Source organism: Oreochromis niloticus, linkage group LG17, assembly GCF_001858045.2.
Source record: "Oreochromis niloticus isolate F11D_XX linkage group LG17, O_niloticus_UMD_NMBU, whole genome shotgun sequence".
In the NCBI taxonomy this organism is placed as follows: Eukaryota; Metazoa; Chordata; class Actinopteri; order Cichliformes; family Cichlidae; genus Oreochromis; species Oreochromis niloticus.
In genome coordinates, this window is record NC_031981.2 from 23,774,614 (window position 1) to 23,988,108 (window position 213,495).

A 213,495-nucleotide genomic window follows, 5' to 3' on the forward strand; every position below is an offset into this window, starting at 1 on the left:
GACCTGTTCATTTGCATGAACCAGGTCTGCATTGTTATTTGCGCTGTTTATCCAATATGCAAGACTGCAAAATCTTGTGTTGACAACTTCCATATTTAAACATATTAATCTCTTAATTATTGCGCAAACCCACTGAAAATGACCAAAGCTTTACCACTTTTACTGTCATTCTTCCGCTTACGCTCAATGCATCAAATTTTAGATATGTATTTACAGCATAAAATTAGAATTTAACAGTTTTATCTTTTAAATAAACAGCTCTTCCTTTTCTAGGATTCAGCCTGCTACTGAAACAGGGGAGGCATGATTAGACCATGGCCACCGAGCAAGTTGGCCAGCCTTCCCAGGCACTGCTCCCTGAATCTGCTGCAACAGATCTTATTAAAAAGAACAACAAAAGAAATCTTCTTCTTTGTTACACGATAAACTACAAAAATGTAAATTGTACAAATGTGCAATGGTAAAGTTTTGTACAAATAATCATCTTTATCATTGTGTGGTAATCCAGGGTAGTGGAAAGAGAAGGCTAGGATATGTAAAAATCTGCAATGCAGACCATCCAGTGCATGAAACAGATGCTGAGCATGGCGTGTAACATTGGAGAGATTAGAAAACATGTCTATATCTTTCTTTCAGTGATCCAAAAGCTTCTTTAAAGGCTCCAAATTAAACAGTTCTAGAAATTTCAGCTTTTCAAATGATCCAAACATTTTATGCAGCTGCGACACAACTGTGTCAAAGACAAGAAACTGCGTGACTCTTCTCACTGCAATGCACTGCTCACTTTGCTTTGTGCAAAGATTTTCAGATTTGTCTGTTTCCCAAATCCAAACTGGGAGTTTGTGCCAAGCAAGAGGGGCCTGAAGCTGAAGCCTCCCATTCTACTTTTGAGTATTCTAGGAACCACAGGTAAGCCTGCAGTACTCAAATCAGGTGATACAGTACTATAAAGTCACATGGATCAAATAGGGCCTTTTATGCAAGACCTTGTATGTGGTGAGGAGGATTTTAAGGATTTCTTGCTGCAGCATTTTGGATCAACTAGAGGCTTTTCAGGGAGTTTCTAGGATATCCTGATAATAACAAATTCCAGTAGTCCAGCCTGGACGTGTGTCTTGGGTGTGTTTCTTTTTTAGTCACCTTTTTCCCTCACTATGTGTTTATACATCATTCTGAATTTAATCATTAGTTATTATTAATGTCTGGCTCTCTTCCACAGGGTGTCTTCGTCCTGTCTTCCTCCGGTCACAGCAGATGGTCGCCACTCTCTGAGCCTGGTTCTGCCAGAGGTTTCCTTCTGTGAAAAGGGAGTTTTCCTTCCCACTGTCACCAAAGCGCTTGCTCATATGATTGTTGGGAGTTTTCTGTTTTCTTTGTATTGTTGTAAGGTTACAATCTAAAGCACCTTGAGGCAACTATTTTTGTGATTTGGTGCTATACAAATGAAATTGAACTGAAAATTGAACTTCCAAAGAGGTCTGTAGCTCCCAGCATTCACCATTGCTTCTGTAATTTTCTTGTCTTGATGTCAGCAGCTTCTCCTCCTCCTTTGGCCAGCTTATTATCCCAACAGGATAACTGAGTTTCACCAGGGTGTAGGTGTTGATTGCCAGGATCTTGTTCTTCCCATTCAGCTGACTCAAGAAGTCTATACAAGTACTTGGTGATTGTTTTTGAGAAAGGTTGGTGGGACTGAAAAAAATTTAAGTCCCCCAGCTAACCTCTCATTACATCTGAGTGAGAGAGAAAGGACTTGACATCCAGCCTGTCAGAGTGCCAAAACAGAGTTTGTCAGCTTGTGCTTGTGCTAATAGTAAATCATTTTTAGTTCTAATCAAAGTAATATATATGATTTTTAAAAAGAAGCTATATTACGTATAATGTGATTGACAAACACTGTCATGAAGAGAAAAAGTAATGCTGTGTAAATGAGTTAGAAAGATATCATGTCAGAATCATAGAGTCATAATGTTTATGTGAGACTTAGCTGATGATAAATCCTGTTGAAGTGTGAAGGAAAATATATTTAAATATGATTATTCATATGTGATGAAACTATGTTAAAGTGCAACAAAGAAAATATATATTGCTATAAGAGCTGTGTAACACCCCAAAAGTTCTCATCCGTGGGATAACAAAGGTTTATTTTTATTCTATTCTATTCCATCAAGGACAAGCAAGGAAAGCAGTTTGCCTTGTCAAATATAAACTAATTTAAATAGACATAATATAAAAGACACCACATCTCAGACATCGCTGTCTTAACCTTTGTGCCCTCCTCAGATTTTGCAAGCTTTCAGCACCTTCATTGACACCAATGTACACGCACAAAATCTGCTATAAAATGTTCAGAGAACAGAATTTTTTCTCTTCTTTTTTCATAAATCAAAATGATCAAACATGATATTTTAAAGAGTTTGAAAATCCATCAACAGAGTATGGATGACAGGAGTAAAAGCCAGTGGATTTCAAAAATTTGACAAAAAAAATTTCCTGCAACAATCTAAGCCTAAGCTATAATACAGCCAAAATGATTGCCAAATCAAACACAAAAGGAAAAAAATTATACAAAAATGCCCAAGGAGGGCCTGTCAGTTAATATATCCATCCATCCTTTACATTATTGCCATCTTGTGGCAGCTGTGCTTATTTCAATCTCGTTGCAAACAGTAGTCATCTCTGTCTCTGATCATGAGTCCATCTACTGTTAACGCTGACCGGAGCTGGGCAAGCTGAGAGGCAAGAAGCGTTTTTCTGGTGGTTTGTGAGTGGGCATTGGTCTTTGATGGGAAACTGAGGGGAGACCATCGTGAGAGGCAAGCAGTCAACTTTTACTGTGCTAATATCAGTTATGATCTGTGCTTCGTATAGAAACATGGCTATCATTAGCAACTAGAAAGCATCAGTGATTTTGCATTGTAAGAGACGAGTCTCCTCTTGCTAACCATCTTAGCCAACATGTGTGAAAAAGTTGTTAATAACTCCATTAATACATTATTAGCAAAGAAAGCTGTGAGAATGATTACACACTGCATCCTGGTGACCACTTGGAGATGGCCAAGCCAGCAGGACAGTGTGATTATTGATCGTGCAAACAGAAAGAAAAGGCCCATTGTGAGCTGTTAGAATTGTTTATTTAGATCATGTCTCTACAGTGTGCTTGTGGATAAAAATACAGGGGAATTGTTGAGCTTCATTTTAACACTACAACTAAAAGACATATCTAAAGAGAAGTCAATACCTGAAAAATAAAACGTCACAATAATAAGCTGCTTAAAAAGAAGATTCACAAGAAGAGCAACCATACCTTTCTTCTACTTTTGCCTTAAACGCTCAGTTCTCACATATGACATTTCTGTTTTACAAATAGTGATCTGGCCACATCTTATTTTCAGAACCCACTCTTCTGAGACTTTTGACACCTTCCACAGTAAGCAGTTTTCTTTAAGACAAATTCCTCCACAAAAAGAGCCGGAATAATTTATGAAAAAAGCACTGCTTTTGTTATTTATTAAAGAATTATTTTGACAATCCACCACAAGTGAAAGAAAAGCACTGCTTTAATACACATTATTCACTTATATTATGTCCTAGCTCCTAAATGTTGAGTGTGACTGAGACCTCTGTTTTCAGTCTGTAGAATTATGAACACTTACATGAAACACTGGAAATCAAATATAATAAAATTAAACAGATAGTTATTCGAGGGTCCAAGCTGAACAAAAATGTTTTAGCTGACTCCTGTGATGTTGGCATTGTTAGCGTCAATTGTCACATCTACACACTGTAGATGTTCTGCTTGGACAAACTTGACTTAGAGGCAGCAAAAGCTCTTTGCACTCTTAGACACGCTTAAAAATGCATAGTGTTCTCCTTTAGTTTGGACCTTTAGGACTAGTGACAAATCCTGGGTGGAAAACAAACTAAAATTAAAAAAAGTTAGATCTGTGGTGGCGGTGGTGAGGAGGAGAGGGTTGTTTCACACAATTTGACTGCATCAGTCAGTTGAAGGGGCGTCCTGGGGTTCCCGATTGACTGACCAAGAAAGAAAAACAAGCAGAAAAGGAGGAGTTAGATAAGGGACAACCCAATTTATTTTTGTGAGTAATTCCTGAATAAAAGATTTGATGTACCTTCTTCTCTTGCCTTCATGCGAGCTACAAAGTTGTAACTTTTATTCCTGCGATAGTTCTCGTAAGGGTCATCCAGTGAGACCCCCACACCTTTGTACTGGTCCCATTTATCCCTGATATCGCCTCCTTTAATGGGGTCCTGGATGCCCTGTTCTTTAGCCCCCAAGCCCCCTGAGCCACTCCAACCTACAGTAGACAGGAAGTCATTTTAGGTCGCTTCACAAAATATCCAAATTAAAAATATCATTCTTCAAACATCTTTACTGGATTTAAAAAATAAAATAAAATGTAAATCATAATAATTAGAGCGTACCCATCTTCATCAGTAGCTGATGACCTTTGTTCTCCTCCCCTAACCTGGTGTCTGCAGGTAATTTTGAAGAGGTTGCGCCCAGCACTGCTGTGGAACTACAGAAAGCACGAGAGAAATTCATCATTACACTACAGGACAAAGTTTTTTTTAGCAAAGCATATGATGAAAGAGTAGTGAAGAAACTCACGGAGGGGAGGAGCTCCGGGATTTTGGGCCACGCCGTCGTTTGGTGGGTGAATGTGAGCGGGATCGAGACCTGGAGCGAGAGTGACTACGAGATGACCTGGATCTACTCCTGGACCTAAAGAGTTTGGTTGAACACAAATTAGGTAACATGAATCACACTTCAGTCATATTCAGCACTCAAAACCCAAAACACATTCATTATACCCAACAGCATCATTTTTAAAAAAAAAACCTATTCAGTCAGAGATGCATTGAATTAATGATACACAAAGACTTCCATGTACACGCATTATGCAGAGTCATTATCACTTCACTGTGTAAACCTAATAGAAATATAATATCAAGAAGTCATTGTCACAAGATCTGCTGTATTTACAGGTCTTTAGTCCAACTAATCAAGTTCCTGGTGTGATTATGTGAAAAAAATTCCACTTTCATTCCGCGGTAATGTTTGATTGTAAATGATCACGCGGATTATTAAACAAAATGACCATGGGAGCTGGGGTAAGCAAACACGATGGAAAATCAAGAACTGGTGGAACTAGAGTGCACCTCATAGCTTGTGAATGAGACTCCGCAGGATCTAACAAATCACGACTGAAGGTACCATGCTTTGATGGGTGGATACAGACCTGGATCGTGAGTAGGAGCGAGAGCGGCTGTGGGAGCGGGAACGAGATGAACGGGAGCGTGACCTGGAGGACTTTGAGGAGTGAGAGCTGGAGCCAGACGAAGACCTCCCTCGGCTGCGAGAGCGACTCCTGGAGCGGCTGCCTCCACGACCACTAGAACCAGTCATCATTGGAGAAATGATAAAACTATCAGAACATGCAAAGTTCTGGGTTTAACTGTTTAATACTTTGAAAAGCATGACATCCTCCTTTTAAAAAGACAATTCACTTTATTAAGCACATTTAAAAACAACAATCATTGACCAAAGTGCTGTAAAACTAAAAGAAGAAGCAATAAACATTATTTTATTTCTTCTTTCTGTATTATAAAGATGTGACGTGAATAATGACACCAGTTGACATGATTACTCACCTGTTACGTTTCTCCTGATCCTTTTTCCTTCTGGCTCTCATCTTAGCCCTGAAGAATTCATACAGGCCGTTCTGCTCCCAGCCTTCACTGAATGAGAAACCAACCACAAATACATGTAATCACTATTCACTGCAATTTTTAAACAAAGTAGCAGTACTTCACCCAGTTTCTACAGCAATTTCTGCAGATAAACAGCTACAAAAGACTAAGTGGGACCCAAGGGTGTGCTCCAACTATAGGGGATCACACTTCTCAGACTTTTAAGTCTATCCCAGGTTACTGGAAAGGAGAGTTTGTCTGCTAGTCGAATCCCTCATACAGGAGGAACAGTGTCCTGGTTGCGGAACACTTGACCAGGTATAATTGGTATAATTCACAAATACACACCTTAACCTCCACATGTGTGAACATCACATTTTGGGTTGTCTAAACCACAATACTAAATTTTGCCCAATCAGCCCAAATAGCACAGAGAAATTAAAAATGCATGCCATGAAAGAGTTCAGGTCTTAGGAAGTTAAAGCAGATAACCCGTAAGCTGGAGAGGAAATGTCTCACTAATTTAGTTTCCATAAGGCTAATAAATGTTACTTACAATTACTGACTGAACAAAATACGAACTACCCTACATTTCTTTCTAGCACCATAGCCTGGCTGACAAAGAGACCTTGTTTACACCAACTGTAATGACTTTATGATCTTCTTCACAAATGTTTAACCACTGGAGAAAAAATTAGTCATAGCCATCTTACAGACATTATTTACAGCTACTTTCAAAACTAGTGACCGTCCCTACAAGACTTTTCATACAAGTTCTACCATTACATAACGCTTCAATCTTAAGGATGATCAATCTATTTCTATTATTTAGCTTTTAGGCCTTTAAGGTAGAGGTAAGAAGCCATTACTTAAAAAGCAGTCATGTGACCCAACTGTTTTAGTATTATATTATAAATGCTTCTCTTAGGCAGCATTATTAATAGGCAGCATACATTTTATTGGTATTCAGAAGGTAACCAGTTTTATCTACCCATGAGGTCAGATGACATTTATTTCTTCTAGGCTTGACTATTGTAATTGGTTATTATCAGGTAGTTCTTTACTAAGCATTTCTTCTTCACTTACCACTTTTTACTTTTACTTTTTATGTTTTTATACAGCACTCTGCAATTCTCACGAGTTATCCTTAACTTTCCCCTTTCCACTGACACTAAGTGCTTTTCAAGAGAAAACGCCAACATTCAGACAGGGTCATCTGACTGTTGGAGTTTTCTCTTTATTATTTTATGGTCTTTACCCAGCATTATATAGGGCCTTGAGGTGACTCCTGTTATGATTTGGTGCTATATAAATAAATAAGAGTTAAACTGAATCACCTATTCATTTATTTATATTTTTAAATTCTATTATGAAATTAAGTTTAACTGTCTTGCACAAAAAGTGTGTGTTCGTACCTATTCCTAGGCCGATCATGAGATGGAGGGCTGTAGAAAGCTTCCACAGCAGCTAGCAGGCGATCGCTGGGTGGCATAGGTGGAGGTAACCGAATGTCCTTAGGGTCCAGAGGTTTATAGTCACAGTCCTCGAGCTGTACAGTTGACAGTAAAAGGAAGACCATAAGACATGCAAACTTTATTGGGGCTAAATGTGTCTATTCTAGATACTACTTCAGTACAAGGTCCATGCTAAAAATTCTAAAAACCACCACGGTGCCTGTTTTTGTGTGGTGTATGAAAACAAAATTACACTTGTATGAATGTGTGTGACTGGGAGAAAATAGTAAAACAGTAGAAAAGCACTATATAAGAAGTGCATTACTTGAACCATAACGGTAGCAGTTTTTACAGTTTTTCAAGTTTTGTTTAGTTTTTTTACATTTGTATTTATTTTCATTCCCCTGTCCTACAATGAGAAGCAGAGGACTTACTTTAACAAGCGGAGCCATGAGACCAGCTGGCAGGTCAAAGTAGGGCACATTTGGCACCAGACTGGGATCATCTTGCACTGGATGCTGGCGATGACGCATGTGAGGTGAATGGCCATTAAAACCATGTGGCGGTGGGCCAAATTCCGGGTGCTGGCCTCCACCCCAGGGAGGATGATCAGCTCCCAAACCTGGTGGAGGAAGCCTCTGATTGGGATGGTGGTGGGGAGGAGGACCCGGCATATCTGTCAAACATATGTGGAGATTGTTAAAATACACCTGAAAATTAAAAGGCGCAGAAACATGCATCTCCTCTGATCTATGACTCTGGGTCTCTCCGCTAACCTCCAGGATATTCTCCTTGAGCATAGTCAAATCGATGTGGTGTATAGGGTGGTCTGTCATAGTGATGTCTGGGAGAAAAGTCTTCCTGCATAAAGCGAGGTGGAAAACGTCCAAAGCCGTGTGGGGGCGGAGGGGGCTGATTGAAAGGAGGTGGCTGCTGGTGAGGAGGGAAAGGTCCTCTGAAATGGGGCGGCCTCTGTAAAAATGCAAGTGAAACACCACAATTATTCATGTACGTAAGAAGCTCTAGCATCTTTTCTACAACAAAAGAAATTTAAGTCAAATTCAGAAAAGGATGCAGTGTAAATGTAAGTTGTAAATGCAAAGTAAATAGCAGAGGAAGTAAAACCACAGAAATGTTCTCCCACATGCCTGCATGCGTGGAGGAAATGGTGGCTCCCTCTGACCCCAGGGAGGCTGGTCCGGCTGATTTCCCCATGGTGGTTGCTGGTCGTACGAGTTCCAAGATGGAGGAGCGTGCTCAGATCCACCTGGACCGCTCCAAGGACCTCCTTCTCTACCAGGACCTCCACTCCAGTTTCCTGGGTCCCGCTGATCATTCCACATCCCCTCATGGCTGTTCCAAGGAGGGCAAGGTGGTGGTGGCTGGTTTGGATCAAAAGGAGGCTGGGGAAGAGCCAAGACAGAAAGGATGTGACCACGACCTGAGCTTGCCAAGGAGGAACTGTGATGATTAAGAGACATGTCACTAGATGGCCAAGGCCAGGGCGACAATTTAGTGTGGCTACACTAGTATTCCTTCAGCATTAATGATGGGAATTATTAGTTAAAAAGCCCACAATGACACGTCCATTCTGTCAGAAGAATTTTTTCCCCTGTAGCCGTCATCCACAGTGACCCAGGATTGGTCAGCTCAAGTGAGGCCAGTGGGACCGACTTCTATTTCATATTCTTACCTTAGCTCAATGCTGCAGTTCAAAAAGTCAGAAGAGACTTTTTCTTTGACCATTTTCCTGAAGTATTAAACATTTATTATAAATGTTTACCTGGCCAGCAAATATGATCAAATTAGCTGTTTTAACTGTTGTCACTTAGTTAATAGCCGCATTAGGCACCTGTTATCATTGACGTAGTGGGTAGTGGACTGTAGCTGGATAAAAGAATAATAACTGCAAGCTAAATAGATGCAATGTTGAGTTGTGACACAGTGAATTACAGGGACATGGAGAAGGGTCAGGCTGTTGGCTGTACAGAATAGCTAAAAACTGTATGGAGAACTACACTACCAGTCAAAGTTTGGACACACCTTCTCATTTAATGGTTTTTCTTTATTTTCATGACTATTTACATTGTAGATTCTCACTGAAGCGATCAAAACTATTGAATGAACACATATGGAATTATGTAGTAAACTAAAACGTGTGAAATAACTGAAAACACGTTTTATATTTTAGATTCTTCAAAATAGCCACTTGGTACCAGCTAACAGTCTCGATGTATGCGCAAGGAAATCAGGAAAGTAAATCCCAAAAGGTTCATTCTGCTCCCACACCTCCAGACTCACAAACAGCTTCTTGCCCTGGACCATTTGGACTATGATACGATAACGATACGATAACAACATGTTATAACAACAGACTACAACTCTGTCACATTGTGACGTACCACGGCTTCAGAAAATAACAAAGTGGCTTGCAAAGCTGTCACATGAGTACTACGTATACAAAATAATTAAGCGCACAGACAGTTTTTTCATTGCACTGTACACCCCTGGAAGACTTTTTTACGTTTCAGTAGAGAGTTGTTAGCTCCTACCTGGCTCTTTCTTGCACGTTCTTAAGTAAAATCCCCTCTGTCCTAACTGCCTCTCCAGCTACAGGACAATGTAGGTTTTAATTGTTTTCCCATTAATAATAAACACCTTTATTTACAAACTGCATTTTGTGTTTACTTGTGTTATCTTTGTCTAATATTCAAATGTTTGATGATCTGAAACATTTAAGTGTGATAAACATAAAAAAAAGAGGAAATCAGGAAGAGCTTTTCACACCACTGTAGTTGAGAATATCCAGCAAATATGCACTCTCCTTCTGTATCTTTCACTCACACACACAGACACACACACACACACACAAGAAACACACACAAAAAGGTCTTTACCGGCTGGTTGGGGTTCCAGGGGCTCATATGCTGAGGGTCATACCAAGCAGGCTTTGTGGGGGGTATATCTGAGGGACCACTAGGGTTGCTGGGGTCTGGTGGTCTGGATGAAGATCCATCAAACTCTCCCGGAGGAGGACCTGACATGGGAAGCTTTACATCTCCTGAACACAAAAAAGAGACATCATAAAACAAACATACATGGACTACCTAAAATCTATTTAATCTATCATCTGTGATTATATTGTATTGGTCATCTCCCTTAAACAAACAGGCAGCCTTAAAGTGTGAAATATTCATCTACAAAAACACAGAAATGTGTCTATTGTTTCATTGGCTGATAGTCCCACAGGCCTCAATTAAAACGGACTGACATGCAGAGGTGCAAGGCAGCCCAGGCATGGAAATGTTGCTTTTAGAGACGCAAAGTCTATCTCAGGTGTGGGCAACTCCAGGCCTCAAGGGCCGGTGTCCTGCAGGTCTTAGATATCCCCCTGGGTCAACACACCTGAATCTAATGATTAGTTCACGCCATGTTTAGAAAGAGAAATGCTGAGCAGGAATCAGACCCCTGCATCTCTCCCCTGCTGGATCCTTTGTTTGGTGGCTGTAAGTACTTGTTAGAATAAACTGCTCACAAGACAACTCCAGCAGTATAACCTCTTTTATTTAATGCACTAAATTTCCACAACAGGATCAAATACTGAAAATCAGTTTATAACTTTTATGTATTTATGTGTTTTTTCTGTATTGTTGGTTGATAATCTGTCTCTTTCCATTAAAATTAAACTACCATAAAAATTACAGACTGTTAATTTCTTTGCAAGTGACCAAACTCGCAAATTCAGCAGGGGATCAAATAATTATTTCCCCAACTGTAATAGCAGTTGACACAATCTCATGCATGAGGCTGTGCCTCTGCTTTGGTTGAGTGTTTCTCCACTCACCAGCTTGCGTAGTCATAGGGGGGGGCTTTTCCGGTTCAGCTGGGGCAGCTAGCTGTCCTACAGGGGCAGACTGCGGTTGTGACTGGTGTTGCTGCTTCAGACTAGCAACAAACTCATCATGCTGAGTCTTCAATGCCTGGATCTGCTGCTGGAAGGCCAACTGGACTGGCTGCACCACTGCAGCATATTCTGTTATCAGGGACGCCTGAAAGAAACAACAGAATACCAGGTAAAGTCTATGATGGGAAAAATAGAAAAAAGTAATGAATGGGGCCGGGTAATATGAGGAAAAACATATATATACATATATCCACATACGTGCACACACACACACACACACACCCCTACCTAGATCGATATATAGATAGATACATATATATTGTTTTGATTATGTTACTCCTGTTATCCGTGGTGATGCACACCTGACTACTTTCTGACAGATTCCAACGATTGCTGCTGGTCCATAGAGCCGTAGTTGGTGGGAAGAAGGTCACGTTTATTTTCTCTTGCTGATATGTAGAACTCTGACAGCACTTTTTCTTTATGGCTGGTTTAACATTTTCTCTGGCGTGTGGGGAGGTGCTGACATGCAGAGTTGAAAACATTCTTCAATTTGCAGTGGATGATTTTTCAGGTGGTGGAATAAGTTTGTGGTACTGCTACCTTTTGCGGCAATAGCTTTACGGCATCTTTTGCAAATTACGGCATTTTGTTTGACATCCTTATGACATCCAAACCACTGCCAGATTATTGATCCAGTGCTGTGTCTCTTTGGAACTAGCTCATCTAACTCCTCTTCAGTTATAGTCTCATTCCCTCGCTCATCTGAAACTCCCGCTATCACCATATTTTTCCCCCATCTGGTAGTATAAAAACACACATGCCTAGCGCAGTGTCCCAGGTAGAAAAGTTTCATGCATTCACGGCATGTGGGATAAAAAAAACTCTCAGTGAATTACACGGAGACAGCTTAATACTGCCATAGCAATTTATATTCAATGGTTATGAGAGAGCCATTTTAACCATCGTACGTGAAAAACCTTGTGATACATAGAGTATATTCAACATATCCCCCACCCCTAACTCGGACACTACCAGATATTCAGCTATCCTACAGTATTCTATAGTCAACACTATTCTAGATCAACTGTTTTCAGTTTTTTTAAATATTCAGCTTTACATTTTAAGAGTCATATGTATTTTTAAAAGTTAGGATATATTATAAGATTACATGTTTTTTGACAAAGACCACATTTCTGTGTTAAGCTGACCCAACAATAATATTGAGGATCATCATTGTTTATGAGAAATGAATTGCTGGATAGAAAACAGAAAAATAAACATCTGTTTTTCGTGTTAAAGGAAACACTGTCTAAGAAAAAGGCATATGGGTGACTAGGAGCACGCCTGGCATTGTCTTCCTTCACAGTGGCCTGGAGCCTAACCCAGCTCCAATAAGGCGAGAGGAGGGCTACAAGCTGGACAGATCAACAGTCTGTGGCAGAGACCTTACTGTGAAGCAACAGTGGTAACCACTGCAACACCATAGTGCTTACACAACAAAAATCCTGAAAGTGAAATATTTGGGTCCAACTCTAAAATCTGATTGTTAAGACATGTTCCACTCACCTGGTACTGGCCAAGGCCCAGTGCTGGATTCTGGAGCTGTTGAATGGTCTCCTCATCAAAGTACCCATTTTTCTCCCAAAGCAGCAACAACTGTGAAGGGAGAAGGAATGTTAGAAACAGAAACCTTTTTCCCGTTCAATAAATGGAAAGGAGAAAAAACTTCCTTTTAATCACCAGGTCTAAGCTACTAATAAACTGATATAAATGAATATTCATAGCTGAAGCTGCTATAGCAAAGAAAAACCAGATAGTGTGTTAGACTTGGAAAATATGTGCCTGTATTTACCCTGGTGATCTTCTGCTGTTTTTCCTCCTCTACTGCTAGAAAGCTTGTGCAGTAGATTGGAACAACAACTTTCTGCAGAGCTGCCAACAAATCCTTCTGCTGCTTCCGCTGGCTGTGTAAAACATTAAAAGAATCACAAACAAAACATTGAGGCACATAATCCATTACAATACTACAATAAATGAGCAATGCCTGGCTCCTGCATGCTGACCCACAGCGTGGGCCAAAGCTGTGTGCTGAGCCCTGTCCTGCACACCTCCCTTCTCCAATTCAACAGTTATTGGCCTCATCAGCAGAGGGGACAAGACTGCGTACAGGGAGTGGGGTAAAAAAACTGGCAGGATGGTGTTGAGCAGAACACAACCTTCTGCTCAACACCATCAAAACTAAGGAGATAGCGATTGACTTCAGCAATTAAAACATGTTGCTCTCCACATCAACCGGGACTGTAATCAGCGAGTGTCCTTCTTTAAGTTCCTGGGGACCTGTCATGAACCACTAACCACTTTTCTCACCTGTTCAACATAAAGCCCAGGACAGCCAGGCTTAGAAACAGCTTTTATCCCCTATGCCATCAGAACACTGAATGCTAAGGTGAGTTAATGGGCTGAGTGAGCTTCACTCATCAGCCCCATCTGCAATATTCCTGTGAAATATAAAACAGTCAAACGTGGTACTAGCAAGGTACACCTTACAGAGACCAACAAGTTCACATTTTCAATATTGGATAAAACTTTAAAACCAATTCATACACAGTGTGCCACTTGACAAAGTTTCTGCTTCTTCAACGTGTGATTTTGATACACATTTTTCTGCCTCTAGCGCTACTGTAGTAACTTTGTATGGACAGGTAATGTGAAAGAAGGTATAGTTATTGCTACATAACTAAGAGTCTAATTATTAGAATTCTCTCACAGTTTGGTACCTCAGTTATTCTTTAAAAAATTATGAAAAACAAAAAAATTATGAAAAAACCTGTCTAACTGGAACATGAAAAAAAATATCTCCACTATTCTGACATATTACCTGTTTCAAGCTGTTCCCATACACTTAAAACTATGGAGGACCAGAAGAGCCACGCAAAACTGTGGCTTATTTGAAGCGTGTCAGGCAGGTTTCAGAGCTAATCACATAGAAACAGCTTTAGTGAAGGTTACAAATGATCTTCTTATGGCCTCTGACAGTGGACTTCTCTCTGTGCTTGTCCTGCTAGACCTCAGCACAGCGTTTAATACTGTTGACCATAACATTGTCTAGCTATTAGAGCATACTGCAGGCATTAAAGGTACTGTGCTGCAGTAGTTTGCATTCTATATATCTAACAGACTCAAATTTGTTCATGTAAATGTAGAGTCCTCTTCACATACAAAGGTCAATTATGCAGTTCAGTGCTAATGATGCCAGGACCAATTGTGTTTACATTATACATGCTTCCCTTAGGCAGTATCAACAGAAGGCATAGCATACATTTTTACTGCTATGCACATGACACCCAACTTTATCTATCCATGAAGCCAGATAACACACACCAATTAGGAATGTCTTAAAGACATAAAGACCTGGATGGCCTCTAATTTTCTGCATCTAAATTCAGATAAAACTGATGTTAATGTACTCAACCCTAAAATTCCTAGAGATATGGTCTCCAACCAGATTCTTACTCTGGATCACATTACCTTGGCCTCCAGTAACACTGTGAGGAATCTTGGAGTCATTTTTGACCAGGATATGCAATATTAAACTAATATGTAGGACTGCTTTCTTCCATTTGTGCAATATCTCTAAAACTAGAACAAATTCTGTCTGGTGCTGAAAAACTACTTCATGTATTTATTACTTCTAGGCTAGACTACTGTAAGAATGGAAACTTTTCCATGGGGAGGAAAAAGAAAAGAAAAAAAAACTGGAAAGAGAAAGGCAGTGAGGAAAATTGATTTTACCCACTTTCAGATTACTTATAATGCTACTCTATTATTCGTTTTCTCATGGATTAAGTACACAAGTAAACTACATGGATTCATGAGTGTATTTAGGTGTGGGTACCAGTGATGAAGAACGTCATTTGTTAAGTAGATAAGGTGTAGGCGCAGCTCAAAATGAGCTGTATCAGCAGTGATGCGGTTGCGTAGATGTGATGTCATCAGTTCACAGTGCTGTGGGGTCTTGGCATTATTGAACATCCAGTTCTTACCAGCCTGAGGAAGAAAAACAAAAGTGAAATGTAAATAGCTCTAATTATAATAACTCTTTACATGAAGGAATTGTACAAAGACAAAGCCAAAGGGAGGAATGATTTCCTGTGTGGCCCTGATTCATAGAAAATCCTATCGTTATGTCCTTACCGAGATGGCATCTTTGGTGCAGGTGTCTATAATGGGTTGAAGCAGGTTGTCAAATTCTGTTATGTCCAACTGCGTTTCCAGCAGCAGCTTTTGGGTCTGCTGCTCCATAGCTAAAGTAATGGCTGCAGTGACCTGTTCCTACATTGAGAAAGCATTAGAAAATTTATTGGTCAACACTGGTCTTGTGATGTCCCCTCAGCCACTTGTATCACATCCACCCAAACCCAGACCTCCCTCTCCCCGGCCACCTCCCCCAGCTTCTCTGAAGGAACACCAAGGCGTTCCCAGACCAGCCGAGAGATATAATCTCTCCAGCGTGTTTATTCCTTGTATCACATGCTCTTCATTATTATTTTGTTTAATGCATGGAGTGATAACTACTTAATTTCTCTCCAAGCATTCAAGAGTGGATCCCAGTTTTGTTAGCAGAGAGAGTTACTCTTCTGTAAAGAAGTTATATGTGCAGAAAAGAATTTGTCTTGCCCTCACAAAAAAATTCTCCTGTCAACTCCAGAAAACTGAAACATTCAGCAAAGACAGACTTCAAAACCAAAACGTTCATCAACAACCAGTACACGGGAATGAATGTTCCTGGAGGGAAGGATATGCTTCTTTCATTCCATTTTTTCCACTTTACCTGTCTGAGCGTGTGCAGATGCTGCTCCTGCTGCTGCAGATTCCACTGGCTCTGTTGAATGAGCTCATCTATAGCGGGCGCAGAGGGTGGAGGTATTAGAGGTGGAGCAATCATCGGCATCGGTGGAGGGGGGATATCAACCACATCTTTTGCACCAGGGTTGTATACTTCTGCACAAACAAACAAACAAGCAAAAAACAGGATTGAATGTTCAGTCCTTAAGACTGAGTGTTTCTTTTGTATAGCTGCTGCTGATGACAACATGATGGCCATGAACATAATTTAGAAATCATGAAGAGAAAAAAAATACTGCTAATCTGCCAATATGGTTTTCTGAGGAAGAAATAAAACATGGCCTACATACAGCAAGCAGATGAAATGTTCCAAGTAGAGGAGTGAACACAATTTAAGACATGCAATCAGTATCAACACATCCCCTCCTGGTACTGCTGATTGCTGCAGAAACAACTGGTGTGCTGAGGTAACCTGTTGGCATCTCCACAAACTGAGGCTGGGCTGCTCAATTAAATGAAAATACATTTGTGTTGTACCAAGAATTGAGAACACAAACTTAATTCCTAGAATGTATGGACACTGTGAATTTTAAGACAGAATGCAATATTTGCAAATCTCTTAAACCCTTGCTTTATTCTCAACAGAACACAGATGCTTAAACTGAGAACACCCTTTTAAAAGGTAAATGGACAGTACTTATTTAGCTTTTTTTTTTTTTACTGTGAGCTTTTTACTACAAGTCCCATTCACCTAATGTCAAACATATTCACAGCAGTGCTTTTTTTCTTTCACTAACCTTGTCTAACATTCACACACAACTAGGGTTTCAATAGCTTGTCCAAAAATACGTAAACATGCAGAATGGGGAAGCCGAGGAGTGAACCACCAAGCTTCTGATTGGTAGACAACCCGCTATACCTGCTGAGCCACATCACCCTAAGAAAAATATTTGCTAATTTTAAATTTGATGGCATCTACAACAGAAGTAAAAATTGGCAGAGTTTCACCAATGTGCAAAAAACTGTCTAAAAACTGAGGAACAATTTCATTTTTTTTTTCTGAAGACTTAAGTACATAATATTGTTTAAAAAATTCCAGAGAATCTGGAGAAATCGCTGTGCACAAGGGACAAGGTTGGAAATCAATATTGGATGTCCACTACCTTCAAATACTACAATAAAACCAGGCATGGTTCTATGATGGAAATCTGTGCATGGGCTCAGGAACACTTCCAGAAATCACTGTGTGAGAACACAGCTCATAGTCCCCTCAACAAATGCAGGTTAAAGCTCTATCATGAAAAGTAGCCACATATGAACATGATCTAGAAACACTGCTGTCTTCTCAGGACCAAAGCTCACTTAAAATGGGCCAAGGCAAAGTAGAAAACCGCTCAGAGGTCAGCAGCAGTCAGTTCAAAAGCCTGAATGCTTGATGGCAGAGGATGCATTAGTGTCAAATTACTTGACAGCATGTATATTTGGAAAGGTAGTATCAATACTGCAAGGTATATGCAATATTTAGAACATATGCTCACATCCATCTTAGCCACGATAACCTGGATGACTTCACAGACATATTAATGCAGTAAAATTCATTTTATAGAAAAAGGTGAAACAAAGCCCAGTAAATGTTATCACTTAATAACATAAAATGTTCAGAACATAATCCTAAACTTTTCAGTAATTACAGGAGGATTACATTTGTATTACTGGATAAATAAAACTGTATTCATCCCATATTTGGGAATTATTTTATTACAGCATTTGAACTGACGATAATAATAATAAGAAATAACAAGAACAACAACAACTTTGTTTTAGCTTAACATTTAGCTTCTGATGCCACTTGCCAATAATATCTGTAATACTATAGTACTGACTGTAGTACGAATTTGAGTACCAAGAAATAAACAAGCTGATCTGGGCCAAGACTTTTCCAAGAATTAGGAAAATAATGCAGAAACTAGTTCAACCAATACTGACATTTTTAAAATTGTGCAGCCCTTATTCTATAGCTGCCCTGAGCAGAAGCATGTTACAGACAAACAGAATAAACAACACCCTGAGTCGGTGTCTTTGTATCTGTGCATGTAATCAAACCTGCTTCAAGATGGAGCCCATTTTAATCAAGATCATTAAGAAGGTATGGCCAAGAGAAATTCACTGAAAAAGCAAAAAATGTGAACATGCAAAATGAAAACAAACCAAAGTATTTTAAAGCACAATGTTGTGGCATCTGGCAAAAAAGTGCATAACAAAATGTGACTTTCCAAATAGAATTTTGAAATTTATCTGAAAATTTTGATTTTAAATAAATACCTTTAGATTTATACTCCTCCCCATCGTGGGTAGAGGGATCTAAGTGGAGAAAGGCAAACTTTAATGCATTTCAGTGGTATCACACAACTGACAGAAGAACACCATGCAAAACTGCACAACACTCTGCTTTTAGTATCAGGCTGCTGATTAGGTGACTATGCTTAAGTAATCAAAGCCAACTGTAGCACAGTAAATAATGTAATTTACTCTCATATTAAGTTCACTTCTTTGTAAAGATCCGTATCTATACCAAGAAAATATTTCCATTTTGCTCAAAGAACTGCTGTCCTCACAATAAGGACGTGACTGGATTGCTCCTCACGGAAGAATATGAGAAGGTTCTCTAAAGCAGCATTGCTGAAGCTGCATGTGGGAAGTTTCATATATTTTTACAGCTTTTTAAGTAAACTAAAGATTTAATTTGTGCATAGTTAGTACAATTACTATTTTGACTTCTTTTGAAAAGTAATATTTCAGTGATATTTCTTATTAGATTTTAAAATATAAATAAAAGTATGTAACCGGCTGGAAGCCTTCCAGTCCCTGCTCTGAGGAAGAAGCTTTGTCCCTGCTCTTTTTCTTCACGTCGCAGCAGTTATGGGCGCTGCTTCCAGTTTACAAACAGCCTGCCTTGTGCAACCCTTGATTCTTAGGGACGGACTGGCTGAGGTTTAATAAACTGGTAGGACAATGTTGGGAGGGTGTGCTCATGACAGACAGAGTCACCTGGGTTCTGTCCAACACTGATCCTGCAGAGCCTTCTCAGGAGACCCCGGGTGGTCAGTGTATAGTTGATGTATAGTACATCAACTATACTCTGATCATCTCTCCTTGCTAATGGTACTGACCTACAAACCCCTCATTTGCAGAACTAAACCAACCAACAGAATGATTAAGACCTTGTCTACTTCAAGATTGCTTTGAATAAACAGACTGGAATACACTTAGAAGTGTACAAATTATTTGTTCTATCCTACATCAACTTCTGCACTGCCCTGGTCATCACATTGAAACTAATCAAAGTGTTCTGAAAACAGAAACCCTGGGTCAATAAAGAGGCCAGAGAGCTGCTTAAAATCAGGGATGTTGCTTACAAAGCCCAGGATGTGGCATCTTATAGCCTAGCAAAAGCAAATCTCAAACACAGCACTGAGCCTTCAAAGAACAATTACAGATTCAGGACAGTTTCAACAAAAACAACTCAGATAATATGTGGCAAGCCACACAACATTTGACAGACTATCAAAGAAAAACCCTCAAAGTAAGCAGTAATCCTTCCCTGACTGAAGCATCGTTTTTGCCCATTTCAGCAGGTACAATGATGCAAGCGAAATCGACCTCCATCCCCTACCAGCCCAGCCTGAACTGTCTTGGAAAGAAATGACATTAGGAGTGTTATTGCACAGAATTAAACCCAGAAAGGCTACAGAACCTGATGGTGTTCTGGAGTGTGTTCTGCAGACCTGCACTGACCACCTTGCAGAGGTTTTCACAAACATCTTTAACCTCTCTTCGATTTCTGGGAGTGCACCAACATGCCTCAAAACTACAACCATTGTGCCCATTCCAAAACAAAGAACTAAGAGCAGCCTAAATGACTATCATTCAATTACACTTAACCTGATGATAGCAAAATGCTTTGAAAGACTGATTGTGGCTCACATTAAGTGATCACAGCCACTCTGGACCAGAGTCAACAGAGGAAGCCATCAGCCTTACACTCTATACCACCTTAGAGCACTTCAACAAACCAGGCAGGTACTGTAGAATGCTCTTCCTGGACTTCAGTTCTGCTTTTAATACCGGTGTCCCCGCAAACTGGTGTCCAAACTCCCAAACCGTCTCAGCCCGACCATCTTTAGGTGGACCCTGTATTTCTTAACCAACTATCCCCAGACTGTCAGGATGGGCAAACGCGCATCCTCCATCCTCAATGTACCAAAGGGATGTGAGCTGAGCCCTGTTCTGTAAGACCTGTTCAACCATGACTGTCAACCTTCAAACACAACAAACACCATCATCAAGTTTGCGGACGACACACAGTCACTGGCCTGATCTCCATTAACAACAAGACTGCAGATAGAGAAAAAGTGTAGAGCCTAATCGCCTGGTGCCCCATCAACAAACTCATACTACACAGCAGCAAAGCCAAGGAGATTGTGGTGGATTTCAGACAGTCAAGAAGAACAGAACTTGATCCTATGTACATCAACTATACTCAAATGCTGCTACACACATACACACAGTCCACACATGATTGCTAGCCTTCCTATTACAACTTCTGTGTAATAGCACTACATTTGCTATACTGTGAAACTTGCACATACAACTTGTAAAGTCATTACTAAATTTTCATAATGTTCTTATCTTTGCACATACGTTTTATGACCTTGTACGTATTTTGTATTCTTTTATTCTATTTATTTTTTTATTCTTCATGTGTACTTTTAAATATTTGCCATTTTGCACATTTTTTTGAATATTTTGCATGTTCAGGGGTTGCCAAAATGTTGTTATTTTGTTGTCCTACACAACAATAACAAAAACACCAAACTTGAATCAGTTCTAACAGACATACCTGTGGTATCAGTTTCAAAATCCTATGTCATCTTGTTCTCAAGTTATGGCATTCATTTTTACTAGATGCACCTGTGGTATCAATTTGAAAATCCTAGGTGACTTCCCTCTTGCGGTATCGCATTCACAAGATTTTCAGAAGATTTGACCTCTGACCTTAACAGGGTGACAAGAAACCCCATCAGCCTTTTACGGCTGAGTGATAAAAGGAATGTTAGCAGCACCTGTACAACAGAGGCACTAGACTCAGACAGCTCAAACTGGGAGGTAAAATACACGTATTTCTTCCCATTTGCAATTCAAAATTACTCGCCAACTAGCAAGGACCCTTTATGGCCATGTGGCGAGTGGGGGACATAGATTGTGAAGTGGGGTGGACACAGGATTGGTGCCACACAAGTATACCACCTCAACCTCCTAAAAGCATGGAGAGTGACAGAATTTTGAAACTCGTTGTATGTGCGTAAATAAAGAGAGAAACACCGAACAAAGAAACTGTATGCAAGGTACATATAGAGGGGTTCCTGTAGTGGCAAACTTGCTACAATGCCCACTTAGCTATTTACATTATAATTCACTGATGTCTCCTTGAAGACTGCCGGAAAAACTGTATGTGTAGACAGCGCACTGTAAGATACTACAAAACAGTGCTTCATCTGCTAATCCTCCTACCCAAATGTCGGATATGAAAATGATTCTTTGGACACCACCAACGTGTCTTTGATTATTGAAGAGATTCTAAATTTAAAGATTTGTATTTTCAAATTTAGCTGCAACAGTTCCTTCCACAGATTTGCCCGGTTGCTATTAAGCCAGACCAAAGTGTCATTTGGACACCTTTTATCCTGTAGTGAGATTCCAAGTCCACTGTCTTTAGTGCATTTACTGACTGATATCCTTGTTCTGCTTTTGGGGAGATTTTCTGTGAGCTAGAGAACTGACTCTGCAGCTGACGAAGGCTGCGAGCAGAAGGACTACTGCTGCCAGGTGATGATATAAAGGCAGTCTGAAAGCCTTTAATCAAAAGGAAAAAAATCCATGCCAAAAACAGATTCACATTACCAATACAATGCTGGACTGTTCAATTAACAGTTTCACCCCAAAACAGAAAAGTAAATAATTCTGCCAACATATCTGGTGCATGTACTGGGTTGGGGGTTTTTTTCCGCTTTTATCTGTAAAAACTGTTTTTTATTACATTTTTTTTAGTTTGAATATTTCTATTATAGTAAGAAATCCAAAGTACTGAACATCAAATGAACTTAATATTCCAATACTAAATTGACCTCTATGTGAAAATTCTGTTTTTATTGTGATGTGTCAGTTTAACTACATACGTTGCTGTTGTTCCATAGCAAGTTTGTACTTGTAGTAGCTGAAGTATTCGCCCCCAAAAAGGAAGGAGAACTTATGGTTGTCCTTCTGTTTTTCCATCGTCATCTTCTCAAACTCTGGGCCATTTCGGGCAACAAACTGGGCCAGCTTATCAATCACATTTCGAAGCTCCTGATCTGTACAAAAAAAACAGACATAAATACAGTGAAAAATGTTGTTGTAAAAACCACAGAACAGAGACACTGAAATAGACAGAAATAATAGTGACTGAAGTTCTTTTAAAAAAATCAAATAAAACAGATTTAGAAAATAATGAATTTCTTCTGAAACAGAAATATCTAGAAATGAGGTTGCGTAAGCATGAATTATTTCTATATTCCTACATAGTATTATTAAATCAGTTGGCTTTAATTTTACTCTTAATCGTGCTGCTGTAGCACAAAAATATCTATAAGGGATCTTCTTTCTATGGGGGTTCTTTTTCTTAAAAGCCAGCAGCCGTGAAAAGTTAGAACAACTAACGTTTACTCTCTATTACTGGATTATTTCTACACCATTTTTCACGTTAGTTGGTGCAATGATTACACACAGAGCCCGGTTAAACATTCATCCACTTCTGATCGGTGACCTTAATCAACATGCTAAATCCAATGGTTTTGTTAGCTATGTAGCAGATAGCATGGGTGCTCGCTTACGTTGAATCGAAATTTAAAATAGCTGTGGTGTACGGCTCACCTTCGGGAGGACTGGGGATATCCATGTTTAATTTCTGTTCCAGCGAACCACTTAGCCAGAATATGTATGTAAAAACTCCGCCAAATTCTTTACTTTTTCAGAAAAAGATATATCAAATTCCCCCAAAATCACTTGCATTGCCGCTGCTACGCACAGGAAATGCGATACAGAAACAGCGCCACAAAAGATGGCTATGGAATTGTCTCCAGCGCCCCTTGCGACTGGGAGGAGTGTTCGCGCCTTGCTCGTTTGGGTGGATTGATGGTTGCAGCGGCGAGTAAACGTCCAAAAATGAAAATATTTTTATTTAACTATAAGTAAAATATATATTAAAAAAATACAACATTTTAAAATATCTTTAGTCCTGATCTTTATTATATATGCTTACAAAATCCTATCCTAGAAAACATGGTTGAAACCCCGTAGTTTCTCTTCCTGGTCAATATAGGAGGCAAACCTTTTGGACAGATAGACCAAACAAGACACTTATCCAGCTGGATCCAGCACCCAGTCCAATGGGAATGCTGTGCTATCCAGTTGGTCATTTCAAATGACCCACTTGGCAGTGCAGAGCTATCTTTTTGTTTGTTTGTTGTATGATCAGCAAAAGACGGGGTTCAAAAGCATCAGTCAACAGTTTTTCCTAACCATCTAAGGTCCAATGCCCAAATGGCAGAAATTAAAAAAGGGAAAAGAAAAACAGAACACCAGAAAAAATGAACAAACAAAAGGGGTTTATAAAAGCAAGGCTCGATGGGTCAAAGGAGCAAGGATCTACATATACATATTTTGAGCTTAGCAACACAGTGTTTAGCACTATTGTGTCACAGCAAAAAGGTCCTGGGTTCACATCCACAATCTGGCTAGGGCCTTTCTGTGTGGAGTTTGAATATTCTCCTCTGGTTCTCCAGCTTCCCCCCACAGTCCAAAGACATGCAGTTAGTCAGATTACATTAATTGATGATTTTAAGAATTAAAATGGTATTTACCCAGAATAATAATTAGATTAACAGTATCAGAAATTTTGTTGTTCAACCCCAAAAGAAACAATAAGTAAGCATGGAAATGTTGACTATTTTCAGATAAAGTCAACTGTAAATGTCTGACCAAAATAAACTCACATGAGGAGAATTTAAAATAGAAATGATCACCAGTTTCACATTCAGAAGTACAAAAATTACATGAGTCAACCTCAATTTCAAATCGCTTTAATAAGAAATTTAGGAGTGGTATTCAAATGTTCCTTTCAACAACAGATCATTTTATTATTATGATATACTTTATACTTTATTAAAGTATTTCACCTCTCGTTTTACCGCGATGTAAAAATTTAAATCAAGATTGCAAATTGCTAAAATCTGACATATCAGAACATTTACAATCAGACCAGATGCTTTTGAGAAAAATTAATTTTGTTCCTTTAGAGATCACAAGTTCTTTTACAAAAAAAATGAAAAATACAACAACAAAGGCATTTTATCAGCAAACTGACTAATTATAAATTTACTCTATTTTATTTAAATTCCTTGACTATCAGGTGAAATTTTCAAGGAAAATAGCCCCCCAATAACCCCCACTAGAACACTGAGGTGAAGAAGCACTCTTTTTTACTTGAAGGACATCACCTCTCAGTCAGCACAGTAGTAATACACAGTACAACTGTCTGTAAATTGTGCTGCACTTGTATAGCATGAGTTTCTTTTTTATTTTATCTGTCCAACTAAAGAAAAAAGTTACACATAACATTATTTGATTTTTTTTCTATTGCTACCTCCATTCCAAATATTTTAAAGGTGTGTGGTTTATGTTCATAAATAGCCCTGTTTTTTTTGTTTTTTGAGCCACATTTCAGTCTACACTCCATACCAGTTGGTGGCGGCAAAACACAATTTCGTAGTTTTCCAACCACCTGCACAAATAACAAAAAGAAGAAGGACACAACAACTTCCTGCGACTGTCCGTGGATTGTGCTGTGGGGACCGTGACGGAGGTGTGTGAAATACTGTACATACTGAAGCTTGGTACGTTTAGACAACGTTTACACTGGGCGCCGTTGTGTGGTGGCGTTAGTGGATACCGTGTGATGTTGTTGTGAAAGAGTTCAGCCAATGATAGGCGATGGTTTATTTGTGGAAGCCGGTGTGCTCAGCGCGTGCTCCCGACGCAGGCGCAAGACACCGGAATGTAGTGAAGTGACAGCGGTGTTCACCAGGAAGGAGAGAAGCGTGAAAAAGATCAATAATACATCATGTAAAGTACAGAGCTAGCTGCAGGCCGTCGACAGAAACTACATCTAAATACTATACCCTCCGTAGCTGGTTTTAATATTGGCCTGGACTCCAGGTATTTAGTCAAAATCCTCATATGGCTCGGTTATAGTCTATATAAACCAGGGGTTGAGAAGGTAATTTATCCATTTAAATCAGCTGTGATGGATCAAGGACGCATCTAAAACCTGCAGGACACCGGCCCCCGTGGACTGGGATTGGGGACCCCTGATATAAACGTTTTGTTTTCACCTAGCAGTTATAGATTTTTAGTATAAATAAGATAAATTAAGACTTGAATATATATAATTTTCTCCACTAAACTATGAGTGAGGAAAAAAAAGCTTTCACGTTGCTCTAAGTTTACAGGTCCAAGATTCATAAGTGTCTTGCTCTCTTTCCAGCAGCATGGCTACTGTCGAGAAGATTGGATCAATAGGACAGGAGCTGGTGGACCCGAGACAGGACCTGACCAAGCGGTTCAGAGCTTTATTTACCCTGAGGAACCTGGGAGGTAAAACACCAGGACCACATAGTTTTATTTTTTATTTTCAAAAACTGGACAAATGACAAAAGCACTCAGCTAAGTAACAAAATAGCGGCAGTCCATGTGCCCAGTGCTCAAGATTTGCAGTAGTATGTAGGACTCCAACATTGGTTTGTAGGGGTGGGAATCACCCCACACATTCAGTTTCTTCTTCTTCTTTTTTTTTTTTTTCAAATGTAGTTGTGGTTGTTTCTGTCCTTTCAGCATATTTTAGTAGCCCCTATGTTTTCCAACAAAACTCACAGGAAAAAAAGTAATCTTTAAATCTCTAAACTTTGCAATAACGTCTTGCCCTCGCGCTTGCAGCCACCAGTCTTTTCCTCTTCGTATGGTTGGCTTAATCACAGAAAGCAGCACTGTACTGTCTGAAAGACAAGACATTCAGTTGTTTCTTTTTCTCTGAAAGATCTTTTTTTTAATGCAAACTGAAATCACAGCACAGCTGTTGCATATTGTTGCAATATATTTGGTGTGACTGAATGCCGGTAGTGACTTTTGGGTGAACTAATTCAAGCTGTCATCTGTGTGTGTCAGGTGCTGAAGCTATAGAATGGATCAGCAAAGCCTTCGCTGATGAATCAGCCCTGCTGAAGCATGAGTTGGCTTACTGCCTGGGACAGATGCAGGACAAACGGGCCATTCCTACTTTGACTGCTGTTCTCAAAGATAAACAGCAGGAGCCAATGGTTAGGCATGAAGCAGGTAAGCGTGCTTGATGGGGATGAGGAGTCGGTGTACTACCAAACACAAGTATTTTGACACAGTATGTTTTATGTAAGCTCTGTGCTCTGCACAGATGGTGCGTGTCCAGGTGTTCATTTGTTGCTGCACTAAATACAGAAGTTCCCAATTAATCTGCTTTTTGTATTTTTACAACACACATGCAATACAGACACACGTGCACTGTGTAAAATACCTAGAGTAGTAGAAAATGAACTACTCCCTTGTCATCAATTTTTTTTCTTAACGGTCATTTAGGTAAGGTGGTATAATTAAACAATTAAATAATTTAGTTGCTCCTCCACAAATCTTACCTTTGCTAAGTACTTTGTGACAAAAAGCAGTATAAGCAGCTGCTTGTCAAATGAGTCTGAAGCTTTGCCATTTTGGGCTGGTTACAAAGTCTTTTTTTTTTTTTGCACTGCAGCCTTGTGGAGATGGAGTAGTGACATGTAGACCAGTTTCATGTACTGCAGGTTCTGGTTTGAGGGATGCAATCCTCTCCCTAGCTCGCTCTGGTCTCTAGAGCACCACAAGGACCATTGATGCAGACAGTGGAGCTGGAATTCAATCCACTGGAGTACCAATCACGGCATCTGTATGATAGCATGGACTGCCAAAACAACAAAAACCAAAATGAGTAGCCAAATATACTGCCCCCACATTAAGATGCTTTAGTGGTCTTTGTAAGGAGCACTAGGTGCCTTGCGAAAAGGCTACACTTTGCCAGAATTGTCCCTAAAGAAGGTCACATTGAACTGAAAGAAACTGAGAATGTGTATTTGGCATGAGGGACTGTTAGTGAGCTAATATTTAACCACTCTCTTTCTGCTAAACATAAATTTGTGTAGAAAAGTATAAGTTTACATACATGTGTATGCAAACTCACTATACTTTCCTGGCGCAAGCACGATGGAAGCTTTTCAGAAAATATTTTGAGACTTGCAGTTTGCAGGATGCAAAAACAAATGAAAGCTGGAAACAGCGGTGCAGTTTTGAAGTCTGACTGCTATCTCTGTGTGCTTGTAGGGGAAGCTCTGGGGGCAATTGGTGATTCTGCGGTTCTGGACCTACTGAAAGAGTACAGTCAGGATCCTGTCATTGAGGTAAGAGCATATCACAAAATCTGCCTAAAACTTACAACTAGATTTTCATTTTACCTGCTACAGAACAGACCTACAATTTAGGCTTGGACTAATTTAACAGGATATTAATTAATTTTGAAGGTAACTGAAAAACAATTTTGACTGTTGTATTTGAATTGACTGGTTGTTATCATGCCTTTATTGTCACATCACTTCTGAACCGCCATCTTCCAGGCTGCTCTCGATGTTTCCTGCTGCCTTTTAAAGTTTTTCCTAAAAACTTTTACTAAGTTTATTAAATCTTGGGTGGTGCAGAAACTATACCCTCTACTTTGACATCTTCAACTCTATAGTGTCACCACTGCATTCCAACCCATCCCTGAAGCGTGGTTTCCTTGCTAGCCTTTTTAAAATATTATTATTATATTTATTTATTTAGCCTGTTTACTAACTGCTTGCTGCTCTCAGACTATGCATGTGTGTGGACATTGTCTGCTGGTATACTCAGTGTTACAAGATGACAAGATGTTCCAAGACTCCCTCTTGTAAGTTGGGGATCAGCGCTTGTCTTGGTTGGGCAATGCTGCTGCCACTGCCACCTCTATTTCTGCTGCTGTTGCTGCTCCCACTGCTGGATCTGATTGATGACATGCTACTGTGCCCCCTAACTGCTCACCATCTGCCACCACCTTGAGTCTTCTTTTAATTCTGGTGCTTGTTGTTGGCTACTCTATGGTCTGACACATGGCGGTGCCCACATGAAGGACATTAAGACCACAAAGTCTCTGCAATAGTTGTCTGTCTTGGCACTAATGACTTAATATATCGTCAGAGAACCTCAAGTAAGGCTTTATACACCTCGTGGGCAGCCACTGGAAAGCAGTGACCTGCTGTTGTACCCCCTTTTATTTAGTAATGTAAAGTTCAGCTGTTCAGAGTTCAATGGCACATCTGGTTCAAGAACTAATGCATTATTAAAGAAATTCCCTTTGTTGTACTACAACCTGTCATTCCTCAACTGCTCTGAACTTTTTCAAGCGAAATTGCCTTCACCGAAACCACTGGGATTCACATAATCTGTCCACAGGCACTGAACTAACCCTTCACTCTTGTGGGATTTCTGTTCACTCCCACTCTATTACAGAGACAGCTGTTTTCGTTACCATTGCTACTAGGCAAAATTTCACAATACCAGTGTAGCCAGGTCTCTCTTGGAAATGAGATTTTAAATCTCAATGAGATTTTTACCTGAATAAATAAAGGACTAATAAAAAAAAAAAAAAACACTGTTAAGTCATCTAATTTAGGGTAGTGTGTTACTGGAACACACTGGATCTGGTTTTTACTCTTGGTGTATCTATAAACTCCCTGCATATGTCTGATCTGCTGTCTAATCAATTCAATTTAAAACCCCAACAATCATATCACCCCCTATGAGCAAGCACTCTGGCGACAGTGGGAAGGAAAAACTTCCTTGTGGTGGCTGCAGCACAGTGTGCCAGGTTACAAAAATCGAGAGGTGCACAACCAGCAGACACACCACAAAGATTGTGTCACAACAAAAATCAGTGTGAGACATGGTGAGCATAATCGACCCATTAAGGCACAACCCCCACTAGGGTTTAAATACCTGGGACTCTCCACCATTTGCTTTGGCGAGTTCTAAGTGAGTGGTAACAAGATCTTGCTAATTTTCAGAGGGTATACACACCATGTTACGGTCATAAAAACCTGAATGTGAGCAGAGCAGCAGTTTGAAATTGACTGGTTAAAATGCAGTCGTAATAGTCCCCATATACTCATCATCTCATGTTGTTTTATTGTTTGTCAGAAACATTAAATATGTAAGTCAGAGGAACTTTAAGAGACACTAAGCAGAGACAAGATAAATATGACTTCGACTTTTGGAAGAATTCAAGTCTGATATGTCATTTATCATGCTTCATACAGCATACAACTGCTTTATTTAACACAGTCACACACTTGACAGTTAACTCACACCTATGATCTCATAGAGGGCTTTTTTTTTTCCTGCCAGGGGAAGAGCCTGGACCGAACCACTGACTTTCCCAGTATATAATCTCATTTGCCTCAGTATTCCAGTGTTTTAACTTCATAATTGGACATATTTTTATTTATGAACAAATGTCATTTATTATTCTTTGAGGTTTACATTTGGTGATAATTTCAATTACTCTTGATACTTGGAACCACAACTAAAATTGCAGCTTGCACTCTCAATTATTAACACTCAGTTGATACAGAAAATGACATAAAAGCTGACATTCAATCTGTACAGGTTGCAGAGACATGTCAATTGGCTGTTCAACGGCTAGAATGGCTTCAGAGTGGAGGAGAGAAAACGTTGCAGGACGGACACACAGATAAAAACCCCTACTGCTCTGTAGACCCAGCCCCTCCAGCGGCAAGGAAGAGCGTGCCAGAGCTGCGCTCCGCACTGTTGGATGAAAGCCTGCCACTTTTTGACCGCTACCGTGCCATGTTTGCCCTGCGTAACCTTGGCACTGAGGAGGCTGTGTTGGCACTAGGAGATGGTAAGGTCCAACTTCATGGTAAACAATTATGTGAACATTTATTTCACTCAGCAGTCATCGTTAATCTCATAATACTACATGCAAACCATGGTTCTAGATCACTCTCAAGGAACTTGAAGATGTCGTTACTGAGCACCTAATAAAATATATGCATATATGAAAGTCAGTAACTGTAAATCCTTGTGAAGTATAAAAATAAGTATGTAGAACTACGCAGGTGGAAAGTAATATGTGCATCCTATTCTGTTTGCCTCCAGGCCTGCAATGCTCCAGTGCTCTGTTCCGTCATGAGATTGGCTATGTTCTGGGGCAGATGCAGCATCCAGCAGCAGTCCCAGCCCTCCGTGCAGCTTTGGAGCGTTCCAACGAGAACCCCATGGTCCGGCACGAGGCAGCGGAGGCTTTAGGTTCTATTGGCAAAGACGAGTGTCTGGCCGTGCTGCAGCGTTACCGTGAAGACCAAGAACGTGTTGTCAAGGAAAGCTGTGAGGTTGCACTTGACATGTTGGAGTATGAAAACAGTGGACAGTTCCAGTATGCAGATGGATTGGTCAGGTTACAGGGTTAATTATTTAGGTCAGTACTGAGGTCACCTTGTGTTTAAACGTAATTAAACACAATTTCTTGTTAACAGTAATATTTTCTGTACTTCAGTATAGCTAAGTTGAAAACCAAATATATTTAAAAAATAAAGGGTGGAACATGGATAATATAGGGTCATCCACCCTAATACCCTGTGCCTTTGACCAGCTGCTGCTCTTGCCCCATCATTCAGCTGCTCCTTCAAATCATCCCCAAGTACAAATATGGAGGAGAAGCTGCCCAGCCAACAGCAACCTTGGGAAATGTGCACAGAAGCAATGGATTGAGTAACGAAGGACTGCTCTAACAACCAGCCAGCCTCTGTTGTATGGCACCAGAAGCAGACTGGTGATCAGGAGATGAATGAGTGTGGTTTGTTGGGTCCTAAATTTTAAAGCCAAAGTAATCAACTCTATCCAGCTTGCATATTAAGTTGTTTTTTGTTTTTTTTTTTATGTCCAACTAAAAATCAACCCACTCAAAAAGATCATCTGGAAAAGAGCAGAGTTAGTTTATTGAATGGAGTCATATAAACGATAAAATGGACTGTCACAACCAACAGATCAGCAGGACAACACAAAGCAGTGCAACCCCAGAATATAGAGCCTTCCGCATATTCACGTGGAAAAGACAAAACGACACAGAAGAGAAGGAAAAACAAGAAAATGGGGCAGAAAAGAGTGGCAAAGAGAGAGCGAACCCTCCTGGACCCTCTGTTTTATTGAGTAAGGACCCTCTGCTCAATCTGAATTCATCCTGCGTTGTGGCTGTACAGTTTGATGCAAAGTCCTCATTCTAAACTGTCTGCTACAAGCAGTCCTGTGAGGTAGACCTTGATTTGTCATGCTTCTCTTGGTACTTTGCTCCTAAATTACCATGGAGCACAGCTTGCAGTTTAAATGTAAATTTTTTTTGTTATTTACAGTCAACTGTATAAAATTAAAATGATCTTACATACTAATGTCTCTCCTGAGTTTCACTAAGTCTTTCTTCCCTCAAGTCCTGCAACTCAAATTCTCATAACTGCTTGTGGTTTTGCACATCAGATAATTAAAGCTTTATATGTAAGCATCAGTAAGGAAGCAATAAAGTACAGACTTACCAGTATCACCAAATCTGGATTACTATTTACAGGGATTCAGGGGTTACCAAGTTCATGCCAAATAAAGAATCCTTATTAACACGCCTGTCAGTGTAGTCCAGAGTAGGTCCATAAAGACATGGATGAGTGAGTCAAATTTGTCCAAACTGTAGAGATTTAAAGTGGATTATATAGACTAGGTGTCTTAAAATAGACCACATACTTGCAGTAAAACAGCCATGTAGGCTTTAAAAAATAAAAATACAACTCAAAATATTTTATACATAAAATAGATAATATAATGTATATATGAAATGCTTATGTTTTATATTCAATCGGTCACATTTGTTTTTGATTTTTATCTAAATATTTAAAATGTACCTATTGAACTTTCAGGGTTTTTTTATTCTTTATAATAATTCTTAATAATTAAACAATAAGAAAAAGAAGTCCGATGTCTTGTATTCATTATGACGGTATTGTTGTGATTTTCCAAACACATCCTGGTATCGGATAGCAAAGGAAAGCAGTGGTGTCGCACATCAATGACCGCCAGGGTGCATCCGCGAGCCTAGCAACCAGAGCCCTCTGTTAGCGAGCGCTACGTTTCAGTAACCATAGCAACCCTTGGAGTTTCTATACGGCGGTACATTGAGAAAGCCGTAAGACAAAAATTTTGGAAGTCTTTTCCACGCTTGTATAACCCGTTACTCTGTCCATACCTCAGACGTAGTTGACGAACGATGGACGGAAAAGAGAGAGTGCAGTCAGCTGCCGCGTTCAAGTCTTATATGTTGAAAAACAGCACGAAAAGCAACCTGAACCTGTAAGTTACCTTTTTATAGTACTAGTTAGTATCTGATGCTCTCATGACCTACTTGTCTGTTTGTTAATTAATTTCATTTAGAAAAAAAAAATGCTATACAAAGTAAAGCTAATACAACATTGCTTCACCGGTTGTGATTCAGTTACATATCAAAAGGGGTGGGAAAAAGTGCACACTTATTTAATCCCACCCCTTTGCAATAAATTATCGATCAATATTTAATCAGCTTCCTTACTGATGTAATATAAGAACATATTTATAATATAATATGATATATACACCACATCGTATCATTATGTTTTGTGATTCCATAGCTTTGCCTCCACATTACAAGACCAGTGCCTCCAGTTTTGAAAAGTTAGCTGTACAATGCAATAAGCATGAATAACCTTTCCTAAAAAGAGACATTCACTTAATTTCAACATTCTCCCTTTCTTTATAACTCCTTTGCTTAATTCGATGTTATTTGATCTGTGATCCAAATGTAATTAATAACACATCAGCAAAAATGTTCGAAACATGTTAAAGCTGTATTGGCACCAGGGCATTATCAGGCTATGGATAAGATTTTGTAATGCTATCCGTAGCTGTATAACCCCTAGATCTAGTTCATTCTGATTTCACTGAGTTTCATTCCCTTTCGTGACCTGTTTGACTTGGTCTCTGTGTATCCTCCCCAGCAATCCCCTGTGTGTAGTATGTTATGTCTGGTTGCGAAAGTTTTTGTCTCTGTCTTGTCTGCATGTCTCTCTCCCTCTTTCCCTGTCATTCTCTCTCTTGCTCGCTCTCTGTCTTCACTTTCTTCGTGTTTGTCTTCCTAGTCTTGTCTCTGTGTCGTCTCCCTGCATTCCCTTTATTTAGTCAGTCTTGTCTCTGTTTGTTTCCCCTGTCTTCCTGTGTCTGGCCTCTTGTCTGTTTGCTGCTTTATTTTGATAGTCTCCGGTGTCATGTGTATCATATTCAGTGTTGCTTTCCTTGTCTCTACAGCAAAGAACATTACTAATGAATACTGGTTTTACAGAACCTTAAACACACTTTTATAAGTTAATATAGATCTTAATCATCAATTTGTAATGCCGTTATACAATAACGTTCTGCATTCTTCAGTTTCTCCTCCCCTTTCATAAAGGATGGTCCAGTATGCTATGCAGAGGACGCAAGCATTAAAGCACTGAAGCTTCTTTCCTTAGTATTTGAAGAATACTATTATGTCCTCCATGCAGATACTTCCATATCACGTCTGTTAGTTAGGAACCTTCCTAAGCAAAATCGACTATTCGAACGCACATTGTGTTTCTGTATGGGTGTGTGTTAGTTCCTGTATTATTTCTTTATTTCCTGTCTCGTTAATTGCAATTTGTTTGCAGCTATCTTTCCTGATGTTTACCACCTCCCTAATTACTTACTGTGTGTATATATTTTCTCAGTTTTCCATCATCTGATGATCTCTGATGATCCCTCGGGATAAAACCCCCATAGATGGTGGTCTCATTAGTAGATGTATGCTCACGGCATCCTGAGCCACAGCCACTGGAACTGGTGTCTGTGACTTATTCAGTGACACAAGAGCTTCTTTTTCACACTAATTAAAGGTCCTGGCTACATTTTTGCATGTTAACTAGTGTTGTGCTGCCCGTATGAGTTGCCAGGGGAAATGCACCTTTAGAGGTGAGAACTTCAAAACTGTTGCAAGATCAAATTTTGCAACATTTAAAGATGCAGTACAAAAAAAAGGCAGTTTAGATGAAATAATGCAGCAATACAACAGAATAATCTCATGACAAACCTTTGAAAATAATGTCTTGTGGAACCATATGGTATCTGTGTATTAATATGTGTGCTAATATGTACAACTAAGATTTCTAGGTTGATATGTACTAAACTGTGTAACTGATGTTCTAGTTATGACCACCTCACTCGCTTGTTGATGAAGTTGATGGATGAGCAGCCACATAATGCAGTGGATGTGATAGAGGATATGAGCAGTGATGTAAAACGGGGTTTGTTAGAAGAGATGCAGAGCACTCTGCAAGATCTTCCAGAGACTACAGCTGATGCGGAGCTGGCTGAGCAACAGCGCCTGCTCTTTACTCGCCCAAAAGATGTGGATCATGAGGAGGAACTGGTATTGACCACACACACCTACACTGTCTGTTCTACAACTTTTATATACAGCAATCTGTCCCTTTGTTAAATGCTAAGGTGATGGATATGAGATTAGGTTGTGGATCAGTTCAATTCAGTTTTATTTATATAGTGTCAAATCACAACAACAGTTGCCTCAAGGCGCTTTATATTGTAAGGTAGATCCTACAGCAATACAGAGAAAAAAGAGAAAACCCCAACAATCATATGACCTCCTATGAATAAGTGCCTTGGCGGCAGTGAGAAGGAAAATCTCAGTTTTAACAGGAAGAAACCTTGAGCAGAAACAGGCTCAGGAAGGGATGGCCATCTGTCATGACTGGTGTTGGATGAGGTGAGGAAGACGGAATCAAAGACATGCTGTGGAAGAGAGCCAGAGATTATTAATAACTAATAATTAAATGCAGAGTGCTGTATAAACACATATTGAGTGAAAAAGGTGACCAAAGAAGACTAACACTAAGGGAGGATTGTGATCACCTGATCCAGCCCTAACTATATACTTTATCAAAATGGAGAGTAGAGAAGAAGTCAGGCAAATATATATGGCTGTGTCTGCCTGAAGTGGAATGTTTGGAAGAGTAAAGTCTAACCTTTATCCACCCACCCATTTAAAGCAATACAACTGTTTGTAAACCTATCAACTTACCTTTAGATGACAAGATGTTCACCTGTGGGTGTTCACAACATATGTTTAGGGTAAAATAATCACTGATTTGCAGATTAAGAATATGTCCAAATGATCAGGTCAACACTGATTTCTATTAGCTTTCTATAATACGTATGGCCTTCATGTTTGGTGCTGTTTATGTGGGTTGTGAAAGCAGATATTCCAGTGTGTGGTTGTACTAAATTTCAGTATTAGTGGCTACTATTGCACCTCCTAAACACATACTACTGTACCAACTATAGTACTACCGTATGTTACACAGATATAACTGCAGGGAGACAGACAAAAGCAGCAAGTGTGCTGAATTACATTATATGTGAGTGCACACTACACTGTGATAGCATTGGTGTCAGGTCTGGTGACTTATTGCATGCTGTTGTTCTGCTTGAACTTATCTGAGGTGAATTTCACACATGGTAGTAGTCCAGTCCAGTGGTGTAAGCTTGTTTGACACCCTTATCCACCTCCTACAGCTACACAAGCCCAGGGTCCTTCTCCATCTGCTTGCCATGGGTAAGCAGCTCTTCTGGGTATGGTTCCACCTATTCTTAATCCAGGCTTTGTCAGAACGACTGCATGAGGCCCGTCAGTCATATTCCCATCAATGAATTGCCCACACTGTGATTGAACTTCACCAGGGAGGTGTGTTTGCCCTGCTCCATTTCAGGTTTTTTCCTCACCATCAGAAGTTCTTGGTACAGGTTGGACTGTAGAAAACGTGAATAACTGTCACTTTTCATCAGCTTTTAGATGTGGTCCTATCCTATGCTTCTTCATAGCTGTGATGTCCAGGGTCATTCAGGTTTTGACTGGTGCATTTGTAGCTGTGGGAGTCCAGGTTGATAGAGCTGGCCACTCCATCTGCCCAGATGCCCTGCGGCCTCTGTGCAACTTCCTGTTGAGCCCCCTTCTTTAACCCCTGTACAACCAGCCAGCACCTGAGCTTTTCTGGGCTAAATTCTGATTCTAGAAACTTGTCCTGCTGGATATTTTAAGGCCTCCTCCAGGGAGAAGCCCCACTTCACCCTCTTCTTACTGGGCTCCTTACTAGCCTCCAAATCCCAGAAAGTAGAGTCATCGCTGGTCCAGGGGTTGGATGGTTCTGGTGATGTCAAATGGGTCATACTCCAAGTACTGCTCAGTGTATGACAGAAGACAGAGGAAAGAAGAGAACGAGGCATTAGTTTGTCATATTTTTAGAGACAACAGTGACATGCTGACCATTAGAGATTGTTAATGAAAAAATTAATAGTGAGCTACATCGTTTTCTGCAATAAATCCTCAGGTTGTATGAAGGTGAGAAGAAAATACATTTTCTCTCTATAGCAGCAATATCCTTCCAACCCTGCAGTACATAAAGTTCATTATATGTAGTTATAACTTTTTAATTTACATTTTACAATACACGAGAATGTGAGCTATATATGTAAAAATAAAAAACATACATATAAAAAAATGCAGATACTTCATTCACTTGTTTTTGACGCTTCAATGAGTTCTTTTGCAAATGTTTGTAAAGGCAGCCTGCTTCATTAGGTGATTGATTTTATACACCTCTGTCAATGGGATTGAAGAGTGTGGATTTTAACTTACACGCTGTTTTTGTGTACATATTTCCAGCTCTTATGGTGAAAATGAGGATTTATTGCCATTAAACCTAAAAATTCATCAGTAAAGTGTCATCCTTAACTGGGGGGAAGCGGCTGCTTCAGTATATAAAACTGAATTTGTATTGTGTAACACAGCTTATTGGTCTTTTTTAGGTGGAAACACCTCTTCCTAATGTGAGTGAGTTAAGCTTCTACCTGGAGCAAGCTGGAGTGGGTTTGGGCAGAGATGAGATGCAGAGAATTTTTCTTGCTCTCAAGCAGCTTGTTGAGTCACAGCCGCTGTTGCACTGCCGACTATGGGGCAAGATTTTGGGAACAGAGAACAGCTATATTGTTGCTGAAGCTGTTGTTGAAGGGGACGACCATAGCGTCAATGAACCAGCTGAAGAAGAGGAGCGAGAGGTTGATACTCAGGAGAATGAGGTGAGGAAGTAAAAAGTGTGATATTAAAAATGAATTGGACCTGCTTGTAATAAAGAGTAGTAAAAAGAAACACATTCCTACTTTTTACACTGTTACACTCCTCTGCCTTTGCATGTCATCTGCTCCATCGCAACATAAACTTCATTTACTTTTGATACCAGGTACTTTACTGTTTTTTTCCACAACAAAGTACCTCCTCAATACTGGGGAGCTCTATCACGATAACAGTACTAGACGACAGTGAATCATATTAACACAGCACTCTGTGTTATTATGATATACAATATATACTATATACTGTAATATCACAAACAATACAATGATAAAAAAAAAATGGTACAAACAAAAAAATACAAAAACAGTTGTAAAAATGAAGTTATGGAGCTGAGAGAAAGGGTAGGAGCTACTTCCCCACCCTATTTTTTCACAAAGTATTGAAGTAAAATTAATTGGTGAATTATTAATTTAGTCAAAATGTGCTTTTATTTTCAGATAGATCAACTTCCTCAGTCGACCTATAAACCCCCATCAGTTGTGCCAAAGGAAGCCACAGGAACAGGTGCTAATAAGTTTGTTTACTACGTGTGCAATGAGCCTGGTCTCCCTTGGGTAAAGTTACCTTCAGTCAGTCCTGCACAGGTCACTGCTGCTCGACAGATCCGCAAATTTTTCACTGGGAAGCTGGACACCCCAATTGTGAGCTACCCACCTTTTCCTGGGAATGAAGCTAACTATTTACGAGCACAGATTGCCCGAATCTCTGCTGGCACACAGGTAAGCCCTCAAGGCTTCTACCAGGTTCTAGAGGAAGAAGGTGATGAGGAAGATGAAGTATCCCAGAGCAACTATGAACCAAATCCAGACTTTGAGGGTATTCCAGCTGCTGAAATGGCTGAGTCTTTGTCTAACTGGGTGCATCATGTTCAACACATCTTGCTGCAGGTAAGAGTCTGATCAGACAAGGTTCATGGGCATTCTTTCAGCTTATGAGTGTGTCTGGATTTGTCCATCCATCTTCTTCAGGGTCGCAGTGAGGCTGGAGCCTCTATCGCCTTTATATAATGTGTAAAAAAAATTGATTTTAGGGTCGCTGTACATGGGTGAACTTGGCAGTAAAACCAGGAGATGAATCTAATGAGGAGGGAGAAGCTGATGAGAAGGAAGAAGAGCCTGATGAGCCAGAGCCAGAGGTTGGACCCCCTATGTTTACGCCCATCTCCCAAGATGCAGGTCAGTCTTTGACTTTGGACACTTTTCAGCCAAACCACTAGTTTAGTTTCTCACACTGATGAGAAGGTCATAATGTTGCCCAAAATTTCAATCAGCATACATATAATCAGCAAATATGAAGGCATGCCGGCTCGGACGTCGCCCGGATCAACAAGGTCCGCGTCAGGTGTTGAGGAACCAGGGCACCCTGACGACAAGTGGGCTACTGGAACAAGAAGGCATATATATACATGTATATATATATATATATATATGTATATATATATTTATTTATTTATTTATTGAGTCTATTTTTTCTCAGAAATGTTCAACACTCCTCCCTGGAGCCTTAGTTTGTCCTCCACACTAACATCTCAGCATGCAGTAGCAGTGCTGCGTTCTAACCTCTGGCCAGGCGCATATGCGTATGCCTGTGGAAAGTAAGTGAGAAAATCAGAGTGCCTTTGTTTGTACATATGATATCATATTGTCCTGAAGGTGCAATTACAAAGTACCATGTGCTGTCTCTTAATACAGGAAGTTTGACAACATATATATTGGATGGGGTTTAAAGTATACTGGAGGAGGGTATACTCCACCTGTGCTCCCACTGCCACAGAAAGAATATCCTAGTGTACCCGAAATCACAGAGGCCTTGGACCCATCATTGGAGGAGGAACAGGCCCTGAAAGAAGCTTTAGAGGAGCAACAGGCTGTCCGAGAGGAAATGGAGGCGACAGATGAAGAGGAGGAAGAAGAGGATGACTGAGTAAAAAGTTGACATTAAATTAAAAAGAAAGAAGATATGCATGCCAGTGTCAAATAATTAGTTTACTCATGGACCTTTAATGTAGTTTAGGAGAATGCATTTTAATATTTAGAGGGCAGATGTGAAGTGAGATGTTGTGGAAAAGTTCATTGACTCTTTAATAAATGTAATAAATGGTATTATTTTTGATTTGATTTCTTATTTAATATTTCATACACCACATATTTATACTATGCCCAGCTGGCTGTGCATTGTGCTTCTGGCATGCCAGAGTGTCCCTTATTTGATAGTTAAAAAGTTGGCAACACCAGTTGAATGTAATATGCCAACATGGCTAATGCTAGCATGACTAGATGTAACCCTGCTCTTTTAAGATCATCATAGCATATTAAAATATTACAGCAGTACTACCTAGCTACCATTTTTAGTATGCTAATGTGAAATTCCCAAATAAAGCTTGAAGTAGCTCAAACTGTAAGAACCAGCACTGAGCCCTGTTACATTTATATACAGTGTTAAAGTAATGGTTACAATCTACAGCCTTTAAACTTGTGGTAGTTTGAGTTAAAAGACCAGAGACAGGGTGATTACAACGATAGCTGTCACTTCTGACACTCCTTATATTGCTGGCATCGAGCAAGACAAAGAGTAGAGATGACACTATTAATTTAAGTACATTTGTTTTAATAACACAAGAGCACACATTCATATTCATGAAGGACCATGTTCACCTAATCTCAGCCTCTCTAAAACAGTAAGTTGAATCTTATCAGTGAATGTCCAGTATATTGCAGTGAATAGCATTTAATTTCATGGAGTATGCACTGTCACCAAAACTGCTTAGAGTCAGTTCAACCTCCTGATCAGCATCAAACATGTACCCTCAGTCCGGACTTGCCTGATTTCTCCTTTCTTCCCTCAGACACACTCTCCAGATCTGGAAGAGAACCCTGTGTTCCCCAGTACTTACCATAACTCTTTTGTGTGAAAATAAACTCTGAAACCTTTGTGTCTTTGTTGGTTCTGCATTTAGGTTCACTCTTGTTATCAACCTCATGGCCTTTTTTGACAATATCACAGTGAAAACATGCTGTAAATATAGAAATCTGTGAAAACATGGCTAATCCAGCTGATTTAAAACTAAAACTTTAAAGATAACCTGCTTCTGACAGTTTTAGTTTTTATTTTTTGAACTGTAGACTCTGTGCCATTTAAGGGCTTGAGAGTGAAGGTTAAATATAAAAACAGAATTCAAACACAGGCTTAATCTATGTGCAAATTTGATATGAGGTCAGAAAGTAAAATGTAGGTGTCCTTTTTTTAAGATTCCATAGCCTATTAACACTTACAGAAAATCTAGAAATCTACCAGGATATCTGGTCTACTGTCTAAATGACTGTGCTGCAAACTGACAAACTAATAATGAACTTGAATGTGAACAAATTACTGATCTTAATGTTTTTACATCTTCAATGCACTGAAACACTGAAAGTACTATGGGCATTTCTCCTGTGTAAACTCATAACCAATCACTGATCCCTACCCCTGCTCTGATGTGAAACTCTGCAACATGTTAATGCTATCCCAGTTTGGCTGTATTTGATGCATCTGTATAGATTTGGACTTAATTATAGTACAGATCAGTATATATCTGTACTGTATGTGAATTTTAAAAAATCCTTGTTCTTCCAGCAAGGTATAAGAAAGTCTTGTCTTGGATGATCTTGTCCATGTCAATTGACCCAGTAGCTGATTTTGGTTTCTAATGGCATTTTCTCCAAATTCTACCTGTAACACAGCTGCTGGAGTTGTTTTAAGCGCAGCCTCTTAAACTGTACTTCACCAAAACCACGGAATGAAGTGCAAACTGTGTGTCACATTGTCACAGGACTGCATTAATTTGGTGATTTAAAAAAATGTATAAAATGTTGTAATACTTGATTCAGATCTGCTGTTGACTTTCTATTACACCTCTGGAAAGAACACACACTAAAAATATCTTTTTAATCAATCAAATGAATTTCATGTTAATCTGCAACAGACTGAAGCTATTTCCACATCTCCTTTATTGGGCTGTGGGACAGTTGGTCAGTCTCAACTACAGACCTGGGCCATTTCAAATTGCCTAGTTTTTGAGTTTTCGTCATAGGGCTTGGCCAACCCACCTCAAAAGTGGTGAGAATAACCGTCAGACCATCATGGCGATTCAGTGTGAACATTGTGAGTTTACATAGAACGGCCCACCTCGGTGATGTTAAATTACAAAGCTTTTGAAGTTTCGTGAAAAGGTGTGGTCATGGCTGCACGTTTAGCTTGACCATTCGACAATCTCTCCCAAGCTTCACAGGCATGATGAGAGTCGAGCCCTGAACAGATTGATGTGCCATTTGGCTGCAATAGTTAGAGCACCTCCAGGTGGGAAGAGGAAAGACAGTATGTTATAATCATTATTGATCTAGATTACATTTTAACTGGTGGTTCCAACCATGTTATGCATCAGTTGGTCATTTGGTCAAATGGTATTCTCCATCGCCACCTAGTGGGCATAGGATGTGTTCAGCAATGCTCAAACATCACTGATAGTAGTAGCAGTAGTATCAAATACAACACAAATTAATGCATTATTGCCATTAATACATCTACAAACAAAATAAAGGAATCATTTCTGTCAGTGTAAACACATTTAACTACACATAATCCCTGAGATATCTTATAAGTATTAGAAAAAGATGTTTCAAAAGTACGTCTCCAGTGTTTCTTCATGGAAAATGCATAAAATTACAAAGTTCTACTAGCTCATTGCCCAGACTGACCTGTCTTTATAAAACATAAAGTTTTTGTTCTTTTTTAACTCTAAAAACAAAAACTCTCTCTTCTTGCTCTCTATCTTTCTTTCAACAAACTGTGAGTTGCTTCAAAAAAAATCAAAACAAAAGACTCCCAGAAATTTCTGTACTAGATAGTGGAAAAACTGGAGGGTTTTTTTTGTGTCGTTTAATTTTTTAACTATTACTTAACTACTTTGGAGTAGTATGAATGCCAGCTGGTGAACTCTTCAGTTAGTACAAAATCTGTAAAACCTAAAGTTAAAAACCTATGCACTTCATCCTTCTTCTTTTTTTCAGAAACCTTAGGCTGGACTACATAGGAATCTTTCCTCGGTCGATTCTGGCCCCCAACCTTACGTTTGACACCACTGTTCTAGAACAGTTGCGTGAGCAACACTACGTCATCAATATTGGACGGAAGACGGATCGTCACGTGCAGCCGTAGAAGGCTCCAGATAAACATGGCCACCTGTGTCAAGATGATAGGAGCTGCTAAACAACTGCACAGAAATTCTGCTTTTGTTGCTAAACTACACTGGCCTGGCGTTGTCTCCCGCTTGACCGAGACATCACCACTGAGCCGGCAACAGCCAGCGCGGTTCTACACCAGCATCGGGACCCCACAGAAAACATGCACGTCCCCCACCACAGCACTGACAGCTGGCAGCAGGCTGACCGGCAGACCTCACCGGTGGATGCGTGTCGGGGCCGTTCCACACTTCCAAGACAGTGTCCTCACCCGGAGCTGTGGACCGTATACGCTTCAGTGTAGGATGTATGGAAACCGGGCAGGTGCGGGCTTCTCTGGACAGGATGGCGAGGACGGCGCAAGCTCCGGGGGAGAAGAACCTGGGGGAGACGGCGGAGCACCTTACAACGGGGTTCAGATGACGGCTCTCACCCCCATGATGGTCCCGGAGGTGTTTCCCAATGTGCCTCTGATTGCCGTTAGCAGGAACCCGGTGTTCCCCCGCTTCATCAAGATCATCGAGGTGAGCCTGATGTAACCTTGCAAATTCTATCCGCTACTTGGTCTGGTTGAAGGGTATGAGGGTGACGCAATCACGCAACAAACCGAGAGTGATTTGACATTAAATTTAAGTTTAACTTAAAACTTAAATTTAAGTTTCGGTAAAACTTAGTACACCTTAGGTTATCAGAGGAAGTCCAGTCTTAAACTGAAGAGGCGATAGAGCCTTTTTTTTAGTGATGGCTCCTAATCTTTGTAACATTTAGTGACTGTCATGTATAGTGTATATGTTTTACAACCTGTAAACTCTGGTTAATTAAGGTTGTTAAAAATGTGCTTCAGAAGTAGAAGTGTGTCTTCATTTCACTTAATGCCACATTACCATTATTATCTCAGTGTCTGTTTAGAACTACACATTTTGAAGAGAACACCATGTGACTGCCACAAAGGTGTGTGAGGAGTGGGGAGAAATGCTGTTGCATAGCTTTTGCAGTTGTTGCTGCTGGTTTTTGTTTGTTTGTTTGTTTGTTTTTAATTAAGACTTAGTTTCTCTTGTTTATTGAGTCAATAAAGTAAAATGTCTCACAACCGATAAGGTCATTTTCCAGACAACCCCTGGAAACTACTGTTTATTGTTTTCCAGTGTGTGTGATGTTTCTCTCCTCATGTCAGGTTAAAAACAAAGCACTGATGGAACTGCTGAGGAGGAAGGTGCGTCTGGCTCAGCCATATGCTGGAGTCTTCATGAAGAGAGATGATGCGTAAGTTTGGAAGTCACTTCTCCAGTTGAATTACTGATCTCTAATGCCTCAAGATGAATACTGATCTCAATGGTGTGTTTTTGCTCCATGTGGTTATACAATCTGAGTGTACTTTACAAATATGATTTGTTATTATACTCAATTATTTGATGGAATAATCTATAGAATACTAGTTCAGTGGTGTTTTTAGTTTGACATCTGCATCACAGCAGAGGGGTCGGACTGAAGAAGTTACCAAAGCAGCTGTTTTATTAAAGCATTTTCATAGAATTGCCGTCCTTTCAGATGTCAGCACTTCTCCTTTGCCTTGGGGGAAACTGAATGCTAATTGATTCACTACGTCATCATGGTGGTACAGACAAATAATACGCAAAGAGTGCTGTAGAGCAAAAACAGGCTTCAGGCTACAGTATAATGCAGGCCAAGAAAAATAGTGCAGTGATTAATAAGTGAATCCTCCAGTGCCAACTCAATGTCCATAAGAGCCAGTGTGTACCGCATGTCGATGGATCCATTAAGCTCACAAAGACATACTGCAATTGCTAACGCTATTGCATTCCATTTATCCAACAGTCACAGTGAGACCAAAGGCTTTGGGAAATGGCTAACCCTGGTAATTATGTTTCCCAAGCGGCAGTACCTGTACTGTATGCAGCATTGCAGGTGAAATAGAGAGGGATCTCATAGCTGTTAAACTCTATTTACATCAGAAGACTGGACTGGCTCAAGACTTTTGCACAGGACTGTGCATGTCAGTTATGCTGCAATAGGTGTAAGCTGCTGTAGGGCTGTTCTATATAATGATATATATCGGATGAGGATATGAAAACGTCTATGGTTTCATATTACGCTATCGTTTGTTTTGTGGTGTCACAAAATAAACCGTTTACGACAATATTTTTTTTTATCGTTTTGATGGTCACTGTAGAATTTTTTAAAGTTCTCTCTTTCTCTTATATTTAATATAACCACACTACGGACAGACAAATAACTATTTTTGACGGTGAAACCATCGCGTGGCTCCGCCGTCCGCTTGTTTATTGTCCACATAAACCTTTCACAATAAAGTTGAAGATCCTGTTGAGATTTTTCAAAATAAACTGAATCACATGATATAGTATGCAGAGTGTTTACAGATGAGAAGCTAAAAAGAGCCGTCAGGTGCTAAAAAATAAACCTTAGAATGGGCTTTTTCCCACAGCACGCCATGTACACTGCAAAAAGCAAATTATTCCAGCCTAATTGATGACATTTATTTTCTATGCTGACTGATATGCTGCTCAGTGTCCTTTGCGCCCTGCTTTTAAATCAGATGTCACTCTGAACATAAACACAAGCTACATGTGATGTCTCTGATGTGTATCTGTTTCTACCTGTGCTGATGCTAGCATGACTAAAGCTAGCCAAGCAGCAGTAAATATGTGAAGCAAGGCAGAAGGATATACTCATAAAATGAACAGAATCATAAGAATATACAATATTTTTCCAATTTATTTTTTCAAAATTGTCCAAATTAGTCTGTGATTGGCCTTAGTGTCCCAGAAATCATATTTTTATACAACTAAATTTGACTCAGCAAATATGTTTTAAATGGATGATTCCTCACTTGATGACGAATCATCCATTTCTATATCTGCTGAGTCCTAAATTTGATGTCAGTGAGCTTATCAGTGGTTGTTTGTTTTTTTTTTTTTAAAAAGCCCCCAAATCCCCTATGAGTAAGCACTTGGTGACAGTGGAGAGGAAAAACTCCCTCTTAATGTGGAGAAACCTCTGAAAGAACCGGGCTCAGGAAGGGGTGGCCTTCTGTCTCGACCGAGTGGGTTTCAAATGTTCACTGACAATTTAGTTGTATACAAATATGATTTTTAGGACATGATGTTGAGACCAATTAGGTGAAAAGGCAACGCAGCCAGTTCCGCTTCTTCTTCTTCTTCTTCTTAATTGGCGGTATCTCTGGGAGGCTCTTAACTTCAGTCTCGAGTTCAGCCACCTTGGCAGTGAGCATTTTCTGTGTGTCTCGTAGTCTTTGCAAAGATTCCTGTACAGAGAATGCAGCTGACTCTTCTTTTTCTATCTTCTGTTGTTCTGTGGTGTCTTTTTCTTTCAGAGGTTTCTGCAGACACATTGCAGTAGATGGCAGTGAGTCCTCTTTTTCCATCTTCTGTTCTCCAGTCTCTTTTTCTTTCAGAGGCTCAAATTTTTGCATTTCATTTGCATCGGTGGAATTTTGTTTTTGCTGCTGTGGGATTTTAAGTGAGGAAGCTTTGGCTTCTTTCAGCTCTCGCTTAAGAGTCTCTACCTTCAAATCATGAAGGGCCTTGTTGGAACAGAGCTGGGATTTGAGGTCATGGATTTCTGTGTTGAGTGTCTCCTGCTCCTGCCTATGTTTAATGTCCTGTTCTTTGAGTTGATTTTGAGCCGCTACGAGCTGTTTCTGGAGCATCTCTATCTGCTCTTGTTGATTCCTACATTGGACCTCAAATTCAGCCTCCTTGGAGGACTTCAGGCCTACAGACTCTGTGTGTGTGAAGCCTGCAGGGTAACCATCACCTCATCAAGTTTGACAATTGCTTCACTGTCATTTGTGAGAGCCTCTGTCTCACTGTTGTTATTGGGCTTATTACTAGAAGCCTCCTCCAGCTGCTCCATGAGGTCTTTAATTGTTTCCTCGTGGTTTCTCTTGTTGTCCTTCATTTGTGCATGAAGGTTGTTCACCTGAAACTGGTAATAAGAGGCCCTCCAATTTTCCAATAAAGGGCGTTCTGATGGCTCTGGGAGGCTTCCAGTTGCTGTCTGAGAGCAGCAATCTCGTGCCATGGATTAAACTGGACACTGCCCTGATGGGGTCTAAATCTGGGATTGGGCTGATATTGCCAAGTCCCTCCATTAGGCCCAGGGTTTTGTCTGCTGGAGTTATTCACGTTTCCCTCTCTCTCCATATTTATGTCCTCCTTTGCTTTTGAAATAGTGAGGGATTCAGGGTTTTCCCTTTCAGAAGTGGCTTCAGTGTTTTTTTGCATTTCTTTATTTCTCGGGTTTGTTCCATCACCCATGTAGTTTTGAGCTTCAAGAAGAGCCCGGGCATATGCCCGAGTAATTGGTCTTCTTGGTTCTTCAGCCACTCTTTTCTCTTTTTGCTTTTTTGTTTTCTTTGGTTTCACCACCATTTCCTTTTGAGCTTGTGCCACAGGAGACTTTTCAGGATTTGGTCTTCCAGCTTTTTCAAGCTCATTTTTTGGTCTTTGCAAGATTGTTATTTTTGGTGTGATGACCATTTCGGTTTGTGCTTCTGCCATCATAGATGCTTCAGTGTTTGCGTCTGCCTTATCTTTGTTTTAATAACCAGGTTGTTTTGTGTTTCTGCAGTCTAGGTGGCTGACTGACCAATTTATCCACCTAATAAAAGCATTGTTTCATTTTCCTGGACAAGTCCATTTAAGAGACCTGCTCTCTGTCTGGTGTTTTGATAGTAAACATGTCTTTCTGTCTGTTGCAGTAACGAGTCGGATGTAGTGGAGTCTATAGATGCCATCTACACCACAGGAACCTTTGTTCAGATTCATGAGATGCAGGACTTGGGAGACAAGCTGAGGATGATTGTCATGGGACACCGCAGGTTAGATGTACTACTATTACTGGTGGGTGAGAAGTTTTAGGTTAAAGGGCATAGGGATTGGTTTCATTAGAACTCTGGAGAAAGTACTCTCACTTATGAGTATGTATGTATGTTATTTCTCCTGTATATCATCTGGGCTGTAAGGATCCGGATCACAAAACAGCTGCAGGTGGAGCCTGAAGAGGAAATAGCTTCAGCTGTGTCAGAGTCAGAGTCTGAGCCAGAGTCCCACCAGAAACCTACACAAAGACGCAAAACCAAACGCAGCCGCAAGGACCATCTCAGTTCTCTGCCAGAGCAGCTTGAGGACAAGGTGAGTAACAGGACCCTTATATCACATATGCTTTCTGTGCACGCAGTCGAGAGAAGGACACAAAGATTCATTTCACCACAGCGTTCATTTTCTTTTGGACCTCCTCTTAAGTTGCTCTCGGCTTTAAAGTTAACTGTATACGGTGGTCCAAGGGTGCGTGCTTTTACATAAAGTTATGTGTGAGCAAAACAGTACAAAGAAAACGTCATTAACAGGAACGGTGGAGCCTGAGGTTAAACCAACACAGGAGCATTGTTTAGGTAATGCTTCCTTACACATGCCTAACTGCAGGAAACTTAAAGGGAACCACATATAGACTAAACCAGCATCGTTTTCTAGGCACAGGGTTCACAAGCAAACTAAACCTGCTATAGAAAACCATGGCAGGTTTGATCAGATTTCCCCCAAATGTATATAATCACAGTGTAAGGCGTTTTCATGTTGCCGCGTTGCTTGTGTCGTAGATGTCGCTTGACGATTTTCACACGCCCTGTGTCGTGAGACACAATCTTTGTGTCCCGTCGGTCGGTCGTGCACATCTTGATTTCTGTAACTTGGGGTATTGAACAGCGGCCGTCGCAGCCGGGTTGAAGACACAACTGTACGGTTATGGTTTAGCACCATTTTAATAATAATCCTGAACAGAAGCTCAGAGACATACAGACACAGAGGGAGATGTTGGAGCAGTTTGAAATCGGTGCTTATGATACACTTTAATCACACTCTAGATCTTGTTGTAACATATGATATAGAAACTGAACATTTAACAGTGCTTCCTAAAACCTCGTTTTTGTCTGATCATTGCCAAATAACATTTCAATTTAAAATAATTGCTCACACAGCAGTGGGGAGTAGAGTTCATTACAGTAGATGTCTTTCTGAAAGCGCTGTAACTAAGTTTAAGGATATAATCCACCCACTGTTATCATCTTCATTGCCCTGTACCAACACAGAGCAGAGCAGCTACCTGAACACTACTCCAACAGAGGTCGATTATCTTGTTAATAATTTTAACTCCTCACTACGTACGACTCTGGATACTGTAGCTCCTGTGAACAATAGAGCCTCAAATCAGACGTACTTGACTCTCTGGTATAACTGTCGTACACGCACCTTAAAGTAGGTAGCTCGTAAGCTGGAGAGGAAATGGCGTATCACAAATCTAGAAGATCATCATTTAGAAATAGTTTGCAGCTTTATAAGAAAGCCCTCCATAAAGCTAGAACATCTTACTATTCTTCACTGATTGAAGAAAATAAGAACAACCTTAAGTTTCTCTCCAGCACTGTAGCCAGGCTGACAAAAAGTCAGAGCTCTGTTTTAGCCAAACATCCCTTTAACGTTAACTAGTAATGACTTCATGAACTTCTTCACAAAAAAATTAACCTTTAGAGAAAAAAGTACTCATAATCATCTCACAGACAGCATTATGTACAGTTGCTTTCCGTACCACTGCTCTTTATTTGGACTCTTTTTCTCCAGTTGATCTTTCTGAGTAAACTAATTACTTCCTCCAAACCATCAACGTGTCTTTTAGACCCCATTCCTACAAAACTGCTCAAAGAAGTCCTGCCATTAATTAATGCTTCAATCTTAAATCCGATCAACCTATCTCTAATAATCGGCTATGTACCACAGGCCTTCAAGCTGGCAGTAGTTAAACCTTTACTTAAAAAGCCATCACTGGACCCAGCAGTCTTAGCTAATTATAGGCCAATCTCCAACCTTCCTTTTATCTCAAAAATCCTTGAAAGAGTAGTTATCAAACAGCTAACAGATCATCTGTGGAGGAATGACTTATTTGAAGAGTTTCAGTCAGGTTTCAGAGCTCATCACAGCACAGAAACAGCTTTAGTGAAGGTTACAAATGATCTTCTTATGGCCTCTGACAGTGGACTCATCTCTGTGCTTGTCCTGCTAGACAGTTTTATCTGAGTGGCGACACCTATTGTTTAGCAGAATACTGCAGTGACTTCTTGCTTCTTAACTGGGGGCATAAATCACTGCATCTGTGTGATGATGATGTGGCGGTGCATGAAGCAACCACAGCGGAGGCTATATTGGCAGCTTAAGTAAATAAAAAAATATAAAAGTTCACTTTATAGAAGTGTGTAAGCTTTCAACATGACCTACATTTGTTAAGGATGGTTTAAAACTATTTGGCTCAGTCATTGTCCACCATGCTGTGCATCTTGGTTTTTGATAATGTGTCATTAGTGATGGGTGTAGTAATATTTATAGTTTACAGTCCTTTCCACATTGATAGTAATTATTTTTGGTCTGTTCAGATATCAGAGGCAGACCTGAGTCCGGAGCTTCAACCTTTACCCTCCTCCAACATCCTGATGGTCGAAGTGGACAATGTTCAGCATGAACAGTTCACCGTCACCGAGGAGGTCAAGGTACAGAAAACGCATCAAAGTACTCACTGTGGTAGCACGTCATGACATCATCTTCAGTCAACTGTTTGTCATTCTTTAACACGTCTGTAATGTCATGTGTTCTACAGGCGCTGACAGCAGAGATAGTAAAGACCATCAGAGACATCATTGCACTTAACCCCCTCTACAGGTCAGTTCTCCCATTTCAGTTTTATCATATGCAAACTGTAAACTTTCATTTTACTTTACTTTTTTACTTTATACTGCTTGTAGTTTCAGGTTTCCCTTCTATAAACCTAGTAATGGTGTTCTGCACTCAACATCTTAAAGCAATTTCCAGGCAATCTGTGCTCGGTGCACCTTTTCAGCTGATGCTGAATTAGGCTGTTTTCTAATTTGCCAATGAAAACACTTTAAAGTCAGATGTTTATATTAGCACCAGGCTGTCGGGATGGGAACAAAATCCAACTGTAGTGTTGATGGAAGGGAAGTTTTCTGAAATGTGCTTGTTTGTGTGTGAACCAGAGAGTCGGTCCTTCAGATGATGCAGGCTGGTCAGCGTGTGGTTGATAACCCCATCTATCTCAGCGACATGGGAGCAGCTCTGACGGGAGCTGAATCGCATGAACTCCAAGACGTCCTGGAGGAGACTAATGTGAGCAGTGTGCCTGCTTATAGACCTATTTGACACTCAGCGTGTGAGCATTTTCCAAAGCAACCAGTGACTTGCTAACTCGTGACTCCTTTTCTTATCCTAAAACTTGTTTTGTGATACACTAATAGTGTACAGTTGATTTTCAACTCTGAGTGCAGTGTCTTTATTTCATTCTAATACCCGCATTTATGCGTGTGTACAGACTAAGAAACGCTTTTCTCATGCAAATATAATAATAAATCAAGAATGCAGCGTTATATTTTGTTACTGAGAGATTACTACAGAAACGTATTCTCATCTCCAACTCTGCTGTTCTAATTCATGAAATCAGTGTAGCAGAGTTCTGTTCATTAAAAACTACTGGATATGGTCAAAGGGCATTCTGCATAATAATTTGACGTTTCACAATATATGGTCTTGAAGTTGTTCTGTGTGCAGTTCATCGAGTCCTGTTCTTGTGTCCAAGCAGATCCCGAAACGTCTCTACAAGGCTCTGTCTTTACTCAAGAAGGAGTACGAGCTGAGTAAGCTACAGCAGCGCTTGGGTCGTGAGGTCAGACGTCATCATAATGTTCAAGTATTAAATAACTTCTGCTTAGGTTGTTACCCTTGGCCATTCATCCGTGTCTCTTCTATGTTCTCAGGTGGAAGAGAAGATCAAACAGACCCATAGGAAGTACCTGCTGCAGGAGCAGCTCAAGATCATTAAGAAGGTACACCAGACTAATCTGTCTTCCCTTTGCCTGACAGACCCAAAGTCATTCAGGAGAAACACTTGGACTCTCAAAAACTCTGGGGGCTTGCAGCAGTCAACTGTCAGCGTACTGTTAAGACACGTCTTACAAGCCAATAGTCTCAATCCGGCACAGCTGACACCTAAAGCCCCTTTTCCGTTAGTACCTACTCCGATCAACTCACCACAATTCAACTTAGATCGACCGGTTTTCTATTACAAACAGTGCTATCTGACACGCATGTCGTCAGAGCGTCCCGCGAGGTAATTAGTATGCGACACGAATGCTACAACAAAGGTGGACGTTGAGGCAAGAATATACCTGGAGCTCGGTCTGTGGCATTTTGTTACTCTCTGGGATCACGGCGATGTTTTTGTAGCCATTTCTTGTTTTCAGGTTTCAAAAATGGCAGATTTGATTTTTGTGAGCTCATCAAATGACCAGCCATGTAGTGGCATGTAGTCGTCTGACGTCACATTTTAGCACCTGCTCGTATCTCTTGGAACCCTGGGCAAGCAGGTACTAAAACAGTACCTGGTACCAGGTACTACAGCATGATGTAATGGTAAACTGTGCCAAACCATGCTGAGTCGATGTGAGTAGGTACTAATGGAAAAGGGGCTTAAATGACTGCATACTACATCAAATCACCTGTCTGGTGTACTTTGAACCATTTTTTCCATTTATATGCTTTTGGTATTGTTCTCTTGGCAGGTGCATACACAATTTCAGATTCAAATGTATAATTTTATCTTTATCATAGGCAAAAAAAAAAGTGAGCTGCACTCAGAGTACAGTAGGAGCATGCAACGTGGATGCAGCAGGTGTGTGAAGATGTGGCTCATAAAATATTCTGTTTTTTGTCATTAGGAGCTGGGTCTGGAAAAGGAGGACAAAGATGCTATTGAGGAGAAGTTTCGTGAAAGGCTCAAAGATAGGACGGTCCCTCAGCATATAATGGACGTGATCAACGAAGAACTCAACAAGCTGGGTCTTCTGGACAACCATTCATCAGAATTCAAGTTAGTCGTCTTGTTTTAGTCTTCAAAGGCCTTTGAACCACAATACCACTTTACACTAAAAACACAACAGGAGTCAACTTGAAAACTACTAAACAGAATAGAGGGAAATGTAGTTTATGTAGTTATGCTATTGGAAAATAGCATAACTACATAAACTATCACCTGGTCCAATTCTTCTCTTGCTCTCGGCGAAGGCGGTCGCACTTTTCTCTTCCTCCTCCTCTCCTCTCCCTTAGCTTCCCTGCTTAGCCTCTTGTGTCCTTGTCTAGTCTCGTGTTTTTTGTATTACTTTTCCCTGGAACACTCTCTCACAGTCTGTTCTCTAAAACCTAAAAGAGGAATTATGGATTGGATCAACTGGTCCCTGAATGCAATTGACACCCCTTTCTCAACGAGAAGTCTGGGCTCGGGTGAGCCTGAGTGCTGAAGATATCTACCTATTCGGAACCATGGTAACAGGGTTCTTGCTGATCGGAGCTGGCTTGGCCCTGACTTATCGAAGAATTAAGGAAGCGGAACCGGCTGTTCAAACCCCCACAAGCTGCCCGCTGGGATTGAAACGATGGGACGAGGCGTGAGTTTCTCAAAATGGGCTCATTGAGTGCAGCACGGATAAGATCTTGGAGAACCGCACGGCTGCCGTGAATACTCAGAATAAGACCTCTGAGCGCAAACTGGATTACATCTGGAGGGGCTCGCTCGGAATAACACCTCTGAGCGCAAATTGGATCACATCTTGGAGAAGCTCACTGCGGTCGTGAGTTCTCAGAATCGGCTCTTTGAGCACAAGAATGACAACATCACGGAGCGTAAGTTTGATAACATCATGGAGAAGCTCACGGCTCTCCAACGGGAGATTGAGTGACCAGTGTTGGACTGTTAGAACAGCTTTGAAATTCATATGAGTTGTTCGCAGTAAAGTTAAAACCACCATCACTTCATGCGGATACCCTTTCGGCGCCAGCTGTGGTCTCAAGGCTGGAGCTGAACAAAACACCCTGATAACGACTGTGTTGAGACTGTTCTTCCCATTCTATGCAAGGCCACCTGGGTTGGCTGGAAGACTGTTTACTTAGCCTGGCAGGGCGAAGGACACTGTCTCAGCTGAACTCTGGACACACAGACACACACACACACATGCACACAGACATATATACACACATGCAGATGTACACTCATCCCCCCTCCAAACGCCTTCGACGCTTATTCCCTTCCGATGCTGACGGTGGATCAAGGAGACCAGCGCTTATGCTGCAGGCCCGGATGGGGCTGCTCAATTAATCGAATTTTAATCTCGATTACGATCTGGGTTTTCAACGATCATTAAAAATGACTGAGCCGATTATTAGCACCTCCCTCGTGCTTTACTCTCGCGCTGCTCCGTGTGGCAAATCGAGCGCACCTCTCTGCGTTTCGAACACGCATCACAACAATTAAGAGGACCCGAGGGAAGCTCGGAAAGCTAAGCAGAAGTTATTTGGAGAGGAGAGGATAATGGCTGCTGAAGAAAGAATGCCGTTGGTTGAAAAGAGAGGTAAAACGACTTCAGTGGTGTGGAAACCAATGTTCCCTCTAAGCTGCGCACGTGCGCAATTGCGCACTGCTGGCACGGTCTCTGCGCACAGAAAATCTCCGTTGCGCACAAAAAAAATCTAACCTGAATTGAAATTAAAATTAAAACTTTAGCAATTCTGTTTTGCAGTGTTAGTCAGTAAGTGACTGGCTGCTCCTGTATGGGATTAGAACGATGCCACCTTATCCTATAGTCCAGCCAATAATGCGATTCACATTCGTATATACGCAGCTAATCAACGGTGTTGACAGGCTATGACAGCGTCCTTATGTGCCGACACCAGTGTTTTAGCTAGCAAAGCGGCGTGGCTGATATGCAGTGAAGCCACGTTAATGACAACGTGTACAACCATTGGAGATGTGAGCAGGACAGACGGAACAAGTGTGGACTTTATACCAGTTTTTAAATTGTGTTGATAGGCCACGTAAATGGTAAATGGACTGGTTCTTATATAGCGCTTTTCTACTCTTTCTGAGCACTCAAAGCGCGTTACACAACTTGTGCATTCACCCATTCGCACTAGCACATCTTTCTAAGTGCTTCATAGCTAACATTCACACACATTCATACTCCGATGGATGCATCGGAGAGCAATTTGGGGTATTTGCCCAAGGATATTTGGCATGTATACTAGGGGAAGCCAGGAATCGAACCACCAACCCTCTGATCAGTGGATGACCTGCTCTACCACCTGAGCTACAGCCACCCCATCCTCCACGTAAAACCAGAGTTATGATAAAAATATCTGCAATGTTTGGTTTTCTTCCTGAATACTATCGTTGTTTATATTTACTGCGGGAAGAAACGGTAAAAACGGCGTTTTATAAGGAAAACGCTCAAAGCACTCTCCACCTGTGAGCAAAAACAAAACCAAAAAACCCCCACCCTTTCCTATTGGTCGAAAAAAGTACCGTGTCGACCAATCAAAAAATGATATGGCAACGTGGCATCTAGTTGTTAAGAAACGGGGGGAAGTTTTAGGAGTGACGGGGGGGTTCTGAGGTGTGAGAGATTTGAGACGTTTAGCGCAAATCTTGTGTAGTTAGTGTGTAGTGTAGTCAATAGTTTTGTTGTGTGTGTCAGAACAATGAGGCGGCTGCTGAATGTTACAGGTGTTACAGGAGTGATACATCTCCTGTTGTCAGGCCTGCAGGTATCAGGCTGTTGTTCTCCTTTATCTCATAGTGGACAGAAATTATTTCTTGGAGTGGCACAAATAATTTGTGTGGCATCAGATTTGATGCAGAACAGCTGAATGTTCTGTAAATATTTTGAAATGTTTATTTAAAAATGCCTTGGCTGCATTAAAAAAAATAAATAGCTGCAAAAAACTTTGTTTGCCAAACTGAGTTACTTTTTTTGAAGAAGTAACTATATAATTAATTGCCCAACATTGGTCATTATATGCTGTATTTTGCAGAGAGAGCGTTATAGGACTCTCCCAGACCACAGACTCATAATACAAGTCAGAGCTTTATGGAAAAAAAAAAGAAAGAAAGAAAGTTGTTTTCAAAATTGGAGTTCAAGTTATTTTTACTTCCAATAGTGTTAACATCCTACACAGGTCATGAACAAGATTTTTTAAATTTTCATTGTAAGTGGGCTAAAGCAGTTAATTAAAAGTAGTCTAACATAAATGTAAATGCTGTAATTTGATTATTTTAATAAACCATGTAACTTGGATGGATTAGATGCTGGCGTGACAACAGTGCACACGTCTGATGTCGCTCACAGTGGTCCAAGGGATCGCTCAGGGAGTTTGTGTGTTCACTCAGACACATGAAATATTTGAGAGAACATTGGTGGAAACATTATGGGTTCGCGGAGTCAGAGGTGGATCAAATATTGTGCAGTATTTTGAAGTTCACTAAACATAGATGTTTACATTTTTCATTTATTTTTTATATTGCAAACATTTGCACTGTAATCAGTATTTGCACACTATTTTATATTATTTTTTGACAATCTTTAAAGCCATTATTCAATACATTGTTATTGTTAAATAAATATCGTCAAATAATCGAGATCTCAATTTCAGTGAAAATAATCGTGATTATCATTTTTGCCATAATCGAGCAGCCCTAGGCCCGGATGTACTGTCTACATTGGCTGTCTCTCACCCTTTACCCATCCCTGTTGCTTGTCATGTGTTTCTTTGGTGTAGTAGAGTTTTTTTCATGTGCTATGTGCAGAGGTGTTTTTTTTCTGTTCTCAAACTGATCTCCCTGTTGGAGCTCAGTCTGGGGGGAGTTATTTTTTTCTCCTTATCTTTCCTCATGTTGTGCTTTTCCATGTTATACCCCTCTGACCTGTCTTCCCCATGTGATGTTTGTGTAATGTATGTATGGTCGGATGGGTAAGACGGCGCTGGCACGGCTGGCAGCCTTAACCCAATTTCCCTCGGGATGAATAAAGTACAATCAATCAATCAATCAATCAATCAATCAAAATAGAACAGAGGAAGAGGAAACAGAGTTTGGCTAAGGATACTTTAACATGTGTGAACCCCTCTTTGCTCCATGAGTGTGATTGTGAGTGAATGTTAGATAGAACATTTACATATTGAAAGAAGTGTGTGTGTGTGAGAGAGAGAGAGAGAGGGAGTGTGAGTGTGATTGCATAGGTATTTCCACTTATGCAGTATCTAATGAACCCAGTCACTAAAACAGACTCCTGGCTAACACGTTACCCTGGAGACTTGGTTCGTGCACCCTCACTTCCTTTTATCGCTCCATTTTCTAACAAAATGAGGCATCTTTGCTTTTTAGCTGCTGTTTTTAAAGAAACATCAGTTAGATGTGATGTGTTGTGCATTTTATTTCATGTAGTTCTGCTCCCACCATATTTCGTGCACTCCAGCTGTGTGTCACACCACTCTTATACATTACTGGTGTATAAAAGACTTCACGAAGCGAACACCTGTGTATCTCCAGGCACAGCTTCCCTGGCAGCCTCCTTTCTCCTTGGTCCTCTTTCTCTTTGAGTTTAAATGAAGTAAATGAGTCGAGACGGTGCGGTGAGCTTATGTAAAGAGAGACAAAGGAGAGAAGATGAGGAGGAACAAAATAAAGAAATTAGAACATTTATGAGAAAGGAAATCTCAGTTAGGGCTGCAGCTTTTGATTATTTTAGTAATTGAGTTATCTCTCGATTATTCAATCGATCGATTGAGTAATTAGATAAGAAACAATAAATATTCAAAAGAGAAAAACCACAGGTCTTTCAGAATGAACTGTTTATTTGTTTCCATTTTAGATATTACAACGTTTTAAAGTTTAGCTGCATACAGCATCTGTTAAGAATAACTTAATGGGCTTAATCTTGTCAAATTTTTTTTATTCATATGCTGCTCCTAAGTAGGTCTCCGTGTAGCAAAGCTCCAGCTGTTTTAACTAGAGATGGACCGATCCGATATTACGTATCGGTCTGATACTGACCTAAATTACTGGATCGGATATCGGAGAGAAATAAAAAATGTAATCCGATCCATTAAATATCAAAAAAGCACCTCAAAAAACTTGCGACACGGCGTAACTCGGCTCATAACCGTAGCATGTTGGAGCAGTGTGCTCACGTGATAGAGCGGCTGTGTGTATTTGTAGCCTCGCTAGCAATCCACATTTCATCTCCGAGGAAGTTTCCCAGAGAGAAGTAAAGCAAGTGTGTAAGTTCATCTCTGAATGTTTGTAAAGCATTCCCATGTTAAGCTTAACAACCGATATATGGAGCGACTGCCTCTCTCTCCCTCACCTTCCTGCTGCTACTTCAATCATGAAACTGATCAATGATCAGCTGATCGGCTTTTCTGTCGCGAGTCCGTCTCTCTTGTTTGTTTTTGGCCCACTCTGCACGTAGCTGACGGCTGGTAACTGTGCAGGGGCGGATCTTGCAAAGTTTAGCCAGGGGGGCCGATAGGGCATGAACAGGGAAAAGGGGGCACAAAGACATACTTTTCTTTCTTATTCTCATTTAAAATATGTAGCTTTTAATAAATAATTATCTGAATCTTACATCCAAAGTTTTAATCTGATGTAAAATGTATAGAAGTCCATTACTGTATATAGTAACTAAGTCTAATATATACCCTAGTAAGCTATAGTACTTTTTCCTTTGGGAAAGTCTGCAATTCTGTTGAAGAAAGATGTTGAATCTTTTTAATTATTCTTGAAAAATAATTTATTTCTGTGCATTTTTTTTCACCCTGCATCAAATTAAAGTTGATTACATCGATTAAGCATCATGAGGTGGAGGGTGGGGGGTGGTTCCCCATTTTTCTTTGCTGGGAGTTTGCAACCCTATTAGTTAGGTTGCTTAATATTTCTGCTAAGTACTCTTTAAAATACCAGAATAGGAAGGATGGAGCAGGTTTAAGTTTATTAGATTGATCAGTGTTGCTGAACTATGAAATATTTTGGGTGCAGTGTATTTTTTTTACATACAGGTATAACAGAATAGCTTTAGTGTTGTTGTTTATTTAAACTTGAGTATGAACTTATACAAAATGCAGCAAGATATTAAAAAAAACAGTTTTATTGATTAAAAAACACACTATATCGGATTCATATCGGTATCGGCAGATATCCAAATTTATGATATCGGTATCGGACATAAAAAAGTGGTATCGTGCCATCTCTAGTTTTAACATTGGCTGCCCATCTGCTTGTTTTATTTACTATTTGTAGTAATCAGGAATCTACTGTTTGTTTCAGTGTAACCCGTAACTATCTAGACTGGCTGACCAGCATGCCCTGGGGTACCAACAGTGAAGAGAACTTGTTACTGGACAGAGCGAAAGAAGTCCTGGAAGAAGACCATTATGGAATGGATGATGTTAAGAAACGCATACTGGTACGCACACACACTCTAATACTCCGTATTTGATACATCAGATATATCCACATCCATATAGAAATGAACATCTGTCTTTTTACAGGAATTTATAGCAGTGAGCCAGCTTCGTGGCACCACCCAGGGGAAGATCTTGTGTTTCTACGGTCCTCCAGGTGTAGGAAAGACCTCCATCGCCCGCTCGATAGCCAGAGCTCTCAACAGAGAATACTTCAGGTTCAGCGTGGGGGGCATGACAGATGTGGCTGAGATCAAGGGGCACAGGTATGATCTGTGCTACTGTTATTCCTGAGAGACCTCATGCTCGATTACATTGTCAGTATCATGTGCAGAGAAGGTGGCATCCTGCACAAGGGCAGATAATAGTAGAATTAAATGTGATGGACTATGATGGGATGCAAATCAAGATCAAAAAAAGGCAACTGTGCACACATCCAAGCAACAAAAAAACTGTGTGTGCGCTGTGGATTGAGTCGTTTAGTCATTTTAATTGGCCAGTATTAGTGTATTCTTCACCAAAATTTGTAATCATGGTGGAATTTTTAATGTCACTAACTATGGAATGAAAAATGAAAGGGCGGGGCTTTGCTAGTAACTTAAAGTACTGTTTACCTAAACTGCGCAAGTGTTTTAGAGCAAAACTTTTTGAATTGTACGTTCTCTGCTTTCCTGCTGACATGAGGGATGGCACTGACTAACAGGTACGAATGGTAGAGGGGAGGAGAGAAAATCTCCTCTGAGTAATAACTTAATTGGCTGCTTGACTTTACAAAGAAAAAGTGAAATCTTCCCTGGATTAAATTTGGCTGGATGCCACTTTCAGGTTGCCTCTCTGTGCTTCTCTGAACCAGTTTAAGACCTTCTGTAATTGTAGATCTCTTACGGATTAATGGAAACATCCACAGTGTGTCCTGATCTTCTCCTCTGTGTCCAAATGGCAACAATTCAACTTTCATTTTGAGGAAGGCGATAAAAATCACTCACTGTAAAAATTGCGTGTGTGTGTATCCAGACGGACATATGTTGGAGCAATGCCGGGAAAGATAATTCAGTGTCTGAAGAAAACCAAAACGGAAAATCCTCTGGTGCTGATAGATGAGGTGAGTGTTGTGATGATGCTCTTGTAGTTGTCTGTTGATTTCAGCATAACTTATGCCAAAGCAACATTAATATGAAGGCCATCTCTTCATTTCCGATGTTTGTGCTGATACAATGTTTTAGCTTCACTTTGATAAACGGATATTTTTGCTTGATATACTCTGGCACTGAATGACATCTTTATTCGAGTTAAATACTGGCTGTCACTATAACGTTCTGTAGTATATCGTTCATGGCAGTACTAAAATCATGCACTCTATATCAAAAAAATGCCCAGTCGGTAAAAGGAGAAACTGTCAAATTAATTTAGAGCCACTGAGTTGTTTTGCTGACAGCAGTCTGAGAGATCTCTGCAGCTAAAATCCTGTTCAGGGACCATCAGTAAGTAAAACAGCAGTGTGATAGTTTTTAGGTTGGGTAAAGTAGAAGCTCAGGCTTCATACTGCTCTGGATTTCTGTCATATTTTTTTACTTTTTTTACTTTGCTGAGCTGATACAGTATCACTTCCTGTTCCTGCTACAACACATGGTGGGGTATAGTATAGTTTATCTGTATAGCCCATCTAATTAGCGCAACTTTAGATAGCATCTAGTTTCATAGTGTAATTGTAAAGTGCTTTTTGTTGGGGTTTTCTCTCTTTTTTTCGGTATTAACCTAGCCTCTTTAACTTACAATGTAAAGTGCCTTGAGGCAACAAATGTTTTGATTTGGTGCTATAGAAATAAAACTGATTATATTTAACCCACGCAGACATTAGGAAAGTATGCACATAGAAGTGTCCTGGCCAGATGATGGATTCAAACCCTGACCTTCTTGCTGTGAGGCAACAGTGTGTCCCTGTTCTGGCTCAGCCAAAGGCTTTTCATGGAGATTTTAGAGCAACCTGATAATGATAAATTCCTTAATTATTGCATCCTATTAAGTGATAAAGGGATTAACTAGTTTTTCAGCACTGGTCTATCGTGGCTCAAGAGTTGGCAGTTCGTCTTGTAATCGGATGGTTGCCGGTTCGAGCCCCGGCTCACACAGTCTCGGCCGTTGTGTCCTTGGGCAGGACACTTCACCCGTTGCCTACTGGTGGTGGTCAGAGGGCCCGGTGGCGCCAGTGTCCGGCAGCCTCGCCTCTGTCAGTGCGCCCCAGGGTGGCTGTGGCTACAATGTAGCTTGCTATCACCAGTGTGTGAATGTGTGTGTGAATGTGTGGATGACTGAATGTAGTGTAAAGCGCTTTGGGGTCCATAGGGACTAAGTAAAGCGCTATACAAATACAGGCCATTTACCATTTCTAAAACAATATTTGACTAATTATATCAATATTAAACCAAAGACAGAAAGCAGTCCCACATATTTAGAAAATATTTAATATGCATATAGGACATATCCTGGTCAAAAAGGACTCCAGGATTCCTCACAATGTTACTGGAGGCCGTCCAAATATCTGGTTAGACAACATGTTTCAAATATTTCTAGGGCTGAATGCAATAAACTATAGAAGCAGAAAACTAGAGGTCATCTTTATGTCTTTAAGACATTCCTGCAGTTTAAGTAATTTGTGTGTGTTATCTGGCTTCATGGGTAAACTGTGATTCCTATGGGTCATACCAGGCTTATGTGCCAGAACGTGTTTATTTTCATGGATCCAAAGTGTCACGCCAGGTCTGCAAGTGAACCTTGTGCACTGATTTATGTGATCTAACCAGCTGGCATGGAGTTGTTGGTTTCCAGGTTTCATTAATATTTATATAACTGGTGATAAAATGGTGTGATGATGTTCATACAATGTCATTACCAGGTTGATAAGATGGGTCGTGGTTACCAGGGCGATCCATCCTCTGCTCTGCTGGAGCTCCTGGACCCTGAGCAGAATGCCAACTTTCTTGATCACTACCTGGATGTTCCTGTAGATTTGTCAAAGGTAGGTACTGTGTAACGAGTGATCCACAGCTCCTCATAATATGTGGTTTTAATGTGCACCGTCTCTCCTCCTGTAAAGGTTTTGTTCATTTGCACGGCCAATGTGATAGACACCATCCCAGAGCCACTCAGGGATAGGATGGAGATGATCAACGTTTCTGGATATGTGGCTCAGGAGAAACTGGCTATTGCTGAGGTAAAATCTGCAAATGCGGGTTACACGTTACAATGTCTATAAAGCTCTGTTAAGGGATGAACACAATTTGTTTAAATATATTACCACAGTGGGTGTTTTCATTGTGATGGTGTAATAACGGCGAAGGTGACAGAATATGATGTGAACTTTAATCTTCATTAAACCATTCCACAAGCTCTTGTTCCCAGTGGAAGGGCCAGTTACTTACGTTCGGTTCGATTTAATTTTAACTATTTTAATTACCATCAGAATAGAAACGTTTAGGATAAATATGATCACTCAGAATTAATTAAAGAGCTAGCCCATCGTAGCTGAATATTTAGGGGAAATCACAATATTTGGGCTTTGCATCCCATGTATTGTAAAATTGAAATAATGATTTTGGCACCAGAGTCTCTGCCCTTGGCCACCGCCCAGCATAGACAGTGCACCCGACCCCTACGGCACCTCCTGTGGGTAGTGGACACGTCCTTTAATAAGTGGAAGAGATGGATGGATGGGCGGGCATTGCATATTAGCTTTTTCTTTTCTTTTGGCTCAACCTCAGAGTATTTTTTTTTTGTTTTTCCATTTCTGTGTGTAGCGTTACTTGGTGCCACAGCTGCGCTCACTCTGTGGTCTGACAGAGGAGAAGGCTTCAATCTCATCTGATGCTCTCAGTCTGCTCATCAAGCAGTACTGCAGGGAGTCTGGAGTCAGGAACCTGCAGAAACAAGTTGAAAAGGTAAAATATTGTAAAAGTGCACATTTCTCACTGTACAGGATCAGCTCGTACCCTCGCTACTCAGAAAACAACATTCTGCTTGTAACAGAAACTAAAGACTTCTTTGCTGGGATTAGTGGTATGAATATAATGTGTGTATGTAGTTGCTGGTTCTTTGTGACAAAAACATCCTTTTTCATTTTAATAGCAGTTGTGCCAAAAATTAGGTTTTTTTCTGTGTCATCCTTTTTTTTTTATCTATTATTTATCTCCTTATTGTTCTTCGTTTATTGCCCACAGGTTTTCCGTAAGGTGGCGTTCTGTATTGTGAATGATGAACAAACCAGAGTGATGGTCACTCCTGAAAACCTGCAGGAGTTTGTGGGTAAACCTATTTTCACAGTTGATCGGATGTATGATGTCACTCCACCGGGAGTGGTTATGGGGCTGGCTTGGACCGCACTGGGTGAGAAAGAGAGACACATACGCACACACAGCACCAGCAAAAGTTACCTGTACTAAGGCTGCATTTATCTCCTGTACAGGAGGATCGACGCTCTTCATCGAGACTTCACTCCGCCGGCCTCCAGGAGGAGCGGACTCCAAAGGAGAGGGCTCATTGGAGGTCACAGGTCTGTCAGGAATGTCCCATCTTGTGCCACCGCATTGAAAACAGTTTGTGTTTTCAATGTGGTGTTCGCTCAGAGTTAGTCCTTTACAAACGTAATCTCAGATGTCAGAGAAACAGAGTTAGGAAGTCTTCAAACCATTTCAGAGGACTTCTGGTTTTAAAAACATGATCCTTTACAAATACAGGTAACCTGATACTAAAGATGTGGCTCTCCTGCAGGTCAGCTGGGTGATGTTATGAAGGAAAGTGCGAAGATCGCTTCAACCTTTGCCAGAGCATTCCTTATGACTCAGGAACCGGAGAATCACTTCCTCATCAACTCCCACCTGCACCTGCACGTCCCTGAGGTAACCTTTTATTTCAGTTCAGTTCCATTTTATTTTAAATTTTATAAAGCGCCAAATCACAACAGTTGTCTCAAGGTGTTTTATATTGTAAGGTAAAGACCCTACAACACTGCAGCGAAAACCCCAACAATAAGGTGGTGCTGTATGACCAAGCATTTTGATGACAGTGGGAGGAAAACACCCCTTTTAACAGGAAGAAACCTTGAGCAGAGTCAGGCTCAGGGGGGGCGGCCGTCTGCCACAACCAATTAGGTTAGACTGACTGACTCAGTGCATCATGAGAATCCTCCAGCAGCCTACACCTATTGCAGGATTCAGGGTCACCTGATCCAGCCCTAACTATATGCTTTATCAAAAAGGAAAGTTTGAAGCCTAATCTTGAAAGTAGAGATGGTGTCTGTCGCCTGAATCCTGACTGGGAGCTGGTTACACAAGAGAGAGAACAGATGCACAGGCGACCTCCAGACTCACAAACAACTTCTTCCCCTGGGCCATTCGGACTGTTAACAAACACTACCCACCCCACACTCCACTCCTACCCACCCACCTCACCAGTCTGATCATGGTCTGAGTAACATTCATCACTAAGGTCACTCACACACAGACTCTATACTCAGACCAATCCTATCCACTGCTTCCAAGCACTTTGTTCTCCAATTTGTGGCCGTCTATTGTTTGTATACATTTCTCCTGCTTGTTATTTATTCCTCCTGTCTACCATTTATATTTTATTCCCACACAGTTGGCATGCAGCACCAATAATTTCGTTGTACATGTACAATGACAATAAAGGGCTATTCTATTTGAGGGGGCTGAAACTGAAGGCTCTGCCTCCCATTCTACTTTTAAATACTCTGGGAACCACAAGTAAACCTGCAGTCTGAGAGTAAAGTGCCCTAATGGGGTGATATGGTACTATGAGGTCATTAAGATAAGATGGGGCCTGATTATTTAAGACCTTTTATGTGAGGAGCAGGAATTTAGATTTTGGATTTAACAGGGAGCCAATATGGGAGAAATATCTTTCTAGTCCCTGTCAGTACTCTTACTGTAACACTTTAATTAATTTAATTTAATTATTTGACTTATTTATATACCACTTTTCACAGATAAAAATGTGGTTCACAATAAAACCAGAACTAAAATAAAATAATAATATAAAACAACTAATTAATTGGTTTTAACTTCTGTTAGTGTCAGTTAAAAGCCTTGCTGCAGCAAGAAAGATAAAAGCTTATAAGGGACTTTTTGGCCTACAGCCTACAATAATAATGTAATGAATGCATGAACCAGAAATATCCTGTTGATGCTTCTTGCGATAATGGTAGAACTGAACTGTGGCTGGCAGTGCTCATTCCTGTCTATTTTTACTTGTTTCTAGGGGGCAACTCCAAAAGATGGACCAAGCGCTGGTTGCACTATTGTCACGGCGCTCTTGTCCCTGGCAATCAACAAGCCCGTGCGTCAGAATGTAGCCATGACTGGTGAGGTGTCTCTGATGGGCAAAATACTCCCAGTAGGAGGGATCAAAGAGAAGACGATTGCTGTATGTACAACAAATATCCTTTGCTCATTTCTTTAACATGGGTATCGTTCATTAACTAACAGCTAAAGTAACTGATGCTCACAAAACAGCTTCATGAAGGATTTTGAGGTCCGTACAGCTCCCATTTCAGCAACTTTGAAGAGGTACATAAATGTGGCCAGCACACATATTAATGATAGCTGTTTAAAGAGTAGCTATTGCTCAATAGCTACTCTTTAATACTCTTTAATACATTAGCCATATACTAGCAGGTAATGTCTGTGGCTAACAATAATGAAACAGTTGCATTATTGTGGCAGCTGAGCAACAAGTCTTATCCATTCTGCCAGTCTGTAATAAAGTGTGTTCATTTAACAGAATAACACAATTATTTGTGTTGAATAAGTGTTGAAATGTAGCTTACACTAGCCCAGGACAATAGTGGCCTAACTTCTATCTATCTAAATCTATTTTATCAACAATGAAATACTGAGCCAAGTCACCAGAAGCACAGCTGTGTGTGTGCGTGTTTGTTTGTTTGTGTCAGCTGTCTGTCATGTGAACAAAAAATTATGATTACTTTCAGAGAAGTCATTTGGAATAACTTTTGGTTAACTTTGCTCGTTTGCTCCTCTGTCAGGCTCGTCGTGCTGGTGTGACCTGTATCATCCTTCCAGTTGAGAACAAGAAAGATTTCTCGGACCTGCCAGACTACATCACTCAGGGCTTGGAGGTCCATTTTGTGGATCACTACAGTCAAATCTACCCTATCGTCTTTCCACAGAACGAGTCTTAGCCTGTTTTCAACTATAGCACCTGACCAAGATTGATGGCACTTGACAACTCGGTACCTATTTATTACCCAGCAGCAATAGCGGTGTCATTCTCGTCGAACATGGTGAAATCAACTTGTTACTTTTTGAATGAATGGACTCTGAGGTCCTGTTATAGAGACTTGGCACTACATTATCTGTTGCAGTATCACAGTGGAGCAGCAGCCTTGTTGGTCACTCACATATGATCCTGTTTTAGTTACCATAGAAGCCTTTACTGTGTGGGTACAGCTGTGATGGAGACAACAACACTGAACTGAAATGTGCCAAATATGGACATGGAAAGTCAAATGGTGACGGTAACACGTGACCATGTCACTGATTAGCAGAAGTCAGATTGAGGACTTTGCTGCCAGGCAGCTTGTTCATCCAGGTCTGTGGATGGACTCTTTCATAGATTTTGTGCATTTGTAGTATACCAGATGTCAGGATGATGATGATAATGTTGAAATCAACAATAAACACACATAACTGAATGCTGTTGCCTGTTCTGGCCCACCTCTGACTGTGTGAGGGCATTTTTAATGGTTTGATTAAGTTAAATAAAACAATTGTTAAATAGACTGGAATTTATAAGCCACTTTTCTACTCTTGGTGAACAATGAAAGTGCTTGTTTCAACTTTATAATTTTAAAAAAAGAAGTAATTAGATAAAAATGACAACAAATGATCCAAAAGTGTTGCAAACAGTCAAGTTTGAATCAGATATGGTGAGAAAGATAAACGGAGTGTAAAAAAACTTCGACTGATCGCTCAGATTAATGCTATATAGATGCCAGAGCATTCCAAAGAATAAAGTAAGTGTTAGGTGTTCTGCACCAAAGCTGCTTCCTGTTTTTACATTTTTTTTTAATAAAGTTAAAAACCCATCAAATAATGACTTAAAGTAAGTTTCAAAGTAAGTAATTTTTTTCATTTCTGCTATATGACTGTCATAGATCTATGCAGTGTTAGAGCATAAAGGGTGGCTACGAAGATCTATTGTGATTCTATTATTGGAATTGAATTGAGCCCATACACAGTTAGCTCCGTGTCAGAGTACATCTCAAACACAACAGCTCACAACAAGATAACCCACTGAAAACTCTGTGGAAGAGATCAGGTTCAAATTGGCTTCAACATCCTGTCAGGCATCTGTTTGGTCATATAAAAAGCTGCCGATACTACTCAAGCAGCCCTGACAAGTAGAAGCTTATGTATGTTACATGTATTATCCATTATGTATTTTAAAGTGAGTGTTTATGTGTCAGACACTACAGATTTGCTCAATGTAGATAATCTTAGGATAAAAGTAATTAAGAACTTGTTGCCTTTTCCTTTTTGTCTGTACAAGGAAACACATGTTTGTCCTTAAAGCTGTGCCTACAGATAAAGGCAAATAAAATCTGGGCTTTGACTAAGCCACTTTGTAAGCACCTGTCTGCTTTGGGTCATTCTTCAGTGGTTTTGTTAGTGTGTGCAGAATTAATGTCCTGAAAGTAGTTCATCTATCAAACAGATGACCTCACATCACCGTCACGCATTCTTATTTGGGAAGAGCAGTTAAAGATTAATCAGTGATGAGGATCTTCTCATAGACCTGGAGCCGAACGTAGAGTTCTCATTTTTCTTGAAATAAAGGTGAACTTTTTGCCGTCTCTGTGATTACAGTAGCTTGATACAAGAAGTTGCCTACCAGCAGATCTTCTGATGTCATTTGGATTTCATTAAACACAGTCTCTTGGGCTGGATTTGCAGGGCTGACCACTCGGTTGTCATTAGATGATCGCTTGCATGTATCAGAAATCATTGTAAAACCTCGCCACACTTAGTCTTTTTTGAACACACACTTTTCCAGCTGGGCTGAGATGTTCTTGAAACCCTGGTTGTCTTTGATGCGTTTGAAGACGCGATAAATGTCGCCTTCTTACCTTGTTCACGTGACTAATAATTGTATTTATATTAACCATTTCTGTTCCGTTCCTAACTGACACCTGAGAATATTTTATTGGCACTGTGACGGTGAGCGTAATGAAAAGTCCACGGAATGCAGATTTTACGCACTACGTTAGCGTGAGATGGCAAACTGAAGGCGAACGGCCACAGATTCTTACACAGATGAGTTTGATGCACAACATTTATCACGAAGACTTTGCTGTGATTAATTCGTGCAGGAGACGCTTTTGTGCTTCTTGCGGAGCACTGCTGACTCGACGATCGTCCTGAGGAGCAGCAGCGTGGGGTAAATGGATGGGAGGGTTCACTGGGAGAGACGAATGAATGAACAGCTGGATGATGGGATTCAACAAAGACATGATCTGAACCGATTTGCACCGATTTGCACTTAGTGCTACACTATCAAGCCTCCCCTGATATTTCGCTGCTGGCTCCCGTCTTTTGTTGACATCATAAGCGTGTGTGCGACGGCCCGCGGTCCTCTGCAAACTGTCGATATTTTCCTCCCCTCTTCTACTTTCATTTATTTCAGGCAAATTATTAGAACCGTCTGCTAGGAAGGAATAAGAAGACGTCGTGCAGGTCGGACGTCCTTATCTGGGTCTCCCACGTCCTTCCCCAGCGAGGTATTTATTCTTCCATACGCATCCATCATGGTGTTTCTTATCTTATATGCGTTTGTCTTCGCAGAGTCCATTTAACCACCCTTTGGCATGCACAGCGCTGCCATCAGATACTGGTTACTGTTATTGTGTAGCTTCTGTGTTAAGGTGGCCTTTAGCACAGCATATGACTGCCCGGGTGCATTTTTAGCTGCCATTAAAGACAGCTTTCAGCTTTCATTGCTGTCAGTCAGTGGAAATACTTTATGTGTTTCCATATCTTATATACAGAGAAACCCAGTTCATGCTGCAGCAGCCCTGTAGTTACAGTAGAGGACGTTTACAGGCGAGCACCAGCAGCAGAGTGAAGTGGCCTTGATGGTAGATCCTTTTATGCAAGTCAAATCCTCTTGGCATGAGCTGTTTCTATGGTGACAGAGATTCACCAACTGATATGAATATGGAAAAGATTGCATTTATTGAGATGTTAATCAGAGTAAAACTACATTTACAGTCATGCTTTAAAATAAATTACACTCACTTTTAATTCTAAGGCTTTAGAAAAATCTGGTCCTTTGCAGGTCTTTAAATGCAGTAAATATAACCTCAGATAAGCTACAAAAGCATGCCATAGTGTTTATTTAACAAAAAGTAAGACAGAATGCAAAAGCAGTGTGTGAAGTAGGCCCTTGCTGTTTTTTCATAAGAATTGAGAGAGTAGGTAGCAGCCAGGTCCTGCTAATTTGATAGATTTATTCTTGATCATCAGGAATTATGACCTTCACTATCAGAGCAGAGGTTTTTCCACTTTATTGTTCTTGGGTATTCAGTTGTGTTAACACAATGCCAAGCAGGAAAGACATCAGAAATGGTCTCACAGAAACAGTTGTTGTTGTTCAATAATCTGGGACGTGCCATTTCCAAACAATTTGAAGACTATATTTTTACAGTAGAAAAATTATTCGCAACTATAAAATACTCTGGATTAAACCAGCTCCAGGAAAACATCAAACACCAGCTGTAAGCCCTGAGACAAGTGGATCATTTCTGCAAGGTACAAAAAAGCAAGAAAGGGTACAATCACATTTTTTATGGATCCTTTTAAGTTTCTAAAATCAGTTTTCACCATAGCAAAAAAAGTGACATTCTTGGGAATACACCTGGGCGTAGGACTTAGAACAGGGGTGGGGGAACTCCAGGCTTCAAGGGCCGGTGTCCTGCAGGTTTTAGATGTCATCCTGGGTCAACACACCTGAATCAAATGATTAGTTCATTACCAGGCCTCTGGAGAACTTCAAGACATGTTGAAGAGGTAATTTAGCCATATGAATCAGCTGTGTTGGATCAAGGACACATCTAAAACCTGCAGGACACCGGCCCTTGAGGCCTGGAGTTCCCCACTCCTGACTTAAAAGCATGCGACAACGCTTTGGGAAAGCATCTGCATGAGAATGTATAGATAATTAGTCATGGCTGAAATCCACTAACAAGAGGAAACATCAAGATGTGCTTGGGCAGTATCCCAGGTGAAACATAGGTAGTGGATGAAATGGTTATGTGTGGGGGAAAATGGAGTACCACCTCAGAAGAGTTATGAAAGATAGAATGTTTGGCTCTATCATCAGATCAACATACTCTCTGACGGTCTGAAGTACATCATATTAACTGATACAACTGAAACGATAAGGGGAGAGTATTCTGACAAAGAAGCAACAAAGCTGCAGTTCTGCACTCCCGGATTAAAGCAAGTGGCAACTTCAAGTACCCATTGAAACTGCCATTGCTAACTTAAGATCAGACATTGTACTGTGTGGTAGTGTGTTGAACTCACACTGTGCTGCCTGCTTTATTAAGTTCGCAGTGCCCTGGGAAGATATCATAAAGGAAGCCAATGGGTTGAAGAAACTACAGCGTAGTGAACTAGTAGTGGAGGCAAGGCAGAGAGGTTTCATGGCAAATATCTCTACAATGGAGATTAGATGCAGAGAATTTCTTGCATCATCTCAGTAAGACTCTTGAAAGGCATATGTATTAAAAGACAGACGCTGCAACTGACCATGAAAAAGAAATTGTTGGTAGTACATTTTTAAATCATCCTCTGATGAGCAACCTTTGAACCATGAAGAAACTTTCCTTAACTTTATTTGCAATGTATAAAAGCAAAAGAAAAAAAAATGAATAATTTTTAAGAAATAGATTGTTTGTAATTCATGGATGCGTTTTTCTAGCTTTTATTTTTACAGTACAAATATATTCCTTATGCCAAAAAATTGATTCATCTGGACGCAGCGTTTTCAGTGGGAGAAACATTTCGTCACTCATCCAAGTGACTCCTTCAGTCTCAGCTGACTGCAGGTTTCCCCAACCTTATAAACAGTACATTTGCATAATGACTGAAACCAGCCCACTGAATGAACAGAGAGCTGTAAGGTCAGTTTCTTGATCATTGAGTGAATGGAGCTCAGTCTCTGTCTTTCTCACTTTCTCTCATCGACATGGCAGTAATCATTCAAATAAGATATTTATATAAATATATAAGATATTTATATTTATAAGTAATAGTCTATAGTGGATAGTAGACTATCCACTGGTCCAAAGTTTAATATGCATATTGAAGGACATATCCTGGTCAAATATGACTCAGAGATTGTTCACAGTACTGGATGCCAAGGTAATGCCTCCTAATGTTCCTGCCTAGGAGAAGTGTTTATAAATAATGTAAATACAACTGGTCTCAGCGTAACACCCAGAGGAAGTTCATAATTAACCTTAGCTTGTCAAGAACACTTTCCTATTTACATGAATAAACTGGAGTTTATTAGATACAAAAGATATTCAAACCCCTGCAGCACAGTACCTTTAATACCTGTCGCTTGTTCTACTCTATGTAGTAAAATATTGTGGTCAATAGTATCTAATTCTGCAGTGAAGTCTAGCAGGACAAATGAAAAGATCAGTTCATTGTCAGAGAGGTCATAGGATCATTCTGGACCTTCTCTAGTGCTGTTTCTTATTGTAATCAATTCTGAATCCTGACTGTCAGATTTTAGAAAATTCAATTCAATTTTATTTATTTTATATAGCACCAAATCACAACAACAGTTGCCTGAAGGCACTTCATATGTAACGTAAACGCCCTACAATAATACAAAGAAAACAGAGAAAACCCCAACAATCATGATCGCCTATGAGAAAACTCTTTTAACAGGAAGAAACCTGCAGAAGAACCAGGCTCAGGGAGGAACAGCCATCTGCCGCGAGGAAGACAGGAGAAGACATGCTGTGGAAGAGAGCCACAGTTATTAGTTAATAATAATTAATGATTAAATACAGAGTTGTGTACAACTACATATTGAGTAAAAAGGTGACTGAAGAAGAAACACTCAGTGTATCATGGGAATCTCCAGCAGTCTAGTTCTTTTGCAGCATAACTAAGGTAGAACCTTGTATGTGAGGAGCAGGATTTTGAATTCAATTCTGGATTTAACAGGGAGCCAATGAAGACAAGCCAATACAGGAGAAATATGCTCTCTCTCTCTGTCAGTACTCTTCCTGCAGCATTTTGGATCAACTGAAGGCTAAGATATTGCACAAATGGAAGAAATCATTTGTTTGATATGCACATTGAAGGATATATCCTGGTCAAAAATGACTCCAAGATTCCTCACAGTGTTGCTGGAGGCCAAGGTAATACCATCCAGAGTAAGCATCTGATACCATATTTCTAAGACTTTCAGGGCCAAGTACAAAAACCTCCCTTTTATCTGAATTTAGAAGCATTTAGAGGTCATCCAGGACTTTATGTCTTTAAGACATTTCTGTAGTTTAATTAATTGGTGTGTGTTATCTGGCTTCATGGATAGATAAAGTTGGGTGCCATCTGTATAGCAGTGAAAATGTATGCTATGCCTTCTAATGATACTGACTAAGGGAAGTATGCATAATGTAAACAGAATTGGTCCTAGCACTGAACCCTGTGGAACTCCATAATTAACCTTAGTGTGTTAAGAGGACTCTTCATCTACATGAACAAACTGGAGTCTCCATAAGGACTTAAAGGTACTCCACTCCATTGCAGTGCAGGACCTTTAATATCTACAGCATGCTCTAATCGCTGTTATAAAATATTATGGTCAATGGTATCAAACACTGCACTGAGGTCTAGCATGACAAGCACAGAGATGAGTCCACTGTCAGAGACCAGTTGCTGTACTGTGATGAGGTCTGAAAACTGGCTGAAAATCTTAAAATTAACAATTCCTCTGCAGATGATCAGTTAGCTGTTCTACAACTACTCTTTCAAGAATTTTTGAGATAAAAGGAAGGTTGGTGATTGGTCTATAATTAGTCAAGACAGCTGAGTTAGCCTGTCAGCCTGGCTACAGTGCTGAAAAGAAACATCAACAATATTGTATGTGAGTGAAGTTGCCCCCCCACCTTCTTCAAATCCAACAAAAGTGGTATCAAACGTTTGTCCTACGTTTGTGCTGCAAAAATTTTCGTTTGTGCTACTATCATTTTAAAGATATTAATAAAAATTTCTAGAGGTCATCAGAGGTCAACCCCCCCCCACATTAATTAAATCAAACAAAATGGGTGTCAATCAACTGTGCTACGTTTGTGCTGGTTTGTGCTGCTTCTGTTTTAAAGATATTAATGAAAAGGTAAAGGTCAAAAGGTCAACCAGCCCCCCCACATTAATGGAATCAAACAAAATTGATGTCAAACGTTTGTGCTGGTTTGTGCTGCAAAATTTTTTGTTTGTGCTGCTATCATTTTAAAAATTTTAATAAAATAACGTCTTGATGCGTGCTTAATCATCCAGGTAAGTAAATCCCAAAAGGTTGATTCTGTTCATCTGGACATTTTCAGTTGGAGAAACGTTTCGTCACTCATCCAAGTGACTTCTTTAGTCTCAGCTGACTGCAGGTTTCCCAGATCTTATAAAGGCATGTGAGTGAAGTTGGCCCCCCTACCTTCTTCAAATCGAACAAAATTGATGTCAAACATTTGTCCTGCAAATTATTTTGTTTGTGCAGGTTATGTTTCCCTAATTTTATAAACAGTACATGTACAGTGAGAGAGAGATGTTACATCTGTCTTCACTTGCATCCCAGTCATAGAAGCGTTGGAGGTAGTTCATAAGAGATTACAGGATCACCCCAACCTCAGCAACAGGACCACTCTCAGCACTGATCAGTTGTGTTTGCTTTTGGAACGGTGTCTTAATTCCACCTATTTTGCATAAGGGTCAGTACTACAGGCAGAAACCTAGGTGTGCCATGGGTACCCACAGGCCCCTGGTCAAAGTCACCAAACCAGTTTGTAAGCAGGTACAGGTGTGGCCAGAAGGGTCCTCAGAGACACTGCAAGACTGCTTTTCCACCACAGGCTGCCACACACGACAACACCACAGACTTTCAGGAATATACAGAAACTGTCATTGCCTACATCCCAAAATGCATCGATGATGTCACAGAGACCAGGTGTCACGGGTTGCTTAGAGGATCCACTCGCAGGACTCCTGAGTAGCGTTTAAACAGAGACAGTTTATTTACAGATCTTCACCAAGTGTATGTACAGACAGTGCGGGGTTAGTGCTATATACAAGACGTGAGGGGCAGGGGTCCAGGGCTCCAGGGAAAACGGGGAAATCACACACGCGCTCAGTTCAACCTCTCTCTTCTCCGCTAGCGACCAGTCACTCCTTCCACACTCCACAGGGGGAAACACGGGGGCGGGTCCGGGGAATCTAGGAACAAAGAAACACTCGTTAAGTCTCTGAGACGGAGGCACAGGAAACTTGAGCTAGACGTGTACTGACTAGAGCCTTCACAACAATCCAGCGTTGAACAGCTGATCTCCTCCTTCTAATATACCAGCTGGTCTGATGAGGCCCAGGTGTTCCCAATCCAGGAAGGCGTGGACCGAGGGCGTGAATCCGCCATGAGTTCCGGCAAAACAGGGGAGAGGGGGAGAGAGAGGGAAAAAGAGAAGAGAAGGAGGGCTAGGAGTGGAGAGATTCTGATCAGCACCTTGCCGATCCTGCAGGTCGTGACACCAGGAGTATCACTGTCCGGGCCAATCAGAAACCATGGCTCACAGGTCAGGTTTAAATGCTCCTAAGGTTGAAAAATGCAAGCCTTCAGAGCCGGGAATTAGGTGAGCCAAAGAACAGCAAGGGCACACCTGTCACGTGGCATCAGCGACAGCAAAGCTTCAGCGATAGCAGAGATACTTGGAGGCAGTGGCAAGGAATACAAACCATCACAGACTACAAGCCCACTCTGCAGACCGTGGTGAACAAATCCCCAGACAGTGTGTGGAGATCCCTTGCCAAAATCAGTACACGCAAAGCTCCAGGTCCTGATAACATCCTTGGACGAGCACTGACGGACTATGCTGTGTAACTCACAAATGTTTTCACAGACATCTTTAACACATCACTAGGGTCAGGCCGCCGTTCCCACATGCCTCAAAGCCTCCACCATCATTACTGTGCCCAAGAAGTCATCTACCTCCTGCTTTAAGGACTACCGTCCTGTCAAACTCACCTCCATCATTATGAAGTGCTTTGAACGGTTAGTCATGCATCAAATCAAATTATCGCTTTCCCCCAACCTGGATCCATTTGAGTTCGCATACCGGTCAAAACGCTCAACCGATGATGGAATTTCAACTGCCCCTTACTCAGCCCTCACACATCTGAACACTAGAGACTCATATGTCAGAGTGCTGTTCATAGACTTCAGTTCAGCCTTCAGCATCATCATTCCCCAGCAACTCATTCACAAACTGGATCTGCTGGGGATCAGCACCTTGCTGTATAACTGGCTGCTAGATTTCTTGACAGGAAGACAGCAGATGGTACGCTCGACAGCAACACCTCCAGCCCAAGAACACTGAATACGGGGGCTCCCCAAGGATGTGTGTTGAGCCCCCTTCTCTTCACTCTGCTGACCCACGACGAGATCTACTACAGGGGTGAAGTTAACCATCTGGCAGACTGGTACAGCAACAACAACCTGTCCCTGAATGTGGAGAAGACCAACAGCGACTCTACTTCCTCTGCAAACTGAGAAGCACAAGAGATTCAACCCCCATTATGAGCACCTTCTACAGAGGCACAGTTGAGAGTATCCTCACCAGCTGCATCACTGTGTGGTATGACTCCTGCACTGGGTTCTGCAGGAAAAAACGACAACGGGTAGTGAGAGCAGCTGCACCTGCCTCATCTGGAAGGTCCTCTCCATTACAGGTGACTCCACTCATCCCTTCAGCAGCGTCTTCAGTTTGCTGCCATCAGGAAGGATACTGAAGAGCCTCCGGGCCAGAACACACAGACTGAGAGACAGCTTCGTCCATCGGGCTGTCAGGATGCTGACCATCTCTGAATTGAGAAGGGGGGCCCAAGGGTACATCTTTCGCCATCCTACAATGCTGTGATTGTAGCCATTCCCCACTTTCTGTGAATGGTACTCATGGCCATTGATCAGTAGGCTTTGATTAGTTGTCATTGATCAATGGTCATAAGAATTTGCATACTAACAATCATGGAACTAACCCCCCAGCACATTGTTCATTCAGTGGTGCTAGTTTCCTTCACTATGCAAATGTACTGTTTATAAGATCTGGGAAACCTGCAGTCAGCTGAGACTGAAGAAGTCACTTGGATGAGTGACGAAACGTTTCTCCAACTGAAAATGTCCAGATGAACAGAATCAACCTTTTGGGATTTACTTACCTGGATGATTAAGCACGCATCAAGACGTTATTTTATTAAAATTTTTAAAATGATAGCAGCACAAACGTAGCTCAAACGTTTAACATCAATTTTGTTTGATTTGGGTAATGTGGGGGGGCTGGTTGACCTTTTGACCTTTACATTTTCATTAATATCTTTAAAACAGAAGCAGCACAAACCAGCACAAACGTAGCACAGTTGATTGACACCCATTTTGTTTGATTTAATTAATGTGGGGGGGCTGGTTGACCTCTGATGACCTCTAGAAATTTTTGTTAATATCTTTAAAATGATAGCGGCACAAACAAAAAATTTTGCAGCACAAACCAGCACAAATGTAGCACAAACGTTTAACATCAATTTTGTTTGATTTGGGTAATGAGGGGGGGGGCTGGTTGACCTTTTGACCTTTACCTTTTCATTAATATCTTTAAAACAGAAGCAGCACAAATGACAATTTTAGCAGCACAAACCAGCACAAACATAGCACAACTGATTGACACCAATTTTGATTCCATTAATGTGGGGGGGCTGGTTGACCTCTGATGACCTCTAGAAATTTTTATTAATATCTTTAAAATGATAGCGGCACAAACGAAAATTTTTGCAGCAGAAACCAGCACAAACGTAGCACAAACATTTGATACCACTTTTGTTGGATTTGAAGAAGGTGGGGGGGCCAACTTCACTCACATTACATGCTGCTTTTGCATTTTGGCTTTGTTCTTGTTCAGTTTTAATAAATACAAATTGTTTGGAGTCTGAAATGTCACTAAAACAATATGCCAATGAGACCTTTGACAGAATCCTAGGATGTATCCATTGGATTGTATGGCTCAAGTTGATTTGAAAAATTGTTTGTTGTTACAGTATTTTTTTCAGGCTAATTTGTGTAGGAGGGACTTCCTCCTCACTGACCATTTCACATATTTTTGTTGAGCCTCAAAACAAGTCAGAAGAATGCTGATCATGACTCATTCTCTGTTCTTATCTTTCTCAGTTGTGTCTCTTGACATGATGGCTGTGTTTTTGGTGCTTCTTCTCTCCACGCTCCTCCTGTCTCTACACTCCACTCCTCTACGAGCCTCTCCTTCCTGCCCTGTGGGCTGTCGCTGCTACAGCCTCACTGTGGAGTGTGGCTCCACAGGCCTGAGGGACATCCCCAAATACATCCCTTTATCCATACAGGTAGGATCGATGCCCTAGATCCAATTTAATTCAAATGCAAGAAAGTAGTTTAATGTGAGCATTAGTCTCCAAGATTCCTCACAGTGTTACTGGAGGACAAAGTAATGCTATCCAGAGTAAGAATATGGATATACACAGTGTTTCTAAGATTGTTAGGAATAAGTACAATATCCTCCGTTTTAGCTGAATTGAGAAGCAGAAAATTAGATGTCATCCAGGCCTTTATGTCTTTAAGACATTCCTGCAGTTTACCTGGTGTGTGTCACCCAGTTTCATGGATAGATAAAGCTGTGTGTCATCTGCATGTATACATTTTTATCTAGCAATGAAAATGTATACTGTGCTTCCTAATTATACTGCCTGAGGCATGTATAATGTAAATAAAATTGGTCCTAGCACAGAACCCTGTGGAACTCCGTAATCTTGGTGCAGGGAAAAGACTCCCCATGAACAAACTGCAGACTGTTAAATAGATGAAGCTCTTCAAATAAACAATTTCTCTGCACATGCCCAATTAGCTGCTTTACATGTACTCTTAGAAGAAATTTTGAGATAAAAAGGAAGGTTTGAGCCTATTAATAGAGATAGATTGATCATATTTAGGATCAGAGCATTAATCACAATGTATCAAATGTTTTAAGACAATAGTGACTAAAACTCCTCTTTTGTCCCTTGCTCATCTCTCCATCCAGACCATCTTTCTCCAGGACAATGTGATTGGTCAGATCCGTCGACAGGACCTCACCATGCTGAAGCACCTGCACTATTTGTACCTGCAGGTAATAAACGCACATACACACTTAAACACTTACACTAAGACTCTTTAGCCTTGAGTTTTACTCTGTTGACTACATCACAGTTTATACTAGGTATGGATTTGTATACATTCTAGCAATGGTATACGCTGTGCTTACTTCACTCAGTAGTATCAAATTACAGTGAAGTATTACCCTCCAAAATGTTTTAATGCAACAGAGGAAGGATTTCACTGAACAGGTTTAAGAATACAGCATGGTGGATGTCTTGTAAGGCTGCAGCAGAAGGTTGTTATTGCTAACTAAAACTAAATTAAAGTGGGTTGAAATTTTGTTTAACTGAAATAAAAATAAAAACTAGACTTTTCAAAACACATTGCCAGTCATGGCAAAAACCCATATAGGCCAAAATTGGCTCCGAAAGCAGATGTTTACCAAATACATGGCCTTCTATTTATACTCAAACTACATTACAGTTTTCTTTGTTTTTAAAACCCAGCAGTGCAACTGCAACCACTTCAGAGTTTGAGGTATATTAGAGGCCACTACTGTCGCCATGAGCTGCTAGCCTGCAGCAGAGATAAGTAGTTGACAGTTGTAGACTTCTAATAAACTTACCTTTTTCTGACTCGACACCACCAGAAATGTTTAATTTTCAACTCTGTGGTCATCGTCTCCAACTAAAGCTGAGAACATGTATAGTAACACTTTCCTTACTCCAGCAAACAGACATTAACAAAATCAGTGGCGTTACCTCTTATGAATATATTGTACGTATTTTTTGAAACAGTGAAATTGTGAATTGAGTCACTCTCCTCATTGTACCAAAAACACTGTCAAATGTTAGACTGCTCCAAAATAAAAGGATCACAACACAGGAGACAGAAAACGTCTTTCAAAGGCATCATCAGAAGTAGTGGTAGTTCCAGGAGATTAACCAGAAGCAGACATTTGTTTAGTTTTCTTTTCATGTCCCTCTTCCTCTAGAACAACACCATCTCAGCCGTGGAGCCTGGTTCTTTCCAGAGCCTCGGTCAGTTATTGGAGCTAGCACTGAATGGAAACCGCATCCATTTGGTGACAGCTGACATGTTTCAGGGACTCGAACATCTACGCATTCTGTACCTGGCACGAAACGACATCACACGGCTGCTGGACTACACCTTCCGTGGCCTACCGGTACAGTCTCACTTTCCTGTTCAACACAGCAGCTTTGCTGAGCCCTATATGAAGCTTCATAGATAATGTACATCATTCTCTTGATGTCTCAGCGTCTGCAGGAGCTCCACTTACAGCATAATAGTATAGAGACGTTAGCCGACCAGGCTTTAGTTGGTTTGACTTCTCTGGCTCTGCTGGACCTGAGTAGGAATAATCTCCATACAATTGGCCCTGCAACACTGCGGCCTCTAGTGAGCCTGCAAGTCCTGCGTATCACAGGTGAGGCTCCTTTACTGATGACATTGGAACCCATGTTGTGTTTTGGGTTTTTTGTTGGGTTTTTTAATACCGTTTCATGCATAATAACACTGCGTTACAGATAGCTACTCATGTAGAGCCTAATATTATGGTAATCATCATGACTCTTTAGGGCAGAACATTAAGTGGCTTCTGTCTTGTGCTATGCTGCAGATAATCCATGGCGCTGTGACTGTGCTTTGCACTGGCTGAGGACCTGGATTGATGAAGAGGGTCAGCGTCTGCTTAGCTCTGCAGAACGTCGACTAGTTTGCACCGAGCCACCACGCCTGTCCCATCTGAGCTTGGTGGAGGTTCCTCTCAACAGCTTGGTCTGCATCCCTCCCTTGGTGCAGCTGGAGCCCAAGAGGCTTGCAGTGCATCTGGGAGAGAGCCTCAGGGTGTCATGCCATGCCACTGGTTATCCTCGGCCACAGGTAATGATAATTAAAGTGAAAGTGAAGTTTTAATATTCTTTTAAATTATTTTGTTTTCCCCACCATTTGCCATAACTCCTGTCTATCAAATGAGTGAATTTGTTTGTACTGGTCTTCTTTGACTGTTCCAAATACACTGCATGTAATCAGTGTGGTCGGCTAAAGTGGTTACTTCAATTTTCCCCCTTTTTTTCCATTTATTTAAAACATCTTGAATGAATCATCAATTACATACTCCAGTTCAGGTTGACAGTACCGTAACAGTAGTATCTGTTTTTCTTTTTGTACTGTAATGGTTTAACCTTTGTAAGACCACTGAAGAAAGAAATGTCAATACCTTTTGCAGGTGACCTGGAGGAAGGCTTCCCAGGGTAAAGTAGTCCTTTCTCCCAGAGGTTTGGTTCAGGAGTTGGATGCAGGTGGAGGTGGAATGGGAGGAGCAGAGGAGCCCTCGCAGGAAGGCAGAGTCAGTCTCCAGAAGACTAATGGCGAACTCTTTGACCCCGACACTGGCAGTGGCATGTTGTTTCTCAGTAATGTAACTGTGGCTCATGCAGGCTTCTATGAATGTGAAGCATGGAACGCAGGAGGTGTGGCTAGGGTCACCTTTCAACTTGCCATCAACTCATCAACATCCTCCTCATCTTCTTCCTCCATCTGGGCTTCATGGTCCCAGGTGTCCCCACCATACTCACCTGCCTGGCCTCGACTGAGGAGCCACGGTCCTGCTTTGGGCTCAGATGTAAGCCGGGAACCCCTACATGCTCTGGGCAGCATGGCCTTCAGTGCTCTGGGAGCTGCCACTCAGACTGCCATTGCTGTGGGCATCTCACTGCTGACTCTGACTGCTCTGCTGCTAGTCGCCATGATCTACAGTCGACATCACCAACGGGACAAAGAGGCTGATGGGGCTGAAAAGGTGCATATATGTTCAATACTACAAATGTGAATGGCATATTTTAAAAGTAGAATAAAGGCATTCATCCTCATAGTAGATAGGAATTTACGAATTAATTTTCAATTATTTGTCTGTGTCAGTTTAACACAACAAAATAAGAGAAAGCACAACAAGATGACAGAAGTAAAACTGCATTCACACACAAATGTTTTGCCAGGTGAGCAGTTGACATGGACCATCTGTTTGTCGAAAGAGTTTTGTTACAACTGAAGTAAAGTGCAAAGTTGAAAATACAGGCAAATGTATTGTCCATGTAAACAGTGTTCATGTTAACAAATTTTTGGCACAAATGGTACCTTATGACCACATGTGTCAAGATATGTTTTATGAGCTTATGTTACAATCAGTGTATCTGGATCAAAATAACTGTTCTTGTTATAACTTTAAAATTTGTTATGTGTGATCAAACAAATCTGCAGCAGTCATATGATAATAGAGATGCACACAACCTGATGATGTAGATGTGTTTTATGTATTTAGGTTTGTTCAACCAGTCTACATGTGTTCTGTGGACTGTGGAGGAAACTTTACCACATCCCTCGGAGTATCCTCTGGGGTCTGCTTTGGGACCATGGTGTGTCTGTCCTATTGCTATTGCTATTACAGTAGCTTGGTTTACATTGCAAGTCTGACTTGTTCATGGTGCATGCTGGACTCCACCAGGGCTGCCCTTTGTCACCAATTACGATCCTACTTTTAAATATCCTAGGAACCACAAGTAACCGAGGAGTCTATGAGTAAAGTGTAGGGCTTGACCTTATATGTTCAAGACCTTGTATAGAAAAGGATTTTAACTTTGATTGTGTATTTCACATGGAGACAATGAAGAAAAGCCAATATGAGAGAAATATGCTGTCAGTACTCTCAGTGCAGCCTTTAACTGAAGGCTTTTTGGGGAGTTTTTAGGACATCCTGATAATAATGAATTACAATAATCCAGTCTAGAAGTAATAAATGCATCAACAAGTTCAGCATCACTCTAACAAAGGATGTTTCTAATTTTAAAGACATTGCACAAATGGAAGAAATCAGTCCTACATATTTGTGTAATATCCTGGTCAAATATGACTCCAAGATTCCTCACACTGTTACTGGAGGCCAAAGTAATCCCATCTAGATTAAAAGGTGGGAAGTAGTGGGAAGTACAAATACTTTGTTACTGTACTTAAGTAGAATTTTCAGGTATCACTATGTAAAGACTGGCTTAAAGCTGAGCCAGGGACCAAACCTCCCCCACACACTACTTTACTTGAGTAAATTACAACTACTCTGTATTCTGACAACTTTTTACTTTTACTGCCTTCATGTTTAAACAAATATCTGTACTTTCTACTCCTTACATTTTCAAAACAAACTCATTATTTTAGGTTCAACTGTATCATCTATAGTGTTTATAATGCGAGTTAAAATGGGCCAGAAGGGGTGCAGGTTTCCGTAAGTTGTGGTTGTGGTACTTTAGAATCTAGCTACCTCTACACAAGAGGAGGAAGCATGAAGAGAGTGATATTTTTTAAGTAACAGGTAATTTGAAGTTCAACGTTTCTATCAGCTCAACAAACATCAGCAAGCACACCAACTGTTTGTATGCAGTTTGTCTCACTGTGTCTGCTAGCCAAAGGAGAGAAAAGAGTGCCAGATAACTTCACTCGATGTTGGACGACAGACAGGAAAGGAGAAGAAGAAGAAAGGTTAGATTTAGAGAAAAGTTGAAGTATTGAAGAAACTTCCTTACTCAAATAAAACTGAAAAAGTACAGGCTTTAAAATGTACTTAAAGTACAAAAGTAAAAAGTAGCTTTTAAGTAGAAGTACAGATATTTGCATTAAGTAGAGAAAGCCTGTACTTCTGCCACCTCTGTCCAGAGTAAACATATGGTTAGACACCATATCTCTAAGATTTTACAATACAGTTTTACAAGTTCAATAACCTCAGTTTCATCTGGATTTAGAACAGGAAATTGGAGGTCATCCAGGTCTTTATGTCTTTAAGACAGTCTTGCAGTTTAGCTAATTGATGTATCTGGCTTCATGGATAAAGTTGCGTGTCATCTGCATAGTAGAGAAACAGTTTGCTATGCCTTCTAGTGATACTGCCTAAGGAAAGCATGTATAATGAAAGTCGAATTGGTCCTAGCACAGAACCCAGTGGAACTCCATAATTAACCTTAGTGTGTTAAGGACTCTCCATTTACATGAATGGAGTGACACACCAAAAACAAAACAGTGCAGCGGAGGGGAGGGGGTTATGACGGGAAATCGTGAGGGACATACAAAGTGACACAATACGAATGACAAAAATTGTATATGCAGGAATAAATAACACGTTAATGTTTCAACTCACTGTAGAGTGTCTTCTCTTGTACTCATGTTTATTAAAATTATTACCAACATATGCCAGGGGGTCCACTGGGGGTCCTACAAATTTTGGCCAGCCATTGGTGGTGCCCCTGAAATAATTAGCTAAAACAGCAAGTGATTGCTTTTTAATTAATGGCTTAATCACTGCCAGTTTAAAGGCTTCTGATACATGGCTCGGTACATAGCCCAGTAATAGGGATGGATAGATAGATCATATTTTAAATTGAAGCATTAATGGACTTCTCAAAGGACTTCTTTGAGCACTCTTGTAAGATGTAGGGGCCTAATAGACATGTTTACGATTTGGAGGAAGTAATTATTGGAGTTAACTCAGAAAAATCAATTGTAGAGAGGTTAAATTATCAATAGAATTGAAAGTAGCCGTACATAATGATACATCAGTCAGATTGTTATGAATATTTTTTTTCTCTAATAGTTAAATTTTTATTTGTCAAGAAATGTGAAGTAACGACTGGTGGAATGCTTGGCTCGACAGAGTTCTGAGTCTTTGTCAGCCTGGCTTCAAGGATGAATAGTAAGACTTTCTAGTTTTATGGAGAGCTTTTCTTTTAATAGAGCAACAATCTCTTTTTTTCCCAGGCTAAATGAAGATCTTCTAAATTAGTGAGATGCCATTTCCAATGTTGATCAATTATTAAATCATTTACTAACAGGGACTAAAGTTTAATAATCCACAGTTTTACTCTTTGGTGCAGTTGTGAATACTAGTTCTTTCTTTGTGATTCTTTTTTTTTTTTTAATGTTTTTAAATCATTTTTAAATCATTCTGGTTTGTTTTTGGTGATCTGGGAGCAACTGCAGTCTCTAAGGGGATGGAGTTTTAGGGGATGACAAAAGGAGACAGGCTGCAGAGAGATGTAGACAGCAAGTCTGCTTCAATGGTCCCAACTCCAATTCAGGAATCCTGGCCTACAGAGCTGAAAACAGGCTACATTTATTACAAGTACCATCATTAATAAAGGAGGCCGAGGAGTAACTAAACATCTTGCACATGGAGCAAGAAGGTGCAAGATGGACAGGTGAAGATGCCGAGCTTATAGCAAGTTAGCTATGAGCTAAGCTAAGCTAAGCTAGCAAATCCCTACAGACACAGTGACTAAATACTGTGAATATTATTAGCAGGTGATCATCTGCTTTGGATAAAGCAGATGATATTATGAATCATCTGCACTACAAAAATCAGTTTTTAAATTAAATGGGCTAGCTACACAAAACACAAGAAGTGATAGTGTGCCACAGAAAGAGCAAACACCAGGTGAGAGTGCCACCAACCAAGTTTAAGTATGTTGGGATCTTGTTCGAGAATGAGGCGAGAAGAAAGTGAGAGATTAACAGATGGGTTGGGGCTACAGTTGCAGTGATGCAGATGCTGGACTGGTCCATTGTGGTAAAGACAGCTGAGCATTAAAGAAAAGCTCTTGATTTATGTCCCTACTCTCTCCTGTTATCATGAGTTCTGGGTAGTGACCAAAAGAATGAGATCATGGAGGCTAGTGGCAGAAATGAGCTTTCCCCACTGTGTGGCTATCTCACTTAGAGTTTGGTGAGGAGTTTACAGCTACTACTCCTTCGCATTGAAAGAAGCCAGATGAGGTGATTCAAAAAATCCTCCTGGGCACCTCCTGCATGAGGTGTTTTAGGCATGTCCTACCAGAAGGCAGCCCTGGAGCAAACCAAGGACATGCTAGAGAGATTAGATCTCTTGAGTGGCCTGGGATTGTCTCAGTGTTCCCCCAGATAAACATGAGAAGTTGGCTGGAGAGAGGGAGGTCTGAGCATCCTTGTTTAAGCTACTCCCCCAATGATCTGGCCCAGGACAAGTGGAAGAAAATGGATGGATGGAGGAGTAAAACTTGTAATTTTTTAAAGAGGTCTTGAGCAATAGTTCTCCAATCCATCTGAAAGTGGTTTTAAGTTTTTCTTCGGCCATTGGCCGAAGAAAAACTTATTTTCAGTCTAGTTCTTGTATGTGATCATTTTCAGATAACGTTATTTGTCAAAACTACTTACCACTGACCTGTGAATCACTCAAACATACAGGGAACCTAACGTGTATATTTAGACCCCTTACCAGCAGCCTGTGGCAAAAACATATATATATATATTTTGTCACTCTTTAGTTGAATCTACCAAGTAATGCCACACATAACTCAATTTGACAGGTATAAATTAGTATTTTTGTGCTAGCAACTTCCAAAGAGCTATTAGCCTAAAACTTGCATATCCCAGTGTGGTTTGCAGTCTATCCTTAAAAAAACTGAAGGAACTATCTGTAAGATGAAGATGAACAATATCTAAAAGTTTATGTCTTCAAGAAAAGGGGGAAAAATCCAGCAAAGCCCTGACACAGGACCTAAGTAATGTATCTAGACCCTCTGTTGTAAAGCCTCATCAGAAACAATCTCAGTGGTTGTCAAGAAGCCATTTTTAAGGAAGGAAAACAGGGAGAAAAGACTGAGATGTGTTACACAAGACCTGAACTAAAAATCATTGGTAACAAATCTGATGGAGTGATGAATCCCAATATTTGGTTGAAACTGATATCAATATATATATATCGAGGAGGTCAGGAGTTTGATGTGTACAGCCATTTGTAAAACACAGTGGAGGCTCTGTCAAGCTTTGGGACTGCATTTCAGCCACTAATGTTGGATATTTTGTCAAAATTGATGAACTCTTGAGCACAGAGAAGTATTGGAAAATTTTGATTGACCAAGCAATATCATCTGGAAAGAGTCTGATTGGCAACAACTTAATTTTTCTGCCAGATAATGATCAGAAACACAGAGCCAGAATACCTGGATAGGGAAATACAATGCAACTCCATCAGTCACTGATAGTCTGATGAAGAGCTTTGTGTTAGGAAAAAAAAAAGGTGATTGATGATTGCGAGATATTGACTTTCAGTAATTGGTCCACTGATGCCCCAGTTTTCTTGCAAAATATATAAAAAGAGGGGTGACTCAAGACTTTTGCACGGTACTGGGAATTCAGTAAAAATCCAATAAAAGGAAAGAAAATTAAATCAGCTAAATGGGGGCAGCACTGCAGTGTTTATCACTGAGGGTCTTGGATTTGCACCACCTTCCTTTGCCGGTGTGGGTTCTCTATGTGAAGACTCCTTCCACAGTCCAAATCCTTGTCTCTAAATTACCTGTTGGTCTGAATGATGGTCTGTCTCTCTGTGGTCACCTGAGCAGGGGATAGGCTGCAGACCCTACATGTAACGCCTGTTTTAATTCAATTTAATTCAGTTCAATTAAAGTCACCTCTAGGCGCTTTATATTGTAAGGTAGTTTTTTTGTTGTTTACATTGTCATATTAATGAAGGTGAATTTGAATTCACAGGAGGAGAGCATCTTGTATGTGAATGACTACTCTGATGGCCCCACTACCTTCGCCCAACTGGAGGAGTATCGTGATGAGCGTGGCCATGAAATGTATGTCCTCAACAGGGCCAAGCCTGTGCTTCCTCCTGCCCCGCCAACAGCTGTGTCCACCACTAACCTGGGCTGTTCAGCACCATCCGATACCTCCAGCCACACCCTCTCCTCGGGGCCTGGTCAGACCATGAGCCCCACTCTGGCCCCTGACAAGCAGCAGCAGCAGGATGGTGACATACGGACCATGAGGAGAATGGCAGGGGAGGGAGGGGAGGCAGAGCCCGTGATCACATTAGAGGCAGAAGGAATGTTTCTCAACCACACAGGCCTCTTCATAGACTCTCCCATTGCTTATGAGATCCACTGCTAAAGGAAGAAAGCAATCCTGGAAGACAGAGCAAAATATGTGTGTGACCCAGTGGTTTACAGCTCAGCCTTTCTTGTTTATGGACTAACAGGAGGCCATTATTGGGATGTACCAAAAAAGGCACAGAAGTACTTTTCTGTGTGAAAGGATTTTCCTTCTGCAAAACTACACTGACAAATGTTAACGGAGTCAATTTCAATTAAAGGCAGAGCTCAAAATCTGTCTGACCTCTAAAACACAGACATACTGTGATGTTGTTTGCCAAAAAAGCGAGTAGGCGAGTGACTCGGTGGTCAGTCAGAGGCTTCACACAACTGCACTGTCCTGCACATGATTAACTTTCACACCTTTTAGCATTACTGGTGTGCTAACATCTGCCCTGTCAAGACCTCAGAGCTCACTGGGAGGCTGAGTACAGGAAAGAGAGAAATCACGGCCCCTTCCGGTTCATGGACATGTGGGAAATCTTTGTTATATAGCTTAACTGCTGTCAGTGTCTGGAAGTTTTAATTTAATCCCAGGGTAGAAATACAGTGCATTTTGTAATTATATAACTGTGTAGAAAAATGTCAGTCTGAGTTTTATTCTCAATTCTCATTCTCTCTCATCATCATTTTACTCATCTGTGTTGCTTAGTGTCCTAACAGACACAAAAATGAATCTCTCCTCTCTGTAGTATGAACTGAGCTCAGTTTACCCCAACTCTTTTGGATTTATCCGTCTTTACTGATACTAGCATGTGCGGTTGGGAATGAATCTGAGTTCCTGCTGAGTTTTCCAGTCCACACGGAGGCAGAGTTCTTAGCTGAGCAAAAAACGTCAGCTATACGATCCGTATTTGACTGCTTCAGAATGAATGAGCTGTGGTGATTGAGAAATAAAGTTTTTGAAAGCAGAAAGAGACAAGGCTCGAAAAATCAAGAAATGAGTACCTAGTAAAGTCTACCTGACTGAATGTTTTTGCTTTTAAACGATCACGTGTGAATTATTGTTGCCTTTATAAACCGAGAGAATCTTTTCTCTCTTTTCCCCTGTTCCTTTGATCTATTTTATTCTAAACATGTAGTCTAGATCTTTACAATGATTAGAACACAGCTACATATTATTTTTGTGGTATACTTTGAAACTAACCACATACTTGGGGTATGCTTTTGTTATCTGAATTCACTCACCATGACATGGATTTCATGGTAATTTGGGGCTTTGAATTCTTTGAGCTGTTCGTTTTGCAGGGTGGAACGATTGTACAACATACATCTTTAATGATGAAAAAACTGAAATCATTGACATTTTGTAGTAAGCGGTGTTGAAAGTTCTAATGTGTCTTTTAACTTAACAAAGCCAAAGCCTATTTTCGTTAGTGATCATGACTGACAACAACTAGTAGTTTCTTTTTGCCATCATAAATACTATTTGTTTTGACAGAACCAGCATTTAAAACAATGGGGAAGTCTGAGGAATTCAGTGAGGATTTGGGGAGAATTTATATTTATACAAGTTGGGAAGGTTTTTTTGGAGTAATTTTTAAACCGCTACACATTCCAAGGTCATCAGTTCAAACATTTGTACATAAATGGAAGTTATTCAGATGTGTCACCACTTTGCCGAGGTCTGGAAGAAGGCCCAAACTGTCACCTTCAGTAAAGGTCAGATCACAGGAAATTCCACAAAGTCCACAAATAATCAACAAGTTAGTGTCCTGTCCTGAATCACATATTGATGCTTTTTAGAAGAAAGGGAACATTTTTTGCTGTTTACAGGGAACAGTCAAGGTATAAAGTTGCATCTAAGAATCATCAAGGATGGACAGATTTAAACACTACTGAAACATTTTAGACCCTCCTACCTGCACGCAGAGAACCAAGGGATCTTTCAGGAATAGTGATACTGTTTTTCGACAGAACTGTTTGGTCAGAAGGCTGTGCTTTCATAACTGTTGATCTTTAACGTTAAACATAACCTGCTCCAGAGCAGATTATGTTTGTAGAAAAACTTACCATGGCAAAATATCCCAGTAAGAACAGAAAGACCTTTGCAATGTAGAAAACCCAGCTGCACCATAAGTAAACAATGTAAATCACCTGGTTACTATAGCAATCCGCACAGTCTTGGTTTATGAAACATGGCCGTTGTGTAAGTCCACAGAAATGTGGACAGTTATGAAAAGTGCGATTCAATTCCAATTTAATTTTATTCAATAAAATTGTATTTATTTAGCACCAGATCACAACAACCTCAAGGTGCTTTATATTGTAAGGTAAAGATACTACAATAATACAAAGAGCACTCCAAAAATTACTGATTTCTTAATGGTAGAGACTAATGAGGTTCAGCTGTGTGTAAAATTCTGTATAAAACCAGTAAGATTTTAGGAACCAGTGGTTTAAGATGGCAGAATGTAAATACCAGAAAAATAAAATACACCAAGAAGAAACTTGACCAGTCTGCTGATGCTGTCTACTTATCACCTTCCTAACCACTTGCGTTACACTACCTCACAGACTACAGCTCAGTGTTCAACACCATAATACCAAATGGTAAATGGACTGGTTCTTATATAGCACTTTTCTACTCTGAGCACTCACAGCGCTTTACACAACTAATTCATTCACCCAATCACACCCATTCACACAAGCACGTTTTCTAAGTTGTTAAGTGCTTACTATCTAACATTCATACACATTCACACTCCGATGGATGCATCAGAGAGCAACATGGGGTTAGTATCTTGCATGCAGACTAGAGGAGCCTGGGATCAAACCTTCCGGTTAGTCACTGACCTGCTCTACCACCTGAGCTACAGCCACCCCTAAATACCAGACACCCTCACCACCAAACTGGACCACCTTCAGATCCCCCCTTTCACCTGCTCCTGGATATAAGCCCAAGAAGCCTCAATCAGTCCAGCTCGGCCCCCTACAACCAACCCCCCCAGTTTCACTCAGCACCGGTGAGTGACAGTAAGTGGCAATGGGGCTACCGCTGCCCCCTACTATATACCCAGTACACAAATTACTGCACATCAACCCACCCAATCAACGTCATCGTCATGTATGCTGATTACACCACTGTGGTTGGGCTCATCTCTGATGAAGATAAGACAGCGTACAGAGCGGAGGTCGACAACTTGTCCCGCTGGTGCTCCGACAATAACCTGAAGATGAACATCCTTAAAAGAAAAGAACTCCTATGGGCACAGACAGGTCCCCTCCCCTCTCTGTATAGGGAGAACAGGTGGAATCTGTCACAGCACTCACATCTTTTCTGAGCTCACTTACCTGAACCGTTTACTGAATTGAAAGAATTCCAAAGGTTCAAAAAGGCAGCGACTCCAGGATTTTCAGGCATATTAGGGTGATTACAGTAAATCACCCTGCAAAGACTGAAGAGAGAGAGAGAGTGAGAGTGATGCAGGTCTAAAGAAAGCAGATATTTTATCATGCATTTGGGTTCATTTTACCGATTTGTCAAGATTTGGATGTGGCACCCTAGATTTATCGCAATGACCCTAATATCACTGAAAAAGCACAGAGTTGGTTTTAGGAACCGTTTTTCGATTTCACCAGTGGTTCAAGTGCTCAAGCAGAGTAGAAACACGCCATGTAAGTACCAGTCCAGTTACCCCAAGCCCACTCAATCATGCTTCAATGGTAATACAGCAGTGTTTTGTTCAGTGACAACCAACAGCACTAGATCACAAGTATCTTTTTGAAAAGACCCAAAATTTTGCTAATTCACAACACAAGTTGTTTCAAAGTGCTTTATGCTGTAACGATGTTGTAATGCAGAGTCCGTCCAAGGCATTACGAATACAAAGTGCCTGCTTAGGGTCCCTGTTACCACACGGAGGATTTATTTTTGCACGTGTGAGTGATAATTCATATGTTAAAGGTATCAGTGTACAAAAAAGCAGTATTATGCAAACAGAGGAATGTTTGTGTAGCGATTTGTCCTGCCTCTCCGCTCTGAGCTCTGCTGGTAATGTCCAACGAGCAGGCTGAAGAAAAAAACAATGTTAGAAAAAAAGAATATATCCTCTAAGCACAAAGTACGGGAAGAGGATTAGGACCACTGGGGAAAAAAAGAAAAAAAAGTGGGCACGTCTTTTTTTTCTTCTTTTCCAGAATTCTGAGAAAAAAGTCATAATTCTGACTTTAATCAGAAGACTTTAAAAAGAAGGGAGGGGGAGAAATAAAAACAAAAGCACAAAGAAAGAAAGAAAGAAAGAAAGAAAGAAAGAAGCAAACACCAAGATAAAGGTTCATTTCCATTTTCAGCTCTGGCTCCGTCTGTTCTCTAGTTTTGTTTTGTTTTTGATTTTTTTTTTTTTTATTTCAATAGAAAATCTTATTTGCTGCATAAAGTGACTTCTTCCTTAATATAACCTGGCCCCCATAAGGAACATATTTACAGTGTAAAAAATAAAAGCTAGAAAAACACTTCCATGAATTACAAGCAATCTATGTCTTAACAGTTTTTCATTATTTTTTCCTTCTATGTTCTCACACACCCTTCTGGTGCCAATATCTCATAAACAGCAGGAGGCTGCAGGTTTACAATAACTGAAACTCCAGACTCAAACATCATGTTACAGGACACACTCCACTGTAGCTATACGCCGCAAATAATGTTAAGGAAAGTTTCTTCATGGTTCAGAGGATGATTTAAAAATGTACTGGTCAATGAGCATGAACTGGACTGTTATGATTGGTCAGAATTAGCCCGTGAAAGTGTAATAAATGTTATCTTTTTTATAAAGATGTAAAAACACAATCAAGTTTTTCACAATCAATCAATTTTCTTTTCATTTCAATACGTATTTTAAATTAATTAAAAATCAAACCTTATGCCAGCTTCTAGCTTCGCTTTACAATGAAAGAAAAGCTTAGAAAGCTTAAAGTCAACCAAACATATCTAAACTTTGAGGGCTGTAAGCAAGGCTAGCAAAAAATGAAGCTGACTGAGCCCAAAAACAGCTGAAACCTTGTGTAGTTACTACAATAAACACAGCGGTCTTTTCTCAGTATGTTTTACTTTATACATGAATGTATTGTGACACAGTCTCACCAATGTGAACGGAGGGAGAATTTTGATTTAGTAAGTAGCATTGTTTTGAATTGTGCAGGCTGTGTCTGCGTCATTGTTTCACAGAACAGTATTATCAAAGTGTGCCGATACCCAAATTGGCCAGCAGGAGTCATTGTAGAGACGGTTTTCAGTTTGAAGCTTCACTTTGTCCATCACTAATGACAGCCAGCCACTACCTCATCAGTCCATGAGCACAGACCAAACCAAAACACACAGACAGAGTAGAGAAGAGAGATAGAAACAAAACCTGGTGAAGTAAACTGGAGACGACTGAGGGTCCTCTTTTAACTGGCAGCTTTTATAACTTGCCATTCAAGCTAAGGCTTTAGGTTGTGTAATACTGAGCTTTACTTTGATTAAACTGATTCACAACTTTTTTTTTCAAATAGGTTTTTTGGCAGTAAACAAAGAACAGCAAACATTTAATAACTAATCCCAAAGGTCACGAGAAAAAAGTCGTATTAGTATTTTAAGAAAAAAGTCAAAATGTCAAAAACAGTTGTTGTTTCAAGACAAACTGCCACAGCTCCCATACCCTCGGAAAAATGACTTTATCAGCTGTCTTGTGACGCAACTTACATCCTCTTTATTGCACAAAGGTGTAACCATTGATATCCTTTGCATCTGTCCACTGCCAGCCACTTCATTTTTTTTTTACAAATCCACTCTTCCAAGTGGATTTGTAAAATCTCAGAATAGATTTTCAACTTTAATCTTGAAATTTCAAAGTAATATATACACATATATATATTCCTCATGGGCAGAACTCATGATAGGTCCCCGCTTTTGGCCCACACACCTGCGAGACATCCTCTCACCTGCTGCTCATTATCTCAGCATTCCTGATACTACTTAAGACGATAGATCGGTGCTACTCATCGCTGGATCGTTGTACAACTCGCGTCAGTGTAGCCCCGGCTCTAACTAACTGTTTCACCCGTCTGTGTTTGCCTGCAGTCTAATCTGTGTTCCCTTAATAGACCTCCTGGACCCATCCCTGTTCTTCCCTGGAAGTCTATGAGTTTGTGAGTGACTAGCAAATCGCAGTTTGTAGCTGAAGAGGAGTGAGCGTGACCTACCCTGTTCCCCTGGATTTCCTGGAGTCCAGTCTCCTTGCACTTTCTGTACATATCACTTTGTGTTGGAAATAAACCCTTTTTAGTTCTAGTTTTTGTCTTACTTTGTTGGTTAATTTCATTATTATTAATTATTATTGCACTAGTTGTTACACATTGCTGTTACAGTTTATTTAAAACCAAAAATGATAAAGTGGCTGACTCCCCACAAACTCTAAACATATTATGTATTGGTAGTACTGTGTGCTGCTCAGTAACATTTATTATTTATTATTTATTGTTACTTATGCATATGTTGGTTGTTGCCGTGGTTACTCAGTTCAGTGGTTCAGTGTTCTTTCTCTCTCTCTCTTCTTCTGTGAACTCTCTCCCTAACTTCTCTTTCTTTGCTCTTTCTCTTTTCCGTCCCCCTGGTTCTTGTCCGCTGTGATAGACTCAAAAATTCTAGTAAAATATGACTATCAAGTAGACCATTACAGCAAATGGTCCATTTGGGAACATAAATGTGCTGGGTATTTTTTTTGCCTTCAGACAACAATTCTGATTCTTACAGTGCTGGACAGGACAGGAACAACAAAAAAAGGGGGAAAAAGGCTTTTTTTAACTTCTGCTTGTAAATGAACCCATTTTGTAGTGTGGGCAGTAGACTGGCTTTAAAACGGTCAATGTCAAAACATGTGACACTATGGTTGATTAACAGACTGTACTTTAGAGTGGGCAAACAAAAGCAGACATTCAACCTGAAAACCTGGCAATGGTCAAAAGCTGGCACTGTAAAGCAAAGGAACGAGTCTAACAGAGAAAGAAAGAAAAGACAAATGCAACTTAAAAAATTGCATACATGTTTTCTGTATGATATTTAAATGGCACCACTCATCTACTGCCAAAGATTTTCTTAATAAATATTGCAAACTGTATCTTTACAGTCTGTTACAAGTTACTGAATAATGAAAAGAGATGGTCATGAATTGTAAGATGGCATGAATACTCACTAAGCTTAAAGTGTGTGTGTGTGTGTGTGGGGGGGGGGGGGGGGGGGGGTGCGTGTATTACTAACCTTGAACCTTTCGAGGTTACAAAATGATGGCCAAAAATCTCAGCCTCGTGATTTTGTTGAATTTGTCAGCAAGCATGACATTCACACACTGCCTTTTGTGTTTTGTGTTATACTAACATTTCCAAAATTGATTTTAAATGTAACTGTTCTTTGTTAGTGTTAATAAGTTTCCATGAACCCTGTCATTCATTCTGTATGCAGACCATAGTTATGTCTTTCCAGATAGATTTAAAAACACTGTTCAAGTTTAGCTTTCACTACTATAAACAAATCACTTTGACAAGACTAAGGAAGAATAAAAAAAAATCAATCAATAAACCAATCAATAAAAATTAAAACATTAAACTTCCTTGAGCAGTTTTGTAAGAATGGAGTCGAAAAGGCATGTTGATGGTTTGGAGGAAGTAATTACTCAAGTTAACTCAGAAAGTTCAGTTAGAGGAAAAATAGTCCAAATAAATCTAAGGAGCTTGGAAAGAAACACACCGGGAGGTGCTGTGGCTTAGCTGGTCAAAGCGCCTGTCTAGTAAACAGGAGATCCTGGGTTCAAATCCCAGCAGTACCCCTCTGTTACCATTTGAAACCACCTTCTTCTTCTTCTGTTGATGCAATTGTAATCATCCAGTTAGGAAATTCTGCAAAGTCTGTGTATGTGCTCAGTTATCCAGCTCATGGTGCTGTCCGGGCGCTTTTCTTTCCAAGCTCATTAGACTACAATGACCTACATGACTGAGAACCTTCACAGACTGTCTAAATAAATATCAGTGGTATTGAAAGTACCTGTATTTAATGAAAGTTATGAATAATTGTTTCTCTAATGGTCAAAATGGTTAAAAGTTCATGAATTCATTTCTAGTTAGCATTAAAGGAATAGTTAGCTCAACAGTGCTCTGACTTTTTATCAGCTTGGCTGCAGTGCTGAAGAGAAACCTGGAGTTGTTCTTATTTTCTTCAATCCATGATGAATAGTAAGATGTTCTAGCTTTATGGAGGGCTTTTTTATAGAGAAACAAACTTTTTATCCAGTCTAAATAAAGATCTTCTAAATTAGTGAGAATTCATTTTCTCTCCACCTTACGAGTTATCTGCTTTTAGGTGCGCATTTGACAGTTATACCAGGGAGTCAAATACTTCTGATTTCAGGCTTTCTTTTCACAGGAGCTACAGTATCCAGAGTCTTATGCAGTTAAAATGTAATGCAATTACTAAGTGACATCTGCAGGACCCTTACTATTACTGTGACAGTGTCAGACACTGAATGTTTCAAATCAAAGTTTCAAAGTTAAATTAATGGACTGGTTCTTATATAGAGCTTTTCTACTCTATCGCTCAAAGTGCTTTACACAACTTGCCTCATTCACCCAAGGACTGCTTTCTATGCTCTCTCTAAGTAACTGCTCCTCTATGAGCAAGCACTTTGGTGACAGTGGGAAGGAAAAACTCCCTTTTAACAGGAAGAAACCTCCGGCAGAACCAGGCTCAGGGAGGGGCGGGGCCATCTGCTGCGACTGGTTGGGGTGAGAGAAGGAAGACAGGATAAAGATGTGCTGTGGAAGTGAGTCAGAAATTAATAACAAGTATGATTCAACGCAGAGAGGTCTATTAACACATAGTGAGTGAGAAAGGTGACTGAAGAAGAAATGCCCAATGCATCATGGGAATCCCCCAGCAACCTTCACCTATTGCGGCATAACTAAGGGAGGATTCATGGTCACCTGATCCATCCCTAACTTTATGCTTTAGCAAAAAGGAAAGTTTTAAGCCTAATATTAAAAGTAGAGATAGTGTCTGTGTCCTGAATCCAAACTGGAAGCTGGTTCCACAGAAGATCAATAGGTGACCTGCTCTACCTCCCGAGCGGCCTAAGAAATTTTATGAACAAAATAAACATGCAAATGTATACCACAAATTATGTCATTTTAATAGTATTGTGGGTGGTTGTAGCTCAGGAGAAAGAGCAGGTTGTCTACTTGGCAAGTTGGTGGTTCAACCACTATGTAATCCAGTTTTTGACTCACATAATCTCTGACCTCAGCAAACACTTTCCTGATTGCTTTATGTTGTCAGTCATTTCCAGTCAGACAGCACCATATAGTTATGATAAGTTATAGTCCCCTTTAGATTCAAAAAGGATTACGCAACATAGTAGCCTGCATGTGATTAACAGGTTGCTATTGTCTTTGATATTTTCTTTTGTGTCCCTGAGTTTCTTCCTTCACAATGGGTGAAGGAAGTTAACTCAGAAAGTTCAGTTAGAGGAAAAATAGTCCAAATAAATCTAAGGAGCTTGGAAAGAAACCCATCAGGAGGTGCTGTGGCTTAGCTGGTCAAAGCGCCTGTCTAGTAAACAGGAGATCCTGGGTTCAAATCCCAGCAGTACCTCTCTGTTACCATTTGAAACCACCTTCTTCTTCTTCTGTTGATGCATTTGTAATCATCCAGTTAGGAAATTCTGCAAAGTCTGTGTATGTGCTCAGTTATCCAGCTCATGGTGCTCTCCAGACGCTTTTCTTTCCAAGCTCATTAGACTACATTGACCTACATGACTGAGAACCTTCACAGACTGTCTAAATAAATATCAGTGATGATGTAAGTAGCTGTACTTAATGAAAGTTATGAATAATTGTTTCTCTAATGGTCAAAATGGTTAAAAGTTCATGAATTCATTTCTAGTTAGCATTAAAGGAATAGTTAGCTCAACAGTGCTCTGACTTTTTATCAGCTTGGCTGCAGTGCTGAAGAGAAACCTGGAGTTGTTCTTATTTTCTTCAATCAATGATGAATAGTAAGATGTTCTAGCTTTATGGAGGGCTTTTTTAATAGAGCAACGAAATCTTTATCCAGTCTAAATAAAGATCTTCTAAATTAGTGAGAATTCATTTTCTCTCCACCTTACGAGTTATCTGCTTTTAGGTGCCCATTTGACAGTTATACCAGGGAGTGAAATACAGTACACAGTATCCAGAGTTTTATGCAGTTAAAATGTAATGCAATTACTTAGTAATACTTACCTGCTTACCTAACCCTCTATGAGCAAGCACTTTGGCGACAGTGGGAAGGAAAAACTCCCTTTTAACAGGAAGAAACCTACACTGTAAAATCTAATATTGTGTTTAATTAAAAATATTAAATAGGCTGAACTCAATTTTTATCAATTTGTTATTAGAACTCAATTTAAATAAGTTACCAGTACTTTTTATGCAAAAACGCTGATAAACTCCATTTATCTGAGTTGTCTTAACTTAGAAAAACTAAGTAAGCTGGAAGTTTTGCTTCTCAGTGCGGAAGGATGAAAGATGTGTTTTGAAAATGCCACGTGACTACCGTCCTCCTCCCTCTCGGATCAGTCCGCATGTTCACGGTGCATTTTTTATGGAATATGTTGAGCAAACCTGGAGAAGCGTCAGCTCAAGATATTATTGTTGTCATTGCTGTGGATCTTTACCTGATACACTGACTTGGTGAGTAAATGTTTACTCTTATTCAAACTGATTTTGTGGCTTCTCTTAGTTTAGCACCAGGTTTAAAATCTTGCTAGCTAGTTAGTGTTAGCCTAGCGTTGCTGCTGCCGCTGGGCTCATGTTACTTAAAAATTAACACCACAGCCTTAAAAACCTTACATAAAACTATGTGGTGAAATTTTCTGTTGATTGTTTGAAATAAATAAGTGAGATAAGAGCCCAGACAAAATTCTTCGGGAGGTGTAGCCGTTAGGGGTGGGGTAGGTGTGGGATGTGGGGGGTGGATAACAGAGCTCTCCGAAAACGTGGAAGCACTTTTGCAAATATGTGATATTTTGATAAATTAAGTAGATATTTGAGCATTACATAGCTACATTGTCGCCTGAAAATATCTTAAAAGGTTATTTTGTGACCCAGAAAGGGTAGTCTGGGGAAAAGGAGGATCGCATTTGTCGGCCACGGTTGTCGGAGCCTGTGTACTTGTAAGCGCGGCAATGGCGGAGGAGCGCCGCTGAAAAACTTATTACTTTTTCTGGGTTACAAAATAAACTTTTAAGATATTTTCAGGCGACAATATAGCTGTGTAATGCTCAAATATCTGCTCGATTTATCAAGACATCGCATATTTGCAAAAATGCTCCAACGTTTTCGGAGACGTCTATTTTTTTTTTTTTTTTCATGCTTTGTGGCAGCTTTAGAACATCTGTGGCATCTATTAATGTCAAATCTAGCCTTTATTTAACAACATAAGCGAACTCTGTGTTACAATGATTGCACAGCCATTAAGGATCAAATCAGTTTCTGAAAAATGTTCTGTTTTTTCTCCCTCTGCTGGCTTCTTACTGTCTTTGAGGCTCCGGACCAGCACTCCTGCTGTTGGACAGAAAGACATCAGTAAGTGTTTTGGTTTTCCAATATATTAGCAACTGTCAGTGACACTTATATTAATCAGGCTGAACTTTAATCATACTTTAGATCAGCCTGTTTTACTTATTGTTTTATTTGTGCTTTGGTTTGGGGAAGTTTTTTCTTTACTGATCTTTTCCTGTCTTCTGTTATTAGACTTGAGATATGACTGCACTATGCTGTTGCTGGTGACCACAGTTAATTCTACAAGACATGCTGTGTAGGTAAACAAACAACAACAGTTTGGTCTGCATTTCTTGAAAGATCACATCCCTCAAACTTAGTTTAGAGGGTCTACACTGTATATAGTGAAGTCTGCAAGTTTTCTAACAGCAAAATCTGTTTTGTGCCCAAAATCATTTTGCACATCATTAGAATGAAAGCCCTTTTTTTTAAAATGATGCTTTCATGACATTATTGTGTGTCGGGTGGTGGTCAGGGCTATCCAGACTGACAATTTGGGATATTGAATGTCACCTCTCCGGTGGGGAGGGAGCCTGAGATCGTCTAAATTGGAGTCTGTTCTATACCAAATGCAGAAAAAAATGTTTTAAGAAAGCAATTAAGTTCATGTTCCAAAAAGTATGATTGTTTGCTTGCAGGACAACAGGAGAGATGAGTCCTCCGTCACAGGTGGTGTGGTCAGTGAAGATGGTCACCTGCAGGTTCAAGCTCATTACATCTCCAACCCACATCCACTGCCACTGTACTTAAGGGAAGTTAAAGACTTTCTTCTGCACCTACATTTGGATCACCTCGATCCATGACAGTCATTCAGGCAGTAATGCCTGGACTGGAAACAAGCATCCTTAAAATAATACAACATTCCAGCTGCTGTGTTGCAATGGAAAACAAATGTGTTGTTTAAATTAGAGACTGCACTTGTGACAGAACAATAAATATTTTATTTTGATTATATAAGTAAGTACAAAACAAACTGTGGTAGACCTAAACTTAGTTTCAGAATAATTACATCTGAGACTTTGTTTCATTGTAAGATTATAACAGTGATGGCAATATAATTGTTTGTTGTTCAGCAGAACAGTGTCCAGTATGTTGGCTGTTATACTTTGTTGTGTTTGAAAATAAAAGTTGGAAAAAATTTTTTAACATCATTACAAAAATTGTTGTTAATTATTTTTAATCATATTCAGGTTACCACAATTGTTTTTTCATTTAGTTGAACTTAACATGTTTGTCAGTAGGTAAACAATTAGTATTGTACAGTCAGAAATATCAAGTTATTGTTAATACTGCAGACTTGCAATGTATAAGTTGTCCTAACAGTCATCTTAAGTAAGCTTTACTTAGTTTTTTTGAGGCAACGAATTTCCATAATGTTTTTGAGTTCTGGGAACTAACACGGCTGTACAGTGTACTCAAAATGAGTAAGCTGCCCTAACTTGGTCATCTTACGTAAACTTGATCCAATTTTTTTGAGTTCTGGGAACAAATGAGCTTGTACAGAGTACTCAAAGTAAATAAGTTGTCCTAACTTAGTCATTTTTAGCTAAGCTTTACTCAATTTTTTTGAGGCAACGAGTTTCCATAATTTTTTTGAGTTCTGGGAACTAATTAGATTTTACAGTGTACAGCAGAACCAGGCTCAGGGAGGGGCGGGGCCATCTGCTGCAACCGGTTGGAGTGAGAGAAGGAAGACAGGATAAAAGACATGCTGTAGAAGAGTCCTGTCAGACAGCACCATATAGTTATGATAAGTTATAGTCCCCTTTAGATTCAAAAAGGATTACGCAACATAGTAGCCTGCATGTGATTAACAGGTTGCTATTGTCTTTGATATTGTCCCTCGTGTCCCTGAGTTTCTTCCTTCGCTTGTCACATTGGGTTTCAAAATTCCATTAATACTAACTAACTGGGCCAACTCAAAGATTTTGTACGCTTTTAACGATTATGCTTGTTCTGATAAGAATTATCAGCCATGTTAAGTAGAAATGTGTTAATCTTTTTGTGCTGTGGTAAATCAACACATCAACACTTTGCCTGTTGGTGCAAATAGCAGTAACTTGCCTATTGTAAACTTTAGCAAATTTCTTTGTATGGTTTTTTTAATAATCAAATTCTGCATTCTAAATGTGAAAGTCGTCCAAATACGTTTGCAGTAAATAGTATGCTGACTGGCACTTAAATGGTGCTTTTCTACTGAGAATGCAAAGTGCTTCTATACTTTTCACTTTCTTGTATCTTCATCAAGAACACCCAAAATAACTGTGTGCATGCCTTTCCAAGGATTAAAACACTGCACCTTTCTAGGAAATTACAATAGTTTTTTGTTTTTTTAATATTCTTAGTAAGTTAAGCAATAAATCTGGCCATGGATGTTTTTTTATCACCTCGAGGTTAAGACAATCCACCTATACTTGATAATGAAAAAACGTTGTAGCATTGCTGGGTAAAAGTTTGTCTGAAGCTATTTTGATCTAGAGAATTCTCCGGGGTCAATGGGTGTAAAATAACAAATAACTCTCTCAGTGTTCTGGCATTTGAATGAAGTGATAAAAATATGCTTAAACTTTTACAACCAAAATAAATAACCAAAAAGAAAAGAGAAGAAACAAAACAGTTGTATTAATTATTTTTAAGGGTGTGGAAACCCCTTAAAAGAATAAAGATCCATGTTCTTGTGCCAAAATTTGGATAGAAGTCATGTTTAAACAGCTACCCTGGTTTATTCCAAATATAAATCAAATGAACAAAGTTGGGCCAAATCTGAAATCTTTCCAAACATTCTGATTGTAATGATGAGGAAAAAACAAAATGTAAGATCTGCAGCTGCTAAAAATCGTACAATGACATTTCCTTCAGTTTAAATATTGACTGTGTAAGAAGTGTGATGAAACTGACTGGTTCAGTAAACATTTCAAAATATGCTGAGCTCCTCTGATTAAAGTTCATGTTTGTCTTCTGGTCGATTCTATTTATTTATCATTTATTTCCTGTCTTGTTTGTCACTGTCTGTCTAACCCACTGACATATGTTAACCAATCCACTCTATATAACAGCCCCGTAATAGTGGCCTGCTCCAGTCTTCTCCTCTGTACCATGAGGACTTTACGAGTCCTGACACTTCTTTCGGCAGCAGTCCTGCTTTGCAGCGCTGCCCCAGGTTTGGCGCCACTAACATGCAGTGAAGGTAACGGTCCGGCGGCAGCAGACAAGGCAGTGCATCACATCAATGAGTATCACGACCATGGCTACAAATTCAGACTGCATGAAGTTCAAGGAAACAGTGTGGAACAGGTATGATAGTAGCAGTAAATGTGCACATTTGCAGTTCACATTTGAGATTTGGGAATTCTGAGTATTTCCACTTTGATAAGAGGAGCAAAGAGATAATAAAAAAAATGGGACAAAACTTAAACAATAGAAGAGAGTAGAAAAAACAGTAGCAGTTCTATAAAAGCATGGTGAGTGACAAATCCAAGTCCACAATTCTTTTGAAATGTTTTTCTTTTTTTAAAATTATCATTAATGTTTATTGTAGTTTTCCATTACATCAGCTTTTCATGACAAAAAATCCTTAATGTCTGTCATGGCGTTACTGTGGTGATATAGGAAACTGCATCAGTAAATATGAATGACAGTCTTACTCTCTGCTCTTTCCAGGTTGATGGTGGATGTAATGTAAAGTTGCAGCTGGATCTTCGGGAGACAAAATGCCACACTACCAACCCGAAACCCTTTGAGGACTGTGAACTACGTGAAGAGACAGAGCGGGTAAATGCGAAGCAGCTGTTTGCTTAATCCATTGCCCACACAGACTTCATGTAACATTCACCTCTGGTCAGAAGGTGGACGTGCTAATCTGGCCAAATTATGCAAAGTTACTTCAGTGATGTTATGAAATAAAGCTGCATTCTCTGTGTTTCTCTGAAGGCAGTGAAGGCCAACTGCACTGTGTTGATGACTATAAAAGATGGTGATGCCACCATAACCAAATATGAATGTGACACACGACAAGGTGGGCTCTCTCTGCATCATAGCTGTTCACCATTTCACTGAGAAGATGCTACTGTAGATACGATCAAGGCATCTACAATCATTTTTGATTACTTGTTACTCCAAAGCTGTTGGTCTGCCTGTTCAAAAACACATTTGATGTGGCCAAAGACAGACTCACTATAAGGACCCATAATAGATGGTTTAATCCTTAAAGCAGGTATCAGTAAAAAAAAAAAAAAGAAAGAAAAAAAATTCCCTGTTTTTCATAATTTGTCTGCAAATTTGACTGCAGATAAAAACAGAATTTGTAAAAGCAGTACACTAATATCAAATATTAAAACTGTGGCATTTTGTTTAGTACAAAAAAATGCTTATTTTAGAATTTAAAGCATTTAACATGTCTCACAAAAAGTTGGGACAAGGGTGACAAAATACTTCCAAAGTGTGTAACACTAAAAAAATCCAATGAAGAAACTCACAAATGCAAAATGATTGCAAACAAGCATCCTAGTGAAGAGGAGTCTTTAAGAAGTAAACATGGGGAGAAGTTCATTATCTTGTGAAAGATTGCAAGGGAGAATATTTGAAAGAAAATGCTAAAGAGCCTCAGTGATTTTTGGAACCCTCTGAACGTACACTCACTACAATTCTTTGCATTTGCAGTAAATACTAACTCGGAGATGGTACGCATCTGCCCTGACTGTCCCGTGCTGCTGCCTCTCAACGACTCTGAAGGTCTCAAGTCTGTTCATGAAGCAACAACAGAATTCAACAAGAACACCAGTAACCAGCACTACTACATCTTGAAGGAAGTGGGACGGATATCATCTGGGGTACAGAGGATCCTTTTCTTCCTCCCTGTCTTTGTGAACTCATAAGATCAGTCATTGTTTAACCTTACACCTTCTTTTCTTGTAGTATATAATGACATCTGGAATGAACTACTATGCTGAGTTTGCCCTTGTGGAGACTCGTTGCCCAGTGGGCTCTAGAATCGTAATTGAGGCATGCACTCCGCTCTGTCCTGACAGAGCTGTAAGTACAACTGATACACTTCAGAAAATCCTGAGCCACATTTTGATATGCTGTGTACTAAAATTAGGATCAGTTGTAAAGTAATTAATTAGGAAGGAGTTTTACTGTGTGTATTCAGTGAGATCAGGAGTACCACATCCCATTAAAATTATATCACAATGTTAAAGAGTAACAAGAGATTTACTGCACAGTTGTAAGTAGTATTAAATCAAATACAAACATTACAGATCTTCCAGCATTTCTAATCCCTAAATGTCAAATACGTTTTTATGGCTTATTCCTGTTAGTTTGCTCATTGTGTATATTCTTCCTTTTTTAAAGCGTCATGCTTTCTGCAAGTCATCTTACTCCAGTGAAAATGGACTCCTGTCCAATGACTGTGATTTCTATCCTGCAGAGGTGAGTCCAACAGCAGTTTTGCAATAAATTTCCTTTTTTTATGGCAGCTTATTTAAAAAAAAAAAAAAAAACCTCTTGCATTTGTTGACTTTGTTCTTAACAGAACACTACTGCCCTTGGGCCTGGTGAGAAGGAGCCTGACTGTAGACATCATGGAAGACACCGTCCACATGGTCATGGTCACCATCACCATCATAATGGAAGTGGAGGACGCCCTCCACATGCTCACGACCATGGTCATGGCCCTCCTCCTCCTGGTGGCAAAGGACGACACCCTCCACACGATCATGAACATGGTCATGGCCCTCCTCCTCCTGGTGGCAAAGGAGGACGCCCTCCTCATAGTCATGGTGGCCCCCCTCCACATGCTCACGACCATGGTCATGGCCCCCCTCCACATGCTCACGACCATGGTCATGGCCCTCCTCCCCATGCTGGCAAAGGAGGACGCCCTCCTCATAGTCATGGTGGCCCCCCTCCACATGCTCACGACCATGGTCATGGCCCCCCTCCACATGATCATGAACATGGTCATGGCCCTCCTCCTCCTGGTGGCAAGGGTAAAGGGTCATTTCATCCCCTACGGCGCTTTCATCCATGTCACAGATTCCTAGTCAATCCTGACCCAGCTCTCCACCCTATTTGCCCCTGGCCTCTTCCTCACCGCACACACAACTAATCCAGAATTAGCCGAGCATTGCCAAATAAAGAACATGGTTGTTTTGCGTACAATGTGCCAAAATATAGTGCATACAAAATAAACCATCTAGGTGTTGATTACTTGAAACTGGAGTAAGCACTGTGATTGTTATTTCTGAGATTCAGCAGACTCAGAACAGCAGTTCTGAAGTTTGGTTTGATTTGGCATCTATTTAATTACATCATGATGCTGGCAGCAGCAATGATGCACTCAGCTGTGGGCAAAGGTATCAAATGCAAATCTATATGTACAATGGTTGGTGTATGGTTCACATTTTGTACTAAATGCGACACTGGATCAATTTTAAGATATCCAGAAATGAAGTGAGACTGGAAAAGTTGTTTATTCAAGAGTACACTGTATACAGTAAAACACAGTTAGGGGCCGAAACATAAGAAAAACAGAACAATTTTATTTCAAATACAATATTACATCTCTGATCACTAGAATTAACCATAAGAATCACTCATTAAAACAAATGTATTTAATGCAACAGTAACAGTTTTGTACAAGAGCTGAAGACATGACTTGATGATTTTAAGTCCATTTCCATTGTGATCTTTCTGCCGTGGCAGCTTATTAGATCCTGAAACTTCTGTTTTATGCAGAGAAGTAAGCTGAAGCTATAGATGGCTTTGTACTCTGAGGAAACTCTGAACACAAAGCAAGCAAACAGAATCAAATTACTGTTACATTATTATCACACGCATTCAGTGCCTCGATCAAAAACCCATTTTTTCTTCGTTTTTGCATATTTTTTTAAAGGCACCCAAATTAGCATTACATTATGTTTAACAAACTAGCTTTGTTGCCCCACAGATTTACACCTGCATCCCAAAAAAGAGAAACACTACTAAGTCATGAAATAAAAACATGATGCACTGAAACTAATATGCGGTAGCTCTTGTGCTGCTGTAATCTGCCAGCTTCAAGGCTCAACGCGTTGTGCATTCAGAGATGTGACGAGCTTGAAGACGTCGGGCCGTTCTGACCTCAACAAGGTCAAACTATCAGATCTGCAAACATTCGAGTCTTTTTTAAGTTTTGAAATCTGCAGCTTTGTGAACAACTATATATATATATCTTTTCTGTTTTCTGAATATAAAGCAGCATTTGTGAGAGACAGCTGCGATGATGTTCATTCATACCGACAGACAAAAGAGCTTCAGAGGATTAATCAGCTTTTGTCCTCATTTATTCAGGCATCACAGGAAGGCCTGTCTGCGTGTTTCTCAGCAGAAAACTGTGTTTAGCTGACAAACACACACCTCCAACAGCCTGAAGCGAGGACGCTTCAGGCTCAGAGGAGCCTCCTGTTTGCAATTCACAGGAACTGGAAGCACATCTGCCATCAAACTCCTGACAGACACTGGGCTCTGCCACGTTCATACTCCCTGCACAGATGTAGAAATTATTAGTGAATATGGGTTTTCAGATTTAGAGCAATCAGGAATTTAAGAAAACCATGCTTTCCTACACTCAACACATGATAACCTGGTGGGATTCTTGAGGAAAAGAAAAAGGAAAGCACAAACTTGCGCTTAACATACTCCCATTGTTTTCCCACAGAGCTCCCAGCTGATGTGTTCAGCAGCCGCCTGTGCAGCCTGAGTATTTGTCCTTTTCCCTTTATTCCCGTTTCTCTGCTTTGACCTTTATTTGTGTATTAGGGAAGAAATCTTAGCAGCAAATCTCATTTTTGGGGGCTCTTGCTCTGAACAGATCAGCCACTGATGAAAAAAAAATGACATCACTGCCCCTCTGTGTTCATAGCTGAGAACTGCACTGCAACGCCATGAATTCTACACGTTCTTCTGTAGATTCTGTTTTTCCAGAACAGACACAAATTTATGGAGACAAATAACTTATCCTGGATCATGCGCAGCACGAGGTAGTGTCGCTTTGGTATGAGTTCAACTTCACTCATCCATCAGACTGTGTGTGCACATGTACACAGGTCCATAAATAATTTGGTTTGATTAATTAAGATGTGCAGTGCAGAATTTCAGCTTTAAATGTTTAGGAATTACAGACTTTTTTATACATAATCCTCTAAATGTCTGCAGGTCCTGAACAGTTAAAGTTGAAAGTCTGCACTTCAAAAATAAAACACCGAGTAAAAAAAGTGCAAAGAAACATTTAGCAGTACTTGTTCCTCATCTATTGGCTGGATGCTCCTGTCAGATCAGCTGCTGTTGTGCCTCCTCAGTTCACTGTAGTCCCCGTGAGATTAAAGCTCCTATTTCAACAACGTTGGTGACAAACAAACATGGCCTTTTCTTATTATTAATTATTACAGATGATGCACATGCGTATACCCCTGTCTCACAGGAAATATGTTTTCTGCTAAGTTTGTTGCTAAATGGTTCCTCCAGTCAGCACCAAAACAACAATCTTCCCCTAAATGTGGAACAACCATATAAGTTCATTAATGCTGCAGCCATTAGTGCACTGAGTGGATTTTGCACTGCAGAGTTCTGCTACCATCAGTTACTTGTATTTCATATGTCTTCAAAACAAAACATCCCAACTAGTAGTTTCCATTGTCTCATTTGGATAAACAACCTGTGTAAGAATGAGTGTAAAACCTCCTTTCTGTGATCTGTGGGAGCGTCAGGAGGAGCAGCGAGCAAAGCTGGACAGCATGGAAGCATTTTAGACTCAAACTGAGTCAGTTTGAAAGAATCAGATAGTCGGAAATGAACCGACGTTTGTCCATTACCTTTTATTGTGCCAGCTTTTTGTTGTTAAGTGGTGTTTGTGTTAGTTTCTGTTGTTTTTGTTCAAATTGTGCATTAAAATTAAAACTCTTATTTAGATTTATTTATGCAAAATTAAAATCAAAGTGGTTAGAATGAAAACCTTGTTCATAAAATAAATGTGAGGCCCCTGTGGACTGTCTAATCTGTCATCTGTGTGCAAAACACATATTTTTGTGGTAGAGCCCACACACGCGCTGTAGCAGGATACACGCTGTACAAAAACAGAACTTTTTCTCAGCGCGATCGAGTGACATGTGACACGCAGCCGGTAGCGTCAGTGGGAGCCATTTACCTGCTGGATCAGGAGCGGACGGCCACAGTGTCAAATTTAACTGTAAGTGCTGATTTAACACAGCCATATTTACTGTGCAGCTGTGAGAGGTGCGTTTGGCAGTTGCTAGGCAACAGCTTTGTGCCCCCCTCCCCTCCCGTCATGTTGGGCGGGGCTAACGCCAAACTTCAAAGGAATGAAACATCACAAAAGCGTTAGTCCTCATATAGAGTCAAGTCTCGCCATATATATACTAGATCTCCTCCTATGTTCAGTTGAAACGCATTTATGCATCAGGACATTAGAAGTGCTTCTAAACGTTCAAACAGTAACTTTAACACAAAATAACATTTTAGACATAAAATTAACAATGATAAATGATAACACAGCTCTGAGCAATCCGGCTAATTCCACAGTACAGGCTCTGAATTCCCTCTTGGATAGCTTCTTCAGTAAAATTACATCAGAGCAGTGGGACAGGCTTTCATTAGCCGATCCAGATATCTTTACTGTAGAGCTGCTTTTAGGTTTTGTAAAGGACACATTGCAGCTGTGTCAAGTGTCACAAGGAGTACCACTCAGGTCTTCCCAGAATTACCCCGTGCATGAAGACTCGTCTGTCCACACCACCACTAGCAAAACTGTGATAAATAATAACACAGCTCTGAGCAATCCGGATGATTCCACAGTACAGGCTCTGAATTTCCTCTTGGATAACTTAAACATTACATCAGAGCAGTGGGACAGGCTTTTATTAGGCTATCCAGATAGCTTTACTGCAGAGCTGCTTTTAGATTTTGTACTGGACACATTGCAGCTGTGTGAAGTGTCACAAGGAGTAGCCTGTGAGCCACCCAAAAGCAACTCAGACTTTGAAAAATGGCTGAGCAAACTAATTCAGGCTGTGCTTTCAAAGCTGGGTAAACTTTCAGAGTTCTCACCTTCTCCTTCTCTCCAGAAACATTTGTTGGCTCGAATCTTGACTGAAATCCAGGACATGCATTTGCATTTAGGCCCAGAAGTGCAAAAATATTTTGACAGCATCGCCAACGCCATTTTCACTGATATTTCAGAGAAATTAATTATCACTGGGGATGAGCATTCAATGGATTTATTGGAGTTAGACGATCTAATACTTAATAGTGTAACTACTTCAGTATTCCAAGAACACTTGTTGGCAGTAACAGATATCGTTCAACTGGAATTATATCAAAAGAAAGAAACACACCGATTTTCAGTGGAAAACTGCGTGAAAGAACTGCTTTTGGAGGTTGTAAAACATGCAGGCGTAGTCATCAGTACGAAAAGTTCTGACGCCATCTCCACCCGGCTTACTGTGAAAGTCTGGGCTGAACTCAGGGCCGAATACAACAAAATCCCCCTTGAGAAATTTAAGAAACTCAGCAAGCAGATTTTCAAATCGCTCTGCAAAAGATGGACACATGCAGTAGTTATCCTGACATCCTTGTATTTAAACCACCCAAAACATTATGAAGATATCGTTGAAACTTTCAAAAGAAAGCTATGTGTAGCTCGTGACGAAAATAACATTTGTGACTCTACAATGGCGATGCTAAAGGAAAATGAAAATTCAATCGTGGTCACGCCAGACCAGATTTTGCCACCAATCGATAAGTACTTCGAAAAGCTCTCGGATTTTGAGTGGCGCTTTATACAAAATGGCACATGCAACACCAACATACAAGGCATTCTTGCTGACATGATTTCTGAAATCATTCAGACTGCCTCTGCCAGCATCCTAAAAATAGCCCTTCCTAATATTCAGGATCGCATCGTGAAAGAATGTCCGGCGCTTTTAGATGAGGGGAAAATAAGGCCGTCCCTCGGAGACTCGATCTCAGCGGGCTTCGCCAGCGCTCTTAATGTCCCGAAACAGCGATGTAAGTGCGCTGAAAAGCTGACACGCATGGTTGAGGAAGAGATCTCCGAAAAGATCAGCTCAATAGTTGCACTGCTCGCACAATGCCCCGATATCCCAGAAGACCCCACCGTTTATGTTAGCGGCACATTTAGTAATATTAAAAAACTACACTGCATGGTTCGTCACGCTGCCTCATGCCTTAAAAGGCTTGTAGGTAAGCTGCGCTTCCTGTGCCCGACAAGTGGGTCTGATACCAGTTCATTTGATTCTGATACAGACCAAATGGATGCAAACATCTCAGTGCAAACACCAATCGCTGAGATTTCTCTTAATCTCTCTCGCTCATGGAGCTTCAATGAAGAAATGATAGAGGATGAAAATTCAGATCAGGAGGGGGAAGAAATTGAGCTTCCAGAAGGATCAGGTCTAACAAAAGAAGGTGAAATAAATCCAACCGCTGAAACCGAGAGTATCCAAGCTCGAACCCCTGTAGAAGGGGCTGTAGCAGACATTGTCAGTGAGATACTTGGTGAAATGGATTCGAGTAGCGTAGAGCCCTTTGAGAAATATAGCTCAGACAAACCTGCCTCTGATTCAGGATTATTTCATTTAGGAGACTTCTTCTCCAGATGTATGCCATCCACCTCAAGCACTGGGCTAAAAGCACGCAAACACCACTTTTCCATGTTTGCAAAAAGACAGTTTGAAACAATGAAAAAAGAGCTAAAACAAACAATAAAGACAAACAGGAAATATTTTGTTTGTCTAAATAACCTTTGCAAATACCCAAAGTATGAAACAGTGTCCTCTGATGAAAGCATAGTTTTCATCCTGCCCGGGTCAGTACCTGAAACTCCTCGTCCCCAGAGTGCAAACTCTGATCGAGCCCCTTCCCGGAACACGGTTCCCCTTTGTTACCTAAGTTCTTCTTCAGTGGACTTTGACACCATTAGATCAGACGTTAATCAATTATATGATACACTCACAAAGAAAGAAGAAGTCCCTATATTCGAAAAAACATTGGAAAACATTAAAAATAGTGGGGAAATCACAACGTTTTCTAGGGAGTTAACAGCTAAAATGTTCGATCTGGTTATGATGAGTCGAGTGCATCAAATCCCCGTAGCTCTAAGCGGGAGATCCCTCTCAGACACAGTCATCTCCAGGACTCCACAAACAGTAGATGGCTCAAAGCGTCCCTTTTCCCCTGAAGTCCTCTATGTCCTCATAGAAGACGCGGTAGAAAAGTTTTTGCTAAAGCTTTTACTCTGGATGGAGAAGAGAGAAAATGATCGAATGATTGAAACCGAGAGAAAACGCTCTCTGGCGAGTGTGAAACCTCCAATACCAAAACCTAAGAGTGTTTCTCCAGAAAAACACTCTCTGGCATCCATCGACTCACCTCCAACAGCAAAACCTAAGAGTGTTTCCCCAGAAAAACACTCTCTGGCATCCAGTGAGAAACCTCCAATAGCAAAACCTAAGAGTGTTTCTCCAGAAAAACACTCTCTGGCATCCATCGACTCACCTACAACAGCAAAACCTAAGAGTGTTTCTCCAGAAAAACACTCTCTGGCATCCATCTACTCACCTCCAAAAGCAAAACCTAAGAGTGTTTCTCCAGAAAAACACTCTCTGGCATCCACCGACTCACCTCCAACAGCAAAACCTAAGAGTGTTTCTCCAGAAAAACACTCTCTGGCATCCATCGACTCACCTCCAAAAGCAAAACCTAAGAGTGTTTCTCCAGAAAAACACTCTCTGGCATCCATCTACTCACCTCCAACAGCAAAACCTAAGAGTGTTTCTCCAGAAAAACACTCTCTGGCATCCATCGACTCACCTCCAAAAGCAAAACCTAAGAGTGTTTCTCCAGAAAAACACTTTCTGGCATCCATCTACTCACCTCCAACAGCAAAACCTAAGAGTGTTTCTCCAGAAAAACACTTTCTGGCATCCATCTACTCACCTCCAACAGCAAAACCTAAGAGTGTTTCTCCAGAAAAACACTCTCTGGCATCCACCGACTCACCTCCAACAGCAAAACCTAAGAGTGTTTCTCCAGAAAAACACTCTCTGGCATCCACCGACTCACCTCCAACAGCAAAACCTAAGAGTGTTTCTCCAGAAAAACACTCTCTGGCATCCATCGACTCACCTCCAAAAGCAAAACCTAAGAGTGTTTCTCCAGAAAAACACTTTCTGGCATCCATCTACTCACCTCCAACAGCAAAACCTAAGAGTGTTTCTCCAGAAAAACACTCTCTGGCATCCACCGACTCACCTCCAACAGCAAAACCTAAGAGTGTTTCTCCAGAAAAACACTCTCTGGCATCCACCGACTCACCTCCAACAGCAAAACCTAAGAGTGTTTCTCCAGAAAAACACTCTCTGGCATCCATCGACTCACCTCCAAAAGCAAAACCTAAGAGTGTTTCTCCAGAAAAACACTTTCTGGCATCCATCTACTCACCTCCAACAGCAAAACCTAAGAGTGTTTCTCCAGAAAAACACTCTCTGGCATCCACCGACTCACCTCCAACAGCAAAACCTAAGAGTGTTTCTCCAGAAAAACACTCTCTGGCATCCACCGACTCACCTCCAACAGCAAAACCTAAGAGTGTTTCTCCAGAAAAACACTCTCTGGCATCCATCGACTCACCTCCAAATGCAAAACCTAAGAGTGTTTCTCCAGAAAAACACTCTCTGGCATCCACCGACTCACCTCCAACAGCAAAACCTAAGAGTGTTTCTCCAGAAAAATGCTCTCTGGCATCCACTGACTCACCTCCAACAGCAAGACCTAAGAGTGTTTCTCCAGAAAAATGCTCTCTGGCATCCACTGACTCACCTCCAACAGCAAAACGTAAGAGTGTTTCTCCAGAAAAACACTCTCTGGCATCCATCGACTCACCTCCAACAGCAAAACCTAAGAGTGTTTCTCCAGAAAAACACTCTCTGGCATCCATCGACTCACCTCCAAAAGCAAAACCTAAGAGTGTTTCTCCAGAAAAACACTCTCTGGCATCCACCGACTCACCTCCAACAGCAAAACCTAAGAGTGTTTCTCCAGAAAAACGCTCTCTGGCATCCAGTGAGACACCTCCAAAAGCAAAACCTAAGAGTGTTTCTCCAGAAAAACGCTCTTTGGCATCCAGTGAGAAACCTCCAACAGCAAAACCTAAGAGTGTTTCTCCAGAAAAACGCTCTCTGGCATCCACCAACTCACCTCCAACAGCAAAACCTAAGAGTGTTTCTCCAGAAAAACACTCTCTGGCATCCAGTGAGAAACCTCCAATAGCAAAACCTAAGAGTGTTTCTCCAGAAAAACGCTCTCTGGCATCCAGTGAGAAACCTCCAACAGCAAAACCTAAGAGTGTTTCTCCAGAAAAACGCTCTCTGGCATCCACCAACTCACCTCCAACAGCAAAACCTAAGAGTGTTTCTCCAGAAAAACACTCTCTGGCATCCAGTGAGAAACCTCCAATAGCAAAACCTAAGAGTGTTTCTCCAGAAAAACGCTCTCTGGCATCCAGTGAGACACCTCCAATAGCAAAACCTAAGAGTGTTTCTCCAGAAAAATGCTCTGCGAGCATTTCAGGCTCTCTCATAGATTCCTCTGAAATATTAGAGATGGGTGCTGTGTCAGGGTCATCTTCTGATGTTAAGAAAATGTCCACTGACCTCTCCTTTTCGCTCTTTAAGAGACTTCTTTTAAAATGTAAGTTTAAGACCATGCAGTCTATGGCTAAAACCGCAAGTACTTCAAAAGAAATACACACTCTCATCAACCATCTGATAGAGTTGATACAGTCTGAACTCAGCAGCACAGAGTCCGCCACAAGTCTGATAAATGACAAAAATCAGTTCATTAAGAAAATGGCCAAATCCCTCATCAAGGAGTTTGGCTCCCCAGAAAATGTCTTAAATGCTGCGATGTTAAATGATTCATCTTTTGACAATGCTGTGATAAGTCATTTGAAAATCGGGCTCGGTGTCATCCCCAGTCCTCCAAAAAAGTCCAAAATTTCCAGGTTTTTTTCCGCAGTGTTAAAAGCTTTTGTAAAACCCTTTAGGTGCTGCTTTAAAGGCAGCAATGATTAAATGACGATTTTGGCTTTTCCCTGCTGCCCTGCTTCTTTTAAAATCTTGAAGCAGAATTTTAGCACCAAATCCATTTCCATCACCCCCAACCAGTCGCAGCGGATGGCTGCCCCTTCTTGAGCCTGGTTCCGTTGGAAGTTTCTTCCTGTCAGAAGGGAGTTTTTCTTCCCCACTGTCGCCTCGTGCTTGCTCAAAGGGGGATCATTTGATTGTTGGGGTTGTCTTTAGTACTGTAGGGTTTTTACCTTACAGTACAAACAGGGAGGAAATTTGTGATTTGGTGCTTTATTTTAAATATATATCATATACAAAATATCATATATATCAAATAAAATAATAATATCAAATTAAAAAATTCAGACTTTTGTCTTGTTTTTCTATGTTGTCAAATATGTAACAAGTTGAGTGTGTGCATTCTGGTCATTAGTATTTTTTTCATTTTTAATGTATTAGAGCTGAATTCGGGGTGCAAGGTAGTTGCTTACTACAGCATGTTTGTGTAGACACTATGGAGCTCTGAGTTCTTCCCCCCTGTTGCACAGTCATTCTGCAAGCCTTATGAATGTGTATGCAAAGAATCAGATCTTAGTGAACTCTGGCTCAAGGTCAGTGGTCAGAGGTCAAGTTGTCTGAAAATCTTGTAAATGTGATAACTTTAGAACAAGATGATGTAGAATTTTGAAATTGATACCACAGGTGTATCTACTATGAGGCTGAGTGGTACGATTGGTCAGCGCCAGTAGCTATGCGCATGACTAGTTTCATTTCATGTAGTAAATCTTTACATTGTAGACTTTGTTGAACACTCAAGAAAATAACTTTGAATGAACTTAAAATGATCGTGGAAAGAATTTCCATGTGATTAAATTGCTATCTATTAGATTTAAGCAGGATTTTTGGACTAACTTGATTTCTAATATCATCGTAGTACTATCAAAGAATTTGGCTCAACGCTGTTGAATTAAGTTGGAAACATTTGCCGCACTTTAGCTGGCCAAAACCTACTGAATTGAGTTGAACTAGAACATTTAAAATTGGAGCAATAAAAATAAATTGACCCAATCACCAGTAAATACGTTGGTTAATGTTGAACTAATAGAATTTCATAATGTTAAAAAATTCTTTTCTTGACTTTTTTAAAATTTAGTGGTGGTACTTACAGTGCTGTATCCAAAGGTTGATCAGTATTGGTGAAGATACGAAAGACACACACACACACACACACATGCTATGGACATTATAGCATGTTTCATACTATAATGCTACTATACAAAAAAGATAGCTCTGGCTTCTCAAATGTAAGATTTTAAATCTACCCTTCTTACAGCCTTTTTTTTAGTTGGAGGAACAACAACAAATAATTTTTTTCACTTTAATGATATTTTAAAAACAAAGTACTTTGGAAAGTCTTAGATTCTTAGGATAATTGCAAAATATTTTGGATATGAGACAATAGTTTAAAGATTATATGTTGCAATGAAAAGTGGAATCTAGGCCTTCAGATTTGTACACAGATATAGTGAAGAATGTTTTTTCTTTTCAAAAGGCGTCTGCAGAGAGAGAGCCTTTATACATTTGGGTCCATTTCTGTTAAAGAAGTCATAAATCTCTCTTAGTCGAGGGTTTATCTGACAGTCTCTTTGACAATAATGTGTCAGGGTGTAGTTTTCCCAGACAGCCATAAGATGGTGTGATTGTGTTCATCTTAGACGTGAAGCTCCAGCTGCAAATGAGAACCACACTATTAATGTGGAGTAATGAAAGGATACAGCTGTGTGACTTTCAACCAGGGGCCTCATACACAACACCTGATGCTCCACCTGTCTACGCGGATCTTCTTGAGCTATCTGAAAATTTTTATGGGAAGTGTATTTTTCTGGTATTTTCTTAGCCTCATATTTTTTAAAAAACACAAAAAGAGGAGGAAGCAGCAGAAATGGGCGAGGGTGAGCATCTGAGTGACTCTAATCCAAATTGTGATGCTTAAAGGACTTGACCCAGGCAGCTCTAAACGAGCAAAGGCTGGTTTCATAAAGACAGAACAGTGTAAAAAAAACGTTCATCGATGCCTCGCTTCCTTTTCATATTTTGCTAGAAAAACTGAAAATTAGTGCAGTGATTTACTGTAACGTGTATAAAAATATGTGGAGACACAACAAACTGCTCCAGTAATATTTAGGTCCAGTCGTTACTGAAACATTTTGTTTTTCTAAATAATGGCATTCTATTCTATCTAGGTATGCTTTTCCTACATTTGCTGTGTCTTTGGGATTGTTGTCATGCTGAAAAATGAGGCCATTGTCATTAAGATGATTGATTTCCAGATGGTATTGCATTTCTTCAGTTGAATGGAATAAACGAAGGATTCAAGTGTGTTTCATTAATATTTCGATGGTTTGACTAGCTTTGATTATGACTGACATACAGATACTCTAGGGTGTCTTCACTCATTTAAGAACCTTCCGAAACAAAGTTGACTTTTAGCTATGGTACTGCTACCTGGATGTAGGCCAGGCTTCTCTCAGAAGAGATGTTTGGTTTGCAAGTGCTTCTTCAGCTTGGGAATTAGCCAACTTCTGCTGATAAATGACCCACTCGGACTGAGGGTGATGGTTTCCTTTTTCTGTATTTGGTGCCAAATGGACTTGGGTCTAAAAAAAAATCAAAAATCAGAACGGATTATGTTTTCAGCACAACTGTGTCCTAGCCAGGTGAGGAGAGCCACCTGTCATGCTTCCCTAACCTATTAATCTCTCTGTTTCGTACACCTTTCAGCAAAAAAGGCATCACATTGAAGCTACTTTGAATGCATCGTGTACCTGAATATTGTTGCTTATTTGCTTGATGACTTACTTGCAAGATGACATGAAAAAAAAAAGGCATAATTTCCTGTTGTCGACTAATCCATTAAGCCTTCCGGGAGGCATGTAATCTGATAGAATCTAAGCTTTGTATTGCTGCAGAGTGAGCATGTCCTTAGCAGGCCATAGCATTTTGTAATCATATATATATATATATATGTATACATACATACATATACATACATATGTGTGTGTGTGTGTGTGTGTGTGTGTGTGTGTGTGTGTGTAGAGAGAGAGCATGTTAGCAGCTATGTTAAAGTATAAAATATATCACATACCAAACCTGTCCCACATTCTAAGGTTTTCTTGGATCAATCCAGAATTTTTTTCCATAAAATATTCTGAGCTCTCCTTACAGATTTATCTGCTTCCAACCATGGATTGAAATAACATGACTGAGCTTTAAGATGTTCTGGATTCAAAGCAACATCCCGGTGCATCACAGGTGTCTCTTTCAGCTTCTCCTACCACGGATTTGTTAACCGTTTGCACAGACCTTCACAGCCCTGCCGAGCATCCTTTGCTTATCCAGCAAAGCTCAGAAGCTGTCTCCTGCTAATTTATCCAGAAAGATGCACAATAACAGCATGGAAGCAAGCTACTGAATGCCGATGTTAGGCAGCCTACCAGCCTTCAGCAACATATTATTTATTTCTGTATTTGGTGTTCATTTTCTTGTTGGCATTGATTAGAGCAGGAATGCAATAAACCACTTCCATTCTTCCTGAGTCAGTCTTGACTAAACAGTTTATAAAATGTCAGGAAACATACATCACCGCCCGTCTTTCCAGTAATAAAAAAAATGTAATGGCTCATAAGGGCCAGAAAATCTTCAAAAGTAAGAGGCTGAAATTAGTCAATTATGCTAATTGTGAAATAAATATCATTTAAACAATCAGTTGATCATTTGTTTTCACCGACTGCTTCACTTCCTAGATATTCCATGATCAGCTGTAAGTGGGATTACTCCAGAGTGGAAGTTTTTAGGGTCACTGAGGGCTGAGCATATGCAGAGCACAGCGCGTAAAGGTGCCGACACTGCATGTTGTATTTAATTGTTTATAGATGCACTTAGAGCATTGAAGTGACTCCAGAATTAAAATTACAGTTTACATTTTCAGGGTTTGCCATTGCTCACATTTGGCTTTTTGATAATTGAACACTGTATACAATAAAGGCAACAATATGTGACTGTTACGTGACAGAAGCCTGTGCATTTTCCTTTTACTGCTGATTGCTAAACAAAAAATTCATTAAAGTCCTAGAAGTAAAACCTGTGGCCTCTTTGGAGTGCACAAGAAATTCCATCATCCAGGAATTATGGTGGTTTGGAAACTTTCACAACACTGGAAACTCATTTACAATATAATATTTTACAATAAGTGTGACATCAGTGTTTCTCCATGCACTGCATCCTAATATATATAAAAAACAGCCGATACCCCCCCCCCCCGTCTTATTGAGCTGATTTGATTTCTGACCGCCAGTGCCAGCCTCGCTCCCGGGCTGGGTTTCCCTCTGTCAGTTCCCCACCCCACCCCGGTTCAGCCGTTCTGGCCGTTTGCTTAAACCCGGGTCCTGGACTAGTTCTGCTGGGTGTTCGGGGGGGAGCATGTGTGGTGGACCACTAGAGGGCTCCACTCACACCCAGTGAGTAGGAAGTGTGTTCCTGTGTTTTGTGGCGCGATATGTGCAGTTGTTGTTGGAGAGGAATAAAGAAGGAGTGAGAACTGAGAGCTCTGTGTCGTCCATGCTTACCTCCACAATATGACCCCCTCTGAGCAAGCACTTTGGCGACAGTGGGGAGGAAAAACTCCCTTTTAACAGGAAGAGACCTCCGGCGGAACCAGGCTCAAGGAGGGGCGACAGGTTGGGGTGAGAGAAGGAAGACGGGATAGAATACATGCTGTGGAAGAAAGCCAGAGATTAATAACTAATATGATTCCGTGCAGAGAGGTCTATTAACACATAGTGAGTGAGAAAGGTAACTGAAGAAGAAATACTCAATGCATCATGGGAATCCCCCAGCAGTCTACACCTATTGCAGCATAACTAAGGGCAGTGTTGGGAAGGTTACTTTTAAAATGTATTCCACTACAGATTACAGAATACATGCCCCAAAATGTATTTTGTAACAAATTCCGTTACGTTACTCAATGAGAGTAACATATTCTAAATACTTTGGATTACTTAATATATTATCATGCTTTTTACAATGATATGAATGTACTATTGCTGTGTGATTTATTACTATTACTCAAGGTTATTCGCCATACCAATACCAACTAGATTTTTAAATCTTAATATAAAATGAGAAACAGTAGGGTGGACATTAGGTAAGGCTGCACTTTTTGTAGCGATCTCATATAGAAAACTATTCCACGCATATATAAAACAGGTCCGCGGCTCCAAACCGCATTAAAGGGACCTCTGGCTAATACGTCGGGTTCCGTGTCGGGCTCGTAGCCGAAAACTAGCTTTACTTTGTTGTCTGGCTCAACTTTGCTAGTGAGAGACAGAGAGAGGCGTTGAAAGGCTGCTCCAACGGAACTTATTGTTTCGGAGGAAAACACGAAAAAAGTGTACAGTCGAGTCTTAATAGCTTACTTACAACTGGGCTCGTCAGGCACTCTTTTTGGCTGCAGTGGTTATTATTATATTTACATGCTTCCAGCTCCCGTTTCTGCTTGATGACAACTCGTACTTTTCCACTCTCCTTTTTCTCCCTCCCTGGCTCACAGACACTGTGGAATTAAAGAACTTATTTTACTGCTGCAATATAATCGACAGCATTAACATTGCATTAATAATATCACATATAGCTTTAAGATGGCATTAAGACGTTTAAACATACTGACACCATATTAACCTTTATTACAGATGCAGTTATAACCATTTTTATATTTTTATATCTTTATACACATTGCAGTTCTGTACTTATAAAAGAGTTGAAGCTCAGCCAAGTAATTAAAGGTCAGAAGCTTCGTTCGGCGCGATGTCTGGACGATCTATTGGATAAGTGGCTTAGAGCTAAAGAAAGATCGCACACATGCTTACAAAACGCATATATACCACCTATAACCTAGAAACAGGCCTGAGCAAAGGCCTGAATGTATTCAGCAACATGTTGCACTAGAGTTTGCTTGACAACAGGTGACAGAAGAAGATGTCCAGTCCATGGGGACCACAAAGGCCGGAGATCATCACCATATTTGGAAAAGGATGCCAGAAAGGGGAACTTCTGTGTCTGGATTTATCTCTTAAAATTGATCATTGTCTGTAAAATAGGCAAATAATGTTCTTAAGATGCAAATTATGTACTTGTAAATGCAAGAGGGGGCGTTATAATACCCTGATGATATAAAAGAAATCTGAAGTGTATTTCTGACAGAGATCTACAGCTGGTGTGTGCAGTGTTCATCTCCCCACGCTGCGTGTGTTTCATTAAAATTGTTGTTTGACCAACTCTTCTGGACCATGGTTGTTTTTGTTCTCATCCTCAATATTCTGAACACGTGACAACACGTAACGGGTATGGCAGTCCATTCTCCCTGCAGCACGGACTACACTGCCCATGAGGCTACATTCTTTAGGGCTATGCCTGTAACACGCTGCCTATTGCCTTCATATTAAATCATTTTTAAAAAATTTCTTCACGTCATTATGAGACACGACATAGAGACACAGGCATTTGAGCCTCTGTACGCTGTAGCATTGCTGGGTAAAAGTTTGTCTGAAGCTATTTTGATCTAGAGAATTCTCCGGGGTCAATGGGTGTGTAAAATAACAAATAACTCTCTCAGTGTTCTGGCATTTGAATGAAATGATAAAAATATGCTTAACCTCTTACAACCAAAATAAATAACAAAAAGAAAAGAGAAGAAACAAAAAAGATTTATTACGAACTTTTAAGGGTGTGGAAACCCCAAATACAAATCAAATGAACAAAGTTGGGCCAAATCTGAAATCTTTCCAAACATTCTGATTGTAATGATGAGGAAAAAACAAAATGTAAGATCTGCAGCTGCTAAAAATCGTACAATGACATTTCCTTCAGTTTAAATATTGACTGTGTAAGAAGTGTGATGAAACTGACTGGTTCAGTAAACATTTCAAAATATGCTGAGCTCCTCTGATTAAAGTTCATGTTTGTCTTCTGGTCGATTCTATTTATTTATCATTTATTTCCTATCTTGTTTGTCACTGTCTGTCTAACCCACTGACATATGTTAACCAATCCACTCTATATAACAGCCCCGTAATAGTGGCCTGCTCCAGTCTTCTCCTCTGTACCATGAGGACGTTACGAGTCCTGACACTTCTTTCGGCAGCAGTCCTGCTTTGCAGCGCTGCCCCAGGTTTGGCGCCACTAACATGCAGTGAAGGTAACGGTCCGGCGGCAGCAGACAAGGCAGTGCATCACATCAATGAGTATCACGACCATGGCTACAAATTCAGACTGCATGAAGTTCAAGGAAACAGTGTGGAACAGGTATGATAGTAGCAGTAAATGTGCACATTTACTGTTCACATTTGAGATTTGGGAATTGTGAGTATTTCCACTTTGGCAAGAGGAGCAAAGAGACAAACAAACTGGACAAAACTTAAACAATAGAAGAGAGTAGAAAAATAGAATAGAATAGAATAGAATTCAACTTTATTGTCATTGCACATGTCACAGGTACAGGGCAACGAAATACAGTTTGCATCCATCCAGAAGTGCTTTAGCCATGATATAGATATATTACAATATATATTAGCAATAATATAGATATGTAAGCATATTACAGAAATGGGTCTATTATGGTATGTTATAATGTACACGGTATGAAGTATGTTATGAATATGCTATAACTATAAGTATGTACAGGCTGTAGTGAGTACAAGCTATGTACAGGCTATGAACAGGATATAAATATAAAAAACTATACAGAATATGAAATAAAAAACTATACAGAAATATGAGATATACCGTTTTACAGAAATGTGAACTATGCAAGTTATAAACAGTTGTAGGATTAAAAATTATTGTATGTACAGAATGATTATTTACACAGAACTATACAGTAGTGCAGTTAAGATAAGTGAGATATGTGGATAATTTCTACAGAGGCTATATAAAGTGCTAGTGGTTGTGAGTGGTGGTTCAGTCCATGTTATTATTGTGTGTTTGAGGGTACAGTTGTCCATTGTGTGTGTGTGTGTAGGTGGTTGTGGGTGTGTGTATGTTCAGTCCATGAGTTTAACGTGGGTCAGATGTCAGGAGGCAGAGTTCAGGAGTCTGACAGCTGTGGGGAAGAAGCTGTTCCGGTACCTGGTGGTCTTAGTCCGGAGGCTCCTGTAGCGCCTCCCAGAGGGCAGGAGGGTGAAGAGTCCATGTGATGGGTGACTGGGGTCTTTGATGATTTTCCCAGCCCTTTTCAGACACCGCTTCCTGTAGATGTCCTTTATGGCAGGAAGTGGTGCTCCGGCAATGCGCTGGGCAGTTTTCACGACCGTCTGCAATGCCTTCCGGTCCGAGGCAGAGCAGTTCCCGTACCAGACTGTTATACAGTTGGTCAGGATGCTCTTGATGGTGCAGCGGTAGAAGTTCACCAGGATGTCTGAGGACAGGTGGTTCTTCCTCAGAGTCCTCAAGAAGAAGAGGCGCTGGTGAGCCTTCTTGACCAGCTTGGAGCAGTTGGTCGTCCAGGTGAGATCCTCGGAGATGTGGACTCCCAGGAACTTGAAGCTGTTCACACGCTCCACAGCCGACCCTTTAATGTGGATGGGTGGATGTGGGTCAGCATTCCTCCTGTAGTCCACGATGAGCTCCTTAGTCTTCTCAGTGTTAAGCAGCAGGTTGTTTGTCACACCACTCAGCCAGACGATCCACCTCCTCCCTGTAGGCGGCCTCATCGTTGTCACTGATGAGGCCAATCACCGTGGTGTCATCTGCAAACTTAATGATGGTGTTGGAACCATCAGCAGGTCTGCAGTCATGGGTGAAGAGGGAGTAGAGGAAAGGGCTCATCACACAGCCTTGTGGTACACCGGTGTTCATTGTGATTGTAGATGAGCAGCGGTTATCCAGCCGGACATGTTGGGGGCGGTTGGTCGGGAAGTCCAGTAACTATTTGCAGATGAGGGAACTGATGCCCAGGTCTGTCAGTTTCCTGATGAGTTGTGAGGGGTGGACAGGATTTGAAGTGTGCTAGGACCAGCTGCTCTAAGCACTTAGTGCTACTGGGCGGTAGTCATTGAGGCTAGATGGGTTGGAGTTTTTGGGTATCGGGGCGATGGAGGTGGATTTGAAGCAGGCCGGTACAGTAGCAGTAGCAGTTCTATAAAAGCATGGTGAGTGACCAGTGGCGGTCCTAGCGTGTTTGGCGCCCTGGGCGAACACTCCCTCTGGCGCCCCCCCCCCCCCAACACACACACACACACACACACAACCACATACACACATATGAAGAGAGAGACAGTATACATAGTGTGCAAACGGCTACTAAACATCATAATTCGTCATACAATGAGAACAGGACCAATCAATAATTGACACTGACTAATTAATATTATATTATTGTATATATTTTTTTGGAGTTTAGTCTGTTACTGTTACTATTTTTTACCATTTTTTACCATTTCTTCTTGGAGCAACTGTAACCCACATAATCTCCTTAGGGATTAATAAAGCATTCTGATTCTTAATGTTTTAGGATACATGACCTGCCATTATCCAATGACACATCTGCTTACCTGTGTCTTTTGCTCGCTTCTCCTTCTAGGAGTCATAATTAAATGTATTGAATTTTAATGATCACTGGGTTTGCATTTGTTTTGCTGCTATGGTGATGTGGAGTCACGTGGGTGCTAGCAGTGACATTAAGAGGGCGTTGTCAGTCTGCCTTTAACTGGTTTGATTTTGACAGAGAGCAGGGCTGGCAGCCGTAGTTTTTGTTGACCGCAGCACAACGAGTTTCCCCTTGTTGCATTAGAGCCTGTGATGTTTTAAGAATTTGAATCGCGAGCCGATCACCTTGCTCTGTAAACTTTTCAAGCACTTTAATAAACAAGCAAGCAATTCCACCTCTGGGATTATTGCGTACAGTTGACAGCGTGTCAGGCAAATAGGCAGGCTCCATCCCCACCCTTTCCTCTTCTTTTCTCTCTTTTTTAAAAAAAAAAAAAAACGGGTTGTGTGTGAGACTTTAAATCAACAAAATATATACATTTTAAATTGCTATTGATCCCTTTACCCCGAGTCCTAAAGTGTATATTTATTTTCTTACTCTTCTTATATTTGTTGTTTGTTTACTTGCACTGCTGTAACTGGAGCCTCGTCGTCTCGTCTCTCTCTATACTGGACTGTATGTAGCGGAGATGACAATAAAGTTTACTTTGACTTCAGCAGCGAGCAGGCGCACCGAGGGCTCTCGCGCTCACTTTTCGCGTATAGAATTTCGAAAAAACATCAGTGCAAATTATAAGTCGGTATCATAATGTTTGGTGTTTTCGTGTTGTTGGTTTGTTTTAATTTTTTTTTTATTTTGCGAGTTGGTTATTAGATGCTGCTCCGGCCAGCCAGAGAATCCCCCGCCGCCCCGCCCTCTCCTCCCTGTGCCGCAAGCAGCAGGGAGGGCGCCCTTACTCCCAGCAAATAGGCGGTAGAAAACCGATTGGTGCCTGTGCCATTCCCAATATGCGCTGGCTGATGTCGGGGCAGCATGAGTACGAGCAATTTATTTATTTATTTATTTTGCCGATGCCCGTGATGCCGCCCCCCACCACGATGCCGCCCCGGGCAACTGCCCGTGTCGCCCGTATCTAAAACCGCTACTGTGAGTGACAAATCCAAGTCCACAATTCTTTTGAAATGTTTTTCTTTTTTAAAATTATCATTAATGTTTATTATAGTTTTCCATTACATCAGCTTTTCATGACAAAAAATCCTTAATGTCTGTCATGGCGTTACTGTGGTGATATAGGAAACTGCATCAGTAAATATGAATGACAGTCTTACTCTCTGCTCTTTCCAGGTTGATGGTGGATGTAATGTAAAGTTGCAGCTGGATCTTCGGGAGACAAAATGCCACACTACCAACCCGAAACCCTTTGAGGACTGTGAACTACGTAGAGAGACACAGCGGGTAAATGCAAAGCAGCTGTTTGCTTAATCCATTGCCCGCACTGACTTCATGTAACATTCACCTCTGGTCAGAAGGTGGACGTGCTAATCTGGCCAAATTATGCAAAGTTACTTCAGTGATGTTATGAAATAAAACTGCATTCTCTGTGTTTCTCTGAAGGCAGTGAAGGCCAACTGCACTGTGTTGATGACTATAAAAGATGGTGATGCCACCATAACCAAATATGAATGTGACACACGACAAGGTGGGCTCTCTCTGCATCATAGCTGTTCACCATTTCACTGAGAAGATGCTACTGTAGATACGATCAAGGCATCTACAATCATTTTTGATTACTTGTTACTCCAAAGCTGTTGGTCTGCCTGTTCAAAAACACATTTGATGTGGCCAAAGAGACTCACTGTAAGGACCCATAATAGATGGTTTAATCCTTAAAGCAGGTATCAGTAAAAAAAAAGAAAGAAAAAAAAATTCCCTGTTTTTCATAATTTGTCTGCAAATTTGACTGCAGATAAAAACAGAATTTGTAAAAGCAGCACACTAATATCAAATATTAAAACTGTGGCATTATGTTTAGTACAAAAAAATGCTTATTTTAGAATTTAAAGCATTTAACATGTCTCACAAAAAGTTGGGACAAGGGTGACAAAATACTTCCAAAGTGTGTAACACTAAAAAAATTCCAATGAAGAAACTCACAAATGCAAAATGATTGCAAACAAGCATCCTAGTGAAGAGGAGTCTTTAAGAAGTAAACATGGGGAGAAGTTCATTATCTTGTGAAAGATTGCAAGGGAGAATATTTGAAAGAAAATGCTAAAGAGCCTCAGTGATTTTTGGAACCCTCTGAACGTACACTCACTACAATTCTTTGCATTTGCAGTAAATACTAACTCGGAGATGGTACGCATCTGCCCTGACTGTCCCGTGCTGCTGCCTCTCAACGACTCTGAAGGTCTCAAGTCTGTTCATGAAGCAACAACAGAATTCAACAAGAACACCAGTAACCAGCACTACTACGTCTTGAAGGAAGTGGGACGGATATCATCTGGGGTACAGAGGATCCTTTTCTTCCTCCCTGTCTTTGTGAACTCATAAGATCAGTCATTGTTTAACCTTACACCTTCTTTTCTTGTAGTATATAATGACATCTGGAATGAACTACTATGCTGAGTTTGCCCTTGTGGAGACTCGTTGCCCAATGGGCTCTAGAATCGTAATTGAGGCATGCACTCCGCTCTGTCCTGACAGAGCTGTAAGTACAACTCATACACTTCAGAAAATCCTGAGCCACATTTTGATATGCTGTGTACTAAAATTAGGATCAGTTGTAAAGTAATTAATTAGGAAGGAGTTTTACTGTGTGTATTCAGTGAGATCAGGAGCACCACATCCCATTAAAATTATATCACAATGTTAAAGAGTAACAAGAGATTTACTGCACAGTTGTAAGTAGTATTAAATCAAATACAAACATTACAGATCTTCCAGCATTTCTAATCCCTAAATGTCAAATACATTTTTATGGCTTATTCCTGTTAGTTCTCTCATTGTCTATATTCTTCCTTTTTTAAAGCGTCATGCTTTCTGCAAGTCATCTTACTCCAGTGAAAATGGACTCCTGTCCAATGACTGTGATTTCTATCCTGCAGAGGTGAGTCCAACAGCAGTTTTGCAATAAATTTCCTTTTTTTTTATGGCAGCTTATTTAAAAAAAAAAAAAAACTCTTACATTTGTTGTCTTTGTTCTCAACAGAACACCACTGCCCTTGGGCCTGATGAGAAGGAGCCTGACTGTAGACATCATGGAAGACGCCCTCCTCATAGTCATGGTGGCCCCCCTCCACATGCTTACGACCATGGTCATGGCCCCCTCCACATGCTCACGACCATGGTCATGGCCCTCCTCCACATGCTGGCAAAGGAGGACGCCCTCCTCATAGTCATGGTGGCCCCCCTCCACATGCTCACGACCATGGTCATGGCCCTCCTCCACATGCTGGCAAAGGAGGACGCCCTCCTCATAGTCATGGTGGCCCCCCTCCACATGCTCACGACCATGGTCATGGCCCCCCTCCACATGATCATGAACATGGTCATGGCCCTCCTCCTCCTGGTGGCAAGAGTAAAGGGTCATTTCATCCCCTACGGCGCTTTCATCCATGTCACAGATTCCTAGTCAATCCTGACCCAGCTCTCCACCCTATTTGCCCCTGGCCTCTTCCTCACCGCACACACAACTAATCCAGAATTAGCCGAGCATTGCCAAATAAAGAACATGGTTGTTTTGCGTACAATGTGCCAAAATATAGTGCATACAAAATAAACCATCTAGGTGTTGATTACTTGAAGCTGGAGTAAGCACTGTGATTGTTATTTCTGAGATTCAGCAGACTCAGAACAGCAGTTCTGAAGTTTGGTTTGATTTGACATCTATTTAATTACATTATGATGCTGGCAGCAGCAATGATGCACTCAGCTGTGGGCAAAGGTATCAAATGCAAATCTATATGTACAATGGTTGGTGTATGGTTCACATTTTGTAAATTGAAGGTGAACTGATTTGAGAATAGAATATTACTAAACACAAAAAACCAGCAGAAAGCACATATTTTTATTTTGGACATTTTATTATACTAAATGCGACACTGGATCAATTTTAAGATATCCAGAAATGAAGTGAGACTGGAAAAGTTGTTTATTCAAGAGTACACTGTATACAGTAAAACACAGTTAGGGGCCGAAACATAAGAAAAACAGAACAATTTTATTTCAAATACAATAATACATCTCAGTGATCACTAGAATTAACCATAAGAATCACTCATTAAAACAAATGTATTTAATGCAACAGTAACAGTTTTGTACAAGAGCTGAAGACATGACTTGATGATTTTAAGTCCATTTCCATTGTGATCTTTCTGCAGTGGCAGCTTATTAGATCCTGAAACTTCTGTTTTATGCAGAGAAGTAAGCTGAAGCTATAGATGGCTTTGTACTCTGAGGAAACTCTGAACACAAAGCAAGCAAACAGAATCAAATTACTGTTACATTATTATCACACGCATTCAGTGCCTCAATCAAAAACCCATTTTTTCTTTGTTTTTGCATATATTTTTTCTTTAAAGGCACCCAAATTAGCATTACATTATGTTTAACAAACTAGCTTTGTTGCCCCACAGGTTTACTCCAGCATCCCAAAAAAGAGAAACACTACTAAGCCATGAAATGAAAAAAATATGCACTGAAACTAATATGTGGTAAATGCAGATCTTTAAAAGATGAGTGCTTTTACCTCTTTGGCGTGGATTAGATGAAAGACCATAGATCGAGATGCAATCATCTCTCTTCTCAAAGTACTTAGAATCCAGACCTGCAGAGTCTCCACTAAGGACAAAGAGAAAACACAAGCCTGAGGAACAGCCTGAGTTTGTTCTTCTACCATTGCTATTGTCATGGAATCAAAATCATTCTAAATATACAACTGCTGTGAAGAAACACATTTATCAGCCTGGATAGAGAACTTAAAAAAGAAAAAGAGCTGATTAAAATGTAGGTCTTTCAAGAATGTGTATCTTTTTTCCTTCCGTGCTAAAGCGAGAGGGACAGCTACAGTGATAAAGAAGGGTATTTCATTTATACATAACAGTATAATATCAGACAGAAATGGACTCTATTTGATTGTGGTCCGGGAGTTGTTTTTTTCCCTCTCACTCTCACCAGACATGTCCCAAACAAACCTAATATTGGAGGGGATTTTAACTGTGTGCTAGACCCCTACCTTAACAGAGCTTCTTTAACTAAGCAGGTTAGAAACAACTCTAGTGCATTTCTTAATACCTTTACTGATAATTTGAATGTGCCTGATGTCTGGAGAATTGCAAACCCTACTGGTAAAGATTACTCCTTCTTTTCAACTAGGCATAATTCATATACTAGATTTGATTACTTTCTTTTGGATGCCAAATTAAAACCTTATGTCATTGACACAAAATATCATAATATTGTCATTTCTGATCACTCCCCTGTCACATGCACCTTAAACATTCAAAATGCAACTAGACCACAGCATATATGGAGACTTAACCCTCTACTGTTGGGTGAGAAGGATTTTCATGAATACTTGAAAACACAGATCTCTCTGTATTTTGATTTAAATGATAACTTAGAAACTATGCCTGCTACACTTTGGGAGGCCTTTAAGACCTATTTAAGGGTGTGATTATCTCTTTTGAATCAGCCAGAAGGAAGAGAAACTGGGCTCCTTGACTTGGACAAACAAAATAAAGATTTGGATAAAGAGAACGCCTAAACGCCATCCACTACGCTGTATAAGAAAATACTGTCTTTAAAATATGAATATAAAAATTTACTCTTAGCAAAAATCAGAAAAAATGCACCTTTCCAAACCTAGAGGAGGATGAACTTGAACAGCTAAACTAAAGCTAAAATAACAATAGAAGAAATCAAGAGGGCAACTGCCTCAAGTAAAAACAGTAAGGGTCCTGGACCAGATGGTATCCATAGCAAACCTTTACAAGAAAGTTAGTGAGATTTTGTGCGTTTGAGTGTAATGTATACTCAGTAATTTATAACTGAATGGGCATAAAGTGAAAGTCAACAAACTCACATCTGTCTGTTTGATGACTTCCCGAGGTGCTCATCAGTAAGACTGATCCCAGCAGCCGCCATGGGAGATACAACAGGTTTGGCTGTCTGAGGATAAAACTGAAGTGCCAGAAACAGAGATATCTTCAGGAGGTGTTAGTGCTGTTGATCTGCTATAATGTGCAAACATAAGACTGTTTGCTTTTCAAACGTGGCATTACTCTTCAAAAACACTGATAACGATCATCGTCTTTTGTGTGCTCCCTTTAATTAGACTGGCTCGTCAGCCTCCATGCTCTGTCACATCAACCCTTTACATGTACTACATCCATGAACCTTCTCTGTGGCTGTTTTCTTGCCTTGCAGGTCCTACCCCTCCTCTGCACATGTCCAAACCATCTCAACCTCGTCTCTCTCTCACTTTGTCTCCAAACTGCTCAGGCTGAGCTGTCCCTCTGATGGACTCTTTTCTAATCCTGCTCACTCCTAATAAAGATCTAAACACCTTCAGCTCTGCCTCCTGTCTTGGTGTCAGGGCCACCATCCCCAAACCATATATCACAGCAGGTCTCACTACCATCTTGTAAAGGTTCTCACTACAACCTGCCTGCACTCTCTTCTTTGTCTCTCTTGTGTACTGTCCATTGCACTGGATGGTCGTTCACAGCTAGTTAAACTCATCTACCTTCGCTACCTCTACTCCTTGTACTTTTACCTTTTCACCTGTCTCCCTCTAATTCACACACAAGCATTCTGTCCTTCCTCTTCTCTCCAGTTCATACGTTCACCTCTCCAGGCTCCCCTCTACGTTCTCCCTGCTCTCTCCAGAGATCTGGATGTTGTGTGCAAACATCACAGTCCACAGAGACTTCTGTCTGTCACTTTGTCCATGACCACTGCAAACAAGAAGGGGCTCAAAGCAGATCCCTGATGAATTCCCACTTCCACGTTGAACCCATCTGTCACTCCTGACACTCTCATGGAGCTCATTTATTGCCAACAAGCAATGCTTCAAGAAAGAAACTGACCAAACTGAAATTTTCTTACTTTGCCGTCTCTTACTGCCATAATCTCTCACTCAGTGATATTTATATTGAGCTGAACGGCACAATAGGAATGAAGCTTGTAGTAATATCTAAGAGGAAGGATGAAGAATAAACATCATCAGTATGTTGTCACCTACCCCAAGTCCTGCTGTTGTGGTTGAGACTGCAGGATTCTCCAGTGATTCCAGACCCTGTGCTTTTCTGGACAGCTGCTTTTCATTTAGCTGCTTGTTAAGCCAATTTATAACTGTGGTAAAATGAAAATAAACACACCAGTAAATGTGCTAGACTTAAATGGCAACTTTCATAATGTGAATGTGATTGCTATTCACAATACAAATTATTTCTCATTCATTCTCAAGGCAGCCCAGGCAACAGATACTTATAGTGCATCTGGAAAGAATGTTTGTTATGTTACAGTCTTATTCAATAATGGAATTAATTCATTTTTCACCTCAAAATTCTACAGACAATATTCCATAATGACCAAATGTAAATCAATTTGTTGATTCATGTATAAACAGGGACTCAGAAGGAGGCAGACGCAGTATCTAAGGAGGCGGGGTTTTGGAGAGAAGCTGCAGAGAGGCGTGTAGGACAAACTCATCTCTGTTGCTTGGTCCCAACCCATCATTTTCTGGGGGTTTTAATAAATTTGTCCAGATTTCTAGAAATGAGAGCTCCTCCATCCACAATGGGGTGGATGCTGTCCCTCCTAACAAGACCAGATTTTCCCCTGAATCCTCTTCGTCCTTGGAAGTCTTCAAATAGAATCTGAAGACCTACCTATTTTCCAAGGCTTTCGGACCTCTCTGACATCACTTTTATTCTGTTTTAGCTATTCTGGTCTTCTCATTGGATGATGTTTGCATGTGTATACGTATACATGTATTTTATGTTCACGTATGTGTGCTTGTGTGTGAATGTGTACATTTTTAATTCTTTTTATCATATTATCCCTCTGTTCAGCCCTTTGGCCGACGCTTGATGTCTTTTAAATGTGCTATATAAATAAAGATGACTTGACTTGAAAGTTTCCCAATCATCTATAGAGCCCACTGATTTTTTTTACTACTCAGACAGCCAGCAATTAAAGGGAAATAAGTGTCTAAGAATGTCACTCCTGGTCCAATTGGGGAGGGGACCAAAATGACCAAGTCCAAGATTGTTTTGGTAAAGTTAGTCCCCAATTCGATACTCATTTTAGTGACCTCCGATTGATGTAACCAGGTGTCGTTACTGTTGACGCGAATTATAATTTTACAAAATGTACATTTAACTTTAACCAGCAGTTTTAAATTTCCCTGAATGTCCCTGCTCTGGCCCCTGGAAGACAACTGACTATGTCTTTTCAAGGGTCTGAAGCCAGGTCAGCCTGAGCTGCAAAAAGGCTACATTTACTACAAGTACTGTTATTACAAAAATAGTCAGAGGAGTAACTAAATATCTGACACACTGAGCAGGAAACTGCAGGAGGGACAGGTATAGAGGCCATGCTGCTAGCGAGTTGGCTACAAGCTAAGCTAGGCTAGGCAGGCAAATCACTGTGAATACAATTAGCGGGTGAATCAACAGATTGTGCTTTGGATAAAGCTCGCAAAGTTTACACTATGAAATAAGACGCTATTTAATTAATCTGGCTAAGCAAAGACATAGTGTTTCTTCTTCACCCATCTATAGTTCCCACCCCCATCTCTCTGCAGATGGCTGAGCCTGGTTCTTCCGGAGGTCCCGTAAAAGGGACTTATTCCTTTCCACTGTCATCAATTTCTTGCTAATGGTTGTGTGACTGTTGGTGTTTCTAATATTGCCAAATCACAACTGTCTCTGTTAACGAGCACTATATAAATAAAATGTAGTTGTAGTGTACGTCGGCATATGGAAGTGGACTCTATAAACACTGAAGGATTGAGAAGCTTTGCTGGATTTGTAAACCTTAACAGTTTTTAAGACATGAAAGTCAGTTTTCAGAGGGTCCATTGAACAGGACTAGCTTCCTTACCATTCTCATTTGTTTTCAGCACTTCTTTGGTTTCATTTAGCTTCTGTACCGTGGCCTCCAACTGCTCCTTTAACTTTGAAATCTGAAAAATACAAAGAATATTTTGCTTTGAGTGTTATTTGAGTGTTATTCTTGTCAGCTGAGAGCAGGAACCTGAGGCTACAATTCACACATGCTCACCAAAACTGGACAACAGAATATGGGAAAAGTCTGTGAAGGTTCTCAGTCATCCAGGTCATCGTAGTCAAAGGAGTTTGCAAAGAAAAGCGTCTGGACTTCTTTGAGTTGCTTGAAGACGTTTCACCTCTCATCCGAGAAGCTTCTTCAGTTCTAAGGTCAAATGGCCTTAGAACTGAAGGCCATTTATGGACTTCCTAAGATCCACAAGGAAGGGGTCCCACTCAGACCCATAATCAGTAGCATAAACTCAGCCACTTATAACATTGCGAAACACCTTGCTACCATCCTGGCACCTCTGGTGGGGAACACCCCACACCACATCAAGAACTCCACCGACTTCACCGACAAGGTCCAGAAACTTACCCTGGATCCAGATGAAACCATGGTGTCCTTTGATGTAGTCTCTCTCTTCACTTGCATACCCACCACGGAAGCAGTGGAGACTGTCAGAAAACGACTACAAGAAGACAGCTCCTTGGAAGACAGGACCAACTTCACACCCGATCAGATCTGCACACTGTTAGACCTCTGCCTTACCACAACATACTTCAAATACAACGAAGGCTTCTACAGACAAAAACATGGCTGTGCCATGGGCTCCCCTGTGTCACCTATTGTAGCCAACCTTTACATGGAGGAAGTGGAAAGAAAGGCTCTTGGCTCTTTTAAAGGGAGAGTACCCAGCCACTGGTACAGATATGTAGACGACACCTGGGTCAAAATCAAGACACAAGAAGTGGAATCCTTCACTGCGCACATTAACGCCGTGGATAAAAACATCAAGTTCACCAGGGAAGACACTAAGGACAACTGTTTGCCTTTCCTGGACTGCGCTGTGCACATTGAAGAGAATGGCAACCTCAACATTGAAGTTTACCGGAAGCCCACACACACGGACCAGTACCTCCTCTTTGACTCCCATCACCCTCTGGAACACAAACTTGGAGTAATTAGGACCCTACACCACCGGGCAGAACATGTTCCCTCTAAGCCTGAAGGGAAAAAGAAGGAACACACACATGTAAAGGAAGCACTGAAAACATGTGGTTATCCTAACTGGGCGTTCATAAAGTCAGCAAAAAGGCACAGAAAAGAAGATCAGACACCAGCGAGGGAGGATAAGAAAGACAGACGCAACAACGTTGTCATCCCCTATGTAGCTGGTGTATCAGAGAAACTCAGGAGAGTTTTCTCCAAGCATGACATCCCAGTGTACTTCAGACCCAGCAACACACTCAGACACAAACTGGTTCACCCGAAAGACAAAACTCCAAAACACAGACTGAACAACGTAGTGTATGCTGTACAGTGCAGTGAGGAATGCCCGGACCTCTACATTGGAGAGACCAAACAGCCACTTCACAAGCGCATGGCACAACATAGAAGAGCCACCTCCACAGGACAAGACTCAGCAGTCCATCTGCATCTTAAGGATAAAGGTCACTCTTTCGAGGATGCCAATGTTCACATATTGGACAGAGAGGACAGATGGTTTGAAAGAGGAGTGAAAGAGGCCATCTATGTCCACTGTGAGCGACCATCTTTGAACAGAGGCGGTGGTTTACGACACCAACTGTCTGCCATCTATAATCCAGTTTTGAGTTCCCTCCCCAGACGCCTTAACGCCCACTCACATCCTGGGCCATCTGACCTCAGGAAATCACATGATAGGGTGGGGCCAGGTTTCACAATGAGCTCACCCGAAACCCTGGCTGATTAGGTCCCACACCCACTTTCACACCTTGGCGCATGTGATTAGAGGATCACCAGGGGGTCCTTTGTCCCTCCTTGGGGGGATACTCCCACTGGGTTTAAATCTGGGACTCTCGGCCATTTGACCTTAGAACTGAAGAAGCTTCTCGGATGAGAGGTGAAACGTCTTCAAGCAACTCAAAGAAGTCCAGACGCTTTTCTTTGCAAACTCCTTTGACAATATGGGAAAAGCAACACCTGGTCTAATGAGTCTCAATTTCTGCTCTGACATTTCGATGGCAGAGTCAGTTTACATGTTATAACAACATGAAAGGATGGATCCATCTTGCCTAGTATCAGTAGTTTAGGTTGTTATTTTATGCTCAGTACTGTACTTTTTTAAAGTAATTGTACTGATTTACTGGTTCGGCTTTCAGTGATGAAGTTGTGCTTTGACTGATGAGATCTCCTTTACCGCTTTACCAATAGAAAAGGCTTCAGTCTGTGACATACCTGCTCTTCCTTAGTGATGAGCTGCTGCTGAGCGCTTTGTAGATCCCTTTCAACACTCTGAAGTTTCTCTGAAGTTTCCTGGAGAATCTTTTCCTGTGACACTGTCACAGTGTTTTTGACTTTTATTTTTCCAACTAAGGTTCGAACTTCTCCTTGCAGCTTCTTAATGATACCGTTAGCCTGTATATATATAAAAGAAAAAAAGGATACATCAAAAACAGGAGTTGATCATTTTCAACAAAACTCACAACTTCTTCTTTCCCTATAACAGAGACGCAGTCCGGTCACTTTCTTTCCAAAGCATCCAATATTAGTATAAACAACACCCTATAAAACAGTGATGTAGTTCACTGTGTAGTGCATTCCTGCATATTGCTCTAAGACCAGAAAATAGATCATGAAAAGCACACGTAACAGCTGCAGGGGACACTTTTTCATTCTTTTCAGCACTTCATCTGTTATAACTTTGCTCTTCTATGCAGCTGGCTGGAAGACCATCAACAGCACAAGCAAGAGTGGCCCATAGATACAACCACTGCCTCCAACTGGCAAAAGCTCACTGCAGGTAGATGGGCTATTCATTGCTCCCTACAGACTGCAAAAGTACTGCCAAGGGCTGGAACTACCATTTATTTTAGTATTTAAGTATTCTATCAATTACTGCATCGATTAACTGGATAAAAAATACTTTTGTCTTATTAATGAGCAACAATAAATATTTAAAAAAGAAAAAACACAGGTCTTTGAAGATGAACTGCTGATTGCAATTTCTAAAATGAAAACCAGTGTTTTAAAGTTTAACTGCATTCATCTGTCAAAAAATAAAAAATTAGCAATTAATTTTTAATTAAATTTAATATGGCACATAAAATTACATGGAAAATACACAAATACTCTCAATTACAGCCAAAGGTCAAAGTCAAAGGGAGGTTCTCCGACTTTGTACTATGACTCATAAATAGTTATTTATGTATATTTTCTGATTATATGTTATATCAAAGAAGACTGAGTTATCATTTATTAAATAGCATTATTATATAAAATTATCCATCATCCATTCTCTATCCAAGCTACCATAGGGTAAAAGGTAGGGTACACCCTGGACAGGTGCCAGTCTGACGCAGGGCTGGCACGGTGGCGCGGTGGTTAGCACTGCTGCCTCACATTCCTGGGTTTAAATCCACCATCTGGCCACTGCCTTACTGTGTGGAGTTTGCATGTTTGCCTCATGTCTGCATGGGTTTTCTCCGGGTACTCCGGCTTCCTCCCACAGTCCAAAGACATGCACAGGTCAATCGGTGATTTTGAATTCCCCACAGGTGTGAATGTGAGCGGGGAAGGACTAAAAAAAAAGTGTAAACTTCATCCTACTCCTTTTTGAGCACATATATATCAGAGATATTTATAGCAATTTGATTTTTTTCTACTTTGTTTCCTGTTTAAAATACATTTCATTATTTATATTTACATATGTGAAATTTTAAAAACAAAAACCCTTAAAACCTCCCTTCAGATGCATGTCTGAAATCTTCTCCGAAACCTTCTATATAAAAGTCTTGAGTGCTGGAAAAATAAAATACAAAACAATGGCTAGAGACACCCAGAATGGCAACCCGAAGGCTGGAATATCCTGATCCCAAGGATCCCCAGAATGGACCAGTCCCATCCAACTATTGGTCAATAACCTGCCTCAGTACCAAATACCAAGGGGCAAAAACACCAGCGACTGGTAGACAGAGAAGTCACTCGAGAATGTAAGACTAGACTGGCCAACCTATGCACTGCCAAGACCCCAAGATGTGGAAGGTCAAGGCAGCAGTGGTCCCCGTGCTAACCGAGGATGTACTTGGGGCAGTGACCCCAAACTGTGCCAGTGGCTCCAGCAGATCCCTAAACAACATCAAAGATCTGTCTAGAAGATATAGCAAAGATACTGTGCTCCAAGGCTCAAGGACTCGAGCTTGAAGGATAAAAAGTGTGGATTTGAACACACACACACACACACACACACACACACACACACACACACACACACACCTTTATCAGCTCCTCAGAAAGTGATTTCACTGTAGCTTCAAGTTTTCGAATCTGAAGTTCCTTACTTTCTGCATTTTCTTCCACCGATTCCTATAACAAAAAGCAAGCTGGTTAAAAATGTCCGATCAAAAAATGTTTCTTTATTTAACTCACAACCCCATAACCACAGATGTTAATGTTTATTCTCTGCATAACAGTTAGTTAGCAGCAGAGTTGGTAACGGATGAGTGATGAAACATTTCTCTGTTTCTCCCACTGAAAACACAACGTCCAGAAACAGAATCAACCTTTTGGGATTGGCTTACCTGGATGATTGAGCATGCATCAAGACAGAAGGATTTATGAGTTAAACTGAATTGAAATTGAACTGCACAACACTAGCATCCTGTGTCTAACCATTCGTCTGTACACGGTGACTCCTGGTGACTTCCTATTCATAACATCATATAATTTCTCTCATTCTGAATCCTTAATGCCCGCCTGTCCCCGATGCAGAAGAAGGTTTCCCTACCTTCTGCTGTTGAGTGGCTTCCAATACTTCTTTGGTGCGGTTCATCAACTGATCCTTATCTTTGACCTCCTGTTCCAGAACAGCCACTCTCATCTGCATCTGGCTCACCAAACGGTCCTTCTCATGGACTTCTGTGTCCAGGGTGCTGTTTTCCCTCCTGAGAGACAGGACCTGCTGCTTTAAATGCTGGCATTCCTGTATGAAAGAGAAAGAAAATAATCAACAACAACAATTCTCTTGTTGTGGGGAGCTTTCAGCACAGCTTTGCTGCCCCCATGACAGGATAATCTACAGAAGATGGACGGATGAAATGTATATCTGCTGCCCATACAAATTATAATAAAGTTTTAAACATTAAGAGGAAGTCACCTGGACGCATCCTAAACATTCACTTACCTCATCTGCACCAACTAGTTTAATCTTCAGGTCTCGGATGGCAGACTCGTTCTTGTATTTCTTCTCAGTCAGTTCTCTGCACGAGGCCTCCAACTCTGTCAGTCTACTGTTAAGCTGATGGCTACTCTTTTTATGTGCACTCTCCAGCTCCTGGCGAAGCTGCTCTGTCTGCTGCTGTAACCTGGTCTGTAACTGGAAGACAAACAGACAGACAATCTCCAACCATTTCTGCAGGGCAATCCTTAGCTTTGCTTTTGATCCCTGTAGTTTCAAAGGTTCCAAATAAATGACTGCTTCCAAGAGACTGAGCTAAGAACAAAGCCACACATGGTTAATACTGTGAGACAGGGTTTACAGGGTTTTAAGTCTTATTAACTATGCAGAGGATAGTGTTAGTATTGCATATGGTATGACCCACAAGCACAGACTAAGATTTACAACTGTGCACAGCTTGTTTTGACATTAATAACCATATTAAAAACGTAGCTGATGAATTTGTGCTGATTAAAAGAGAAGTCTTGCCTCCAGAGCCTTGTCTCTCTCCAGCTGCAGCTCCTGAGAATGAAGGCTGGACAGCGAGCTGGTCTGAGTCGTCCACTCTGAGCGCAGTTTGTCCAACTCTTTGGTCTTCTCAGACAGCGTCTATGATCCACATATGATCACTGTTAAACGCATCTTTTTTAGCTGCATGTTATTGTTACATAGAACACACTGTGGACAACTCTTTGTGGAACTCTTTTTAAAGGTTAATCTGATAATTACAGTTTTGCAGATTCCAGTTTTCCTTGCTATGTTTGACCGCATACAAAAATAATTATTTAACTTTTGTTTAATAAAAAAATTACATTAAAAAATTAATGAATGGGCAGTTTGTTAATAAATAAACTGAAATTTCTATTAAAGAAAAAATCACAATGGTTAAGTTTCACTTAACATTAATTGCTGTAACGCAAGAACTACTAAACCGTGAGTAAGCAAGTAAGCTGTATCATATCTTAAAAAATAAAAATAATGCACACCTGTTGAGCATAATTCAGCTGCCTGGTCAGATCGTCTTCAGTCGTCTTGAGCTTCATTTCTAGGACATGCTTCTCTGCCTGAAACAACAACAAAAAAATGACAAAACCTTTTAAAACTCAATTTTAAAACAAAATTAATTATTTGACTAGACAATTATATTCAAACGAATATTTTTATAAAGCTGTTGCCTTCAGCTGATTAAACTAAACTAAAACTAAAATATAAGTAAGCTTGAAAACATGAAACCCACCCAACCAATACAAGCTCCCATCTTTGGGATTAACAACGACACTTAACACGTACATGACAACGTTTTACTTGATGAACTAACATTAAAATTTGGTATTTATTTAAAGGGTTGTTTTTTTGATGAGTGGCATAAAGTATGAAGAAGCTAAATGGAACCAACCTTCAGAGAGGAGAGACAAACTGCCAGGTAATCTTTAACCTCTTTGTCAGAAGCTTGAGAAAGCCGTAAAGACAAGTGGTTAAGGTGCTTAAACGCGTTTGTCTCTATGACGCTGAAGTTGGCGGGACCTTCTAGCACTGGAGACTGACATGACAAATGAAGAAGAAATCTGTGGAAAGGACAACAGTTAGTCAGGCGGCGTGGACTGTTTTACCAGGTACTCTGGCATATATTTGCTTTGCTTATTGAAACAGTGTGATGTCATGTGTCGGTTTTCTTCATACCTTGGACTCTCTGACGTTTGTTCGGAAATGCACAGGTTAAGCAGGTCAATAAACTTCTGAGGAAATGATGCAAAATCGATCAGTAGACCCTGCTGGACTTTCAAGCTACACAACAATTCAAACGCAAATGACATTAGTTAACATTGAAGATGCTTTGTCCCTTAACTCTAACCCAAAACACTACTTCATACAAATCTTTTTACACTTACCTTTGGAAATCCTCTTCTGATATTGCAAGGTTGAAGAGAAAATATGGATCTATGTCATCTGTTATCCGTACTAGAAGATCCTAATATAATATGTAAAAAACAATAACAGGAAATGTTAAAGTATATAGTGTAAGTGTAGTGCAGTATATAGTATAGTTCTCTCTTTATTTTACAACGATACAAATTCCAAATAAAATGTCCCACTCACTCTTTTGTGCACTGGACTCGTTGTCACCTGAAGTTCAATTGTGACACGAACATTTGTCTTTCTGTAAAATGAAGCAATTAAACATTATGTTTGGTGACTCAGTAATTCCTATGTTAACTTGTATTTCAGTGTTCAGCTCATTTCAAAAATCCACAAACAGAATAAAGACAGGCATCCGGCGAGGAGAGCCAGTTTCAACGTGTCAGAATATGAAAATGTTTCATTTTCTCATTAATGTTTGCAAAATGCACCAACAGTTGCTTCTGATTCTGCAATGCTTTCCATGCAGCCTTCACAAAGGCTCACTTACCCTTATGTGAAGTAACTTATGCAAGCTGCTAACAACATTAGCACGTCACCTGCCTTTACCTTTCAGCATGCCAAAATATTCAAACACTGTGCTGTTAGCACAAAGTGTCCGCCCTTCATTTTCATCTATGCCAGTAATCCTTTCGTGTGTCTAATTTACCATCAGAACTTCGCTGGTATTGCTGCATTGAACATTGCTGTCAGAGCACCATCTGGTTCAACGGATAGTTGTTTTCTCTCACAACTGTTTGTGTATGTGAAGCATACTTGCACACTTGTACAGTAAAAGCATTTTGAATGGTTACCAAAACCCAAAATGCACAAAAAAAGTAAGTAAAAGTAAAAAATAAGTATTCTGACAAAGACACCTTTTTGTGATTTTGTCTCTGTAACCCACCACGGTGGATTTTAAATCAAACAATCCAGATGCACCTAAAGTCAAGACATGTAGCTTTAATTCAGGGGTTGACCTGCAGTAACTGCTTAGGACATACAGCAGTTTGCATACATAGACTGCCGTTTTCAGAGGCTCAAACATAATTAGACAAGCTAAAATCAAACCCACGGACATCACTACATGCTGCCCTGAGATGCTCTGCCAGGCCTCTACTGCAGCTGCCTCCAGCTGTTTGTCTCTGAATCTCTGTGTTGTCTTCTGTAACTGAAAAACATGGGTTGAGATCAGCCGACTAACTTTACCATTCAAGAATATCACATTTCTTTGCCTTGAGAAACTCTTGGATTTGCAGTATGCTTTGGGTTATCATTCATTTGATTAATATTAACATGCTTTGCATTAGTCTGTGCAACACGTTTGTTTGTTTTCCCCGGTTGGATTGGACCGACAGCCGTTTGCCGCAGTCAGGACGGGGAGATTTCGTGTGTGATATTTGTCCGTGTGCCGACAGAATAACCGTAGTTATTCTTCTCGTCGGGTGTAACTTCAGACCAAGCTGTTTAAATAGTGCGTCCGTGTCCGTGTGCACAGGCTTACCTTTCCTCGCAGTCCCTGCATCTAAGATTAACCTGCAACACTTTGTTGAAGAGCTCCTCCATGACAAAAACCGGCTTTCCCTACGGCGCTGCTGTGACAAGTTAGCACATCGATCAACGTTAAAGGTTCGTATATCAGACTAGGTTTGAGTGGTGCTGGTTTCCATCAGTCAGCTGGATCGGTAGTGTTTGGTATGTTTCAATTTGGCGCTTTTCAGGCGCCAACCGTATAAACGGAACATATGGTCCTTTTTTTTTGTTCTACGCTTTAATGGTGGACGGCAGACAGGAAGCCTGGTACCGACACCGCCACCTGCTGACCACAGTGAAACATCAATGGGAGCAGAGAAAACGTTCACCCACACGGTGATAGTGTGATACATTTAATTTAGTTCATTTAAAAAAGCCATATGTTATATTGAGAGAAATTGCTTTCAGGTAAGTCCTAGCTTGAGTAATCTTGAATAATCAGGCCCCGTTTTGTCTTCTTAAAGACCTTATAGTACGGCAGCACTCCAACACAGCTCTCAGACTTACCTGTCGTTCCCAGAGTATTTAAAAGTAGAATGGGAGGCAGAGCCTTCAGTTTTCAGGGTCGTCTTCTGTGGAACCAGCTTCCAGTTTGGGTTCAGGAGACAGACACTATCTACTTTTAAGATTAGACTTAAAACGCTCTTTTGTGATCAAGCATATAGTTATAGCTGGACCAGGTGACCCTGAGTCCTCCCTTAGTTATGCTGCAATAGATGTAGGCTGCTGGGGCATTCCCATGATGCACTGAGTATTTCTCCTTCTCTCACCCCTTTTCATCACCATGTGTTTATACGCCTCTCTGCATTTAACTATTTGTTATTATTAATCTCTGGCGCTCTTCCACAGCATGGGACAGCATTGCTCTCACAAATGTCCAGCAACTGTTCTCCTCAGTTCTCAGACATCCAAAATAACCTTTTTGTTTCCTTTGATGTGTGTTTTATGCTCTATTGTAAATGCAGAGTGTGTTTATGAGAACTGCAATTTATAGCATGGTTTTATTTACACTTTACACAGTGTCACAGCTTCTTTGGAAATGGGATGATCATTTCAAATTTCTCTTCAAAAGAGATCTTCACATTTCATTTCTCACTGACAATAACCAGTGCATCTTCCTGTGTTTTCTGTTGGAGGTCTGCTAATAAATCATTCTTCACAATACAGCTCATTATAATAACAGCAGATATGAATGAATGAAGAAACACAGAGCCTGCTGGCTGAGTTTTAGAATAGCATGTTTATTAATGGTATATTTTTGCATAGGGAAACATACTCATTTCCAGAAATGACTTCATTAGAATCTGTCAATAGCAATGTCTAAATGTGGTTCTAAAGGTTGAATATCCCCCACAACAGATGAATAACATAAGGTCATAAACACTGGTTCAGACGGCTTTCACGCAAACATTATACATTCAAAGAGGATCAGACCGGTAAGTGCGAGACTTTAGTTTATGCCATGCAAAAATATATGACTGACAATAATTTCAGCTGGAAAACAAACAAAAAAACAAAAAATCCACATAGTAAAAAGTACTTAAAAGGCTTGGTAAAGCTGCCACGAAACTACTTTCTGCTTGAAGCAGCAGCCCTTTCCACAGTAAATCTCGAGGTCAGGATTAATGTCAGCACTTCAGCTTTCCAATATGGAATGGAATGGACTCAGCTCTATCCAGATGTTAAAACTGTGACCAAAGTACACAATAATGAACACAGAGGCGTTCCCATATCGCTATAACAGGGGACCGCTCTCTGCTTCACTGCAGCTTTGTTATTTTTAGGTACCAGCGTACCTCAGTGTGCATCATGCATGACCATTTTAAGTGATAAAAAGATTTTGTTGTTGTTATCACATAGCTAACTCAAATCCAACTATAGAGTTAATGTGAAAAGGACGACAGTCTATGTGAATTGCAGTCATGCAATAACTGATGACATGTTTTAATGCCTATGCTTTCTCTGATGTAAGGGATATATGTCTGGAAGCAAGCAAGCAGTCTTTTAATATAATATCTGGAAAAGTTATGATGGAAAAAAATGTTCAAATATGCATTCAAATATTCTCTGAGAAAACAAACTTTCATTCATTACATATCTTCTTGAGCACATGGAGTAAACTGTGCAGTAGCAATGTACTTTCAGTTACAGAAACAAATCAATATGGCATCACTGTCAGAGGAAAACCTGCAGCTCTACAATCCCATTTTTAGTAACCAAGTGTGGTTTCCTGCTGTAAGTCTGAATTACAGGAAAGGTTTTCAAAGGCCATTAAAAAAATTAAAAAGCAAACATGCATTTCAAGTAACAGCAAAAAAAAAGAAACACATATTGGAGTCACCAAATCAATGGAGTTGTTCCAGGAAACAGCAGCAGTAGGGTAGAGCATTGAATATCATTGATAGTTCATAGAAAAGAGCCCTCTGCAGTCCCTTTGTTCCTCATACAGCAAACAGTTCAACATCTGATCATCTGCAGCCGTGAAACTAAAAAATAGGAAGTACCACCTGCAGTACGACTGTTTACTCAGAAACAGCTGTTCACAATACTGAACATGACCTGCTAATCACAATCATCAAGCAGTTTGGACTCTGGTGTGATGCAGTGTAACATGAAATATATGGACACATACATTGATTATCAGAATTTGAACTATAATAACAGTGGCCGCCTAAACAGCACTTGTTTGTCTTTAAACCACAGAGTTTAAAAAAAATCTAGAGGGAACCAAGTCAACCGCTCAGTTAACGCCAGTCTGTATCTGTGGCACACAATAAATATGCATGTATTTACTGCACTGTGTGCGTGTGTGTGTGTGTGTGTGTGTGTGTGTTCGCGGGGGTGGGGTCTTACAAAAGAGGGTGAAGCGAACTAGCCTACAGGGGGAAATAGTAGACAGTGGGTGAAAGCAAATCAGAGAGCTGATTACTACAACTGACACATTATTATAACTGAATAATAATGATAATACAGACCTCCATGCACTGACAGCACACTGCAGTGGATAAATCAACTGATACAGATGCTCCTTTTGTAATGTGGCATCACATTTGTGCTGCATTTATAATGATTTTCACGCGTGACCTATAAAAGCTGAAAATAGAACACAGCTGTAGGCCCCGAACATAGTACAGCATAAAATGAAGTACCATAAACTGTAAAACCTCTGAACTTTAGTGTCCCCCGAAATGCACACTCAGTGTTATCTCTAGATTTCCTTCAACTCTTTGGTTTGTTGTATGGCTTGTCACTTCAGGACCCGCACCGGTGAGGGCAACACTATTTGTCACCAAACCATGTAGGGTCTGAAAACAACACCTACGGCTTACAAAATACCTCCAACAGTAAAGTGATAGGCACTGCTTATTGACATTGTTTTTGGTAGAACTTTTCAGTTGCTGCTGCCCTGCTGGTTTATTTGAATAGAGCGAGGAACATGATGAGTTTGCATGTCTGTACACTTACGGTAAGAGGACAGTGTCTGCATGAGAGCCTGAACTGGTGTGTCGCTTTCTTTAAAGTTGAATTTTATAGCAAAAAAAAAAAGAAAAGATCATAATATCAAGACAACTGACATGCCAATTATGATTAATTAATAGCTGTAATTCCTGATAAATTTGATCTTGATTTCAGTATTTTATGATATGATGATATGATAATGATAGACCTCTATTTCAAACATTGTGTAAACATACTGCACAAGCTTGAAATGCTATCACCTTAACAGTACTGCGCATGTGTCTTCCACTCAGCAGGGTGAGTGTGTTACTTAGGCATCCTGTTGTCAGGTTTTCGTTTGGTGGGAAACAGAAATGAAGACGCACATCAACAGTTCACACTGTTTCCTGACAGCATTGCATCCAAAATGTAGATTTTAAGTCACGTGCCAGTAAACTGTGCGTACATTCTTCCCACAGGTGAAGGTTTACGGGAGTTTCTATTGTGGTCGTCAGCTAGAGGAGAAGGAACAACTACAAAGCTTGTACAGTTTTTCGTAAACCGCTTGCACATTTTGCATGGGCATTTTTGGCTGTAGTGTTTGTTAAAAATGTATTTGAAACTTTTAAAGCAACTAAATCTAAAAGGAAGTTCTATATTTCCTATGCACGTGAAGAAAAAACATGTTTGCAAATAGCGGGCTTCATCGCAACTTAACCGCAATCAGACCCATCAGAGGTTAATACTCTGCTTCATCATTTTAACATTAAGTAAAGTACATAAAGATTTGGTAACCGTACAAGCAACACAGTCTGCCTTCATACAGTTTTGGATATATCACCATAGTCAGGTTAATAGATATCATTCAAGCCAAAATACATGTTATTTAAGGTTTATAGTCACAGCCACTATCAAAGTCCAAAGCTCTGAATTAAAGCTTCTACCACTCAGCTTCTATTTATGATCTTGCAGCATCAATTACACTTTCCACTTTGGCTCATAATTTCTGATGGAACTCCCATCAGGAGGTCTCTGAGGATCCTCTGATTTGCTAAAGTTGTACACCTGACCAGGATTGGTGGGTTCTTGCTGTATTGCTACAAGTCTTAGGTCTGCGTGTGAAGTAACTAATACCTGAGGGCACACCCTATAAGCTCCCATACCATCACCATCCTCAGCGGGTAAAAGTGTTTGTGCAACTGATGCGCAATGAAATCACCAGATATTGCTCATTTCTAACTTGCTAGAGCGTCACGTTGCTGCCTCTGTCAGTGTTTGCCCCATTACGGATGACGTGTCAGTGGTGAAGACCTTTATTTTTGAAGCGGTGATGGACCAGTATAGTCCAAGACTGAATGCTTTTTTTAACCACTCCCCTATTTCGTTTAACTTTCACCAAAATATTTGGATAAATTATTCCTTGTTTTTCTATGTATAGCATTTCTGCACACAAGTACTTGACCTAAACATTTTTAACTGCTGAGTCAACCTTCATTGACGCTTGCAAAAATAAGGCCATATTCTTATAAGTGTGGTGCTACAGTAAGAAGAAGCATTTCATTAGTCAAGCCCAATGTGTAATTTCAAACAGCTCGATCCTATAAAAAAGTTTCAATATTTCAGGACATAATTTATGTATTACAAAAACATTGCTACATGTGACATCACAGTCAACGTTTTTTTATCACAATGACACATTTAGGAGATTGTGAAGTCTTAGCAGTTGGGTGAACTCCGTATGTGCATTGTGTCATTTCACCTGTCTCTCACCCACTACAGCTTTGTTGTCCACATTTTTCTCTAAGAGACAGAATTTTCCCCATTTCATGGTTTCCACTTACTGTATAAGACAGCCACAAATGATTTAAACATTCTATACATCTTGATAACTAATAAGTGCATTTTGTATATATTTTTATACACACTGATGTGTTTAAAACTATAATTCTAAAGTAAAGTAATAATAACCCAAGGAAAACCTAAAAATAACCTAAAGCAAAGATGAGTAAAAATAATGTAACTCAAAGTCATTTATGGCCTTTTCTAGTATCTTATCACATGCTGAGTAACAGGATCAAAGTCGTCATATAGGCAATTGGACGGTGTTCTCATCACCAGTCATAAAGCTGCAAAGCCCTGAAATCTAAACCTGTACATGTTTAACATGCTTCCATTACATGGCAACCATACGTGGCCATACTAGCTAAAGCCCAACAAGATTTTTCCCTGCAATAAGTACCTTTAAATGTGTCTATATGCATCTAACATGGGACAATAAAACATTACGTAGATAGAGCTGAGCAGTGCCTCTGAAGATGGCTTTTGTTTGTATTGCGAACATTTAGGCAGGACTTGACTTTCTCAGCCCGTGTTTTAGCCTCTGAGTCATATTCAAATCAAAGCTTCCATCCATATTTAACCACGCCCAGAAAAACATTTTACTACAACACAATGGTGTCCACATTTTCATATAACACACATCTAAGCAAATATCAAACAATGTGTGCATGTGACTTTACACATAGCAACACCAATAATGTTCACTTACATTAGCCCACAGACACCTCAGCCTACACGCTAGCCTTAAACAGCACAGCCACCGAATCCAATCAGCTATATGAGTGCAGTCAACACCTGAGTATCTCAGATAACACCAGAAAAATCCACAGAGTCTAAAGGAACAGCCTAAAATACTGGGAACTGCAGTCTTTTCCATGTGTTCACGTGTTTTTGTTGCAATAAATCAAGCATGGGACCTAAGTGATATGACAGCAGGTGTATATATTTGGAGGCTGGATCACAGTCTACATGTTCTCACACTTAGGCCTCAGTCACACCAGCCTAGAGACCTGTCAACTTCTGGGAACCTCCCAGTGAAATATGGATATTTCCCAACCAGATGGCGAGTGGTTGCTGGCAGTATCTGGGTGAAATTGCTCACACAGATGGTGCTGCATCAAAAACTTCCTCGCGATTGCTTTAGATGCGAGCAGACTGCCACAGTAGTTTGCATGGAAGATGCCAAGTTGTCTCCAAACACTGCACCTGCAAGAGCAAAACTTGCTATGCAAAGTGAAAAAACAGGACATTTGCCTTCAAAGTAAAAGTTAAGCCTCACTGCTTCAGCCAACCAGCTGTAAAGGGCAAAACCTTTAGTTGGACGGCACAGGTTGTCCATTTCCGGTTTGTGTGGCACTTTTCACAGTTTCACTACCACTCGGAGTAGCCGAGGACACGTTTTTCTCATGTGTAGTTGCCAGATGGTAGTCAACTGATCTCCAGGCCTGCGTCACTGGGGCCTTACAGAACAAGTTCACACTTTCAGTAGGTCATGATATAACAGCTGAGCTACGTTAATGGCAACCAAATGTATATTATTTAGGGAATAAAGTTGTTTTCTTCATACAACAGTAAAAAGAGTTTCACACTCTTCCTTTCACACTGTAAAAATTGCTCTATCTTTAGGATAACAGAGTAGATGATAAACAGCTAGTGAAAGCTTTCATAGAGCTTAGCCGTAAGTTACTATCTCAGGTGGCGCACCACCACAACCAAAAAATGTGCACTTGCTACACTGGTTAATGTCGAGTAATCACACATGCAGCTTTTTTGTACCGTGAAACATATGATCATGTTTCCATAAAATATTACTGTTCTTTAACTAAAGGCAAGGCACATAATGTGTTTTACGAAATATCGTGCAAAAGTTTAACAACAGAGCTATTATTAAATTCAAAGAAACATATAGCCTTCCATCCACTTCCCTCTGATGTAGTCTGCAGAACAGAGGGAGGAAAAGAAGGAGGAGGAAGAGCAGGACAGAGATGGAGAGGTATTATCAAGTTGAGCCATGCATTGGTTAGGTCAGCACAGCGACCAGGACAGCACCATGCAATATACATCAGCTTTAAGACAACTTTAACTGAACCTTAAACTAAAATCCAGTTCATATCAACACTTTCTGTCCATGTCATTGATCCCTTGTAGGCACTAAATTAACTTAGCTATAGCCCCCAAACCACGGGAAAGAAAAAGGAAATTCACCGACATCTCTGCTCTAATGCAAGTTAAAGTACATTTTAGGTGTGGCCTGACAGAAAACAGACAAGATCAAATCAAATTTCAAGATATAAGATTCAAATTATATGGGGACACGTCCAAGTAAGATTCCTTAGAAATAGAAAATTCATGCTCATTCCCATAGTAACTCACACAAGCATTTATAAATGTAAAGACAACAGGAGGCAGGAGAAACAGAAGGAAAATGTTAAAATGGAAATTCTGGTTTTTGTCCGAATTGCTGTACAAACACACACGTGAAGCCTGTCCATATCTGTGAACTGCTGTCTCTTTCTGCTGCTTGGTGCATTTTGGTGCAAGGCGTTTGCATGATCCCACAGATGTTTGCTTCCTGTGCAGAATGATCTTTTGCATGACCAAAACTGGAAATATCACTGGAAATCCTGGGTCCAATATTTCCAGTGACTATACCACCTACTTTCCTAACGGTTCACTGGAAGCCCAGTGAAGCAATTTTCTATCTTCTTCAGCTCTTGAACTTTCTCTTTATGGCCTCTGCTTTAACTTGAGCATAAACCCTTTTAAATACACAGTGCCACAAGCTTAGGGGTTCAGAATTAATCACGTAAACAAAAAGTGTCTTCCTTACACAAAAAAGTCAGTCATGAAGTTCCATTAGATTCTGTACTGGGACCAGTACCTACATTATACATGCTTCCCTTACGTACTATTATTAGAACACACTGCAAACATTTATTTAATCTACTGAGCCAGTTTTGGCGCTGTTGAGCCACATGACAAATTCAAATGGCTAAATGCTGCTGGGGCACATGCACTTCTCCTCTCCCCTTTTTCTCACTCAATAAGTATGTATAGTTACATGTTGCATGTTCTTAATTTGTGTCTACTCCCTTAAAAGGAGGCTCTAATACTGTATTATTTCCTAATGTTTACCTTACCATATAAAGAGAAGACTGTTGTTGTAAACTGGTGCTATCTGAATATTATAGAATTGAATCATTGTCCTGCTGAATGATAAAATGTCCTCAGGTGAGTTTTGCTTTATTATTCCACAGAACGTGGAAACAAAGCTCTGCAAGATTCTGTTTTCTTTCCTGAGAACAGAAAGTGTTCAGGCCTACATCCTAGGGAGCATTCCTGGGTTTCCTAGTTAAAGCTGAAAATATATGGCTCTTTGAACCAATATCCATTGTATTATTTCACATTGAAGGTGCTGAAGCATAGGGCTCGAAGAAAACTGTCATTGGTCAGACCACAGCAGTGGGGACACTTTTTTTTAACTTTCTCCCAATAAGAATATTTGTTTTCAGGGAGGCAGAGACAAATGTGGGTCATGGAAACAGCCTACAACAACTACACCAAGGAACAATGTCAGGAGTTTTCTCTCACTCTCTGTGCACAGAAAGCAAGTGGAAAAAACATGACAGACTGCAGAAACAATCCAGCAGAAAATTTCCTGTGAATAATACAGGTTACTCGGAAACTCTTCTCGTGTGGTATCCAATCAGATTGCACCATCAAAAACACATTTTTACCTCGTTACATCCACGGACAAATAATACGTCGACAAGTGTTAACAGAGTGCTTTAGAGTCACCAGTCCTTAGAGATAAAGTATGGCACAGACTGTAATGTATTACTTCTTAAAACTTTTGACATCGTCAACATGTCACATTATCTTACACAAATGATCTTGTGTAAGATTTATCAAAGGGCCATGGTGCACATTTCTACTACTGTTTCTTTTAGAGTTTACAATGAATTTTACTTGCCAGAACTGATGATGTTTAAGGTGCATTTAAGAATCTGATCCTCAATTTTGTTCATTCTTTCATCATTATGTTTTGTTTTTTCACCTTTTTTAAATGTTTCTGAAGATTTCAGTCAATGTTAAAATGCAGCTTGTAAGCCTTTCAATAGATCACTATAGAAATGTATTTGATAACTGAAGCTGTGAAACGTCAGCGATAACAGAACACTGCTTTGCCTCACTAACAATAATGCAAACTCTGTGTCAACATTTACACAGAAAACCAAGGGCGCGACCTACCTTAAAATGCTTAATTTGTTGATGTTGGCACTTCAAACTGGAAAACAACTCTAGCACCGTTCTTCTGTTCACCTGTGTCACCCAGCCCAGTCCCAAATCAAACTCTACTGCTGCTGTTCCATCACACATGTTGTTCAGATTGGGTTGGGGTTGAACTACACAGAGCAGAACTTCTCAGGGGCCACCAGTTATTCTACAGCTAGACGACACACCCAGATTTTGTCCACAGTTCAAGTCATATATGCATAACATGCTCATCAGCATCAACAACTTCATCAAAAACAAAAACAGTCTGCTAACCCTCCAGCTTGGCAACATACCGCATCATACCTTTTGAAAAAAACATATTTTACTGTAATCATAGTGCAGCACCTGCTTTATCTCTTTCTAACCCACCCACACACAAACACAGATCCTGTCATATTGAGACAAACAGAAACTACAGGACATCTCTTCAAAGCAGGAATGAGTGTGGAAATGCAGGAACCATCACATTCTCATACACAATCATCTACAGACACACACGCACACTACATTACACAACCAGGTTACAGTTCAGCCACATTCAGCAGCCAATGTACTGCTGGCTGTGCTGCCACATGATCCAGGTATGTGTTTGCCTTTTGATAATTCTACTGAGGAATTCACGTCAATGTCAAAACACTGTACGTTGGAACTGAGGTCACGGCCCACTCATGCACTCTAACATGGCATAGTAAAACTGGGCCTTGCTCCACACTTGCTTTCAGCTGTAGCATTGTGTGCTGTGGAGGAGGCATGAATATAGCTCTTATATTCCACTATTACTCGTTGTTTTCTACCAAAGAGCACAATCAAACAGTCTTACAAACATGAGCCTTGCAAAGCAACTAAATAATTTCAGGTGGATGATTGTCAATAAAAAAGATGAAGCCTCTGTGTTTTGTTGGGAAGAGTGAAATAAACTGCGCTATTCAGCTTGTAATTTTCTTCAGACGTATCAATAACATACTTAAAAAGTGCAAATAAACATTAAATATTAACAAGAGGACCTCTTCTGGTCGGTTCAGAAATTAAAGGAGGCTTATTTGCATATATTATAAGCAGCACCTGCAGCGGAGAGTGGGGCATTTTAAGTGTTGAGGGAGGGATGAGGTCTACATAGGCCTTGTAGTTGACTTAGTGTCGAGATCCAGGGTACAGGGGTCAAGGCTGACATCCATCCCAGGGAAACAGGACTCATCCTGGGGACACAGTTAAGTTTCAGGCGTCTGAGAATCTGATGTGTTGATGCCTGGTTCTGGTCTGTAGTTCATTTGGACCAATGAAACCTCTGCATTAAGTCGTTACTTTTCTTTGAAAATATGCCATTTGTGACAAACATGTAATGTCATAAAGCATAGTTCATTCTGGGGATATAAAACGGCTGAGTGAGCCCAGCATCCTTCTTCCATCCAGGACGTCTCTTTACACATATATAAATATATTGCAAAGTATATTTATATATATGTATGACCAGAGGTTAATATATTTTTCCTCTGGAAATGTCTTCACAACATTATTTTTTTTCCCCCAGAAGTTTACTGTCATGACAATCACGTTTCCTCCAAAGTTCCCTCAGTTGCCCAAATACCAAGACTGGAAAGGAGACACACACACAATTAAAACACAAATAAATAGCATACTTAAAACGACTCAGCCTAGAAATGTACAAAGTGAGAGTTCCTCTCACACACAAGTATAATCCAAGACTTTCTTGATCATGTTGAACTAAACACTGTTACTGAAAACATCTATGTGCAGTATTAGAGAGATGTTTGCCAGCAGCAGCTACAACTCAACCTCTGAAACTTCCATTTGGGAATACAGGGCAAAGAACTAAAAAATACCAGAATTTTCCAGATATTGAAATCTCTAAATTTCTGTTGTCATCTGAATTCTTCCTAAAACGACTTTTACAATGTCAAGTGAACCATACTGACCTGAGCTTGGTAGAGTCCACCTGGGTCTCGAGGGGTGACTCCCACGAAGGATGATCGATTAGCTGGAGGGGTCCCCGGGGCAGAGTATGCTGAGGGTTAACAACATCATTCTTACTCTGTCTCCCAGAACTCACAATTAGTTGAACAATGCAACACCTTACACAACGAGTTCTGTCGACAGCAACAGCAACAACTACAGCATAGTACAGCATCAAATGCCCTGAAGTCAGTCGCTTTAATGAGGGACTGCGCCAACTCTGCTCACTGTAGAATATTTGGCGGAATTAAGTTTGCTTATTGTTCGTCTTTTCCTTCAGAATTGTCTGAGAAATTGATGTGAACTGGGCAGAGTATTGCCCATCTCCTCTTTATTCTATATTCTATAAATATATTATATTTATTCTGTCTTTATTCGGTGTATTGCAGGTTGGAAGTTGGAATAAAACCCCAAACTCCACAAATGTCGCCCAGCATAGATCTGGGCTATGACCTTAAGTGTCCACTGTATATCATATATAACTGACACACATTCAGATGTTTACACAGAAATGAGCAGAAAAGGTTTGGAACAGCAATGTAAACACAATATTCAATTAACTGCAAACTAACAACGACATTGTAGCAACACTGTCTTTATCAGGTATTAACATCAGTCCACTTCCTCCGTCTGGACCTGCCAGTCTATTCTCAGACGTTTTTTTTTTACAAGAAGGTGTAAACGGGTCACCTGCTCAACCAAGTGATTACAGAAAACAGTATCTCAAAAAGGCATAGTTAATTCATTTCACATTGTGTTTGAATGATAATGACCATCTCCTAACAGTGTCGTTTTTGAAAGATTCATGTAGCATTTTCTGTATAAGATTATTTATGGCCACTTACTGGGTGATGTGGGGGAGTTTGCTCCTGCATCAGAGGACGTGGTAGTAGCTTTTGACTCTGTAGGAAGGGTCGGCCTAGAAAGGGAGGATGGGGGACTCGCCAGGGAGGGTGCAGGTCCAGGGGGTGCCAACATTTGTGATGAGATGTAGTGACTGGGCACTTTGACCTGGTTACTCCCATTCAGCTGGAATATTTTGGGAATATTATGAATTTTATTTCTCACAAAAATTGACACATTGTGTCAGAACAGAGATCAAAATACTGCAATGACTGTATTTGAGTGTCAACATGTACAGTTTGCGTTAACAGGGCAGATCAACTAATGCAAGTGTTAAAATCTATCCATGGCATTATTTATTTTAGGTACATGTCAAACAGGCATCACAGATACATGGACTAAAACAGTACTTCTCAAACTTTTGCAAAAAGGTAGTAAAATGTGCATGGAAAGAGCAACCAACCATTACAATAAACAAGCATCCCTCTGATTTGAATGAAATCAGAGGGATGGTAGAATATGCTGTGTTTATATGTGGAATTTATTTAATCATTTTTTTAGTCTTATCCTAATGATGCTGTTTTGGTTAATAAATCTCACTGAATACTTAAAGCAAGAGCCTGGCAAACATTTAAATCAGCTACTGTGTCCCTTAAGTTTCTTGAAAATGAAGAAAAAGTTCAATAAAGAAGCATTAAACCCACAGTAGTATGAAATATCCTAGTGTTACGGACAGAGGTGATGTCATGTGCCTCTGTGGGTTTTGTCCTTAGGGTGGAGACTGGAACTCACAGGAAGTGGTCTAATTTATACATTGCACTGTGGATATTCAGTGTGGAATAAAAAACTAGATGCAAATTCGTCCTTCTTTTGGTTGCTGCCTTTAGGGGTCGCTACTACAGATCATCGGCGTCCACCTCACCCTATCCCAGCATCCTCCTCGGTCACACCAGCCCTCTACATGTGCTCCTTCAATGTATCCATGAATCTTCTGAGGTCTTCCTCTTTTCCTCCTGCCTCTCAGCTCCATCTTCATCATCATCCTTTGTCTGCTATATCCACTCTCCCTCCTCTGCACATGTCCAAACTATCTCAGCCTCTCTGGCTCTGAGCTGTCCTTCTGATGTCCTCATTTCTAACCTTCACTACCTCTACACCTTGCATGTTCACCTTTCCTCCTGTCTCCCTCTAATTCACGCACACATGTTCTGACTTGCTTCTACCTCCACCGCTCCACATTCACTTGCTGCATCAAAGCTAGAATCCAAACCTGTTTCTTCTCTTTGTGTCTTTTTTTACTTTTTTGTTTATACATGTGGGGATATTGTCACTCTCCATCTATAGTTACAAACTGCTGCAGGTCTGGAGGAACTGCTAATATGGTGATTGAATTGGTTGCACAAGAAATATCTGTCTTCAAAAACATTTGTATTCATTTTTGCAGCATACATGTAATACTAGGTAGTAGCTTGAGGTGCAGTGGAGAAAGGGAATAGTGTGTTGGCTTGTGTTGACTGGATGTACTCACTGAGCTAGGGGTTTGATTGGCAGGGTCACAGGCTAATGAAACCAGATCCTTTAGAGGGTCTTGGGCAAGATGAGGAGGATAACGGATCGCTCCATGGGGGAAGTAGGAGGAAGATGGGAAGTGAAGAGATGAGGAGGGATGTGGACTCCGGGACAGACCTGAGAAAAAAATGATATGTTGTTCTGTGCATCCTTTAAATAAATAACAAATTATCATATATATATATATGTGTGTGTGTGTGTGTGTGTGTGTGTGTGTGTGTGTGTGTGTGTGTGTGTGTGTGTGTGTGTGTGTGTGCTACTGACCACTGTGGACAGCTATAACAGGCCGGTGGTGCTGAGTAAAGGAACCCATTCTTGGTGAGTCTTCCTGGGGAGAAGGACTGTCCAGTTCTGCCTTCTTCACTGGAGGAGACAGCCCTAAATGAATCCACACACACACACACACACACACACACACACACACACACACACACACACACACAAAAGCACCCAAAATTTTCTGTCATTTGTACTTATGTCAGTTTCTCTAGAAATTGGTCTTAGAATAATATAATATATAATCATGAAATACACGATCCTGACTCAGCAGAAACCAGTTGTGTAGTAGACCACAGGTATTTGCATGGCTTATTATGGAAAGGTTTTCCAACTGTTTCCCTTTGTGCTGATGTTGCATTTTAAAGTGTTTTGTGGCACCTAACCAAAAAAGTAAGACATTGTATGTAAGTGATACTCAGCTCCATCAAATTAGAATCAGAATTTCCAGGTTAGGCGCCGGTGATTAGAACTTTGTTAGAGTGGCATGAGGATCCTGTCATTCTTAAATGTCAGATGTGGTCTGCTGTTCTTCTTTGGTATTTGGAAAGTATAAGGCAAAGAGTGCAGACAGCTGTGCCCTTCCATGTGCATACGTGGGAAGCTGGTAATGAGAATAACAGTAAGACCCCCTTCCAGAGCCCCCCAGAGTAGACAACAGTCACAGAATATGGACTGACTGAGTCACATAGCATGAAATGTGGTGGGATGCAAAAGCTAAAGCAGATTAAAATGCATGCCCTTTATTGCAATGTATAGAAGGTATCTGCTGAGCCAGCAGCTGATACAGGCTGCCTGAGCAAATCCTATGCTTATGCATAACAACTGTCCAGAATCTCTGTTCATGACCCTGCCTCCTGAGACAAATACTGATAAAATATATGAATTCATTATTATTTAATTATACTACTGACTAGCTAGTATCGTTTTGGTAAATAACAGGATTTTCCTATATGCTAATCTTAAATATAATAATCCAAATAAGTGCATCACAAGCTTTAGGGCCAGATTTAATAAACAGGGCAAATTAGCATCTAAGCACAATACCCAAATAGGTTAGTTTTAGTTAATAGATTTAGTGGTTAGTTTTGATGAATTTGCAGTAAATTGCACAAATGTACCAAGACAAATGTTAATAAATTAGTTTGCATACTTGATTCAAATATTCTCCTCACAGAAATAGATATACAACACAGTCAGTCGCAAAAAAATCACGCCTCTTCCCTTCAATTATGTCACTGTGCTCTCTTTGTAAATACCAACAATATTTTTTTTAAATGCCAAAAACCAGTTTGTGATGGTGCAATGTATTAGTAAACCTGGCCCTAATCTGTTCAGCAGCATGACTGTAAATAGGAAAGTTGATATAATAGTCTTACCTCCTTCCATGTCATCAGTCCAGTTCCTGGAGCTGCTGGCTGGTGAGGAAGGTGAATGGTAATACTCCCCACCTGGACTATCAGCCTCTTCCTCTATAGAGCCAGACTTATGACGTTTACTCCTGAAGACACATAGAGAGATGCTCACACATTTAGGATCCTGGTTTCACTGGACACCGTGTGAGGAGATAAAGCCTAGTCCAGTGTTAAAATGCATAAGGTAAGATTACTCTGAGGCCATAAGGGCCTGTGTGCAAGCTGAAGCTGCTATTTAGCAGCATTAGCAAAAACTGACAACTGTTTCCCACTTCATTCAGAGAGCCAAATCACTTACAATCCAACCCTGTAAACTATCGTGTACTGTTATCATGTCAGATAAATTCTGTAAAGAATAAGTGGTGTTTCTTACCTTTCCAACCATATACTGATTTTAGTCCGCACAATAACACACTGCACACTTAATGTTCCTCATAAGTGCAATTGATTTTCCAACGAATACTTGTTGCAAACTTAAGATGCCTACTGAATAAAAACATTCAACTGGATACAGTGGAGGAAATAATTATTTCCTCTCCTGCTGAATTTGCAAGTCTGCTCACTTAGAAAGAAACGAACAGTTTCTCATTTTTATGATAGTTTCTTTCTGATGGAGAGCGACAGAACGTCAACCGGGAAACCACAATACATGAAAGTTCTGAACAGATTTTGTGAAAAAAGTATTTGATTCTCAAGAACAACATGACGTAGTACTTAGTGGAGAACCCGTTTGTTGATGAGTAAACCAGTAAGAATGGTAAGTGGACTGATTCTTATATAGCACTTTTCTACTCTCCCAGAGCACTCAAAGCGCTCTATACAACATGCTACTTTCACCCAATCATACAAGCACTTTCTTCTATGCTTTTAAGTGCTTACTAACTAACATTCACACACAATCATGCTCCAATGGATGCATCGGAGAGCAACTTGGGGTTAGTATTTTGCCCAAGGACATTTAGCATGCAAACTGGGGCGAGCCAGGCATCGAACCACCAACTTTCTGAACATTAACAAGCAGCACTTCTCTCATGATCAGCTTCACCCATGAAGCACACATAATGAGTTGAGATTGGAAACTGATTGACTATAATCTCAGAAAAATCTGTGGGAGCCAGATTTCTGACTGGCTTGTCCAGGATAAAAAACTTATTTCACTTAAAGACATTAAAAATCAGTTCATAACTTTTTCTTGTATTTGTGGTTGAAATTCTGTCTCTCTTCACTAAAATGAAACTACCAGAAAAAAAGCAAGACTGTTCATTTCTTTATAAGTGAGCAAACCTACAAATTGTGCAGATATGTGTGTGTGATATGGCGGGGGAAATCAAGTTTGCCACAGTTGTGTGTTTACCAGGCCGACTGAATGAAAAGCTGACCCCAGTGAGAGGGTAACTAATTCTTCACTGTGACAAAGAAGAAATTCTGCCAGTCTTTCCTGTGGTAGTCGCTCATTACTGCCTAACATTAACCCTTCAGCACAGATACAGGCTTGTCTGAGCTTAGTTTTATCTTATTTTTGGCACAAAAGTACTATAGAAAGTTTATTTTCGTATTGGGATCAATGACTAAAGGTGTTTCTGTACCTACAGTGAAAAAGTAAGAAAATAGTAAGAGAGCAAAGAGCAAAACACGGCCTTAAAGAAAGAGACTTTTGTTTGAATAAATTCTCAAAGCTACTTTATCCTATTAAATGTGATTTAAATGAGCAATTCAGAAAACTGTGCTCTCCAATAAAACAAAGGCTGAAGGGTTAGAAAGGTTAAACGAGGACAGGAAAACTAAAGCAGCAGTGGGCTAAACAAGATGATCATTGAGGTATTTTTCTCAGGGGTATCCTGCCTTACCTCACAGCACTGTTTACATTCTTTCTGAATCTTACTGCAAACGGACATCAGAGCCTATAGTAACTGCAGTCAGGGGATGAGTCTCTGTACCATTTCTTTGCTGCTCATCCTTCCCAGTGAATCAGTTTTAAAATATACAGGATTATTTGACAAATGGATTCCCCTTTTCCATCTTTTTTTTCCAAAGAATTAAAAAGGTAAACCTCAAAAACCTACAACTCTCACATATCACTTGTTATCACTTACACTTTTACAGCTGTTAAACTACCTTGCAGAAGTGCAATTGCTCTAAATATTTATCAGCCACCTTCTATTCAAAATTTTTAAAAGTTGAAAAGACTTATATTTCAGTAAGTCGGTCCAATCTTTTTGATAATATTTCTGAAAATTTTCAATCAGCTTTCAGTTCCTAGCCTTACCTGCAGGCATACATAAAATAATTTGCATCTGCGGATGCTTATCTGGCTCTCGATGCCAGAGAATTGTACAGTATATAGGCGTCATTCTTCACATGTCAAAACATCTGACTGAGCAGTTTTAGGCATAGACCCATCTTATGCTCTCAGAGTACAGGCCTCCTGGTTGTCCCTTTATTATCTTTCTATGTATTTGTTTTCGTTCTCCTATATTTTAATGTGCACTTGCATTTAGCCTTTTATGTGCTTGAACATTCACCAGACATTAAAGTCTCCATTTACAACCCTGATTTTTGTGTGTGCATGTGTATATTTGTGTTTGTGTGTGCATGATTAGACATCTTTGTGAGGACAGAAAATTGGTATGCTGCTACACTTGTGACCAATAGTCCCTCAAGGGGACAAAATGCCCATCCCCGCGGGTTTGAAGACATTTTTGAGGCTCAAAATGTGGTTTAAGTATCAGTGTTACAATTAGGTTTAGGCATTCATTTTTCATGGTTAGGGCAAGCGGCTAGGGAAAGCATTATGTCAATTAGATGTCCTCACTAAGACATGAAAACTAGTGTGTGTGTGTGTGTGTGTGTGTGTGTGTGTGTAAAAATACCCGCTGGATGAGGTGCTGGCCAGTGATCGTCTGAGACTGACTGGCTGGTTAACAGACTGGTTGAGATCATAGGCCAGATGACCCTGGAGCTCCCCCACAGAGAAACCAGGCCCTACTCCTGTTACAACGGGAGCTACATGGGAAAAAGACAGATTGTGTTTATGAGTTACGCACTTAAAACAGAATATCAGGTACACAAAGTGTGTGGCAAAGCACAATACTGTGTTTATTGACTAGTCTTTAATTTCCTATCTAGATCTCATTACATCTACTCACAAAGCAGCAAGGAAAGCTTTGTTAATCAGGTACATGTAATTTACTAGATTTTCACAGTCAAAGCTTAAGATTTTGCTATGGCCTACACCACTTAGTTCAGACCACCAGTCATGCCAGATCAGTTTACTTTTAAAGGTCACGAGTAAAAACAAAAGAAAACAAAAGGCTGTAACTGTTTTCTGTTTTAATATTTTACATGGTTAATAAAAGAGACAGTGTGGTTTGATTCCACATGTTTAGAAATTCAAGTCCATTTAGAGGAAATGACTTGAGTTGTTCTGTGGGACCACGTTTATCCTGAGATCAAACTATCCTGATAGGATTGGTGTATTCCACCATGACATGTTCTCCACCCCCAGGAGACAAAGGCTCTCTAAACATCTAAATGAGTGTGAAAATTGGATATGGATATCCTGTTGTTACCATATCTTACCAAAAAATAAGGCCAACAAATTAGAAATGCTGTGCTTTTCTACTTTACTTGAGCACTCAAAGCACTTCATACAGCATCTCACTCCCCCTTCTACACATAAGTGCTTCCTATCGAACATTCACACTCTGAGGAATGCATCAGAAAGAAACTTGGGGTTCAGCACCTTGCCCAAGGACATTTGGTATACAGACTGGAGCAGTCAGGGATCAATCCACCAACCTTCTGATTAATAACCTGCACTACTGCCTGAGCTACAGCCTCCACCAGTGCTCTCAATCGACATCATAAAAACTACTTGAAATTGCATTTTCTTCTTATGTTCTCAGACTAGTCCAAGAATAACATGCCATTCAACAATTTTTTAAATTCAAATATTTAAACCAAATCTGTCAAGACAGAGCTAAAGAAGGGTTGGTGTTACAATGACAATACTAGTCTCTGTAAGAACACTGCCAAAGGTAGCATAGCTATGTAAAGGAAAAACATAATGGTAAAGCAGGCTTACTTCTCGAGACCTGAACAAGCTCAGTAACACTAAAAACTCCTGATGTCACAAAACTCTCCTGGAACTCTGGACCGTCTGCAAAAATGAAACAGCAGCAGTTACACACTAAGAAAATAGATAAAGCCTGAGAACGATAGACAAAATGGGAAATTTCTGCTGTAGTGTGGAGCACTGTACTGCCCTCTCTTTGTTGGTATAAGTCAGTTTTTATTTCTTTCACTCTCACAGTCTCATCTATATGCCAGTTATCATTCCAATAAGATGGTATCTATCTATTTATACTTTGAATCTTGATGTTTAATTAAACAGATGAGTTTAAATAGCCAAAGCAAAAATATAACTGATAGATTGGGTATAGTTTTCTTAATTTATACAGGTACATGTTTCCACTTGTAATAAATATTAATAACAGCATTTAAAACTTGTAAATATAAGGCACAGCTCAGATTACTGCAGTCTGCCCAAAAATCTGAATCCTTGCAGATTTGTTGTTACTTTGTGTCTAAGAAGTCAACCCATGATTTGGCAAATGAGACTGTTTATGTACAAGATATTTATTTTATCTGATCATATTACCTGATAGAGACATATAGAGATATGTAAACAGATTAAAGAAAATTAAAGAAATATACTTTACATTACCCATGGTGGCAGTTCGACTGTCCTCCTGATCAGAACCCACACCGGTGCGACTGGGACTGCTGCTCTGCTCGGCCTCTGAAAGGAGAGAGCGAGAGTGACACAGTGTTTGTGAATAAGGGAGAGAACAGAAGATTTCAGCAACAAGCAAAGTAGGTCAGCCAATATATTTTTTCGTATAGGAAAATATAAGAAAACTATATTTAAATACAGTTAGCTATTTATTCTATCCTCAAAAAAGGTTCAAAAGTGCAGTAAAAACACAGAATGGAAAACTGCTGCAGGCATTTATGACATATATGACACAAACACACATAAATATATATATTTTTTGTTGTTGTTTGTTTGTTTGTTCTTAACTGACATGCTCATCCAAAACCAGCAGAGGGCAGGGCATAACTGCATATTTTGTGACTGAAAACCATTTTCGTGGCAGATTTTCTTTATTTGTTCAGTGTGTTAAATAAGATTACTGATGTTCATTTTCTATTTAGCAACACAACAGTTTTATTCAAATACACCAGGCAAACAGGCATGTGATCACCATCCATCTTTTACACTCTGTTTATTAATGAAAGTCACCATTTTGCATTTTTATTCATACATTAAATTTTTTATTTATTCAAACTCAATTACTATAACTATTTTCTTCACATTAGAAATTATAGCATTTGTCATACATTATAGTGCAACATAAAAAAAGCCTCTTAAGACTTGCAAAACATATGTGTTTAATGTTAATTTAAGGGTTTTTTTCCCATTTGGGGACTAATGTTAAATTCCACACCGGTACAGGCTCTGACAATGGTTAACGTGTGTTTGTATTTAACACAAATTATTCAACACCTGTGGCCTAACAGGTGAACAATGTTCTGACGCTAATATCAAACGCACACATAGAGAATACAGAACGGCATTTTAAAGTGAGAAAAGTTCAACTTTCCAGGATATCCTGAAATCATAAGAACACATTTTGATATAATAGAAATCTAGAACAGAGAATCTTGAAAGAAAGATGTTTTTTTTCTTTACAACAAGATGCAAGATGCACCATCGCCATGTAGCAATCTCATATTTGATCTAATTTTACCAGAGGTCTACTATATTTAAATTTATACATGAAAGTGTATAAATGAACAGCAATGTTGAAGTAAGTAGCATGTAGTGCATACCTCTCTCTTGCACATAGTAAGCAAGGTAGAGGTCGAGCTCCTTGACAGAGACAGAGATGTGTCGAGGCTGGACACAGAGGACTGGATTGGAGCACTGGCCTCCTTTCACCAGCCGTTCGCCATCTGTGCTTTCCAGTGGGATTCCTTTAAAAAGGATAACCATCACCAGGTCTAATCTCCACACCTTGGAAAAACAAAACAAAAAAAACCCACTTATGTCTGACTAAAAACATGAGTCTCACTCTTGCTATGTTTAGTGTGATACCGGTCCCCTGAATGGGCCAAGCATCCATCCATTTCCTTGACCGCTTAAGACACAGAGTTACGGACTATCAGAGACTGACAGGCAGGGTACATACAGGTCCCCATTGTATCACAGGGCGAACAGATTCAGAATTGTAACCAATTTAGAATCCACTAATTAACTTTACAAGCATGTCTTTGGATTGTGTAAGGAAGCCATAATACCCAGAGAGAACCAATACAGGCACAGGCAATGAAGCAAACAGTTTGCTATAAATCTAGCATTTCCTAATTTTATTAAGCCAACTTCAGGGTTAACTAAAATTGTATTACAAGTTTCTTAAAGGCTATGATTTTAATTCGCTATTCTGCTTGACTGTCTCTGATTTTAGCTTCATATATCAAATACTTTTCAAGATATAAAATGGTCCATGAACCCACTTTCAGGCTTTTTTTGAGGCAATGTTTGAACAGGAAGATCACAAAAACAGTTAAAGATCAGAGCCTAAAAACTTCACTAGCTTTTCCTACCATTAAAATAACGATGATCAACAACTGGCAATCTAACTTTTTAACACACTGACTTGCTCTGACTTCATCTGTTATTAGACTCAACTGGCTTCTTTGAAAATGGAAATAAACCCACCCACCACTTTAATCCCACTCTACATCTTGTTCTGACACATGTTATAGAAACTGTACATTTAAGAGTATTCCCTGAAAACCCTCTTTTGCATGATCATTTCTTAACAACGTTTACGTTTAAGATAAATGATTACACACGGGTGATACAATATACAAATAAACAAAAAAAAGCTGTAACTAAATTTAAGGACGTACGGGCAGAGGTGGAACAGAGGGTTCAGGGCCACGGACAATATGGTGATGGTATATTGACTTTATAAGACATTTTCTCAACTGAAAATCAGATTCTTTAAAAAGTAGAAAGGTTATAATGTTTAAGCACCAATTTTCAGCTACTGTGAGTTGTTTGACCTCCTTTAAATAACACATAAAGCAAATCTCCCTGTCTAAGCCTGGTTCTGCTGAAGGTCACTGTTGTTAGTTCATATATTTTTCTTGCTAGCCTCATGTTTGATGTAAATTCCTGAAAAACAAAAACCTGATACAAGCTTGTATAGTCACAAAAACTTTTTTATGAAAAAGTCATGGAAAATAGCATTCATAAGACAAGGAAATCAGCTGTTAAACCCACTCCCAGCAGCGATTGTGCCGTTCAGGCAGAAACAAGCTGGCTACGAGTACAAACAGCAGGTAAATAAACTTACCTTCGACTGCAAAGTTGATGTCACTGCTAGTCTGAGTCAGACTGAATTAGTTTAATTAATTAAAAACTGCTTGATATTTCACATCTTTGACAGCAATTTTAATCTGGGGTTAGAAAAACTATCTGAAGAAAATACAAACCAACTTTTAACTTTACCTTGTCAGCTTGTCGGAGACAGTCTATGCGTCTCATTTTGCCTTTCTGGTCAGGGTTTGACAAGACACAACATGCAGCTTTCTTCCCGGTGATTGATAGGACAAAGTCTTCCCTGCATTCAGGTCTAATATCCTTTCTTAGCTTAGCCAAAAGACGACTGGCCCACTTTTGTTTCACCTAGGAACAGAATAAGAAACAGAAAGTCTAACTGAATAAGTACAGCCTTGTTCTAGCACATTCCTACTGTAATTTGGGAAAATGCAATATAATATGGGTATGATATAAAACACTGATTGCTAAATATATAAATCAGACCACTGTAATTCATTATTATCAGCGTGTCCTAAAAACTCCCCCAAACTCCCCCCTGTCACCAGTAAGTGCTTGCTCATAGGGGGTCGTCTGATTGTTGTGACTTTTGTTTTCTGTTTTCTTTGTGTTATTGCAGGGTCTTTACCTTTCAATATAAAACACCTTGAGGCAACTGTTGTGTGATTTGGAATTAAAATTATTAGAATTTTTTAAAAACTTTTTAAAATAAAAAAGTAATGCTCATTTCAGTTATCCAATATACTTCATAGTTATACCACCTCTGCCTTCTCCCCAAGTAGTTCATCTTTGACAGCTCTCTCTTCTTCTTTAGTCATCCTCTTCTCATGTTTTTTGAAGTACTTCCTTTTCCTGGCCTGGAGGTTAAACCACGTGTAGGCAAAGGCACGAACCTGGGGCAGCAGAGCCTCAATGAACGGATGGAACTCATCCTGGATGATAGAGACACACAGTACAGACTCAGTAATCAGTAACTAAACCACTAAAACTCAAACACAAAGAGTAGGACATGTAGCTTTAGAGACTAACGATATACTGGCAATGAAACCTTTAACAATGAATCTGGTTCTTGAATATTTTGCCTACACTGTTTAAATTTGACTTGGGCATCAGCAGCAAGACAGAACACTGACATTTTACACATCTGGATAAGACACACATACTAACAGTCTCTATGATATATAAGCTAATTTTATATGAAAAAAGAAGGAAGATAATATTGTTTTCTGAGAAATTAAGTGTATCAGATGCAGACATATACTAAGTGCTATTAAAAAGTTAAGAGATCCTATTTCACATGAACAGAATGTGGCAGTTGCAACAGTCAGTCTACGGCAATATCCCAGAGCACAAGCAGCACACTTCACAGTAGAAGACTCTGCACTCTCCAAGTCATGTCAGGTCAAGACAAAGGATGGCTACGGATGATAAGATTGTACTGATACCAGTACCACAGATGACCAAGCCTACAGGTCTGATTCTTCTTTAATACCCTTACTGCTTTCTGTTCAATGCATCGGAGAGTAGTAATTGTGTTTTGCTTTTTTTAAAAGGTAAAGAAATAGATGTTTTCAGGACAACTGTTCTAAATCTTAATACAGTGAAAAAAACAGGGTCAAAAAAGAGCATGCATGAGACTTGTGTGAAACAGCTCCACTGTTTCGAATGTAACCAGAATAAAAATACTGAATAAAAATAAAAGTGAATAAAAATAATGGGACACCAAATTCCTATTCAGAAACAGCAAAGATGGCATTTTCCCCACCCATACCTTAAAGAGCCAAACTACAGCATCAAGAATTAAGAATTTAAAAAATGTTCCATAGTGTTTAGAGCCGTCTCAAGCCTGAGCTTTTGACTCAAAATGATCTCTTTTAAATACACTAACCATTTTAATTGAAACTTTGGTCATGTTTCATTGTAACAGTGTGTTTATGGCAATTTAGGAAAAAGCATAATAGCTCCACTTCAATTTAAATACTTAGAAAAAGAATCTTTTCCATATCTACACATTTCAAAGCTATTCACTCTAAACTAATACAGACCTGTAAGGGTAACCATGTAACTCTTGGAATGCACACAACGGTAAAAGTGGCCATTCATTCCAAATTTTGGAACAAAAGCTGGCACTGTAATTACTAGTAAATTTCCACCAAGTGTACGTCTCACTGCTAAATGTAAAATGTGCTTGCTCAGATCTGGACTGCACGGAAGTTATTGGCCTACATACTCCTTTGGAGTTACTCTGCCTCTGTGTGGCTATGATGCAGATCATTATGATCATCACACCTTGCTAAGACAGCAGCAAGCCATGCTACCACCATGAACACAAATAATACAACTCAGCAAGCAGAACACTCACACTAGGTGACAGTCTTCCACAAGTAAACATTTCATTTTAATGGAAAGAGACAGAATTTCTACCAAAAATTCAGAAAACAAACACATTCAATAAAAATTATAAGTTGAGTTTCAGATCATTGAGTGAAAAAAGTATTTTTCCCTTACAACCCAGCCAGCATTCTGGCATCCAAAGATTGTCTGTGTGCCACATGTAGTCAATTAAATTTTACTTATATAGCGCCAAATAACAACAACACTTGCCTCAAAGTGCTTTATATTGTAAGGTAATGACCCTACAGTAATACAAGAAAAAGAGAGAAAACCCCAACAAGCTCTTTGTGGGAAAGAAAAACTCCCTTTAAACAGGAAGAAACTTTCAGCAGAAATAGGCTCAGGGATCTGGAAGTGAGCAGATGAAGACAGGCCAAAAACATGCGATGAAAGAGAGCCAGATTTTAATAATAACTAATAATTAAATGCAGAGAGGTGTATGAACACACAGTGAGTGAAAAAAGGTGACTGAAGAAGAAAAACTCAATTATTCATGGGAATCCCTCAGCAGCCTACATCTATTGCAGCATAACTAAGGGAGGACTCAGAGTCACCTGATCCTACCCTAACTATATAATTTAGCAAAAAGGAAAGTTTGAAGCCTAATCTTAAAAGTAGAGATAGTGTCGGTCTCCCAAATCCAAACTGGGAGCTGGTTCCATGGAAGAGGTGCCTGAAAACTGAAGGCTCTGCCTCCCATTCTACTTTTAAATACTCTAGGAACAAGTAAGCCTTCAGTCTATGAGAGAAGTGCTCTAATGGGGTAATACGGTACTATAAGGTCTTTAAGATAAGATAAGGCCTGATTATTCAAGACCTTGTATCAATAACAAATACTCCTAGTTTCAACTCATTATGTGCATAAAGCACACCTGTCCGCAGAATCAATTTCTTCTATTCCAAACGATTCACCACTATGAGCAAGACAAAGGCTGTCAAAGGACATCAGGAAGAAAACTGTTGATGTGCACAAGGCTGGAATGAGCTAAAAGAGCAACTACAAGAAATGTGGTGAAAAGATGGCAGCTGCTGGTGCAATTCTTGAAAATTGGAAAAATATCAAATCAATCAATTTGGAGTTTCATGGAAGATCTGGCCTCATGAGTGAGGATGATCTTCAGGCATGGAAGAAAGCACTCCAGTCAGATAAAACCAAAATCGAACTCTTTGACCTTAACTTGACCCGCCACTTTTAGAGGAAGAGAAATGCTAAGCATGACCCAAGGAACACTAACCATTTTTGTGCTAAGAGTACGAGAAGACCAGCGGGAGAGACCTTTGAACAAGACCATGTACCATAAATTTTGGGACAAGAACCTTCTTCCCTCAGTCAGAATAGTTAAGATGGGTTATGGACCAGTCTTGACAATTACAAAAAACACACAAAGGGCGAAAGATGAAGCACACTAAAGTCATACCTCAGCCAGGCATAGCCTGTCTCTACACCTCAGTCCTATAGAAAATCTGTGGAGGAAGCTGAAGTTTCAAATTTCCAAGCAGCAGCCAAGAAACCTGAAAGATTTAGAGAGATTCTGTAAAGTGGAGTCGGTCAAAATCCCTCCTGAGATGTGTGTAAACCTGATGACCAAGAAACTTCGTACTGGTGTCCTTGCCAACAGCAAGTTCTCGACCAAGTACTCAGTGAGTATTAGGCCTTTATAACTATACAGCATCAACAATATGGTCAGGTCTTGGGGGTCCAGGGCTGCCAGCAAGGTCACTGCTTCCACCCAGCTGAATTCTGCTTATTAATTCATACAATTTGATCATGAAAGACTTAAACACTACTACTGCCAATAAGTTACTGCAGTGCAACCTCAGTTTAATTGTATAATTCACAGTAGTTTAGTCCTTCTGCACCAATCGTAGTAACCAGCATGACTGAGGAGAACACTAAGCAGTTGACCCTAATGTGCACAGTTTGCACAGTACCAGCATGTCTCTATGAAACTAAAAGGAGGTCATTTAATCTTGTGCGGCTAATTTCAAAGCATGACACCAATAAAAAACTAAAAAAACAAATGGAAATATGTTGAGGATTTTGTGCACTCACAAAGAGCTGTCCCTAATGTGTGGCGAGTTCATTGATTTACTTCAGTACTTAGAGAAAATGTCTTTGTTGTCTGCCTCCTGCTTTGCCTATAAGGCAGATATTTTTGCACTTTTATAACTGTGTCTACATTTCACCATGACTGTAGTTTGCATAAATCATTTTATCTTTTTTTTGCTTTTTTTTGGATACCAAAGTGACTTGATACCAAGGTATCATGTCTGTGAAAGTTCTCAGTGATACCTTGATACCAAGGCATTCCTACATTCCTACCACAGTTGGTTCACATGGTCTTCTAGCGAGCCAAATGGTTTGCTGTAGTTAATCCAGATTGCTAAAAGACAACACAAAGTTGCAAAGTTATTGCTATTATTAAATTCAAATTTATAGTTAGGTCCATGAGATTTTGGACACATTCAAGCTCACTTTAATTCGACAAAAGTTACATTATTCCATGTCCACGTAAGTTCTCAATCATCCAGGTCATGGTAATCTAAGGAGTTTGGAAAGAATGGCGACTGGACTTTCTTGAAGACGTTTCACCTCCCATCTAAGAAGCTTCTTCAGTTCTAAAACCAAATGGTGCCGAGTCACAGGTATTTAAAACCTAGTGGTAGTGTCCCTTAAGAGGGTCATTAAACCAACTATTGATCATGTCCCTCATCACATGAGCCAAGGTGTCAAAAAGGGTGTGGATCATTATTAGAAGAGGTTTCAGGTGAAACCATTGTGCGAACTTATGAGATGTGAGTGGGCGTTATGGTGCCTGAGAAGGGATCTGAAAACTGGATTGCAGGTGGCAGACAGTTCGTGTCCTTAGCCACCCCCTCTTTTCAAGGATGGTCGTTCACAGTGGACAGAGATGGCTTCTTTCACTCCTCTTTCAAACCGACTGTCTCCTCTGTCCAAAATGTGAATCCTCGAATAAATGACCTTTAACCTTTAGATGCAGGTGTAAAGCTGAGTCTTGTCCTGCCAAGGTGGCTCTTCTATGTTTTGCCATGCGTGTATGGAGTGGCTGTTTGGTTTCTCCTCACTGCACTGAAGTTTTGTCCTCAGGATGAACCAGTTTTTGTATGAAGTAACTTAGGAGGTCATGCTTGTAGAAAATTCTCCTGAGTTTCTCTGATAAACCTGCTACATAAGGGATGACCATGTTGTTCTGTTTGTCCTTCTGATTCTCCCTAGTTTGTGTGTGACCTTCTTTCCAGTTCATCTTTGCTGATTTGATGAAAGCCCATTTAGGATAACCAAATGTTTTAAGAGCTTTCTTTACATGTATGTTCTTTTCTTTCCCTTCTGCACACAGCACAGTCCAGAAATGGCAAACTATTACCTTTGTGTCCTCCCTGGTGAACTTTATGTTTTTTTCCACTGAGCTGATGCGAGCAGTGAAGGACTCAACTTCTTGGGCAGTGGCTAGATGCTGTCCTTTTTGAAAGAGTCAAGAGCTTTACTTTCTACTTTCTCCATGTGAAGGTTGACTACAATGGATGACACTGGGAAGCACATGACACATCGATGTTTTTGTCTGTAGAAACCCTTGTTGTATTTAAAATATGCTGTGGTAAGGCCGAGATCTAAGAGCTTGCAAATTTGTTTGGGGGTAAAGCCGGTTCTGTTTTCTACGGAGTCTGTTCTGTTTTTTTGCTGTAGTCATTTCCTGACAGTTTCCACTGCCTCAGTTGTAGGTATGCAAGGAAAGCGTGAGACCACATCAAAGGACACTATGGTTTCATCCAGATCCAGTGTAAGTTTCTGGACCTTGATGGTGAAGTCAGAGTTTCTGATGTGATGATATTAAATTTGAAAGGCAGTTTTAAAATTATTATTGAATTGACTAACGAAACAAAAGTTATGTAAACCTACCTGGCCCCATGTAAAAAAATAATTGCCCGTTAAACCTAATAACTGGCTATGTCACCCTTGATAACAAAAACTGCAAATAAGCATTGCAATGACTCGCAATGACTCTTCCACGTCACTATGGAAGAATTTGACCCATTCTTCTTCTGCAAAGACGAGTGGGTCAAGTGTTTTAATTCAGGCACATTAGAAGGTTTTCCAGTACGAAAGGCCCGCTTAGGCTAATACCATCTCAATCTGATTTAAGCCTGGACTTTGACTAGGCCACTTTATTTTCACTCCATTTCATTTTGTTTTTTGAGCAACTTAGAAGTGAACTCACTCGTGTGTGTGTTTTGGATCATTGTTCTGTTGCATAATTGTGCTTGACGATCGGGGCCTGAACTAATGGCTGCTCCTTCAAGATTTCCTGGTAGAGAGCAGAATTTATGGTTTCATCAAGTACAGCAAGTCGTAAAGGTCGTGACGAAGCAAAGCAACCCCAGACCATCACACTACCACCACCATCTTTGACTGTTGGTATGATGTTCTTATGTAAATGCACTGTATTAGTTGGATGCTGTTAGTTGACTGAACAAAAATGGGGTTAGTTAGTTTGGATGTTTTACCTTCAGGGTTTGATACTCTGAGCTTAATTAACAATTTCCTTTATTATGTGTAGCATGATTGATGACACCACTACTATGATGTCTACAATCTATTACGACAAATTTGCAGTTTTATAAATGATTTTGTTTTAAGTCTGCCCTACTGAACAGCTTATGATGAAGCTGGTGTTAAGCAATTGCGTTTGAAGTTCCTCTGTGTTCATGCAATACAGCAGTGGTCCCCAACCCCCGGGTCACGGACCGGTACTGGTCCGTGAGTCGTTTGGTACCGGGCCTCGAGAAGCTGAGGCTCGGGTATGAAACTTATGGTTTTCAGGGTTTTTATCGTTAACTTGGTCTTTTCCCGTGTTGTAGTTGTGTGTCTTATTTTGAAAGAAATATTTACACATTACCATAGCAACCAGAGAGCATTAAGGGACAGAAAGGAAGATGCTACTCTCAATGTTGTTGGTGCATTTCAGGAGGACGTGCAAAATATTGTCGGACATTAAACCGGTCCGTGGCGCAAAAAAGGTTGGGGACCGCTGAAATACAGCATCATTCTCTGAGGAGGTGCAGCATGTGTCAGGATACAGTTAGCATGGGTTTGAGTACTTTTTTGAATGTTCCTAATTCAAAGCAGCAGCCACAGCTTTATCAGTAGATGTCAGACAGACATCAAATTAAATCCACTCTCCATCTCTCTGTATAATTAACAAAATATCAAAAAACTGTCTTAGAGAGCTGTTTACAAGTTTACTGTGAAATGATTTCCTGACTCAATATACAGTGTGTGTGTGTCAGTGTGCATGCGTGCGTGTGTGTGTATTGTAATAATTTAACTTAATGTTGGCTGCTTGCAAGAAATAAAAATGAATTCATATTATGAGTTAAAAAATTATAAAAACTTAATCCATCACTTAACGCAGCTGTCTTGGCAAACTCTAGGCCAATCTCCTATTATCCTTTCATCTCAAAAATTCTTGAAACTATTTATAAAACTGAAAAACATGCTTACCTAGGCTGGATTATTGGAATTCGTTATTATAAGGCTGTCACAACAACACCTGAAAAGCCCTCAGTTGATCCAAAATGCAGCAGGAAAAGTTCTGTATTTCTTCATATTTCTCCAATAGTTGCATCGTTCCATAGTTTTACTGTTAAATCTGAAATTAAATTTAAAATCATTCTCCTCATATACAAGGTCTTGAATAATTAGATCGTATCTCATCTTAAAGACCTCATAGTACCATATCACCCCATGAGAGCACTTCACTCTCAGACTGCAGGCTTACTTGTGGTTCCTAGAGTATATAAAAGTAGAATGGGAGGCAGAGCCTTCAGCTTCGAGGCCCCTCAGACAACCGCTCTACTTGTAAGATTAGGCTTAAAACTTTCCTTTTTGTTAAAGCATATAGTTAGGGATCAGGTGACCCTGAATCCTCACTGAGTGTTTCTTCTTCTTTTGACACTCACTATGTGTTTTTAAGTCACTTTGTATTTAATCATTATTATTATTAATCTCTGGATCTCTTCCACACTATATCTTTTGTCCTGTCTTCTTCCCCTTCCCTTCCAACCAGTCATGGCAGTTGGCTGCTCTTCCCTGAGCAGGGTTCTGGCAGAAGCACTTTCATTAAGTGCTTGTTCATAGGGGGTTGCTTTATTGTTGGTGTTTTCTCTGTATTATTGTAGGATCTTTACCTGGCAATATTAAGTACCTTGATGCGACAGCTGCTGTTTTTAGTGCTATGTAAATAAAATAAAACTGAATCTCTGTCTGATTTCCACACATAGCAGGCAGCATTAGACAGCGCAGTTTTATGGAAATATAGCATTTTTGAAGAGTTAAAAACACCTGCTGCTTTTGTAGAGTGCATTGACTGGACCGTAAAACTAGAAAGATGCAATGTAAAAAAGTATCACAATCCTTCCTGATTTATTTTGTTTTTGCATATTTGTCACAGTCACATATTTCACATCATCAAACAAATTTGAATATTAGACAAAGATAACCTGAGTAAATACAAATTTTCATTTATTAAACAAAAAAGTTATCCAAACCTATGCTGCACAAAAAAGTAATTGCCCCCTAAACCTAGTAAGTGGTTGTGGCGGCATTCAGAAGTGAACTTGCCTGTGAGTTTTGGGACAATGACCCAAACCCAAACTGAGTGTGCCCGAGTTTTAAGGTTTGAACTACTGGCCAGACATTCTCCTACATGGTTTCATCAACTGCAGCAAGCAGCAAAGCAACCGAAGGCCATCATACTACCATCACCATACCAACAGGCTTCTGCTGATATGAGGTTCTTTTTATGAAAGGCTGTTAGTTTTATGCCGAATAGTTTTCCAAAGGTCTTGGGGATCATCAAGGTTTTTGGCAAATATGAGATGAGTCTTTGTGCTCTTTTTGGTCAGCAGTGGATTTCCCCTTGAAACTCCTCCATGCCATTTTTGTCAAGTCTCTTTCTTACTTACGTTTCTTACCACGAAACCTGACCTTAACTGAGGTTAACTGTGATGAATCTTTTAATTTAACTTTTTTTTTTAATTTGGAAAGCTAAGTTCAATTTCACTAACCACACTCAGGGCTGATTCTTCCAGGCCTGCTGAATCAATAAGTCACTTAAATAGAACCTTTCTGAAAAAGTGTAGTAGGCTAAAAGAGCTCAGAAAGCAACACATCATGCCACAATCTAAATAAACAGATGAGAAACGAGGTCGTTGACATCTAATAGTCTAGAAAGAGTTGCAAAGCCATTTCTAAAGCTTAAACATGAAAAAAAAACAACACAAAACATCCTGCTGATCTCCAAGACCTTTGGGAAAATATTCTGTGGACTGATGGGACAAATGCTGAACTTCAGGGAAAGTTTGATTCCTATTACATCTGCCATAAAACTAACACAGCATTTCATAAAGACATCATACCGTGGCCAGACATGGTGTAGGTTTGTGCGCTGAAGCTCAACTGCGTTTGGGTTATGCAGCAGGAAAATAATCCAAAACACATCAACAAGCCCACCTGTGAATAGCTCAAAAAAGATGAAAAAAATGAAGGTTTTGAAGTTGTCTAGTTAAAGTCCAGAATCAAACCTGATTGCGATGCTTTGGGAGTTTAAACAGGCCGTTCATGATGAAAAACCTTTGCACTTATTGCTGCCAAAGGTGCCACAACCAGTTATTAGATTTAGGACACAATTTCTCTTTCACACAAACCCAGATAGTTTAGGATAACTCTGTTTGCTTAATAAATGAAATCCTTGTTTAAAAAATGCATTGTGTATTTACTCAAGTTATCTTTGATAATCTGGAAGATGCAAGTGTGAAAAATATGGAAAACACTAAGAATCAGGAAGCAGCAATTAAAATACAATTTTTAAACTTTGTTGTTAAAAAAGGTTTTTTTCCAGAAATGATACCACTAGTCTTGTCCACAGATACTGGGAGCACACTTGAGTACAGATACGCATTTGCAGATGCACACACAAGTATATGTAGACAAACAAATCTCAAAAAGTTACTGTAGAGAAACTGAAGTCTGTTAACGAGTAACTTCAATGCATTCCAGCTACAAACCCCATGTTAATTCCAGCCCCTGATCAGCAGGTTTGCTGCAGTCTGCAGGATTTGTCTCAGCCTCCACATATGTGCCTGCTTTTTAACAAATCCGAATTGATATTACGACACTGTTTGATTGATAATGTCAGTCACCAAACAGTGTTAGGTCACATATAACCAGGACTGTCAAATCAACAGAGGCTGTCTAGACTAAAGCCTCCTTTCAAAGTGGGAAAGCTTTCCTTTAACAGCTGAAGTGTAACAACTGTGGTGTAGTTTTACCTGAGACAGCGAGAGGGACGAAAACATCATTTTGACGAGATGGAGCTGAATCACAGCAGGCTGTGCGTTAACACAAACATTTAAATCCTCATAGCGTACTTATTTGTTTTTGGAGATATCTGTATGTTCTTCCATGTCGGGATTCAGTTAAGCAGCGATCCCTCTGGGCGGGAGAAAACGCTGCATTTCCTGGGCTATTAAAATGGGCTTTTTCAAAGAATCCACATATGAGAGCGAACGACTGCTGTGTCAACTCCAGAAAGGATCACACGCCAGAAAAGTTTCGGCCCCAGAAAAATGTCCCGCGGGGGGAAAAAAAAGAAAGTTGTTCGGAAAATATGGCCAGAGGTTTAACGGAACATGGGAGTTGTGTCATTTAGAGAGGGAAGGAGATGAGGGGGCGAAGAATAAAAGACAGAGAGCTGAAATGACGTTATGAATTCAGCCCATCCCAAACTATGAGCTTAAAGCTGCAGCTGCGCTCTCACTGCCCAGCTGCCCTATAACACGCACAGCACTTTATCTCAATAACAGCTGCACCTCCGTCCTGCAGTCTTAAAAATCATGGATTCAAACTAGATGTTCAAAGTCCTGACCGACTACACTCTAGTAAAATGACGAAGCATCAAAAACCTGACCAAGGTTACACGTTTATATTATAAATGGATATCTCATACACAAATCGGCACAGTGGTTCCGCGATATGCAGGCAAATGGTCATTTAGAGACACCAACACCAATAAGTGTCCTATTAATGTGTTAGTATCCAACCATGTGCGCCCAGAACCTTAATAGGTGTTCAGCAATATCATCAACAGGCACGACATGTGTTTCACAGTATTTTCCTGCTTCTCAAACCATGTGAGTCATCCTATCCTGTGGATGGGGACACTTGGAAATATTTCATCACAGTAAAAGTGATTACTCAGAATAAGTTTGTTTGGCTTTACTCGACCCTCTAAGGTGACGGTTGACCAAACTTTCCAAACCATGGCCGCAAGACTGAGTACTCTCAGGGTAGATAAGCCTATTTCTGTTCCATTCTGCTTTAAATGTTGCATTTGTCTGCATCTACATAGCACCTTTAACCTTAGTGGTTAAACAAAGCACATTAAAAAGTTATTGTCCATTTCTCCACACTGAGACACATTGTTGTGCCTACTATTAAACTTTATCCCATATTTCCTGCAATTACTAAGTACTTTTTATTGAATTATATCGATAGTCATAATTATAAGTCAGGGTATTTACAAATGTTTTTATATACGTTTATAAAATATCTGTTGGTTGAAACACATTCAACCAACAATAAGTTCCACTTATAGCCTAAAATCATACATTTGTACTTTCATAATATATTTGTATAACACGCATGTGCTTCCATAATGATTGGTTTTAGTCGTTTAGAGCGGTACACAGTTTACAGTAGTCGTTTTCAACACTGGATTTACAAGATGTGAATACCTTCACATAAAGTCCCAAGACACAAGAGTCGTGTACTGTGTGAGCAGGGGCATGCCAGCTCAGTCGGTTGAATAGGCTAAAGCTTTTCCTCAGGCAGACATTCCTCTGGGTCATGTAGCGCATTTAGAGGGACTGATGGGGGCAACATCTGACTCTTTTCTACTCTTGAGCGGATTCTCGGATGTTTGCTCACCTTGCAAGTTGAACATGACTCTTTGAGTGTTTCCACCTGATGTGGTTCAGGAGGACTGCCTCCACTAACTACATTTTTTCCTCTCTCTTTCAGGCAGCTCTCTGACTGGGCTTTAAGCCGGGGCAGGAGGCCCTCTGTCGGCCTGTCATTCTAACTCAGCCCGCTGGCTCTAACTGCGGCCATTTTCTGCTGACTAACACAAATGCCCAGAAACATCCACACATCCACAGACCGAGAGGAGGAGGAGGAGTAGGAGGAGGCTTGAGCTGAACTTCAACTTGGCCTTCCACCGTCCCGCGTGACGAGCGGAGCGGTGGCGGAGGGCCTGCTGCTGCACGCGCTTCAACAAAGCCCCTAGCTCAACAACTTTCACCCCCGACTCCACACCCGATACGCACACAGCAGGGCATATTTTCCGCTTAATCGGTCGAAGTCAGGGCCCGTAACCCACCGCCTGTGGGAAGAAGCCTGTGTAACGCTAATACGCCACGTTCAAAACTTCATTCAAAATTACAACAGTTAAAATATTTTTTGTTTTATCGCGGGCCTGCCTAACATTCCGTGTGTAACATGAAATCTTTTCGTGTCTAAATACATTTTTGGCAAATTCGGTGCGCATAAAATACTCAGAAAGAGCTTTACGGCAACGAAATATCCACTTTCATAATCGTAATAGCTGCTGGCTTCCGCCTTGCACTCAGCGTTTGACGGAAAACGTCAGCTGGATAAAAGGGCAACCCGACAGGCAAAGTTAAGATTTTATTGAAGGATGGGCTTTTGTGTGTATCATATGTGTGCCGAATTCAAGGGTGGGCCCTGACAGTTCAACCTTGTTCCCACTTATGTTTTGACTGCGTGTATATTTGTTGTCATGCGCAGGACATTTCATTTTGCCATATTTTGAATGTGATTTAGCGGGCAGAATCTCTCCAGGAAAACGTCAGGGATCGGACTGTGTTCAGATGCTGAAACAAACTAAAAGAGAAAATGAGAAATACAGACGCAGGCTTCCTGACATTTGGACGGAACTATCGCACCGCTTTCTGCTCCACTTTCAGCTGCGTAGCCTGCGTTACTCAGTCAACTCCTCGCATTGCGTCTTTTTCGGAAAACACGAAACAGCACACCAGTGGGAAGGGACACACTGCTACATTGTTGTACCGGAACAGGTTTTGTCCTACCATGTCGAAGCTGAGCCGCCACCGGGGAAAGTTAAAGCTGATATCAGTGCCTGCCCATCTCGCGCTGTCGTTCGTTACCATTCCATATTCATTTCTACCATTGTGCGCGTGCCAGCTGGAGTAAAACCGCGGTGCTCGAGACCAGAAACGTCCCGCGTCAAGCTTCGAGCTCCACGGCAATAACCCCCCCACCGCACGCGCGCGCGCGCACACACACACACATTTATATACACACACACACACACCGCCTGGAAGGCTGCGGCAGAACAGAACAGTGTTACATTAACCTTCCACCTCTCTTCTGTTCAGCGTTCTCCTCGCTTCTGTCTTCCTCATGTTGGCTCTTCTTCCTGGACCGTTTTATTCCTTCCTTTATTTTTTCACTTTTTCCTTTCTCACTTTGTTGGACTGCTTTGTCTTCATGTCTCTTCTCTCCTCATGTCCCCTTTTCTAAGATCATAAATGAGCAGATTCCGTCCTTAGAGAGAATTAAGGGTGAGGCTTCATCTACAGTAGTCAGAAATCCTTTGCTTTATAAAGTTTAAATATTCACTTTCTGCCATGTTTTGAGCTTCATTTCTCTTTTTTTCCTTGGGGCACACTCCATAAAGTGAAATGCAGTGCTTTTGAGACCAGAGCTGTGATTTTATTATTAAATTAAAAGCTGAACAATTAATGAATCCATCTGCTGTTGCTGCTGTTCTGCAGTTCCAACTAAACTACATAAACAGTGGTAACAATGTAAGCGTGTGAAGATTTAACCGTGATCAGACAAGGCTCTTGTGCCTGTACTATGGTATCTTATGTTTTTGACCTCCATGGATTCGGTCAATCTATTGCTGGTACTAAAAAATGCAAAAATCTGAATCTTTTGGTAAAACGTGCCATATTTTATTCCTGTTTTTGTTTGCCTTTGTTTAGCGTTCACTAAAAATAATAAATTAGTAATAATGCACATAGTAAGGTGTTGCTTTGTGAAATCTTTATGCAGACTGAGGATATATACATATTGAAAGCATCAAAGTACTGATAGATCTGCTGCTGGTCACCAGATGTCAGATTTCCCATCTGGGTCCTGACAGTGTGCCTTTCTAGATGATCAACAATACAGACCAGTTATTAATAGTCAGTCTATGACTTCACATTAAGCAGTCTGTGTGAACTGAATAACCACTAACAGCAAAACTAAAGCATTTCCCAAAGTGGGATGAATAAAGTATTTCTTTTATCTTTATTATTAATTCAAAGCATCTTTCATGTATCTTGTGAAAAGCATGCATAATGATTTCAGTTCATTCATTCAGTCATGAATGCAATTTATGATACAATGCACTAATGCTAAACTTCCACTACCATGCATATTTCTCAAGTTTACAACACATTTGTTGCACACATGAATTAATATTTTTTATACATGCTGTGCTAATATGTGTTGCCAATACATGCTAATATGTGTTATGTGATGGAAACATGAATTTACGTAAATAAACTTAGAGGCGTATAACTGCCTTTAAAGAGACATTTTGCTGGTTTGCAGAATGGTTGTGGATCCTAGCCCTCTTAGGCTCTTCCTGTGTCTGTATGGGTTTTCTCCAGTTTCCTCTGGTTTCCTCCCACAGTCCAAAGGAATGCATGTTAGGTTAATTTGTTACCAATTAGTCTGGCTTCTTGTGTAAGGTGCTCTAAATGGTCAGGAAAATTAGAAACGTGTCATGCACATCATGCCACATCATGTGATTTGCCTGTTTCATCAGCATTCAGGTTCTTCTTCCAGCTTCCCTGTTACAACGTAACCCTTAAAACTTGGATCTCTAGAGGTTTTATCTTTATGAAGCTTCCTCTAAGCACAAAATGTGGGCTGGGAGGTGACCTTGGAAGCCTGCAATGAAAAGTTGCTTTTTGGTTTGCAGTTTTTTATTTGAGTAAGTGGTATCATAAATAAATTCCCCAACATAAATTGGCTGGGTGACTGGCTCTCTGATATTATTTTTGCCCCTTACAAATGAGAGAAAACTGTTTAGGCTGACCTTTTACAGCACAACTAATTTATTTTATCTAGGTGACTGACAGTGTGACTCGTGTCTTTCGTCAGGGAAGCAAACTGTGTTATCAGTAAAGAAAAGAAAGAAAGGAGATGGAGAGAAAGTGAAGTGAGTCAAATCAGCTGTTGAAACAAAATGCAACTAACAAGTTTAGGTATGAACAGAAGTTAAATACAATGAGCCAGTGTCACATGCGAAACGTATCCATCAGAATAACCCAGCACAAATGAACAACATTAAACTCATCACTCACAGAGAGTGAAACAGCATTAGTTCCATCTCCAAACCATATGACACAAGGTGAGCTTAGATAGTGGCAACTAAAGATAATCCCAAGCAATCATTTGAATCAACAGCAGGGCAAGGCTTTTTGAAGAAGCCAGTGTGTTGGATTTGAATCCTCTGGCTGACTGAGGCCTTTCTGTGTGGAGTTCGTATGTTCTCCCCATGCCTACGTGTTCTCTTGCTTTCTCCCACACTGCAAATGCATAGATGGGTTAGAGTAAGGCTGAGAAATGAAGGTTAAAATGTCATAAGATATTAAACCGTGCAGACTTGTAGATATATACATTTTTATTACATGTGGTATATGACCAGTAATTACTGGCTACTCTAATGGCCACTACAGATTGTTGTGTACATTACAAGAAGGAAACACGGCCCACACAGACTGCTTATGTATAGGACTCAGAGTTCTAGTCAATGCAGCCGTCTATAATGGATACATGCATTTTGATCCTATTTGAGTCTAATGAATCTCATCTATGGTAGCACATGGTGAGACAACACTTTGTAAACTGTAAAACTGCAACACTATGAATTATTATGCCGACCTATAGCATCTTGTACTGCTATACTCCTAATACCCTGTACTGCTAAAATGTATGCATACATTTTAGTACATCACAATAACACATATTTTTGTGAAGTGTTGTCTTTGCACATCCTATGCATATTTCATGGTTCTTATTTTCGTCATCTCTTTACAAACTGTTGAACTACATAATTTAAAGCATATTTAAAATATTCTTTGCAGATTTTATACTCTTTTCTCCTGTAGCTTTACTATATATCTTTTCTAATATGTTCTTTGACAATGGTTGCTCTCACTTTCCTATTTTTCACGTTTTTTGCATTATTATTCAGAATCAGAAACAGAATACTTTATTAATCTCCAAGGAAATTATGATTGATATGCACCAAAACATGAAGACAAATTCCTTAGAAGTGTCTTCAGTTGTCAGTAGAGACTCTGTTAGCTTCAAACAGCATCCACGTTAGGATCTGCTTTGTGTTTAAATAACTGATCCTCCCACATAACTGACTATTTGACCAAACGAGTATCATTATATGTGAATGTGTCCTAGAAAAGAAAAAAAAAGAGTAGTTGCTGACTCAGCTTACTCCAATCTGCATAGTGCCCCCTGCTGGGGGCATACACGTTCACTAACACAGATGCATAAACTCACTGCCTGAAGGTCTTTTTACATACACAACTTAAAAGTTGGTCATAGTGCTGAAATATGAATAGTAGTAACACAAAGCAGAGAGGAAAGGTAATCTTTGCATAATCCCCAGCAGTTTATAATTTCATGGAGTCAGCAGACCAAATGAGATGTTTTGGCCTCAGGCTGGATCTGCATGACTGCAGAGTGAGCAGGAACAGGATTGCAAATGGGTTTGATTGGACTTGTTTTAATTGTCTGCCCACTATCACACTTGATGCCCAGTATCTTTTCTTGCTGTACATCTCGTATGCCCCCCACCTTGTATTGAGTGATATTATTCTGTCCCATGACTAATGGATGAAAAGCTTAAAGTCAAAGTTTTCATCATGGATAGAAGTCCTCCGAAATTTGACCACCTACAGTTCCATGACAGATGACTTATTCAAGTAGCAGTTGTCAAATTTCATTTCTGAAATGTTATGTATTGCACTCTGGGATTGCTAACAGAAAGCAATATATGCTATGGCCACTTTCACCTCAAAGCGGCGACTGATTTCAGACACGTTAACCGGACTTACTGAAACATGCTGAAATTGTTAACTGCTGTCTGCAAAGTCATGTGAATCATCATTACGCTTCCCCGCCTATCTTTTTGTGTGTTTGTGTTGCTGCTAGAGGGCAGTGTTTACCTTTTCACTGTAAATCAAAGCAGCTGTGCTTTTTAGTGGGCACACTCTCCATCTAACCTTCTGGAGCTGTGTTTAGGAAGGCTATCTAATGCCTCTCTTAGCATCCAGGGGACAGATGTTGGGGAATTCATTATCTGCTTTAAGACCGCTCAGCTGGACTTTCAGCGCCCAGAACCTCAGTTTTAGTCCAGCATGTTGGACAGCTACTCTCAGCACTTTTTTTCTGTAAATGTCAGGTAAGCTATAAACATGTAGAAATCCTGGGTGACTGGCTCAAAATACAAACCACAACCACAACAATGAAAAGACAAGTGTTGTTAGAGTTCAACTTTTAAGCAAACAAGCTTGGTTGATAGTGGTGGTTTGGGGTTAAAGGTCATTGTCACCACTGGTAGGATCATACCATGACCCTAAAGGAGTTGGACTGCCTGTCCAACTCCTCCAGGTTGGCTGTATGTACCATTGACAGAAGGTTTGCTGTGTCTTTCAGCACAGTCTCAAGAGCATGGAGGATATTCTGGGACACAGGCATACATGTGACAGACATGAAAGGGGTATAGAGTAGCCGTGGAGAATGTTATGTTGCCTGTAACATCGTTCAGTATGAGCGATTTGGTGATGGGTCAGTGATGGTCTGAGGAGGAAATATCCAATGGATGGACAAAAAGACCTCCACAGGCTAGACAATGGCACCCTGACTGTCATTAGGTATTGACATGAAATCCTTGGACCTACTGGGATGAAGTGGGCAGGATGTGAGATAATGAGACTACTAAAAAGAGTGAAGAATACATGTGACATAGTAGTAAATATGTTAGAGGGTCAACCAAGGCAACTGCAGCCTGGAAAGTCTGCTGACTCGCCAGCAGCTTCAAAGTTATCTGCAATCTGACACTGATTAGTATTAGAAAATCACTGTATTCTAAAAAGGTTGGGACACTATGTAAAAAGTACATAAAATTAGAGTTGGGTTTGTAAATGCAAGCTATAATGACACTCTTTTTTAAGGCCCACAATCGTAAAATGTCTGTTTATCAGTGATGAAAGGTAAACTAACGTAGACCGTAACGCAAACCGTCTATTAGCTATAACTGCTTATTCTCCACAGGGTGATGAATGTGTGTGTGTGTGTGTGTGTGTGTGTGTGTGTGTGTGTTGGATATTTCCCAGTGATAATCCTGGAAGCATGTTTTCCTCTGATGCAGAGAAACATCTTACTACTTATGAATAGAAACATCTGTTTGTTGGACCTTATGTATGTCTTGTCATTGTAGCCCTTGTTCCTGCATCTTTGATATCCACCATCTGTGGCATGTCTCTGGCTACTAGTCTTGTTTTGACTTGCAGCTAATACTCCTCTTCACTGCTGTCCTCTAGTAAAGGGCTATCCAACTGCTCTTTAGCCAGGTTCAGTTTTGAAGTCCAGGAACTATTGGGTGTTCTTAGCTGGTCAATGGAGCACTTTACTGTCAGACTTGTATTGGATCTGAGCATTTGTGATGGCAACATCAACCAAATGACTGATGACACCTATCATTCATTTCTTTGTTCAGCATTCGGTCACACAGAAACCTTGACATGAGCCTTCTGCTACAAATATCTTCTGGAGCTTTCCCAGACACAGTCGAAGCCATCAGTACTGGTATAGTGTAATGGTAAATGGGCTGGTTCTTGTATAGCGCTTTTCTACTCTATCTGAGCACTCAAAGCACTTTTACACATGTACACCAGCACAAGTGCTTTCTATCTAGCATTCACACGCATTCATACTCTGATGGATGCATCAGAGAGCAACTTGGTTGCCGTGAGCAAGCCGTCAAACTATTTGGTGAATGATGGTTCAGGCCTCCTCCAGACAATCATTAGAGATGCTCCCCTACCCTCTTTTCGTAGCTGCTTATCTCCTCTTAGCTAGCATGGCTTTGGTACTTGGTTCTTCAATGTAGTTCCAATTGCTAGAAGACCTTTTGCGAACAAAGTATCCACGATATTAATTGTTGTGCAGTATTGAGCAAAGAATATGCAAGTTCCTGTCTGAACTTGAATAGATAGATTTAACCAATTGCAAGACAACTCCTAATCTTTTTCCTCTGAATGCATTTTTCCCTTGGTACACAAGGAGAACAAAGACTTTTAGGCCAGTAGGGTTTGGCTTACGAGAGGTGAAGTACACCCAGGACAGGTCACTAGTTTATCGCAGGGCTAACACATCACATTCACACCTATGGCCAATTTAGAATCATCAGTTAACTGTTCTGTTAATCTGTACATCAGTGAGCATTATACACAAACACACATGCACTCATGCTAGTTCACAGAGATGCAGCACCTAAGATGAGCAAATAAACCAGCAATATGAGGTTGGGGGTTTTAAATGAATGATATAGTTTTAAAGGATAGCAAAATTCTAACTAAACCTTACACACATTAATTCCCTATGTTTTATCAATACCAATCTGATGAAGTAATGTAAAAGATATATATAACCAGAGATCCATTTTTTAATGTGTATAATTTACATTGTAATTTTGCTTTAACATAGATGGAAAATCAGAATTGTTCATCTACTACAATCTATCTCTACCCAAGCTTTAAGATGCCATTTGAGTGATATGTGCGTTCCTAATGCTCTTTTAAAGAATGAAAAGAAATTAGTTCTGGCAAGCAAAAAGACTTCCTGCAGAAATGGGAGCAGCTCAGAGGATTAAGAAGGGATGTTCTAAGTGCTAAGCACCAATGGCTTCCATTCAATTTGATCACTGTGAGAGAGTTTAACTACACAAGTACAAGACATTTGTTAGACTTTTATGAGTCTCCAAATGAACTGATTTCAATTCAAACTTTCAATACTTAGAATTTTTATTTAACAAAACAGTAACAAAAAAACCCCAAAACAGCATTTTAAGTCAACAAAGATACGTCCCATGTATACATCTCAATATTGCAAAGCTTCAGTGTCAGTTCAATAAGAAGGATCTGTAATCCCTCATCTGCCTGCTTTCCTCTGTTAGGTTGCTTTTCAGGTCTTCAGCCACTTTCTGCTCAACCACTTTGCCATGTGTCAATCATAGTACTGTCATTGTTACTCTAGTCCAATCAACTGCCTTCTTTGAGCCAATCAGCCTTTGCTTTGCATGGTGTAAATCTTTGCTCTCTGTCATTTTCCCTTTCAGACTCATTCATGCAACCCACCTCCTCCCCATCTCCACCTCACAGTCACCTCAGTCATAGCTCCATCCAAGCCTCAGTTGTCATCTTCACCACCACCAGCGTCTAGAATCTGGCGGGTCCTGTCCTAAATCCTATCACCGCTGGGATTTCATTCTGCCACGATGGGTCATTGGAGTCTAACTGCCGAATACATCCAATTTTACAGAGTGCAACTATTTGCAAATCTTATACACCAATACTTTATTCACAATGAGAAAAAAACATACCAAAGTTTAAACAGAGAAAGTGTAACATTTAGTGAAAGTCTTATTTACATCTTATTTTAACACCAGTCCATAAACACCTGGGTGCTTAACAGACCTGCTGCTGCACTTGTTTTCCCGTTCTTATCTGGTTTAGGATTCTAGTTGCTCAGCAGTCCCGAGCAAGCACTTTAGTGCCAGTGGGAGGGAAAAACTCACTTTTAAGTGATACTACTGCATACAACTACTACAGCTGAGTTTTTAAGTAATGGTTTAATCACTGCCACCTTATAGGCATGTGGTACGTAGCCCAGTAATAGGAATAGACTGATCATATTTAAAATTATAGTATTAATTAATGGTAGGACTTCTTTGAGCAGTCTTGTAGGAATGGGGTCTAAAAGACATATTAATGATTTGGAGGAAGTAATTACTGAAGTTAACACTGAAAAATCAATCAGAGAGAAACAGTCTAAAAATTTTATCAATAGTACTGAAAGTAGCTGTAGGTAATAATACGTCCTTGAGATGATTATAAGTAATTTTTTCTCTAATGTTTATTTTGCATTTTTGAAGAAATTTATGAAATCATGACAATTTAAGGTTAAAGGGATGCTTGGCTAAACAGAGCTCTAACTCTTTGTCAGCCTGGCTGCAGAGCTCTTAATTTCCTTTAAAAATAATAATAATAGAGCAATAAACTATTTTTCCAGGCTAAATAAAGATCTTCTTAATTAGTGAGATTTCATTTCCTCTCCACCTTACAGATTACCTGCTTTAACTTGTATGTTTCAGAGTCAAGTACTTGAGTGACGTAGTGTTTAATAATCCACATTTCACATTTTTACTCTTTGATGAAGTTGTGGATACTATGCTGTTTTTTCTTTGTGATTTTTGATGTTTAAATCATTTTTCTCTGATGTTTGGTTTGTTTTTTGGTGGTGTCGGTGAAGACAGAGTCTCTAAATATGCAAGGCCTTCCCTGGAAAAGATATTTTCTGCAGTGAAGCACATGTTGTGTATTCCTTTCAGCACTGAATGATGCAGCACTCAGTGGTGAATCGTGTTCAGCTTCTTTGCATGACACAGCTCTGACCTGCACAGTGAGCTCTGTTCACACACTGATTTCTGGAAGTATTTCTGAGACCATACACTGCTTTCCATTACATAATCATACCTGGTCTTATAGCAGTGCTGCCTGAGGGCCTGGTGAGCACGTTTGTCCAACAATTATTTTCATCAGTGTCCCATGGGCACAGAGATTTCCTCAGATTCTTTCACTCTTTCAATGGTGTTATGTACTATAAGTTATACTATGGAATTCAAAGAATTCTCAATTTTACGTTGTGGACCACAGATCCAGTCTTTTTACTGACTGATGCACCTCTGCCCGTCTTTACTTCTAAGAAACTCTGCCTTTTGTCACTCTTCTTAATTTTTTTAAGACGCCACTGTGCATCAAATTCAAAATTAGTTTTCTTTTAGAGTTCCTCATTTCAAATATTTTATTGTTATTTTGTATGATTTATTGTGAATAAAATATTAAATTTTGAGATTTGGGAATCATTACATTCTCTTATTTTTATAGAGCACTTAACTTTTTTTCAATTTGGTTTGTAGTTTTTATGTAGAATTTTATAGAATCAGCAGTTCTATTCAATTAGGATCAAGGATACTAGGTGAATTTTCTTAGACAATGTAAAGTGAAACCTATTATACTTAAACCCCTGACTTTGAGCCTGCATTGACGCATTTAATGTCATGACAAGGTGTAAAAAATCTCTTTCAGACTTTAGGAAAAAGGTTTTGGTTGCTTATGAATCTGCAATGGACTGAAAAATTATTTAAAAATAAAACTTAAAATTATCTACAAGTTGTGTACATTTCAAACAAACGTCTGTTCTTTCAAGAACTGATCGGCTCAGCAAATTCAGCCCAGGAGCAGACCGTCATAGGCAAAAAGAAATTTGAAATTTCTCAACCTTGAGATTTCTCAGTTTTTCAAAAGCAACTGCAACAGATTCTGTTAACTATAAAATTTTCATCTATTCACATTTTACCTGAAAAAAGCAAACTTTTTAAATTTCGTTAATAAGCAAACTCCAGATTAACATGGCATAGCTGAAAAACTACTGCTGTAATGTGAATGATAGAAATAGAAAACAACTGACTCTCTTATTTATGATATATTTGATGGACACACTGTATCTGGGTCTCTCTTCATACAGCATAAGCCAAATTTGAAGTTGGCCCATTTGGGTCGAACTCAGCAGGGTTCTGTAATTCCACTTTGAAATAACTGTGTCTGACTATCCTGCGCAAAACCCCAAATCCTACAAACAATTTCTTGAAAAGTATAAATCCCAAACTGACTGTGACATGTACCGAGGATATTAAGAAACTGAAAAAGGTGCTTCCCAATGTATAAGAGAGTCAGAAATCAACTGGCTGACAGGAAGATTTTCATTTCCATCAGAAATAATCCTGGCATCTTTCAAGGAAGAAACGGGGACAACTTTAACTTACGATAAACTGACAAGAGCACTGCTTAGAGGTAAACAAGAACAGCTTTGAACCTTACTCTCTAAGTGATTGATACATATTTGCGTGGGATTTATATTTTTGTTGCATTTCTGCATTTAGAGCACAGTTACCTTCAATGCATGTGCAAATCTGTGGGCATGTGCTTAAGATAAACAAAAAGAATTTTTTTTTTAAATGTGTTCCTTCCATTTACTATTTTATACACTGTTGGTACAATATAAGTTGCAGTATGTGACAGACATGAAAGAACACTCTTTAATAGTTTTCATCTGTCTGTCTGGGTCTGTTTTCGAGGCTTCTCATGCTATCGCCCTTGCTCCGCGACCACTCCTCTTCTTCCCTTCTTACAAAGATTATTACTGCCAGCTGACCTCCTACACACCACTTGCCACCCAGTAAGTTGTTTAAATACAAATAAGATGGAGGTATAAGAAAACACTGGAAGCAGAGTAAATACTACAATTATCATGCTTTTGTTTTGTTTTGTCATCTCACACAGTAAAAACAATACAATATCCACATCTCTGCAGTATTAAAGTGTAGAAAGACTGAATGCTAGCCATGTCTTTAATAATTCCCGATCTAATTTGAACAAATCCAAAAGGCACATGAAGCGAAACATTGTTTTAAAAAAGCTTCAAACTACAAAAATATATCAAAATAAGTGACATTAAGTAACATTAAAGTACCAAGATAATGGACAAAACATGATCTTAGTCATTCTTTATAATATATGGTGTGTTCAGCACATTTGACTGAATATAAACATGAGGACAGAATGACATGCAAATTTAATGCCATATGATTATAACATGATTCATCATAAAACATGAGCTCTTATTCTGACTCATCTCATAAACAATGTGGAAACAGAAAAGGGATTAGAGAACAACAAGCCCTCTGTCTTTCGCTCTCTTTCTCACACACACACATAGTTCAGCACCCAAACTCCAGCGCAGACCTCACACTCGCTGAATGGCAGAGCCGAACAGCAATCCGCTGCACGTTCATCCCTCATAATTCATAATTAAGATCCAAAGTTTGTTTAAGGAGGAATGAATCCTCTGCAAACTGTTAGCGTTGTTGTTTTTTCCGTGGAAAAAAACTCCAACTTTATTTCATATTAAAATTAAAATGCCAAAGTCATAAATCTGACAAATAAAATAAAAACAGATTAGCACCATACTGCTCATTATTATTGTACTCACCATCCACCATGTCTTGGCACTGACATCATAACACAACTGCCACTTCACCGAGCTGTCTGCTTCACTGCATCCTCCTGGTGCAGATGACATTGCCATGACAACAGAAAGGAGCAATCAAACCATCAGTTCATGGCTTTTGAGGAAAACAGAGGACTCGATGATAAGTGATGAGCTGCGCTTCCCGTGCTTTTATCTGTATTTCTCAGCCTTTTTCGGATGCAGTCCTGTGTTGTTGTAGTTCAGCTCTGGGTCTTTATACAAAGTTCCTGAGACGAACAGAGCAAGAAGCAAGTGGCAAACTAATGCCCAAACCGTCCAGTATCTAAAATGAAGGGCTTCGATGTTTGGTTTCCAGTGCAACAAAGATTAATGTACATTTGACATATTCAAGAATCCTCTGACATGTGTCGACACTTTGTATTGCTTGTGTATGATATATTCTCCTTGCTCAACAAATCAGTCAAGCCTCAGAAAAACAAAAAGTTAGTTATATTTAGTGCAGTTTTAAATAAACCCTACATTATAAAAGCACAAAAAAAAAACAGCCTTGAACTATATAGGAACCCTGATCCAGCACCGTTTCTCCTCTCTGTCCCACTGGACTCCCACTAAATCCAAAAACTATCAGGCAGAGAATGTCAAAAGTCCCACTCCTCCATGGTCCATTTCCAGTCGTCAGCTTCTTGCATTTCTTTCTTCATACAAAAGCCGAGCTGCTTACCTGTCACGTTCTGTCCCCCACAGCTTCGGGGAAAACCTCAAAATTTGAACTCCAAACAAAACTCAACGTGATATTGTGCTCTTGTCAGTTATGCTTCCCCTGATCATTCCCTCATGTGGCTCCTGACAGTCTCTTCATTTTGGAAAATCAAAATAAATAGGCATTAGTTATTTGTAAGTACTGAATATATTCCTGTATTGCTTTCCCAGGTCCTTTCAGCACCTGTCCAAATCAGCAGTATCTCTACAGAGAGTCCCATTCAAAAAGTTCAATCAAGCTCCATTCTTTCTGACAATTTTAAAGTGGAGGAAAAACAGCAGCCAACAACCAAACCGACAAGCCAGCCACCCCCTTTCTTTATTCCACTGAGTGGGCTGTCACTTTGAAGAGGCGGATTAAGAACTACTAGACACACATGCGGGTACACACATACATCAGATGCTTGTTGCCAGCTGTCTAATCACATACATGTACAAAAACATACACACATTGCTTTTAAAAAACACTAATGTGCAAATAAAAGAAAAATGAGCCAAAAACCCTTTTGGTCGACATGTCCACTGTGACTCAGTGCTCATTTTGAAAAAATGCACTGACCTTTCTCTGTCTCTCACTCGCTCGCTCTCTTTTTATCCAACACCCCCACAGCAGCACGGGCTGGTACAAGGATCCTCAAATCTAACGTCTTCAGTGGTTCATGGAAACATGAAATCCTCTAATGTCCTATCATTTCAAATCTCTCTTATGTTAGGAAGAGCCACTTTCAAGTTATTCCACAATCAAATTATAAAACTCAAGGTGAGAAGAAAAGATGATACGTGACTCTGAGAAGCCAAAGAAAAAATGGATACTAATACTGCTAATACTGAGATTGTTAATACCCTAAATATTTGGGTAATTCACAACTATATAATTACTCCTAAATTTGCTCTGATTCTATTGTTTTGTAGTATGTGAGTTTTCTGTTATGTTTGTTGTGCTGGAAACTCACACCTGCCCATTCTGCTCTGTGTCTCCTCTGTCAGCATGACAAAACGTGTTAAAATTATATGCCAGGACCACGGGAAGAATCTGGTGCCTCATAGCTAAAAGGTCCTGAGTTTGATTCCACCACCTTGCTGTGGAGTTTGCGTGTTCTCCCCGTGTTTGTGTAGGCTATCCAGGTGCTCTGGTTTCCTCCCACAGTCCAAAGACATGTAATTGGTGAGGTTAGGTTAACTGGTGATTCTAAGTAACCATAAGTGTGAATGCTTGTCTGCCTCTCTGTGTTAGCCCCGTGACAGGGTGTACCCCATCCCTCGCCCTATCATAGCTGGGATTGGGCTGCAACCCTGATAAGAAAGAGAACGTGTGTATCGAGCCAGATGGACATAGCTTTGGCCAATACCTAAGTAGCCAGGTGAGTCTGCAGACCCTCAGACTTTGAAGCTTTGATTCCAGCACACCAAGGCCAGTGTACGTGGGCCAGTTCTGAAGCGTTCATTCAAACCATACTATTAGTTTTCCTACTCCACTCCCTTCTTTTCATCACCCATGCATTTTTGTCCCTTTAGGAAATTATGTGCATTTAGGTGTTAATAGTCTTGATCTGCTCTCCCCTGGGCCTTTGTGTTGCCATGCTTGCTAGTTGTAATGTCTATATATTTGTCTTTTTTTTTTTTATCTGTCCACCAAGTCCAACCAGTTTTGGTAAAGCCCGTTACAGGTCTTCTTCCTGTTAAAGGAACTTCATCCTCATAAAAGTTTATTTAGTTATTGGCATTTTCTTTATCTTACTTTATAGCAGATCTTGAGATGACTGTTGATGAACTAATGTTATGTCAATTAAAAATAAATGAGCCAAACTGAACTGCTCAGTATTGTACCTGAACCGAATGCTTCTGGCTTCCCAGGAGCATGGGGCCTAACCATTCTAGAGACCAGTTTTATGTACACAGCCACTCACCCACCCACCTACAACCACACACACAGTCTCAATAGATAGAGAGAGAGATAGATAGATAGATAGATAGATAGATAGATAGATAGATAGATAGATAGATAGATAGATAGATAGATAGATAGATAGATAGATAGATAGATAGATAGATAGATAGATAGATAGATACGCAAACACATGTATTGTAGAAAAAAGTATGTAACACATGAAAATATTACTGATAAGTTTAATTTCAGTGTATGCACAGTCTGCCTGACATGTTATTGGACATCTTTGTGTCATTTCAAATCATACTTCCTTCACAGGGTATTCGAAAGATGTTGCAATTTTCTTTTAAAGTAAATTAACCAATTTACAGTACTACCTCTGCCCTTTGCTGAGCTGCCTTGTCTAGAGGACGGGTGGTTTTTCAGGGTGTGGTGACAGTGCGGTTGACTTAGTGTCTATGTCAGCCCATAGAGTTATAGCCTTACAGCTGAGGGCTTGAGGTCTCCAGATCAGGCCAACCACAGCCCACTGACGAGAAGGTCAATACTCCTCCACCAAATGTCAAACTGCTGTTTTAGGCTTGTCTTAAACTGGCATTATTATTTAGGGTACTATTGTTCTTCCCTGGTCTTTTTAGTAGTTTTTCCCTTTAAATACCTAAATACTACTTCAAATACTAGAGAGGATGAAAACTTACTGAGGGTTTAGCAGTATGAAACAGCCCACCTCCCACCGCACACATGCACATAAATTTAAAACACAATCTTGTAATTACTAGTTCAATCAATCATCTCTAAGGTTCCCACCCCCTCAGTTAATTAGACAATTAACCTCCCTCAGAGGTGTAAACATGCAGCAAATCAGGCATAAACACAGCACTGTTGGTCCACAAAAACAACAGGACATAAAGGGAGTAAATTACAGGTCAGAATAAGCACACACACACACATACACACACACACACAGTCCAGTACCCAAACCCCGGAACAGACCTCACACTTACTGAATGACAGAGCAGAACAAGCCTCTCTTTTCTTGACTTCAAAATCTGCTCTACTTTCTTGCATTCGTGATCGTTGTCCAACAAAATGTAATCTTATGATTCACATTAAACACAATACTTATATATAATCAGCATAGCTGGGATATACAATTCAATTTGGTTTTATTTATATAGCTCCAATTCACAGCACCATTCATCTCAATGTGCTTTATACATTTATATAAGAACACTGAATTAAAACAGATAGCACCCCAACAACAATCTGATGATCGCCTGTGAGCAAACACTTTATAAGAACCTTCAGCATAACCAGGTTCAGGGAGGGGCAGCCGTCTGCCTAGAGAAACAACAAACATACTGATATATATTTTATGTAATAGATCTATATATCAAACATATCTTATTTATATTTGGTTCACTGAGCAGAAACTGAAGTGGCTATACACATGCACTCCAGTTAGTGAAGTTCAGACAGCTTTTGATTTATTTATACAGTGGGGTGGCATGTTGGTGTGGTGGTTAGCACTCAGCAGGAAGGTTCTGGGGCTTTTCTCTGTGGAGTTTGTCTGTTTTCCCCATGTCTACCAGGTCATGTCCATCTAGCTTCCTCTCAAAGACATGCATGCAACAGGCTAGCAACTTCCCAAGGTCAACCTCGCCTCTTGCCCTGTGACAGCTGGGATAGGCTCCTGCCCCCCCGACCCTGAACTGGATGAATAGAAGATGATGGGTGGATTTATACACATACCAGATGTTATCACGGGGAACTTATGAAGTTATTAAAGTAGAAACAAATTTGCAATTAAACAGTCACTTTGGGACAGTGGAAAACAGCGCTCATGAAGCACAGTGGGCAGCAGTACGTGATACACAGATGTAGGGCAATGGGTCTCTTGATCTCTGAAGCCCTTTAACAGCTTATAAAATGGTTAAATGCTTTGGCACCACCTGCTGGATGTTTCCAGTGCTGCTTTAAACAACATTACTCTAGATCAGGCTTGGCCAACTCCAGGACTCGAGTGCCGGTGTCCTGCAGGTTTTAGATCTCACCCTGGGTCACACACCTGAATCAAATGATTAGTTCATTACCAGACCTCTGGAGAACTCCAAGACATGTTAAGGAGGTAATTTAGCCATTTAAATCAGCTGTGATGGATCCTGCAGGACACCGGCCCTCGAGGCCTGGGTTTGGACACCACTGCTCCAGATCAACTCAACTCAAGCAACAAATGTATATGCCCAATTTTGGCAATACCTGAAGGTTTTCAAACACCTCTTCCTCTTCGGGGGGATCTGCCAGCATCCACAACACTGAATTTGGAATAATATGTTGTTTGGTTATCTTTTGAATGGCATGGCTCAAAAGGTGTTAAATGTGTTTATATCTGTACCATTTTTAGCTCCCACTGGTCCACTCCTGCCACCATTGTGCCCTCTTACCATTTTTTCCCCGCTATGGTGACTGTGATGAGGAGGAGCGGTTCAAAGAAAAAGGAGAAGTTTCACAGTCCTGTCAATGGATCGATTGATCTGGTGAATAAAAATAGTTATTTATGGATTAGAGATATATAATGTGCATAGATGACCGTGCTGCATGAGTAACTGAGTTTGCAGTAGGAACAGGAAGCTCACTGTTGTGGTTTGTAGCTGAAGTTACTGGTTAACAAACTTTAACAGATTCAGCTTCTCTACAGTAACTTTTTGAGTTTACCTTCCTACATATACTTCTGTGTCCATCTGCAATTGCATTTCTGTGCAAAAGTGGTTTTTTCTGTGGATGAGGCTTGTTTATATATCAGTGGCATAAATGCTGGAAAGAGACTTATTTTATTTGTTGTTGAGGGTTTTTTCTATTTATTTATTGTTTTAAATTGCTGTATTTAGGGATGTCGGGTATATTGCTGGCATTGACATTAACACACATGCAGTGCTGTGAAAAAGTACCTGCCCCTAAATCTAATAATGTCTTGTGCCACCTTTGGCAGCACAAACTGCAATTAAGCATTTGTGCTAACTGGCGATGAGTCTTTCACATCATTTTGGAAAAATGTGGAACCACTATTCTTTGCCAAAATGTTTTTATTTAGTCACGTTGGAGTCTTTTGGAGGTTGACTTGCTGGTGTATTTTGGATCATTGTCTTAAGCTTCGGGGCATGAACTGAAGCCCAGATATTCTCCTTCAGGATTTCCTGGTAAAGAGCAGAATTCATGGTTCCATTATTTACAGCAAGTCATCCGGGTACTGAAGCAGCAAAGCAACCTGAAACCATTTTTTTGATTCTTGATCAACAGGTCATGGAAATGTGGCAAATATGAAAAAAGAATAAGAAGTCACTAAGTGGGCAAATATTTATAGAAGTTTTGTCTTTTGTAAGATTGGGTTGCTTAGATAGTTATTTTTGCTTTTGCATAAATTTGCTCAAATACATTTATGTAGGATACAAATTATTTAAAATCACAGCTTTCAGTAGGGATGCATAAGAAAATAAAAAGATGATATTGTAAAAAAAAAAAAAGACATAAAAAACATAATCACACCATTTCTTCTTCTTTCATTTATTCTTGATTAACATATGAGGCAGTGGGATTTGGTAGGTCAGGTGTGAGCTCCAGTAGCTCTGGTTAACCAGTAAACCAGTAACCAACCAGACCTAATGCATCATTGTAAATATAACCCTTTAAAACTAAATGTACCATATTTGATTTGTAAAAAGAAAAAAAAAGTAAATTGCAACATTTATTTTTAAAGAACAAAAAGCAAATAAATGCCTGATGTTGCAAATACAACACAAATCAAAACTTAATTTGTTTTGTAAGACGTTTAACATAATTTATAATTCAGCAACGGATTCTATATTGATCAAATATTTGATATAAAATAACTTTAAAATGAATTAGGACATCATCCTATCTTTCTCCATCTGTCAGTGTTGCACAGGAATGTGTTTTTCCTCTCGCTGGAAAATACAGCAACTCTTTATTTAGCTCACAGACACGTTTTGTGAGAAACGGTGCAGAAACACTTTTTGTCTTTGGTGATATATTCTGATATTTGCTCAACCATCAACTTAAAAACTCTTATATTTATAGCAATATTCACTAAATATGGCCATGATAAAAACAAGTGAGTGAGTGTGATTTAGCAGAATCGTGCTCTTCAGTTGGTCATGAACAGCTACAGACTGGTTTGATGAGTTTCAGCTTCATCCGCCCCTGCTGGCTTGTCATAACCATCCTCCCTGCAGAAAAAAGACAGTGATGATCAGACAGGTTATTTGTTTAATCGCTTTTACCTGTAGCTACCTTTGAATACTGTGAGTGATTTCATAATGTAAGAAAGTGCATCCTAATTTATGACTAATGGATGGGAATGCTAGATATTTTTAAAGAAAAACAAGGTTATTAATTTCACCACCAAGTTAACTGGTAATTGTAATGTAGAAGTACAGTTTCTATTGTTACTGTGGAGGCAGGATGTGGTCTGTGGCTTAGCTGCAGGGGAGAGGTGGTACAGTGGTTTCAGGGGCACTGCCAGGGGAGGCTGACTGACCCAGCTGTCAACGATGGTCTCATCATGCCTTACCTATTTCAGTAGCACGCTGGAGCCTGGCAGAGGGAGGACAACACTGGGCTGGCATTGAGAGACAGAGACCAAACGAAGGCGGCTACTGAGGCCTGAAAAGACCTTTGTAAATAAGCGTAGCCCATACACGCAGTCCAGGTACTGGTGAAGATGGTTGAGGAGCTGCCCACTCAGCATGAGGAGATTGAGGCAGTGCATCAGCAACAAGATGAGATGCTACAGACCCAGGCCACGAGACGCAAGCGCGCTCAGAGGATCCACCAGGGAGCTCTCAACCAATCAGCCAATGGTGGCAAGACCATGGCTCCTTGCCCCAAAGAGGAGACTTCGTGGCTCTCTCCATCACCACCTGAGGGAGAGGAGCTGCCCTGTTCAGTTTCTCTCTGCGTCCCTTAATTCTGATTAAAGAATGCGCCAGATTGGACTAGGTTTAATAAACTGATGGGGCAATGACATGTGATGTCTGTGCTGCGCTCAGAGGGATATCACTTTGTTTTAGTTCTTGTGGATTATGCAATGAGATATCTCAAAGCAGCGGCGATGCGTAGCATTTTTGCAAGGAGTGTAGCACAGATGCTGTTTTAGTTCACCTCCTGAGTCAGCATCCTAAAAGAGATACAGACGGACCACGGCCCCTTGTCTCGCACTTTAAAAGAACACTATGAATTATTGGGCTAAAAGTCTATCCGGACCAGCGTCTATCACTTGCACACTGACGGGTCGGTGGGGCATATGAATAAGACTTTAAAGTCTATGACTCATAAGTTCATTTGCAAGGACACAATTGGCATCACTGGCTAGACCCACTATTGTGGTTGTGCATGAGGTGCCCCAGGACTCTGCAGGATTTTCTCCCTTTGTGCTGCTGTTTGGCAGGAAGCCATGAAGGTTGTTTGACTTAATTAAAGAAAATTGGGAGGAAGGTACAGGAAGGCTATTAGTGTTAGGTGCATGTCATTAAGCATCTTAATTCATTTAAAAAATAATATTACAAAAGCTTTGAAATAAAGATTGTCTAGCACACCCCAGGGGGCGTGAGCTCCTGGAATAAACATCATATAGGTTTACAGTTCATCAGCATATTTTATTTTCATTTCAGTAGATTTTCTATTGATTTGTTGCTGTGTAAATCAAACAGCCGTGGATGGAGTACGGCTGCTTCTTCAAGTCAAAGTTTGCTGATCAGGTGCCTGCCAGCTTTTTCCCAGTAAAGGTTTTAATGGTGATTACAGGAACAGTGCTGCTGTTTTGGACGCTAGAGAAATGCACCTGCACCTTGTCTGCAATGGTTCTACCTTTTCACTCTTTGATCTCTGTGTGTGTGTGTGTGTGTGTGTGTGTGTGTGTGTGTGTGTGTGTGTGTGTGTGTGTGTGTGTGGGCGTTGGCCTCCTTGCTCTAGGCAACAGGGCTAGCTTCTTTCTGCTAGAGAGGTTTTATTGTTTTTACTCTTGTTTACTTTTTATTGCTGTTTTGTATTGTAGTAATTCAGTTTTTACATTATTTTATACATTATCTATCTATGTGGTAGTTTGTGCTCGTGCAGCACACTGTGCTTCTGCCTAGAAATAAATGAACTTTAACCCTAATCCTACCCTAAAAATACTGACTAAATGTGAGGTTCGCTTTATATGCTGTGACATCGCTCATCACCGTTGCCTCCACCAGTGTGTGAATGTGAGAGTGAATGAATAGTGGAATTGTAAAATGCTTTGAGGGTCTCGAAAAGCGCTATATAAATGCAATCCATTATTATTATTATTATTATTATTTATAAAGTAAGCTATGCTTGCATTCACTTTTGCTACATGAGATTTCATATTGAAGCAGGGGTCTCCAACTCCAGTCATCGAGAACTACTGTCCTACAGCTTTTAGATGCAACCCTACTGCAACACAACTGAATACAATGGCTGAATTACCTCTTCAGAATGCTGTCAAGTTTGGCAAAGGCCTGGTAACAAGCCATTCATTTGATTCATCTTGTGTTGGAACAGGATTGCATCTAAAAGCTGCAGGACAGTAGCTCTACAGGACTGGAGTTACAGACCCCTGAACTCCATATTTCTTGTGAGAGAGAGAGAGAGAGCGAGAGAGAGAGAGAAACTGTTTTCCTCTTTTTTCCTAAAAACAAACCTTTTCTTAAGTAGTCTTTGAATAACCAGAATAATGAAGACAAGGAGAAGGAAACCAACAACAGCTGTCAGGCCGAGTAGCCAGGGCTGAAGGGACACTGGCTTGGATCCTTCTGTTGCTCTCATGCCATTTTGAACACCTGCACACACACACAGACTTGCATTGTTATTGGGGGGTTTTTCTAATCACTAGATGATATTACACTTCGCACAGATTTCCTGTAAACCTTACCCTAAATGCTTACACTAAACTTAGGTCTACCCTAAGCTTAAACTGATTGTTTAACATCATAGTTTAAAGTATGGGTCCTTCTAGATGAGTCCTCAGTGTGTACAGAGAATTATAATGACATGTGTGATATCAATGCATAACTGTAAATAAAGTGAAAACCGATTTAAATTAATTTGTATTAATATGTTTTTAATGACATAATCTTTTTTTTTATTATGAATTTGAAGTTTACAATCTATTCATTTAGATAGACCTGGTAATTATATGTAACCTGGTGAAAGCAGTTTGTAGGAATAATTGTTCTTTATTTATTAAATTCCTACAGGTTCATACCGCAGTGCAACAGGGGTCCCATATGTGACCTCTTCAATCATTAATGAACAAAATATGGAAACAGGAAGTTGAGTAACAAAGAAAACACATTTTATGGTACCACAAAGTGCCAAAGTTAGACAGATTGGTGTTTCACAAGAACAAGCATTTTAGTGTTTAAGGACGCCAGGTTAAAATAAATCAAGTAAATAAACAATGACCTAACGTCTGAGCTGTAAACAGTATAGGAGATAAAAGAAAATCAGACACACAGACGCACATATGTGTAGACAGCAAGACGATATAAGCCACACTTGTTTGTAGTAAGAAATAGAGAATTATATATGACTTCAAACAGAAGGCGGAACATGTTTTACCTCTGTCAGCTAAGCAGATGGTGGCACACAGCAGCACGCATGACAAAAATATTTTCATTCTGAATTCAGACCCAGTCGATCCAACGGCTCACTAGAAGTGGGACTCCAACTCACCTGGCTTTCTGAGAAAACACATGCACCTAACACTAACTGGGGTCAAAGTTCACAGTCCACACAGATAATATCACAGAAAGTTATTGTGCTATTACATTTCAGCATTTTCACACGGTTCATGTATTGCCATAGGCCTCATAAGGGGCAATAGTTAATTAGGCGAGCAATTCTGAGTAAAAATCACAGGGTCATTACAAAGAATCTGAATATACTGAAATATTTTATAGCTTTAACAGCAGCAGTTTAACTTGATTCCTGAGCCTAAACTATCCAAGTGGCATTCTGGGCAAAACAAACAAACGAAAGCGCTTCTTTCTCCACTAACATAATAATCTGGGTATGCTATTTAAGAGAATGAAACAAGTAGGAGTTAGGTAAGCAAAGGAAAGCAGAGGACAAGAAAAAAAGGTGTGCCATTTTTATGGAAATTGCCTACTGAGAATTGCTTTGCTCAACATTAAAGTTGCTGAGAAAATCTTCAGTAATCCGATATGTCTGTGTCCTCATGGAAGATTTAACAACAACTCAAAGAGATTAGATTTAAACTCATGAATAATCTTTGGGCTCTCTGTTTTCAGTCTAATGTCTGATTTGATCATTCAAAGACATTAGTGAATGTTTTTTAGGATATTTCCTTTGTGGATGGATGTATACACCGTGTGTACATCTATCTTAGAGTCTCAGAGCTTATCCCAGCTGCTATGTGACGAGAGGCAAAGTACAAACTGTAGCACAGCTGCCGGCAATTTAGAGTCATTAATCTAACCTAACTCCAATTACCTCGGGAGGAAGCTCCAGAGAAAACCCACGCTGGAGAGACCCACGGCGAGAACATGCAAACTCCACACATAAAAATCAGATCATGATGGAAAGCTAGATGGTGGATTCGAACCCAAGACCAGAGATGGGGTTTTTGATGCTGACGTTTCCTCACTGTGTCGAGCTCCCAAAGCACAGATGTTTCGAAATACTGCTCTGAAGTGGAGTATTACTGGTGCTCTGATGGTTTTCAGATTGTTTGTGCCAAAAAAGTGATTTCCAGTATTTAAACTGCTGAAAATAATTTGTTGTCCTTTAATATGTGAAACATATGTCAAATCTATCCCTCATGGATGATATCAAATCACAAACAACATCCCTGTCACAAGGTAGAAGCTGTAATCAGTTTTTTGGCAAAGTGACTTGTATATATTGCTTATTTGTCTAGTTAAAAAGTCTTGTTGACATTAAAAATGTCTTTTTGAAGAGACCTGACCAAGAAAGCAGCAGAAATGGCAACAAGTATAACAATAGTCCTATAAAGATATTTTAAGTGGCCAAACACTAATCCCTACTAATCACTACTCAGGACCTTTTTACTGTGCTAACCTACACACCTTAAATGCTATGTCATAATCAATATAATAATCATATTAATTTTTTTAGCCTTTCTATTGAAATCTAGCTGGCTAGTATCCATCAGACATCTGTGTCCAGGAGGATGTAAGCTCACGATCCCTGTATGTCCGTCACTGAGGCTTTGATGCAATATAACTGCAGCTGGAGCTGAACTCCTGAACATTTAGCGCCCCCTGTTGAACTCTTTGATATGGCAGCGTGTGTAACCTGAACGTCTGAAATACTTCCAGACCACATCAAGCCAGAGTTTGATTCGTAGATTTTTAAGTTTTAAAGGTCACTTGTTCGTGTTTAAAGGATATTTTCTTTCTTTTGCCACATAAATCGATTGATTAGAAGACAAAGTGTGAATGAAAGACTTTTATTCTGAAGGATCTTAAACGGAAACGCTTTTAGTTTTGGCGGAAGGCTATGGGTGGGTGAGGTGCTGAGGTTAAACATCAGCTGAGTTCAACGCGGGTTTATTTCACCATGTCTCGATTCAAAGGGGGGTGTAAGGATTCTCTGGCGGGCTTTAAGGTGCAAACGGCAGAGCCGACTGTTCCGTACGGCCTGCTGAAGGCGGCCAGGAAGAGCGGGCAGCTCAACCTGTCCGGCCGAGGACTGAAAGAAGGTAATTTTATGTTAGCTCACACATACAGCACCACTAAAAGACCAGATCTGCCATTGATTTAATAAAAAAAAAGTAACATAATAATAATAATAATAATAATATTAATATGACTACAAGTTTAATTCCTCCCTGGACTACTATATATTTATATATAGTATAAATATATATTTTGACTTATATACTGAACAAACTGAACCTTGATATTCCCATATTGCTCATGTTTGAACACTGACACATGATTCTGCCTGTTTTCAAAAAGTATATTTTAAGCCAGTGTAAATATATATATGTACACTGTCTCTGCTTAATGTACACTGCTTGTTAATGTAAATATGTAATCAACCGACCACATGGCAGCAACCCATTTATTCATGTAGACAGGGTTAAGACGACGTGCTCGAGTATAAATAGGGTATGAGAATGGGGAAGAAAGGGGATCTAAATGACTTTGAAAGTGGGAGAATTGTTGGTGCCAGTCTGGCTGGTCAGTATTTCAGACACTGCTGATCTGCTGGGATTTTCCTGCACAACCATCACTGGGGATTACAGAGAATAGTCTGACAAAGAGAAATGTCTGGTGAGCAGCAGTTATCTGGGGAAAAATGCTTTGTTGATGCCAGAGGTCAGAGGAGAATGGTCACAACACTTTGACCTGTTAGGAAAGCAACAGCAATTTTAAAAAAAAAAAAAAAAGTTGGCTAACAAAGTTAGACAGATAAGGCTGAAATGGTTTGGACATGTGCAGAGAATGAATAGTGTGTGTATATATTTGTTGAATGATGATGAAGATGGAGCTGCCAGGCAGAAGGAAGAGCTTTATAGATGTAGTAAAGGAAGATATGTAGAGGGTTGGTATGGCAGAGGATGCTGGGTGAGATGGAGGCAGATGATCCACCGTGGCGACCTTCTAAAAGGTAGGCCCAGCCGGATGAAATTTATTGTTCTTGTTGCTGTTGCAAAGGTTAAGATGAAACCTGGGGTCCAGGAATTTATTGGCTTTGTTACTTCGTGACTAGTACCATGTTGTGCATACCTTCATGGCAATGGTCTCTTTCCACAAAAAATCTACACTGGCCTTTGTTGTGTCAGGTGAATGGTAAATGGCCTTTATTCATGCTTATACATGCTTAATTTCCCCTTGGGGATTAATAAAGTATCTATCTATCTATCTATCTATCTATACAACTTACCTCATTCATCCATTCACACAAGCTTAGGTTTATGGTTTGTCTAAGTAAGCGCTTTCTAACAATTGCACACATTCATATTCCGATGGATTCATCGGAGAGCACACAGGGTTAGTATCTTGCCCAAGGATATTTGGCATGGGAGCAGCCGGGGATCGAACTTCCAACCTTGCGATTAGTAGATGACCTGTTTTAGCTAGTGAGCTACAGGCACCCCTTTTTTTCACTATTATTATTATTGTTATCATCATCATTATTATTATTATTATTATTATTATTATTATTATTATTATTATTATTATTATTATTATTATTATTGTTGTGATCATGGGAGCATAAACCTTTTTTTACTTTCATGTTGTAGGCCAGTTATATGAATGAAAAAGTGTTATGGTTGGGGTTAGGCAAGTAAAAATTAGGCCTGAGTCTCCAGGACATGAAATGAATTTAATGTCACTGATACTGCATAGAAACCCTAGTAACACGTGGCTCAGTTCCCCAGAACGTCTTTCGTCTAAACATCGACACACCAGAGGAAGCCCAGCAGAATGTGTCCTTTGGAGCAGCAGATCGCTGGTGGGAGCAGACAGACCTCACAAAACTACTGCTCTCATCCAATCAGATTACATTATTGTCAGATGACATCAGACTGCTGCCTGGACTGACTACACTGGATGTAAGTAGTAGAAGCCTCAATCAACAAGTTAGCTGAGTGTATGTCTATTATTTATGTGTGTGTGTGTGTGTGTGTGTGTGTGTGTGTGTGTGTATATACACATATATATTTTTTTCTCATGTTTTTTTTTTTTCTTCCCCTCAGTAATAAGCTAATTGCTAATGCTGTGTTAGTCAGAGACAATACATTCGATTAACCTAACAAGGCAGTAAAGCTATGGTGAACAAAAGCTGATTAGAATTTGACATGGAATCATTTTTAATCTAAAAATGTTTCCAGCATATATTTCTGTTTTTAAAGGGTAAATGGACTGATTCTTATATAGCTCTTTTCTGCTCTCCCGGAGTACTCAAAGCGCTCTATACAACATGCCACATTCACCCAATCACACCAATTCTCACAAGCACTGTCTCTATTAGTGCTTTCTAACTACTTGTGATACTGTCTAAAAGCTACCAGCAAAGATCAAAACTTTTTTATTGTACCAGGCTGTAAACAGGACTGTATGGGGAATTGTCTCAGAATTTAAAACTAGCCTCAAGTGCTGATTAGAGTACATGCAGTTTTCACCTATGAAAATTAATGCTTGGCGAGCATGGGATGATGACTTCAAATCTAGCTAATAAACAAAAAATGTCAACTTTTGTTTTGGCAGCTACATGACAACCAGTTGAGTAGTTTACCCAGTGCTTTGGGAGAACTGCAGAATCTTCAACAGCTGCGACTCAGGTACACACACACACACACACCATAAGTCCATAATCCTAATGGAAAAGAGAAATCTGAAAAAGTTTGTGCACACTCATAATACTCCAATAAAATGTCTTATGTTACAATACTGTGCAACAGCCACTCCAGTTTGTTTATATTTTGCTAGGAAAATAGATGTAGCGGTTTATTGAAATGTGCAGATACACATGGAAATACAGTATGTAAGGCAAAACCAGAGTTTGTACAATTCTAATGTGTTTGAAAGTCAGTATGTGGTATGACCACATTTTATTTTACAGCCCAGCCTGAACTCTGGTACTCAACCACAGTCTGGACTACGGTTCAGTGGGTTAGCGCAAAAGCAATCTACCTGTAGAGTGTGTTTTTTGCTGGAGGCCGTGTACAGACTATGCAGTATACCCGGTCTGCTGACCAGTCTTGTGTCCACTCGAGCCACAGAGGGAGTATGTAATCAGTTCTGTTAGTTTGTCCACAGTCCAGTTTCCAAGATGTCATTTTCAAATTCAGGTTAGGTTGCACCAAATATGTAAAGTAAAAACTTTCATTGCCCACAATTTTTTATGTATTGTTTTCAAACTTCACAGTAGTAGACTAGGCCTTGGATAACATGAATACCTAGGTTAGCTAAGGCGAACTAAAAAACATTTCAAGAAACCATATCAAGTCATATGTCGTGTGAAAGTGCATGGAAAGAGCTGTACACACTTTTATGATGGACCACAATGTCACAATAGATCTTAAACTCTCAAGTTTGTACAGCTTATGGAAGCCAAAGATTTCAGCCACGTCTGCTTCAATCATATGGGTAAAGCTAAAATACACCATTTTATGATGTAATCCTTCAAGGTCAAAGGTCAGGGTCACACGAGTTAAGAAAAAGCTTTAGTTTCTGTTGGATCAACGCCAAACTTCAAAACAATATATTAGTCATTGGAGGACAAAACATCGTTTTCTTTGTTTGAGCTCTTTAATGTTTCGTTTAACTTTTCATTATCATACGTACAATAGTACAATGAAATTGTAGCACGGTCCCACAGCGGCGCTAAAAGAGAGATGAGCAAAACACAGTAAATGAAGACTATAAATACAGAATTTGCTGGAGCTATCAGTTATTTTAGTAATAGAGTGTCCTATTGATTATTCCACCTGTTCATTGCATAAGAAATACTTGTGCCTTATTAATGAGTAATAATAAATATTCAAAAGAGAAAACACTGCAGGTCTTTCATAAATGAGGTCTTCATTGATTTCTATTTTAGAAATTGCAATGCTTTAATAATTTAAGTGCATTAAACATCTGTCAAAAAACAAATGTAGTATTTACATGCATTTAAGTGTGCAAGTGAAAGAGAGGGTTTGTCTCTGCAATCCTTTAAAAAAGCACGCAGTGGCTGCAGTGAAGAAAAGTGAGCATATCAGCATTCTGAAGTTGGCAATAACTAGTGATCTGTTGTGTTTTCGTTCTATGTGGCCAGTCATAATCAGCTACACTCATTGCCAGTTGAGATGTGTACTCTAGAGAACCTCCGTAGCCTCACACTGCAGCAGAATCTGCTGGAGAACCTGCCAGAGGATCTGGGACAGCTCGTGAACCTCACAGAGCTGGTAACTAATGCATAATGCATGCACTCTAGTGTGTCTTACTCCCTCTGCTGTATTGGAAATGTATTGAGAATCCATTTATTTCCCAATTAAAACAAAGTGGAATGAAAGACTGAAATGGAATGATGGTCAATTTCTGTCCATCCTGTTGAACGATTAAAGGACGTGTCCAGCAACCAGCTGAAGAGCCTCCCCTCCAGTTTCGGGTGTCTCGTCAGTTTGCAGAAAGTGAACCTGTGTCACAACCAGCTTAGCGGTCTCCCAGACAGCCTAGCCCGGCTCACAAGTAAGAGTTGCAGAAGTGTTTACAAATAAGTTGTGAATGAGAAAGCATTTGTTCCAAGTTCCAGCTTAACAAATTATTCCAGCAGCTCGCAGGTTGGCGACCACACCGAATAGATGTTTATAAAAAGAATGCAATAATATGGATTTGACATAAAATATGCACTGAAGTATAAACATCTATGTATGCATATGACCACAGCCTTATAATTAATAGTCTGATAGACATCAAGATGACCAGAAACAGGCGAGGATCAGGAGAACAAACAGCCACCGGTGGCAAATGTATTTGTGGTTTGAGGGGAAACGGTAGAGAACTGGGCAGGTGTTTTGTTTAGTGAAGGACCCTAGCTAATGTTAGCTAATGCTGTTTTATTAAACAATAACATAAATTCTGTGCATATTAAGATATAACATAATTGATTTTGTTTACTGTTGGGGAGTTGGTGCTTATCTAAAAGATGAGGATCAGCTGCTATAAAGCATATGACAACAGATGAGGTGGATCAACAGGCCAAAGCTAAGCTACCAGTTATAGCTACACTAACATTATAGCAACTCCATCCATCCATTTTGCTTCTCTTATCCTTTTCAGGGTCGCGGGGGTGCTGGAGCCTACCCCAGCTGTCTTAGGGCGAGAGGCAGGGTAGACCCTGGACAGGTCGCCAGTCTGTCGCAGGCACAACCATTAGCACTCACATTCACTCCCGCATTCACACCTATGGGCAATTTAGTGTTTTCAATTAACCTATCCCCACTAACTATTAACTATCATAGCAACTCATTTAAAGTTAATATTAAAAGCATAGACAGGACAGTTTGCGTTTTTCATTTTGCTGAATTTAGCTGATATTTGCTCCCACTGGCGCTCATATTAGAAAGTACAAGCAAGTGAAGAGAGGGAGTGTGACAGAGGGCAATGTTTGATGCTCACATTCACACCTATGGCAGACTTCGATGTTTAGATCAGTTGCATTAAAAAAAAACAATAGTTCATGAAGAGCCTCTTTTTTTTTTTTTTTAAATTTCATTGTCCTTCTGAAAAATAAACAACAGCCCCAATGACGATTTTTGCGGTCGTGCTGGTCATTGTAGTTTTGGATTTTGAATGAATATCCAGCAAAGCTGCAACACCATCATGGCTCCTCCTCTTGTTTCCTTCTTGTAAATGCACCCTCAGGTAGAACAATGGTGCAGTAATCAGCACGGACACCTTATAGCAAGGTTCTGTGTTTAAATCTTGGCTTTATATTTATTTCTGGATAAAACAATAGTGTCATTTTATGTCTGCCATACAACAGAAAATATTAATATAAGACAAACTCGTGAACGAATATGTCTGAGTAGTACAGTTGAGTTTTATTTTGGGCAGCTCTCGCTGTATTTTTATGTTTACTACAAGCTGGCCAATAGTTCACCAAGATGTGGGTGGAGGGACTTTGAGGTGTTCAATGGTCCAACAAGTTATTTCTTTGACATACACCAAGGCCCTGAAATAAGATGGGCATGTCAGCAGCTGAAAGTTGTGTTACTTTTTCTGGCTTTTTTTTTTTGAACTCTGGTTTGATTTGGCAGATGTTAAGCTGCTGGACTGCAGTGACAATCAGCTGACTGAGATTCCTGCAAGCCTATCAGAGATGCTCGCTCTGGAGCAGCTTTACCTTAGACATAACAAGCTCCGCCTCCTCCCAAAGCTCCCTGCACCTGCGCTCAAGGTATTAACAGCAAAATGATGTTCCAAGAATTAAAACTCCTTTGTGGTGTGAGTGATGCTGACGTATTAAAGCAATGACCAAATCGCTCTGTGCGTCTGGTACTCTGGCAGTGCAGAAAGATGTAACTGTGTGTGTGTGTGTGTGTGTGTGTGTGTGTGTGTGTGTGTGTGTGTGTGTGTGTGTGTGTGTGTGTGTGTGTGTGTGTGTGTGTGTGTGTGTGTGTGTGTGTGTGTAGGAGTTATATGTGGGGAACAACCAAATTGAGCAGTTGCAGACGGAGCAGCTATCCTGCCTGTCTGCCATCTCTCTTCTGGAACTCAGAAACAACAAGATCAAAATAGTCCCTGAGGAGATCACTTTACTGAGTACGCTAACACGCCTTGACCTCACCAACAATGACATTACCAGGTAAGCCTTCAGTATGATGACACCCTGCTCAGTAAACCGTTTATACCTGCAAGCAGCCAGGATGTGACTGAATTCAGTTGGTAGCAAATATAATCACTGCTCTACACTGAGAGCAGCTGCATCAAGTTTCTAGTGCCATTAGTCTGAATTTATGCCTAATTTGTATTTTATTCTTGTATTCTTTATTTCAAGTATTTCTTGATGTTATATCTGAAAGGTGTCTACCTTTTCAGAGTCAATCCTAGCAGGTAGATTTTCATACGAATAATATTTTGTCCTGTCAGCCTTCCAGCGTCTCTCAGCCTGCTGCCCAACCTGAACGTGCTGCTGTTGGAGGGAAACCCTCTGCGAGGAATCAGGAGAGACATCCTCTCTGTAGGTGACACATGAGGACTCAAATGCAGAGTATGCATGGTAAAACAGAGGAAAGGAAGAGAGATGGAAACATGGCAGCTGAATATGTAAAAACACTGAAATCTGAATTTACAGGATCATATAGAAAAGTTATAATGCAACATGAATTCCAGAAAAGTTGGAATGTTCTTTAAATTTAAAAACTAAAAGACTTTTAAATCACATTAAATAATATTATCTTTGAGTAATTCATCATATCATGAACATAATACAGTACAGTACATAATATCATGAAAATATTCAGAGAATCTGGAGAAACGTTGTTGTCTTTTCTTACAGAAAGGAACCGGTGAACTTCTGAAGTATTTGAGAGGAAGAGTTAAAGGTAAAGTTGTTTTTTGCCCTACCTGTATATGTAAATGGGATACTAACTAGTAGTTATGCTACATAAATGAAGTTGCTAACATCTTACTAATACCTTAATAATGCTGAGTAGTGTGACAGTATTATGAAGTGCTATCAATGCTTTAGTTCTTCTTATCGTGGGTGCTAAAATCTACAGCTTCTGCTGTCCTTACATAATCTTTTCAATGTGTTTATGTTTGTTTTTTGTAGAGGAGCCTGAAAAAACAGATGGAGGAGATACAGCTATGATGTTACCCAGCCAGGCCAGGGTCAATGTGCATGACATTAAAACTCTCAAGCTGTTGGCATACAGGTTAGTGATATAGACTGGTTTCTGCACGTATTGCCACAGGAACGTGCATGTACTCTGTCAGGAAATCAGAAAACTATACTCACCAGGCTCTTTGTGCTGGTTTTTATCTTTGCTTTGTACTGTTGGCTTTGTCTTCTTACCTAAATACTAAGAGAAAGATCGTATGCGTGTCTTCATCAGGAATAGGGGTTTGTGTTGGTGTGTGGGACTTTAGCCTCAGGCTTATAGTGTTAAATGGTGATTACAGGTCATTTTATGGAGAAACACAAAAGTAATGTAACGAGTAGTGTAACAAATGACTGGCTCATGGGAGTAATTAAGTAACGTACGGCATTACTTTTAATGTTCTGTGTAATGATGACCGCATCATGCAATCAATTTGCAGAATGTAAAGTCTGTGAAGTCTGTGCAGTTTAGTTATGGTGGTAGCTCACAAAGTAGAGCCAATGACGATCGATACGGGAATGGATAGTCAATCAAGTGGATTGAAGGGATATTGACAATGAAATTGCTAAATTCTTATCAATTCCCATGCCTAATAATTATTGGTTATTACAGTATATTTACGCTAAATACTCCAATGTGAATGTGTTTGTGACCAGTGACAAGCAAGCAGGGAGTATCCCAGAGGAGCTGTTTGATGCTGCAGCTGATCAGAGCATTGCTACAGTTAACTTCAGCAAAAACCAGCTGACTTCAGTTCCTCCCAGGTACATGCACACTCCCTTGCTCTTTCTGTCTCACACACACACAGAGCATCACTGTGTGACAGACAGTAAGCCCCAACAAAAAGCCATTTTAATGCAGATGATTGCAGACTAATCACACTTCTGTCTGCAGGCTGCTGGAATTCCAGTCTTCGCTGTCAGAAATCAATCTGGGTTTCAACAGACTGATCAGCTGTTCACCTGACATCTGCAAGTTACTCCAGCTTACACACATCGATCTCCGGTACGCAGACACAGCCGACACTCAGATATGGACAGAATTTATTTCGGGAAGCTTCCATTTATTATATAATATGCAAATTTTGAGTCAAAGTACAGAAAGGACGGAAATCCACCGCATCATTCGTGTGTGTGTGTGTGTGTGTGTGTGTGTGTGTGTGTGTGTGTGTGTGTGTGTTCTTTTGCTTTTGTTTTGTTTTTTCCCTTCCAAATCAGCAGTGCTGCAGACCCATTTCACACACCACATCATTGCAAACCACTGCCAACATTTTAGCTCTGGAGTCTCCCGTCCTGTCCTGTCCTGTTTAAATTAAGCTATAATCTGACATTACATAATAATGGGTGTTATTTTTAGTACTAGTCAGTAAGACATATGAAACTTCTGAAAAGGGAAGGGTGGAGTGTTAATATTTGATGCTGTATTTGTTTCTTTTGTTTGTTTTAGGAATAATCAGCTGAGTGATTTACCGTCTGAAATGCAGAACTTAACTAAACTACGTTCCATTATCCTCATTTACAACAGGTAACTTAACTCCACATTGCAGCCCCATCATCCAGCTGCCATTTTTTCATCACACCCCACACACACATAAGCAGCTGCTCGAGGGAGCAGCCACAGCAGTCCCAGTGCCTTACTTAGATTCCTCCTTGATGTCTGATCAGCTCTGAGGCGATCCTGACATGGCTTGCACATTACTCCATAAAGCACTTCAGTGCTGTTAGCTGCAGTTGTAATGTGTGTTGTGATGTTCCATATACAGCTTGTGATCCATTGCAAGACCTTCCCTTTACTGACCTTTCTGAGCACCACATCTAAGCACTAAATAAAGAAGAGTGTGCAGGATGTAAAATTGGAACTCAGTGGGATGTGATCTAAACCTCTGCCCTTAGCAGCTTAGCATGAAGCATCCATTGTTGTCTTACTCGATCCGATTCCACAAGGGATGTCAGCTGACATGTTGATTCCTGCCTACAGTATGTTGTACAGTTTGGACCTCAGAATATGATGCTGTGCATTGAAAATGAAGTTAATCAATCACAGACTAGACAATGATCCTCTGCTCACATAAAACTAATAAGAAAAATATGTTATCGTCATGGTCTTAGCTACAAATCGCTGCACATTGTTGTCACTCTGCGAGAACACTGAAGAATCCGGCCTCCTCGCTTTTTGGGTCATAAACTGTAGGTAATGGAGCACATGTACAGTGGTTCAGTAAGTTGGACTGTCTGACCTGTGTTTGTGTACTCGGTGTATTTCTGTTGCTCACAGGTTCAAATCCTTCCCTGACGTCCTGTATGAGACCCTTTCTCTGGAGACTATATTGCTTGCCAATAACCAGGTGTGTGAGGTAGATCCTAGTCGTCTGATGAAATTGACTCATCTGTCAACACTAGATCTGGCAAACAATGACCTGCTCAACATCCCTCCTGAGCTGGGCCTGTGTACCACCCTCAGGTAAGGACCTGACTCATTATTTATTGTATTTTTTTTAAGTGAGATCACTTTATCCTGCTGGATAAAACAGATGCTGACAACGTTTATCTTTGAGGACATAATTTGAAGTTATAAATGACAATATATCCTACTGTTATTGTCAGCATGTCGCAAAATGTTATATTCCTGTAAGATGTACATGAAATTCCTCACAAACTGAGTTGAATTTGGTGTTGTTCCTCAGGTGTCTGAGTCTGGAGGGAAATCCTTTCCGCACACCCAGAGCAGCAATTGTGGCCAAAGGAACAGATGCACTGATGGAGTATCTGCGCAGCCGCATACCAACATGATTTGTGACCGTGTTTGAAGGAGAGCACTACCACCACCGTGATCAAGACGTTTAAATGCAATCTTTTTTTAATTTTTTCACACATCTATGAAAAATGGATGTTTTTTGAAGATGTTAAGGATAATAAAAGAAAACCATTGATCTGTTTTTGTTTTTTCCATGGATGCGAGTCAGAATAGGATTTATATTGTTCGCTATTCTGCAGGTGCTGCTGAAAAGTAGCACTTCTCCAAATAAAGTTGTTTTGCTTATGATTGTGACTGGTGTGAATTTCGTAACATATTAAGTGCAGCTCGTTGTCAGATCAGTTCTTTTTCCCTCATTAATCTACATTTACATAACAGAAAACACCTTTCAGTGTAAATTCATTTATAAAAACAGCTGATATGTCCAATATAGTCTTTTTTACCCTTCAGCTGTAAAAGACTGATAGGTATTGTTGTCACCCTGCCAGGCCGGCGTGTAATGTGCACATCCAAGTTTGTGAAAGCAATAACTCGAGAAAGATTTTGAGGATTTTGAAATTCATACCATAGTAGGGGTAAGGGTAAAAAATCACCACAGTATTGTATCATGATATGTTGTGTAGTAATATATCAATACAGTGACACAAAATATGGGATTTTATTAAATACTGTGAAGAATGAAGCTACTTAGGACTTGGCATGTAAGACTGCAACTCTGAATAGTCATGTTTTTGGGCATTTGATAAATTTGTTCAGATTTCTAGGAATGAGAGCTGCGCCGTCCACAGTAGGATCGATTCCATCTCTCCTAACAAGACCAGGTTTTCCCCAGAAAGTTTCCCAATTAGCTATAAAGCCCACAAAATTTGGGGGGCAGGTTCCTTCCTGTTAAAGGGGAGTTTTTTCTTTCCTACTATCACCAAGTACTGAAAAGGAGTCATTTGATTGTTGGGTTTCCTCTATTAGTGTAGGGTCTTTACCTTACAGTTTAAAGTATTATGAGGCGACTGTTGTTGTGATTTGGCGCTATACAAATAAAACTGAATTGTTCCATGTTCTATGTTGTTCC

The 213,495-nt window shown here is 40.1% G+C and overlaps 10 protein-coding genes, 2 long non-coding RNA genes and 2 other non-coding genes across 28 annotated transcripts; 10 read left to right on the top strand and 4 right to left on the bottom strand.

Annotated features, from left to right (window-relative positions):
- Positions 1–3,115: 3,115 nt before the first annotated feature.
- cherp (calcium homeostasis endoplasmic reticulum protein) lies at positions 3,116–23,066 on the bottom strand. Of its 2 annotated transcripts, XM_003448766.5 has the most exons (20): positions 22,891–23,066; positions 22,158–22,331; positions 18,244–18,282; positions 15,908–16,077; positions 15,271–15,408; positions 14,972–15,123; positions 12,929–13,040; positions 12,643–12,732; positions 11,014–11,218; positions 10,067–10,230; positions 8,318–8,572; positions 7,946–8,141; positions 7,604–7,845; positions 7,131–7,264; positions 5,677–5,763; positions 5,265–5,417; positions 4,634–4,747; positions 4,447–4,541; positions 4,134–4,319; positions 3,116–4,035 (listed from the first exon to the last, which is right to left on the bottom strand). In XM_003448766.5, the coding sequence occupies exons 1-20, from the start codon at positions 22,913–22,915 to the stop codon at positions 3,998–4,000; spliced, it is 2,769 nt and encodes a 922-aa protein (XP_003448814.1). In that variant the 5' UTR covers positions 22,916–23,066; the 3' UTR covers positions 3,116–3,997. The 2 variants fall into 2 exon arrangements, with proteins under 2 accessions (XP_003448814.1, XP_005475731.1); XM_005475674.4 differs by lacking the exon at positions 18,244–18,282.
- A 1,674-nt stretch (positions 23,067–24,740) lies between these two features.
- dohh (deoxyhypusine hydroxylase/monooxygenase) lies at positions 24,741–31,607 on the top strand. 6 transcript variants are annotated; one of them, XM_005475671.4, is made up of 6 exons: positions 24,741–24,880; positions 25,562–25,671; positions 26,239–26,406; positions 27,454–27,530; positions 29,809–30,064; positions 30,322–31,607. In XM_005475671.4, exons 2-6 carry the CDS (start codon positions 25,566–25,568, stop codon positions 30,630–30,632), a joined length of 918 nt encoding a protein of 305 aa, XP_005475728.1. In that variant the 5' UTR covers positions 24,741–24,880; positions 25,562–25,565; the 3' UTR covers positions 30,633–31,607. The 6 variants fall into 6 exon arrangements, with proteins under 6 accessions (XP_005475728.1, XP_003448877.1, XP_005475730.1 ...); XM_003448829.5 differs by having other exon boundaries at positions 25,565–25,671; XM_005475673.4 differs by having other exon boundaries at positions 24,787–24,911; positions 25,565–25,671.
- A 714-nt stretch (positions 31,608–32,321) lies between these two features.
- On the top strand, positions 32,322–39,561 carry rsph4a (radial spoke head component 4A). Of its 2 annotated transcripts, XM_005475670.3 has the most exons (8): positions 32,323–32,553; positions 33,981–34,221; positions 34,456–34,678; positions 37,132–37,401; positions 37,894–38,343; positions 38,487–38,631; positions 38,933–39,050; positions 39,148–39,561. In XM_005475670.3, exons 3-8 carry the CDS (start codon positions 34,481–34,483, stop codon positions 39,377–39,379), a joined length of 1,413 nt encoding a protein of 470 aa, XP_005475727.1. In that variant the 5' UTR covers positions 32,323–32,553; positions 33,981–34,221; positions 34,456–34,480; the 3' UTR covers positions 39,380–39,561. The 2 variants fall into 2 exon arrangements, with proteins under 2 accessions (XP_003448878.1, XP_005475727.1); XM_003448830.5 differs by lacking the exon at positions 33,981–34,221 and having other exon boundaries at positions 32,322–32,553.
- Positions 39,562–42,601: 3,040 nt separating this feature from the next.
- Positions 42,602–67,743, top strand: lonp1 (lon peptidase 1, mitochondrial). The gene is made up of 21 exons (XM_003448831.5): positions 42,602–43,199; positions 43,850–43,938; positions 47,438–47,557; positions 47,702–47,870; positions 50,159–50,272; positions 50,380–50,441; positions 50,777–50,906; positions 51,376–51,459; positions 51,551–51,619; positions 52,511–52,662; positions 58,945–59,083; positions 59,169–59,347; positions 60,096–60,183; positions 61,975–62,097; positions 62,176–62,292; positions 62,876–63,016; positions 63,296–63,461; positions 63,541–63,627; positions 63,846–63,973; positions 65,355–65,519; positions 66,139–67,743. The coding sequence occupies exons 1-21, from the start codon at positions 42,669–42,671 to the stop codon at positions 66,292–66,294; spliced, it is 3,009 nt and encodes a 1,002-aa protein (XP_003448879.1). The 5' UTR covers positions 42,602–42,668; the 3' UTR covers positions 66,295–67,743.
- Positions 67,744–67,978: 235 nt separating this feature from the next.
- LOC100708271 (leucine-rich repeat-containing protein 24) lies at positions 67,979–89,975 on the top strand. Its single transcript, XM_005475669.4, has 9 exons — positions 67,979–68,552; positions 68,799–68,892; positions 77,613–77,800; positions 78,493–78,579; positions 79,543–79,734; positions 79,827–79,995; positions 80,188–80,450; positions 80,797–81,369; positions 87,135–89,975. Exons 3-9 carry the CDS (start codon positions 77,627–77,629, stop codon positions 87,537–87,539), a joined length of 1,863 nt encoding a protein of 620 aa, XP_005475726.1. The 5' UTR covers positions 67,979–68,552; positions 68,799–68,892; positions 77,613–77,626; the 3' UTR covers positions 87,540–89,975.
- Positions 89,976–95,248: 5,273 nt separating this feature from the next.
- Positions 95,249–95,322, top strand: trnat-agu (transfer RNA threonine (anticodon AGU)). Its single transcript has one exon. It is a non-coding gene; the product is annotated as a tRNA-Thr (tRNA).
- Positions 95,323–97,065: 1,743 nt separating this feature from the next.
- Positions 97,066–97,139, top strand: trnat-agu (transfer RNA threonine (anticodon AGU)). Its single transcript has one exon. It is a non-coding gene; the product is annotated as a tRNA-Thr (tRNA).
- A 4,992-nt stretch (positions 97,140–102,131) lies between these two features.
- LOC109194353 (histidine-rich glycoprotein) lies at positions 102,132–105,305 on the top strand. 2 transcript variants are annotated; one of them, XM_019347037.2, is made up of 8 exons: positions 102,132–102,382; positions 102,749–102,859; positions 103,019–103,103; positions 103,748–103,917; positions 104,003–104,119; positions 104,441–104,518; positions 104,622–104,676; positions 104,848–105,305. In XM_019347037.2, exons 1-8 carry the CDS (start codon positions 102,185–102,187, stop codon positions 105,195–105,197), a joined length of 1,164 nt encoding a protein of 387 aa, XP_019202582.1. In that variant the 5' UTR covers positions 102,132–102,184; the 3' UTR covers positions 105,198–105,305. The 2 variants fall into 2 exon arrangements, with proteins under 2 accessions (XP_019202582.1, XP_013128933.2); XM_013273479.3 differs by having other exon boundaries at positions 102,134–102,382; positions 104,622–105,305.
- Positions 105,306–121,357: 16,052 nt separating this feature from the next.
- On the top strand, positions 121,358–127,690 carry LOC100708539 (alpha-2-HS-glycoprotein). Of its 2 annotated transcripts, XM_025899399.1 has the most exons (8): positions 121,359–121,590; positions 125,117–125,227; positions 125,387–125,471; positions 126,111–126,280; positions 126,366–126,482; positions 126,804–126,881; positions 126,984–127,139; positions 127,191–127,690. In XM_025899399.1, exons 1-8 carry the CDS (start codon positions 121,393–121,395, stop codon positions 127,404–127,406), a joined length of 1,131 nt encoding a protein of 376 aa, XP_025755184.1. In that variant the 5' UTR covers positions 121,359–121,392; the 3' UTR covers positions 127,407–127,690. The 2 variants fall into 2 exon arrangements, with proteins under 2 accessions (XP_019202583.1, XP_025755184.1); XM_019347038.2 differs by having other exon boundaries at positions 121,358–121,590; positions 126,984–127,690.
- Positions 127,664–141,929, bottom strand: sass6 (SAS-6 centriolar assembly protein). Of its 3 annotated transcripts, XM_013273562.3 has the most exons (17): positions 141,646–141,926; positions 141,221–141,312; positions 140,343–140,403; positions 140,135–140,214; positions 139,926–140,030; positions 139,642–139,810; positions 139,232–139,309; positions 138,735–138,854; positions 138,213–138,404; positions 137,817–138,011; positions 137,306–137,395; positions 135,269–135,448; positions 132,884–132,965; positions 131,019–131,128; positions 129,858–129,955; positions 128,523–128,614; positions 127,664–128,238 (listed from the first exon to the last, which is right to left on the bottom strand). In XM_013273562.3, the coding sequence occupies exons 1-17, from the start codon at positions 141,664–141,666 to the stop codon at positions 128,186–128,188; spliced, it is 1,818 nt and encodes a 605-aa protein (XP_013129016.1). In that variant the 5' UTR covers positions 141,667–141,926; the 3' UTR covers positions 127,664–128,185. The 3 variants fall into 3 exon arrangements, with proteins under 3 accessions (XP_013129016.1, XP_019202580.1, XP_019202581.1); XM_019347035.2 differs by lacking the exon at positions 127,664–128,238 and having other exon boundaries at positions 128,363–128,614; positions 141,646–141,929; XM_019347036.2 differs by lacking the exons at positions 127,664–128,238; positions 141,221–141,312 and having other exon boundaries at positions 128,363–128,614.
- Positions 141,930–142,895: 966 nt separating this feature from the next.
- Positions 142,896–178,609, bottom strand: nfic (nuclear factor I/C). Of its 2 annotated transcripts, none has more exons than XM_005475663.4 (13): positions 178,296–178,609; positions 165,476–165,646; positions 164,886–165,062; positions 163,199–163,382; positions 162,030–162,104; positions 161,388–161,462; positions 160,174–160,306; positions 157,268–157,389; positions 155,877–155,990; positions 155,572–155,729; positions 154,046–154,229; positions 153,164–153,252; positions 142,896–152,819 (listed from the first exon to the last, which is right to left on the bottom strand). In XM_005475663.4, exons 1-13 carry the CDS (start codon positions 178,374–178,376, stop codon positions 152,799–152,801), a joined length of 1,584 nt encoding a protein of 527 aa, XP_005475720.1. In that variant the 5' UTR covers positions 178,377–178,609; the 3' UTR covers positions 142,896–152,798. The 2 variants fall into 2 exon arrangements, with proteins under 2 accessions (XP_005475720.1, XP_019202451.1); XM_019346906.2 differs by lacking the exon at positions 178,296–178,609 and adding an exon at positions 175,458–175,967.
- A 15,139-nt stretch (positions 178,610–193,748) lies between these two features.
- Positions 193,749–200,043, bottom strand: LOC106098487 (uncharacterized). Its single transcript, XR_001224729.3, has 5 exons — positions 199,928–200,043; positions 199,008–199,146; positions 194,682–196,530; positions 194,546–194,601; positions 193,749–193,998 (listed from the first exon to the last, which is right to left on the bottom strand). It is a non-coding gene; the product is annotated as an uncharacterized LOC106098487 (long non-coding RNA).
- Positions 194,103–197,377, top strand: LOC102077572 (uncharacterized). Of its 3 annotated transcripts, none has more exons than XR_002056948.2 (3): positions 194,104–194,521; positions 194,691–194,823; positions 195,378–196,201. It is a non-coding gene; the product is annotated as an uncharacterized LOC102077572 (long non-coding RNA). The 3 variants fall into 3 exon arrangements; XR_269964.4 differs by lacking the exon at positions 195,378–196,201 and adding an exon at positions 196,884–197,377 and having other exon boundaries at positions 194,296–194,521; XR_002056947.2 differs by having other exon boundaries at positions 194,103–194,521; positions 194,691–196,201.
- A 1,602-nt stretch (positions 200,044–201,645) lies between the features above and the next one.
- lrrc40 (leucine rich repeat containing 40) lies at positions 201,646–212,714 on the top strand. The gene is made up of 15 exons (XM_003448768.5): positions 201,646–202,052; positions 203,734–203,915; positions 204,571–204,644; positions 206,123–206,252; positions 206,412–206,535; positions 208,107–208,246; positions 208,482–208,654; positions 208,939–209,029; positions 209,348–209,393; positions 209,624–209,726; positions 210,329–210,436; positions 210,567–210,677; positions 211,119–211,196; positions 211,947–212,132; positions 212,356–212,714. The coding sequence occupies exons 1-15, from the start codon at positions 201,911–201,913 to the stop codon at positions 212,459–212,461; spliced, it is 1,794 nt and encodes a 597-aa protein (XP_003448816.1). The 5' UTR covers positions 201,646–201,910; the 3' UTR covers positions 212,462–212,714.
- The last annotated feature ends 781 nt before the right edge of the window (positions 212,715–213,495 follow it).

What these genes read in the sequence shown, in the direction of transcription:
- dohh (XM_005475671.4), top strand. Translation starts at nt 25,566, where the DNA reads ATGGCTACTGTCGAGAAGATTGGATCAATAGGACAGGAGCTGGTGGAC. An exon ending in AATGGTTAGGCATGAAGCAG is followed by an intron (nt 26,407 to 27,453) that starts GTAAGCGTGCTT and finishes GTGTGCTTGTAG; the next exon opens with GGGAAGCTCTGGGGGCAATT. An exon ending in GTCAGGATCCTGTCATTGAG is followed by an intron (nt 27,531 to 29,808) that starts GTAAGAGCATAT and finishes CAATCTGTACAG; the next exon opens with GTTGCAGAGACATGTCAATT.
- lonp1 (XM_003448831.5), top strand. Translation starts at nt 42,669, where the DNA reads ATGGCCACCTGTGTCAAGATGATAGGAGCTGCTAAACAACTGCACAGA. An exon ending in ACGTCCTGGAGGAGACTAAT is followed by an intron (nt 50,907 to 51,375) that starts GTGAGCAGTGTG and finishes GTGTCCAAGCAG; the next exon opens with ATCCCGAAACGTCTCTACAA. An exon ending in GGGCTCATTGGAGGTCACAG is followed by an intron (nt 63,628 to 63,845) that starts GTCTGTCAGGAA and finishes GCTCTCCTGCAG; the next exon opens with GTCAGCTGGGTGATGTTATG.
- nfic (XM_005475663.4), bottom strand. Translation starts at nt 178,376, where the DNA reads ATGGTAACGAACGACAGCGCGAGATGGGCAGGCACTGATATCAGCTTT. An exon ending in GACTGATGACATGGAAGGAG is followed by an intron (nt 155,991 to 157,267) that starts GTAAGACTATTA and finishes GGATTCATTTAG; the next exon opens with GGCTGTCTCCTCCAGTGAAG. An exon ending in TGTTATAGCTGTCCACAGTG is followed by an intron (nt 155,730 to 155,876) that starts GTCAGTAGCACA and finishes TTTTTTTCTCAG; the next exon opens with GTCTGTCCCGGAGTCCACAT.
- LOC100708271 (XM_005475669.4), top strand. Translation starts at nt 77,627, where the DNA reads ATGATGGCTGTGTTTTTGGTGCTTCTTCTCTCCACGCTCCTCCTGTCT. An exon ending in TGCACTATTTGTACCTGCAG is followed by an intron (nt 78,580 to 79,542) that starts GTAATAAACGCA and finishes CTCTTCCTCTAG; the next exon opens with AACAACACCATCTCAGCCGT. An exon ending in CTGGTTATCCTCGGCCACAG is followed by an intron (nt 80,451 to 80,796) that starts GTAATGATAATT and finishes TACCTTTTGCAG; the next exon opens with GTGACCTGGAGGAAGGCTTC.
- sass6 (XM_019347035.2), bottom strand. Translation starts at nt 141,666, where the DNA reads ATGCAGGGACTGCGAGGAAAG. An exon ending in TCAGAAGAGGATTTCCAAAG is followed by an intron (nt 140,031 to 140,134) that starts GTAAGTGTAAAA and finishes ATTGTTGTGTAG; the next exon opens with CTTGAAAGTCCAGCAGGGTC. An exon ending in AAGTCATCAAACAGACAGAT is followed by an intron (nt 128,615 to 129,857) that starts GTGAGTTTGTTG and finishes CTTTGTCCTTAG; the next exon opens with TGGAGACTCTGCAGGTCTGG.
- cherp (XM_003448766.5), bottom strand. Translation starts at nt 22,915, where the DNA reads ATGGATATCCCCAGTCCTCCCGAAG. An exon ending in TGCTATGGAACAACAGCAAC is followed by an intron (nt 18,283 to 22,157) that starts GTATGTAGTTAA and finishes TTCTCCACTTAG; the next exon opens with ATCCCTCTACCCACGATGGG. An exon ending in AATGACGTTCTTCATCACTG is followed by an intron (nt 13,041 to 14,971) that starts GTACCCACACCT and finishes TGTTTTACACAG; the next exon opens with CCAGCGGAAGCAGCAGAAGG.
- lrrc40 (XM_003448768.5), top strand. Translation starts at nt 201,911, where the DNA reads ATGTCTCGATTCAAAGGGGGGTGTAAGGATTCTCTGGCGGGCTTTAAG. An exon ending in TCCCTGCACCTGCGCTCAAG is followed by an intron (nt 208,247 to 208,481) that starts GTATTAACAGCA and finishes GTGTGTGTGTAG; the next exon opens with GAGTTATATGTGGGGAACAA. An exon ending in GGCCTGTGTACCACCCTCAG is followed by an intron (nt 212,133 to 212,355) that starts GTAAGGACCTGA and finishes GTTGTTCCTCAG; the next exon opens with GTGTCTGAGTCTGGAGGGAA.
- LOC100708539 (XM_019347038.2), top strand. Translation starts at nt 121,393, where the DNA reads ATGAGGACGTTACGAGTCCTGACACTTCTTTCGGCAGCAGTCCTGCTT. An exon ending in AAGGAAACAGTGTGGAACAG is followed by an intron (nt 121,591 to 125,116) that starts GTATGATAGTAG and finishes TGCTCTTTCCAG; the next exon opens with GTTGATGGTGGATGTAATGT. An exon ending in CGCTCTGTCCTGACAGAGCT is followed by an intron (nt 126,483 to 126,803) that starts GTAAGTACAACT and finishes CCTTTTTTAAAG; the next exon opens with CGTCATGCTTTCTGCAAGTC.
- LOC109194353 (XM_013273479.3), top strand. Translation starts at nt 102,185, where the DNA reads ATGAGGACTTTACGAGTCCTGACACTTCTTTCGGCAGCAGTCCTGCTT. An exon ending in TACGTGAAGAGACAGAGCGG is followed by an intron (nt 102,860 to 103,018) that starts GTAAATGCGAAG and finishes GTTTCTCTGAAG; the next exon opens with GCAGTGAAGGCCAACTGCAC. An exon ending in TGAATGTGACACACGACAAG is followed by an intron (nt 103,104 to 103,747) that starts GTGGGCTCTCTC and finishes TTGCATTTGCAG; the next exon opens with TAAATACTAACTCGGAGATG.
- rsph4a (XM_003448830.5), top strand. Translation starts at nt 32,471, where the DNA reads ATGGACGGAAAAGAGAGAGTGCAGTCAGCTGCCGCGTTCAAGTCTTAT. An exon ending in ACGAAAAGCAACCTGAACCT is followed by an intron (nt 32,554 to 34,455) that starts GTAAGTTACCTT and finishes CTGATGTTCTAG; the next exon opens with TTATGACCACCTCACTCGCT. An exon ending in TTGATACTCAGGAGAATGAG is followed by an intron (nt 37,402 to 37,893) that starts GTGAGGAAGTAA and finishes TTTTATTTTCAG; the next exon opens with ATAGATCAACTTCCTCAGTC.